The 243,213-nt window shown below is 42.4% G+C and overlaps 15 protein-coding genes and 1 long non-coding RNA gene across 29 annotated transcripts; 9 read left to right on the forward strand and 7 right to left on the reverse strand.

Annotated features, from left to right (window-relative positions):
* Nucleotides 1–4,520: 4,520 nt before the first annotated feature.
* On the forward strand, nucleotides 4,521–6,362 carry LOC102225449 (tumor necrosis factor-like). Its single transcript, XM_005801802.2, has 4 exons — nucleotides 4,521–4,769; nucleotides 4,860–4,914; nucleotides 5,002–5,061; nucleotides 5,639–6,362. Exons 1-4 carry the CDS (start codon nucleotides 4,581–4,583, stop codon nucleotides 6,082–6,084), a joined length of 750 nt encoding a protein of 249 aa, XP_005801859.1. The 5' UTR covers nucleotides 4,521–4,580; the 3' UTR covers nucleotides 6,085–6,362.
* Nucleotides 6,363–10,518: 4,156 nt separating this feature from the next.
* On the reverse strand, nucleotides 10,519–92,767 carry gabbr1 (gamma-aminobutyric acid type B receptor subunit 1). The gene is made up of 24 exons (XM_005801801.2): nucleotides 91,795–92,767; nucleotides 88,098–88,184; nucleotides 87,592–87,656; nucleotides 86,203–86,341; nucleotides 81,907–82,092; nucleotides 80,264–80,281; nucleotides 66,449–66,609; nucleotides 57,437–57,571; nucleotides 52,139–52,309; nucleotides 51,527–51,628; nucleotides 51,194–51,259; nucleotides 50,922–51,113; nucleotides 44,899–45,144; nucleotides 43,181–43,244; nucleotides 42,493–42,570; nucleotides 31,238–31,388; nucleotides 26,484–26,616; nucleotides 20,549–20,665; nucleotides 18,378–18,488; nucleotides 16,446–16,539; nucleotides 13,901–14,028; nucleotides 12,402–12,530; nucleotides 11,365–11,508; nucleotides 10,519–10,831 (listed from the first exon to the last, which is right to left on the reverse strand). The coding sequence occupies exons 2-24, from the start codon at nucleotides 88,174–88,176 to the stop codon at nucleotides 10,547–10,549; spliced, it is 2,994 nt and encodes a 997-aa protein (XP_005801858.1). The 5' UTR covers nucleotides 88,177–88,184; nucleotides 91,795–92,767; the 3' UTR covers nucleotides 10,519–10,546.
* Nucleotides 66,643–91,103, forward strand: LOC111608078. Of its 2 annotated transcripts, XR_002752523.1 has the most exons (9): nucleotides 66,643–66,729; nucleotides 74,771–74,818; nucleotides 75,988–76,156; nucleotides 81,977–82,121; nucleotides 86,460–86,542; nucleotides 86,619–86,720; nucleotides 86,908–87,038; nucleotides 87,607–87,725; nucleotides 90,472–91,103. It is a non-coding gene; the product is annotated as an uncharacterized LOC111608078 (long non-coding RNA). The 2 variants fall into 2 exon arrangements; XR_002752524.1 differs by lacking the exon at nucleotides 81,977–82,121.
* A 433-nt stretch (nucleotides 92,768–93,200) lies between the features above and the next one.
* sh3bp5l (SH3 binding domain protein 5 like) lies at nucleotides 93,201–98,425 on the reverse strand. Its single transcript, XM_005801800.2, has 6 exons — nucleotides 97,681–98,425; nucleotides 97,286–97,348; nucleotides 96,919–97,047; nucleotides 95,743–95,907; nucleotides 94,603–94,776; nucleotides 93,201–94,458 (listed from the first exon to the last, which is right to left on the reverse strand). The coding sequence occupies exons 1-6, from the start codon at nucleotides 97,921–97,923 to the stop codon at nucleotides 93,943–93,945; spliced, it is 1,290 nt and encodes a 429-aa protein (XP_005801857.1). The 5' UTR covers nucleotides 97,924–98,425; the 3' UTR covers nucleotides 93,201–93,942.
* A 438-nt stretch (nucleotides 98,426–98,863) lies between these two features.
* On the reverse strand, nucleotides 98,864–103,234 carry mgat1 (mannosyl (alpha-1,3-)-glycoprotein beta-1,2-N-acetylglucosaminyltransferase). 3 transcript variants are annotated; one of them, XM_005801799.2, is made up of 3 exons: nucleotides 102,858–103,234; nucleotides 100,898–101,758; nucleotides 98,864–99,999 (listed from the first exon to the last, which is right to left on the reverse strand). In XM_005801799.2, the coding sequence occupies exons 2-3, from the start codon at nucleotides 101,519–101,521 to the stop codon at nucleotides 99,301–99,303; spliced, it is 1,323 nt and encodes a 440-aa protein (XP_005801856.1). In that variant the 5' UTR covers nucleotides 101,522–101,758; nucleotides 102,858–103,234; the 3' UTR covers nucleotides 98,864–99,300. The 3 variants fall into 3 exon arrangements, with proteins under 3 accessions (XP_005801856.1, XP_023186677.1, XP_023186678.1); XM_023330909.1 differs by lacking the exon at nucleotides 102,858–103,234 and adding an exon at nucleotides 102,679–102,851; XM_023330910.1 differs by lacking the exon at nucleotides 102,858–103,234 and adding an exon at nucleotides 102,745–102,850.
* Nucleotides 103,235–104,831: 1,597 nt separating this feature from the next.
* On the reverse strand, nucleotides 104,832–110,469 carry LOC102236153 (RING finger protein 225-like). Of its 2 annotated transcripts, XR_002752544.1 has the most exons (4): nucleotides 110,339–110,469; nucleotides 107,782–109,343; nucleotides 105,865–107,705; nucleotides 104,832–105,788 (listed from the first exon to the last, which is right to left on the reverse strand). XR_002752544.1 is itself a non-coding variant. In XM_023330911.1 (2 exons), the coding sequence occupies exon 2, from the start codon at nucleotides 109,318–109,320 to the stop codon at nucleotides 108,403–108,405; it is 918 nt and encodes a 305-aa protein (XP_023186679.1). In that variant the 5' UTR covers nucleotides 109,321–109,343; nucleotides 110,339–110,469; the 3' UTR covers nucleotides 107,745–108,402. The 2 variants fall into 2 exon arrangements, 1 of the variants encoding a protein (XP_023186679.1); XM_023330911.1 differs by lacking the exons at nucleotides 104,832–105,788; nucleotides 105,865–107,705 and having other exon boundaries at nucleotides 107,745–109,343.
* A 315-nt stretch (nucleotides 110,470–110,784) lies between these two features.
* Nucleotides 110,785–125,234, reverse strand: dhx16 (DEAH-box helicase 16). Of its 2 annotated transcripts, XM_023330908.1 has the most exons (22): nucleotides 125,012–125,234; nucleotides 124,061–124,263; nucleotides 123,729–123,961; nucleotides 123,152–123,329; nucleotides 123,017–123,073; nucleotides 122,685–122,939; nucleotides 122,381–122,614; nucleotides 120,529–120,720; nucleotides 120,252–120,362; nucleotides 120,061–120,176; nucleotides 119,196–119,406; nucleotides 118,460–118,558; nucleotides 117,657–117,809; nucleotides 117,328–117,468; nucleotides 115,807–115,969; nucleotides 115,616–115,734; nucleotides 114,733–114,800; nucleotides 114,483–114,645; nucleotides 113,853–114,014; nucleotides 112,386–112,559; nucleotides 111,360–111,476; nucleotides 110,785–111,281 (listed from the first exon to the last, which is right to left on the reverse strand). In XM_023330908.1, exons 2-22 carry the CDS (start codon nucleotides 124,256–124,258, stop codon nucleotides 111,270–111,272), a joined length of 3,156 nt encoding a protein of 1,051 aa, XP_023186676.1. In that variant the 5' UTR covers nucleotides 124,259–124,263; nucleotides 125,012–125,234; the 3' UTR covers nucleotides 110,785–111,269. The 2 variants fall into 2 exon arrangements, with proteins under 2 accessions (XP_023186676.1, XP_023186675.1); XM_023330907.1 differs by having other exon boundaries at nucleotides 110,785–111,476.
* Nucleotides 125,235–126,010: 776 nt separating this feature from the next.
* LOC102235654 (lysosomal thioesterase PPT2-A-like) lies at nucleotides 126,011–132,845 on the forward strand. Its single transcript, XM_005801841.2, has 8 exons — nucleotides 126,011–126,292; nucleotides 128,707–128,860; nucleotides 130,262–130,357; nucleotides 130,452–130,556; nucleotides 130,638–130,721; nucleotides 131,036–131,120; nucleotides 131,437–131,491; nucleotides 131,850–132,845. Exons 1-8 carry the CDS (start codon nucleotides 126,134–126,136, stop codon nucleotides 131,991–131,993), a joined length of 882 nt encoding a protein of 293 aa, XP_005801898.1. The 5' UTR covers nucleotides 126,011–126,133; the 3' UTR covers nucleotides 131,994–132,845.
* A 385-nt stretch (nucleotides 132,846–133,230) lies between these two features.
* LOC111608126 lies at nucleotides 133,231–144,288 on the forward strand. 3 transcript variants are annotated; one of them, XM_023331042.1, is made up of 11 exons: nucleotides 133,231–133,559; nucleotides 135,253–135,475; nucleotides 136,067–137,052; nucleotides 137,252–137,392; nucleotides 139,670–139,750; nucleotides 140,416–140,532; nucleotides 140,703–140,852; nucleotides 140,918–141,070; nucleotides 141,700–141,825; nucleotides 142,572–142,763; nucleotides 143,714–144,288. In XM_023331042.1, exons 2-11 carry the CDS (start codon nucleotides 135,301–135,303, stop codon nucleotides 143,816–143,818), a joined length of 2,226 nt encoding a protein of 741 aa, XP_023186810.1. In that variant the 5' UTR covers nucleotides 133,231–133,559; nucleotides 135,253–135,300; the 3' UTR covers nucleotides 143,819–144,288. The 3 variants fall into 3 exon arrangements, with proteins under 3 accessions (XP_023186810.1, XP_023186812.1, XP_023186811.1); XM_023331044.1 differs by having other exon boundaries at nucleotides 133,232–133,559; nucleotides 141,703–141,825; XM_023331043.1 differs by lacking the exon at nucleotides 133,231–133,559 and adding an exon at nucleotides 133,615–134,035.
* A 15,854-nt stretch (nucleotides 144,289–160,142) lies between these two features.
* Nucleotides 160,143–161,581, forward strand: LOC111608167 (lymphocyte antigen 6 complex locus protein G6c-like). Of its 2 annotated transcripts, none has more exons than XM_023331385.1 (3): nucleotides 160,143–160,664; nucleotides 161,138–161,272; nucleotides 161,346–161,581. In XM_023331385.1, the coding sequence occupies exons 1-3, from the start codon at nucleotides 160,619–160,621 to the stop codon at nucleotides 161,549–161,551; spliced, it is 387 nt and encodes a 128-aa protein (XP_023187153.1). In that variant the 5' UTR covers nucleotides 160,143–160,618; the 3' UTR covers nucleotides 161,552–161,581. The 2 variants fall into 2 exon arrangements, with proteins under 2 accessions (XP_023187153.1, XP_023187154.1); XM_023331386.1 differs by having other exon boundaries at nucleotides 161,153–161,272.
* A 1,126-nt stretch (nucleotides 161,582–162,707) lies between these two features.
* On the forward strand, nucleotides 162,708–166,106 carry LOC102229552 (zona pellucida sperm-binding protein 3-like). 2 transcript variants are annotated; one of them, XM_023331334.1, is made up of 8 exons: nucleotides 162,708–163,237; nucleotides 163,982–164,097; nucleotides 164,184–164,287; nucleotides 164,697–164,871; nucleotides 164,947–165,052; nucleotides 165,148–165,233; nucleotides 165,316–165,389; nucleotides 166,000–166,106. In XM_023331334.1, the coding sequence occupies exons 1-8, from the start codon at nucleotides 162,821–162,823 to the stop codon at nucleotides 166,074–166,076; spliced, it is 1,155 nt and encodes a 384-aa protein (XP_023187102.1). In that variant the 5' UTR covers nucleotides 162,708–162,820; the 3' UTR covers nucleotides 166,077–166,106. The 2 variants fall into 2 exon arrangements, with proteins under 2 accessions (XP_023187102.1, XP_023187103.1); XM_023331335.1 differs by lacking the exon at nucleotides 166,000–166,106 and having other exon boundaries at nucleotides 164,947–165,047; nucleotides 165,316–165,380.
* A 950-nt stretch (nucleotides 166,107–167,056) lies between these two features.
* Nucleotides 167,057–185,870, reverse strand: LOC102228766 (retroviral integration site protein Fli-1 homolog). Of its 3 annotated transcripts, none has more exons than XM_014474928.2 (10): nucleotides 185,615–185,870; nucleotides 177,846–178,051; nucleotides 176,775–176,944; nucleotides 172,706–172,909; nucleotides 172,027–172,113; nucleotides 169,947–170,018; nucleotides 169,756–169,818; nucleotides 169,122–169,169; nucleotides 168,549–168,635; nucleotides 167,057–167,945 (listed from the first exon to the last, which is right to left on the reverse strand). In XM_014474928.2, the coding sequence occupies exons 1-10, from the start codon at nucleotides 185,630–185,632 to the stop codon at nucleotides 167,422–167,424; spliced, it is 1,479 nt and encodes a 492-aa protein (XP_014330414.1). In that variant the 5' UTR covers nucleotides 185,633–185,870; the 3' UTR covers nucleotides 167,057–167,421. The 3 variants fall into 3 exon arrangements, with proteins under 3 accessions (XP_014330414.1, XP_023186996.1, XP_023186997.1); XM_023331228.1 differs by lacking the exon at nucleotides 185,615–185,870 and adding an exon at nucleotides 185,134–185,472; XM_023331229.1 differs by lacking the exon at nucleotides 168,549–168,635 and having other exon boundaries at nucleotides 185,615–185,869.
* A 9,581-nt stretch (nucleotides 185,871–195,451) lies between these two features.
* Nucleotides 195,452–200,024, forward strand: LOC102229292 (protein C-ets-1-like). Of its 3 annotated transcripts, none has more exons than XM_023330432.1 (8): nucleotides 195,452–195,637; nucleotides 195,749–195,839; nucleotides 196,699–196,806; nucleotides 196,888–196,953; nucleotides 197,031–197,228; nucleotides 197,525–197,776; nucleotides 197,849–197,967; nucleotides 199,362–200,024. In XM_023330432.1, the coding sequence occupies exons 2-8, from the start codon at nucleotides 195,758–195,760 to the stop codon at nucleotides 199,629–199,631; spliced, it is 1,095 nt and encodes a 364-aa protein (XP_023186200.1). In that variant the 5' UTR covers nucleotides 195,452–195,637; nucleotides 195,749–195,757; the 3' UTR covers nucleotides 199,632–200,024. The 3 variants fall into 3 exon arrangements, with proteins under 3 accessions (XP_023186200.1, XP_023186198.1, XP_023186201.1); XM_023330430.1 differs by having other exon boundaries at nucleotides 195,453–195,637; nucleotides 196,885–196,953; XM_023330433.1 differs by having other exon boundaries at nucleotides 195,455–195,637; nucleotides 196,885–196,953; nucleotides 197,031–197,177.
* A 493-nt stretch (nucleotides 200,025–200,517) lies between these two features.
* LOC102229031 (caspase-1-like) lies at nucleotides 200,518–209,934 on the forward strand. Its single transcript, XM_014474927.2, has 8 exons — nucleotides 200,518–200,833; nucleotides 201,392–201,442; nucleotides 205,784–205,830; nucleotides 206,105–206,281; nucleotides 206,379–206,613; nucleotides 206,700–206,840; nucleotides 206,925–207,034; nucleotides 208,912–209,934. Exons 1-8 carry the CDS (start codon nucleotides 200,590–200,592, stop codon nucleotides 209,029–209,031), a joined length of 1,125 nt encoding a protein of 374 aa, XP_014330413.1. The 5' UTR covers nucleotides 200,518–200,589; the 3' UTR covers nucleotides 209,032–209,934.
* A 4,319-nt stretch (nucleotides 209,935–214,253) lies between these two features.
* On the forward strand, nucleotides 214,254–217,620 carry LOC111608209. Its single transcript, XM_023331666.1, has 4 exons — nucleotides 214,254–214,755; nucleotides 215,661–215,708; nucleotides 216,916–216,966; nucleotides 217,254–217,620. Exons 1-4 carry the CDS (start codon nucleotides 214,512–214,514, stop codon nucleotides 217,514–217,516), a joined length of 606 nt encoding a protein of 201 aa, XP_023187434.1. The 5' UTR covers nucleotides 214,254–214,511; the 3' UTR covers nucleotides 217,517–217,620.
* A 2,398-nt stretch (nucleotides 217,621–220,018) lies between these two features.
* On the reverse strand, nucleotides 220,019–224,093 carry pycard (PYD and CARD domain containing). Its single transcript, XM_023330257.1, has 3 exons — nucleotides 223,621–224,093; nucleotides 222,803–222,856; nucleotides 220,019–220,372 (listed from the first exon to the last, which is right to left on the reverse strand). The coding sequence occupies exons 1-3, from the start codon at nucleotides 223,865–223,867 to the stop codon at nucleotides 220,113–220,115; spliced, it is 561 nt and encodes a 186-aa protein (XP_023186025.1). The 5' UTR covers nucleotides 223,868–224,093; the 3' UTR covers nucleotides 220,019–220,112.
* Nucleotides 224,094–243,213: the final 19,120 nt, after the last annotated feature.

Genomic DNA, 243,213 nt, shown 5'->3' on the forward strand with positions numbered 1-243,213 from the left:
TGACAGGAGAGGTTTGATCTACAGTTCAGTAATTTATCTCCTCTGACATGAATCATGAAGATGCATGAGTCACCTCAGCTCTTTTAAAAGCACTTTAATGTCACAAAGTGTTGGGATTATTTGCGTGTATTTCTAAGAACGTGTCCTCTGCACCTGCTCAGAGAGAATGAAAGTTGGGTTGGATTTTTACTGACCTTTAGGGGGCGAAAGTGTTATTTAGGAGCTTCCTGTGCTGTTTGAACACACCAGATACCAAAACCAAGATCTTCGCTCGGTTATCTCCATCTGAATAATCGAAAGGTGGGGGAGTGAGTCGCAGGAAACGTAAAGATGCAACCTGTGTGTTTGTTTGTTTGTATGTCATGTGGGTGCTGCATGATGATGGTGAGGATGATGTCATCCGGCAACTTGCTGCGGTCGGATTGTGTTTGCAACACTGGAATGAATAAGTCAAGGTGAGACAGTAAGGAAGAGTTTCCCAACTGGGTTTAAACTACAGTGTGGATATAAAGTCATAGTGCTGAACATCTAGCCGCCCACACAACGTTTACCCACAATCCAATGGGCCACATGTAGCAGCTGCTTCTGTCTCCCTCAGGAAAAGCAACACATTCACCAGCATAATGAGCAGCACAAAGTGAGCAGAAGAGCAAAAATAATTAATCTATACAAAGATTGATTAAAGAACTGATTAAAAAAACATAAAAATTAAATACATTGAGGGAAAATCTTTTTACCTAATAATCATAATAGTAACAGTTGCTCATGTTACTATTATTATTGTTATTACTGTCGTTATTTATGATATTTCACAATAATAACCCTCAACTATTATTCAAAGAAATTTTAAAAATATGAGAAAATGAAATCTTCATTGCAGATAAATGAAGATTTATAAAACTAAACCAATTAATAACAACAACCATAATACTAATAGTAAATATATTAATGATAGTAATTATTTACACAATTACTGTCATTAATATTAGGAGAGGAAATCAGACAAATAATGAAGGAAATAATAAAACAAAAACATAATAACAGTAATACCCAAGTTAAATCATAACAAATTTAATAAAGTGAAAAATTACCAATTTACATTTGATGAGAAAATAAATATCTGATTATAATAAGACAAAAAGGATAGAAAAGAACCATCACAAATTAAAACAAACTAAAAAAAATATTACAGAATAAAAGAAAAACACACAAAAACATTTTTATTAAGAATAAAATAAAACACTCCAAAATAATTAATGCTCTCATTATATAAACCAGGGAGACACATGAAGTTTTCCATCAAACAGCAGAGATCACAGAAACCCAGAGTGGTTCTGATGCTCCATCAGAACCATCAGAATCATCAGAACCATCAAAACCATCAGTACCATCAGAACCATCAGAACCATCAGGACCCTCAGAACCTGAGTAGCTTTCCTCCTCACACAGGAAGCACGATGTGCAGTGGAGTGCAGAGTGGAAGTCGGACCAACAGAACCGCCTGGAACATCTGGAGCGCTTCGGTCCGGGGAGGAGGCTGGAGGAGAACAAGATGGAGGACAGAGCTCAGCAACAGGAACAGGAAGGATGTTCATGCGTGGGGGCGGAGTCCAAAATAAAACATTTCATTAACAGGGACAAATTTGGAAACATGAAGATGTCATTCTGGTGATTCACTGGAAGAAAGACGAAATGAGCAGCTGATGCTCTAAGTGATTAAAGCCTCACAACTCATGGCTCGTAATCACCATCGTCATGGCAACAACATCACAACCGACACGCAGGTTAAAGATCAGCCTTAGCATTTCCAACGTGGCAGGAACCAACAGAACCACCAACGGTCCAATGACCTGTCGCCGTCGGCAACAAGGATGCGCCTACAGTTTACTAATGCATTATTTTAAAAATAAAAATTATAAATACTTAATAAATATACTGTAAATATATTTTTCGGTGAATTAAACTAAAGCACACAACAAAACATTTACAAATCAATAAAGATCAACAAAATTTGGCTTTTGCAAAAAAAAAAAAAACTTAATATAAACAAAATAATTTCTAGAAAATAATGAGATTTAAATAAAATGGTCTGACAAAATAAGTGATTACATTAATATTCACACCTTTCAGTCAGTAATTACTGTAGTAGAAGCTCCTTTGTGTGGTTCAGTGTGCAGCTTCCCCTGACTGATACGTTTCAATAAGCTCTCCTCTGATTGGTTGGAGTAATAATGAACCAGTCGCTTATTTTATCTTAAATATTTGTAATTAAATGCCTTAATATACTGTATATTTTGTATAAATCCATGTTCACTTTTACTTTAACGGGCTATTTTGTATTTTTGTGTAAAAAAACCAAAAAAACCTGTCGAGTTCTGTTGATCATGGTTGATTCATAAAAACAATAAAAAGGTAAAAAATAATCCTAGAGGCATGAATACGTTTTATAGGCTTCAAAATTTAATGTATTTAAATGACTTTTCTGATCCATGTTTTTACAATATTCCGGTTCTGAACAGAACCTGAACAGAACCGTCAGAAAGAGTCCAGTGAGCTCCTGAAGGAAACCAATCACATTTAGGTAAAACATTTTTCTGCAGAGGAACCTGCAGAGTGTCCAGAACCAGCGTGTGAAACAGAGACGGACGGATAAAAGTAGAAACCGGAAACTATGATTACCTGATGATTAATGATTAGCTAACGGCTATAACGGTCAGTTACAGCCGCTAATCCTCTGAAGTGATGAAGTTCTTCCTTTAAAGGCGTTCTGGTGGAAGTGGTTTTTCTGTGTGTTTCTCCCTCTGCATGTCGGTGATCTCTCTGGGTACTCTGACTTCCTCACAGTCCAAAAACAGGACTGATAATTGGTCAGTTATTTATCAGATTTCAGCGTTTCAGATCAAACCAGACGGTGTGAGTAACGAGAAGCAGCGTTTCAGGCGTTCAGCCGACAGAACCAAGCTGGTCTTGTTAAATCGTGAATTATCGGATTACCAAGCCTTTCTAAACTGAGCTGAGATTATGCTTCGAGATTAAGTGCTTTTGTTTAACTTGGAATGTCTTATTTCCGGTGTTTAACCTCAGATTGTGGGAATAATTATAGCAACCAGTATTTCTTAGATTTTTACTCTGTTTATCACAGACAACATCTCTTTCCAAGGAAGGTTCCTGCCTTCCCAGCAAACATTTTTTCTTCACACTGGTTTGTAATCACCCACAATCATGAATCATTGTTCATTTGGATCTGTGTGGTCCTGGAGGTTCATCTCTTCACAGAAATGTTGCGGTTTTGCTCCTCTGATGCTGGATCTGTCCTCTGCATTTCTTCTGTGGTTTTTATGAGTTTCACAGTAAGATGCTGTTTCTTCACCAGATCAGGAAACACAAACGTTATTTTCTCTGTTTTCGCCTCAGGCAGCTTCACTCCTCACTCTGTCACAGCTTCAAAACAAACCTCGTAAAACTGAAATAGGGAAGCTGAAGAGTTTTGGATTCATGCAGAGGTAGCATAGGCATGTTTTTTACTTTAATACAAAATGCTTGATTTTATTGAAATGCATAATGTCGCCAGGCATCATTGGTTTCCCTTAAGAGAATCCATCATTTCTTCCTCACTGAACGATGAGAACGTCTCTGGACTGAAACACAGGACACAGATATCCGCTGGGTTGAATCAGACGGACTTTTAAATGGATCAGAATTGATTTTTAAGCCGAAGCTGAGCGGAGCTTCGGGATGAAATCAGACAGTTCTGTGAAAGTCAGAGCCGGCCGGGTGGGGTTGCATCACCTCCATGTTGTGAAACAGAAAGCGGGGAGCTGCCAAGTTTTGCTTTTCAGACTGAACAGAACTTCCAGAGGATTTTTCACCCAGAGACACAAACATCAGCTCATACAGAAAAAGAAATCACTTTAACTTCTAGCTTTTCTGATTCACTTTCCTTTGGTGTATTTTTTAAAACATATTTTTGGATGTTGAGTAAATATTAATATTAATACAGTAATTATGTTTTCCATTCCTGCCCACTGTGTGGTGGAGCTTATCATTCACCGTCCATTTGTTGTATTTGTGGTAACGTCTCTGAACTTTCACCCCTGCATTAAACTGATCACAGATCGGATCAGCGATAAACTGCTGGAGTGAAAACTGAACTCCAGGTTGATTCCGGCTGCGCAGGTCGAGGCGTGGATCACTAGTTGTTAAAGCGTCTGATGGCTGCGGCTCCAACCTCAGCTCTGACTCTGTCTCCTGTCTGCGTGTTTGTGGATCAATCTGTCCGTCTTAAAAACTCCATCCACTTTCCCATCCTGAAACCGCAGCTCCCGCCGCGGCGCAACGCTCCACACACACACCGAGAAATTCTGTGACTTCTCTTTCCTCTGCGGCGCTCTGCTGCAGCTGCGGCCTCTCTCCGCTCACTCTGTGACATAACTGGAGTTTCCCTTCTGCAAGAGCAGCCGCCACTGCATAAATACTACGAGGCGTGCTGGCAGAAGTTCATTCTAACTCAAAGACAGGCGTAAGCAGAGAGGGCTGCCGGCTCCAGCAGACTGCCAAGTGTTTCAGTCGGACACCAGAGGATGACGGGATACAAAATCACAGCGGGTGACGTGGAGGCCGGGCCTCAGGACAGGATGGAGGTCCTGGTGCAGAAGAAGTCGTCCACAGGGTGTCTGTGGAAGGTGCTGGCGGTGCTGCTCTTACTGGCGCTTTGCCTTGGAGGCGCCCGGCTGTACGTTTGGTACCAGCTCGAAAGATCACAATCAACAGTAAGGAGATTCTGCTGTATGTCTGGGTTTAATCTGAAATCTGGTTTAATCTCTGGAGCATGTTTTTAATCAATGTTTCCTCTCCTCCAGACGCAGGCAGGACACACAGCAGCACCAATCAGAATGGACTCTGATGAGACAACAGGTGAGCATCCGCTGATGTTTATTCACATGAAGACGGAAAGATTCGGTTAAGGATCATCTGAGCTCATACTTGTCTTTTCCTCCTCAGGTGCTCACTCCACGCTGAAAGAAATGAGCAAAAAAGCAAAAGCAGCCATTCATCTAGAAGGTGAGTTCAACCCAGAGCTCCCAAACATTTAATCCAAGGAAGAGTCGACCTGCTTCAAAGTTAACGTAAAATTAGTCATTAGAAAAATTACTCATGAAAACAAAAGTCTACTGAAGTACAGATAACAAAACATCATTAATGTTTAAAAATGACATCAGATGGACCAAAACATGAGTTATGTGGGGATTTTGATATTTTCAGGATCAAAATGAAGATAATTGATATAAATAACTACAAACTCAGGAAAAACAAACATTTTTCAAAATCTCAAAATCTTACCAAGGATCTTTGCTCTAGTTTCTAGTTTTAAATCAATAATTATTTGATATTTATAAAAAATTTCTAGTTCCACTGGGAGATTATTTCACTCATATTAAGACATTTCTCCCATGTTATAAGTGAAATAATCCATCAGGGGAAGCAGAACTTTTTTCATTAGTGACCTGCCTATATTTTACCAAGTGGTCTAAGATGTTTGCACTAAAACTGACAGAAATATTTGGTAATATTTGATGTTTTTACAGTGTTGACCCACCTGCGGCTCCAAGGTAGAGATTTAACTTGTGAATCGTTTCAGGTCATTACGATGAAAAAAGCAACGCGACGGCCGTGGAGTGGCGCGACCGCGTGGGCCAGGCCTTCTCTCAGGGCGGTTTCCGTCTCCATAACAACCAGATCATCATCCCAGAGAGCGGCCTGTACTTCGTCTACAGCCAGGTGTCCTTCCGGGTGTCCCGGTCCAGCGACCAGGAGGGCGAGTGGCGCCCGCCGTCCCTCAGCCACCGCGTCCGCAGGATGTCTCAGGCCATCGGAACCAAGGTGTCCCTGCTGAGCGCCGTGAGGTCGGCCTGCCAGAACGTCCAGGAGGACGGCGAGCGGTCGGGCCACGGCTGCTACAGCACCATCTACCTGGGCGCCGTGTTCCAGCTGGCCAGAGGGGACACGCTGGAGACGGAGACCAACCAGCTGAAGGAGCTGGACACGGACGAGGGGAAGACCTTCTTTGGCGTGTTCGCGCTTTGAGCTGCTGTGAAACTAAGAGACTGATCCTGGACAGGATTTATAAAGAAAAATGCACATTTTTACACTTTTATTCCACCTGAAGGTGATGTAGAAATGCTAACATCTCCATGGAGATGGAACTAGACTTTATGAACTGTAACAGTTTGAAACTTTATCTCTGTTTTAGGCACTTTTTGACTTTATTTATGTTGATCTCAGATTGTAAGACTAGACTTCTGCTGTAGCAGAAATTTCTCCACTATTTACTTGTATTTATTTATATTTATTGCTATTTAAGTTGAAGGGATTTTTGGTTTAATATTATATTTAATATGAATAAAAATGCATAAAAAAATCAACAAAATCTGAAGTAGATTTCTGAGACTTGAGAGACTTGAAGCCTCGTTGGAAGTTCCAGTTTGCACACAAACACACACACTCTCTTAAACACACACACACACGCCCTCTCTCTCTTAAACACACACACACGCACGCACACACTCTCACACACAGAGTTGGCAAAAGTTGTTTGAAATTCCTCTCCAGCCAGCAGATACTTCCTTTGTTAGCTCACAGCAGCGGAGGGGAATTTCCTGCTCGTTTTCAGTGACCCACTGACTGCTGTGTCAGGTGGAGGCCCGCAGAAGTCTCAGCCCAGATCGGGTTTTCCCCGGTGCCGCCCCCTCACAACCCACACACACACACACACAGTCACACACCCTGCAACCTTCCTCCTCTCCTCAGCCACCATTACCACACACTCTGCCTTCAGTCAGCTGGAAACTGACACGACAAGGGAAGCTGTTTTCTGTGTGTGTGTGTGTGGGTGGGGGTGTGTGTGCGTGTGTGTTGTGGGATCATGGGACTACACCACAGCTGGTTTGCATCACACCATCATCATCTAAAAACACACTTGAACACAAACAGTGGCAGCAGTGGGAGCGATTTGTCTGCGTTTGCGCCCATCGTCCCAGTAATGAGGCTCCGGCTGCTGAAAACAAACCCCAACTTTCTGCTTAATGAGCTCTTCCTTGTGTTTCCGCTCCCACAGGTCATCCAGAAAAATGTCTCCACACAAACACTGTCGACCTCAAATGATAAACCACTGAAAAGGTCTCAGGAAGTCAGAAAACAGACATGTGGTGACCCCTAGTGGAGCCACAGGAGACGGCTTCTCAAGTGAAAAAACTATTTATTCATATTACCCACATATTAGCATACACATACTCTGAAATATATTAACATTTAAGATCTTTAGATATAGTGTGTACAAATATCCCCAAATCCATGTTTATTAGCATGTATGTGCAGGACAATAGAACATTTCTTGTGGTTTTGCTGCATTCATATGTTACACAATCCGACCCACTGAGCAAAAACTTTAAAACTGAACATCCGTCATCGTTTGGGATAAAGTGCAGCTTCACAGCCAGCAGCTGGAGAATATCTGATAAACTTGTTTAACCTGCAGATGGAGCTTATTGGTCGTTCCTTCAGAACAAAAACTGATTCTCTTCCTTCATCTTTAACTTTGACACGTTTGCAAAAAGTTCGAGGACAAAAAGGAAAACAAAACCTGAAATCATTTATGGTTTTTAAACATCTTCATAAAAATTAGAAAAAGCTCACAGAGATGAAGTGCAACAGAAATCATGCGTTTATTCACAAAGCTTTGCAAAAAGTTCTCACACCCCACTGACCTTCACATTGTGTTCCCACAGACCTCAGGTGGCTTTTTAGGATTTCATGGCCAGCAGGAAGTAGTGCAGAAATGTGAGAAGTTGCCATGGCAACCATTAGTCGGCAATTTGCCACATAAGGGAAACAGAACAAAGAAGAAGCTCCTTTAGTCATCGTTTTACACTACATGTGTGGGAGAAACTAGCATTCCTCATGCCGCCTGTGGTTGGCATGGTGGTGGCAGCATCATGCTGTGTAGACAGATGGAGCTAAATCAGGACAGTCCAGGAAGAAAACCTGAGCTTCACCTGCATTCTACAAGCTATTCACTCACCGGTGCTCTTTACACTGGCATGCCACACTTTTCAGATCTAAATCAGTTAGAAAAATATAAAATTTTCCTTGAAAATTCGGACTACTTTTTCAGATAGTCCCAGTAAAACACGATGATGCTAAAATGTGAAAATGTTCAGGGATGTGAGACGTTTAGCAAAGTGCTGCTGCAACTGCGGGACTTTATGATTATTATCTTCTATATTCTGCAGTAAGAGAGCAAACTAAGCTGAAGCCGAGCAAATGTCAAGCAGCTTAAACATTTTATTTAGACGTTTAAATTAGGTGAAGAAACATGTTTAGAGTGTTTGGCTCAGTTAAAGGCCGTTTCAGGAGGATTTTTTCCTGCTGTTGAATCTAAAACTGCATCTTTCTGACATCCAGCTGAGATCAACTGCAGTCAAACGTTACTCTGGATTCAGAATAATTCACTAAACGTTTTTCTGCTGCTCAAGTCTTGACCCAGCGCTGAATAACCAATTTACGACATGACTGGGGTCAAAGGTCGGTTAAAGTATTTTATATATTGAAGGTTGTGTGAAACTCTGAAGATAAGTCCTGGGGCTGTTTACTGAGGTCAGACAATCCGATAAATGAGAAACTTCAGCTGCATAAAAATCTTTGTCGGTGGCAGAGATTCAGGAACGATGCGTTCAGGACACTGTAGGAATTGTTAGCTTTATGTAGCAACACAACACAATGCATCACGATGAGAAGTGTGTGTCAGTCAAATCAGAGCTTCTCTCTTCTATCAGCCACAGGGTTTCACATGTAATGATTTAGTCTGTGATCACGACCTTTTGACCCCTGGGGGTCTCTATACTGAGACACCTGGAGACAATTTTTTTTTTTCATCTTTAGCTTCAGATCCCATCATGTCTCTAAGGTTTTATCCTGCCACCATGTTTCAAACAATTACGGTTCTGATCTGTCCAGAACCGGCAGCGGTTCTGATCTGTCCAGAACCGGCAGCGGTTCTGCTGTCAGCCCCTCGCTCTTCCTCACCTCTGCAGTCAGTCTCTCTCAGCCGTCCTTTTAACGCCACATTGTGAAATAAAGCAACTGGATTTTAAAATGTAAAAAATCATAATTAAAAAATGTAATAATTGATGCCAAACTTATTAAAATCCTTGCAATACTTTCTGCTGCATTATGTAATAATATTATTAGATTGTGCAATTAAAAAATAGGGGGGTAGCTCTTTTTTATAAATGATGATTTAATAATGTGGCACATTATGTCATAAACTGTTTATGTTCATTCTAATGATTATATTTCTAATAATCATATTGTAAATCACATCTGCATTTACATTGAAACTTTGGCCAATAAATGCAGAGTTTGGTTCAGAACCACCATGTTGTTCAACTCAAAATATTTTGTTAGATTTTGTGTCGATTATTACTTTACGGTTTAATTAATTAATTACGGTTTTAATGATGTTTTATTACGTTTTAAAGTCTGATCTTATTACATTATTATATAATGTGGTATTGCATTCAGACTCGTTCCACTGCGTGTCGACATGAGAAATAAATCACGTGAAACGCCACGCTGGCATCATTTATAGATTATGATCGGATCCTTTCTGCTGATTTAACTTCAGGAAGCAACAAGCTGCACGTCCCTCATGAGGGTTTAATGAAGCAGGAAGTTTCTCATCTGTTTGATTTTAAAACACCAGAACCGGGTCAGAAACTCAGCTGGATGTGTGGCTTCAGTAAAACTGACCAATAAAGAGCCTGTGTGTGTTTTCATAACTGAATAATCTCAGATTACAAGAAATTAAAAATCCCCAAGAAAGGAAACATGAAAAACTAACGAAGCTTCAGAAATATCCCAGCTCGTCTCTTCTGCTCTCCATTTATCATCAAGGTTTATATTGAAATGCAGGATGGACAACAGACATCCACACATGCTGACCCCTGACCTTTAAGGTATGGCTATTAAATAAATCACATGACAACTTTTGGATAAACGTGGCGTTCCCAGGAACGTTGAATAAAATCTGTACATTGCTTTTATCAGTCAGTAACTTTCAGTTTTCTCCTGAAAAGTGAACAAAGAATCAGACGACACCTCCATGACGAAACAGATCGAATATCACAGAACGATAAAAACCATCAACTGCATGAGGAACAAACCCCACCAGACAGAGACGAAATCGCAGAAAAACACAAACACGCACGTTTTTCCAACAACATCCCCGTCTCCACGGAGAGCGTGAACGTTCAGACGACCTCTGACCTCTGGAGGTCAGAGACGCTCGCTGCGGCCGCCATGTGTGCTTCGTCTCTGGGTTTGGATGCAGAACGGTGAGGACGGGTTGACCTGTGGGCTCCTGCCCAGCAGAGTGACCGTCACAGTCGTGTCCTGTTTGTGTTTCGTGTGTCCACCCACCCCCTCCACCCCCTCCACCCTCTCAACCCCAGAGCCCCCTGATCCCCCCGGCCTCCCCCCGCCTCACCGCCTACTTGTAGAGCAGCGGGATCTGGCTGTTGTGACAGTGGTTGCGGCTCATCTTGCTGTCCGCCGGGTAGAGGCTGGACGAGTTGGAGAAGGATGGCGGCAGGGAGTGATTGTCCGCGGCGGGGTTGGGGTATCCTGGAGGGGGAAGCAGCGACTTGGGGTCGGTCTGGGAAGCGGGCGGCGGGGCGTTGTGGTTCTGATTCTGGCCTGAGGTGGGTTGGCGGCGGTTGCGTATTGCCTGACGCTCGGCCAGCTGGTTGCGAAGTGCAGACACCCTCTCTTCTTTCTAGAAAACCCAGTGACAGGAAAGCTTTAGTCTTCTAGCGACTGCAGAGTTCTTCTTCTGCTCATTCTTATTCTGTCCAACTCATAAAGCATTAATGTCAACTACCTTGTTAAACACAGCAACAAAAGGAGCAATACAAGCACAGAGGGCAAAACGCAGCAACAAAAAGCAACAAGAAATGGACTTTCTCCTAAACCAGAACTTAAGTTAAACTGGGATTTTATGTGAAAACAACATTAATAAACAACAAAAATAAAAGTGATGATAAATTTGTTGCGTTGTGTGAATTTTGTTGACCCTTCGCAGCCACCGTAAAATATACTTTAATATGCATGAATATGGTTGAAGCTGCATTAGCACTAGCATTAGCACAGAGGCTAACAGAAGCAGTTTAGCTAATCTCTGGGGGAACAGCCAATCAGCAGTGGGTTCTGGTGTTCAGTGGGTTCTGGTTGGTGTTCAGTGGATTCTGGTGTTCAGTGGGTTCTGGTGTTCAGTGGGTTCTGGTTGGGTTCTGGGTAAAGCTCCTTCACCTCCTGGATGATCTTCTGCAGCTCCCGGTTCTCCCGCTCCAGCTGCCTGGACTTCTCCTCGTCGTTGTTGTTGGTGGACGATCCGGTCTTCAGCGTGTCCTGCTGCTCTGACTGCCACTCGCCGCGGGTGATGAGGCGCCGCATCTGCACCGTGACGAAACAATGAATGATGGACACAGCTGGGAAGTAACTAGTTACATTTACTCAGTTACATTTGCATGAGTAACCATTCGGGAAAAAATACTTTTTGGAGTATTTTTGCTCCTTCTTACTTCTACTTGAGTAACTTTACGATAAAGTACTGCTACTCTTACTAGAGTAACATTTCTGGATACTGTAATCAGAGTAACTTCAATAAATGAAGAACAAATTATATGTTTAGTTTTAGTTTTATTTCATTTATAAATGGTTTATTGATGTAATGAAGTGATGTGTGTATGAAGGTTGCAGCTAAATGTAAACAGTAAATAAACTACATTAAACTCTTGAGTTGATTTTTTACCAAATACTTTTTTACTCTTAGCTGAATAATGTTTTGCACGGAAACGTTTAATTGAGTAAAATATGTTGAAGTAGCATTACTCTTAATTGAGGACATTTTTCTGTACTCTGCCTCCTCTGATGATGGATCCGCTGATTCCTTTGTAAACATCTGCACCAGTTTTTGTGAAGTCAGTTTTTCCTGCAGGTTTTCCTGGTTTCCCAACACTGTAAACTTAAGTTTGATTTGCTTTTGCTGCAGAAAGTCATCTACTTCTATATGTCATACCGTCTTTAAAGTTTTATTTTTGAGGCACAAAACAATGTTACGCATTGGAAAGAAAGCTTTCTTTCCAATGCGTAACATTTCCCTCTTCACCTTGACATTGCAATACTCTCTCTAACAAACTGGAAGACATGAAGAGAAAGATGCACTTCACTCAAAATACTGAAATCTGAATTTTTATCCGCTCAGTCTGAACTTTGTTCTGACAGGTCTGACCTTCATTTATACTCCACTGTGACGGTTTGCCTCATGCTATCAGGCTATCAGTCACCTTCGGTACAAAGAGCACCACCAGAGTGATGTAAGCAGAGAAGACGATGGCGAGCGAGGCGAAGGCGAAGGAGGCGTCTTGCTGCGAAGACAGGATCATCGTCACCGGTGCCGTGATCAGGCACAGCACCTGCAGCCGGAGACGCAGCACCGGTTAGAAACAAAGGACAGAATCACATCCATAAAAGCATTAGGCATCTGTTTATCATTCCGGAGAAGAATCCCGAGTGAAAACAGCATTAAAAAGTCATGACCGAGGCGGCGGCCGGCGCTGTCGTCTCATCAGAGCCGGAAGCTCACAGCTGAGCGGAGAGGAAGACGCTCCCCTGCAGACCCCATTAACTATTGACATCTTCATAAAACTGAAATGTGTGCATCATAACACTAAACACACACTTCTAACTTGTCTCTCATTATGGGGCCGAGTGATGAAATGAGCACACGGGCTGTTTTTATTGTCCTTATAAATTATTTGAAATTAAACATAAATGTATTTTTTAATCAACAAATCAGCACAGTTTAGGCCGATGCAGGCGCTCATTAAGGAGCTTCTGTTACTTATTATTCAGTTCAGAAGAAGAAAAATATCTGAATAACACACAGCAAAACAAAAGTGGCTCTGAACTCCTCTGGAGTTAGAAGTGACAGAAACCACTTATTGTTTTCAGACATTCTACATCCATTCCAAAGTCGCTCCATGTCAACCGTGTCAGGAAATGGCAGCGAGTGTTTCTCTAAAGTGGCTATGGAGAACATAATGGCACCTATTTCAGCTGAAAGTGCATCCTAGGTGCCTCCATTTAAGGTGATTCACTTGGTATCAGCCGCCCCTGAAAGATGTTTACCACAGACGGCTATCTGCATTAACGCTCTCCTTCAGAAGCCAAATTGCTGCATTTTCCTGCGAAAGGCCGAGCAGATCTATAGAAGGCGCGGTGCGTCCAGTCGCGTCCCGCTGTGCACATTCTGCTTATTATTTATGCTGAGGAATAAAGCTGAAGTGCTGCACTGTGTGCATGAGCAGCAACAGACTGCAGCACAATACAAGTTGGATTGTATTGATTTTTGTTAACAAATGTCTTCAGAGATAACCGTGTCGTTGCGGCACAAAGCGATAGTTTGCGCTGTGAGTTTAGCAGGAATCTGTTCCTGTGAAGGAAAACTTCACAACAAGCTGCTGAAATCTGTTCCAACTTCCTGATTGGCTCCAACCAGGAGCTTCAACATGTTTATGCAGCAACAACCAGGAAAGTTTAAGCTACCTTTAGACGGTGTGCTGTTTAAGTCTTTGCTGGAGGTCAAGTTAAATGTCTTCCATGAGAATGGACTGCAGAGCGGTGATGAACCCACTGACAGATATACTATGACCATTTTGTGCTGTGAAGCAATAAAAATGGCTCCTTATTGCTGCTTTAATGTTGCTCAACGTGCTGCAAACTGCGGCAAAGCAGGGAAGCAGAAACGGCAGCGCAGCAGACAGGAGTTTCTGTTTGGACTCACGGCTACGTTGTAGATGGCCATCCCCACGGCTCGATGGTCATTGATCTTCTCCGTGGAGACAGACTTCGTCTCATAAGCCAGAAAAATCCCCAGGAGCAGCAGCAGACCTTTGTAGCCATAAACCACGCCTAACAGAAGATAAAGAACGGTTAGAGCAGGAAAACATGAAGTGAATAAAAGACAGAGGGAGTTACTTTCTAAAGTAAATGTAATAAGTCACTGTTATTTTAAACAGACCAGTTTGTTCCACATCACTCTGCTATAGTGAAGTTTGAGTGAACTGATATAACTGCATGAATACATTAAAATGTTTGAATTAACAGTTTAATAAAATATTAACATACTAAAATATGTCACTAGGTCTATCAGTAACTCAGACGGTAAGTCCAAAAGGCAGCAGGTGAAACTTAAAGCTTCCTGAATTTCTTCCACCAGATTTAGTCCAGTTGGTTTCAGACATCAGAAAGTCTTTGTTAGATTTGGAAAGATGATTTGACATAAAATAAACTCATTAAAACAGACCAAGTGAAAAAAGAAAGTACTTTTATCTATAAAACCTTTAAAATAATTTATTTTAGTTTGTTTACCACAACTATATCTAAACATCTTCAATTAATTTCATGTGCAAATTCTGTACTTATGCTAGCATGCTAATATGCTACACAAAAAATAGTTTTAATTTTTTTTACCAAGATAAAGGAAATTAAAGGGATTGTATTAAATGGATATTCAAAATGCAAAACAAGACAATTATGTGATAAAACACTTTATCTCATATTTTATTTTTGATTCACTTTCAATTCAGTCTTTCAGGAAATTAGTGATCAACAGTTATTACTTTTATGTACATGATAAATTTGTAATGTCAACCATTAATGTTCTGATAATTACATTGATCATGTTTTAAAATCGGTGACAGTCTGCGGATCGTTTCATCTTCACTTCTGTTTAATTAATAGGTGGCCATTAATAAGCTGAACTTATTAGTAATGCAATGTTTTATAACGGATCAAATTATAGAGTTTATGTTAGAATGTGTCAGTATTACTGGATTGAACTGATTTTGTGTTAAAAAAAATCATTCCTATATTTTTGTTTGCAGTATGCATTGCTAGATTTATTGTTAATCAGCACTATTTAAATAAATAGCAGGAGCTGATGGTACATGCTAATGCTCTTCGCTAACCTGGAAACAAAACATGAGAATAAAAACCTTTTCAGAAAATTAAAAGTCTTAAAAGGGAAAAACTTGCACAGCTAATGCATTAAAGTGTTCGAATAATCAGACATGTTGATCCCATGTGAGAAGAAATATCTGATTGCCAGTCAGTAATATTAGTAATATTAGTAATGTTAGTAATGTTAGTAATGTTTATCTTGTATTATATTATATACATATATAATCCATTTCCTAACATTCTTGTATAATCTGTATAATCTGTGCATATAGCTCCCATATTTATATTTATATTTATATTTATACACAATATCTATATCTCTTTGCTATAACCCCTTATAGTCCATACATACATAGTCTTGTACATCTGTAAATAAATATTATATCTCGTAGAGCACTTCTGGATAGATGCAAACTACATCACGTTGCTTGTACTTGTGACAGTGCAATGACAATAAAGTTGAATTCTATTCTAATATTAGTAATATTAGTAATGTCAGTAATATTAGTAATATTAGTAATGTCAGTAATATTAGTAATATTAGTAATGTCAGTAATATTAGTAATGTGTTTATAAGGTTCCACAGGAACGGATCTCATGTCCCTCAGAAGGCGGTCGGTCTAACAGCTGTAAATGCTGGAATTAAGGAAACTCAACAAACTCATTTCCTTACTTTAGCATAAATTAACATTTATTTACAAATGACTAGAATAACTTAAGCAGGATTTTTGCAGTGCAGTTTTTGTTTTTCTGAAGCTTCTGCAAATTTTAACCTGAAGAAAATTTCTCAAATTAATTCACCAATCAAGGCTGCTTTTACAAGATGTAATAAAACAGCACTATTAAATCTGTTTTAGGAAAGTCTGAGGTGCAATAAAAAAAGAAACAGATTTGAAATGTGGCCAGAGGCGAAAATAATAAAGATGGGAGAAAAGCGGCGAAGCGTTTAAGATCAACCGCTCCTCCAACTGCCTGCCGTTTCCTGATACAGCCTGAAATTACTCCTCCATCTTCTCCTTCTGAGGGGGGGAGCGACGGGGCATTGGCCCAGTTTGTGACCCACATTGTTAGAATTTCAGAACTATTTCTCTTTCATAAGAGCAGCCACGAAATGCAACAGAGACAGACAGATGCAGAAGAAACGAGGGTGAAAAGCCGGAGTGAAAGCTGGAATCAAACCTAACTGTGTGATGAGAGACCCGTTTAATTTGCAGTGAAAGGTCGTGACGTGTTTGTGTGTGTGTGTGTGTGTGTGTGTGTGTGTGTGTGTGTGTGTGTGTGTGTGTGTGTGTGTGTGTGTGTGTGTGTGTGTGACAAAGATACGGAGGGCGAGCTGAGAGAAACGGTGGAGAGGAGAGGACAGATACCGAGCCACGTGTTCATCTTCTCAGAGCTGCAGTGCTCCAGCAGAGGCTGGATCAGGACGTCCAGGTCTTCTTTAGGTGCCTCTCTGGTGAACTTCTGCTCAAATGGTGGGCAGGGAGGAGGAAGAGCAGGGAGGAGGAAGAGCAGGGAGGAGGAAGAGCAGGGAGGAGATGAAGAGCAGGGAGGAAAACAGAGATAATAAGAAACGATGAGACAGCAGCAGAAAAAAGCAACGTAAGCCTGAAGCTGAGAGCTGCAGGTCGATCCTGTCGGGTCCAAAGGTTCCTCCCACGGCTCACACAGACGATACCAGACATCCAATACACAGGAAATATGAGATTATAACTTCCTGTAGAGTCTGACTGGAGTAAAGCTTAGAGTAGATTTATTCACACTCCCCTGAAAATCAAGCTGGAGGAATTCACTCAGTGTGTCATACACACCATGTAAAATTAAACTTAAACTAATTTATACAGAGAAATATATATTTGAAAAGCAATAACCTGGTTCCACGTGTTCACACTCTAAACTAATACTTTCTAAAATCACACTGCAAAAACACTAACTTAAAACTAACTTGCACAGATAAATCAATCATTCCTAAATATTGATAAAAAGTCCTGTCAGGTTATTCCACTGATGGAGAAAATGTCTTAAGGTGGAACATGCAGGATTCAAACCCAGAACCTTCTGGCTTCAGGCAGCAGTGCTGCTAACTGTGGCGGCCATCTTTTAATCGTTTGTTTGTTTTCCCCAAATTAACCAAAAATCAACTTGGAAATGATTCAGGAAGGCAGAAGCAGATGATTCTGTGCTGCAGGCGACAGACGTGTCCTGTATCCTCACTCTGCTGCAAAACAACATTGAGGCCTAGTCAAAGTCCAAAACTAAATCTGACAGAAAGTCTGAAGACGACTGTGGATAAGAAATGTTTTCAAATATGAAAGATGTAGCTGGTATCCTGGGATTACATACAAACACGTTTAATCTGAAATGACCAGATAAATGATCCACTGCAGAAATGTTTTTCCTGAGAGAAAAATACTAAAATCATGAATGTCTTCAGAATATTTTGACCAGGATAGAATTTTGGGAGAATTTTTAATTATTTTGCTTTTGTTCGTTTTACTGCAAATCTTCCCTGAACTTTTTAAACTAAATCTGGGTTTCTTCAGCTTTTTTATTTATTCATTTTTAATCTCACATGGAGATTAAAAACCTCTTTTTGCCTGTGATCTCAGTCAAATATGTCACATATTTTACTGTTTGATTTTTGGTCACAATTTGTTTTCTCCTGTGTTGAAATCCTTTTTGTTTCAAGAAACAAAATTTACCGTACAATTTTCCTGTACTGGATAGAAACACACAGATGGAGCGATTTTAATAAAAGCAAAGATAGAAATTGATCAGAATGAATTTTGTTGCTGGTTTCTGAAACAGGCTGTGAAAAACAGAAATCAGTTTCTGCTCAGGATGGGAAAAGTTTCCCTTTTGTTCTGGTTTAAACAAAAACAACCTTTTATTGCTTCAACTCGTATTGAAGAGCTTAAAATGTGTCATAAATGTTGAGGGCTAATGTTATTAAGAATTAATGTTAAAAAATGAGGCATTATTTTAACATTAAAACATTTTTCTATTTCTGTTGCAGGACTTAGAGGCTTTAGCTATTTACTTTCTGATTTAAACTGTTTCTCTGGTTCAACCAAACATGTTTGATTTATTAAACATGTTTGATTTATTAAACACATTAGTCCAAATGAGTTTGTTAAATGGCTTCTGTTTTCTCTGTTTTACAACCTGCATTGATCTAGTTTCTTGTTTTGAGGCCTTTGAATGAGGAAATGAAAACCGCCGCTCTGTCAGTCACGCCTCGCCGTCTCATTACTCAGCGGCTGAACACAAAACCATGATCTCATCCGTCTCTCGTACTCTACCTCGACCGTGATGTGCAGAGGATCCACAATCTGCCAGATCATGAGTGACAGGAAGTCGATGGCCAGCAGCACTCCAACTGTTGCGTAGAGTTTCCACGGCTCCAAGGGTTGCTGTGAGAGTGGGAGCCAAAGACATGCACAAACACAAACACAAGAGTCATCACTATCCAAGGGCATCACGAGCCGCCCGGCAAACAAAGACAAACTGCCCGGACAAACAACACGACAGGCGTCCTTGTGATTTCTGGATGACTGGGCACAAATTGTCTCTCTGGATGTGTGTCTTAGCCAGGCGGACGTGAGCGTCCGAGAGGATTCAAGTGTCCGAGTGTGTCTGCAGGCGACACACAGCGCTGCAGTGGCTATATTTGTGCTGCCACCTGAAATCATCGTCTGAACACACAGAGTCGACTCTGGTGTGGACTGTGTGGATCTGGAGCCGAGCCGTGATGGAAGCAGAACAAGCAGGGCTGGAAACAAGCGTCCTTCTTTTAATTTAACGGCTTACTCACAGCTCCTCTGACACAGCAGCGGCCAAGCAAGCATGCGATGACTAAAACGGAGCGATAAAAGAAAGGAGGAAACTCGTTTACAGCACTTCTCCTGAGCAGCAGGAGGAAAGCAGCCATTCTCCTCTCGGTTTGGGAAACTTTCTTTAAATAAGCGCGCTGAGCTCTCAGGCAAATTGCCCTTCTGCGGACATGAAGGGAGCTGAAAGTCAACCTGATTCGACGCGCTTTAGCTCCAATAATAAACCCCTGAAGGTTGGATTTCTGCATGGAAATTTAATGCCCATCCATATTCATAAATACTCCATAAATGGCTAAATCTCTTATTCTTCTGCTTAGGTCCTAGAAATCTCCACAACACACTGCCGAGTCCCTCGGTAGCTCCAGGAGACACTGTGTTGGACGCACACTTCAACATCTGCTTTGTACTTGCATGAACAGCATCTGGAGCTGCATGTTGGTAGTTTTATGTCACATTGTTGAATAAAGACGCTTCCCGAATCCTCAGCAAAGCTTTGTTATGGCGATACAGGCTCTGCAGCTCGGCCCTGCTCTCCTCCGCTGCCTCTGCCGCCTGCAGGCAGGATAATCCCTCCATGCTTCCAGCAGAGCAGCACAATTAAACTGCTGCTCAGCTGGCAGAGGCTACTAAAATGTAGCTCGAGGCTATCGCCCAGCCAAAGCCAGACACCATGACTGAGCGGCTGAAGGTGACCAGAGCCGAGGCGACGGCTCATTTGATTTCAGTCAAATCATGTCTAACACGTTCAGTTCAAGGTGACAGAGGCACATCATCGTCATCATCATCATCATCATCACCATCACTGTCTACTTGGCAAACAGGTGAGGAAGAGTTACAGAAAACCACCAGCTATCGGGCGGTTAGCTGCTCTGGAGGCCGCGGGGCGAACTGCTAGCAAAACATCATTTACGTTAACCTTTAAACACTTCGCTAGGCTAACGCGCTACTGGCAGCTAATGCTAAAGTGGTAAATGCTAACTTCAACAAAATGTGTGATCATTTCTAACAACAATCAGCACTAATTTAATTTTGACATTATCATTTTTACACGTTTAATAATGTTCTATTCACTTCCTGTTCTCTACCGTTTTATTTTGTTCCAGTTTGTATTTAAAATGACATTACTGGAAAAAACAGGAGAGCAAACGGAACAGAAAATTCAAAATAAAAGCAAGAATATAAAGGCCAAACTACTTAAAGAACTCTTAACAATCGATAACTAAAACTTAAAAAGGACGTAGGACTTTATTCAACTGAAAGTTTACAAAACAGCCAAGTAAATTAGCACTTTAAAATATATACAGAAAACTGTGTTTAAGTGGGCTAAACGTTTTCAAAGTTAGCAAAAGTGCTAAACAAAAAGTTAGCTCCACTACTAGCGCATTAGCATGGAGGTGATGTTTCGTGAATCCTTCAGGTTTTCCAAACTGGAATTTCACGTTTTTGATGTTTCAACTCCAACATTTCATTGTAAAATTTAAACTTTATTGTTAATTTTTTTTCTAACTGGTTAATGAGATACTAAATTTACAACTTGTTGCTGAAGATTAGCAGCAATAGACCGACGACTAGCGTAGCTGTGGTGATAACTGGATTCCTGGAATCACGTCAGTGCAGCAGGCGGCTCGGCTCATCCATACCTTCTTCTTCTCCTTCTTCTCGTCCTTCTTGGTGAACAGGGTGTGGACCCACCAGATCTTGGTGAACATGCTGCCATAAGCGAGGCTGAAGCCGAGGCCGAGCAGCCACAGGCGGAACTGCAGGAGAAACATAAAAACCTTGTTTTTATTTTAAATATTTCTCATTTCAAGATGCAGCTGAGATTTAGGAAATGGGAACATAGTGGAAGAAAACACTGAATAATTTATTAACCATTAAGTTTTCATTGCAGGAAGGTACTGACCAGCGTCAGGAAGATATTTGAATGTATGAAGAAAACCAAACTTAAGCTGAAAATCATGTTTCTGATTTCTTGGATGCTTCACTTTGCTTTGAAAGCAGCTCTTCATTCTCCACTTCCTGAGGGCGTCGTCTGGACCTCTTCCAGCGTGTTGGAAGGAGTTCTTACATATGCTGAGCTTTTCTTGGCTCAGTTTACCTCACTCTGACTGCCTCACATCAGAGGCTGAGAAACCTCTAGCTAACCCCTAGTTTACCTCTGTTAACTAGTCAAACATCACTAGTCTGAGTTAGTTCATCTGAAAACTGACAAGTCAAACATTCAGAAACAAAACTTCAAGATCTGAGCAGCTGATGCACTGAAAAACACAAAATCTTACTAAATATTTCTGTCTGGTTTCTGGTGCAAATATCTTAGTGAATTTGAAATAAAGCAAAAGTAATTTACAAGAAACTGTTCAGCAACGCATAGGAGCTTCGTTTAATAAATATTCATTGAGTATTGATGAAAGTGCTAGCTCCACAGGCAGATTATTTCACTTACAGCAAAAAAATCTGCCAGTATGAATATTAAGGAATTATTGACTTAAAACAAGTTTCCATATCTTGCTAAAAAGCTACTTTTTAGCAAGATATAGAAATAGTTAGTTTGTCTTTGACTGGAAACAAGACACAAATACTTGGCAGTATGTTGCGTTTTTGCAGTGACGTGACTGCAGTTTAATGCATGATTATAAATGTAGTCGATGTTTTGCATGTCAGATGTATTTACAGACAGAGAAGCACCAATCTGTGCAGGTGAGACATCTCTGGCTCTCAGAGCTGCTGGAAGTTAAAGTTTTTTCTCAGGACATTCCTGAATCCTGAATGAGCCTCTTGTGTGTCTGGATTTCAGAGCAATGTTTCTAAGTTGAACATGATGGTAAACAGAGGCTGAGCGAAGAATCAAAGCAACATGTTAAAAGAGTTAATAAATTAGTTCATAAGTGGAGAGAACTAAATAAACAGATGATGACTGAAAGAACGAGACCCCAGATACAAACGTCTCCACATGAGCCTCCATCCGCGGACGGTTGGGAGTTCAGAGTCGAGCGTTCAGACGACCTGCTTTCTTGGGACAAATTCTAAAATCTAAAGGCATGCTAGCAAGTTTAAGCTAGCTGGGCAGCTAGACCAGTTTACTGTGCGACACTGAGAACACGAACACGGCCGAAAAAATAAACTTTGCACAGACGTGTCCAACTGACATCCGCTTTGAACTTTGACTGAGTCTAAATCCGGTTTGTGGGAACCTTGAAGCTTGATTTAAACTTGATGCATTTATATTCCACACAGAAAACAGACATGTATAATCTGCTCAAAACACTTTTAGCAGCATTTATAATCTGTTTTGCTCATCTTCTGCTAGACTTTAGGCCGCAACAAAGTTAGAAGTAAAAGTTGCAGTTGTAACATGGTGAACATCTGTGAGCGTAGTCGTCTTTATAGTCTGAATTATGAAGGAGAGAGACTTTGGAAAACTCCATCAAGAGGAGATTTTGCTTGTCCGCCATGTTTTTTCACTGGAACTGCCCATGGGGCAGAGAATGTGGTCCAGGCAGAGGAAACATGGATACCTTTGGGATTTTGGTGCAATGTCTGTTTCAGTCAGGTTTAACAAAGGAAGTGACTGTTGAGACTTAGTTGCCTTGGTTACGTCTAATCAGGGGATTTTATGTGCACCTGTTTACATGATCCTTTTTATAAACAGTCCAGGTCATCAAGCCTGATATAGACAGACAGAGGAGCAGCAGGAGGCGAGACGTTTGAGGAGAAGAGAGGAAGAGGAGATCCAGGGCCGAAGGTGAGAGTCGGAGCAAAACATGAGAGAATAACTGGACAGAGACAAAGAGCCAAGAAACCACAGAAATGGAAATCTCCCTTCTCGCCTCCGCAACACAAAGGCTCAACATGGGTGACACAGACGCACTCCCACTCCTCATTAGAGCTGGGTTCCCGGCGCCGAGCTTTTCTGGCAGACAGGAAGTCACGGCTTCTGCGCCCAGAACCAAAATACTTTCAAAAAGGAAACAAACTCTAAACTTTTGCTACGTTTCATGTGTACATGCTCAGAATCGCAAAGAAAGCTCCTCACAGGTCGGCAGGTTTCTGTCTGCTGCAGAACGAACGCTGCAGTTTTAATGGAAACTAATAGTTGTTGCTGAAAAACGCAAAATTCTTCCAATGAAATGGTAACAACTGGCTTACACATATGCCAGATTTAGGATAACAGAATAAAATGGTGCAAAAACACATTTAACATTTATATATTCATATCAGAATAAACACTGGGCTTAAATTAAAGGCTCAAAGGTAATAAAATATACATGTCTCACTGTCAGTCACTAAGGAGAACGGTGATATTTCAAACTGCTGACATAATTAAAACAAGACAAGACCAAATATCAATGAGCATATTTTAGGAACGCTGGTTTCAACTCTTCATGACCTCAATATTAAAACGGCATAATGTCCCTCACACAGCGCGCTGTCAAAGTAAAACGGATGATTAAATTGTTTTACTGACTGAACAGCAACTTTTTTACAAAGCAGGACTGAAACAAAGCAAGATCTGATATCTAATGTCTGCAGCGCTAACTGATTCATGCTAATGCTAACCTTTCATAGAGGCAGCATTAGTTTTACCAGGTCTGCCTCATTAATTTATTTTTAAATACTGAACAACAATTCAAAAGCAGAAACTGGTTAAACTTCAGTTTGAGGTTAAAGTTTTTCCAGTGACCATTAACAGAAGGATAAAAACAATTAGTTTAGTTTATGCTGCAGTTCTGTATCCGTGACATTAGGAGAGCAAACAGGACAATAAGATAAACTAGAACTATTCTCCAGTTTAGCAGCTTAGTCTTTAGAAAATAAGACGTTATGGATTAAAACCTATGAAAATGTGTAGCAAAGTAAATGAAGAACAGGTTTAAAGGAATTGTTAGGAGTACCATAACTGTGCTGACTTGTTTGGCTTTGTGATTTCCTTGCAATATAGTCAAATCAAAGACAGTATTTCTCTAATATTTTATTGCTACCGTCATGTGAGACGTTCCAGTGGACTTCTGGTCACTCAGCTGTCTGGGTCACCTGGTTTTCTGCTGAAGGAGTTTGTTTCTTCTTAGGCTTTAACAGATAAGCTGATGTTTATCTGTGTGATAAAATGGATCCTCTTCTTGCTAAATGATCCACTTTGGGATTTCTGCTGTTCCAGTGAGACAGAGGCGAAGCAGGAAAGCAAAATAAGATATTTTCTTTAAGAAAGACCAGAAAACACAATAGAAATGAGTCAAACCGCTGACTGTTGATCTGTTGCTGACCTGCAGTGAATGAGCAGAACTAGTAATCTGTTGAACCAGGATCCTGTTGCTTAGAGGTGGAGAAGTTTCAGTCATGTTGTTATCTTCTCATTTTCTGCCTCACATTTAAAAATAATCACACGCATCCCAAAAAGGTAACAAGCTTCAGTTTGTTCTGTGTTTCAGAAATTTGGATTTTCACTCTGAACCGTTTCAGGTTAACAGCGAAAGGTGAGAAAAACAGAAATCTTCCAGTGAGCAGCAGCTGCTCCTTGATTTCAGGAGTCGGAGCAGAATGATGAGGGTAGTTCAGATGATAAAAAGGCAACAGCACCTCTAACAACCACTCATCACAACCCAGAGCTGCAGATTCAGTCCCTGACGGAGGGGAACCTTGAAGCAGATGGCCTACAAAGATAGAGGACCCACCGGGTAGCGCTCCTGTCAGCTGGGAACCAAAACTGGGGCAACGGCTCACACTGGCTCAACTTAACTGGACAATAAGAGGGTAGAGAAAAAATGTTGCCTGCTTTGATTAGCCTCAATTCTAGCTGCAAATTTCAGACCGACGGGTCAGAATTTAGTGTAAAAAACATTGAGTGTGGATCCATGCTGCTGGGCTCCAGCTGGACGATGCATCAGGTCACAGAGTTCAAATCATCGTAATCTGGTTTCTGGCAGGGAACCGCTAATAGGAAACTAGCTGCGCTAACACTAAAACACTGGTCATAGAGCATGAATATAAAAGTCTACCAAACAAATTAGAATCTATGCAAAAAAAACTTTATTTAGATGAAGCTAAGTGGGCTAAATATTTTCAAATTTAGCAAACACACTAAACAGAAAAGTTAGTTCCTTGGGTTAGCAGCAGGTCCTCCACGGTCACCATGTCTTCATCCAGTAGAAAATACTCATAATACTTCTGGTGGAAGGACAGATTGACATCACGGATATGCAGCAATCAAATCTGCATGAAAACAGAGAATCCTAGAGGAATGTCAGAGTCGGATCTGCGCTCGGCAGAATGAAGCAGAACTAAGAAGTGTGCAGGAACCGACCTGAAGAAGGATTTATATCAGAAAGAGAAGCCTGCTGTCAAATGAAAGGATCAGAGATGGAAAAGGACGACTGACTGGTTGCCATGGTAACCCCTGTCTTTTCCAGGGGAGTTGGTCGGGTTGGGTTTCAGGGCATCACCTTTCTCCACAGGGAAGACAGAAATGCAAACAGTAATTTCCTTCCTGTCTGATCTTCTGTCTGCCACGGCGTGGGTCCAACAGTTCTTCATCCGGCTGGTGTGGACCGGTTCAGGACCGGTTCAGGACCGGTTCAGAGATTGTTCCAGATGTCTGCCACTATGATGTCTATCGATCGCTGGTGTCTTCAACCTTCTGGCTGCTGCCTCCCTAGAGTCTAGTTTACCTCCAGAGGAACCCAGTGAGCAGCGAGGCGTTCTGTGGCCGTCTGCAGAGCCTCCGGAACGGACCGGCTCCGGTACGGACCGGCTCCGGTACGGACCGGCTCCGGTACGGAGAAGGGACGAACTCTGTGAGTTTTCCACAGCAGTCTCAGTCATTATCTTTTGTTTTTATCATGACAACAGACAGATGTTTGTTAGGACCAGAGCAGAGACGAGACGCCACGGCAGTTCAAACCATCTCAGTCGTAAACGAGTAGAGGATGTGACCCTAGAGATCACATCCTCTACTCCAACATCCATTAAACCAGGCAGAGATTTACAGAGAGGAAGCAAAAGCAACTGAGGCGGACCAGCAGAGCATCTAATGGTGTCATTCAGGACGTGTGGAATATCGTCTCTACTTCCTGGAAACTGAGCTGTTAGCATGTTAGCATGAGCCTGACATCAGCCTCACAAAGCTAACTGCTGCTAAAGGTCCGTCCTGCCCACAGCGTCACCTTATCAACAAACAAGTTACAACAACATTTAATTTCTCTTTGGGATGAATGAACTATTTTTGACTTTGAACCTAACAAATCAAAATCAGTCTTAGAAGTTGGGAGATGGTTGATTCGGTTTCTTCTTTAGACTTTGACTCTGCTAACGTGAAAATCTGGAAACCTGAAACCACCTGCTGCCGCAACTTGGGTATTTGTTGCAACTTCTGAGCAAATAGAGGAAACAATATGAGAGGAATGAAGTCAGGCACTTCGTTACCTTGGTAACATCTTATCAGGTGATTAGAAATCCACTTGTTGAGACAGAGAGAGGAGAAAGATGGATGTATGTGGGAACAGATGGCTGTAAAGCCCTCTCCTCTCCATCCTGCCCTCTGCCCCCCCGTCTCCCCGGTAACAGCCCCCCTCCTCCTGTTACCTGGCAGACGACGGGGAACTGCGGTCTGTTGACGTGGTGCCGATCAATCCCCAGCGGGAACACTGCAGCCAGCGCCATCATGCAGCCCACCGCTGTCATGTTGTTCAGGTAGGGCTGAGAGTTCTGGATGTAGCTGCAACAGATTCACAGCGAACACAGTCACACACACACACACACACACACACCCCGACAACAACACTGCTTTCTGCTGGGAGGTGAAATTAGAAAGGATATGAAAGGAAACAAGTCGGATGAAATGTTCTGATTTTTGTTAACCGTTTTCTGCTTTCGTCTGGTCGTCTTTTGTCACTCTGAGAAAAGGGGCTGAAAACGGAAAGACTCCAGGGTTTCTGCTCTGAAGTGTGATTTCCAGGCACGAGGCTAATTAGTGTTGACAGAAGGCGACGTGTTGTCGTCTGTGCAACAGGACAGTTTCAGGTGAAAAACTATTTTTTCCAGAAAGAAAGGAAAATGTGTTGCGTTGTCTGCAGACGCCCCAGAGAAGCAGAAAGCATTATTTTTCCTAATTAACTGTGAATTAGCAGAAATGTGTTGCTTTCACTGCAGAACGGCTGATCACAGGCAAACTGTGCACAACTAAAGGTTCGTGAATTTAAATATGAATAAAATCATCATTTCATAAAATAAACCAACAATGAGAGCAGTTAGTCATTCACAACACCTAGAGATACATGAAATGAAAGCAGATTGATTTACTGTCATCTTCCTCAAAACCCTCAGATTATGAATAAAAGTCAGACGATGGAGAAGACTGATGATGTTTGATCTGAGGTTTTATATTACATTACAGGCTGTCACTTTGTAATTCACATAATCTGAAGTTAAAATGGTTCTTCAGACGCATCGCCTTAACGGGAAGCTCAACGATGTTCTGACAGATCTGGGAGCAATTTGGAGGTGTGTGTGCCATTACACAGTTGGAGTTTGCAAATTTAAAGATAATAAAAAAGAACATTTCCTTACAGAAAACTTTAGTCCTGAAACCACAGAGCTAATCCCAAACTGCCTTACAGTCCGTGACTGTTTCCTAAAATCTCTGCAGAGGGAGAAATTTCTCATCCAGTCAAATAAATTACAGAGTTCACAGGTCCGTCCCTCCATTTCACAAACGTTTATTTTATATATATAGGCAAGAATTTCTGATTTTATCTCATCATATTCCCTTTGGGGGCGTTTATCCATCGGCTGTGTTGAACGGAGGTTTTTGTTTTTATGTCCTCCTCTCTGCCTCTAAAATCAGTTTTGGCTCCATCTGATGGTCAGACAAGCTTTCATCCTAATTAAACCAACATGAGTTAACAGCAGGAGCGAGGTGACCAGGCGTATTAAAGTTGAATCAAACTTCTCCAGCCGCCGTGCTCAGAGGATTTGCGCTGCAGCTCAGAGTCGGACTCCTAATCTTTCCTCCGCTGACCTTCCCTCACGTCGCCCTGAGGCCAGGCCGCTTATTTACACCGCAGCAAACACACATTAGCATATAAACACATTTACTAATGAACACTGACCTTAATCCAACCTTTTAATATGTCTAAAACTTTAAATGCCGTCAGATTTCCGATCACCTAATCCTCTTTGCTGCAGACGACTGTTCTGCATCTTTAATTATAATTCATCCAGGAAAATGATTATATTTTGTACGAGCAAACGGGATTCAGTTCTGCAGGTTTAGTCGGTTTAAATGTGTAAAAATAAACTCCAGTTAAATCTGTCATCCATAAACATGTAAAGGTCAAGTTTCTGTTTGTTTTGCCATTTTCCTGTAAATCATGAAATAATTGAAGCTGATTTTTCCTCTGGCCTGAGAAGGTTAATATGCTGGGAGACTCATCTCCTACAGCAACTCTGTAACATTATCATGATGTTTTCATTTCTTATTGGAAATAAACACAGGCTTTATGTTTATTCTGGCAGATTGTGGTTTAACGTAGATAAACTAAAAGTCAATGCAGGAATAACACAGAAAAATCAAAACAGCAGCTGAATCAAAACGTGAGTCTCGTATCGGACAGATGCATTACATGAGTGATTTATTTCAAGCTTTTGCTTCTGATCATTTTGATCATTACGGCTTACAGATAGTAATTCAGAGAAATGTTTAACAGCAGACCCAAAGCACATTAATGTGTGCTAATGAAAAGTTGAGTGGAAGGAAAAAGTGTGATCTAAAAAGTTGCTGGAGTTTCAGTCCCATCCCTGATGTCGCCACTCCAGAACCAGAGACAGAGAAAACAAAGACTGCTCCTCTTTTTTTGTTTTTCTTCATAAAATTATAAAGAAACAAATATTTTTCAGGGACTAATGTTCTCTTTTCAGATGAATATTTCATTTCATTTGGAAATCAAGGTCTCTTCTGCTCTGCAGCTGTTTGTTACAGAAAACAGAAATTCTTCTAAATGTGGACAAACTTTTCACATCATTTATTTTAATTAAAATGTCCTACAGTCATATTCAGTAAATTGTAATTTTATAGAAAAGTTAATTAATTCCACATCAGACATTATATGGATTAATTCCACTCACTGTTTTTAAAATCTTTATTCCTGTTAATTATGATTTTCTGCTTACAAACATTTAAAATATTACATTTATGTTAGATTACATCAGACCAACTAAATAAACATTTTAATACAGAAACTTAATGTAAGATATGTTTAATACTGAATTTATGTTAAAGGATTTAAAACTCAACATGTGAGGAAATTATCTTTTAGAAAGATAGAAAATGTAGTTTTTGTGAATTAAACCGTATCAAACTGTATTTGGTGTTTGAAGTATTAAAACAGGAAGTCCAAGCGTTTTTAGATCGGCTCTCAAATATTCATAGACCCCATAAACACGAAGGGAAAAATAATAATAATAATAATAAGAACTGTAATTTATTTATAGAAGCAGAACAAATAGTTGCAGAGTTTCTATTTGTTTATGTTTTTGTAATTGTTGAGTTTTGTTTTACTTTAATCACTATTTTATTACTCATTTTAGCTTCTCCCAAAGAAGAGACCATGAGTATGAAGGCGTTAGTCCATCATGAGGAGAAGCCTCAGGACCAGCCTGACAGGGCGTTCGGGTCCGTCTGGGTCCGACAACCAGAGCAGAACCAAGACGGAGCATCTGTTTTCTGAATCCACTCAAGTTCAGGTGTGAATCGCTGGAGCGTCAAAACGCTTCCTGAACTTTGCTGCAGACCTGCAGAGGTCAGGTTCTTCCGTCTCGCCTGGCTGTTTTTCTTGCTCCTAAAACTGATCGATTCTGTTTCTGCCCTCTAACGAGCCAAAGTTGCCTCAGAAAACAGCTTAGTGAATATATTTTGTTTGATCTGACTCACACTGTTTTGGCAGATGAGAGCAGCGCTGGGTGAAATTGCGTTTGAAATGTAATCAAAGCTGGAAGAGGGTCTGAACGGCACGCAGGAGCCGGGCGCAGATTCCCTGAGGAATGAACCTCTCCAGCTCCACCAAAGGCTGCAGTAAGCTCTGGACTTTAGGGACTTAAAATCACTTTGACCTCAGTTAAACATACAAATACCACCTTAAAAAAGCCCGTCTGCTCAGACGTGTAATAAGGTTGCAAATCCCAGTTCAAAAGATATTTATTTTAAAGCACCTCTATTTGCATTTGGTCCTGGGCTGAGCTTAAGCTGCGACAACAAAACCTGCAGCAACACCAGAGAAATCTCTCCGCCCGACTTCAAAAGAGGAAACATTTATTCTTGTTCTGATTCACATCCAAAAAATGATTATTGACACTTAAAGAGGGAATGCTGGGAATGACTCGAAGGATCCAGGTGTGTTGGAGACATCAGCAGTCCTCCCACTTTCACCTCTGGACTGTTATTCTGAAGTAAAGCTACACGAACGAACTCCGCTCTGCTCACCTCCAGTTACAAACATGATTTAACCAAAACAGACAGATTCCTGGTTAGTGCACAGACTTCATTATTCTAATGTTCTTCTCTGTCAGTCTGATACTCTACCCCCGTCTGCATGTGTGCAGGAGAGCAGAAACGCTTCACATCAATGGTGAAGCAAGGTGGAGGCGGCATGATGGTTTGGGCTCGTTTTGCATCAGATAAATGTTGTTAAAAACTATTAAGTGCAGAGATAAAAACTACATTTCTTACATTTTTTAAGAATAACATTATTTTTCACCAAAGTTTTAAGATTTTAATTCCATTTTGAATGATTCAGTTTTATTTGATTCATTTTTATTGACTTCATGAAAAGTTTTGCTGCAGGAAACATGAGATTTTCCACACCTGAAGGCAGATTGGTGACTATTTCCTCCGTCCAGGATGTTTGTATTTACTAATAAACTATAATCTTTAATTTTCAATGCATCTATGTGCGTTATTGATAAATTAACATTTGATTTCTGGTGATTAAATGAGACGTTAATGTTGGGTTTTGGTCCAACATTCAGCGTCCATCTTCAGCAAAACCAAGCAAAGAATCAAATTTCACCAGAGATGATGAAACTTTTAGTTAAAACAAAAGTAGAGCTGACTGCAAAGAAAAAGAAAAACATTGTTTGCTTTTGAATCAGCCTCATATTCTTCAAATGCATTTTTTACTTTCATAAGTCTATGAGGGAAAACTCATCTGGACTTCCTGCGAACCCGTCGGCGATACAAACAGAACGACATTAAATAAAAATGATAAGAGGACAGAAGGAATATCGTTCCAATGAATATTTCAGCTTTATCAGGACGGACGCGTTGCTGTTTGGGAACTCACCGCACGTTGCCGTTGTAGATGTTGAAGGTCAGACAGACGATGCCGAGCAGGATGCCGAGGCCGGCAAAGACCGACACCGACGCAAACAGCTTCTGAGACAAGAGGCGGTACTCCTCCAGAACCACGGTCCGGTCCGCCGGAGGCTTCCCGCCTGAACAGGAAACCACAAGAGTCTTCAAAGGTCTGAGACCACGGTGAGTTTCAGATGACAGAAAGGCTCCAGTGCTGTTATCCTGCTGCGCTAAAATAATTCAGTTCCACTTCTACAAACAGCAAAACCTGTAAAACTTTATGATTTCTGTAAAAACTGATAGAAAACAGAAATAAGTCGACTTCCGGGTTGTTGGTGAAACACTAAAAGCTGTTCTGTTGTATCTGCAGCTCATTTTAAACTCACTGCATAAAAAAACAGACTGTAAGAGCGCTGTGGGACATTTTAATAAATTTGACTATTAGATCTAATGCTACGGTTGCTGATGTAAACAGAATAAATGTAACAAATAAATGAAGTAGCTTCCCTCCAAACTGCCATGGGAGTTTGGTGCAGCAGGGCTGAGAAAACAGTTTTTACATCCAGTCTCTGTTTTCCTCCTGAATTCGTTCGAATCAAACAGAAGGTCACAGAGTTGCTGTTTCCACACAACGAACCAACAAACATCAGATAGAGATCACAGTCACTTCTGCTTCCCACCACACCGCTCCTATCAGGCTGAGGTCTGGGCTTTGACTAGACCAAAGCAACAACTTGATTAATTTAACTTTTCAGCCTTTCTGTTGCAGATTTGCTGCAATGAGCCTCAGACAGACAGACAGACAAACAGACAGGCAGACAGACAGACAGACAAACAGACAGGCAGGCAGACAGACAGACAAACAGACAGGCAGACAGACAGACAGACAAACAGACAGGCAGGCAGACAGACAGACAAACAGACAGGCAGACAGACAGACAGACAAACAGACAGGCAGACAGACAGACAGACAAACAGACAGGCAGGCAGACAGACAGGCAGGCAGACAGACAGACAGACAACCAGCAACATGCACTAAAAAAACACAAACAGGAATGAAATGTTTTGCAGTCTCGAACAGATTCCATCCGGCATGCTGATATTTTAATATCTGTTTCTCTTCTCTGTGACCTTCCTGAAAACACCGACAGTCTTCACATTTTGCCTCATTTAAGATGCAGGAACAACAGCTGGGAATAGCAGAACCTTCATTTCCTCACAACGGCAGTTTGTTTGAACCCCAAGTGGCTCCAGATGGCGAGCACTTTGCACGGCAGCTCTGACTCCATGGCTTCGTGTGTGTGTGTGTGTGTGTGTGTGTTTACAGGTGAGTGAGTAAAAACCTTTACAACAAGGCCAAGGTTAAAAGGTGCTCTGAAACAGCAGACCATTTCACTCTGTCTGGCTCTGGCAGTTACGCAACCTTTGCTACAGATTCAGCGTCTGGTCTGAACACGAAGGTCACACACGCAGCTCCTGCGACGTTACGAGCTGCAGCTTGCAGCAGAGAGTGTTTAACAGGTGCAGGTAAGAGACGGGACCGAGCCGGCGCCACAGAGAAAAAACACTGACTCTACGATGAGCTACGTCCTGGAGGCTCCATGTTGGGAATCTGTTACAAGGAAAAGCTTTTATTTGTGGAGAAATTCCCTTTGTGACTTAGATTTTCTTTGTTCCTAGTTGGGGAAATGAGTTGGAGCCTCAGACGGCTCCCTGGAGAAGGTCCGGGGTTCGAGTCCCGGCCCGGGACCTTTCTCCTGGGTGAGTTCTCTGCAGGTTCCTCCTGCAGTCCAAAACCAGGACTGATAATTGATTAATTGGTTTCTGGGTAAAAACAATGGGTGGAAGAGTTCAAAGAAAGCTGGATGGAGATTTACATTCCTGTTTATGTCCATCATATCTGAACTTCTCCCTCCAGTGAATGTATATGATAAACAAAGTGGCATTAGCCTGTAATGGCTAACAGCAGTTAGCCTGGACAGCTAGCAGCAGTAAATCCCCCTGGTTTCTGGCTTCCTGCTGAGACTCGGTTAAATTGAGTGTTTTGTTTTTCCCAGATCTGAGTTTCAGACCCAGACTCTGCCTCTCTGCTGTATTTACTGTTAGTGAGCAACTGGGCCTTTTCTGTCCAACCCCCCACACCCAGAGTACTGAGACTACAGCACTGCAGCAAAGCCACTGCAGCAAACACTGGCAAAAACAAACCGCTTCATTCAACACCTGGAAACTAAAACAGTGATCCAGTAAATGTGTCAATGATCTACAATTATGTCCCCAAAGCTTCCTGATGATTGTAGAACAACAACAAACTGTGTTTTATTCTAAAACGTCTCAAATTGTTTCCATTTCCACTGAACGTTCTGGTTTCTCTGCATCCAGCTCTAATCTCCAGGAGTTTTATTAGCTGTCATGGTAATGACTTTTATTAGCACATTTTAATCTCTCTGCTCATGTTGCTCACTGTGTGACTGCATGCTGAACCTCACTATACGACCGACGGGTTTCTCTGCTCAAAAGCTTTATTCTTAGCCCTAAACAATAAATATTACCTAAGGTCACCATTCCAAAATAAAGTCTTTGGTGCAATGTAGTTATTTAATAAGGAGATATAAAATATATTTTACTTAGTATTGAATCATAATTCAGGTATGGAGTCTGTGGTCTAATTATGTAATTGCAGACAACATGAGCAGATGACCTGATGAATCAAACATTCAGACAACATGAGGCACATTCTGGCTTCACCTCCAGTTACACAGAATAAACTGGTTTTGAGACTCGAGTTTTAGGATGTTTTCACACCTGACAGTCCAGTGAACTCGGTTTGATTGAGAATCAAAGTTGCAACATTCGATCCATTTCCAGCTGCTGTGGTTTTCTGACTCAAACCAAGCAAAACGTTTCAGGAACCTGTTCCCCTCCTCGCCTGTGGGGGCGCTGAACAAAGAACTTCTGAAGAAAATGACACAAAAGCCTCTGAAGAAGACACTGAGCAAAATTTCTGTCTTCACAAGCAAAAATGGAGCAGCATCAGATTTTAGCAGTTGGTGGCTTTCTCTTCTGTCTTTGGCTAAACGCCACGAGACATTTCTCCCGCTAACGCTATGCTAGCACATTTGTTTTGGTTGTATTTACCCAGAATGCCCTGTGCTGCAGTCCACTTCCTGCTTTTGGAGCAGTCTCCGGTCCGCTTGTTGTTCACATACGCACTCAAACCGAACCAGAGTTCAGTTTTATCCAAACTAGACCGACTGAACTGGACTTTCTGGGCAAACGGACCGGAGTTGGATTAAAGCAGACTGATGATGGCTGCTGGGAATGAAAGCTGAATTACTGGCACACAAAATGGAAAATCCCAACAAATACTGCATCCAAACAATCCTCAGTGAGTCTGATATTACACAGAAGTAACAGATCAAATTTTGTATTTCTAATTAAAACTGAATGAAAGAATTCCTCTGACTGTAATAAAACATTTTTTAGTTTTCTCTGGAGCCTCTAACTGTTTATTGGTGATATAATTTATTTTTTTTAGAGTTGTAATGAGACATAATCTGAGATTCTAAAGCTGAGGTTTTTTTTCCAGATTTTTAGATGTGTGACTCTCTCCTCCATGTTTTGTTTTATCCACGCAGTCAGAGGTTGTTGGTTCTGAGCTGAGTAAAGCTCTCCCTGACTGAGAGTGAAAAACTAAATAAAACACCAGGGGCTTCAGTGGTTAAGGAATGTGTGTATTAACCACCGAATTATTCATGCTTGCGTAGCTTTACACCAGAAGAACTCCTCAGTGAGACAGGTTCAAACACGGGCAGATGGACAGAGAGTCTCTTTTACACCCCGCAGCCTCCGACTATCTGTCTGCATGAATCTGCGCCTGCCTGCAGATCCATGCGTGTTCATCTGAGCACAGCATATGCAAATGTGGACTAAATAAATCCCACACGTATGTGGATCGAGACTTCAAGCGTGAGTGAACATGCTCAAGTGTGAGCCCGCGGGAAGCCTTTCTGCATGCGCGGAGCGAGGAGTGTGTGCATGTCAGAGGGGAAGCAGAGCAGGAGTGTCAGCGCTGCGTGAAGCTGATGTGTCAGATGTCAGAGGAAAGTGTCAGAGCGTCGTCCCTGCAGGGCGTCAAGACGCCCATCACGCTCTGTTTAGATGCTTGTCACCTCAGTCACACAGCGAGTGCGTAGCTGGTGACATCTGAGCGAGGAGAGATATTTTAATAGCATGTAGTGTTACCTTCCACATTGTCACACTGGCTAAAAAATGAAGACCTGAGGGGGAAAAAAAAATCTGAAATAAAGTTCAGGATTTAGCGTGAAATCGTCTCATTCCAACAGGAAGTTCCTCCAATTCATCAGGATTTTTTACCAAGAGAATTTTATTACCTGGTTGCAGTTTCAAACTGACTCAACAGGTGGCGACTCTGAGCTGGTTGGGCAACTTTTAACATAATCAATTCAGCTTTTTTATAATGACCAAAGTTGAGAACAGTGGCAGGCTAACTTCTGTTAATCCGCAATTTTGCCAACTCTGACAAAGTTCAGCACTTTTATCTCCCCTAAACTAATTTCTCCAGATAATTTATTAGGAGTTAATTTACTTGGCTGTTTTGTAAAATTTCAGTTGAATGAAGTTAAACATCTTTGTTAAAGTTTTGGTTTCTGAATGTTAAGAACAGTTAGATGTTTATATTCATGCTCTTATTTTGAAGTGAGGGAAGACTGTTTCCTCTCTGCGTGTTCATCCTGTACCCAGAATGCATCACTGTAGTAGCGGTTTAAGATCCCCTGACGTCCAGCGTGCTTTATGTTAGTTAGCAAAACTCAACAGCTGGAAAACTGAGTGAAAAGTTTGTTCAGGAAGGTGCGTAATAAATATTTAGATCCTGATGAGGGCGAAATTCTCAACATAATTAAATTTTAGTGCTTTAGAGTTTTAGCATTAGCTTCTGCTAAATACCATGTTAATATAGAGCCTGACCGTTAGCAGAACTAACATTTATGATTAGCGCCTTAGGGTTAGCACAGCTAGCACTGGTTGAAAAACTTTCTTCTGATGTTGTTTAGTTATTTAGTTTGGAAGGGAAAGTCACATCACCGCAAATATGAGATTTGAAGGTCTTCATCACAAACAGCTGAGCTTTAACGCTGCACATCCAGAGTATCGTAGATAAAATGTGTAAACTGAAACTGCCCACCTGAACAAAGGGATGGTTATCTTTACAGCACTGAGTGCAAACAGCACTTTCTTTGCTTTCACGCCTTTGTGAAGAAAAACTGATCATAACACTGTCTATGGAGCATTTATTAATCAAAGATCAATATTCAGATGAATAAATTCCTCTTCTGCTCCTCTGAAAGCTGATGGAGCGAAAACGTCTGTCAGACTTCTTCGTTAGGGTTGAATCTCTGCTTGAGGCTGATTGACATCTCAAAATTTTTCCTAAGATCCGATACATAAACAACCAACAAACACCAATTTATTTTTTTACCAAAAGATGATGTATTGCACAAAGAAAAACAAAAGCCCGACAGGACTTCTTTCACACATATCCTTCCATCTGAACACATCAGATTTCCTCCAGGAATCCAGAGACTCAGGTTTAAATGCTTCTCCAGGTACAGGTGATATAATCCACCAATTCATGAGAAAAGAAATGAAAGTTTAGTGGTAAAATCCCAGTCCCAGTCAGACTAACACATACTGGTTGCTTTGTTTGTTCTGTAACATTTTGTTTGAGCCAAAGCAAAGAGCCACTGGAAAAATGCATTTCAAAGGTTTAATAAATAGAGAAAGTTGCAGGTTCTCCATAAAGTAAAGAAGACACTGAGCATGGGCAAAGAAAAGAAAGAACGAGTCATGAAAAACCAGGAGCTTAAATACTGAGGTGGTGATGAAATGTGACAAAAGCAGCAGATGAAGCGATTCCAGGCGGAGTGGAGCAGCTGAGGGGGGAGACTAATTAACACAGAGGAACCGAACTGAGACTCAAGGATCCTCCAACCAAAAGGGAGAATGTCTGATAATGATCTAATGCACCAAGAACAAAATACAAGAAACTAAACAAGGAATTAATTCATATGGCAACACCTTGCTAACAATAATGAACACAAAGAAATTAATTTCATGTGGGAAGACGCGTCAGACATGAGGGAAGCAACTAAAATGCTTGTTTGTCCAAATGCTAAAAAACATCAGAATTTCTCCTTTTCTGCTTCCAGTTTGAATCTCGAGCTGATCAGTACAAAAACACAGAACAGCGTCTTGTTCATCGACCCAGGAACCATTTCCTGTCATACTTCAAAACAAGAGTCCAGAATAGATGCTGAGTCTCCATCTCAAAACAGCCACTTATTATTATTATCCATGACAATAATGACATTATGTCCCCTGATAAAGTGATAAAGGTAACGTCATTTCAACAAGAAATATTGTGCCATCTTAGTGTCACGAAGTCTCGTTACAACCGATTGCCGAACTGTACGTCTGCAAACGATTCCAGCAGCAAACAAAACAATAAATATTACACGTTTACTTATTTTAAAATCCTGAGTAATATTATTCAAATATTGATGCAGTTTTGTGAAGAAATGTATTTAACCCTTTCATGCATAAATTATGCATGTGTCAGGATTCTTTTCAATTTTTTTTTATTTTCTTAAGGCATAAAAAAAGGTGGGAAAAAAATTTTGTAGAAAAAAAAAACGTTTTTCTTTGTTTAGGTGATCAATTGTAATTTTCTCCAAATACAAAGTTGTTATTTGAAAAAAACATCAGTCATATTGTTCTTTAGGTATTATATTATCTGATGTCACAATATTTTTTACCCGTAAGAGTCGTCTACAGGAGAAGGAGGAACCGGGTCGGTCGGCAGGCTGGTTTGTCTGTCGGCCATATTGGGTTTAACAAAAATAATTTCTTGCATTTGCAGCTGATGGCCAGTAGCTGATGGTATATTTTATGATGCATTAGTGTCCACTTCAGTGGTCTGTGTGCATCTATCACATAAAAGATAGCTGTCCACTGTAGTGACCACTAGGCATGAAAGGGTTAATTTATGTAATATCTGGATCTGAATTAGCTGCTACAAGGTTTGGTTGGTTTTTGTTTCACTGGTTTGGCACTCGTCACTTTCCTTTTCAAAGCAACCTGGTGGAGTTGCTTTTCAGCAACCAATCGGCTTGTTTACTGTGCAGGAACATTTTTGATCTCAGCTTTTCAGTGTTTCCCTACAGAATGACGCTACCGACCCGTTTCAAACAGACATCAGGCTTTATGACAGACGAGAGGAAAATTTTAGAGGCTTTTAAATTCCTTCTAGGGTTTTTAACGACTTTCCAAGACTTCTGAAGACTTGTTTTCATCACAATCCTTTTTTGTTTGCAGCACTGAGGTGCTTGTGTCCATCTTTTTAGCAGCAAATCCAGCCTGCAGTAATAACAAAGCTGCACAATTGTGCATTGACCCATAATTTTACTCTTCATGTAAGGAGTGTGATGTTTATCATAATCCAACATCTTCCTCTAAGGGTCTTACTGAATACGATGCTTCACCTTTACATCGAAGTCAAACCAGACAACTAAATATGGAGCCAGAACCAACGATGATGAATATATTAGAGAGAAGAACTTGCCTGAAGATAGCCAACATGTCACAGTGCTGGAGTTCTTTAAAAAGCATGCGGTGCAGTAAAAGTGTCAGAATCGAGTCGACTAAGAAGCCTGTGGAGGCTAAATTCATACCAGCTACAGATCCGGCCTGCGCTGCTAACAGACAGCCGAGCGATGTGAAATGACAAGGCTCATTCGACCTCGGTGCCAACTCCAATCTAACTCAGCAAAACACTGGATTAGCCTTTGGCTCATCTGGTCAACAGAACAGTGAGGCTGACAGACCAACGGATGGACTGAACCGTCAGCTGCGGCTCGCCGCTCTGGTTTTACAACAGCCAAGTTTCACAACTCAGACCCATGAGAAATGATTTCTGAATGTTTTTACTGAAAACACATCCTATGCTTTCTTTAATTGAGATCCATTAGTTTCTCCCTTTTACTGTGTAACTCAGCCAGTCATGGCAGTATGTGGAATGCCTGGCAGAAATCACCCACTTTCTTTATGTTAAATTTCATTTATCTTTGTTTCTCAGGAAAAGTTTAGTTTTGAAAATATTTGCAATGTCAAGAAGAAAATGACAGAATAATTTTCTCGTGTATAAAGGTTGTAGAAGCGGTGGATGCCTAATTTTAGGCACAGCTGGTTCAGTGACTGGGATTCAAAGTAAACCTCTGGTCATATTTAATGAGCTGCCAATCATAGAAACACAACACAGCTAGCAGCGCGTGTCTGAACAATGAGTCACCATCTTATTTTAAACTGTTTCACAATCATAATTTATCATGACTGAAATTATTTCACAACTAAGATTCAAACGTTTAGTTTTTTGAGTCCATTTAGTGCCTGGTTTGGGATGCTAATACTTAGCCAAGCTAGCATTTTGTCTAGCTGGCAGGAATGAAAGTTTCAGGATTATCAAAAAATGCTACCACTTTGGAGTTAGTGGCATTTATCTGAAGTGAAACGACTCAACGGTTGAGTTGAGCTTTTGTTTCCATCCAGTAGGTTTCCAGAAACAAGACAAACGGTATAAAACTAGCAGCTTGTCCACAGTTTCAGTAGGAAACACCTGACTTTAATTTAGGGCAGGTAAGTTACAACATGAAGTTCCAACACTTTTCACTTGGTGCAGTTCTCTTTCACACTTCACTGTCAAACCAACCAAACCCTTTAAAAGCCTGTTCCCCTCCTGGCCTGTGGGGGCGCTGCACCAAGAAACACTGAAGCAAACGACAAAAACGGAGTAAGATTTTAGCGCTGGTAGCATTTCTCTTTTGTCTTTGGCTAAAGACCACAAGACATTTCTCCTGTTAGTGCTAGCTGAGCATGTTTGTTTTGGTTCCATTTACCCACAATGCCCTGCGCTGCAGTCCACTTCCTGCGTTTGGAGCGGTTTCCAAACTGCTTGTTGTTCACATACGAATTCAAACCGACCCAGAGTTCGTTTGTAGACAGACCAGAGTTCACACCTCCACAAACGAACCGGACTTTCTACACAAACGGAGTGGAGTTAGATTACAGTGAATTTTATTTTTATTTTTAGCCATTCAGAGATGGACTTGGATCACAGTCCTGCTACATAACCAAGGTGAGTCTGAGCAATATTTTCATTTAAATCTTACATCTTCCCTCTGTCTTACGGTTCTCATACATGAACCCAATTAAGAGCCGTCTTTCACTCTGGTGAATAGCTACACAAATAGGCCTGTTATGCTACCATATTAAATATATAATGAGAAGCTTAAGGTTATAAATGTGAGTGAATGAATGAGCAGGAAGCCGGAGTATTCCTGAGTGTGTGTGCATGTCAACTGTCCATTCACTTATTGTGTTTGCAGCACTGATACCCTCCTCCGTCCTTGATGAAAGAATCGGGACAGGGTGTTGCCATGGAGACCCTGCTCTGAAACAGTTGCCACAGCGATTAGAAGAAAAGCTGAGCTGAAGCGGTTGTTAGGGCGACCGTGAAGCGAGTGAGAAAGTGCAGCGTGGTGCAGGCTGGTGGTGTGAGGGTGTGGGGGGGCCGGTAAGACCTCAGCGAAATGATTGGAGGGGTTAAATGGAGAACCGCTGTGTTTACTCCACCCTGTCAGCATGGAGCAATTCAAGCTCGCAGCCCCCCACCTCCCCTTCCTCAGCTCTACAAGAAGAAGACTTCCCTGAACGGAGTCAGGCCCAAAGAGCAGGAAATTACTCACTTCCTCCCAACAAAAAGATGTCACATGGCGGCGCCTTTATTTGGTGAACAGTCAAAAACAAAATGCAGAAAAGGAGGCAATTTCTCAACGGAGGCAATTAAATATGTTTTGTATCGCAAACGAAACTCACATCTGACCCTTTAGAGGCAAACTCAGCTGATTCTCACACATTAGAGGCTTCTGGTAGCAACAAGGCAACGCAAAGAACCGGACATGTTTACGGGTCAACCATGCTTCACCACGGACGCTGACCTGGAATCTGAGCTTCTTCAGGACTCGGTTAAGCCTTGGCAGGCATCCGTTTCCTTAAAAGCCTAAAAAGGGCAGCTTTCTGTGAGCCACTGGGACACGAACGATTGATCAGCGACACACTCCGTCCATAAACAAGTGTGTCACCTCCGCAGGGAGCAGCCGGGCCAGTAAACAGGCGCAGCGCCGGCCGTGGTGTTTGAGGTAAATCAACATTAACGGGATTTCACGGTGAAGTAGGAGACAGGCTGCAGACTTCCAGCCAACGCTACGGTTGGTGTGGCCTGAGCTGCAGAAGTTCTGGTCCAGTTAGCCTGTGAGGTGTCAGGCAGAGACGTTTAGCTCATTAAAACGTTTCCTGCTTATTAAAAAGAGTGCGTTGGCTGTTAGTCACGCTCTCTGCTGGTCATTAGGATCCATAAAAATCCTTCTTTTTTTTTTGCAGCATTTAACCTCAAACCTGCTTTTCTTTTCTGTTCCATTTGATAGCTGCAGGAATTACAGAAAATCACAACCACTTGAACATCCACTTGATGAGCGGAGGGATGCATTTACTCAGACCGTTCAGAGAATACAGCATCACCTGTTCAGAAAGTTTCATACGGGGGAAAACAGCAGCAGCTTGAAGACTGACAGCGAGCGAAAGCTGCCAATAATAACCCTTCATCTGAAAAACCTAACTACAGCCAATTGCACTTAATGTGCATCAGATTTGACACAAATGCGTTGATGGTACTCTCCCCTGCCCCGGTGCAATTAACTATCCGCCTGCTGCAATATGACTCAAAAACCATTTACTAACACGATGCAATGCCTGTATTGAATGGCTTTTTTTCTAGTTGCAGTGGAGAGTTTTAGAGGCAAATTGCTCCAGACTTGAATGATTTGGAAAAAGACATCGGAGTTGTAATATTCTGAAATGATTGTGGAGATTCCAGGGAACCGTTGATCAGAAATATCTGGTTTACCAGAACATGTGAGTTAAATCTGATACATAAATGCAATGATGGGACTTCCTGTTCAGATGGGGGAATTATCAGAGTAACGAGACGCTGAGATCAAGTTCAAATATGAGATGAAAGATGAGAAAACAGCATTTTAACAAGACAGAAACCAAAAACATTCAATCAGGATGGACGGACAGATGGATGGACGGACGGACGGTCGGATGTCTCACCGATCCAGACGTCGTTGTTGAACCAGCTCAGGTTCATCTGGGAGCTGTCATAGTAACCAATCTTCTTATAACTTCCTCCTGCAACATCAAGAGGAACAACAGGAGCTAATTATGTGTAATTTCTTCTGTCACAGAGCTAGTAAACATGTATTTATAGCGCAGGTATTTCTGTCAGTGCAGCCCACGAGAGCAGCAGAAATGAGATAAACAGCTAAAGTAAATGATGGATGAAAAGCAGCATGGGGAGGAACAAGGGGAGAGAAGGAGAAAAGGGGAGAGCTGGACCGGGAATGCTGATGAGCTCCGGGTGGGATCAGGCATTCCAGTCAGGTCGCCTCATCCTGGATGTCAAATTACCTCAACGCCACGGCAGGAAGCGGGAGACACAGCGTCACGGAGACAAGGGGGCCGGATTAGAAATTTTCATCCATTAGGACGCCAATGAGAACAGAGGTGGAGAATAATCCCCACCTTATCTGGAGCCGGGAAACTCATTAAGTCACTGGTGACAAATAGGATGCCATTTCCAGAAACAGCTTAAAACCCAGAAGCTTTTGGCCAATTAGAGCGAAGCCTTGAGTCACCACATTCCTGCATTAAGTCTGTTAGCAGGCGCCGTTACAGCGTCAAGACTGCAGCAAGCAGCTGAGAGCTGCAGCGCTGTTACTCTGAGTCTGAGCGGGTTTACCTTGCAGCTGTTCGATGAGGGTCATGGCCATCCTGGAACCCTGAGCGTCAAACACCACGTGACCCTGGAGAGGACAGAACTGGGTTAGAAAACACACACAAACACACACCGTCTGGTTTCCTTTTTTTATGATGTTTCCATCACGTATTTATTGTGTTTATTGTATTTAATTAAATCGCTCACAAAGACTTAAGACTGCAAAGGAGATTTTTATTTACTTATTTTTTAAATGCAAAGCAAACATGCTCACTAGAGATTTTTTTATTTTAGTTTTGTTAAATTTTATATTTGTTGTTTCGTACTCAAACCTATAAAAACGTGATGAAACTGGGGAAAAGCCAGTCTGTCTGCCTCAATCCTACCACTGTGGTTATTATTTAATAAATGTATTTTCTGAACTTTCTGGCTTTTTGTACCAAGTTTGAAAACAATGGCTGCTGCACTTGGAGTCACTCTGGAAAATAAAACTTTACTTGCAGCTGGAAGGATTTTGTGTTTGCCATTAAAAACAGCAGGAGTTATTTTGTCTCATGGCTCCAATCAAGCATTGTTATTACTATTATTAAGACAATAACTTATAGGCAAAAAATGAAAAATAACCGCTGAATGGCTCAGCCCGTAGTCGATAAATTTGTCCAATAGCCGAACCTAATCCAGCCGACGCCTGCGTGTTTCCAGTGGTTTTGTTTGAGTTCGCAGCCAACAAGAGGAGCTGTTGAAATCGGTGCGCTCAATTGACTCCTTTCAAGTTCACGACATGAGCTGCCAAATGTAAATGCCACGCTGGGAATCGATAACGAAGCTTTCATAGGATGAACAAATATTGATGCGATGCCACAGAGCCGTCAATGAACCAGCCTGAGAGCGGACGCTCCGATCAGATCCGTTTCACAAGCCCAAACTTTTCCTCAAATCATGATGAGAAAAAGTTCAACATGGAGCTGGGTTTTCAGCCTGCTGAATGCTGTTCAAAAGTATTGTCAGTATTTATTTAAATAATAGTAATATAGTTTAGTAATCGATTAATTGTTAACTGGAGAACACAAACTCAAAAAAGGAATTAGCTTAAAAAACATATTCAGAACAGAAATTAAGCCAAAACTGTACAAATATAAATACATTTAGAACTTAAGATAAAACCTTTGTCTGTAAATGTTGGATAGTTTTAGCTTCTGCTCCAGATTCACTGCAGTAGTTAATGCAAGAAAATGTTTTTCTTATTTAACAAAAAGATCTGAATTGCTCATTTGCATATTTTAAAAGTTTATGTGGTTTAATAATAAATCTACAGAATGTAATTTTTTATTAATCAATTAATTACTAAAAGAGTCGTTAGTTTCTCAAACTCTCCTGGAAGCCAGAAAGGCTCTGAAATGTGACGGATTTCCTCCCAGCGTCACTCTGAACAAATCTCTCTGTTCAACATTAAAAAATAAAAACATTTCAGTCCAAACATTCAAACAGGATTTCTGTGGGAACCGATTCCCTACAAAGATTAATGTCAGAATAATTTCCCTAATTATTCTTCCCCTTCTGCCTCCACCAGTTCAGTAGAGATGCCACTCAGAGGTAGTGAGGTGCTTTTAGAAGTCAGTGGATCCAGAACATCTGCAGAGATCGGTGCCTAATCGCTCTGGAAAGTCCGTCTGGTAACGGTCAGAGTCCGACTCTCACACGGAAACTTTATTTCCCGTGTTTTGTTGATCTCCTGCACTCACCGAAACCCCTTCAAAGGAGCTGGTGTTGAGCGCTCTGTAGATCTCCGAGGTGATGTCGTGGTTGTTGTAGTTGAAGTCCTCCAGCCGTCGGCCCTTGGCCTTCAGGGGGGCCACGGTCTTGTTGAGGGCCAGTGCCAGGGCCCACACCGCGTCGAAGGCGAGGGGCGCCTCCTGGAAGCCGCCCGTCTCCTCGGGGTTCTTCCCCCCAAGACGAGACATTAAGGCTCCCAGAAACTCCTGTGAAGTCTGGCAGAGCGAGGAGAGACGGAGAAGAAACGAGTCAAACCGAGTTAACACAAAAAGCTTTCTGACATGAATCTGCAGGGCTAAAATCCACCAACTAAGCAGCTGCTGGAATAATGTGTTAGGTTTGAACTTGGAAATTGGATTCCTGAACTTCAAACTGCAGCATGGCTGCCTGGTGTGGAGAAAAACGGCAGTAAAAACTATTTATTTCAGTTTGATTTAAAGGGGATCCATTATGCTAAATTCACATTTTCCATTTGTGTTTCTACTGCTTCTAAACACATCCAGCTGTTTTCCAGTTGATGTTTTTTGGTGTGTGGAAAATGAGCCATTTCAAACACCTCCAGAATGTGACATCACAAATCACCTAGCAACCTCAGCAAAGCCCAGCCCATTACCTAGCAACCTCAGAAACGCTCCAGCACATTTGCTCAGCTGGGTTTACTGATGTATACGCTGTACAATGGCTGCTGGAAAAGACAAAAGCTTTGTTATTGATTTACCCTCCACAAACCCCTTCCTACATTCTTGCTGGTTTTGCAGGAGGCTCCACTTCTGCTTTTCAAAGATGCATACTTGTATAATTGTGGATCTGTTTGAGTGCAAACGCTGGGTTGGAGGGGCGTGGCCAGCAGCAGATTATGTGGATTTAAAGTGACAAGAGTCCAAAAGCAGCTGAAAATAGGAGAATAAATCTCATTATCTAAGAATAACTTTGTGCAGAAAATGTGATGAACTTGTTTTGTAGCCCATAGATCAATCATAATGTGCTTAAGGGAGCATAACAGGTCCCCTTTCATTAATTCACATACAGAGAATGCTGCTGAACTTTTCCAAGTTTACAGTCTTTCAGTACGTTGAATACAGAATTAGCTTGTGCTAATTACAGTTAGCCTTGTCATTACGAACAACAATGAGCAATTCCCACTGGTTTTCCAGCTGGAACACAGATGAGTTGGTTGAAGCTTGATGTTATTTTTCAAGCTGATTCATGACTTCAGAGGGAAATAACTCAGCTGAGCTAACGACTAGAAATGAGCAGATCCGTCCCAGAGGAAGCCGGGAGGCACGCAGGCAGTTAAACTCCTCTCAGCACGCGGATCAATCACTTCCTGGTTTTCCCTCTGTGGACATTTTAAAGAAATGTCCACATTTTAAAGAAATGTCCACAGAGGACGAGATCCTGCCCCAGTGGAGGAGCTGCAGTATGTCAGGGTCTTGTTCATGAATGAGGGAAAAACGGAGCAGGAGATCGATGGGCGGGTTGGTGCTGCATCTGCTGTGGTGAAGAGAGAGCGGAGCCTAAAGTCAATCTACGTTTCCACCCTCATCTACGTTCACGGGCTCCGAGTAGAGACAGAAAGAAGGAGATCGTGGACACAAACAGCTCCGCTGCTCCTCTCAGGGTTCGGGTGAGAGGCTTGGAGCCCCAAACGAAGCAGCAGACAGGCGGTGGAGTAAGATATGAGCTGGCAGGAGTTAGCGCTGGAACATCTGGACGTTGTTAGGAAGACAGGAACCTCAGAGCCACAAACATCACCATAAATAAAATAAATAAATAAACAAACACACACACATCTGGCTGCATTAGATAATGAAGTACCTTGCTAGCTGACTTCCTATTGGCTGGTTTCTGTAAAGCAGCCAATCAAGGAGGAGCATTTCCTTTGCTTGGAGCTGACTGCTTGTTTCCCCGGCAGCAGAAACATGGATGTTATTTACCTGAGGTCCACTAACACCGGCGACCCACCATTTAATCATGTTCAACTGGTGCATAATGATACATAACTAATGAATATTCATTTACATCACAGTTTCCATTATTGCTTCTTCAGCTAACAGTTGTACTAAAAAGATTATTTCATCATTGGTGTTGATGAACTGAGGTTTATTTCTGTCTGGTTTTTTTTATTTAATTTCATCATATTTTAAATTCTGAAAACTTTTTTTGCTTTTAAATGTATCAATAGGAAAAAGTTTAATTTATTCATTTTGCACACTATGCTTGCAAATGATACTTTTAAAGTAGAAATATTTGCATTTTACTTTGTGCTATACAACAAATTAAAGTTATTTGCAAAACTGCAATTAAAATCATAATTTAGAGGAAAAGTAATCATTAACAATAAATGATCAAAAGCGTAGGAATAAAACCAACTTCCCTCAGGTTTATCTGAACGTTTTCCATAGATCCGTTCATCAGACTGAGCAGAAATCTTTCCTGCATGTCGTTGGGCTGGCCTGCAGGAACAGTGAAGGACAGCAGCGCTGACCACACAGCCACTCATAACCCCGTCTTTTATTTGGGAATAAAAACGCCTGCTGGGATCAGAGTTGTGCCAGCTAAGCTAACTGCAGGCGAGCCTGAGGGACCGAGAGGGACAGTAAAGGTGACCGCAGAGGCACACACGCCGCGCCGCTTGTTTTCTTTCTGTTTAATGTGTTTATTAAAGCTCATTAGCATTCAGAGCTGTGCCCACCAAGATGACTGCTGCAATGTCACATTTGGGCAAACATGCCTGCTCCCTTCAGCTTCTGGATGTAAAGATTAACCGAGGTTTTTTATCGATGCATAAGCTGTTGATCTGGAGCCAGCGGGGGGTCAGACAAGATGACGGTAAAACTGGAGCAGCAGAGGAGATAAAAGGAGTTAAAGTGCTAAAATATAAATCAATAACAGTATGGGTGGAGCCAATAACTGGATCGATCACAACGCCATTACTGTGGCGTTAATGCACAACCAATCATTTAAACCATTGTTTATTTGCTTTTGAACCCAAAACTAAACAAATATTGACTTTTCTTCAGGTTTTTTGCCCAAATTTAGAGATTAAACTCTATTGTTCAGTTTGTGATGCTGCTGGATGGGATTTGCATATAAATTTATCCCACAGGGTCACAAACTATGACAACTTGAGATACTTTGGCAGAGCAAAATCTCTGATTCACTGCAGCACATTATTAAAAAACAAAGTCCTCTAAACTTCTGTGCGATTGTGACAAATGTCTTCAACCTGAGTACATATGAGCAGGTGCACAAACTGCAAACTGAAACATGTCATTACATTTTCATAAAACAAAATGTAAAACCATGTTTTCATTTCCAGGCTGCATCTACAAAAGGCTGAACGTTTCTCCATGTTTTCCTACATCCTGGTCCTTCAGGGATGTGAAAACAAGGCGAGACGCTTCTTAAGAAAACAAACTGAGCCGCCTGGTTAACGGCTGATTGGACTCGATTTAAAGTCCACAGTTCCACCAACAGCATTCAAATAGAGACACAGCAGATAGAAACAGTCACTCTATAAAGAGAGAAAGCTTCTCACTTCTTTTCTTGCAGGCAGTTTTTTTTTTTTGTGATAAAACACCAGCCCCCCTGAAAGCAGGGACTCCATTCATCCAGCCGTCTCTCTGGATCCTTTCAGGATAATTAGGCCTACACACCTCCGATTCAGTTATGTCAATTTCATCTGATTGAAATTCCTCCCCGGCTTTTGCCATTTGAATCTGCCGCTGCCCACTGAAAGGCAGCTGACAGTCTGCTCCGGCTCGGCCCGCAGCATCACTCCAATCTGCCAATTTCAGCTTAGAAATTGAATTTGAATGGATCTGACTGTAAGCAGGAGGCCTGGCTGTAATTCTTATCAACTGCCGAGCGGCGCACGGACAGCTAAATCCGCAGGTAGTGGCAGGTGCTGCTGGAATATAAACAGCAGCTGCTGATGAAGAGGAGCAGACAGGAGGAAGGTGGGAGGAGGGAACGCTGACGGAGAGAGAGACGGATCATCAGAGCAACAACTGGACGGATCCGGAGAGGAAGAGACAACGTGAGACGATTAGAGGATGGCGGGAATCTGAGCTGCTGCACCAGAATCTTTCTAAATGAGAAAGGCAGGCGTTAAAACGAGCGAGGGCGAAACTTAGCAGGAGCATCCTCAGCGGATTCCCAAATAAATGGATTCAGGTCACACACAGTTCACCCAAGCCTTATCATTATTGTTTCCAACACGCCGGCTTTTACCGAAATAACTCGTATTTCAGGGGATTCCATATGAGAGCCCAAACGTTTACAACCACGAATGAGCAGACGGGGCTCAAACCGCGTCGCAGGAGAAAATCCGAGAGAAAAGACGTGACGGATCGCTGAAGCAGCAGACGCCACAGAATCAGGCCAGAATCTTTATCCAGTCCAGAATAAAAAAACATTTTCACCATTTAACTGATAAAAAGTGTTTCAATTTTTCATTTAAAGATGGAAAACTGATCAATGAAATGAGTTCAGACAACATGTGGCGTTCAGACGCAGCGTGACGGAACAGAAAGTCAAAAACCATCTGATTCAAGTTGATCCAGCAGGGCTGGAGGACACCAACCGGCTCAGAGGCACATCTGGAGAGCCCAACTAAAAATCCATCAGCATAGAGAATCAAAACTAACGAGACAAACTGGAAATAAATCACTGAAGGCGAGCAGCCGAGCTCTGACAGGACAGACTCAGAAGTCGTCGTTTCTGGTCCTTTACGGCCGTTTCGGTGCCAGGAAGACGTTTCGTCTCCTGAGGCGGATCAGACCTGAGATCTGCTGCCTCCTCTGCTGAACCAGGGCACAAAAACTCACACTCCCATCTCCTACAGCCACTCTGCTTTTTATAAACCTCTTTCAGACAAACTGGGACAGCAGGACAAAATACAACCTGTGGCTTTTTAACGCAACTGTATTGTTATGCAGCATGTTTGAGTTTCAGAGAGCAGCTTCCTGAGTGTTTAAAGGTTTTCTCTGTCTTCTGGTTGTATGGTAAGTTAACATTTGGTCTTTATTTGCTTAATTCTTCGTCTTTAACAGCAGGACCATCAGACAGAAGGAACCGTTTGTGTTTGAATCTTCCCAGCTGGTAAAAAGTGCAAACACCTCCAAGTTGCACCTACATGCGGCTGTGCTGGTTGCTAAGAGACCAAAGAAAGAAAGATGTGAGATTTTCAGTTTGCAGTTTAAATGCTGTATGGGTCTGTAATGCAGAGGAGTGTACGGTCAGTGTATGAGGAGCCCAAAGCATCATTCCTCCAACGCCGAGCTTCTGCTGATGAAAGGTTTTCAGTTTGGCTGAAAGTTTTTACTTTGGTCTCGTCTTTTATCCTGCTGTCATTTTCTCCTTCAACCCTCCAGACGTACTTGCTAAGTGTTTTTCATAAACTTTGACCTTTAACCTGGCAGCTGAGGCCTGAAATGGAGCTTTTGGTTTTTGATCCAACATCATGGAAATTTTTCTCCTTGTTTTTATGGTTTATGCTAGGTGTGGGCATTAATCACATTGATTATCAATTATTGTGACAAATTGCTAAGAATTTTGATTTATTGTTGTCACGATAAATTCCACTTAATGATGAAAAACTGTTGGGATTGTTAGTTTTATATTGTTCTTCACTGTTTGTTCGATAGAAATGTCAATAAATATCGACAGATTTGAAGATATTATTAAATGAAGTTACTGTGTGAAATAGAAATAGAAATCACTTTTTGTTATCACTTTGATCGTTATCGAATTGTACCACAGAATACTGTGATAAAACTTTACGTCCATATCCAGTTCTGATTATTTTATATTTTCAGTTTTGTAGATTTCCATGGTTTAGTTTGTTTCCCGTTTCGTTTTGGATTTTTTTACGTCAGCACCTGCTGCACCAGAACATCTTCTCTAGATTCTCTAGAGCCGTCATATTTTACTCTGACTTCCTGCCATCCGTTGCCACGGTTACGGTGGATCTGGGTGGAGCCCTCACCATGTTGGAGACGCCGCGGACGGTCTCGGGGTTCAGCATGACGATCTCCGTGGTAACGTGTCCCTCCACGGCCTCCGTCATGTTCTCCACTGTGCAGTTGATGGCTGGGTCTTTGATCTTGAACCAGTTGTCGGCGTACCAGCCAATCAGGAACCAGACGTGCTTCTTCCCGTACAGCTTCTCCTTGAACACCTGCGGTGGGGGGAAGGGAGACGCATCAGTCCCGGAGACGCCGAGCCAAACGCGGCTGGACAGGGAGGAAACACACCGACCTCACAGAACACCTTCCTGGCCTCGGTTTCATAAAACAGCCCCACAATGATCCTGGCATCCTGGCGCTGCATCAAATTAGCAGAAAGCATTGCTTAGTTACATCAGCAGCATGAATTTGACTTCACAATATCGCAGCTTGATGTGGCAGCACAATGTGCCAACGTCCCGCTGCTTGACAGGATGGCACATATTGCTGTTCAGGAGTTGATAATTAGCGTGGCGCATTAATTTCCTCCATCAAGTCGCCTCTATGCTGATGGCGTCGTGTGCAGCTGTGAGGCGGAGGAGGAAGGAGACGGCCAGCAGCCGAGGTGAATTTTTAATCAAAGCACCTTGAGGTTCTTGACAGCGACAGCCGGGTCGGTGAGGAAGCTCTGACGAACGCTGATCTCGATGCCTGCCTCCTTCACCCTCTGCTCCAGATCATCCAGAGTCTGGCAGATGAAAGGAAGGACGGGGTGGGGGGGCAGAGAGACACGCAGAGAGGTGACAGGTTGAACGACAAAAGCAAGTCCGACGGGGAAAACAAAACTAATAACAGCACCTGGAGTGTATATTGGAAATATAGAGCAGAGGGATGAGTGTGTGTGAGATAAACAAGAGAAGCAGGGAGGATTTTTTTAGACATCAGCTGGAAATGAGAAAAGTAGAAGGCGAGATGAGAGAGGACGGAGCAGAATCATTAACTTCCATTACAGGAAACGGGCCAGGTGCCGCGGCATCGACCGCCGCTCCTGAGGAGGATGTATTGCTTGATCAATATTTCTCACAACCAATATACCAAAAAAATCCCTCATCAGTCAGCAGCAGAGATTGACTGTGGCCAGAAAACAACAAAAAGAGCTAATAAACAAACAGCGAGAGGCGGGAGGACGATCAGGAAACCAAAGACTGCCGTGATAAAACAAAGAGGAAACCCAGCCGGGGGCGGGAGGGTTACTGACTGAGGTGAAGACTTCTGTGGTCTGCTGGATGGTGGCGATGCGTGACCAGTTCCACTTCTTGAAGAGCCGCACCCTGGTGGGGTTATGGAGGGTGGCAGAGGGGTGGGTGCGGAAGAAGGTGGGGAAGCGCTGGCGGTTGGACAACGCTGGAGAGCTGGAGCCATAGGACAGCTGGGGACGGGGGGGACGGAGAGGATGGAGGGGAGAGAGAGGACGGGGGGGACGGAGAGGACGGAGAGGATGGAGAGGATGGAGGGGAGAGAGAGGACGGGGGGACGGAGGGGAGAGAGAGAGGACGGAGGGGACGGAGGGGAGAGAGAGAGGGGAGAGAGAGAAATTAGCAAAGTACTTCTGTCTGAGCAGCTCAGATATTCTCAAAAGAGGCAACATTTACATTATGGATGCAAGATTATTGATTAATGAGTTAATCTGAATTTGATTGATCTTATTAATCAACTAATGATTAATTGATAAGCAGCCACTTTCTGAAAAACCTGAGTTTTCTCTTGAATCAGGTCGAATGTTTCACTCACCCCGGAGTTTAACAGCCGCCGGTTATTAGAACCACTAATTCAAAAAAGCTTTTCTTTATTTGTTTTTGTTCACAAACGTCTCAGTTGTTATTTTTTCAGGTTAGATTTGGTGAAAATGATTTGATAAAAACCAGATCATCTCTTCAAGCCCTGCAGTCAGAGGGTGTACTTATTTTTTATGATATTTGGTGATATCCTGTCAACCATTTAGTCAGTTTTTGCAGAACTGTTGTGCTCAAATTTAAAAGTAAGATGAACCACAAACATCTCAGTTTGGACGTTTATATTGTGGCATTTCCTCTGCAGTCAGCTCAGAAACACCTAATCGTCTCTTCTTCCTCCTTTTAGCGTCTCTCAATTTAATAAAATGTGTCAACAAAGTCTGTAACTGTGATTAAAAACCAAACATTTCCTGCAAGATTTCTCATGCAGATGCCACCATGAAGCTGAGACGGCACTTCGGTTTATTAGAGAGAAATGAAGGACTGATCCGGTTCTTCCTCCTGCCCGGCGCCGCCGTCCGGACCCTGCAGAGGCTTTAAGGATCAGCGGCGAGGAGAGACGCGACGGTCCTCCCATCAAACACTACCACAGCAACGACTGAGATAAAATCCTTGACAGGTCTTTCTTTAAAACGCAGAACGTGCCGTTCAGGGAACCATTAGGGAGTGAAGCGGCTCCGGCCCCATTACCCACAAACCCACTGGGTTTTAACCAGCGGCAGCCAGAGGGGCGCGCTGATGGATGTCACATGTCCGGTACAATGTGGGCTCCCCATAGAAACAAATCCCCGCAGGCAGAGGCAGGTAGATGGAAGAATCGATACGAAGGAAGGATGAAATTAAGGCAGAAACAACGGATGTGGAGGAAGAGGAGAAATATCTGAAGAGAACGGCTTCAGAGAAAAACATACGGCAAAAATCATCCGGCGTGTAATGCTGTTTAAATGACACCTCCACAAACAAATAAGGCTGATTATTGCCCACTTAAACGTTTAACCGATGGAAGATTCATATTTATAAAACCTCCGACGCCTGTTTTATGTTTTAATAATCTGCAGTCAGAGAAATATCAGCAGGAGAAGCACATCTCTACAACATAAACCCTAAAAGATGCAGCAGACCAGTCAGCTATCCAATCAGTTTTCACATGTTTTATTGGATTTAATCTACTTTCCAACAGAAACACAATCATAGCTGCTCTGCTGCATTTCTAACTGCGGCTCATTCTGAGAACCATCAGGAATCAACACAAATCAATGCAAGAGATCAGAAAATATTCATATTACTGTGAAGGAAAATAAACACAGATGATGGATGGATGGATGGATGGATGGATGGATGGATGGATGGATGGATGGATGGATGGATGGATGGATGGATGGATGGATGGATGGATGGATGGATGGATGGATGGATGGATGTTTTTCCATTTGCAAAATGAAACTGTTTAACATAAAACCCCGGGTCAAGATTCAAAACCCCAACCTTCTTGTTGCTAGGCAACAGCACCAGCATCACTCCACTGTTCAGCCCCTTTCTGTTTTACACCTACACATTTTTAAAAACTCAGTCTTCTCCTCCGATCCAACATAAAGTCACAGCCAAACTGATCCAGAGGTCAAAGTTCAGAGAGATGTGAGCGCTTCTCAGCGTCCGCCCTCCAGTCAAACAACTTCCAGATCCAAATGTCGGCACAACTCATCCGGGGTTCTGTCAGGTCTTCATAAATTAGTCTGAGTTTCAGCAGAGGATGACTCAGGAGAATATTAAAGTCATTACGATGAATTATCTGGAGTGTTAAAGCTGCTAACCGGCTCTGGGTTCACATCCCACATAAATCACAAAAAAGATCAACTAGCAGGAGCCGGAGAGGAAACATGTTCCGGTCGCTTTAAAGTCACTCTGTGGCTTATTTAGGGCTGAACCTGGAAGAGCAGAACTATCTCATTTGTGTCAAATCCAAAATAACCGGGTTTAAGCCTTCCTGTTGGCAACATTTCAATAAGGAGGCACAAATAAAGCAGCAGCAGAAAAGATGCAAGAGTCCCTCAGATCTCTGAGGATCTGGACTCCTTCCAGGAACAGGGAGAAACCGGATCGAGTTAAAGACCTCTGTGATCCGGACCGGGTCGCCGCAGGCGGCTGTGAGGTTACGCCAGCAGTGGCCTGTAGTAAAGACAGACGGATCCCTTTCTTCTGCGGGGAGAATCTGCCGCTGGAGCCGAGACGGAAATGAAGACGAGGTGAAACAGAGAGAGAGGCGGGGGAGGAAGGAAGAGGGGCGAAGAAATGAGAGAGAGGCTGACAAAGAGAAGACCAGCTCCAGGCAGCGACAAACCGACAAAGAAAAGGAGGAAAAAGAGCAAGCCAGAAAGTGGAAAGAGTTTTTAATGATGAGGAAACAGAGAAAGACCAGAAACAAGAAAGAGCGCAGAAGCCAAGCTCTTGAGCTGATTGTTCTCACTGACTAATCTGTGGATGAAACGTCAATTATGGGACAAAGATAACGAGCCGAGCGCCGCGGAAAGAAGCGAACTGAAACTCAGAGACGCTGCAGATCTCCAGATCTGAGAGGAAACAAGCAGCTCTTGTGTTGTCGGAGGCTAAACGACGAGTTCTGTCCTGGACAGAAGAGCCGCTGCAATAATTAAAGGTGCAGTCAGAAACACGTTTTAATCAATGAAACAGCCAGGGCATTGATTGGTGGATTTAGGAGCAATTAGTGGAAAACAAACAAAAAGCTGAGTTTCACATCTGTGAAGGATTTTATGGTTAAATCCTGAAATATGAGCAGAAAAATCCTTCAAGTTGAAACTTTAAATCCTTTATTTACTCCAAAGGGAAGTGAATTCATATGTGAATGTCGCCACAGAGCCGATATCCTGAGGCAGGAAGGATCTGCAGTAGCAGTCAGCAGCTGCTTCCATCAGTCACTGAGCTGCACAATTTATAAATTATTTCACTTATTAGAAACACGGCAGTTTTTAAAAAATCTTGTTTTTCTATAAAAGGCTTCGGGTGACGTGTTGGTTTATGTCTCAAAACAGCAATAGAAACTTTTTTACATCACAAGAGTCACATGATGAGCAAGCAGTTGATGCTGGGGAAACCATGAAGACAGGAAGTGGTGGGAGGATGAAGGTGGATGATTTAAACTTAATCATTGAGTTTCTTAAATAATACAAACAGAACCATTACTCTTGTTTTTTCAACATTACCCCGACCTGCTGCAGGGTGGAGGCTTTTATTACCCCGACCTGCAGGGTGGAGGCTTTTATTACCCTGACCTGCAGGGTGGAGGCTTTTATTACCCCAACCTGCAGGGTGGAGGCTTTTATTACCAAAACCTGCAGGGTGGAGGCTTTTATTACCAAAACCTGCAGGGTGGAGGCTTTTATTACCCCAACCTGCAGGGTGGGGTAATAACCTACCAGGGTGGAGATCATTTCAAACTGGTGACAGTTTTTAGACATTAAAACTCAGTGAATTAAGTTGAAATAATTTTGTCTGTGTGGCAAAATAAAAACTTACAATCAAAGTAATATTTTATGAATTGATATAATCATTAAACAAAAACTAAATTTATGAACATTATAACTTTTCCCTGAGGTTCAACTGGTCTTTACTGCGTGTCAGAGTTACCACCGCACTGTAATCTGGGATTTGGTGAAACGTCTTTAAAATCTGTTCCAGTAAAAACTCTGCAGTAAATTTACTTAAACTATAAAACTAATCTGCTGTGACAGGATGACTGGTTATGGATTTATTAGTGGAAAGCTTTTAAATTCGTAACAGGAGCTGCTCTTCCACTCGTTCAGTTCATGAACATTATTTACATGAAAGAATCGAATGGTGGAAACGGAATAAAGTCTAAAGTTCCTGGGAAAACGTTCTGGAGGAAAAAACTTTATAACAACCTTTCAGCGCTGAAAGAGACGCCAGAAAAATCTGTTTCTGTACCGATATCATGAAGCAGCTTCTTAACTTCTACTGGGAATTTTAACTGGAACTCAGACGACTGTACTGGTCTGAATAACCTGATGTCTGCTGTGAAGCACGGCGGAGGATCTGTGATGCTGTGGTCTGCTTTCTGTGGCATCATGAGAACTTTGATGTTACACATTTAAATCTGATCAGAGGATTAAATTTTGGATCCAAAATATGAGCAGATCAACACAATCAATAATTTTTCCATATAAATATCAAATCAAATGGTTGGATTTTCCTAAACTGCAATAAAAGATCAATTTATTTTCCACATCTTGACCCGGCAGTGTGGACTCAGCTCCACCCAAACTGCAGCACTTCAACTAGAGCTGGGCAATATGACAATTTTTATTCACAGCAAATTAAATGTAAAAACTGGATTTTATTTCTTTCATTCTTTGAGTTGAATTCAGAGAAGTGAAGTGAAGCAGTGAAACGGGTTCGTCAGACAAGATGGTGGTTCTGTGTGCCGACGTCTCTCTGAACTCTGGAAACCTAAAATCCCAATTTCCAAAAATAAAATCTCCCAAAACAGAAAAAGTGATAATGAATTTATAGCCCAGACCTCCTGCCTGGACGGCGGGTCTGTTTCCGGACGAGCCGCAGAACCACAGAACCACAGAACCACAGAACCACAGAGCTGCAGAACCACAGAGCTGCAGAGCTGCAGAACTGCAGAACCACAGAACCACAGAGCTGCAGAACCACAGAGCTGCAGAACCGCAGAGCTGCAGAACCGCAGAGCTGCAGAACTGCAGAACCACAGAACCACTCACCACAATGAGGTTCCACATGCGGGCGGCTTCGGCCACCAGCGTGGAGACGCCGCTGCAGCCGGGCATCAGGACGATCTTGATGGGCTCGGTGTAGAGCAGGTCGTACAGCAGCTTGGTGGCCTCCCCCGGGTCGCACTGCAAGGACAAAACACATGCATTTAGATCAGGACCAGAAATAGATGGACAAGAGAAAAGATAAGACTGACGGAGAGATGGGAGAGAGAGATAAAAAGGGAGAAACAAAGAGGCAGAATGAGGAATGAGAGGGTGAAGATAAAGGGAGCTGGCAGCTGCCTTAAGAACAGCCACATCACAAGTGGAAGAAAAACTCTGGAAATAGAAGAAACAGATACAAGACTCACAAACAAGGTGATAAAAATGTAAAAATAAGAAAAACGAGCGTCACATTTTCATCCTGACAGCAACCATCTTTAATTAAATCCACCGTTCTGACTCCAGATCAGCACACAGAGAGGCAGCGGCCAAACAGAGGTGACCCGATGGGGCGGCGCCGGCCGTCACACACATTTACACCCTCCATGAAGTCATTTACCACACATCCAGGAAACGGAAACGTTCCCGGCGATCCATCACCGGAGGATCAGCTGACAGACCGGATAAACGGCAGACACGCCTCGCGATCAGAGAGGAACGCTGCGCAAAATCCACTTCAGAGGGACGGCACGTCCACTCACATGACGTCTGAGGCAAAAAAAACAGAGATGGTCCCTGGACGGCCCTGGTGCGGGCCCCCGGTGGCCCCCGGACCCCACGGTTAGCAGCAGGGGGCCTGAGCGGAGTGTGTGGGATTGGTATTCAGCGGCTGGTCGTTCATTAACTCTCAGGCTGCGTCTCATGGCAGACAGAGTCAAGGAGCCGACAAGCTGTTAGATCATTCTGAGCTCCATTAAGGAGAATCGGCTCCCAATTTAAAACCCATCTCTCTTCAGTTTCACTATTTAAACAAAATTCAATAAAATAAAAGAATTATGACAATACGTTCGAAACCCGTCCGCTGGATCCAGATGTTCCCTGTTAGCTTTTAATCAGATTCATACTGGAACTGTCCAGAGTGAATATTCTTCATAATTTCAACCACAATTCAACACAGTGAATACTTTTGCGTGGCTGTGCTGAGTCTGAGGCAGTCAGAGCCGCATCGCCTCAGGACCAAATTCACCTGACAACGGATCGCTGCAGCTGCTTGTTTGTCCAGAAAATCCTCATTTGTTGAGAGAAAGCAGGAGCTGATTGGAAGTGGAGTCGTGACTGTGAATCTGATGAGAGTTTGGACGATGGAGCGAACGCAGCCATGGAGGCCCTGACGGCTCCCAGAGGGGAAGCCAAAACATCTGCGCGATCTGGCGTGGAGCACAAGTGGCCGCAGTGATCAGCCTGACTTCATGTCTGTAAATGGTGAGCTGTGATTACGCATGGAAGAGCTGGAGTTCATCACAGCACATGGGCCTGAAGGAGCCGCTTCAAAACGCCTCAATGAGGCCCTCAGCAAAAGCTCTACAGTTATCAGTGAAAACAGAAAGGCATGAAAAATCATTTGTCTGCTTTAAGGAAGCAGAGCAAATCCCATCACACCACTTTGTTTCTCAGTCATCAGATATAAATCTACAGTTCTCACCTCCAGACCAAAATGTTTGATTTTTAGCTTTAAATAAGCTAAACTTGCTAATATAGCCCATTTAAAACAGTTAAAGTCCTGCACATCTAAATGAATCAAATGAAACATAAACGCACCAAAAGATCTGGAACAAACTTCCAGAAAACTGCAAAACTGAGTTCCTCTAAATCCAGACTATATGCTATAAAAATTCAATGTATTAGATTGTAAATAAAGACATGGCAGCGTTTAAGAAAATGAAGCAGGAAATGAGAAAATGTTGACAGGAGGCAGTGACAGCAGAAACCAGATCTGGAATCATAGAACCGTTTTCTGTTCAGTCATTTTAAGATAAATCCATCCACGTTTTAACGTCCTCCAGCCGAACCCTCAGAGGAGTCGTAGATTTACGCTTCAGTTTAAGAGTCATCTGCATAACGATGAAATGAGACGCCATGTTTTTTAAAGATGGAGCCCAGAGGGTCCAGAAACAGACCCCTGGGGGATCCCATAAGGAAGTGATGTTGGAGGAAGAGGTTTCCTCACCATCTGACAGGAAACTTTCATTTTATCTGTGAGATTCAAACATTTTGGAGCTCCAGCTGAGACACACAGATGTTCTGATCTGCAGTATGAATAAAACTACTTGATGTTGCAAACATCTGCCTGGGATCAGCTGGGCTTTGTGCAGCAGCTGCTCTGCATCCTGACTTCATGAACCTGCGTGCGGCCAACATGTCGGTCCGTCTGAAAACATTCTGATTCAAATTTCTCTTCTTTTCGCTGGAAGTTTTCCAGATCAGTTCAACAAAGCTGTTCATTTTTCCCTTAAAGTGAAAGTAATCCCTCTGTGACTGAACCCTGACAATCTGACCTCAGAGTAAATATGCTGAAACAAAACTGCTGGCCTTCACCATCCGCACATAAAACAAACTGGGATTCAAGACGCTGCGCATGTTCCATGTGAACGCAGAGTAAGTCAGGAAAAACATCGGTGGTTAATTCAGACGTTTTACTGTTTTCTTTAGCGTAACACTCATTCCATTTAGCATCATCATTTTGAATTCTCTGAAGCCGTTTAGATCCACTGTGTCATCCGGGATGATCTGAAGGAGCAGGTTCTGGTTCTGCTGGAGGTTTGTTCCTGTTAAACGGGAGTTTTTCCTCTCCACTGTCACCACATGCATGCTGGGTGTGAGGCATGACTGTAACGTCTACATCAACGTGAGCGCTACGCTCTCAGTGGAGGAGTGAAAGCTGCAGGCCAATGACTCCATGCTCTGCTGGATACAAAACGTTTTTCATTTTAATAAACTGACTGATAACTAGAATCATTTAGTGTGTGACTGGATTAAAAAGACGACATTTGTTATAAGTTGGTGCTACATGAATAAACTGAACTGAATTGATGTCTGAACGTCAGATCTCTTGCTTCCTTTTCCTATCTTCCATTTCAACAGTTTAAAGAGGCGTGTTGGTGGTTAAATGTTCACAGGTTAGTTTAGTTTGATGTTTACAATAAGTTCATTTCTCTATTTGGAGCAAACGTAGCTCGGCTCTCTGCTGCAGGTCTCCACAGCTGCAGCGGTTCTGTTGGTGTTTCAGACAGACAGGCTGAGGCTGGAAGGTTAGAGCCAGAAACCAGCCCAGTTTCAGGATCTGACTATAAATATGTCTGGGTGGGAGTTAAGGCGCCTCTGTTTTAGTTTAGTAATTAGCAGAGAAAGTTTCCTCTTGAGCGCAGCAGATGGCAGGAAGAGACACTTTTAAAGCCGCTTCACTTCCCACCAATCCTCACAATCTGAATCCTTTAACTGATTAGTTCAGTTGTGAAACTTCTGAGTCTATATTTAATCACAGGCTGAGCTGTTTTTAATCACACGGATAAGAGCATTAATATTAATAAGAATGTTTATGTAAAGTGGGAGCGGAGCGTTTCTCTCAGTCAATCAGCGCTGCGGCTGATTCCACTGATTTTCCCGTCTCCTCTTCCGACTTTTCTAAGTGAAAGCAGCGGGAAGCTCGCCTGCAGCCCGGCCCGGCCCGGCACACAGCTCGGTTCCTCAGAAGCATCGGGTTCATGCAGATCGACTCGGAGATGCAGATCGACTCGGAGAGCTTTCTAAGCACTCCGATTCCCCGAGGTTGTTTGTGTTCGCGGCCCGGCTGCCCGCTGAGGACGAGCTTGTTAGTTTTCTGCTGTTTCAGAGTCTTAACTTCACTCTGATGAGCAGTACTTCATCGCCCGCACCAATTATCTTCAAATTATTTCATCAATCCATCACCACCATAGCAGATTACAGGTTTTAATAGCAGCTTGTTTTAATCAGCATTCCAAATGACTCGCTGATTATAACATGTAGAAATGAGAATTTAATCAAGAAGTGCAGCTTCTGGTCCTGTAGAGGTTATTAAAACATCCAAACCAAGACAAACAGCCATTAGCCCGCTACATGTTTAGTCAAGACAATTTTCCTGCGTAAAAAACACATTAACTGCAGACTATTTACATGGAGCCGCAGCAACACGCTCGGCTGCAGAGCTCCAATTTCAAAAAAAAGGGTCATTACAGCTGAATGTTTGCAGGGAAAACATAATGACTCACATTAGTCAGAAGAAGCATTTTACTGGGTGGCAAACCCAGTAAGCAGCGAGAGCGTTTCTCCTTAAAAGGCTTTAAAACGCCTCAGTCGTCACGTCAAAAACAAACACTCAAATACAGCGTCTAACAACGGGAAGCAGAGAGAAAAGGGTTCAAGGTCAAAGGTGAAGGTCACGCCTGGCACATGACCGCCACCCGCCACCGGGCCCTGCTGATCCGACAAACGCCTCCAACCAGGCAGGAGAAGTCTGGGATAATCAGGACGGGAATGTTCGACCAGATGAGCCTCAAATCACCAGAATATCATCAGAACCTGAACGACTTCCAGCTGAACTCAAAGTGGAGCTAACGAAAACATTTCACACCAGACCAACAAAATCTTTTTCAAATGTTCTGACCTGCAGAACCGCAGAGAAGACGGCCCAGTGCTTGTATCCAGCATATTAGTGGAAAGTTAAGTGGAAGGAAGAAGTGTGGCAGAAAAAGGTGCAACACCAGTAACTGCATGCCGACAATGAGACGACGTCTGAGCGCCGTCCTTCATTTCCAGTGATGACAGTTTGACGTTTCTGCAGTTGTGAGGAAACAAAGCTGAGCGGAGAATCCGGCGGTTCGGAGTCAGAGCTACTCTCCTCTGCTAGCTTTCTATCTCTCTATCCTCCTGGAAGTTTTAATTTTCAATAATTTGTTTGTAACATATTAAAGCTAATGAAGCTCTGTAGCGCCTCCTGCAGGTTGATATTCACTGCAACAGGAAACCTGTGGAGTGAGCAGAACGTAGGAACTGAACCTGAACTGCTGGGCTGCCCATCATTGACCCGGCATTGATTTTGCCAAAATCTATTATTTCTTAATGTTTTTGAATCAAATGTTGGATTTTTCTCTATTTTCACTGGGATGTTAAAATATGGATTCATATGAACTATTTTTACTGGAGGTGTTAATAAACGTGACCTGAGGTAACGGCGCCTCCCTGATGATTAACGGCGCCAGAACCGGAGCGTTGCCGCAGCGCTCCAGAGCCGGAAGCATCCCGGCCTCACGTGGCTCTCGGGGGTCTTCATCGTTTCCACTTCAAGCCCAGCAGGGCCGCCGCAACACCTGATGCCATCCGTGTTTACGCAGCCCGATGCAGCCAATGAGGAGCCGTTCAGTCCACAGCAGAGCAGCCGCGTCTTCCTCCTCCATCCAGGGTGGAACGGTTACACGTCACTATTTTATCCTACTACAGCTTTCTATAACCAGGAAGCCACAAGTCTTACGGTCCTGCTGGGTTTTCCAGCTGTTTTCCAGGACCAGGATCACAGGTCCTGGAAAACCTTCCCAAACCTCCAACCTCATCTCCGTTCAGCGCTGAGATGAACATCCTGCCCCATAGCGACCACTTTAAAGAAACTCCTCTGGTTTATTCAAGAGGTTAGCCTGGTGAACATCAGCCTCTTGTTCTACGCTTTGCTTCGTCCAGAAGATCTGGACCCTCAGCTGTTGAGAGATGATTGTTTCCTGGAGAAGTGAACTCTGGGTAAAATCTGACCCATCGATTCATCGTTAACGTTTGGCTGTGACGTTTGTAAAGAACCAGTTTCACCATTAAGATAAGCTATGAAGTTTACCAGACATTAATGGAAAACCAGACTGATACTGAACCCTGTGAGGATTAGAGCTAACATCCATGTTAGCAGTAAAATGTCTTAAACATTCCTGTTGCTCATTTGGAGGCGTGACTTTGTTCACTTCCTCTGCTGAATTTGCTAAAGTACAAATACTATATAGGCATATTATAATTTAAAAACAGAACAGGAACATCATCATCGTTCACAAATCAAGGACAATGGGAGAAATCCCACATGGAGCAATGAAGGGAAATGAGAATCAAGCAGAACTGCATAGAAAGTTAAAGGCTATGAGAAGGAGATTTTACCCAAACATGAGCAGCAGCCATTGTATTTATATGAGCATGGAAATCCACACCGATTTCAAACTTGGACATCTAACTCTTGGTTTATTCTGGTTTACGTCCCGAAGGTCTGAAACTTTCTCTAATTAAACTCACAATCTAATCAAATGACGAGACGGAGACAGAAAGGAATCCTGATTCAGGCCCGTCTGCCGGTGGGAGCAGAGAGGGACCTCGCTACACCGCGCCGGGGATGGGGCCCGGGGTCAGGGCCAGGGCCCGGGGCCGGGGATGGGGCCCGGGGTCAGGGCCAGGGCCCGGGGTCAGGGCCGGGGTCCAGGGTCAGGGCCGGGGCCGGGACGATCTGTGTCACAGCTGCCGACTAAACAAAGAGTCGGACGTGAAGGAAGCACCTCGTTCCTCCATCTCTGCATCTCCATCTCTCACTCATCATCACTGTTAATAATTGATCAAAGTTTGCAGTCTCCGCTTTGATATATCCATGGCAACGGCCCTGTGTGGCGAGCGAGCGAACGCAGCTCGTGTGTGTGTGTGTGTGTGTGTGTGTGTTGGGATCACAGAAGGCTGTAAATAGTCTGACGCTGTCACCAGAATAACCGTAGAAACGCGGCGCTCTGCTACCACAGGGTATCTGCATCCATTTAAGAGGACAGGCTGGGATTAAGCGTGGAGCTTCATGAATATTGGATGATGTTGAACAAGCTCCACACTCTCGGCCTTTAATGGTCACAAAACACTCGGCGTGGGTGTGTTTTCCTTCACTCCTGTTTGCTAAAAACAAGCCAGACTCTAATGCGTCTTTCACACAGACAGAAAGGAGGAAGAAAAGTTTTGAACCCTTCAACGTGAAACCAGGTAAACATGGACACGGCTTCAACAAACAGACATGTGGAGAGATAATTAACCTCCAGAGTTCATTAAACAGCCAGGGAACCAGAATCTCTGCCATGTTTCAGGTCTTTCCTCTGTTCACATTCATTCCTTCAGCCGCAGGCGGAGCAGCAGCCATGTTCCCCAAACCCCGGAAATCTCCAACACCTTTGTCTTTATTTTCATGGCAGCTCAATGTGAAGCAGCACATTTAATCAGAGGACACACACACACACACACACTCACACACACTCACCACCATATTTCATCTGTTTAGCATTAGATTGGAAAGAACAAGGTGGAACAGGATGCCGCGTCCTCCCAGCATCTCCTGTATGAATTTGCACACATATTGTCACAGAGCCGGAGTCTTGTTTGTTAACGCCGTTCGCTTCGAGAGTGTTGCCATGCCAACCCTCCCGCTCTCCCTTTCACACACACACTAACACACACTCCTCTCCCTCCCTGCTCTGCTGTTTAACAGGATTCCAATGCAGAGCTGCGTGCACCAATCAGGAAAAAGCTCGTAGCGGATTTCTAACCAGTACCGGCGCCGTTAACCGTTTGCTGCCTCGGCCTGCAGCTCTCCAGGCATCTGTCCCGCAGCATGATGGGTAACAAGCCTGGGCAGAGCGGGGCGGGGGGAGGGCCGGGCATTAGGCTGCTTTTTAATGCATCTGCTCTCATTCTGCTGCTCACACAACGCCTCAAACTTTCAGGAAGAGCAGCACCGAGGTCCAAACCCGGAGAGAATCGGCGCCTCGGGGAAACGCCACCTGGGGTCGGATATTTCATTTATAATGGTGACATTTTAAAATACCAACATGATTAATGATTGATGAGCAACAAGCGGGAGGTGGGATCCGGCCCAGCAGGGCTTCCTGTCTGAACTGTGACCTTTCAGGAGCCACCAGGGTTCCTGCACCTCCAGCTTCACATCCTACTCTTTTCCAGAGTTTAACATCCTAAATGGATTTGTGAGGCATTTCACTGTCATTTTTATAATTTAATTATGAAAATGTTACAATTAAATTAATTTATTTTCTTACAGATATAAATGTTAAGCTATTCCCCAAAACTGGAAATGGATTTATTTTGAGCCATTTTCCATGAAGCTGTGTGAGTGAGCAGCTGGAGTCTCTGCAGTCCGGCTGCAGACTGACAACCAAAAGCTACAAGAACCGCTTCATAATTCTCACCAACTCGGCTGCGAGGAGCCGGGTCGACTTCAACCCTCCACCACAGAAACCACCAACATGGCGCCTCTGGACAAGCGTTTTGTAAAAGTGCAATAAGTCAAATATTAATAGAGTGAATCTTTATGTGAGATAAAGGTGAGTTGGGTAAAAATACATTAAAATATTTGTACAGTCATAAGTTTTTGTAAATGTGAATTTAAGACAGAAACAAATTTTGAAGAGTTGCAAAATGTGTTGATTTAAATAAAGATACTTTAATTTTCTCACTCTGAGATCAGAGACCAAGATTCCAGATATTTGGGTCAAAAATGACTGATGGTTTTATTTAGAGATAAATGTGGGAGCTAAAAACAAGCTAACATGTCAAACTGGTTTATTTTATTGTTTATGTGATTAAAAACTTGAACCAACAGAATAGAAGATTGTTTAAAACTATTATTGATTCTCTATTGGCTCCCATCTGTCCAAACATTATAAAACCTTCTAAAAATGAATCTGTCATTAATTGCTTCAATGAATATTTTTATTTTTGGAAAGTAGACTAAAGCTTCTTCCATCCCGGACCAGATCAGGTGAAACATTTTAATGTGTAGGAACCCAGCAGGGATCAGCTTCTCTCACAAACACAACTGGAAACAAAACTGGACAAAAACGTGCAAAACGAGGCGGCAGGTCGATGTGACGGCATGTCAGCTCAGAACATGACAGACAGAGAGCGGAGAGCCAACAGGAGAGGCTGCTGCTCCCCCATGACAACACTCTCCACTTAAGAGCAGCACCTCCTCTGCTCTCCTGCACATCCACTCACCATGCTGTCGTAGTGGATGAGCTCCAGCTCGTAGTCCGGCAGGATGTCGCTCCTGTTGTTCACCAGGTCCAGAGCCATCTGAGCGGACGGCATGCACGCCTGGCCGCCCGGCCAGCCGCCGCTCATGGGGAACAGCGCTCCGATGTACAGCTTCTTCTTCCCTGCAGACGGCCGGGGCCAGAGGAGAAGGAGGATGAGAGCGGAGCGGAGGAGCGCGGCATGTCCGCGGGACGCGCGGCTCACACGGGGAGGGCATGGGGACGCCAGCAGCATGGTTCAAGGTGAGCCGAACCGAACCGAGCCGAGCCGAGCCGCAGCGGGGGCGAGCCGGGCGCAGGTTAGGAGGCTTCAGAGCCGGATGTGGGGGTTTGGGGGAGTCAACACGTGTCCGGAGCAGGACGGAGTTTGATGCGCGTCTGCCGCTTTGACTGGACGAGCTGATCAGCTTACGGCTCTGCTGGGGGGAACATGCTGATGTTTCCCAGACAAAGTCAGACCCGGTTCATCCTGTTCGCCTCCAAACGAGTCGAGCTGAAAACAAACCCAGGTTCTGGTTCTCATCTCTGGACGGTTCCGACTCCGCGCATCGTCAGACTCCGCTTTAAAAAAAGAAAAGAAAAGAAAAGAAAAAACGCGATCTGTGTTGAAAACAGAGCAGCGCGTTTTCCGTCCTCACGACTTTTTCTTTTTCTACGCAGAATAAAAAAATGCTGCGATGCGAAGCGAAGCGCGGTTCTGACGCGGGTTCGGAGTCCGCGCAGAGGACGTCGGGTCGGGTCAGAGCAGCGCGGAGCGACGGCCGCAGATGGAGAAAACAGATGGAGCGCGAAGCGGCGGAGAGACACACATTTCCCCCCCGGGTTTTTTTTTTAACGCCGCCGTTTTCCAGGAGATGAAGCGGGTTAGCAGGCGGGCAGGCGGGCAGGCGCGGTGGAGCTCTGCGACTGATCCACTGCAGCACCGGCTGGCAGAGTGAGAGGAGAGGGGGAGTGAGGAAGAGGAGCGGGAGGAGGAGGAGGAGGAGGAGGAGGGAGGCTCTTTCTCTGATGAATTACTCACTTCAGGTTGTTTAAAGGTGATAGATTATCACATCATTTCCTGAGCTTTTAATGAAATGTCTGAAATCCTCCGATCAAAATGCAGGAGGCCTTTTATTCCTGCTGCTTTGTTACCATCTGCAGGTCATCGATGCGTTTTTATTCTTACTGGATTGTTTTTATGCTCTCAATTAGTTTCTTCTCTTCTAACAGCTCGCTTTCATTAATTATTGTTGTTTTTATGCAGCATTTAATATTCGTTATCTCTGGAATAGAAATAAATCAGTCAATACTGACAGGAGGAAAAGATCAAATGTCTACAAGATTTTAGAAACTTCACAACAAAATATCCTTTTTATATCACATTTAAAAAATCACATTTATATATACATTCGATAGTAACCATTGATTTCAGCAGGAGTCACGTGACTCAGGCTGAAAGCTGCTGATTTATTGAGAAAAACGGATTTAGAGGTAAGAGAGCGTTTTGTTTTTCACTAAACTTCGTTTGGTTCTCTGACAGATGGAATCATAATTAATGTCAGATGAAAATTTAACTTGTGGAGCAAAATGGCGCGTTTCTCCCTGGGCTAATTCCACGATGCTAAACAGGTGCTAACAGGGTTCATGGATCTTAAATACAGAAACGATTAAATTTCTCAGGATCGTTTCCACATCAAATGAAGTTATTCCAACATTTAAAGCCCAGTATCATCAGTTGCCTCCATCATAAATTTCTCTACTAATTTTAATGTATCTGACACCTGGACTTTGACTGGACCGTTGCAGCAGGTTGGTCTCATTGCAGCTGTTCTGTTTGGTGAAACACTGAACTTTGATGATGTGTCTGGTTCCTGGGCTGTGCAGCCCACATCACCACTCCTCCACCACCGTGTGGCAGATGGTGTGCTGCGTTTGGTTTTCTCCCAACATGGCGCTGAAACATCTCCACTCATCTGATGTTCCAGATGTTTGCTAGCTTCACCTGAGCTGCCATGTTGGTTTAAACAGATTTCATGACCTTTAACCTTTAACCTGCTAGCTGAGTGCTGGAGCTCTGAGGTTTTCAGTCATTTTTCTGACCTCCGTAGGAATTTAGTGGCATGAATATTGACTGAATAAATCGTTTCCCTGTTTGCTCAGACAGAAATCCAGACCATCATCAGGAGGTTCTGACACCTGAACCCAGTGGAAATAAAGATTTATTGTTTTAGCTGCAGGTTTATTTAAAAACGACGGCAGCCTGCAATCTGATGCTTTGTCTGCACATTTTGAGGTCAGATCAAATTAATTTTAGAATCTATTAAAGCTCAGATTGTTATTATTATTAAACTGGAAGAGGGTGGGCCAGAGCTGTCAGGCAGGCCGGGCGATATGGGCCTAAAGTTTTATCACGATATTTTGTGGTGGTATTATGATAACAATAAAATGATGATAAAAACTGTTATTTACTCTGACTGCATAAAAATCAGCTATAAACACAAAAACTGCTCTTGAAAATCTTTCCTAAAATCCTCACTTAGGACACCAGTCACAGAAAATGACATTTAATTATATTTAAAAAATGTTTGATGCTCTTATTGAACAGTGGAAAAAATAGTAAAACATAAAATCCCAACAATGCACACATTTTTAAAGAGACCTAATTGGATTTTACTGTGACAATGATGAATGAAAATTGAGAAATTTATCATAATAAATAATAAACGGTTGGATAAAAGCCCTGCCCAGCCGGCGCGTTTCTTTGTGAGGTAATCAGCAGTAAGGAGGCTGATTGGACGATTCTCTCTGCTTTAGGCAGCAGATAAACGTCAGTGTGAACGACTGGAGGAGTGTGTGTGACACCGGCTGAGAGGCAGAGCTGCAGAGCGACCCGGGAGGACGGGAGGAGAGGAGCGGAGAGGCCGAGTGGAAATGTGGAGCCGTGGATCCACAACGCCTCGCAGCCATACAGCAGCTTGCCTGTTTGGAGCTTTATGGCACCTCATTATTTTTTCAGCAGCACTATGAGCCAAAACACACCTCCAGGCTGCGCTTGACCAAAAAACAGAGTGATGGAGGGCTGCGTGACAGGAGCTATAATGCAACAGCCCTGCAACAAATTATCCTCCATGAAGGTTTTAATGCCGGTGGAGCAGCGAGTTTCAGATCAGATTCTGGGGCGAATTCAACTGTTTTCACTCGAAATGTGGAAATCTGAAAATTACAGAATTATCTTTACAGTTTTGGCTGTTAAAGCTGCTGACATGTAAACAATTTAACTGTGAGTTAATGTTAGCGCCGGCGCTGCTTCTGGGCCGTAAATCAATACGCAGCAACGAGCGTCTCTGATCCGTTAGCAGCTCCACCGATTCATGTCTCAGCTCTGCCTGGTCTCCATGAAACTCAAACCGCTTCGACAAATCACAGAAAACAACAATAAGGTTCAGTCAGGCTGGGTTTATCTGCCCTCATCTCTGACTGCCAGGCGCGGCTCACATGTAGGCCAGGTTGGTGCTGAACAGCAAGCCGTTCACGGTCAGCACACACTCCGGATCCCTGACCCATAAACGGATTCAGAACCGGCCCTTTAAATCTGAACCATCACAGCTGCTTTATTCCTGCTCTGCTCTAAAATTAGCAGCCAGTTTGTCTTTAGACAGACGAGAGCGAAACTGCAGAGAATTCAGGTTTTGATTTGGATCAGCGCAGTGGAAACAGACGGCATCTTTAATACGGTTCAGACTGGGCTCCCCGTCCAGCCTGCTGCCTTCAGGGGTCAAGGGTCACCATGGCGTAGAAGAAACTCTCTTTGCTCATCCCAGCTTCAAACTACTGACAAACCCAGACATTTATTTCTAATTAGAGATTTTTGGAGAATTTGGAGGTAAAACGTTTCTCCTCAACGAGCAGCGCTGACCTCCGACAGCTTCCACTGCTGCAGCAACCGCTGCTGTTACAGACTGCTGCAGCATCTGCTACCGTTACAGACTGCTGCAGCATCTGCTACCGTTACAGACTGCTGCAGCAACTGCTACCGTTACAGACTGCTGCAGCGACCGCCACGTTACAGACTGCTGCAGCAGATGACGGCCGCTGTCCTGCCAGGCTGTCCTTCATCTCCTCTCTTCTCTCACTGAACGCTACAATGTCATCTGCAAACATCATAATAAATTCACACTCACTTCTAATGCTTACATTTATAAATATCTTGTGTTCATATTTTCAGTGCCAATATTTCATGCAAGTTTCATTTTAATTAATTTCCATTTTAGCCCAGAAAAAATCCTGTTTGCTGCCAAACTGTTAATTTTGATATTTTTCTTAGATTTATGGAAGAAAATGAGTTAAATTATGTCTCAGTGACGTCAGTGGAGCATTTCTGAGAAAATGTTTCAGGTGGGAATAAAACTGAGCCAAAAAAACAAAAAATGAATATTTTAAAAAGTTTGGAGAATTATGAGCACATCAGTTGATAAGGAAGTCAGATGTGAAACATGAAGGGAATATTTTCTGACCTACATTACAGTTAACATGTTTTTGCAGCAGGAAGTTGAAGGCGTTTTGTGAGAACTTCCTGGTTCAGAGGTTGGTTAGCTGCTGATTTCCGGCTGACGTGGCTCTGGATCCCCCAGCAGAACTTTCTGACCTTCTCTGCTCCTAATGAAGCTGAAATAAACTCCACACTAACAGATCCAATGATGATGACTGCTGCTGCTCAGTCTGCAGTTCCTCTCTTAGTGCTGTAATTACAGCGAAGCTCCTTTTGTAAAATTACTTATTGCACCGATCGAGGCGACCATTATGACTCCAGTCTAAATTAAAAATTCTCCGTAGTTGAGCGGCGGAATGGGGCCGTTATGTAACCCTGGTTCATTACCCGGGTCTCATTATGTGGATGTGTAACAGAGAGCCAATCAGATCCAGCTGCTGACAGGCCCTCACAGGCTGACCGGCGCCGCCATCATCTCTGCCTTGCTCTTCCTCCTGCTCTTCCTCCTCCTCTTCCTCCTGCCACCCTCTGACCCTCCAACGATCCATCAGTTATTCAGCCCTGAACTTTACCTGCTGCCTGCAGTCGACAGCAGAAGCCACAGCGCAGCGTTAGCGGCCCTCATGGTGGCCAGGGGCCCATTAGCAGCGACCCGATCTGAAGATGCAACAGCAGCTGCAACGAGCTGCAACGCTGCCTTAATGAGCTCCTCTGACCCGACATATGTTCCCGTCTGCGGCCGGATTCCTCTGGAAGGAAACGATCCTAACGGCGCCAGAGGTTCTGCTGGAGCACGTGTTGTTCTGATCCAAATCAGAGAGAAAAACCTCTGACAAATCACGCTGTGTAAAAATCAATGTTGCTCTTCCCCAAGATGCTGATATTTATAGATGTGAGGTTTGTGCAGCGAGCTGCAGCAGAAACATCCAGTTATGCAGATATGAGGCGGCAAACAGCAAATCTGCATCTGCTCAGACTTTCCCTGTCAGATCAGGAGGCAAATTCAGACCTTATGGGAATCTCAACCTGAGACATTTCAGCTACTGTTGACCTGCTTTACCTGGAATGATCCAGTTCTGTGAATCATTGACAGCAGCAGATAGTTTGTATTTCTCTGCTGCAGGTTTTTCTTAACATTTCTTTACATTTATGCTATTTTTACATCAAATATATTTAAATGTAACAAAATCAATTTTGTATTTAGTTCAGTTAATATAAGGACTAATAATGTAAACTTTTAAAAATCTTGTCTAAAATGTAAATAGTGAAAAAGGTATGAAAGATGTGTTTAAGAGCGCTGAAACTAGATTAGCATAAAAAGTTTACAGAATGGAAAGAAAGAAAAAAGTATCAGATTTTCTACTGGCGAAAATTTAAGTCAAAAAATGTATTTGGATCTGACGCTTTCAAACAAACAGAAGCTTTTATTTGGTTTCTCTCAAGCGGCTGCCCCTCCCCCACCTGTTGCTGTGAGGAGCAGGTTAGCATGCTACATTTTAAAGATTTGAGCAAATTTTCAGACAGTAAAGGTAAAACTTTTTCAAAACCCCTGAAGTTTTGAGTCCGGACTAAATGCTAAACGCCTGGAAGGTCCAGAGTGTGATTCTCCCTCCCCCACCTGTTGCTGTGAGTTGTGGGTCAGCCAGGTGGCTGATTAGCTTAATAAACCTTTTTAGGCGAAACTAAAATGTTAACATTTTTACAAAGTTAGCAAAAATGCTAATGTGCAAAACAAAACATTTGTTTCAATATTAGCAAAACAGAAATGTTACAGGTTTAACTTTTTTATGATAAGATAAGATTTATTGTGATTGTCATCAACAGATTTGCTCGACTCGAGTTAAGATGCAGGTTATGTGTTTATACATAATATACAAGATAAAGAAATAAATGGTACAAAATGAGAAATAAATAGACATCAGAAGATGGTTGCAGCGCCTGGAGGCGTCGCAACAGAATTTACATTTATAACACAGTGATGATATCATATTCATCATATTATCATCATATTATGATATCATATAATAAAATCTAAATTCCTTTGAGGACAGAGTAGGACCCTCCTCCCCCACTAGTTGCTGCAGCCAGTCTGGTTTGTATATTTACCGTTTTACTGATGTTGTTTCATTTCTAATCTAAATCTCTGGACAGCAGCGAATTGACCAGAAGACCAGATTAATAAATATCCTGTTAAAAATTATCGTTTGGAGAAAAACAACATTTTGTTTTTCTGCTCTTCATTAAGTTACTTTGGGAGCTAAAAGCTAAAGTTCACTAGTTAAATACGAGTTGTGAGAAAGTATTTATCCGCTCAGATTTATCCTGCTGGATGGTTCAGAGTTTCAGACCAAATAAATGATGAAAAACCTCCAGTGAGGCTGAAATCACTCTGAGTGGGTCTGACTCGGCCGAGCAGAACAACCACATCATTTCCTTTTCACATCGATCAGTTTCCTCCAGTGACGTCACAGCTTTGAGTTGATTTTTCTTTTCTTTGCAGGATGTTCACATTTGTTTTGCAATCTGAAACATCAAAATATGACAAACAAATTTGATCTGCAGACGTTTTCACCTCAACCTGAACTCCGACTCCGACTCCAGGAATGTTTCCCAACTTTTCCACGAAAAAGGAAAAAGTTCAGCTTTATTTCAGGAAAGAACTGAAATAAGAAATAAGTTATTTTTCTACATGTGATTCTCAAACATTGAACTTAGAGATGGCGTCGATGTAACGGATCATTTCTGAGTTAAAGGTGTGAAAGGATATTTGATCTTGGAATTAAACCGGCGCCAGTTTAGCTCCTCAGTTCTGGAAAGTTCTGGAAGGTTCAGGTAGTTCTGGAAGGTTCTGGTAGTTTTGGAAGGTTCTGGTAGTTCTGGAAGGTTCAGGTAGTTCTGGAAGGTTCAGGTAGTTCTGGAAGGTTCTGGTAGTTCTGGAAGGTTCAGGTAGTTCTGGAAGGTTCAGGTAGTTCTGGAAGGTTCTGGTAGTTGCGGTCATGTTGCTGTCTGAACATTGGGCCTGAATCTTCGGGTCTTCGGCTCTGTTGTCCTGCCGGGTTCGAAGGGCAGTTTTCCGGTTTTCCCTCTGGGTTTCATTGGAGGTTTGATCCGCAGCGGTTCTGCCGTCGTCATGCAGACCTGGTTTGTCGGTTTAATTAAGTTCTGCCTCGGCTCGGTTCTTCCGTTTGTCCTTAATTTGCTCCGGGGAGTCGGTTTCGGACCGGTCTGGTTTTCCTCTCAGCAGATGTGAAAAAGCTGCTTCTGTTTTGAACTGAAGGTTTCCTGAACGTCTCTTCAGTTCCTGTTCTCCTTCACGCCGCCAGGCGCTGTGGGTTTGCTCTTACAGAAACCTGTCAACAGGCTTTTCTTTTACGTTTTTTCTGCTTTTTCCACTCATTTCCTGTTTTCTAAAAACTCTGTTTCAAGAAAATGTATCCATTTGACGAACCGCTGAACTCTAAATTCAATAACTGAGGCATAAAAAGGTTCTAGACCCAGAACGGCGATGTGGGGTTAGGCTTAGACAGCAAGAGCCAGTTGAAGCTGCAGCCTGTCAGAGACGGTTTGATGTTTTCTGATGGATCAGCGGTTTGCAGCGTTCAACACCTGACAGACGGTTCAGGTTTATGAATCTGTTGCATCAGCAGGTTTACAGAAAAGTCTGAATATTGTTCAGATCTCAAGACTTTAAATGCCCTTTTAATTTCATATTAGAGCAACCAGCTTTCAGAGAAAGAGCTGCACTAATTACTTAAACATTTATTTTTGAAAGTTGGTACTTAGGATTTCATTTCTCCGTCTGTTTGCTGACAGGACAGAACGGGACTGACGTCACCAAACGACGACGCAGCAGCAGGACAGGTCAGTTAATAGGTCATAAATCCCTCACCATGCATGAGTTACCTCATGTTGGCTTCTTCAACATAAATAAATAAGAACAAGGCAATATTTTTAACAGCTCTGCAAAAATCCAGCTCCCTTAAAAAAGCTACAAACGCAACTTATATTCCCTCAGCCAAAAATCATCTTTTAATCTTTTAAAACTTTACTTAACATGTGACATCACTGGGTTAGCATCTTTGATCTGCAGTCAAACAGAAAATCTCCGAGATACACAGAGAACGGTCTGGTCAGCATGAGAGACCAGGAAGTACTTTTATTCTGACAAACAGGAAGTGTCATTATTGACACCTCCAGCATAACATTAAAAATAACATGTCAAGATATTTTATTCATTTAATGCAGTGTTCAGTTGGAGAGATCGACACTGTGGAGCTAACGCTAACTGGAGAAATACAGCAATTTAAGAAACAAAAAAAAAAACTAATTTTTTGATAAGTTTTTGTACCTTAATGAGGTGCGATCAAAATTAGCAAAAATGCAATGGAAGTACTTTTTTTTCGTATCACGAGTCATGTGATCAGCAGTCAGATGTTACTACTGGCAGAAAAGACGAAGAAGACGACAGGAAGTGGCAGGATGATGATGTCACAGCTTGTTTTTTGATTATATTGCGTGAACAAACTTATTTGCTTAATTGATAAGTGATTTCATTTGAATGTCTTATTTAATGGAAACAACACAATTGTAAAATTGCTCTTTTTTGAGATCAGATGAATACTGAAAGCGTTTTGCTCCCGTTGCTGAAGGAAGCACAGCCACAGGTTCGATACCCGGACCGGATTTCCTCTGAGCGCGGCCGCCGACTTAGACTGCAGCGTGACGCCAAACCAAGTCAAAGACTTCTAAAAAAATCAAATGATGTTCGTTTTGCTGTAAATTATCATGGATCGATTCCTGAAAATAAATATTAATTAATATTAATTTTCCACTAAACTTCCCTTAGTGGGAAGTGAAAAAGAGGAAGGATTTAGTCTTTTAGGCTCCATATCTGAACATTTAGTAGATTATTAACTGAAATCATCCTAAGCTTTTTCTTCTTGCATTAGCATCAGATTTCTTGGACATAAGCTGATTATATATTTTTTTATTTGCTTTCTTTTTATGTTTCCGTCCCTGCAAACCTGCAGTAGTTATCGAGTGAAACAGAGGAGAAACAGAGGAGTCTTCCTGCCACGGATCCGGAGAGCAGGGCAGCGCAGACAGCGACAGGAGAGGGTATTAACCTTTCTCCCGCTGAGAGCCAGGAAGTGGGTGGTGACGGCACACGGAGAGGAGATGGAACCGAGCGGGAAGGAGGTCAGCACAGAGACGGCGCTCGGAAATGTCTATTTGTGGAAGCAGTCCGCCGCTGCTTTGTTAATTATCTGTTTGTCGAGTCTGTCTGACATTTCCAAAGTTTCTGTGAGAAAGTCGCGAGCCAAGATTACGTTGTGGGTTCAGTGCTGCTCATCTCGGCGCTCGCACTGAGGGGACGACATGTGCTACTGGGCAGGGCCGGCTCAAGGTCAAACTGGGACCTGAGCAGAACCTGATTCCAGGACATCAGTAAAGGCGATTCGATCCAGAGTCACTGGGGTCAGGGAGGAGAAGCAACTTCAGCCAGACTGGTCATTATTTACCGACATGCTGGAGCTCAGACACTTAGAAAAGACTAAACTCATAGCATCAGACTGTTACTATGGTAACAAAAACAGTCTTTGTAAAATAAAAAATATTAAACATTAATATCTTAATTAAAATTTTAGATCTACAGTTTGTGTTCAGACCTGTGGATTTGGCTCTGTTTTACTTATATCAGTTATACAACGTGGAGGAATCAAGAAAAATATCCAATTAATTAACATTTATAAATGTTCTACTATTTTAAAATCCAAACGCTTTCAGATTTAGCAAAAATTGTAAAAATGTTGATTACAACAATGTTATACTTTCGGCTGTCCGTTTTTTAATAAAAACGTTGAAATACCTGAGCTAGGCCACCAGGTGGCGACAAAATCCACATTAACGACACATGAGAGCTGATCATTTATCCAAAACAATCACTCGTTTTCTGCTGACAACGTTGGTAGAAATGACAGTGACGTCACTAGGTAATTAGTGACGTCACAAATCTAAATGCTCCAAAATCTAAATGTTAAAGTTTCATTTAGAAATCATTTTGCTCATCTAGAAAAAAAAAAACAGCCATTTATGCAAATATTGTGTTCCTGCTCCAGAATCCAGGTGTGACTCTACAGAAACTCAGTGGCGGCTGAAGAATCTTTCTTTGGTTACAAACTTCAAAAACATTTTTTTATATTAAAAATTTCCAGAGCTCTGTCAAACCCAAACATCTTTTTATCTCCCACCTGAAACCTACGGAGGCCCCCAGCCGCCAGGGGGCGCCACAACAACAAAGAGGCGTGGCTAATGGGCTCCTTCAGTTTTGTTTTCAGTCTGGAGCTGAGTCCATATCGGGCCCTTTGATGTTTAATATTAATGTCGTCTGTTAGTGTGAAAAACCTAAGCAGGAGTTCAAGCCGCTCATTATTGTCATCAGAGTTTTATTTTGGTATAAAACTGGAGGATCTGTATCCACATGTACAACATGCTTTGGTTGAAAACAGACTGATGGATCTTGTAGTGTTGATTGAAGGTGATGTTTGTAGTTTTACTTTGATTTGAGCCTGGCAGAGAGAATCAGTCGAGCTCTAAGCTTCTCCAAGTCTGTTGGTCTTTTCCAAAGACAAGCGAGAAATCCTGAAACCTCTAAAAATCTGACGGTGTTCATTTCATGGAGGTTTGTTTGACTCTGAACAAACCTTCACAAAAATGGAACGATGCTGGAGCTTCGGTTCCACATAGAACCGAGTCTACCGGACTGTCAGGTGTGCAAACACCTTTAAGAGGCACGAACGAAATACAGCAAGACCTTATGTTTTATTAAAACATTTTCTGAGCCCTGCACAGACTGGCAGTAATTCTTGCATTGCCTTGGTGTGGAGTGTCTAAACTTAAAGACCCTCTTAGGAGAAACTGATAAATATGTACGACTTCCTTACGATGCCTGATCATGTGACCAACGTATTGTTGGTCTGACTGTGGGGACGGCGACGCTGCAGGTAGATGCAGCTGGAATCCATTAAATGAGAATTTTCTGCTTTTGATTGAAGGAAGTTTTTGTAATTAAAGTATCTAACAGGATGATGTTTGTGTTTCACGTTTGTGAATCATCTGTTTTATTTTATTTTTTTTATTTTTTTTTGCTTTAACATCCAGAGGAGAGGTTCTGATTTGCCAAACTGCGAACCGGACCACCAGAATCCAGGCTTCTGAGTGAGAACTGTGAAATATCCGCTGCTTTCTTAATATCTGTGGCTGTAGTGCCACTTCAATGATCAGCAACAAACTAATAAGAATACAATTTACATTAAAACTTTGAAATTCCAATTAAGAGAGGACATGAGGGAATTAATTTAACCGAACTGAAAATACTCCCCCACTAATGAGCAAATTACTTTTAATCTTCTCCGTAATATCAGAAGGATTTGTGGAGTAGTTGGGCGGAACAATTATGTCCCCCCTGTAATGGGCTGGTTGGGATTTAGAGGAAACGCAGAGAGCTTTCTCAAATTATTTCCGAACTTCAGAGCTTGAGCTATAATCTCGTTTCCTTCAGCTGAAAAGGCTTTAATTGGAAAAGCTGTCAGAAGAAGCTTCTGTCTCTTCTCGCAGCAAGTGAGAGGATTCAAAGCCTCCAGAGTCTCATCAGAGCAGCGGGCTTCTTCAGGACTCACCGCGTCCAAAAGATCACTGCTGCCCTCTGGTGGCCACGACACAGACCGCAGCCTCATCACGCACACGCCGTTTGTTTGTTTGTTTGTTTAATAATTACCTGATTTAGGCTCCCAAAAAATCTACTGAAGAGTAAAACCGTATCGGGTTAAAATGTTACTGGAGCACCGAGTAACTGATCAGAATATCTGATTCAATATTTTAAAATTATGTCAGACTGACAAAAATGTAAAGTTATGTCCAAATTCTTTTAAAGACTAAAATGAAAAAAAAAGAAGATACCATAATTACAAAATAACAGATTTAGGCAACACTTTCCCAGATTATTAAAAACAGCCATGGAGTCTGTGAAGCAAATAAACGACGTTAGAGCAGAAGGAAAAACTTCTGGTGCTAAATGACTCAGCAGGTAAAAAAATTAAATAAAACATTTAGAAAAACAAACGTTTTGCACAAAGCAGCAGAATGACTTTATGCTGTCTGTCTGTCTGTCTGTCTGTCTGTCTGTCTGTCTGTCTGTCTGTCTGTCTGTCTGTCTGTCTGTCTGTCTGTCTGTCTGTCTGTCTGTCTGTCTGTCTGTCTGTCTGTCTGCCTGTCTGTCTGCCTGTCTGTCTGTCGTTACTCAGAGGATCCAGACGTTTTAGAAATACTTTATAAAAATATTACTCAAGAAAAACTAAGCAGTACAATTAATTATTAATAAAGATTCATGTTTTCCAAAACGTTAATGTAACTAGTTACTTCATTACTCTGGATTTAGATGAGATTTAAAGCAGCAGGAACCTTTCTAGAGTTTCTGGAGGACCTTTAAAACCGAGACACCACAATAAGGAGGAGAGAAAAAATGAAAATGAAAAATTACATAAAGTGGAAACAAAAGTCTAAAATGTGTGATTTTGACAATAGTTTGTTAAACACCAGTGTTTAAAATAAGCAGAAATGTAATTATTTTAATTTATTAAATTGTAAAGTTTTTTACTATTTCAATTTTACTAGATTTTCTTTTGCAGGTCAGGAGCTTCATGCCACCCTGGGAATATCACCATGTCAGAAATGATTGTCTTTAAATCTAATTTAGTTTGTTTCATTAGATTTTGATGTTTGGATGGAAAAAATGTCCAGAATCAGATTCATCAGCTTTGATTCTGTAACTGCAGAAAGTTTGAGCAGATGATGGATTCAGTTAGTCGCTTCAGTCAAACAGGAGATGAAACTTTAATAATAATAATAATAATAATAATAATGTCTCAGAAACTGGGGGAAATAAGATTATAGTTATCTCTTCTGAGAAGGGAAGAAAAAACGTTTCCCAGAAGAAATTTCTTTTTTTTCCCCATTAATTTACTGATGCTTTGGTCAAAGACCAAATGTCCAGATCAAGTTGTTCTTTAATAACAAAAACATATTCGATAGTGCAAAAGAAGCATGTTCTAATTTAATGATAAATCAAATAAGTCACATTAAAAAATTAAATGTTGCATCTGGAGAAAAAGAACTGATCATAAAGTTTTAAAAAAAGAAAAACATTTCAGGAAAATTGCCTGTTTTCTTTAAACATGTTTTATGATCCATTACATACATATTCAAAATACATTAGAAAATAATGTTTTAACATAATAAGAGTCCTACCTGTGTAGTTTCTGTCATCTTGGGTGAGCAAAGAGGAAGAGAAGAGAAAAGTAGAAATAAATGACTCAGCATTAAAAACAGCCGGTCTCATCCGCTCCACTAGGGGGCAGCAGAGTTGATTAATGTGGAGCAGATCCACCGGGGGGCCAATTATTATGCAACTGCTTTACAATGTGTTCCAGAAACGTGTTTTAAAAAAAATAAACTTCTATTACAGATGGAATAATGAGAAATTAAACGTCACAGTTTTTATCCTGAATCTGCATTAAACCATAAAGCTTCATGAGAATCTTAACATTTGTGCAGGATTGCTCACTCCAGCTGTCCCGATAATCCCTTTAAAAACCACCATTCCCATAGCAACCTGACTGGTTACCATACCAACATTTCCTTCATCGTTCTCCTTTCTTTCTGCCCATAAATCCTCATTTATTTGCACTAATCGGAACGAGACGTTCCGGCAGCCATCTGCTGTCTGTGAAGGAAGCACCAACTTCCGGTCTTCATGGATTCATTCACTCCTTCCTCATCTCCTCCTCTTCCTCCCCCCTCTACCTGCCAGACAAACCCCTCAGAGGATCACGCTCTGATTGGTCGGATCATTTGTCGCCTAGCAACCGGCCGGCAGCGCAGGTGTTTGTAATGACGTGTTGCGTTTGAGGCCTGATGTTCCAGTTGATGAGGGAAGCTGGAGGAGCTGCATTTAACTCTAAACTCTTTAATATGTCCACTAATGTTACAACAAGGATTTATGAAATAATATAAATAACTAATAAAGATTAAAAGAAAAATAATTGACTTTAAATGTTTAATGCATCAAGTTAATCTATTATGTAATGAAAATAAAACATTAAATTGATACCAGAGTTAGCAGCTCTGGTATTTTTAAAATATGTTTGATATTTTACATATTTGTTTAATTTATTCAAATAGTTTTATTAAGTTATATCTAAAATTTTAATGTATTAATATTTATTATTAATCTGAATTTTTTTTATAGTTTTATTCTTAACTTATAGTGTAAAACTATAAGTTTTATAGTTTTGTTCTATGAAACTTATAGATTAAGTTTTATGTTACATATATTTGTATTATACTACATTTATATTTTGTAATCATTTGTGGATTTTATTTTTATTTAATGTCACAAAAGATAAATTAGCAACTATTTATTTTTTGACCAGTTTATTTCTTGCTGATTTTCTGCATTTATTTTATTTTGTAATTTTATTTTATTTACTCTAAACGTCTCCAGATATCAGAGCTTCCTGGTTTAGTGTAAATAAAATAATGCAGAGAGCAGTGAGGCGCGTCGCAACACAACTTCTTATTTTTGATGCATTAGTATCAAAAATGGATCAATAATAAATTTCTTAAGTATTTATTTTACCTCACATTCATTAGAAGTTGCTAACTGAAGATTTTTTACAGTGCTGTTTTATGAATTAGTTTGGAGCTGTGGTGCATTCATAACGGAAAAAAAATCTGAATTTTGAGTTTTAAATCTGCTGTCATGATTTTATCAAACTGCTGCTGCTTTCCTGTTCATTATTATACTTTCGAATGTAAACATAAGCTTTAACATATGGTGGTCAGACCCCCCCCCCCCACACACACACACACACACACACACACAGACTCACAGAGGCAGGTGGGTTTGGGGGCGTCCCATTTGCCCAGCTTGGTGCAGTGGCTGATGTTTCTGCCCTCCAGGGTGAAGCCGGAGTTGCAGCTGTAGTAGAGGACCGTCCCCTCCGCCGGGGGCCCCGGGGGCCGCGCCGTCACCCTGCCGTTCTCCAGGGACGTCCACACCTTGGGGCACTGCAGCACTGAGGGGGAGCAGAGCAGAAGGCCGGAGGTAAAACTTACAGGATGTTTCCTCAGATCAGTTCCTCAGAGGCGAAGGAAGAAAAAACACAAAATGTTTCTTACGCTGGAGAGCATTTCTCAGCTAATTGTCCAGAACGCTGCCTGGTAACCATGGCAACCTAATGTGGACAGTGGACAGACAGCACTGGCTGTTGGAGAGGCTCTGTCTCTGATTGGAAACTCAAACAGGCTGCAGGTAAACGTTGAATATAAATGAGCAAACAGGGAAATCCTTCTCTACGTTCACGCGGTTCAATTCCTCCTGTGGGATTTAAACAGCTTTGGCTTCCAGGTTTGGCTCCTGTCAGCTTTCATGAACGGGATTTAAGCCGAAACGCAGAAACAAAGCAAGGAAGACGACAAAGTTAGCAGGAGGGAGAAAGAAATCAGCGGCGCTCGGCTGCTTTGGTCTGACTGCCTGACAGAGAGGAGGAAAATAATTCAGTTTAGCTGTCGGGTTTGCTCCGGCGTGTGAGCACACACTGCAGCCTGCGCTCTTACATAAGCAGAGAAAACAAAAATCCTGTTTCACTAAAGCTCTGAGAGCCAAACTCCTCCGGAGAGAAGAACCGGAACCGAGGAGGAGCCGGACGAATCCAGGACCTTCTGACGATTCTTCAAGTTTCTCTCCTTTCACAAAACCTGCAGAACTAAAGATGAAACCTGCTGCATGGTGCTGCATGATGCTGTACGATGCTGTACGATGCTGCATGATACTGTACGATGCTGCATGGTGCTGTACGATGCTGCATGGTGCAGCACGATGCTGCATGGTGCTGTACGATACTGCATGATGCTGCACGATGCTGTACGATGCTGCATGGTGCTGCACGATGCTGCATGGTGCTATACGATGCTGCATGGTGCTGTACGATGCTGCATGGTGCTATACGATGCTGCATGGTGCTGTACGATGCTGCATGGTGCAGCACGATGCTGCATGGTGCTATACGATGCTGCATGGTGCTGTACGATGCTGCATGGTGCTGTACGATGCTGCATGGTGCTGTACGATGCTGCATGGTGCTGTACGATGCTGCATGGTGCTGTACGATGCTAAATAACTGAAACTCATCAGTAAAACTTTGGTAAAATGTGTAAATATTCATCTGATCATCAGGACTTCATCCTCTAATGATGCTGGTTTTTATCCAAACCTCAGCAGGAAGTCAACACTTCCCCAAAGATTTTCACAGTAAAGGTGTTGCAGGTTTCCCTTTATAGGTCTGTGAGAAACCCGAACAGAACCGAGCAGAACCACCTGAACAGAACCAGGAGAAAATCCTGAATGGTTCTGATCTGCAGATCTGACGAGTTGAATAGTTTTATTATTTGATCATTTTAACGTTCATTGAGCTCCAGCTGTCAGACTGAATATTTTCCAGCCACAGATTTGGATCTGGAAACGCCTCGGTGTGTTTTAGGAGATCAGATTTAATTCATGAACTCGACGCGTTGTTAGGCAGCTGCAGAATAAAACCCTGAACCCTGCAGACTAGCTTCCACAATCAGCAAACTGTGACGCAGCCACCTTTATTTCAGCGCGTTAGAGCTGATGACGGCGCTGACCCATCCCAGCAACTGACCTCCAGGGCCATAACAATCGGGGGAGGCTGGGGGGACACATCGTTTCCAGGCGTTAAAACCGTTTAGAGGTTCTGCTGAGTGAGTCAGAATCATGTTCAGAAAACCAGCAAGAGGCAGAAAATATTTATTATTTATCACTTCAGATATTATTTGAATTTTACAATATTTGTGTCAAAGCAGCAGCTGAAGGTCAGGCCAGTTTTCTGTATTTTTATTCATTTTGTGCCACATTTAGCTAAAATCTCAAGGTGTTTTCTATGTTCACATCATTACAGGGAACTATGTGGCTCATTAACTGTCACTTCCTTTCTGTGTGTTAAATAATAATCTGCATACAGGAATAAAGATTTCTGGATATTTCATGTTTTAATGTTCAGATGCTGAAGCTGTTAAAGCTCCAGGGAAATGATTTCAAAAACTTTACATTCTGTTAGTTTACAGTTGAAAACTAACTGGTTCTTTAAACTGGAGGTTTAGAGAACCACTGGGTCCAACCGCCGGCCGGGTCTGACCGACGGAACCGCCGGCAAATTTCTTTTTCAAGTTAACTTGCTGATACATGTTGATTTGTATTGGCAGCAAAGTTAAATGTGAAATGTTGGAGTCATGTTTGAGAAATCCTGTAATCTCCATGGCAACCATTCAGCTGTGCAAAAGGCCTGGGTGGACCAAGCCCCGCCCTCCAGGCGCAGCTCCTCCTCAGAGCATCAAGCTTCCACCTCACAGTTAGTCTCAGTTCCTTAAGACTAGCCGGCAGCAATCAGCTGCTGGAGCAGCTCAGCTCCTTGTAGGAGCTACACTGGTAAAAACATTGAAGGGTAAATAGAAGAGCCATGTTGGAATGACTTCCTGAAGGTGGAGCTTCAGAAAGGGTTGGAGCTTCTTAAAGAGACCATGACACATTTTCAAGATATTAATATACAATGTTAAATTTCAGTTTGATTTATACAGCATTTTTTAACTGGAGCTGCTAAAAGTTACTTGGCTGTGGTATAAAATGGCACTGTGCTGGAAAACACGTGACACCGGCCCTTTAAGGGTTAAATTCAGGGGAAATAAAGATGAAAATCCTGGATTTTATTTTCTAAACTGAGGTTTTAATTTTGTGCCATGAATCTGACGCTGAAGTAGAAACGCAGGAAAAGTTTCTGTGTCGTTTAGGAGCCGATGGTGACTCAGATCCTAATTCTGCTCTTTTTTAAACCAAACAAAGAGATGATGTGAGCTTCCTGCTGGGCTCCTGAAGTTTCTCTGGTTTCTCTCTGAGCTCCAGCCAGCAGCCTGCAGCTATTCCTGGATGGGAATCGTACCTGCTCGGCTTCAGACAGAGTCCAAACCGGCGGCTGGGCAGCCAGGACGCTCCCTGGAGGAAAAACTCTCAGCGGTGAAGCGTCACGTTTGTGTTAATAAAAGCTGATTTCAGTTCGGCCAGAAATCTGAACGTCTTCTTTAAGTGGAGCAAACCGAGACAAGAAGCCGACATTTAAGAGGCTTGAAAGGAAATCCTGATCAATAAACATAACTAGATAATTAACCATTAGCCAGAGAGCATGATGGGAAAAAATAACAGCATGATCAAGCTGTCATTCGGTTTGTGTGCTTTAAACTGTTACTCTTAATTTTTTATATTTAATCATTCCTGAAACACTGAGAAGCTTCTCATTTCATTTTCCCATAATCAATCAATCTATCTATCTATCTATCTATCTATCTATCTATCTATCTATCTATCTATCTATCTATTTGACATGTTTGATGATGTTTTTAAATTTTGGAAGAAAGAACAAAAAACCTAAATCTAATTACTGAAATCTGGCAAAAAAAAATTTAATCTTCTGCTCTGGTTCACATGTTATCAGTTATTTATCTATAAACATATTTTTATCTAACAGATAAAATTAAAAAATATATATGTAGTCATAAAATACATAAAACTACTAAAACTGATGAGTGGCAGTTATAGGGTTAAATAAACATGAAGATTCAGTTTATTTCTCAAATTACGATTTATTTTCCATATTTGCCCAAACCAAAGATTATATTTAATAATAATCTTATTTCTGCTCTTTAATATCAACTAAACTGAAATGACCATCAGCAGCGTAAAGAAATAATATTTCCTAATTATTTTCTGTAAAGCGACCAAGAACCGACACGTCGGGTTCTGTTCTGACTTGGTACCGTTCACCCACTGGGTGTTAAAGGTGATGATAAATATTTACTTTGTATCAATATTAAGGAATTATTAACTCATAAAAAGCTCCTTTATTTCTCTGAAAAGTTTTGTCTGAAGATGTTTGCAGTAGAAACCAAATCTTGTTAGGATTCTGTGTTTTTCGGCGTTTGGGCTCAGGATGGTCTGGTGGTTCTGAGCAGAGATAACTGGACCGTCTGAGACCCGAGGCTACAGCAGCTGATGGCTCCAGTCACAGGCTGGTGAACATCAGACGGAGATTTGAACCTTGAAGGAATGCTGAACTCACGGCATACGCTGAGCTGCGTCATGTCCGTCCACGTGCCGTTGGGCAAACACTTCCTGACCTTTGGCCCCGCGATCTGCCGGTTTTCTCTGCAGATGTACTCGATCTCATAATCCACAGGCAGAATCCGAACGCTGCGGATCTGAGAGGAAACGCAGAGTTAGAGAGATTTAACTCTGGATTAAATCCTCACATTTACTGCAGAATAACAGAAATAAAAAATGCTAATTATTTCTAAATGTGTTAATCTGTGTTTACAGATATGAATCCAGACCTGCAGCCGCCTGACCCTGGATGGGTCAAACAGCAGCTTTCACACACCTGTGCAGCAAAGCTGATTCAGGTAACACTCACCCACACACCTGAAACTAGTAAATAATTTATCATTTGTTCATTAAACTGATTTTCTGACAATCCAGATGACCCAGCTTTTCACCAGCACTTAAACGCAGCACTGCGACAGCATGAAGAAAACCTCCAAACCTGGAGACTTAAACGCACCACAGAAACAACCTCAGCAGGTCGTATGAAGGATAAAACACAAATTATTTAAATGTAACCAAATCAGATCCAGTTTAAAAATAACATTTAATTGAGTTTTGTCATTTTTTCATACAGCAGTTGAGATATTAAAAATGTCATGTATATTTAGTGGACGAAGAAAAATGAAAAGAAGGAAACAACTTACAAAAAAAAATCCAAAAACAGGAGATACAGAGAAACCAGGAAGTAACGACAAGGAGAGGAGACGAGCCAAACCTGAGGATGAGGAGCTTAAACACTGGGAGGCTGGTAGTGGGAACACTGGACCCGGGCTGATGAGCTAACTGACTGCAGGTGTGAGTAACTGGAGCAGAACCAGACTGGCGGGGGGGAGGGGCAAAATACAAACACTAAGGAATAACTGGACCTACTGAAATGAAACCTTGTACAACTAAAAGGACCAAGAAGGGCTGAGCTGAAATGAGCTGGAACAACAGAAACAAACTAAACCCGACGCAAGTCGAGTTTCTAGTTCAAATATCTCAGTACGTTTGAAATGAAATAAAAGTAACTCACTGAGATAAAGGAGTTTGTTTTACATCAATAATGTCTTAATATTGAAAAATAAAAATAATCATTATGATCAAGCTCCTGTTTTATAAGTTAGTTTTGTTTCATTTTATGTTTGCTAAGATATTTGCACCAGTAACTCGACAGAAGTTCTTGGTGAGATTTTGTGTTTTTGCTCTTCAAAGAGCCAGAACATCAGGTTCTGCTCAGTTTGATTGGGTCGCAGCAGCTGGAACAGCTGCAGCTCTCCAGCATGTCTGCAGTAATCAGATTACCCGCTGATGAGCTGAAATGTCCAACAGAAACCAGCAGATAATTCATGTCAGACAGTAACTGTACCTGCTCCTGCGTCAGGCCTCGGTAGCGGATCCCTCCGTCCCGCGGAGGCCGGATGATGGCACAGCCTGCACAGGAAGAGACAGGATGAAGGACAGGAAGAGGACAGGAGGACAGCAGGGGACATCTGTCTTCAGGTAGACACGTCTCAGAAACTCCAGCTGTTTTGGTTTGAGCCTCGCTGCACAGATTCCAGCGTTTCACTCAGGAATCTCTGTTAAAAACTCACTGCACACACTCCATCACACACACACTCCATCACACACACACTCCATCACACACACACTCCATCACACACACACTCCATCACACACACACACACTCCATCACACACACACACACTCCATCACACACACACTCCATCACACACACACACACTCCATCACACACACACTCCATCACACACACACACACTCCATCACACACACACTCCATCACACACACACACTCCATCACACACACACACTCCATCACACACACACACTCCATCACACACACACTCCAATTACCTCCTGCTGATGAATTATGTATGGGCACAACGAGCGCTGGGAGAGCGCAGAGGATAATCAGAAACAATATCCGCGCCATTTCTGGATCTGGAAGAGAGAGAAGGTTTAAAATAAGGAAGGGAGGAAAGGAAGACAAACGGGACATTTTTACATCTGTACTGAAACTCTGCTGCTCTCAGCATCCAGACACTCTTTCTGGTCCATGTTTCGATGTGTGGCCTCAGAATGTTCTGTGGTTCCAGGTTTCCAGGAATATTGGTCCATATTTAACCATTCAGAGGGAAATTCATGAATGAGTTGATTGGCTTCTGCTGGTGAATCCATGAGAAAAACTTCAAATGATTTTATTTTATAACAATTATACATTACAGGCATTAAATAAGAAGCAGCATTATTAATGGATATGAAGTTTGCTTTGTAATTTTCATGGCTGATTGTATGGCTGATGACTCATGAGATTGTGAGGGATAATCTGAGTAATTCAGCTGCAACCAAACACATTTAAACATATTCATAATTCAAATTCCAGGGTATATATTTAGATAACCTTTTAATAATGAGGAAGGCAGAAACAGGAACTGGTTGGATCCTGACCCTTTTCTTTTACATATCTCACTTCTTACACATTATAATTTATTTAAAGAAAATAAGAAAAAAATAAATAAAGAGAACATTAAAAAAAGAAAAGAAACTATGGATCCAAATAATTTTCCTCCATATTTTTGACACAGCTGAGCTTTATGTTAATTTTACTGCTGCTACTGAAAAGTTTTCTGATGCATTAAAAACAGTTTTTTTACACCTGGAGTCACTATGACACCCATAAGCCCCGCCCACTGCTCCTGTTACCTGTCAGCTGCTGCTTCAACCCAGCAGCTCATAATCAATCCTTCACATTCCCATCGCAGGGAATTTGGGTTTTTTCTCCAATATTTTGAGGTTTATTTATTAAAATGAGAATATTTCCTCTTCCTTCAGTCAGAAAGAATCTAATCTGAACATTTTTGTGGAGCTGCTGACTAAACGTGACGTTTATGGCCGACGTCCTGCTGCTGCTTCTCTGAGCGTCTGAAGGCTGGAAACGTTTTAGTCCTGATGTTCAAACTGTTTATTAAATCTATCATTAATTGGTCGTTCTTAGTCTTGATTTTAACTCAACAAACTATTATCAATCTGATTTTTAAAGCATTTTTAACTCATTGGTTTTAATTGATTTTGGTGAAAAATTAAAAATTTCCTTTAAATCAACTTTGAATTTTTTGACTCATTTATGCTTGAAAAGTTTTTCAAAATCAAGAATGAACTTTATTTCATCTAAACAACTCATCAAAACATTTTATTATTTATGTTCTGGCTTGAAACAATCTGGATTTATTTTCTTAGTTTCAGGGTTTAATACTTAGAAGAAATATTTTTCTCAGTGTTAAATTTCTTTATTGTCATTTGGAAACATTGAAATGTTGGTAAAAGTTATGTGAACAATTTGATCTGACACTAAACATATACATGTTTATCTTAAAGACATAAACATCTTTGTTTTCCAATAAATTGAGACGTGAGAAGGATTTATAATAATAATCTAAACTGATCTGGATTAATAATTCTCTCAACTTTCTGAAGGATTTTCTTTGGAAACTAAAAATTGGAGAGTTGTGGAGGGTTTGTTTAAAAAGTGGATAAGCTGAGAACTGGACGTTCATTTGGCAAGAATCACCTCGTTAGATCTAAGTTCATATTTTCTATACCAGCCTGGGGATCTTTGGACTTTTCACAGATTAAACTAAAAATAAGTGAAAATCAGAGGCTCTGATGTCACAAAGCCTCTGACAGAATCTTTTAATACTGAAGAGTTTCCTGTTATGTGCCAAACATCGTCTGCCTCACAATGTAATTCAAACAACTTTTTCTCAATATTGGTGCAATAAGGAAACATGTAATTTAATCAAAATAAGTCTGAATCTTCCAGAACAATCAAACTGGATCTGAAAGCAGAAAAACACAATTTAAATCCCAAATAAACGACTTTCTGTTCTGGTCAGTCATAAATGATGGAGGATAAACTTCCACTCATCTCCTGAGTTTAGAAATCATATTTAGTGCCTGAGTGGTTCATAGGTCAGAGTTGAGCTGCTTAACAAACTAAAACATGGACAGAAACTGGCCGATAAAGCCACTAAAGTCTGAGGAGATTTTTTAGAAAATGACTTCAAGACTTTCTAGAATATTTCAGCAGGTCTGTTGGTTCTGATTTATTCCTTTTCTGGACTTTTTTTCATCCTGATTCTGGTTTAATTGTTGCATGTTTGGATTATTAATCCCTCTGGTTATGGATGCTGTTTCAAAAACCGAAATAATCCCTGAACTCTGACCCCAGGTCCCGGAGGAGTCCTGGAGGAAGTTCATCCGTCATAAGGATCATGATCCCTCAGTCGCACAGGAGCAGCTAAAGCAAAGGAGCTGGAGGAGCAGAACTGACACCTGATGATGATGATGATGATGATGATGATGATGATGATGATGATGATGATGATGATGATGATGATGATGATGATGATGATGATGATGGAATATCGTCTCTGCAGCCCGAATGTTGAGCTGTTAGCAACATGCTAGCAGTCTTCAGTCAGAGGCTTCTTTAGACTGGTTACGAGACTGACTGCTACTGGAGATTCTTCCTCCCCACAGCATCAGGAGCCACATGATGATTGGAGTTATGATAATATCTAACTTCCGTTTGGGATGAATAGAAGATTTTTTTAATTTGAATTAAATTGAGAAGGACAGGGAGATGCTGGTTCTGCAAACAGATCCAGATGTTATCACAGTGAGCAGCCATGGTTCTTATGCCAGAACTAAACATGTCGTTTAGAAAAGCAATGGGTCCAAATCCAGAACCCTGTGGGACACCAACTGTGTGAAACTACCTGACATATATCTATAAAAACATTTTATGGTTTGTAATCTCAGGTTAGAACAAGATCAATAAAATCTCCAGAAACACTTGAACAGATCTGAGGAGATTCTGAGGAAGGTGGTGTAACTGGGTTTGGATCAGAACTTTTCCGTAACATCAGTGTTCTTAATGACCGGCTGAATGGCAGAAGCTGTTGCTGCTTCTTCATTTCCTTCCTTCCTGGCAGAGAGGAGGACTGAAGGAAGCTGAAGGAAGTCCCGATGCTTCCACCAGCGGAGCGGGAAGGAAAGCAGGCCGAACCGATTCGGCTCGGTCCATCAGCTGTGAGGACGGCCGGGGAATTCCAGCCAGCGCCTCGGAACCAGCGCAGGCCTGACAGACGGAGCCCCACCGCCCAGCAGCGGGCTGCCGGCCGGAAGCTGCCGATCCGGCTCGGTTTCAGCACCGCGGACAGCGTCCACCCCGCTGCTTCACGCAGAGACCCGCAAAATGCTGCATTTCGTGCGTGGCTGAGCGTGAACCGCGGGTCACGGCGCGGCTGCCGGCGGTTCCTGCTCAGGGAGTCCGTGGCGGCCTGCAGGGGAAGCCGAGCCTCCCGCTCGCTGGGAAACCTGACCCAGAATGTCACCGTCTAATCTCTGGAACAACGCGAGCATCGCTCCCGCTCGGGCCTGGCGGCTCCATCGAATATGCATCCAGCCTTCTGCATTCACAGCCACATCTGCCCGGATCCGCTGCAGCCGCAGTGGATCTGGACCGGAAAGCCGAGCCTCGGGTACTTACTGTCGGTTCGATGGCTCCCAGTCCAGACCAGTCCTCCCAGTGAGTCGGATTAGTGGGCAGAAAGGTGCATCCTCCTCGCGCTCTGCATGGCTCTGTTATTATGGCTTTGCAGTAAATGAGCGAGCAGCTCCGCGCGTAAACAGCGCTGGTCCGGGTTATTTCCAAGTATTGCAAAGAGATGACAAGAAGGGGAAAAAAATCCACTCACTCACACACACACACACACACACACACGCTCACACACAAATAAAGATACACAAACGCATCCACAGAGACGACGAGCAGCGATTCAGCACTCCCCTCCTCCTCTCTACAATCTGGAGCTCATGGCGACGTCATGATGGAGACGCACCGTGCGTAAAAGCTCCCGCACGTATTTATCTGTTTTTTTTTTTTTTTTTCTGAAACCCGAGCAGGGAACGGACTGCGCCCAGCCCGGCAGGAAGCGGCTCCTGATGGAGGATCATTCCGCTGCTTTAACGCTTTAAACCCAAAAGCTCCTCGGAGCTTAAATGACAGAAGCTTCGCGCAGGTTTCTGCTCATCCGCCGAGCCGAAGCCCTGCGCGCGCAATCAGCTTCACATGAAACACCTGCGGAGGACACGAACATTTTATAATCATTTCTTCAATATTCAAGGAAACATTTTCAATTCAAATGGAGTTTAACTCTGATGACATTTGAATCTTTCTTTCACTTAAAAAACCCGAACTCATTCTGGAAAGGTACCAGTCAGGAGCAGGGGGTTTATTAGGTGTTAGCCTGCAGCAGCAGCGGGACTGACCCTGCTGGGCTTCCTTAGAGACGCCCTGAACTGCTGTTTACATTCCTGCTCATAGTCACAGATTCTTCTAATCTCATATTTTGCATTTTGTGCACAAACATATTTTTAAAATAATCCTGATCAGTTCAACATTTCTTTAGAGTATGCTATTTTAATTTGTATTTTCTAACGATGTACAATTGGAGGGACAATAAAGAATATTTCTATTCTATTTAATAGAATAATTATTTTTACAATAATTCTAATTATGTTCAAACTAAAGTTCTGCTTTAAATAGAACCAAGTTTGAATCTGTCAACATGATTGAATATAAAACGGATTGGATTGTCTTTAAGATGACATGTTATGAATTTGTTTTATATTAATAAACTGAATTGGTTTTAGTTTTTCATATTCTCCATATTTCTGGACAAAAACAACCATTGAAACTCAGTGGTGGCAGCATTATGCTGTGGGATTACTTTTTCTAACCCAGAACCTTTGTGATCTAGAATGAACAATATGGTTGTAATTTATAAAACTTATTTTTCAGCTCCTCCTCTAACAGATCCGTTTGTAGTTTGAATCTTAAACTGTTTCCTTCGTGTCTTTGGCTTCAAATCCAAACAGATTCATAAAAACACGTTCAGGAGTCAAAGATGAGATTTATTGGTGCAACAGGAAGCAGAGTCACATTTACAGATCATCAAACACATTTAAATATTCTCCATCTGAATAATTACAAACATTTACAGGCTGTTCCACTTTATTGTTTTAGACGTTTCAGTCGTCAAATAAAAACTTTTGTCTGGAACATAAAAGTTCTGATCAGTTGGGAACAGAAGCGTTAAAGTGTCAAGGCACACATCAAGTCACAACAGGAGCTTCTTTTGTTTTTAAGGCAAACAAAAATCCATGTAAACAATATTTTAAATAACACAAATCTGACTTCACACAATTTAAATAAAAGGCTGATTCTAAAACCTGGACCGGAACCGCAGGACCGAGCAAAACACGCTCCTGCAGCTGCAGACAGAACCAAGAGTTTAATCAAGTCTTCCTGCCTGTGCCAGGTTCTGCCAGGTCCGGGTGACCCGGTTAGCTTCCGGCCTGATGGGACGCAGGGGAAACGGCGCCTCCAGAGGTCCGACCGGACCGGACCGGACCAGAGACTGAGAAAATAAAACAAACAGGGATTTTAAAGTTCTGATGGTTTCATCATGCTAGAGGAACGGATCGACCTTCAGGGTTCTGCTGTAGTGTTCTACTGCAGCTGCCGGGTCAACCGGGTTCTGCTGAAGTTTTACTGAGCCTGCCGGGTCAACCGGGTCGGTTTAAGCTTGTTCTGGTTTGTGTTTTCCATCCCGGTTCTGGTTCCGGTCCCGGCTCACAGGCTGAAGCTGCGGTGGTGCTGCTTGGAGAAGTTCTGCTGGCGCTCCCTGGCGCCGCTCGGTGCCGCCGGGTCCCGTGTCCTGGCCCGGTCCCGCTCCGCCTCGTCTCCGGTCACGCTGCCCACGTCGCTCAGGTCGCCCAGGTCACCCAGGTGCTCCACCGAGTCGTACTTCTCCAGGTCCGAGGCGATGGTCTGCAGGCTGAAGACGGACAGCGAGTCGGACCCGGCCCGCTCCCGCTCCGCCTCCTTGTAGCGGTCCGCCAGGTCCAAGGCCGCGTCCAGACGATCCTTGGCGGCGGCGGAAGCTCCGCAGGTCGCGTCATCCTCCCCGACCCGGGCGTCGGACTCGGCGCCGACGGGCGGGCTGCGGGTGGGGCAGTCGGGCGGGTCGCGACCCCTCTGGGCATGGATCTGCTCACTGATCTGCTCCAGGTTCCTCAGAGCGACGGAGTAACGAGTCTTCACCTTGGAGACGTTCTGCTCCAGCTGCAGGACCTTCGTCTTATGATCCTGACACACACACACACACACACACACACACAGAGTTCAAACAGTTGAAATGGATCAGCTCCAGTATGAACCCGTCACCAGGCTGATGACAGGTGTGTGTTCTCGGTCTCAGAACACACTCCGGCCCGCTGCGGCTCGCTGTACCTCCAGGATGTGGTTGAGTTGGGACTTGAGCTCAAAGTAGGGCTTGGACTTGACGATGACCCGCTTCAGGGACTTCTGCAGGGTCTGGACCCGGGCCTCGGCCTCCTGGCAGGCATGTGTGACGCGCATGTGTTCCCGCTCGCTGCGGATCCGTTCCTCCTCGGCTTCGTTCACCTGCAGGACAAACGGAGAACAACAGAACGAGTTCTGGTAAAGTTAAAGATGAAATAAAAGTTCAAATCAACTTTTTATTGCAGATTAAATGTATAAATTCATTATTAAAGGTTCTATTTCATTTTTCTGTGCAAATTATGACATTTTCATATAAATGCAGCAATTTTTGACCTATAACTGTCTCAGTGCTGCCCTCTTTGGGTTGAACGGTGGTACTGCCATCCGGCTCGGCTTATGTCACTGCCCTGCTTCAGGAACGCCCCCTGGTGGCGAGGCAGGAGTAGGACCAGAGCGTTTATGGACCATGTAGCTCATGTGAAGCCGTCTGCTCTGCTGCTCACTCAGCTGCTGCAGGGATCGATGCTGCACGTCAGAAATCCCTGCGACTCGTGGCTCCGCCCACTACGGTGGGATTTTTCTAAATTTGCCTGGAGGCGGGGCTAACCTTTCACACTGGTCTAATAAATCCAGAATAACTGAATTTTGCCTCCATGTTTCAGTCATTTATATCTAACTTTATTAAACAGATTCTGCTCAGTATTTCAAATATTTAAAGCATTTATTTCTGTTATTGAATCATTTTAATACAAAACAACATCCAGAGTCTCAGAATATTCCATCAGATCAATAAAATTTCATTTTGAACAGAGACGTCAGGATTTGGTCTGGGCTCCTTCTGCACCAATGCAGCGCAGCGTGGAGGTTCTGGTTCTGGTTCTCTCCACTCTTCCTCCAGTCTCTGGGAACATTGGAGCGGTTCTGGTTCTGCTCAGCCCAGGTAAGACGCTGCTGACCTGTTTCCACCAGGTTCTGGTTCTGACCGTCCAGAAGACCTTCGGTCGGTCCGATCTGATGATCCCGGAAGCTGCAGCCGTTCTTCAGATTGCTCCGGGTTTGATGTTCTGAGTCCAGCAGGCGGGACGCAGCAGGCGCCGGCTGCGTGTGTGTGTGTTGGTGTGTGTTTACCTTGGAGGTGGCGTGGTTGAGCATCTCCTGCCAGGTGGGGTCCAGCGTGTTCTTGCCGTCGGCCATCAGGCCCTGCTCCGCCACGTAAACCATCTCCCTGGCAGCCGTGTGCATGGAAACGGCGCGCTCATAACTCAGCGCCGCCTTCTGCGTCTCCTGCTGCGCCTGCAGGAAGCAGGAAGTTCAACTAACGCTCCCTCACTGTCCCGCGAGATGTCTAGGTGTTGCTATGACGATATACTGTGGGGCCTTACCATGAACCCAAAACAGAAACACTTTAATACTGTTTAAGTTCAGTCTGAGAAAAAGGCAGGAAAAGTATACTGCTACTTTAATAATCTTCACCCTGATAAGTGATATTATGCAAATATTCTGCATATTTTACATGAAAATACACAAAACAAAGTGTACCAGCTGGCATTTTCATTTTTTAACTTTAAATTTGACATACAGTATTTGGCCAGACGTCTGAAGAGCCAGAGGAGATTCTGCTGAGCTCAAACGTTACGCAGACCAGAGGCGAACCGATCGATCAGCAGATCGAAACCGATCTGATCAATGTTCTCAAAGGTCTGAAAATAATCCACCCTTCTGCGAGAAACAGCTAAAAAAAATGTAACAAATTACAGGCTAAAGGAGCTGATTGTTTTAGTTTATTTAGTAGTTTCCTTTAGATTTCATAGCAACACCTCATGCTACTAAAACAAGTTTGTTTCACCGGTATTATACAAGGTTTATCAATAAAATGAGATTGGAGGATTGAAGGTGCATCGTGACCTTTTATCACATGACTGAGTCAGTAAAAAAATGTAAAAATTGAAAGTAACAGGTAAGGAGTGGATACTCTCATATCAAATAATCACAATAAAAGACAATTTTCCATCACTAAAGACATGGATGATTGCATTTCTACCAGAACAGATCAAACAACACCCAGCTTCATCACATCAAGAACCTCTGACATCTTTTAGTGCAAATGTCCGACTTCAAGAGTTTTCTCCTTACATGTCTGACTCCACAATGTCAGAAAACATCTTACTTTTCGGATTATAAATCTATGCCTTTGAAAGGTCTGGAGATCCCAGCGGGTCGGCCGGCCTCTGGCCTGATTCTGGGAGACAGTAGCACTTTGCTAACACACACACACAGTTTGAGACGAGGTGTATTGATCCGTACCTCCTTAGCGAGGCGGCGAGCTTCGTAGTACGGCCTGGCTTTCTCGATGCAGCTGCCGAGCTGAGAGCTCTGTGCGTTCAGCTTCCTGGCAGACTCAGTGAGGATCTTCCTGTACGCTGACCTGGCATCCTTCAGGGTTCATGCAGGAAAATAATGAACCACATCAGATCCGGTTTCACACAGAAGGAACAGCCAGATGTTAACATTTACAGTTTTTATTCTTTAAATTTGGAACTATAAACACACATTTATCAGACTAACTTTAACAGACAAACATTTGATAATTGTATTTGTGCGTTAAACCTATAATTAATAAAAGAGTGCCATCTGAAGCTGAATCTTCTGATGACTGACTGTCTCCACTTACATCCAGCTCCAGCTCCAGCTTGTTGATTTCTGCGCTGGCTTCGTTTAGATGCTCCAGCTCCTCCTGCGAAAATGCAAACTAAAAATCATCAACTGCAAGAGCAAACCAGCATGTTTACCTCTGGGATTAAAGGGAATAAAGGCCAACAATGACGGCTAATCTGAAACTGAAAGCTGGTGGAGCTCTGCTGTTAAAGCTCTGCAACAAAGATGATTACTTCTGACAGACAGTGGGATTATCACAGATTATTATGATTTATAATGAAGAACAAAGCACTCTTAAATAATTAATCAGCTACGTCCCTTCATCGAAAGTAATCCAGTGATCATATATCTGCCACTATTAATGCGGGTTACAGAGCTGCTAACAGGAACACCAGAGGCCGGTGGTCTCACCTGAATCCGGGGGTCCAGCTCCTCCTCATACGGGCTGTGCAGCTGATCTCCGACGCCTCTTTCACTGCCGCCTTCGTCGCAGGCGTCTCTGAGCGCATTTTCTACTTTAGTCCCGCTCGTTTTGGTAGCCTTCGCCTCCAAATCCTCCCCCTCCTCCTCACCGCCGGGAGTAACCTCCCTCCAGCCGCCCACATCCGACTCCCCGGAGCCGGCGGGGCTTTCTCGCAAGTCGCCTGGTTCCATCCCAGGCCCTAGACAGACGGGCGGGTATTGGCTTGATTTATCCCGGCGAGAAGCACCTTCCTCCCAGCAGCGACCGAGAAAGAAGCGGTTGGAGATCAGAAAATAATCCAAGTGGCGGAGAGAGAGGAGTTTGAAGCCATTTTTATTCTGCACAGAAACCCGAACCCGCAATTAGCCTAGCATATTCTGTATAGATAGGCGCTCCAATTAGCCTAGCCTAGCCTGTATAGAAACCAGTAGCATAAATTAGCCTAGCCTGTCAAAATGCTAATTCCGCCGCTTTCTGCGAACATGTGAGAACCAACAGCTGCTGTTCGATATAAACCATGTGGAAGTTTAATCAATAAAACTAACTTTTTTACCGCCACTTTCCTCCATCTCTTAACATCTCCACTCCAGAGCTAGACCAGCTAGCCGCCCCGTTCTCACACCATCATCACAGATGAAGCGAACAGTTCAGAGCGGAATGCGCTTGAACCACTGCAGCCACCGTAGACACAACAGAACTCTGCGGCAGTTTCTCTTCAACACCCAATGACAGGAAATGTTTTAAAACTCACGATTTCACATTAATAGTATATTCCATTTTCAATTATTTCAATATAAATATACTTTGATCTATTTTTTAATCGTGTGTAAATTGATTATATCCCTCTTTCAACCAAAACACAGCGTCATTATCCAAACTTAATTTATTATGACTGTTGGGTTTTCTTTGAAAGTCTGAAGTCCCAGTTCCGTTTTTGATTAGTAAAATGTAAAATAATAAAATATTTGAGACTTCTAAACATGAAGTAATTTGCAGTCTCTGCTTAAAAAGAAATACAAGATTAAAAGGTCCACCTTAACAGTTTGCATAAATTAGATATGACTAGACATGAACATTAAACGATTCATAGATCATAACTGAGAAAAACTGAGCTACATTATGACCAAAAACTCTGCATTAATTTTGTTTTTATTAAAACACAAAAACATACAAATCCCCACAGTGATTCCAAGGCAACAGATATTCCAAACAAAATCAACTGACAAAATGTGAGCAGGAAGAGCAGAATTTGGTTTCATCGCAGTCATCAGCAGACAGAATCACAGATTAGATGAGCCAGCTTCCTTCTCAGGATTAACTCAGACTAACTCCAATAATTTAAAGACAATAAGGCAAACTGGGCTGATGCATTAAATGCGTGGCTGCAATGAGCACAATCAGAATCATAGAAAAATAGAGCTCTGGTGATTTACAGCAGATCTGTTGTGCGCTGCGGGGAAACCTGAGTAGTGTTGGCTGAACCTCCTAAACAACCAGCATCTGTAAAGGCAAACAGCAGAAATCCTGTTTCTCTTTGGTGTGGAATGTGTCAGACGCTCTGCGGATCCTCAGCTCCAGGTGGGATCGTACCGACTCCACCCGGGAGGCGGGGCCAGGTAGATCCTCCGCCCCCTGTAGAAGAAGCTGACCACGCCCCGGTATCCGGTCCGTGGCACGCCGGACTTCAAGTCGTCCATGATGCCCAGATTCTTGGCCATGACCTTGAAGCTGTCCTTGCTGGAGTACTGGAGCCGGAACGGTCCGGTGCCGCTCAGCCGGCCCTGCTTCACGTCTTCATACGTTACCACGGCGGCACTGTACACCTGCTTGGTGAAGCTGGTCTGGTACGCGTCCTCCTGCAGGTAGGCCAGGTCCAGCTTGGTGAAAGGCACAAACTCAGAGTTCAGTTTGATGAACTTCAGGTATTTGTCGTAGAACTGGCCCAGGCTGACGCCCTGCCGGCCGAAGGTCAGCGTGCGGGAGATCTCGGGCCGGACGCAGGCGCGGCCCCGCCGCTGCTCCGGCTGCCGCATCCAGTCGTCCCAGAAGGAGGAGGGCCACTTGGGCTCCAGCTCCTCCCAGGCCTCCCGGAGCAGCATCCAGCCCAGACCCGGGAAGAAGTCGGTGCGGTAGAGGAGCGCCGACTGGCTGGGGTCCACCATCCCGTCCCGGCCGTTGTCGTTCCAGGCCGAAGCGCACCACAGGGTGGGGTCCGACCGCAGCACTGGGTGCAGGGCCCGGAAATACTCAAAGAAGTCTGGCGCCACCTGCAGGAGAGGACGGATGGTTAGATGTTTTGAGGAGAGAGACGGAAAACGTGAAGGATTTGGAGGGTGAGCAAGTTATCAATTAATGAGTTAATCAAAAGTTGATCTTATTGATCAACTAAGGATTAATTAAAAACATGAGTTTTCTCCTATATGAAGAGGGCCTACCATCTTTCCATAACACGAAGGGCTTCGTTTTCATAATATGCAGAATTAAAAAACATATAGATTGTGTTTGATAATATCCTTCAGTTTTCTGCTGTATATTAAAATGTTTTCTGAACAGGTTGTTGCCGAAAGTGAGAATTTAATCTCAATCAATTTACCTAATCAATACAGGTTACACAGATAAAAAGGTATCATCTATATAAACTGGGTAAACAGAAAATTGTGATCTCACATTAATAAACGTATTTATAAAATGTAACAAGACACAAACCTCTTAGGTTACTGAACAGGAAAAATAAAAATAAAATACTTCATTCCCCATTAACAGAGATATTCATACACTGTCTGTGGTTTTTCTTAAAGGAATATTAAAACTTCGCGCTATGAAGTGTATTAACTCATGACAGCCCTCTGCTGGATGGCAGGCAAATTACAACACTGAAAGGAAATCTAAGCCAGTGATTTTAAACTGCGTTCCTGGAGGTCCAGGAAACTTCAGATGTGTCCGCTGGCCTACATGCTTGAACTCAGTGGTGAAGTTACCAGCATGCAGTCCAGCTCTGCCAATGAGCCGATACTGGAGCCAGGTGTGCTGAAGCACAGACGCATCTAAAAGTTGCAGGACACTGGCGGATGCTATTAGTTAATCAATTAGAACTAATTTTAATCTAATAAACCGACGATCATAAGTTGGTTAATTGTTTGCGTCCATATCGGAGAACGCCGGTACCTCCAGGTCGTCCTCCACGATCACCACGGAGGAGTGGGAAAGGGTCCGGAAGACCTGGTTCAGAGCCCAGCGGTAGTGCCTGGAGATCTTGTAGTAACCCTGGAACTTCTTGTGCTCGGGCCGGACGGGAATGTCAGACAGGTCCGGCTGCTTCAGGTGCGTGACTTTATCCCCGTAGGAGGCGATGACGTCGGCGGTGGCGGCGTGCCCGCAGTCCTGGCTCACTATGATGGGATGGAGCTGGGCGGAGGGCCGCAGCTCCAGCAGCTTGTCCAGGCAGCGCCTCACTGTGACCCGGTTACAGGCGATCACCAGGATGGGAATGACCGGCGGACTGGGAACGTCGACCTTCGCCCTCTTTCTGTTGACCGGCTTCCACAGCGACCGGTGGCTCAGGATCTGGGACAGGATCTCCTTCTGCTTTGCCAGCTCCAATTCGAAGGAGTCTGCGACGCGCATCACGTCTCCCACCACGTCATCGGTGGGCATGGAGGCCGGATCCAGCTGCCCGGCGCCCGGCTGGCCCTGGGGCGCTCTGCCCCAGAGCAGCAGCACCAGCACGGCGTTCCAGGTTACAAACAGGAACGTCCCGCATAGAATGAAAGAGCTTCTTTTCCGGAACATGGCTCCGGGATCTGGGAAGAGCTTGGCTCTGAGTAGGCAGTGTCCTGGTTGCAGACAAAAGGAATGGGATCTGGGAGGGTCCGTCTTCGTTCCGTTTCATCACAGAGTCATGTTCCCAGATGTGTCTGGCTCAGGGTGCAGCTGCCGGCGCCAGGGGGAAAAAATCCAGCATGTTTTCAGGATTACAGCCCAACCATCCTGGAGTAATTATCCCTGGCTGTTCGGTTCCCGTTTCACCTGAAACAACAAGAGTAGAAACATGGAAACCAGAGGTAACCGAGCAGGAAGGCATGCAAATGCAGCGCATCGCAGGAACGATCCGGACAGCTGAACCGCATTGATTTTCCCTTATCACCTGGAAGCAAACAGCACACACACACACACACACACACACACACACCTGCAGGTCCTGAAACTCTCCAACTCAGCGCCTCCCAAATATTTCAGAGTCTAACCCAGAAAAAACCGTGACCCAGATTATGGGTTCAGAGACGACATGAACAGCCCAGTTATTTGCTGTAAAGGATTATTTCCTCTAAAAACAAAAAAACATAAAATATGTTTATGACTACAGGTTTAAGTTAAAGGAAACTGCAAAAAGTTTTGACTCAAAAATCACCAAAAATGAATGAAATTCAACAACCTTTGATGACAATCGTCCAGGTCAAAGGTCAGTCGTTCCAGCAGAAGGCGAAGGTTGTTTTTTTTTTTAGCTCAAAAACAAAGAATATTCTGCCTGAAAAATAAAAATACAAACTTTGAGCTTCTTTTGGTTTTCAAAATAAACTTTAGAGCCGAAGCCTGACTTTCAGAAATAAATGAAACCTGGAAACTTTGACTAGTCCACTCTTTGTTTAGTTGTTTCTACACTCCAGAAACAATTTGCTGCTATTTGCTCAGCATTAAAGTAGATAATTAATGAGAACAGGGGTGTGTTTACTTCATCACAAAACCTCCAACAGCAAACAAAAAGTTGCTCTTAAAGGGGCGGCAACGCAACGTGCAACTAATCAATAAAACATCCGCGAGACTCACTGGGTAAAAAAAATAAAAATAAATCACCTCAACAAGAGTTGAAGCCTGAAAATGTTTAATATGTGATGCATGATGCAGTTCCACAGACAGTCACTCAGACCCACTCAGCTCCACAGACTCACCGCCTGCCGTGAATTCCCTCTCAGCACTTTCCACTCTGCTGCATATCCACAAACACTAAAACCCACCAGCCTTCCGTGGATCGCCCACCAGTAGCTTCCACCCTGTTGAAGCTCCACAGGTATTGAGACCCACTCCCACCCAGCCAGCCTGCCGTGGATCCCCCACCAGAAGCTCTCACCCTGCCGGAGCGCCCTCCGCCTCCTGCCGGCTCATTCCCCCGCTGACAGCCGGGCTCAGGTGAACCTCGCGGCGGCGGGAGGTGGCGCGGACCTCGCTCCTGTCGGATTTCCTCCCGCTGGAGCAACTTACAGCCGCCGCGTTAGCGTGTTTTTTTCCCACGGAGCAGAACTATGACGCTGAAGGAAAGTAACACGACGACTTCCCTGTTTGAGTGGTCGAGCGGAAGTCCCGCCCTAACCGTCACCTTGAGGAGTTATGCAACAGTTTGAGGAAGGAAGGAATTAAAAGTAATGAAAAGCAGCTGCTGGTCGCTGACAAGCTGAACACAAAGTTCAGACTCAGAGAAGTTAGTTTAACGAGGCTCGTTTTTCTGTTTCTGCGCAACAAAATCCCCGGTTTTTATCTCCTAAAGAAAGAAATGCAAATGTAGGAGAGAGTTTTTACTTTCTGCCAGCAGCTGCAGCTTCCTGTTCCAGTCCATATCTGCTGCTCAGGTTTCAGTTTTCTGTCGGCCGAGCTGGTCGCTTTTCTTTCCTCTAAACTCTGAAGACTGTTGTCTGCGGAAGGAATGAAGGGCAACAGGTTTCAGTTTTCCACCTTTAGAAATGTTCTGAATAAAGAAGAACTGATTTCATAAATACATCAGAGTATAAAACAGAAAAACATCCAGAAATTCACAAATGTAAAGAACCCAAACAGCAATCCCTCCATTCACAAATCCATTTTCTACGTTGTGCCAAATGTCATGGTTCAAATTTAACTGGAATTAAATACATTTAATTATTTACATGTTGCAATATTTTAACAATACATGACTTTATATGTATTATGTATTAACTAACATATGTAACTGATTCGGTATTTAGTTTTATATTTTTAATGCATACATTTTTATTTGATGACTTATTAAATTGTGGCTCTAAGTATCATTTTGAATGTTTACAAGAAGGTAAAACATTATGAATATTTTCTTCAAATATTTTCAACAAACTGCAGTAATTTGGAGGCTGAAACGTCTGAATGCAAATATTTATCCTAAAGTGATTTTAATGAAAATGCTGATTATGTTTGAGTCTGATGCGTCACCCAGTGAGCTTTTCCTGGTTAAATAAAGGTTAAAAACCATAAATAATAATCCGTGTGCCCATCTAACCATACATTCCTCAGTTTTTCATAAATCTGTAAATCAGTCAGTGAATCCTTTATTGTTTGTTTCTTTGTTTGTCCAAGATTGAGTCACAGAGGGAAAATGTTGAGCTGTTAAACTCAGACCTTCCTCCCTCCATCTGTTGTTCATTTTATCCAGATGGATCCAAAGCATTTGTGTTCATAATCATAGCAGATAAACATCATGATATTCTACATGGACAGTCATTTGCTGCAGTTATTGCAGTTATTAGAGGAAGAGAGCACCAGACGTTGTGCTGGTTATGGTTTATTCCTCTGAAAATATGAGATAAATGGAAAATCCTAGAAATCTGTTAAAAGAACCGCAGACTTCATCTAAACAGAAAATGATGCTTGTCAGCTAAAATGCTCTTAGAAATGAAAACAAAATCCAGAAAGTCATGGCTGAAAACGGAGAACGAACCTTCAAATGGAAGGAAGAACAGGTGAAAGAGCAAAAATTTAACCTGCAGAAGAGGTCAGAGGTCACCAAAGAACACGCTCAGTGACCCATGGAGCAACATTTTACGGACTGCTGACAGACAGACGGATGTTTTTAGATCTACGGCCATCAGGCAGTTTCTCAGGCGACGGTATATCCAGAAGAGAAATTCCTCTCAGTCTTGAGTTGGTTTGGCTCAGTTTTCTGCAGAACTGATTAAAGTTGGTTTTGGTCTCATCAGCAGATCCTGGTTGCTGTTGTGACTCTTGCGGTTCTCTGTGTTTTGCTGAGACGGGAAGCATGGAAGGTTTTGCAATGCAAAAAACTTCTACAGAAAAACCGACTACAGAACAAAACTGCAGCTGTTGGTAAAAAAACGTTTTATTTTACACTCAACTGGATGTGAAACTCAAGCTTTGGTTTCCTGAAAGGCTGATTACATTTCAAACTCTTTCTGTTCAGGGAGAAAGTAAATGTAGACCAACCCGCTTTTCAAGCACTGTAAAAAAAAATAAAACGGGATAATTTTATCTGCAAAACATTTTTAGATTTAATAAATAATAAGAGTCAGAATCAGGTCATTTTTGAAACTCTTTTCCAGATTCATCCAGTGAATATCTGGTCCAGGTTGGTAGCTGAACTTTGCTTTTTCCTGGAAACACTAACAGGAAGCCATGTTCATGTGTTCATGTGTTCATATGGATCACTGGAGGTCGGGTGCAAGACGGAGAGTCCTAATCTGGATAATCTGTAGTGTTTTCCCTTTTGGTTCCTGAGCTTGGCCTTTGACCTTACTGGGTGTGTGCATGCATAACTGGCTTTTTCTTGACCCTGCAGTAGACTGACCTCTGACCCTGACCAGATTAAACTGCAGGTAAGAAAGGGATGAATGAATGCATTCATGTTTTCATATTTCTTGTCTGAAAACTTGCAACAGATTTTATTTTCAGAAGCTGAAACCCCATTTTTAATAATCGCCAAAGAAAATGACATGAAAGCCGTTTCATGTGTTTTAGTTTTCTTTTTGTGTTGAACAGATTTTTTGTGCAGTGAGAAGGAAAAATAGCCACACTGTTTGAATTTCATCAGATGTTTTACTAAACTGTGTTTTCCGTTGGTTTGCTGTTTCCTGACTCTGAGTTCAGCGGGAGCCAAAGCGAGCGTGTCCTGACGGCGCCAGCAGGCCGAAGTCCAAACCTGTGAGTAAATGTAAGCAGATCGAAGCTGAGCTGGAGTCTGGCTGCGTGGAGCTCAGTCAGGTGGGTCATGGGTCATCTGTTGGCCAGAACTGCACATGTTTTCCTGCTTCTGCATGTTTTCCTGAAAGAGGAAAAACAGTACGATTCCACACACACTGCACTGCAGAAATGATTACGTTTCATTTAGAAAAGCTCACCTGTGTTGGGTCAGAGCTGCTGCTCTTCATCTGTCGTTTTGAGAAAATGAACCAGGACACCCAGGAGGTGAGGGAAGAACCGGGGTTTTGCACCTTCAACCCAGAGCTGATGGAGACGGAGAGCTTCAGGACTCCGGCTGGAAGCTGAATGAAGCCCTGCAAACATTTCCTCTCTGATGCTTCAGGGATAATGATGTGAATTATTTTGGAGAAGACATCGCCTCTCTGCTGCAGTGGCGCCTTTTGGCCGCGGGGGGCGCCACAAGCCGAGGATTGGGAAAGTTTGGAAGAAGATAATTTATGATTTTTCTTAAAAACTTCTTCTGCCGGAGCTTCACCGTCTCCACTATCCCCCCTGCAGCAGACAGAGAGCCCTGCGGCCGACACCAGGCGCTCTCCTCGGCGGAGAATCCTCCACTCGGACCCGCGGGATGATCCGCCGCGCTCCGCCGGGGAGTCGCGCAGCGTCCCGCCGGCCAATCCGAGGCTGTACGCCGCCGAGGCAGGCCGCTTGGTCGGCGGGTTCCGGGTCCAGATGTTCCCCCTGCAGCGGAGCACGGCGGACAGGGCCGAGGCGGAGGGGGTGGAAGCCATGGCGAGAAGGAGTCGGTTCGTCCTGGAGGTCCGCAGCCGAGCAGAGAGTCACATAATGAGGCTAAAGGAGGGGAGCAGCGGAGGGCCGAGGGGTCCAGACCATGTTCCAGTCCCACTGGGGTGTGTCTTCAAGGAGAAGCTGTCATGAGACTCGGCACCAAATAAAACTGGGTCAAAGGTCTTAATTTAGCTTCCAGAGCAGAGAAACACACGAACAGATTACACAAGTCAGAATATTCATCCAGAATCTGAGAAATTATCATTCAGAAAGTTCATATCTGACAGAAACAACAGCAGCTGAAAGACTGAGCAAAATACAGACACGTTGTCACAGCCACAAGGCTCATCAGCAACTAGAAATACTGTCAAAGGTCATAATAGAAAGGTTAGTGGAAGGAAAAACTGCAGTAGAGCACTTCAGCTGGTGTCAGAGCTCCCAGAACCACCAGACTCAGAGGAGTCCAGAACAACTGTCACTGTGTTGGGACCCGAAGGAACCCGAGACACAAGCAGAACCAGTCCGAAGTCATGAAACTAAAGGTGGCATTTTATTTGGAAATGAAAACGTGGAGCGGTCCAGAACCCGAGCTGCTGAAGGTCCAGTGTGAGGTTTCCTAAAATCTACAGGAAAATATTCACACTTAAACATTTTGTCACATTACAGCCACAAACTCAAATGTGTTTTATTAAATTTTTTAGTTTTAGGTTTGAATCAAAGAAAAACTAAAGTTTGCAAAAAGAACGTTGATACAATTTCTTCAGCAGGATGTTGACCGTGGAAATGCTGCAAAGCACAAAGATCCCTGATTTAACCCAAACTACCAACTTAACTAAAATAATTAAATATTCCTTCCTTCAGGTTTTTATTTTTCAAATTAAATTGTTTTCCATCCTCCCACAGCAGCTGATTTTCAGAGCTACACTCCCAATCTGCAACAGAACAGCAGAAAAGGAAAAGAATCTAGAGGTTGCAATGGTCTAGTCAAAGTCCAGACTTGAAAGTAGCTGAAATGAAAAGGATTTCTGTTTATTTCTGGAGTTGTTCCTGTAATGTGGGATCTGGTTTGGTTGCCCAGATGTTTCCTGACATTCAAGTATTCTGTCTGTCGCCCTGGGTTACGGACCCGGCCTCAAGCAGCGGGTCGGCATGCGGTGGAACCGGCTGGTCCACCTGGACCCGACCAGAGCCCGAACTGGGCCCACTCTCAGCCGTTGTGCTTTCACCAATAGTGTCAGGTGTCACAGTTCTGGGAAGTCACAGATAAAATAACTCAGATTCTCCAGGAAACGTTTGAATAAAAACAGTTTTATTGAATCTGGTACCTGTCAATATCTGTACATCAGTTCTGTTCGGAGTTCAGGGTATAAATACGGAGTTTCAGAAGGTTTAGTGCTTTTCATGGTCTGGAGACGATTCTCCCCCTGATTCTGTTTTCATAAGAGAAAACGGTTTCAAGGTTACAGGTTTACATTCATTCTGTTATAAATGTCACAGTTTCAAAGTAAATATTTAACCAGCTAATTATTTAGCTTTCTAATTAAATATTAAGCTTGGAGCAACATTTTTAGTTTGAAGTTAAATATTTAATTTGCTAACTAAACAATGAGCTTAACAATATGGTGAAAAGATGACTCAAAGATTAATTTCCTTTTTTTTCTTATGATGGTTAAACAATAAATTATTGCTGTTAATTTTTCACTGTATCGTCACAAATGGAACCCCATATATTTCACACTCAGCCTGGAGAAACGGCGCCATCTTCCTCTTCTTCATTCCTTCACCGCTTCAAACTCAGCGCAATACTTCCTGACCCCTCAGGGGTCAAAGTTCTTCATGCTCAGCTGGGAGAAACGCCTCCATCTTGTTCTTCCTCATTCCTCCTTCCTTCACTGTTTCCCACCCGGAGTAATACCGCAGGCCCCGCCCCTTCAGGCCCCGCCCCCTCAGGGCGAGTCCGGTTCAAAGTTGTCGTTCTCATGTGAGGAGGAGTCGGTAAAGTTCCCGCCGGGTCTGCTGGGTCCGGGGATCACCGTCACCTTGGGGATGATGACGAAGGCCAGGATGCCCACCATCATCAGCGCCACGGTGATGGTGATGATGGACGCCACCACAGCATAGTAGCAGCGGTCGGAGTGGAACAGGCGCCGCATGCGGCCCCTCATCCTGCTCGGCGGTCTGCCCACGTCCACCATGGTGGGCGGGGCGCCGCCCTCCTCTGCGGCGGCCAGGTCAGCGCCGTGGGCGGCCGCCGGCGGGGCCTGCTGCTTCTTGACGGGCAGGCTGAGGACGGCGGGCTTGGCGGTGGGGGGCGGGTGCTTCAGCAGCAACCGGCCCTTGCTGCGCTGGAAGCGGACGGACAGCGCGCGGCGCATGTTGCCCGGCAGGCGGCCGATGACATCCTGGTTGTTGCCCAGGCGGGGCAGGTCGCGGCCGTGGGGCAGCTCGGTCAGGACGCGGCACACGGGGCACGACAGCGTCTTGATCTCCGGCGACGTGACGTTGATGCGCGCCAGGCACTCCAGGCAGAAGGTGTGACCGCAGGCCAGCAGCTTGGGCGTCTTGAAGACGTTGTCATAGGAACAGAAGCACACGGCGCACTCCGTGTCCCCCAGCATGTCCACGGGGGGCGCGTCCCGCCGCTCCGCATCCTTCCCGTCCCGCCACCGCGTCTCCTCGCTGCGGCCCCTCCGGTGCCGGTCGCCGTGGTGACGCTCCCGCCTCCTCCCTCGCTCTGAGTCGCTGCTGCGGGAGCGCCGCGCCTTCTGGGGCCGGTCCTTCTGGGTCGGAGCCGGCTGGCCCGGTTTAGGCTTGACGTTCTGGGGCATCCTGGACCCCCGGGGCCCCTCGCCCTGTCCGCTCATGATGGCTCTGCTTCACCAAGCAGCTGTGGAGGACAGAACGCTGAGTTAGGGAATGCTGCAGCGCCGGCTCATGGTGACGAAGCACAAAAGTGACTAATGAAAGCCTTTTGTCCCAAAAGGTTTTCCTTTCACTAAACTTCCTCAGGGACCTGCTGGTTCGGTTAAAGGACGTTTCACCAGCAGATCAAACTTTGTTTCCAACATGAAAACAGGAAGTCGAATAACAAAATATTACCAAGTATTTCTGTCTGGTTCCTAAAGCACATGAAATGAGACAGGACTAATTATAAAGGAACAGTTTCATTTGTCAATAATTCCTGAATATTCACAATACAATCCTACTTCTGCTGCTAGATTAGTTTCTTTTATAGAAAAATGTCCTATTAGTGAAACACCTGGATGTAAACGGTTCGCAGGGTTTGTACCGGCGCTGAAATCCTTGAAAAAGCTTAAATTTCATTCAGATGTTTGAAAGTCATTGATTTCTGTATCAAACTGCTTCATATTTAAACTGCACCGTTTTGTAATAAAGTTAAAAGTAACATTTGATTAACGTTTACAGTTTATTTAAAAAATAACAAAAAATTGTGTCTGAACTTAAATCAGACTAAATTTTTCTTGTCTTAGTTTAGTTAGAAGTATAAAGATTATTTCTATTTGCTGGAAGCCAGGAGACCTGAGAACATTTAGAGCTGGTTTTGTAAGTCAGGTGTGTGAAGGTGTGTGTTGGAGGCATTTCAAAACAAAATGTTGGTCCATTTCAGTTGACCTGCTCCTTGCTGTAGAATCTTATTAACAACAGTAATAAAAATATCACAGCAGTGAACAGAAACTGATTTATTTCATTTGGATTATTTTTATATCTAAAGTGGAAAGTTTAAAACTCACCTTGAAATGTGAAAACTGTGTTTTTATGAATATAGAGGAATTATTGACTTAAGCTCATATATGTGCGAAACGTTACGTGTCAGTTGGTTTGGTTTTGTTGCAGTGTGGTGTGAAGTTTTTTAATTCTGACCTGATAAGTCGGAAAAGGTCCGATCCGGTTTTCCGCTCCGCTCCAGACGCTCAGGTAATCCTGCTGCGACAACTGGGATCAAAAAACTTCATCATTGAGTAAAGAAAGCCCAGCGGTTCTGACCCAGACTGACAAACCTAGGCTCTTATCGTCTTTTTCACACCCTCCTCTCTCTCCGCCCGCCCTCGCCGTGTTCTGGTCAGACCGGTCCGACCAGCTGCAGCTCAACCAGGACGTTCAGCCAGAAAACACTTGGTTCTCCTTCCTGCAGAATAACATCTGATGAGACTCACCTGATCCGATACGAGGCGCCGGAGCTGAAGGAGAGTTCAGCGCAGAAGGGCATACCTGTCATACCTCAGAACCGGAGCAGAACCAGAGCAAAACCAGAGCAAAACCAGAGCAGAACCGCCTCAGGGCATCCACATGACCAACACACACTCAGAGCCGTTGTCAAACATCACTCTCTTTAATTCTGCACAGTGTTTTGGGTCAGGTGTTGGCACAGAGCCCAGAGCTGGGCGTGTTCAACCAGAACCTTTAACGTGTTTACGTCTGAAAACATCAGAGGAAAACAGATCGCCATAAACTTTATGAGCTCAGATAAACAGTAACCTACTTCTGCACAACCCAGTTCTGTGTGGATTCAGGTCCGTTAATGAGTCTGAGGTGCGTTCAGGTGCAGCAGGAAAAAGCATCGACAGTCCGTCCGGACCCGGCCAGTTTATCACTAAACCTGTCCATCAGCGTGGCCCGGTTCTTCCTCCATGACAGGCCCAGCAGCATTACGGTCAGATAATCCAGATGTGTGAGCGTTGACCCGGGCCCCGGGCTCCCTAAGTCCCCCGGGGCCTCAGCCCAGCTCCTCCAGGGCCACGGTCCCTCCAGGGCCTCAGCCCAGCTCCTCCCGGGCCCCGGGCCCTCCGAGGCCTCAGCCCAGCTCCTCCAGGGCCCCGGGCCCTCCAGGGCCTCAGCCCAGCTCCTCCCGGGCCCCGGGCCCTCCGAGGCCTCAGCCCAGCTCCTCCCGGGCCTTGCCCTGCTTCCGGGGCATCTTCTTGCTGCTGCTGTCCTCCAGCTCTTTGCTCTTGTAGTAGTGCGGCGCCACCTCCAGCAGCCAGCCGCTGTCGATCTCTATCACCTGTTGGCACAGCAAGGAGCCGGATCAGAACCAAACTGAACCATCCTGCTGGGTTCTGATCCGAACCGAACCGCTCCGTTCCTACAACCTGTCCCTCTCCTGAAGGTCCAAACTGTTACCTGAGCCGTTATATTACCACCAGAACCTTCTGGTGGGTCAAACAGGCAGAATCAAAATGGACCTGAATATTAAAAAGCCCCAGAGTGTTTTTTTAATATTCATACTGCCATATTTATGTTAAAAACATACGTAAAAGTTTTACCTTCCACATAATTTTCCCTGAAAATGTGGGGCTGCAGCGCTCTCTGAACAGCCAGCGGCTTTTTGTTGCAGTCATTACATACATGTCTGTAGAAAAGCCTTTTAAATGAAGTTATTAAGTTAACGTTTTGAGATTTTGACGCAGCTTTAATGTTTTTATTTCCTCCATGGGAGGAGCTGGAAATCTAACCAGGAGAGAAACGTTTCATTCAGTGGTTATTTATAGTCATTCTTAATGAATGGAGGCTGGAGGAAACGGGGATCGGCTTGTTGCAGCTGAATCCTTTCTGTCATGTTTGTTTCTTACATTCAGGTAAAGAATCTCTGGTCTTTGCAACGAGCTGCAGGCAACAGGCAGCTCAAAGGTTCAAGTTGAAACTGTCTGTTATCGGTCAACACAACATCTCTGGAGTTCAGGAGCGTTTTTATCTCTGAGTGACTCAAAGGTCAGATTAGAGGAACGTGAGTTAAATAAAGACTCCTAAGAATAGCCTGGAGAACTGAAGATGGAGGCTAACAGAACAGATTACAGAGCTGATGAATCTGATTTCACTGTTTTCGCTGCGTGGTGTGAGGCCTTAAGCTCCCTGCCCGCCGGCTTCAGGGTGTGTTGTTTACTTCCCAAACATGCATCAGAGCTGCTGTCACCTGTCTCATGAACTCCTTGGTGGTGAAGACGAGTTCGTGGTAGATGAGCCAGCGCGGCTGCTCCTCGAACAGCGAGCTGTTGGGATGGACGAACACCGTCTGCTGGTGCTTCACCGACCGGTAGCCGCCCTTACTGAGCCGCGCCGTGTGGTAGAAGTACCCGGCCGTCACCGCCTGCCGGGGGACACGGGGCCGTCAGGGTCAAAGGTCATCAGACAGGAACACAGAGGATGACAGTCAATATGGGAGAGACATTTAGAGGTTCGGTTTGTGTTGCTGCTTTCCACAGGACACAAACAGAAACAGCAGCTGAGTCATCGAGTTAAAAACTCGTCCATCAGGTTTAACTCTCACTGCAGAAGGAAAAAAAAAAACAAGCACAAATATTTAAATCATCCTGTCAAACAAACAGATCCGCCATGTTGCTTTTTATTCAGCAACTTTTTCAGGAAACAACGGTGCCCGTAAATCTGGTCTGGGAACTAATTTCCTGCTTCAATCTGAACTCTGACCTCTGACCTCTCTCTAAAGTCTCCAGAGTCTGAATCTGTTGGTAATTTCTGAATTCAGAAAACTAAGAAAGGAAAAGCTGCAAAGTGTTTTAGTGATTGTGACGAGACAGACGGAGTGTTTTCTGTGAAACCAGAAACACTCCGTCCATCCCTGCTGTGGTTGAGGTTGGTTGGGTCTGCTGGTCCAACACACCCAGCACCGCCTCAGATAATCTGAGGTGTCGGTACCTCTGTTTGCTAGCAGCCTCAGCTCTTCTGGTTCTGCTCCACACAGCCGGGAAGAGAAACAGGGATCAGAACTCCTAAAAGTTAATGACGTTACAGAAAATTCCCTGTTGGACCCAGCGTGACTCGTGTCTCTGAGATTTGCCTCCTGAAGTCGTAGTTTTGTTCTGTGAATGAACCCGACACCCTCGGTTCCACGAGGCCTGAGCAGCTTCCAGGGATCAGGATTAGAAAAGGAGTGAAGGAGTTTATTCATCTGCTGAAGCAACAGAAAACCAACCTGTACAGGAATGTTTTCATGTGGGCTGAAAATGTCATCAGAGGCTCAAATCCACAGAAATCATTTATTAAACACTGTTTATGTTTATGATGGAGAGAATGACTGATGGAGCTCAGTGAAGATCTAAGACAGAAAACTGTAGATTCCAACAAGCAGCTGCAGGTCAAAGGTCAATATATCATGACACACATGTGGTTTTATCATCAGAGGGAGTTAGGTCTCCTGCTGCTCAGTAACCGGACCCGGCTCTCCATGAACAGCTTCACTGTCGAGTCTTTGTGAAAGAACCCAGGAAATCTGAGAGGATATTTAGGAAAGTGAACCTTTTGTTTAGCAGATTTTATCTGGAGGAGACGTCAGCGAGAAAACAGAGAGGGACACGCTTTGTTCCTCATTTCAGACGGCAGAGAAACGCTGTGGAAGGACGACCGCTCTGTGAGCAGGACTGACCTTACGGATGGGGACGTTGTCCCCACTGCAGCTGACCACCTCCACCTCGATGCGCTCCATCAGACCCTCCAGCTGGTCCCGGACGTCCCGGGCTCGCCTCATGGAGCGGAACTGGATGAAGTTCTCGTAGCACCACTGGGTGGAGTAGCCGCTCTCCACCCACTGGGGACGAAGCAGAGTGGGACACAGCTTAGAGAAGACAGAACCAGCAGAACCAACAGCTGTCCGGTCCACACGTCTGGACTGAGATCATCTACCACAGAGACTTTAAACCAAACAGTTCAGAGCAAAAGAATCGTTTTGAAGAACAGAGTTTATGTTTATGGGGCTCTGACTGAAAACAGCTACCTAAAAATTAATAGTCACTTTTATTGTTATAATGATAGTACCACAAAATACTGTGATAAACTGCCAGCCCATATTGTCAGTTCTTCAGGACTGTCCCGGCTGTGTCCAGTCTGGCCCGTTTGTTCCTGAGACTCATGAATGATTTGAATTTTCCAGTGAACGTTTGCATTTTTCTCAGAGTTCGTCCGCAGAGCGGATTCTGCTCCAGATTCTGCTGTGGGACACGGCGGATCAATGCAGCTCCTGTTTTTAACCAGCAGCGTCACCCGGGTTACCGCTCACCTGCGTGTAGACGTTGAGCAGCACCAGGTGGTCTCCGCCCGGAACCACGAAGTTCATCCTGGCGTTGTCGGCGTGCACCACCTTGTCTTTGGGCCGGTAGAAGATGGAGTTGTTCACCGACAGCATGGCGGCGATGGTCAGCACTTCCTCTGAACACTTGTACCTGGAAACCATGGAAACGACATTTATCAGCATAATCATGTCTGATTTAATTCTTCGTCATAGTGAGAAGTGAAGCTGTGCCACTCACTGCTCTGAGGCCAGGATCATTTTACTCAGCATGGGATCCACCGGTAACTCGGCCATCCTGCGACCCAGCTGGAGCAGAACCAAAACAACCGGCTTCAGTTCAGAAAACACTCCCTCAGTGATCAGTGATTAACGAGGCCGGCCGGCCGGGAAACGCCGAGTCATCCTTCAGTTTGAGGAAGTCACTGACTCAGCAACACGTGACAAACATCAGGTGTAGAAATATGCAGAAGATCTTAATGGATCTGGTTCACCCAAATGTTAGATCTGGAGATAACGGATGAACCTGAACGCATCACCAACATCTGATGCCTTCAGGTTGGGAATGGAGTTACTCTGAGCCACCTTTACTTGAATCATTTCATCATAAATGTGTTTCCACAACACTGCAGGCATACTTCTAACTATTTATGGTTACTGCATATATAAGGTGATAAGGTTCCTTTTGGGAATGATAAAAATCTGACCTTCGACCTCTGTTTGGCTTCCAGGTGTCAGTAATAAGACAAACCTTATTACTGAGGTTGTTATCACATTTCAGGCAATAAAAGCTGAAAAGCATTGATCAATGCATCACGTGTCACTTCCTCCTATTCAGGGACTGTTTGTCATTATGGAGCTGCATGTTGACACCTGATCATGGTAAACATGCAGCCACGCTGCAGCACAGGGCGCTACGGTGACGCTGCAGCACGGGGCGCTACGGTGACGCTGCAGCACGGGGCGCTACGGTGACGCCGCAGCACGGGGCGCTAAAATTACGCAGTCGTATTAATATTTAGTTTTGTATTGCAGGTTTAGGAGTAAATGCTAAAGAGTTTTTCTGCTACGGTGCCGTACGCGTCGCTACGCAGCAAGCCGAGATAAAACAGGAAGGACTGAACCTTGGTGAGCTCCCCCAGGTGGTTGAGGGCTCCCAGCGCATACAGCTGCTCCAGAGCCAGCACCAGGGTCTCATGGGGGGGGGGGTCCATGAAGTCAAAGTGAATCAGGTCGTTGATTCCTGCACAGACACACAGCAGTGAGCTGGGAGGGCAGCGGCGAGCCAACATGGCCGCCGTCTCCTCAGACTGACCTAAGCTCTTCAGCAGCAGCACCACGTTGCCCAGGTTGGTCCTCTGGATCTCAGGAACCGTCGTCTCCTCCATCTCGTGTTTGAAGGCCCAGGCCGTGTAGAGGCGGAAACATTTCCCAGCAGCCACTCTGCCCGCCCGCCCTGCTCTCTGATTGGCTGAAGCCTGAAAGCAGGAGACACATGATAATTATTAACCAACCACAGCAGAAAATAATAAACATAAAACTGAATCAATAACATAATTTTGTGGAGTTGCCCTCTTGGTTTCTATGGTAACGTTTTGAACAGCGATCAGGACACTGACATTTGGACGACCCACCTGCGGACACTTCCACAGAAAGTGTCCGCAGGTGTGTAGACAAACTTCCGGTCTGATTCCTCCTGATGCCTCATTCTGTTAAGCGCACCAGTCTCTCTTGCAGTAAAACAGACCCACAACATGATGCTGCCACCTCCGTGCTTCCCTGCAAGCTTCCTCCCTTTCCTCCAAACACAACGATGCGCATTATGACCAAACACTTTTCACATGTTGATGTTTTTCAGCTGAAGATCATCGTTTGCCTCAAACGATCAAACGTTCACATTTCAGGCAATAAAATGTTGATTTTCTTTAAAAAATTAACAGAATATTTGCTTATTTTCAGTTTTTATGTATTTCAAATATTGTAAATGGCCTAAAGAAAAATTTGCAGTGTGCCATTTTGATCCCAATAACTCAATCATCAGAATAACTGATAGAATAATCAATTACTAATATAATCGTTCGTTGCCGTGTGACGTCTTGTCTCATCAGAATATGGGACACGTCTCCAAAACTTCCGGTTTTTGTCTCAGAGTTTTGTCATTTTTTATCTTCTGTTGCTTTTGGAGCCATGGTTTCGTCCAGCCCAGTTGGTACCGGATCCATTTCGCTGTGGATAAAAGCTTCAGCTTCTGGAAACTGGACCTGAACAAGAAGCAGACCTGAGGAGGCCCACGGCGCTCGGCCTGATAGCTTCAGATTGATTCATGTTGTCCCTTCTTAAAATACAAACAGACACAGCTGAGCCTCCAGCTAACTCAGATTAATTAATCAGAAACTGTGAAAGCCCCAAACAGGAACAGTTTAATTGAATTTAATGTCAGAGACAAAAAGACTCTTGTTTTACGGAGCGAATGCAAATATCTGCCTTGAACTCTATAAATATAAACGTTCAGCATGAATTTAGCCCACACTGTGAGGAAGAGTGAGGACAGAGCAGCTGCTTGTTCTTCATAATAATAATAATCAGCTGCACCATCAATAATTGGGAAGCAGAATGAAGTTATTTTTTATTTGGGGGCAGCAGCTACCGTAGCATCCAACAAATTTCCAAAATTTGTTTCCTAGAAACTTCAGGAGAGTCTGTGACGCTCCTTATCTCCACCAGAGCAGCTTTCTCATAAAGATAAAACCATTACAGTCAGAGCTTCTCCAATAAACGCTCCTCTGACGGAAAGCTGCAGCCGGTTAAACATTAAGAAGAGCAGAGCTTCCTGTACCCTGGAGCAAGGCGTGACGATGAGCGACTCCATGCCCGTGCGCGCGTTGTAGCTCTTCTGTTTGCAGAAGCCGGGGTCGATGACGTAGATGATGCCGTCTATGGTCAGAGACGTTTCTGCAATGTTGGTGGCCACCACCACCTGGGAGTGGAGAGACCAGACAGGAAGTGGAAGTTACTGCACAGCTGCACTGCAGAGCTGCTTCAGTTCACAGGAACTCCTCTGGGATGAGGTGTTGTTCTTCTGTTTCCTGGAATGAAACTTTACACTCTGTGACTTTCTGGGCTTTCTGGGTGGGAAGCATCGGCGTTCCGAGGAGACGGACTCACCTTCCGGGCTCCTGGAGGAGTCGGGCTGAAGATCTTGGCCTGCATGTCAGATGGCAGGTTGGCGTAGATGGGCAGGACGACCAGCTCAGCGATCTTTGAGCCCAGACGCCTGCATCTCTCCTGCAGCATCTCGCAGCACGCTTCAATCTCCTCCTGCAAAACCCACAGGAGGAGTCAGTTCCTCTTATGGCAGGAAGCAAAGATGCAGTTTGATCCATCACAGATACTTTAAAAACTTCCTGAGCATTTAATCAAATAAATAAAATATCAGTGAAAAAAGAACAAACTTTGAATTATTAATCAGTTTCTGACCTATAGTTTATAATACAGAAACTATAAAACAATAACATAAGCTCCCAGAATGAGGAGTGGATCCATGTTGATGTGAAATGAAGCCAAAACGTTTTGCAGCAAGGAGAGCGGCTCACAGGGTTTCACACCGTAAATCCTGCAAGCAGCTCATAGTCACTGTTTACAGCGACACAGATATGTTTTTAATACCAACACCTTCCTGTGGACGTCACACTGATGCTGGTTCAGATGGCTGCACACAACAGCGCCACCTACTGGGCAATGCTTCCAACTGCTAACTAATAAAAACAAAACTATAAACTATAAATCTGCTGCATACAACTGAGTCATTTTACTTTCCTATTATCTTCTGAAGTGAAAAGTATTTGTACCTTCTGGAACCAACTGGAACCATTTCACATTTTTGTGAAGCAGAAAGAAAAGATCATTTTTGTTTTCTGAATATTTTACAGATAAAATTCCTGCTGCTTGACGTTTGATAAAAAGCGAACCTGTCCGGTGAGGAAGACCAGGATGTCTCCGGGAGGCTGGGTGACGTGAATCTGCAGCACTGAAACCACACAAGCGTCCAGGTAATCTGCCTCCGGAGCCTTCACAGCGCAACACACAAACACCAGAACGGTCAGTAAACAGACGCTTTTCATTTCTACTGTTCTACATCCAATTAAAGGAGCAAAAGGCCAAGAAACGTCACTGAGCTCACAGGTACAAAAAACATTTTACCTACAGAAAAACACTTGGAACAACTAGCTAAAACACACAGATAAACAGAAATAAAGTTGCGTTATGTGCATTAATATGGTAATAGATGTCACAGTATTCCATAATCTAAGCCAGACTAAAAGTGGCCAAACAGCAGAACCTTGAGGAACCCCACGAGAACTTTGTTAGCTCAGATTAAAAACTGCCAAGTGACAAAGTTTAATTTAGTATGTTTTCAATGTTATTGTAAAATAAAAATAAATTAAACATATAAATAATAATGAAGAAACATTAAAGTACAGCTTTCTGAAACATTCAGAATGAAGTAGAAAGGAAAAAATGGATAAAAGTAGATAGTAGAACTGAGTTCATTTCTGAACAAACAGGTTAACTTCATTATGAGGGTGAAATCAAGAACCGTTAAAGAATTTCAAAAAGTCTGTTTTCCAATAATCAGGAAGGATAAAATGATCCATTAAAGATTTTCAGAATAAATCTGTTTCTAAAAATAAACCGGCGACTTACTTTAGTGTAGAAAATGTCGACGGGGAATCTCCTGCCGGGAATCCTGAACACCGGAGCGTCGTCGAAGAAGCAGGAAAATCGCTCCGTGTCCAGCGTGGCGCTGGCCACCAGAACCTTCAGGCCGGGTCGGAACCGAGCGATGTCTTTGATGAGACCGAACAGGATGTCGGTGTGGAGCGTTCGCTCGTGGGCCTCATCGATGATGATCACACTGCAGAGGGAAACGAACCGAGACGTTCAGGAACCGAACACAACAAAAACAAAGCAGAGAGCAGATTTTATTTTTTATTTTAAAAAAGTTCATTTATTGTGAATTTTTAGTTTTCGGCTCTACCAAAAATGTGTGCGTTTTCCGTAAACACTTTATTATCCATAGTTTCCTAGATTTTTGAAGTCGACTGTTTTTTTTCTGTCTAGAAAAAAACCCTCAAATCTGATAACAAGAACAGATTTGTGTTGCTGTTTCTTTAAATGTGCTGCTTAGACGCTTTTAATGAGTAGAGTCTGCTTTCAGTAAAAGTCACCTAAAGTGAAACAAACCACATGGATAATTCAAGGAAAATACTGTATCTTGAACCTAAAGACCCAGTTCTAAAGGACTTCAACACTGACCCTAAGCTACAATCGGGTCATAAAATAAAATCACTCCACGAGACGTAAATGGACACGTCTGGTCCAAAAGACAGACTTAAAATCACATTTTTCATATACTTGCTGCTCCTGGAGGAGCTGAAAGTGAGTACATGATATAAAATGTTGCTCTGATGTCCATCTGGAGGTGAATGCAGATTTTTGGGATTATTCCCCTGGTTTTAATCGGCTTTGTGAGTAAAGCCTTTATTTTGAAGGTAATGGCCTCCTCTACCTGTAGCTGGCCAGGTCGGGTTCAGTCAGGAACTCTCGGAGCAGCATCCCGTCCGTCATGTACTTCAGCACGGTGCGTTCAGACGTGCAGTCCTCGAAGCGGATGCTGTACCCCACCTGCACGACGCCACCAAATAAAAGGTTATAGGGACGGTTTGAACCCTGGATGCAGGTCCTGACCTCCGGGCTCACCTCGTTACCCAGCTTCACGCTCATCTCCTCGGCAACGCGGGCCGCCACAGACATGGCCGCCACCCTGCGGGGCTGCGTGCAGCCGATCTTCATCCCTCCGTTGGTGTAGCCCTGCAACAGAAGAGGCAGGTTTTTTTATCATTATTTTTTCAATTAAGAATTTCCCCAAAAATATATTTATCTGTGTATTTTTTATCTCTCCACTGCAGAAAAATGTGTTCATGTTGGCATTTGATGAAGGGAGACAATCAATTAGATATGTATAGTGCAGACTCACGTCCTCCAGCAGGTACTGTGGGATCTGGGTGGTCTTCCCGGAGCCCGTCTCCCCCTCTATGACCAGGATCTGGTGCTCAGTGATGGCGGCCAGCAGGTCCTCCCTGTAGGGGAATATGGGCAGGCTGCGGCGCACCTCCTGCATGGAGAGCTTCTTCAGCTCGGCCTGCGACAGCGCCGGCTCCGCCTCGTCCTGGACACACGCCATGGAGCATGTTACCATGGTCACCGTGGAGCATGCTTTAACACCAGACTGCTTTTACTGAATCGGAACCAGGTGAAGCTGGTTCCGATCCAATCATTTTTTCTCAAATGTTTGGATGGTGAGCTAACAGATTTAGGTAAAATGTTATTAGCTTCTACATAAAATAATACTTTGTAAAAACTAAACTGTTTTCAAACTATCTTGTCAAGTAGTAAAATCCAAGTTGTTTAGTAACTAGTTACATTTACTGAATTACATTTACTAGAGTAACTTTTTTGGAGAAATAAATTATTTTTAGGAGTATATTTACTATGCTGTAATATGAGTAATTTTATTATGAAGTAATTTTACTCATAATAAAAGTAAAAGTGGAAGCTAAATCTGCCACCAGACGAGATTTACAGACTTAGAAAGGTTTTTATTTTTAATGCACAATGTTTATAGTTATTGTAAAGTTTTGCCTTCATTACTGCTAGTATGATTTAGAGTCTTTATACTCCATTTATCAATAAATTGATTACTAAATCAGTTGATTTCATCACAATTATGCTGAAAAAAGTAAAATGTAAAATAATATATTTGTGGGCTGGGTGGGAAATTGACTTTATCAATTAAACACACTTTTTGTTTTTCAGGATTTTCTTTTTGGAAAATGTGGATTTTTTTTCAGACCTCTCCTTGTGTCTCAGAGTGATGTCAGCACGCCGAGGGCGGCCATCTTGTTTGACAAGCCTGTTTTACAGCTTTTTTTATTTGGACTTTGAATTCAAGTTCCTCTACAATAAAATATTAGGGTTGGGCAAAGATTTTTTCTTTTTTCAGTACAAGAATAAAGTTGTAGTAATACTATAATAAAGTCCTAATACTTAGAGTAATTTTATGAGAATGCCAACTCAAAAAATAAATAATAATTCTCCAAGACTTTTTCTTATTAAAATTAGTTTTTTCCTCATAATTTTAAGCCAATTACATCTATATTCTGCTAATATTATGACTATGTTCTCTTAATTAAACAAAACGTCTCATAGCTGGCCCTACAACTCACAGCAGGGATGATTGAAAATATTTTGTAATATTTGTAATTCTTTATTCAGAAAAGAATGCATGAAAAAAAATATTAAAATTTGAAATCAGATCTGGGATAAAAAGAATGAGAGATTTATACTTTTAGGTCATATTTAGCAAATACAGTTATAAATTGCTGCATAACTCAAATCAGCTTTAATTGACTCAGTGACTGAAATAAAACTCTGTGGAACCACAAATCCCAGAATGCACTGCAGCAACCTGGTGAAGACTGCTCCATAGAGTGTAGCGCCTGGTTCCTGCACATAAGGATAATTATTAGAAATAAATATTATTGATGTTGTATTTTTGATGTTTGTTGTGATAAAATATTTGAAACCAAGTTATTTTAAACTCAGCTGCTGCGCCCTCTAGTGGACAGTCTTAGGAACCACATTTTCAGCCTCTGATGTGTTCGGGTCAGAGGGTTGGCTGCTGTGAAGCCCCTTCCTGTCCTCTCCAGGTTTGGGTTCAAAGGTCAGCAAATCCTCTAACTGTAACCCTCCCAGATGTTTCTGGAAGTTTGTCGGATCATTAAAGCTTCAGGAAATGTTTTCCTGTGAGTGCTGCAGATGGGGCTGACCTTGTCAGAGCGCGTCCCCTTCATGGTGATGGCCGTGCTGACGAAGTCGATCATCTCCTCCTCCTCCAGAACCAGCTGGTACCGGTCCTGCTCCTGCTTTAGGCCCAGCTCGCGCTCCTTCCTGGCTCCGAAGCTGAGGGAGGCCGTCTTCAGCCGCTCCTCCTCCCAGCGGCCCTGCTCCCCCCCCAGCTCCATGGGGGCCTCGTCCAGCTCCAGATCCCTCTGGGGGACGTCCTGCAGGCGGGAGACGCTGGCTGAGCCCGGCTCTGTTTGCTAAGCCATGTTTATCTGACACTCTGCTCACCTTGCTCCTCCTCTCCTCAGGCATGTAGTAGCGGTTCTTCCTCTCCTCCTGCTCCTTGGCTCCGGCCTGCTTGTAGTCCTTGGCCAGGTCCCGGAGAGTCCGCTTGTACTCCAGCTCCCGCCTCTCGCGCTCCGTCAGCTCCTCCTTGGAGAACAGATACTCATCGTCTATGATCTCCGCCTCCAGGTCCTCCAGCTTCTCCTCCTCTCTTTTCTTCAGATATTCCCAACGGGAACGCTTCCTCAGCTCCGGCAACTGAAAACAGAGAGAGAAACTTTACAACCCGGCTACAATCCAGAAAAACCCAAAGCTGACGATGTGATTCAACCAACCATGTTCTTCTGATCGTCTTCAGCCATCTTCAGTCGTTTCTGAGCTTCTTCATAGGCCTGAAGACAGAAGAAACAGAAGATAAAGCTTCCACCTGTAGGAGGCGCTGTTCCCTCTTTAAAAAAACCTTAATCCACCTTTTTATCCGTCCGCTCAGCAATGTTCCGTGTCTTTTCTTTGTCTTTCTGCCTGACTCTCTGAGCGAAGGCGTCTCTCTCCTCGATGTCCAGCAGTCGCTCCCTCTCCTCCTTCTCCCACTCTTCTTCTTCTTCTTCTTTCTTCACAGATCTGTGGTCCTCCAGGACAGAACCGCCCCTGAAGCGACAAGAACCAACCGGAGCTCAGTAAACTGTAAAAATTGTTTCTGTGCAACTTCAACACTGAACTCTAATCCAGAACAGCACAGCATTCTGGGGGATGTAGGCAGAGGAAAGGCTTTAACTGCTTAACCTCTCACAGCGAGCTAAGCTAGGTTGGGGGAATCAACTAACTAACTCACTCTTTGGTTACCTAGCAACAACCTGTAGAGTAACTTGCGTAGCAGCCCTTCATAAAGACATCGAAGTGGAGTGATGGTTAAAACAGGAAAGGCCACACTTTGGAAATATTTCAGATATTTAAAACAAAAAACTAATCAATCAATAATTGTCAATATGGATTGATATGAAAGCATTATATCCAGATACGTTTTCCAGACGCATCATCCAGCTCTACCTCTTTGGCGTTTCATCGTCGCTTGACGACTCACTGGCCTTCTGTCTGATGTTCTTCCTCTTGCTTCCTCTGTCCTTGTCTTTCTTCTTCTTGCCTCTCTGTTTGTCTGCCGCCGCCTCTTCGCCGCTGTCGCTGTCCTCCAGCAGCGTGTAGGTCCGGTTCTTCCTGTCCATCTCTATGGCCTGGCGCTCCAGGGCTTTGGACGGCTTCTCAATAACCTGCTGACGGGGAATCTGCCACACAACAGAGAAACGTTAGTGGTCCAAGTTTCATCATCAACCGAAAGACCTTTAATCCAAAAGAAAAGCCATTAAGGTTTAGGAAGCTGGTACTTTTTCAAACAGTTCCTTTGCGAAGGCAGAGACGCTCTGGTCGATGTCGATTGTTCCCGTCTGCTCCAGGCGGCTCACCAGGTCCTCCGGGCTGGACGCTTTGCGAGCGATGCCGATCATGAACTGGGAGACGTATCTGTCGCTCAGGCCGAGGATGTCATGGAGACGGTCGTTCACCCACTGCTCCAGCTGGGCCATCTCACCTGGAGACGGAACGGGCGGAGCAGAGACGGTTTAGTTTGGTCAGGAAGTAGAGACAGCAGCTCCAGAAACAACACGTGAAACCTTTAGCAAAATATGATAAAAAATAATAAGGAAAACCAGGAAATAAACACAACAAAAAACAACAGAATTATAGGAAACAATCTAGTTACAACATATTTTTTCCAGACAAAACTCTAAACTTTTTCAGGTCTAAATTTACAAAGTTTTAGTTCTTATTAAACGAGTTTGTAAAACACTATAATCAAAGAAGTTAATTTTTAACTAAAGGTCGGGCAATAAAAAAATACTAAAAACCAAAGAAAAAATTTCCATAGTGAAACTTTCTATTTCTGGAAAACAAAAATAAATTAAGTTTTCAGATTATTCCAAACCAAAGGGAGAAATAGATGCTTCGTGTTCGAGTTCAGTTGGATTGAGAGACAAGGATATAACAGTTTTAATAAAAACGTTGACTTTTAGCCGACAAAGCTCGGCTCCTCATTATTGTATTGTTTTTCTATCGGAAGTAAATACAGTTTATGGAAAACGTTAGAAAACAGTAACTGCCTGTCTTGAACCAGGTTGAGAATAATGAAACTTTAGTCATTTTAGAAACCTTTAGTTTTTCTGCACTTTTACTCAGAACAGCGTGGAAAGTTTAAACGGATCCGTTTTTCTTATTTAAAATTATTCTGTTTGTCATTTTTAGATGAAAAGAACCAAAACAACATAAGCAGCTTCACTCACCGATTTCAAAACGCTCCAACAATGTTCTAATAGTTAAAAAAATAAAATAACATATTTTTTCTATTGCAGGTAAAAGTTCAGAGTCTGAACGGTTAGAAAATACAAACCGCCGCCTGCAGCCATGGAAAAAACGTTTTCTGAACCTTTATTTTCCTGAAAACTGCCAACAAATTCAGTTTGGTTAGCTTAGTTTAGCATGGAGCGCGCTACAGGGGAAACAGGAAACACGTGACCCTACTCTGCTAGAGTCAGCAGCAGCGTTCACTGCCCCCTGCGGCCACATTAGGAACAACAGGTTCAGAACCCAGTTCATATTAAAATGGTATAGTTTATTTTTACAGTGCACTATTCTAAACCTCTGAGCTCCTAAGCTGAACTAATTAAATAAACAATAATAAAAAAGTAAAAAAGGCAAAAAAAGAGGAAAAAATCACATATAACGTTTGAAATTCAAATAACGGTAAATTTCCTTATATTTGGTGCATCTTATCTGCATTAGTGGCCCTGTTAGCGCTACACCCATACTAGCATTAAGACACGAACGTGTGTTTTACTATAGAAAAAAATACAACGTTTAATTTAGTTCGGATATTGGGAAATCGAAAGACTGGTCTAGATTTGGAAAACAAATGAATCTCGTTTCCATATTAGCTTTGCATGATTTATCTTATTCCCACATTCAGGCTACCTGTTGGAGAAGAGTTCAAACAAATATACGTCACATAGCCACAGTACATACTTTATTAGTTTTTTTCAGTGTCTTTTTAACAATGTCATATTTTTTCATTATCTGCAGGAAACGAGTTGAGATGATTTTATTTTCATAGTTTACTTGGCGTCACTTAAATTTAACAGTTCATTTCTAAGATCTAAATGGACAAACTGTAACACGCTGCTGACTCTGGTTTTGTACGAGAAGCTTCATGTTGGAAACCGCAATATTACAGAAGCACTGAAGCGCTGCAGCGTGGCTGCGTGGGTTGGGTTTCATTTAAATTACAACATAATACGGATATTGCAAAGCAAGCACGCCAGCCATCACAAAGAGGAGGGAAAAAGCAAACAGTTCCTGATCAGGTCTCCTCCTGCCGCCGATCCTCAGCGACCTGCGACCAGGTGGAGATGAGGGGTCCGCGGGCCAGCGGGGGGCCCCCGGCGGTGCTGCTGCTGCTGCTGCTGCTGGCTTCAGGCTCCACAGATGGATACAAACCTGTCATCATCGTCCACGGCATCCTGGACGGACCCGAACAGTTTAAAAATCTCTCAGGCTTCATTAATGAGGTGGGACTCATCACCATAGTAACTCACTGAAAGTTTTTAATCTAGATTAAATTACAACTAGCTATAACTGGTATAATTTTGTAAAACATCTGATGCTATTTGTACACTTTATCACAGCTTTTTAAGACATTTATCACTTTTTTTCATTTTAAAATACTGTGCAAAAATCTTGATCCACCACCAGTTTTTTTCAGTATTTTCTTTCCAAGCAGCCAGATTTCTTTCAATCATACTAGAATGGCTAGAGTTAGTCCACTTTGACGTATACCTATATCGGCTTCGATAGTCCAACTGGCCTGAAGGATTTTATCTAGCAGGTGCTTTTGTTCAGTAAATAGGGCCATTACCTTATCAGTACCCTGGTAATGGCCTCAACGCATCTCACAGTTGCACAATTGTTCCTTAGACTTCGACTTCGACTTAGACTGACTTTGTTGTCATTTTCAATGCACAGGGTGTATAAAGAACGAAATTTCGTTGCATACGGCTCAGGATAATGTTTGAAGTTCCAATGTTGTGAGTAAAATAAAAGTCTGATGGCAAGTAGGAAAAAGCTGTTTCGGAACCAGGTGGGCCTGCACCGGATGCTGCAGAACCTCTTTCCAGAGGGCAGCAGGGAGAACAGTCCATGGTGGGGGTGTGAGGGGTCACTGATGATGTTTCGGCCTCAGGACACGCATCCTGCATCGATGGTTGACCTGACACTTCGCCCTTTTGCCTGAGCTGGGTGTGGAAGGTTGTTGCCGAAGCAGTTTCTCCTTGTGTGCCTTCTTCTCACTCACATGAGAGTTACCCAACTCTTTTGCAAGCTCAACCAGGAAGTCCACCCGTCTCTCCTGCACCCCAATGCATGCCTGATAAAGCACATGTGCATTCAGTGCTGCCATGTCAATCATGTTTGCCAGGTTTGCTGACCAGCTGTCACATAGTGATGGAACCTTGGTCACCCCCCGCAAGATTATGACTGAAATAAATGCCATTAGTTCTTGTGAACTAAATAGGTGAAGCCGTCACCTATTTATCCTCCACAGCACAAAAGGCTGCATGCAAATTTGCATGTGCAAAGTCTCCCAGATTTCTTTTGCTTACACTTTTTGCATGATTTTTTTGAGGTGGATCAACACAATTAATTTGGTTAGTTTATTTCTAAACTGTCATGTTATACCCTCTTAGCTTTATTTCAAAGAGAAACATTACTAATTTCTTTTAGAAAAACCTTTGCATATTTTTTGAAACAGATTGTATGTTTTGCAAACTCTATGTACATTTGGCAAAATGACCTGGATAATGCAGCACAACATCATGGATCAGCTGCAAAAGGTCACATCTCTCCAAAAACACTTCATGTATGCTTCAAAACTAAACTGAAGAGCACTACCTACAGGAGACCTGATCTCCTGCAGGTATCATAGATACCCACCCCCAACATGGACTATTCACATTCCTACCTTCTGGCCCGACGGTCAACGACCACATTTACAATTGAAGAAGGGATGCTAATTTGAGCCATCAGAGTCGTCAGGGTGGACTCCGGCCTTTTGGCCCTGTTGAGCCGATATGGGAAGGACTCGAAAACTGTATCATCCTAGTGTTAAATTTGACCTTGGACTCTAAATCTTATTTTCTTTGCACTTTGGTTTCTTAGAACCGGGACATTTTATTTTGCATCTGCTGATGCTTTGAAGAGATCACATCTAAGACATTCAGCTTTGCAAAGATTCATGTTTAAATGGGATTTGTAGGAAGTTTTGTATCAGGAACTTATCACAAAAACACAATTTGATGAAAAATGTTTAAAAAAAAAAAAGACCGATGGAAATCACGATTTTAGCTCCCCTCCCCGCATGATCCAGATTTATGTCAGGTATAAAATGTGACTTTCTGTGATTGGTGATGGCCTCATTTGAATTATTAGTGTTGTTAACAAAACAAGACTGAGTTCAGGATTCAGCAAGACATTTAAATAGAAAATGTTTAAATCCATGGCAGAAAAGGTAAGTTTTAAACCATGTAGGTTAGCTTTTCTGAAGAACATCCACCGTTTTCTATTCCACAGGATGTATTAGAAAACCTCATTGTAGCTCAGATAGATCCCAAAGAAACATTGCAGTCAAGTTCAGTTCATGGACTTCATAAAATAAAAACGGTGAACAGTTTGAAGCACAGCTGGAGATTTTAGGTGAAGTGAAATCCAACCCGGCATTTCAAACCCCTGATTTCTGTTCCTCTGTGATTTTCAATTCCTCACAGTGAGTTTTGTTTCAGGGAGCAAGAAACATCTGATGGTTGGTTGGTAACACTCAGCTGAAGAACTGCCAGATTCATCTGTAATTACAGACTTATGGAGTCACAGTTTTTGTTTTAAATGGTTTATTTCTCTGATTTATTTATTGTTTTTACTGATTTGCATCCAGGTGCATCCAGGTACGGAGGTGCAGATCATCAGTCTGTTCAACATCGGGAAGAGCATGAAGCCGTTGTGGATTCAAATCCCAGAGTTCAGGAAGGCCATTGAGAAAATCACGAGCGCACATCCTGAGGGAGTCCATGTGTTGTGTTTCTCACAAGGTGAGCAGACTCAAACCGTCCTGAGGCAGGAGAAACAGTGACGCTGAGTGAGCCAAAAATGGACAAGAAACATCTTTAATTTTAGTATCTTCCAGATCTAACCTATAAAATCAGTTTGTCCTTCCCACATCCACCCCTCAGCTCTGCTTCAACACGCAGCTATAGACAATGGATGGATGAATGATTGGACTAGACCCTGAAATTTCAATGTGTTTTTTCTGAATCAATGAAGATCAAACCTCAAGGCTCACATGGGTGGAGTTAAGTAACTTGCTCCAAAAGTTCTTGAATCCTTCATTATTTAAGGACTATGAAACTTTATGCGTAACAAAATCCACAGAATACATTCGTCATTTCGTTCCTCCTCCAGCTGTATGTAATGTGTATGCAGTGTTTTCTTCCACTGAATCTGGGAAAGATTCCTGCCTGTTGTAGCTTGTTGGATCCAAGAAGTTACCTGGAATTTCCTCTGGTCATTAATAGACCCGATCATGATGCCTCCTAGTCTTTCTCTTCACAGTTCTTCAGAACATGGAAACAAGTTTAACTTGTAGCTGGTTGGAAAAGGTTTTGTAGCTGCAAGACACACTCATAAATAAAAACCATAATTCATCTGCAGGTGTACAAATATAACTTCTGTCGCTCTGGCCTGGCAGCGTGTCTTTACTCAAAGAAATCAATTATGGCTGTTTATTAAAGTTAGTTAATAAATAAAGTTGCTTCTGTCGGTTCTCCCCTCAAAGAAAACTGGAGACCTTTAACTAAATTTACAAAAAATAAAACCAGATGATTAGCATTAGTGTTAGCATGAGTCTTTAGCATTGGTCTTAGCTTGATGTTAGTATTAGTGATAATAGAAACCTGTTAGCATTAGGGTTAGCTGGAACCTATTAGCACATACATAAGAGTGATTGACACCACTAAGAGCCCAGTTTTAGCAGAGTCAATCTGTCAGATTATAGATTAGCATAATCTGAAATCATCTGTCATCATCTGCTCTCCTGAACAGTCAGTAGCAAAACTATTTAGGCAGATTCAAGTTTAAAGCAATTCTCAAGATGTTTCTTATGACTGACAGAGGATCAGTGGCTGAAGCTAAAGATAAGGGTGATGGTAATGAGGCTTTCCAACCTTAAGACTCGAATCTTACCCCTAAAGATAATCAGATGGCCACAGCCTGTAGCTGCTGCCTTGGTTCCTGAGAAATGTCCGTTTGTTGGGTCAGAACCAGGGACAGCAGCGCCTCCACCATGTGGGAGTAGGACCAACATCTACTGTTTGCTTCTGTTAAATCTGCCACAGTCAGATCATCTCCATCCAGGTGAACTGATACTGGCAGCGATAGCCACAGACTACCAGCATCTGACGTTTGCCTAATTTAGTTGTTTTGACTTTTTTAAGGTGGTTTAATCTGCAGAGCAGTTCTGTCTACGTCTCCAAATCACAACGTTCACACCTTCATCTCCCTGTCATCCCCCCTGGCTGGACAGTACGGAGGTCAGATGTTTGCTTCAGGGTTTGGGTGTCTTCTCTTCTTTTCTATTTAAAGGAAAATCAACACAAGGCTGACAGGTGTGATGTTTTTCCACAGACACAGATTACCTGCAGTGGTTACCTGGCTGTGTAAAGAAGAATGCTTATCTTTTCTGCTACAACAAAGTGGGGCAGCATTTTTCGTTTTGTGACTACTGGAACGGTAGGTGGGGAGCAGGAACTCTGCAAGAGCCTCTGTGTGACCAGAACACAAAACAAAATATGCTGTATTTCCTCTGTGCAGACCCTCACCATAGAGCCTGCTACCTGAAGGGCAACACCTTCCTGCCTCTGATTAACGGTGAAATACCTCACCAGCACCTGAAAGGTACTAAACCAGCTGCCTTCATGGCACCTTTGGTCTTTATTTCATTACTTAATGATGTTTTGTCCTGATAGACCCACTGTCTACAGGCAGACAGTGGGTTGAATCCACACAGAGGCTTAGAACAGATAAATGCATGGAGATGCCAAAACGTTCTGCAGCTGAACAGAAACAAGAGTTATTATCTTTAAAAGAGAGGAATCCATATTTTGTAGGAAAAGTAAAATATAATCCAGTTGATGAAATGACCTGTTTAACTCCAGTGATATGCATCTAAAACACTTTTTTCTTATCTGCATCTGCAATCCTTCCCTCAGATTGGAGAGAAAACTTCCTGCGTATCAAGAAGATGGTGCTGATTGGAGGACCAGATGACGGCGTCATCACGCCATGGCAATCCAGGTTTTACCACTTTAAGAAATGTTTTCCCTCTGCGACTCATTATCTGGTCAATTCAGTGTCTCTGACAAGGACAGCTGCCATGTCAGGCACCATCAGGTCCGGCTTACTCTGGTTCTCGTTTAGATAAATAACATCTTGTGCTTCAGAGATCATTACAAACAGTTAGAGGTTTACAATCAAGACTTGTTGGTTTGGTGTGAACACAAACAACAGAGAAGTGGTTATTTTCACTTTCAGTTTATCAACATGAAGTTTCGACCAAATAAGGTTTCAGAAGCTTTAAGCAAGAAATAATTGCTTCCTCTTTCCTGTGCAGCCAGTTTGGGTTCTACGACTCCAACGAAGGTGTTGTGGAAATGAGGAACCAGGCGGTAGGTGACCAGCTGATGTTTTTCTGCAACCAGTTGATGTTTCTTCAACCTCTTTCAACTAAATTCAATCTAATGAGAAAGAAAAGTCTGATAATAGAGTAAAATGTCCTTTATGAGGGCAGAAATCAAACATTTATGAGGATTTTGAGGTGCTGGGTTGCCCCTGTCCCATTGCTGGAGGATAAAACTGGAGGTCCAGTCGATGTCTGCTGCATCATTTGGAGAATAACTTTCTGTGATTGGTTGGAGAACTTTAATAAGAACAAACTTCAGCTGGAAAACCAGTCAGATCAAATGTTTTAACCTCATCAACGCTTTGATATTCATAAGTTGTGGTCTTCCTCTCTGCCTCTGACAGTTTTATAAAAACGACACGTTTGGTCTGAAGACGCTGGACGCCCGCGGCGACGTGTCGGTGTGTGTTCAGCCCGGAGTCAAACACACACACTGGCACTCCGACTTCACTGTGTTCAAAAACTGCATAGAGAGGTGGCTCATATGAAAGAGATGCTGGTTGGAGGTTCGATTTGCCCCAAGATTATTTAAAACATGTCATCTTTAAGAACAGTTTGTACTAAAAGAGAAATTGTGAAAAGATTATGAGGGCTCAACATGGAGGATGAGGTAAAATATTACAACCCAATGAATAATTGTCCTTCTTTCCCCTGATGTCTGTAAACACTTTAATATTTGTGTTGCTTAATTATTGCTCTCTATAACTTTTATATCCATGTTTCTATAGACATACTAGAACAAGACTGCAGATGTTAATGTGAAACTATTGTGTTATAATAGAAAGTTTTATCTGAAACTTTAAGTGCCTTTACAAAGAATTACCTCGTTGTTTGCAATCTATAATCTATTTTGATATTACTCATACTCTTCTAATAATCCCACTTTCTCCAGAAAGTTAAAATAATCAGATGGTATGTTATTTTATGATGTTTGTTTGTTTGTTATTTCCAGTTTTATAGTAACAAAAGCTGCATATTCTTGCAATAAACACTTCAGACTTCCAGTATTAAAGAGTTTAAATGGCTGAAACGTATTTTATTTACATTATCAATAATATTTCATATCGTTTTTTTCTCTGTTGCTTTCAACACTTTTCAATGTTTCATACCTTTAAACATGTTTTTTCCTTAAACACTTAATTATCTTCCCCCTTTTTTTTTTGCTTTGTGTGTTTTTAAGGTCAGAAAATGATCCACTTTACAACTCTAAGAAATCCTGGTGATAAATCACTGATACATAGTTTCTGCATTTTATTGACTTTGCATACTATTTGCTGTGTTACCATAGTGACCTCCTGATACACAACAATAAAAAGTCAGATCCTGAGCTCTGCTCTGCAGCCTGGTGACTCTTCTGTCCTTCACACATGATGAGCCAGAAGCTGCAGCAGCGATCAGTCAGAGACACAACATTGATTTTCTGGAGCGAACCGATGAGGGCCGGACGGTATCGATCCTGTTCGATCACATGAACCATCCTGTATGATTAAAACACAGGTCCGCATGCCACATGATGGCGCTGCGACAAAATGTGTGGTTGTAATTTTTAATAAAGGTTTTAAATCAAAATCTTTTTTTTTTTCAAAACGTTTATTTTCTTAAGTTCCAGAAAAAAATCCTCTGCAGGTAAAACAGATAAAACTGTAAACAACGTTAGACTAATAAGTTATCATGAGTGATAAATGATCTAAACTACACAGAAAGAAAAGTTGAAAACCTTTAATAAAGTATATTTACAGTCCAAACCACGCGCGTGTCTCTGTGGAGCTGAGATTTGAACACGTGAGCGCTCCCGCTCGGACAGGTGTGACCAGTGACGTCAGAAAGGTGACTCCCCCTCCAGTCCCTGTCAGCTCCGGTGTGTCGCAACGCGGCTCCTCTTCAGTCGGTTCCGGAGGTCCAGATTTGTCCCGCGGCTCTCGGTTCTGCTCAGACCGTTTTCCGGCTCCGCTCTCCCTCCTGACGTCATGTGTGATGAAGACTATCGGTCCTCGCGCGGACACTGAAACCGTGACCCCGGGCTGAGCGCGTGAGTCCTCGGGACCACTTCAAAGGTACGTTCACCGCTGCGCTTCAAAATAAAAGCTGGGAATGTGTTTGTGAAGCTTTGCAGCAGTTAGAGCGACCGGAACCGAACCGAACCGGGTTGCGCCGCTGTGGGTTATAAATAGCAGCAGACACAGAGGAAAGTTCAGCCGTTTCCAAAGTTTTCTTTCGGGATTCAGGAACGTGTTGCTTTAAATGTCTCCGCCCTGAGCTCATGTTTTCCTGTCCGGACCGCGGACAGCCTGGTCCGGTCCGGTCCGCCGGGCTGTGGAGTCAGTGACAGCGTGGCTAAGGACGACGTGTCCCGCCCTGCGGGGAAAACATCCTGCAGCGGCTCGAACATCCAGGAAGAGACCGGAGAGCCGGGAGTCTGAGCTCATGTCAGCATTCCCTCTGAGTTTTCCAGCTCAGCATCAACTCAGAGCTGCTTTATGGAAAACGGCTCAGTCCAAGTCCAGCAGCGGAGATTCCCGAAGCTAACCAGGTTTATAACGCAGATTTCTGATGAACTGAGACAGAAACCAGTCTGATCTGGGTTCTGTTTATGACTTTTGTGTTTTCTTTAGATTGTGTGAGGAAACTGGGATCTGAACCCAGAACCCGCAGAAATCCCTGCAGCCCTGGGATTGTGTCGCTGTTCTAAAGAGAAAACAGGATTATCTTAAAACTTCGCAACAGTCTTCAGATGAGAGTTAAATGTCAAACATGCTTTTTGGCCTTCATTATGGTGTCAACCAGAAAAACCTGAAATGTTCTCTTCAGGTTGATGGTGAGGTTTTCCTTCCAGCAAACTATCAGTTTTAGTTTGCATAAATGAGCTCTGATCTGTCATTCTGATGGAGATTGGCTGAGATTTGAAGCTCTAGATTTAGTCCATCTAGATTCAACCTTCATTTCTAATCCTGAATAGAGATGAAGCTGAAATGAGCTGATATGATAGTTTAGGCTGATATTGATATTCGATACTTAAGTTGCTGTTGTGGTTGTTAATCCATATTTACCAATGTTATTTAAATTTTCCTGTTCTTTCAGCACCATGACGGAGGGATCACTCCACTGACGGTGCTTCTGTGTTTCAGTTTAAATCAGTCTTGAAAATCAACGTTTCTTGTTGGTATAATTGGGCCAGTTTCATTTACCGATGTGTTAAAATATTGTGAACTTCGGCTGATACCGATACTGACGCATCGCTGGACCTGAAACATGGGCCAGAACTGAACAAACAAGATCCTGTTGAACTCGATATTAATTCAGATTTGACTTGTTTTCGACGATCTTAATTACATCCTGGCTTTTCTGAATGGCTCCAAAAATTATCTTATGAAATATCCCTGCCATCCCCAAACTATCATGACTGCTTCTGTTTGTTTACTCTGAACTCATGTTTGGTCTCTAGAGGTTCTGCATCTGCCATCTGAAGGGGTGTGTGTGTGTGTGCGTGTGTGTGTGTGTGTGTGTGTGTGTGTGTGTGTGTGTGTGTGTGTGTGTTGCTCCTGCCGTGTGGCTCGACATCACATCCTGTACGACCAAACTTGTTAGATCTATGATTTTTAACATCATGCGTCTCTCAGGTTTTGAAAATCAACTGACAATTTTAAAATGTTGCTGTGTGAAGAAACCAGTTTACGTGGTTTTGTTTGGTCCATTTGGGATCGTGGTTCTGATGTCGACTAATTCTGTAAATTCTGCTGACATCCACAGAGAAGTCTCCATATTTGTTGGACCCTGAAAGCTGTCGCCATCTGCGCCATGATGTCCAGCACAAGGAAGAACGAGCTGTGCCGAATATGCGGCGGTAGTCTCCAGGGAAACCAACGCCGATGGCTGTTTGCGGCCCAGAACAGGAGGAACGATCAGCCCGTTACCCCAACCGGGTCAGTGAGAGGCGGGAGCCTGACCCGGTCCACTCAGAGCAGTCCCTGGGGTGAGTCTGGAGAAAACAGACATGTCCTCCATGCCTGGGAGGCACCGATACAATATCTGAGGTTTAGTATCGGCCGATACTGATCCGATACAGAGAAACAGCTGAACTGATTTAAAACGTTTCTTTTTTTAACATAAATACATAAATATTCTGAAGTACAGATTTATTTAATAACTCTGCACCAGTTCAGCTCAGGTTAATACACCAGTAGCTTCACAAACTGGTTTAAATGTAAAAGCAACTTTAGTCCTTTCAGCCAATAGAAAATAAATAATAAAGAAACTGAAACTGATCAAACCAACAGATTCACAACCAGACATGTAAAAATAAACAGCAACAAACTTTCTTTCAAATGTCTAAGAAAATACAATTATGAATTCTAAATATAATCCAAAATAAATAACAAAGCACAACGTCGCTCAGAGCGCAAAGCATAGAATTAGATTGGATAGATCTGCCCTCGTGGATCGGACACATCGTCACTGATACTCCATCTAGAAATTATTCAGTATCAGAACCGATACAGATATCGGATCGGTGCATCTCCACTCCACCCTGCGTTCAGGAAATAAATCTGTTGTTTGTTCACAGGCAGCACGTTGTCTCTGGGCTCCTCCGGGTCTCTGTCCCGGTCCCAAGTGTCCCTGAGCTCCCCGTCCAAGTCTGTGGACATTCTGGCTGTTCTGACCCACATTCTGGGACAGTCGGTACCGAGGAAAGGCAGAACCGGAGAGTTTGTGTGCGGCAAATGTGTTTCTGCTTTGGAGCGAGTGTTCAAGTTCGACACGGTGATCGCCCGGGTCCAGGTTCTTTCGTCTGAGCGGCTTCAGAAGCTGACCCAGGAGCGGGACAGGATCCGGCAGTGGGTCCGGCAGAACTACCGGCAGAGACACCCGCAGGAGCTCCGGAACCGGAGCAGCGCCAGCGAGGAGGACAGTGAGGCGGAGAAGGAGGGCTACCGGGAGATGCTGAAGGACAACATGGCTCTGTCGGAGTACGAGTGCTGGTCCGAGAAGTGGGACACGTGTCCGTACTTCATCAGAACCGGTAAGCGGTGCCGGAAGGGCAAAGGCTGTGAAGGCTGCGACTCTTTACGGGTTTCTGATTCAAACTACGAGTCGGTCTGCGGGATTCCTCGCCACATGCCCTTCTCCCCGTTGGAGCTGACCCGGGACAAGTCCCGGAGCATGCCGCTCCACTGGCACGGCGTTCCCAGGTCCAGCCCGCCGTCCCTGACCGGGTCCAGCCTTTCGCTCCGGCCGCCTTCTCGCACAGAGTCCGTCCATTCGCTGGACACTCTGGACGGCAACGACCTGTTCTGTTCCCCCGGTGACCAGTCGGTTAGCTTTGTGCTATCAGAGCTGAGGAGCATCGAAGGGAAGCCGCTCAGCTCGCCGTCTGGAAGTAAGATCCCAGTGCTGGGCCGGAAGGGCGGGAAAAACCCCGGGCCGGCGTCACCTGGGGTCAGCCGGGTTCTGAACTTTGGGGTTCTGGAGAACGGAGGAGGTCAGGCGGAGGAGGAGGACGGAGACGTGCTGACAGAGCTGAGGGACGAGTACATGCCGCTGCACCGAGAGGTGAGGCTCCATCAGGCGTAGCAGCGCGATGTGTTGGTGGTTTTCCAGGGACAGTCACTGATCTGAGTCTTTTTAGCTGGAAATTAGCATTTTTATATCAATATTTAAAAAACATTAGTTACTTTATCATTTTAACCAAAATTATAAAAATCCTCTGCCATTTGGACCGCCTGATCCAAGAGAACCTCTGTGATTCCAGAACAGCACCGGCCGGCTTCAGAGTGCGGTCAGGCACCTCCGAGCCCAACTGGACCAGGCCGGGACCCGGATCAGAACCCTGGAGGCCGAGCTGAGACGGGCCGGACCGGATCAGGTCAACGGATCGGAGGACCTGGGCTTGGTAAGAACCGACCTTCAACACTCTTTATGTGTCTGCTTTTCAGAAGAAGACTGGATTAGCAGAGATTATTAGAGATTATTAGAGATTAGTTATGTTGATCGTGGAGATTTGAAGCAAGAAGAAACCAAAACAACTGAACTGAGATCAGTGATCACTAAACTGTCAGGTTTTCTACAACAATCTGTCCAGAAAACATTTAAACTTCATACAGCAGAAAACAGAGGAATATCATAAAACAAACAGAGAAAAAATCAAAATACGTGTTGAAGCAACGAGACACAGATCTGTTTCTGAAAGGTTGAGGAAAAGCTGCTAAGTTCATGGAAACATGACTGAGGAGCAGGATGACCTTTGACCTTCTCATGGTGAGCCTAAATGTTTTACGGCCTTCCTCACGTCTCGCCTCCACCTGTCAGCAGTTCTCCAGAAACTTCCTCCCTGCATGTTTGCTCAGCTCTGACCGTCGGCTCCAGTTAAAGTGAATAATTTCTGGATGTTTCAGTGATTCAGGTCTCGCTTCTCAGCTTCATTACAAAGTAAAAGCCTTTTCAGGTGATTTCAGCAGATTAAACATTGCAGTTTACGGCTCTAATTATAGATCCGCGTCCCGCCCTGGTATGTCAGCAGCTCTGAACCTTTTGATTCGGCTGGACAAGCAGGTTTATGGGAGTCAGCTGGCAAACAGCCTCGTGAAGCAATCAGTGTGAAGATCGGCGCTGTGAAAGCAGCGCGGGGCGTGTCATCAGAGCTGCAGGTGCACACGCAGGCCGGCGCTGTGAGGAATCCACCCGGACCGGTGCAGTGGCCCCGGGGCCCCTCAGCTGATCAGAACCGGATCAGTCAGACCGACGAGCCGCTGCAGGTTCAAACCAGCAGGGAAGCTGCTTTCATAACCGATGGCTTCCACTCAGGGAAAATCTCATTTTATTGTGGTGTTAAAAAGCTGCAGGAGTTTTCCTTCAGGATGAGTCGGAACACCAAACCTTCACTGAGCCTTGACTTTATCTCTAAACGTTTCAGATAAAAGGTCTGAGGAGGGAAAACCTTTCCTGTTTAGACTCAGATTCCAGATCAATTTAAAACATGAAAGTTGGGGCGTGCCGTGGTGGCGTAGTGATTAGCGCGACCCGTATTTGGAGGCCTTGAGTCCTCGACGCGGCCGTCGCGGGTTCGACTCCCGGACCCGACGACATTTGCCGCATGTCTTCCCCCCTCTCCTTCCCTGTTTCCTGTCAGCCTGCTGTCATATAAGGGACACTAGAGCCACTAAAGACCCTGGAGGGGTAAAAAAAAACATGAAAGTTGGTGGGAGATTACTAATACAATCAGCCATCAAATGTGTTGTTATATATTATTTTAGCCATAATTAACTTAAAAGCTTAAGTCTTACATTAATGTATCTAAAATTAAGCCTTTTAAAATGTCTTAATTTCATAAAATATAGAAGTTGGCCTTCGGGTCTTAAATTGTTCTGTGGCTCGAGCCGTTTGATGCTTCCTGTAGCTAGCTGCTAAAATTCGCTGGTTAGCTTTTTGGTGTTCAACAAACTGATGGGCTGAACACACAGAGCGACCAATCACAGCCCAATGTATCACAGGCTTCAATGTCATTGGTCGCTTGTCTGAGGACGGCTAGCGGTCGTGGCCTCATCATGCTAGCTCTGTAGGAAATGACTGGAGAGGGCGCGACCTCCGCCGGCTGGACGATTCATCAGACGCTTTGATTTATAGGGTTTTTAGGTCTTTACATGAATTAAATCTGGCACTAAAATGTCTTAAATTTGAGTTTGTGAAACCTGCAGAATTCCAGATTTATCTGTAAAAACAGCCTTCACATTTAAACTGATCAGTATTTACATTAGTTTAAATTTCAGCCTGAATGTTTTTATTCTTTATTCTTCATGTTGACTCCATGTCTGCATGGATTCTCTCCGGCTTCTGCTGCTCAGCTAACGGCTCTGTGAATCATTATGAATGTTTGGTCGCTTTCTGTGAGTCTTAAATTTTGTTCAGAGTCTGATCTGACACACACACACACACACACACACACGCACACACACACACACACGCACACACACACACACACACACACACACACACACGCACACACACACACACACACGCACACACACACACACACACAGATGAGTTTGTTTTGACCCGGTTCTGCCACCAGATATCCATATTTTACTGCAGGTTGTTGATGATTTCCTGTTCTCACTTCCTGTTTTCCTTCTCCAGTGTCTGAAATCAAATCGTTCTTCTTCTCTCCCTCCAGCTGACCCCGGAGGGCAGCGGCGGCGCCTCGGTGCTGCAGAGCCTCGGCCACGCCCTGCACAGCCGGGAGCGACTGATCCAGGTGTGTGAGGCCGGCCGGGTGGGTCCGGTGGGTCCAGTTGATCCTCCGCTCCGGCTCAAAGGCCACAGGAACGTTGTTTGCTGTGGAGCTGCAGGGGGGCGGAGCTTCTGCTGCTGGGGGTTAATGATCCACCAGGACTTTGTTTGACTTATTGTGGGCAGACCTAACCAAACAGCTGACCTTTGACCTCTGCTTTCAGCTGGTTTTAGAGAGAATGTTAAAGAAACGGAGAGTTTATTTAGAGGAGATGATTTTTCTGCTGACCGGTCCAGTAAGCAGCCGTCTGCAGTTTGGTGCTGTGGGTCGGTTCCAGAGCAACCGGCCCACAGCACCACTCATCCTCCACTCTGCCTAACAGCTGGCTCTACATGCACATCCACTGCTGGGATCTGGATTCTGCTGCCAAACCAGTACCAGGAAACTGGATCAGAACCAGAACCAGAACCAGTGTTTGGTTTTTCTGCTCCTCACATTGAAACAAACTCTCAGATGTTCTCAAACTGCTGCTTCTTTTAAATCGGGACTGAAAACATTTTTTCCTTCCAGCAACTTTTGAACAAAGACAAACTGTTTTATTTGATCTGTTTAGTTTTATTCTGTCAGCTGCTGAAGCACTAACGGACAGAACCCTGACCTGGACGCGTTTCTGTGTTTCTGCCTCTCAGGAGTGTTTGGTTCTGATCCGAAGTCTGTGTGTGGAGAGCGGAACCGGCGCCGAACTGGGAACCCGGCTGACTGGGAAGCTGCTGGAGACGCTGAAGGAACTGCTGTCTGATAACAAGGTCAGAGTCGAGGTCGTCTGATTGGCTTCAGGGCCGAGTCGGCTAACGGCCCACAGACGGCGGGTCGCTGTGACCTCCAGGCTGGAGGTCACACGGGTCAGCTGGACCGGGACGGAGATGAGGCGTCTCTGCTGATCCGTCCTGATGTTTCGTCCTCGTCTGTCCTTCAGGTTGCCTTGGAGACTCTGAGGTCTGAAGCCACTGAGGCGGAGAGGAGCCTGGCGGCAGAGGTGGAGGCGCTGAGACGAGCCGGACGGGACCGTGAGGCAGACCTGGACACGCTGAGGACGGTTCTGCAGAGCAGCCAGGACGTGGTCGACGTGAGGACAGACGAGTTTTGTAGACGTCCAGGTCTGGGCCGAGCTGAGCGTTGTTCCGTCTGCAGGAGCTCCGGGCGTCTCTGAAGGACAGGGAGCGCCAGCTGGACGAGGCGGAGACGCAGCGGGAGCTGTGGAGACGGAGGGACGCCGCCACCGCCGCCGTCCTGAAGGACAAGGACGCTCTGATCCTGAACCTCCAGCAGCGCCTGGACCACCCGGTGAGCAGATCCGGTTCTGGTCCAAACCTCTGTTTTTGCTGCGGTTCACTAGAGGTCTGTGTTCGTCTCCATGGAGACGAGCCGACGCCTGTAGCGTCTGAGGCTGGAGCCTTCAGTCCTCTCTGTGGAACCAGACAGGAGTTCAGCTGGTCTGGAGATGACCTCTGACCTCTGACCTTTACCAGGAGCTGCTTCTATGCAAAAATTCAAGACCATACCAAGCATTGTAGTCTTGTTTTCAGTACAAAAATATTTTTTCTTATTATAGAGATATGGTTAATATAATAGAGAAATGGTAACAATAATTTGCCAGTGGAACTGAAAACCAGCTCCTACATTTTGCTGAAAAGTTTCCCAGAAGTTAGTTTTTATTTGAAATGTTTTATATTTCTATTTGCAGTAGAAACCAGACAGAAATAGTTGTTAATATTTAGTGTTTTTACAGTGCAGTGTCATCGCTCTCAGCATCGGGTTCTTATCAGAATCTGAGCGGCTCGGTCCGATCTCTAAGAACTGCTGGGTTCTGTTGTGCTTCTGCACTGGTTGCAGTTCAAACCAGTAAAACCAGAAAACATTTTTATTTTCATCCTAAAACTTCTAAATCTTCTCCTCTCTCTCTGATTGGTCAGCAGTCGACAGGAAGTGAAGCGCAGGCGGCAGCTCCGCGGGAAACTGCAGAGGAAAACAGCGCCACCTTGTGTGAAGAGGTCACCAAGCTGAGTGCAGCTGTGCAGGCGTCGCAGGATCTGCTGCAGGTTCATGACCAGGATTAAACATTTCTAAACTCTGAAAATATTTAAACACGACAAGCAGGCAGAAACTGCTCAAACCTGAAGGCTTTATGTGGATTTACCTAAATATTCTGACTTTATGAATAGGAAGTGAATCATTTTACCACTAAATGCAAAAATACAAAGATTTTAACAACCAGAAAATAAAGTTAAATGGAGCTTAAATCATGAATAAGAAGCAATAAAATGTGTAATTACAAAACTAGTTGCTTAAATCTGGGATGAAAATATTGATTATGATAAATCCACATTTTCCTGAACCTTTTCTTCAGGGGTGTTCAATGTGTGGCCCGGGGGCCATTTTCCCTCGTTAGCTTTCCTCGAAGACACCGTCAGGTTTCAGGATGTTGGATGCTTCCCCGAGGATGTGAAAGGATCCGGGTCAGTCGGGCTCCACTCAGCTGGCCACAGAGACACCCATGGTGCCTGGGCAGATTGTTCAGCTCCAAGCCATTAAAATGATCTGAAGATTGATATAAAATAAGAAAGAATCAAATTAATTAATAAGATTTTGAAAAGGAGCAATAAGGTAGATAAAATAAAAACAAAGTCTGGTGATTTCTGAGATATTTGGGTGAAGCTGGCAGTTGGAAGGGAGTCACTGATGAACTAGAGTCTAAAAGTGAAAACTTCTCCAGTTTAAATTCAGCTGAAGGTTCAGCGCCATCTGGCTGCAGCCGGCGGCTCTGATCCCTCCGTCTCTCCATCAGGCTCAGCAGCAGAGCCACGCCCAGACGGTCAGCTCCCTGACGGCCCGGTTCCGGGACGCCCAGCAGCAGCTGAGGCGGGCGGAGGAGCAGCAGAAGAAGACGGACAGAGAGCGGCGGACGAGCCGAGAGGACGGCGAGCGGCGGGAGCGCCTGCTGAGGGAGAGTCTGCAGAAGAGAGACCGGCTCATCGAGGTACAGCACCCACTTCTGCCCTCTGGTGGCGCAGCTCTGAACTACACCTGATTCCTCACATTCTACAGAAAACACGCAGCTGTGGTTAAAACAATTAACAAACAATTAACCACTGATAAAACAATTAGAATGTTGTGAAGAAAGTTCACTACTTTAGTCCCTTACTTCATAAGGTGAAACCTGTATAAAAATGATTTCAAAAGTTTTAAAATATTTCTTTATTGCTTCCAAAAAGCCAAACTATCTTCCAAAGTGTGTGTATGCCAGCACATTACAGCCATTGGAGTTAGAAAAAATAGATAAATTACTGCCAAGAAAACTCAAAAAAATGTCTATGAAGAAAAAAAAATAAATTAAAATTTCTGGGCTGGAAAAGTCAAAAATTAGCTTGAAAAAAATCATGAAATTTATATTAATCTTAGAAATTTGAAAACAACTTGGGAAGATAGACTTTCTAAAGTTGAAAATTTCTGACTTTCGAAACTCAGAATCTCAGAAGTTTTCTAGAAAAAACAAATTTTGACTTTTACATCTGATAAATGTCCACATTTTTCTAGAAAATATCAGAGATTAGTCTAAACATTTTTATGCAAATGTATTCCTTTGTTCTCTATCTGCAGAGGCCTAAATACACCGTCGAATTTCTGAAATGTAGAAAAAGAGAAATCTAGGAAAAGGTCAGAGGTTGTTCAGGAAAACCTGAAGAACTGATGATTAATTTGGTTTTAGATAGATAGATAGATAGATAGATAGATAGATAGATAGATAGATAGATAGATAGATAGATAGATAGATAGATAGATAGCATTTATTGTCATTGAACAGAATTCAACGAAATTTCCATTGCATATATTATAGGAAAACAGAAAACAGATCTGGATCCGGATCTGGATTCAGTGTTTAGACTCTGTTCTGTTTAAACCAACTCTTGTTTCTGCTCTTCATGGCAGCAAATCCTGGTGGATGCAGAGGAGCGAGAGCGCCTCCTGCAGGATCTGCAGCAGAACCTGCAGAACAAGCGGGAGCCGGTGACGGCCGTCAAGCACACGCTGTGACGCAGCAGCTGTTTGGACCAATCAGGGACGGAGGAATCTGGACCAATCAGAGACGGAGGAATCGTTTGCACTTTGTTCCCCTCCTGATGTATTTATAGTTTTGACCTCCTGTGTTAAAGGAGCATTTCCACAGTTTCAGCTGAGCTTTGTGTGACTCAGATGATTAATACTTGAATTATTGATTGATTATTGAGTGATTCATTTTCAATGTTTCATTTCATGAGGTTGGAACGTTTCCATGGTTACTTAATGTCTGACAGGCTTAGGGTAATTTAAAGCTGCTTTAATGTTTCTATTTGTTTTAATCTGAAAGTCTAATTAAGTTTTAGCTGCTTTGATTTTTCTCATTTTTCTGTTTCCTTTGGATTTTTCTGTTTTCAGTGTTTAAGCACGCCACTGTTGCTCTGGGATTCATACTGGAAAATGTTTTTGTCTTTTTGGCTCAAGAGAATAAAAACCTCTGAACCGGATGAGTTTGAGTTTGAGTTGTTTTGGTTTGGAGTTACGTTTCCACCTTCATCTGGGTTTTGACCAAAAGATCCAACCTATTATTTTATTATCGAATCATCACTGGGCAACAATCTGATGCTTTGAGATGAAATGTTAAATATTAAAATTGGGGGGAAAGCTCCTTTAACTGTCATCGCCAAAAATGTTGTTCAAAAAGTCATTATTTAATCAGATCTGGTGAACCAGATGTTCTATCTGTGCTATCCTGTGGTTGTGCTCATGCGCACATCGATGCTACGTCACATACTGCTTACTCAGCAGATTTCTTATCAATACATCCAACCTGCCCACTAGCACCGACATTAATGGCTATCTATCCGCGCTACGGTAGGAAAATCTGAGAAGCAGCTTTGTGCATGCGTGACTCATTTAAAATGTGGACACAGAAAGGGGGTCAGTTCAGTTCAGTTCAAATGTAGTTAATCAAGAGCAGCACATTAAACAATGTTACATGTTTCCCCACAGTAAACTGTGCCCAGGTTTTCTAACCTCGGCACAAAATTAATTTCTTGGTTGTAGCTTTATTTAAAGACGATAATATCAAAAGTTAAAAATTCCTGTCGTATACACAGAATTTCTGCGACTATAAACAAGAAAAACATAAAAAGCTAATTCTCCATAACATTGTAGTTCAGTATAAATCAGTTTTCACATATTTGTTTATGTTTGTCCTTAATTTATTATCCAACAGAAAAATGGTGCAAAATGAATGAGAGCTCATAGTCGGAAATTACTATTCAGCAGCTCTTATTCTGGGTCAGCGTAAAGTGAAATGTACATTTTGAGTTTTAAAAAACCATATGAGTTTGTTATTGGCTTTTGATGGTTACATTTACAGATTTACCTGCAGAAAATTGATGGACGGGAGCTTTTAATTCAGAAATCTTCCCATTTGGCCTGAAACTTGTGTTTGTTTTGAACCAGCAATCAGAAAACATGTTTCTGTTACAGGACAGTTTACTGCTCTAATGGGTTTTAAATGTTTTCTCTGAAAAACACCAGAAATAAATCTCAGGCTCTGAAAGGGATGAAGGGAATATTTAAATCCACAAGGAGGCGTCCTGAACTGTCTTACACTGAAGACGGAGCATGAAAGAGAATTAAACCATAGTTACTGTTTTAGTATAATGTAGAAAATATGTGACATTAGTTACACACAGAAAATGTACATTTTATAACTATTTGTGGCTTATGATAGTATAAAACTATAGCAAACAAGCTCTTTACTCTATTATATTCTGCATTGTTCAATGCACTGAGACTGCTATGAGTTCATTTAGTTCAGAAACATCAAACAACAAAAAGTTCATGATTTAAATTAAATTCAAGCTGAACATTTAATTAAGATCTGTTGACTTATATTTGCAAAAAAAAAAAAAAATCAAGCATAAAGAAAAATTTATTTTACAAAACTGTATTTTACATTTCTAAATAAGCAAATTATGAATAAATTTATATTATTTAAAGATGGATCAGGGTCAGATAGTGAAGAGTTTTAATAAATTCATGGCATATTTAAATAATTATTACATAAGTTATTGTCATTTGACACTTTTCACTAAAAATGTGTATGTATGTATATATATATATATATATACATTTTTACTGTTTCTCTACATTTTTCTAAAACTGAATTAGTTCTTAGAAAAATTTACATTTTTATATTTTGAAAACTTAAAAATAATCTTCAGTCCTACATTATAAAAAAACAAATAAAATTTTTTGCTGTTTCTCTAAATTATTCTAAAAATATATGAGGGTTAGATTATGAATGCAACATATAGCGCTATTAACATGAGTTTTATTAGAGGTTTAGATTGTTTCTTTGCAGTTGGTCAAGTTTTCAGGTTTAGTTTTACAGTGTTTGGACTGGAAAATTTCAAATCTGACAAAAGTTGCGAATGGCGCAAACGTCTGTATGTATGTTCATGTTATTTGTTTGAAATAAAGTTTTTTTAAAAAGTTGCGAATGGCGCCATTTTTGTTATTAATGAGCGTGGCGCGCATGCGTCATGCTGTATAAAAAATATGACGCAACGTCTACATGGGCGTTTGTAAAAAAACGCTACCACCCGCCACACGGAGACACAGAACTGTCGGTCTGGTATTCATGAACTTTAGGAGCTGGACCTTAAAAATGATATTTTCTGATCTCCCAAGACGCGGAGTCCGAGTGGACGGGACTAAAAGGACTGAAACGTTTGTGGATCCGATTGAAATCGTGTCAGTGTTCATCGAGGCCGATTGTTGCCTTGTACTGACCTGCCAGTAGGCCGCGGGAGCGCCATGTTTGAAATCGCTGCGTTGGCTATTCGGTAAGTCATTTTTCGGATACCTTATTCTAAGTTGTTTGTCTTTAGTGGCATAGGAACCGGGACGTGTCCCTTCCAATATTGGAGACAGGCGCATTTGTCCCACTCAATCATTTTACCGCAGTTGCGAAAATTATTTGATTTGGAAATCTTCCGCTCGCGTGCTTTTATTTTGAAGGCCTTCAGCACAGCACTTCCTCCCCCTCTGATCGGCTCAAAGAGGCAGAAACTCAGTATGAACCAGTAAAACAGTCAATCTGGAATGTTGGTGTGAATATCTTGTAGTCAGTTTACATTCATATAATCAACCAAATCTTTTTGGTTAAGGCGTTTTAATTCTGGAATAGACACACTCACACACATTTAGTTTATTGGAATATGTATTAACTTATTACTTCTTAAATAAATTAAACTATTTTATTATGAGAAGAGTAGGTCAGGGGAGAGGTAGAAAGGCAGGTGGAGCTTCAGGGTGTGAAGAAATATAAAACATTTTGGTTTTTTGCATCAGTTTGTGTTTGTCAGCCTTTTGAGAGCCATGGCTCATGTTGGACTGGAAAGTGAGACATGAAGTCACTGGATGCAGGACTGGAAAGTGAGACGGCACAGAGTTATCAGTGAGGAGCTAAGGTGTCTGTTAGATGTGAAAAGCATCATTTTTAATAATATTTGTAGGACAAACTGTTGCACTGATGTAGAGAGTTGTTCAAGAAGAACAAAGCTTATCTTTTAGATTTTATTTTGTTGGTCAAACTGCTGTACTGAGTGTAAAACTGCTGAGTCCCATTTTACTGTTTTTACTTTAGAAACAGAATCAGTTCAATTGCCAGTCAACTGATATCAATGCATTTTTGACCAATGAAATATATCAAAATCTTGTGTTTATCTCATTAATTGTGAAGCAAATGATAAAGTGAGTTTTCATCCTGGAAGTCATTATATTTCATTAAAGACTCAAACTATTTTGTTCAAAAGGAAGTGGAAGAAGATGTTTTTAGGGCAGTTTGATAAAACATATAAACACATATGATATATAGTTAATTTATTACCAGGGATGGCATAGTTACTTTGAAAAAGTAACTTGAATACTGGATGAAAAATCCATCAGTTAGAAAATGTGCATCTGTTTTCCCTCCATCGTTTCTGTTTGTGTCTCTGGTTTTACACATGAAACGTAACTCCCCAAGGAAAAGCAAGAAGGCAACAATGTGTGTTTACTAAAAATATTACAAATATAGTAACACACAGTGACTTGGATACATAACTTTAATCTGATTATTGGATTGTAAATAGTAACACGTTACAAGGGATCAGATTAGAATAATGTGTTGATGACACCATTGTTTGACATTTCTGCTCAAGATATTTACGGACCTGTCAGGTTTCCATATGTGTCCCTCCCAATGATAAACTCGTTCCTACGCCCTTGGTTAGTGAAGCCATTTTTTGTGTCTAAACAGAGCAGCACACAAGGAGAGACCCGACCACGGCCTCTCAGCGGCGGTTTGTTTGGTCGCTGACGTCCCTGAAACATCCGAGGAGATATAGTGGCATCTGGAGCTAGCAGTTGATCGATTATGGATTTACTACAATCAAGCTGAGGATTCCCTTCAATCAAGCTGAGGATCGCTTCCGTCAAGCTGAGGAATCGCTACAAGGTGCCTGGCGGATCCGCCCAACCCATCAAAGGTTGGTTAAGTCAAAGAACTGTTCCAATGGCGGGTCCAGAAGACATCTCAGGGTAGGAGCTGTTGGGGTTTTGCTACGCTGCTGATGCTAACGCTGTTTGTTGAAGGCCAGAGCTAGGCCTCCTGCTGCTGGTTTTGTTTGATTCTCTGCTGAGAGTCAATGAGCTGAGAAGGATCTGCTGCTGTAAATCCTTCTGTCTTTGGGTTTTTAGTGTTTGAAGCAGTTACTGTGGTCTTGTGACCTGTTCAGGTTTAGGTGTAACTAGAATCTGATATCTGCAATCTTAAGTTCCTGGCTTAAAGTCAGTTGTGATGTGAAAGAAAGATGGCTGCCAAGGACTTGGCAAGTACAGTTTAGATGCTGTAGGAAATTATTCAGCTTAGGCTTTGTAAATATCACTAATAAACCTTGATAACATACAGTGCCTACTTATTAGTACCAATATAATGTGGCTGTTATTAGCATAGCTGCATTGGGATAATATTTATCTTTCCAATGAGTATCAAATATGTTTTTGGGTGACCATGAGGTCTTTATATTTCAACATACATAAATTTTTACCATTTTTTGTACCTACTTAATATTTAGTTTGAAATGTAGGGTCCATACTTTAATAATTCAATAACTCAAACAAATTTAATTTACGTTCAATTTAAATGTGAAAACCGGTTAGTTTTTGCGCCGAAACAACGCGTGGCCTCGTGCATTTCATCATGCAACTTCATTTCTTCTGGACGACGACGGACAACGGAGGGATCTCCTGGAGCTGCAGGTCGGAGGTCACAGAGGTAATGTTCACACTGTAATCCACCATCTCTTATTCGCAGGTTTTCAGCTGAACTCCATGTTTTCCTTCTGGAGAGGATCGACTGGGACCTGTCCTTCAGTGTTTATGTTTGTTTTAACCCATTTTCTATCCTAGACTAAGCAACCGGTGGACCTTGTGTTGCAAATAACTTTTTTTCTCAGATGAAGCCACCAAAGGAGCTTCTACTACAACTAACTCTATTTTCTCCTATAGAAACACTCCTGGAGCAGCTCTTTTTCTTTTTCTGTCTCTTTCTTTATTCTGTCCTTTCAAATCCTCCGGGGGTCGTGACAGATGGCCTTTCATACAGAACCAACTTCTGGTTCTGCTGGAGGGTTCTTCCTGTTAAAGGGAAGTTTATCCTCTCCACTGTCACTACATGCATCCTAAATATGAGGCATTGATTTAGCTTACTTAACTTTTAACCAATTTAAATAATTGGTGCAGTGTTAGCCTCATTTTGGAAAGTCTTCCTGTTAAAGGGAAGGTTCCTCAACATGAGGTATTGCTTAAGCTTTGATAACCAATTTTTATTCTTTATTTTTTGGAAAGTCTTCCTGTTAAAAGGAAGTTTTCCTTTCTACTCTCACTACATGCATGTTCATTTTGAGGCATTGCCAAAGCTTACTTGTGTAACTTAACAAATTTAAATTGGTGCAGTGATAACTTATTTTGGAAAGTCTTCCTGTTAAAGGGAAGTCTTTACTCTCCACTGTCACCAGATGTATATTCCGTACAAGTCATTGCTTTAGCCTAACTATTAACCAATTTAAATAATTGATCTAGTATCAATCTTATTTTGGAAAGTCTTCCTGTTAAAGGGAAGTTTTTACATTCTTGCTGCCATGTGGATCCTCAGTAAGAGGCACTGCTTAAGCTTATTTATAATGAATTTATGTAACTGGTGCAGTGGTAATTTTCCTGGAAGTCTTCCTGTTAAAGGGAAGTTTTTCCTCTGCACCGTCACCACATGTAGCCTCAACATGAGGCATTGCTTAAGCTTTCATAATGTTTAGCCAATGTGTGATAGCTGGTTTTTATTTATTTTTTGGAAGTCTTCCTGTTAAAGGGAAGATTTTCCTTTCTACTCTCACTACATGCATGTTCATTATGAGACATTGCCTAAACGTATTTGTATAACTTAACAAATTTAAATTGGTGCAGTGTTAACTTCTTTTGGAAAGTCTTCCTGTTAAAGGGAAGTTTTTCTTCTCCACTGTCACCAGATGGGGTCCTCAATACGAGTCATTGTTTTAGCTTAACCTTTAACCAATTTAAGTAATTGGCACAGTAATAACCTTATTTTGGAAAGTCTTCCTGTTAAAGGGAAGTGTTTTTGGAAAGTCTTATCACGTGGCTCTTCAGTAGGAGGCATTGCTTAAGCTTACTTACTTGGTGCATTGTTCACTTTTTTTTGAAAAGTCTTCCTGATAAAGGGAAGTTTTTCCTATCCACTGTCGCATACAGCTTCAGTATGAGTCTCTGACTCAGCTTACTTAACTTTTAATCAATGTTTGATAACTGCAGTTTTTCTTTGTGGGAAGTCTTCCTGTTAAAGGGAAGATTTTTCTCCCCTGTCACCACATGCATCTTCAGTGCCTATGGTGGTGAATGATTGTTTTGAGATCATGGTTGAGAATTTAAGGCCTTCTCAACACCACATGGTATATGGACCGGGAAGATATGGTATATGGACCGGGAAGATATGGTATATGGACCGGGAAGATATGGAATATGGACCGAGAAGATATGGAAGCCGATCAACAGTTTTTGTTGAGATGGAACGATGACTCTGAAGACACCAGATGGCCTCGGACAGTGATAGGTAGGAGTGTGAATCCAAATCCAGGAAATGTGGTTTGGTACTTCCGTTTGCCACTCCTCAAGGCTATGAAGTCATCGGATAGGTTCAAGGAATTTGGTAACAGACAAGTACAACGAAGGGGTCGATCCATTCCATGCACAAATCTCCACACATGAAAAACACGGTAGGTTATTTGAAATGTAGGAGTTCTGATCTTAGTTACCAAGGGTACCCAAGATCCTTTTGGTTGCCCTTGGTAACTTTTTGTTAATTGAGGTAACTAAAGGTTGTGTGTTCAGTGTTTGTTTTCACACACAGTTTGGTCGGGTGTGTGAAAACAAATGCGACCATGTACCAAAGGGTTAGGGTTGCCCTTCGGTCGGGTTTGTATGAAAACGAACCCTCCCAACGGGTAAGGGGTTGGTTGCCCTTCGGTCGGGTTTGTGTGAAAACGAACCCTCCCGACGGATAAGGGGTTGGTTGCCCTTCGGTCGGTTTTGTGCGAAACGAACCCTCCCGACGGGTAAGGGGTTGGTTGCCCTTCGGTCGGGTTTGTGCGAAAACGAACCCTCCCAACGGGTAAGGGGTTGGTTGCCCTTCGGTCGGTTTTGTGCGAAAACGAACCCTCCCGACGGGTTTAAGGGGTTGGTTGCCCTTCGGTCGGGTTTGTGCGAAAACGAACCCTCCCAACGGGTAAGGGGTTGGTTGCCCTTCGGTCGGGTTTGTGCGAAACGAACCCTCCCGACGGGTTTAAGGGGTTGGTTGCCCTTCGGTCGGGTTTGTGCGAAAACGAACCCTCCCGACGGGTTTAAGGGGTTGGTTGCCCTTCGGTCGGGTTTGTGCAAAAACGAACCCTCCCGACGGATAAGGGGTTGGTTGCCCTTTGGTCGGTTTTGTGCGAAACGAACCCTCCCGACGGGTTTAAGGGGTTGGTTGCCCTTCGGTCGGGTTTGTGCGAAAACGAACCCTCCCGACGGGTTTAAGGGGTTGGTTGCCCTTCGGTCGGGTTTGTGCGAAAACGAACCCTCCCGACGGGTTTAAGGGGTTGGTTGCCCTTCGGTCGGGTTTGTGCGAAAACGAACCCTCCCGACGGGTAAGGGGTTAGTTCCCCTTCGGTCGGGTTTGTGCGAAAACGAACCCTCCCGACGGGTTTAAGGGGTTGGTTGCCCTTCGGTCGGGTTTGTGCGAAAACGAACCCTCCCGACGGGTAAGGGGTTAGTTCCCCTTCGGTCGGGTTTGTGCGAAAACGAACCCTCCCGACGGATAAGGGGTTGGTTGCCCTTCGGTCGGGTTTGTGCGAAAACGAACCCTCCCGACGGGTAAGGGGTTAGTTGCCCTTTGGTCGGGTTTGTGCAAAAACGAACCCTCCCGACGGGTAAAGGTGTGAAAACTAACCAACCAAACGTAGATTTTTCAGTCAACTATGTGTATGGGATCCACTGTGAAGATTACTGAAAAGGAAATTTAAGAGTCTCTTGAGTTTTTGAAAAGTGATGATTTCAGAGTTGCTGATTTAAGGTTGCAGGTTTAAGGGTTTGACCTTAAACCTGCAACCTTCCATCTCGTTGCCTTTCTGTCCTGTTGTCCTTCAGGAATCCTCCTGGATCATCTTCTTCTTTTTTTTTTGTCTCGGATTTCGCCCTTCATCGTCCTTCATCGTCTCCCATCGGCCGACAGAGGAAAAAGGCTGAACTTAAACTACAGTTGTTTTGATAAATGTGTTATCTTTTTTTTTTCTTTCTACCAAAATCTGGATTAGTCTTCAATCTGGTACTTTGGCCTCATCTTGCCATTGTTAGATTGTTGTTGTTTTTTTTAATGGACAATTTTGTTTAGAGACTTTATAATTTATTTTGTTTTGTTTATATATTTTAGATATATAAAATGTCTTCCAATTTCAGTGTTAAATGTAAGAATTTAATGTATGTTGATTTTTCAGAATGTGTTCTTGCGTCATTTTAGCGTTACCATGGTTATGGCATTTATTATGAGAAGGCTTAGACTGGTTTATTGTGATCTGTCTGTATTTATGCTGTTGTTTGTCATTTTCTGTTGTTTTTTTTCTCAGTTATTTTTCTCTCCATAGATTCGACACCTGGCCTGGCGTTCTGATTGGCTGTGGTTTTTACCTGGAGGAAGACATTGGCTGACATGATGCTGCCATCACCAAACTGTTCTCCCTCTCCTTTTCACTTCCATGAACATGGAAAGTTCTCCTGACCAGCTGACCTGTTGTGTCTCTGCTCTGTCTTCTCTCAGCTCCAGTCGGTCGTGGCAGATGGCTGCTGGTACTGAGCCCGGTTCTGGTTCTGTTGGAGGTTTCTTCCTGGTTGAGGGAAGTTCTTCCTCTCCAATGTGGCTACATGCATGCTCTGGATGAGGGACTGCTGTAAAGTCAACGACTTAACACAAGCGGTTTGCTGTCGCCCCCTGCTGGTCAGATGGAGTGAATGCTGTAAGTGATGACTCCATACAATCTGCTGGGTTTTATTTGGTACAAACTTTTTAAACTACTTTATAATTAACTGAGCTTATTGTACTAGCAATTGAAGTACATGTGATTGAACTAAAATTACTTCAAAGTGCATTGAGACGACATTTGTTGTGAATTGACAATATATAAAATTGAACTTTCAAACCAACAAATGAGCCCCACCAATAAACAATATAAAAAACCAAACAAAAACCCCAACAACTAATACAAGAAAGTTCAAAACCCTAAAAGTAGATACCAAAAGTAGATACCAAAACATTCAAACTCACAAAAGTAGATATCAAAAGGTTAGAAGCTTATAATTATAACGTTAATTCACAACAATGTTGTCGAGGCATTTCACGAAGTCATTTCAATTTAGTCAAATTACTGTTGATCCAAGTAATCAATTCATTAGGTTCAGTTAATTATAAAGTAGTTTAAAAAGTTTGTACCAAATAAAACCCAGCAGATTGTATGGAGTCATCACTTACAGCATTCACTCCTCCTGACCAGCAGGGGGCGACAGCAAATCGCTTGTGTTGAGTCGTTGACTTTACAACAGTCCCTCATCCAGAGCATGCATGTAGCCACATTGGAGAGGAAGAACTTCCCTCAACCAGGAAGAAACCTCCAACAGAACCAGAACCGGGCTCAGTACCAGCAGCCATCTGCCACGACCGACTGGAGCTGAGAGAAGACAGAGCAGAGACACAACAGGTCAGCTGGTCAGGAGAACTTTCCATGTTCATGGAAGTGAAAAGGAGAGGGAGAACAGTTTGGTGATGGCAGCATCATGTCAGCCAATGTCTTCCTCCAGGTAAAAACCACAGCCAATCAGAACGCCAGGCCAGGTGTCGAATCTATGGAGAGAAAAATAACTGAGAAAACAAAAGCTTTAGTTTCTAACTAAACTCATTGTTTAGTTAGAAACACCAGAGCGCCACCTTCTGGCCTCTCTCCAGATCAGTTCAGGTCAGAGAATGGAACTGTTTCTGGCTTTGTTTTTCCCCTCCGTGGGCTGCCACCTTATCGTGGTGGAGGGGTTTGAGTGTTTTCACACACAGTTTGAGAAGTTACAGAAGTTACTGCAGAACCTCAAGTGTTAAAGGAAGATTCGGCCCAATTAGAGTCACAAAATAAACATCAGAGAAAATATTGTAGCAATAATTAGAACCGCAGCAAAAAGCCAAACATGCCACAATGAAATGAACCAAAATGTTGAGCTTCATGCCTCTATTTGGGTCGGGTCTGCCGGGACAAACGGGTCCTAGGTGAGGGATCGGACCAAGAGCAGCCCAGAGATCGCTTAGAAATATAAACACAGAATGTTCCTGTTTAGAGATGGTGATATAGACTGGGTTTCCACTTCCAACCAGAGCTATAGACAGAAGTCAGTTTCTCCCAGTGCTTTATCAGCCTGACAGGCCACCAGGCTTTATTTTGCCCCCACCAGGCTTTATTTTGCCCCCACCAGGCTATGGGTTGTTATTTTAAATGGGGATTTTTCTATGCCAGTGACAGTAAAGACAGATTAAGCTAAAGGTTTATAGTTGAGGCTTTGAACTGACTGTGAACCAATTGTACCGTCCCATCAGTTGCCCGTTGGCTTCACATGCTAAGGTGGAATAATTTGTCAGGTTGTAAATATTTATTTTGAAGCAGGTCAAAGAGAATTCAGAGTAACGGTTGTTAATTAATGGAGATGCTGATTGTTGCTCTCATATCTTGTCTGTCAACAGTTGTCCTTAATAAAGTAACCTGCAAACAACAGATTAATTACTTGAGCATGTTGGTAGCCATATTATGAAATATTGAAGCTGTGTAATAGTGGTGTAACATTAGTGTATATTAATCATATCCTATCATTTCAGTGACTTGTGCAGTTTGGTGGACACATTGTGGCTGTGCTGCATTTGATAAAGTGTCATGTAGATTTCTGTGTTTAATTCAATTTCAATAAAAACCAGTTTCCCCTGTCTGATACTGTTTCATTCTTACAAACACCTCTGTATTTAAAATGGTTTTTAAAAGGTAGGATATTCTCATTAGAGGATTAGTGCAAACATCTGCAATAGCTTCATTTTAAACGGATAGGATATTTTGATGGAAGTGATATTTTTGTGTCTATAAATTGTTCCAATGCTATGCTAAGCATCAGGCACATGCAGAGGGGGGGCAGAGGGGGCTTGAGCCCCTGCCCTTTTTATCCTTGATGCCCCTAGTGCCCTTTTTGAGTTTTTTTTTTCAATTTTGTATTTATTTTTAATTTAATCTGTATGTCAGAAGGCCTGTTTGAGCCCCTCAGCAATAATATTCAGCTAAATATAATAATGTAGTAAAATAAACTAGTCTGGCTGCCCTCAGGCTGATAATGACTCTCAGAGCCTCCATGTTGTTCAGACTCCATGGTGAGGAGGAGGAGGATCTGTTCCTCTATCTATCTAATTATGGGCAAGAATATTTTTATTAACTGGTTTGTGAATAAAAACGTAGGTCTGATGTTGATGTTAGAAAAACTGTTTCTATTTATATTTTTATAATCGTCCTGCAATAGCAGGACAAAACCCGCCTCACCACTAAACTCAGAAATGCTGCAGAGAAACTTCTGACTTTAACTTCATCATTCTGCTAAAAGCCCGGTTCGCTACAGGCAGTCTGGGTCGGAACCACCGACAGATAGAAAGAATATCTGTCTTTATATCAGACATCCTGATATAAGATACGGTACCGACTGTCACTGCGAATTAGGGCTGAAACGATTCATCGAGTAACTCGATTACAAAAAATCCTCGAGGAAATTTATCTGCCTCGAAGCTTCGCTAAATTTATTGTATAGTAATAAGCAATGCTGTTAAATACGCAGCACACTGGTCTAGCCGCAGGGTTTTTGTGTTGCACAACGCTACCACTTCCGTTAGCGCCTGGAGCACATGTGCTAAGTTTGTAGCTATGGAGGGAACCGGAGAATGCTCAGAAGGAGAACCCCGAAAGCGACAAAAAATGTCAAAAGTTTGGGAACATTTTAGGCTAAACAGAAAGGACAACACAGCGCAATGCATCCACTGCAAAGCAGAATTGGCGCACCACAACAGCACGACATCAATGTTGCAGCATCTGAAGAGAAAACACCCGCTACATGCATCCAACTCGTACACGGTTGCCAACAGGTAACGTTTATGTTCTCTTTGCTAACTACGTTGTGTGATAATCTGCCATGTTATAGATGTAAATTGAGGCACATTATTTTGCTAACGTTACATCTAAACAGCGGTTACTTAACCGGGTGTAGTGTAAATTGTATGTGAGGGTGGAACTGAGAGAAATTATGCAGGACTTAATGTAAGTTTGTTAATAAAAATACGCAGCAACAGATTACAGGCATAAGCTGAAAAGCATTTATTTATTGGTGTCTTTCCATCCTGAAAAGTTACAGTCTTTTCTTCTCGCTACTGTTATGTATGAATTAGAAATTTTTGATTAATATTTTTGTAGTAATTCTAAATTTGTTTATATCTAAGCAATCAAGAATAAATAATAGCATTGTTTTAATAAAAATAGCAACATTTTTGCATTTTATCATGACTAGTTAAGGCTGCAGAACTCTGTACAAACTCAAACCTTTACATTTTGAGTAAGTTTAATTTTTCCCTAACATATAGATTACATTCTGTTTTCCAATACATAAAAAACATTTCACTGCATTTAGATTTTTCTGTGATGGTTAAAAATAATGCTTTTAATTAAAGCATCCTCAGAATTGCGTTATCAATAAAATGTTAGAGTTAAATGAGTTGTTTACTTAGTTCTTTTACGTGTATGTGTATTACTCACTGAAGATAAATACATAAACTAAAAGCTGGAGTATAGACATTTTTATAAGCATATTTGTGAGCCTGCCACTTTATTATTTGAATATAATTTAATATCTTAGTATAACTTTTCTTCAGGTTAAAGCAAACTACTGTTACAAGTAAACTTTCTAAACTACAAACATTTAACTGTTAGGGATGCTCAAAAAGGAGATATTGGACTGATCTGGACTAACTGGTGTTATTGCAGATTTGCCAATAGTTTATTTTATAAATTTTTTTTATCCGATTACTCGATTAATCGTAAGAATAATCGATAGATTACTCGATTACTAAAATATTCGTTTACAACAGCCCTACTGCGAATCGCAATGCAGCTCAAAGCCCCGGTACCACCTGGTACCACCCGGTACCACCTGGTACCACCTGGTCTCTGTTCGCTCTGCTTCACCTTCATGTTTCTACCAGGCGGGTTAAAGCCGCTGCTGATCTGGGCTGGAGGTTCTGGGCTGTAAACAGAAGTTACTGCAGAACCTCAAGTGTTAAAGGAAGATTCGGCCCAATTAGAGTCACAAAATAAACATCAGAGAAAATATTGTAGCAATAATTAGAACCGCAGCAAAAAGCCAAACATGCCGCAATGAAATGAACCAAAATGTCTCCAAAGCATCAGGGGACTGACAGGGGCCACCGGGGGATTCCAGGTGGATTCCAGGTAGATTCCAGAGATGCTCATCGCAGCAGCTGTTCCTTCAGGGCCGGCCCAAGGTAATATAGGTAATATGGGGCCTTAGACAGAACCCTCTACCCCCTGTGATGCTTACCGTCAGCATCACTAACATGTTTAAATGTCGATAAGGTGAATCTGTGAGGGAGACCAGGTTTATTGGCAGAGTTTAAAATCAATCACTGATTATTGGTTATTGGCTGTCATGTATTTGTGAACAAACCCAACTCAAACACAAAGAAGACACCATATTGTAGCCATGGTAACACAACAATCAAAAGATGATTCTTTAAACTTTTACAAAGTAATCGTCCTAATTAAATCCTAAATGTAAATTTTTTCTCAGCTGATGCATTAAACAAAATTTAACAACATTGTTATTCTCTATAAATGATGCTACAGGTTTTGATCTATGGTCTGTGTTACAATTAAACCATTTCTAGGGGTCCCTGAATGGCCCCTACCAGCAGAGCCCAGTCTTATAATTCTAGATCTAGAGGTTTAACATCAAACTATTATATAGTTTTAACCCCTTTGAGTTTCTGATCTATAAATCAGTCTGCAGCCAGGTTGTTCTAGAGGTTAAATAGATATTATTAGGGCTTCATTAGTAAAATGGCAGCAATTTTGCTTATTTCATAACTTCATGACCTTTGACCTTCTCTCCTGTGGTCTGTTTAAGTCTCAGATTAACTCAGACCTCCAGGACTGTCAGCAGCAGAAAGAGAAACTTTATACCTATCAAGGAAAATAGAGACTAGATTTGCTTTGCATTTCCCCACATGATGACAATGATACAGTAGGATCCAATTAGAGTCTTGATTATTATGGGTTGTTGACCTTTGGAGGAGCCCCCGCCCCTCCAAAGGTCTCTGCACGGCCCTGCTAAGCATAACTCCTGAGCTTCCACCTCAGTCTCGTCACACAAATAATATTATCCAATAATAATATTTAACATTAACATAGCTTGCTGTAGTTTTCAGTTAGTAAACATGACGGTAGAAGTTTCAGACTGGTAGCACCGACGGATAGACGGCTATCTATCTGTGCTGCGATAGGAAAATCTGATGAGGTAGCACAGATGGTCAGAACACCGGTTCTACTCTAACAGGACGGCTCAGCAGAACCCTGAGACCGGACGGCTGTGGACAGAGCCGCGTCTCCGTCTGCAGGTCCAGAATCCGAACCACAGGAGGGACAGACAGACAGACAGACTGCAGGGCGGAAGGGTCAGGTCAGAATTAGTAAAAACATAAAGCGGCATTAAAGGTTTTATATTTCCAAACCATGAGGAGGTTTAATAATAACCCAGAAAATATTCTGAAACAAAATCCAAATATTTCAGAATTCATTGGTGTAAAGTAAAACATGTTGGATGGAAATGAGAAAGTCAGAGGAGACGAGACGATTTCAGAATCATGATGTGAAAAAACAAACCTTAATATGAGGTCATTAAATCTTCTATGACAAATAATATACCTATAAATGTACACTGATACAAATAAATAAATAGATCCACAGAAAACACTGCAGAACCACAAGGTTCTGACAAAACATGCAGTTTGGAGGATCAGATCAGAACAGGTTGCTTCATTTCCTCCGATAATAAAGCTAATCATATTTATTTACTTATTAAACATTTATTTGTGTTATTTCTGATCCACAACATGAACCAACAGCAGAATCATTTTGCAGTCAGCTCCAGTCATGAGACTGCAGGTCACTTGATTTCCTCCTCCACGACTCAACGTCCTTCATTAACAGAAGAGTCGTGATTTAATTAGGCCGCCATGTCTTTAAGGCTGCCTGCTAACGTAGATCTTTGTCACACAGAAAGTGACCGACAGAACCAGCTGATCTAAACTGGCTGCTTGTTTTAATGCTGAGCAGGAGAATATTTCCTCTGCAGCTGCACAGATCAACACAGGACACTAACGAAATCAGCAGCAGGTGGGGGTGGGGCTTCGGTGAGTGATCATCAGAACATCAGAAGGAACCAGATGAGTCCAACATTCAGAACCTGCAGCCGGGTGGACAAGCTGAGCTGGTCCAGCGCCTTCAGCATGCAGACAGCTGGCAGCCTGTAGGAACCAAACCGCAGGAACTGAACTGGACCGGACTGAACTACAGGAACCGGACTGAACTACAGGAACCGGACTGAACTACAGGAACTGGACTGAACTACAGGAACCGGACTGAACTACAGGAACCGGACTGAACTACAGGAACCGGACTGAACTACAGGAACCGAACTGAACTACAGGAACCGGACTGAACTACAGGAACCGAACTGAACTACAGGAACCGGACTGAACTACAGGAACCGGACTGAACTACAGGAACCGAACTGAACTACAGGAACCGGACTGAACTACAGGAACTGGACTGAACTACAGGAACCGGACTGAACTACAGGAACCGAACTGAACTACAGGAACCGGACTGGACCACAGGAACCGGACTGAACTACAGGAACCGAACTGAACTACAGGAACCGAACTGGACCACAGGAACCGGACTGGACCACAGGAACCAGACTGAACTACAGGAACCGAACTGAACTACAGGAACCAGACTGAACTACAGGAACCGAACTGACTACAGAACCGGACTGATCCGAACTGCAGGGAAGGTTTTCATCCCCCCTCCGCTACAGAAACCATCCATGATGCCCCACCTTCTGCTTCTCCTGTGCTTCCCTCCAGCTGTGGGTGAGAAAACCAATAACTGGATCTGTTTGTGTGCAGGATCATAGAAATCTGACAATATAACATAATTAGCACGATGGAGTCAGTTAGGATTAAAACAACTTGATTAAATCTCTGATTTTTAATCAGTCTGGTTGTTTCTCTTCAGTTTTCGTTCAGTCCATAAATACAAATGGGATCATTTAGATATAAAACATGCATTTCTTAATGTTTTATATCCCACAATAAACAGATGGTTTATTATTTACAGTGAGGTTATGCAGAGCGGTTCTGAGCAGTCAGCAGGATCTCAGTGTGGAGAATCAGGGAGAAATTCTCAAAGGGAGCGAAGCAGGAAATAAGATGCTTCAGCTGCAAACTGGAAAATAATCAGATTATTGTTGCTTTATATGACACCATGTTATATTACATTATATTATATCATCATTAAAAGCATGAACAAAGCAGTCTGCTGTATTTCATGACGCTGACTGCAGCCTGCTGTCCTCCAGTCTCCCTGTTCTGCTACACCTGCGTGTTTCCGGCCGTCTCTCCTCTGGACTGCATCCGCTTCCCGCTGAAGTGTCCGCCGGGGCAGCTGTGCCTGTCCAGCCAGGCCGCGGGGCAGAAAGGTGAGCTCCCCTCGGGTCGCTGGGTGGGTGAAAGCGAATCGAACCCGATTTAATGGACCTGGTGGTTCTGCAGGTGACCTGCGGGTGGTTCTGTACGAGAAGAGCTGCGTCCTGCCTGCGCTGTGCGGGGTCACCGGGGAGAAGTACGCTCTGGGTCTCAACTTCACCTTCATCAACGAATGCTGCAACACACACCTGTGCAACGCGGCCGGCCCCCCCGCCGGGCCCCCGCTCTGGACGGCCCTGCTGCCCCTGCTGGCTCTGGGCTCCGCTCGGTGAACAGAACATGAACGCATCATGGAAACTAACAGGGAGTGAATCCTTCTGATTCCAGATACATGTTTCAGAGTTTTAAAGTGAAACTAAAACTAATCTCTGAATTAAAAGCAGAAACTTCAGAAATGATTCCAACCAACTGAACTTTTCCTGTTTTGGTATTTTATTCAGATTTATGAGCAATACAAAGTCAAGCAGGATGTCTGAACCGGAGGGAAACAGAAATTCTCCTTGGAGCCGAAATATTAAAACTCATCTGATGAAAGAACATCTTGTGCCTGAAATGTGATTATATGATAAATGATTTAGAGTCTGAGGCTGGATGAATGCTGGATGTTACCATGATGTTTAAATGTCCCAGAAAAAAAGGTTTGGATCCAACATTCAAACAATTATATGAGTTACTTTTTGTATTTTGAGTTTTGGATCAAATTCAACATGAAATAATCTCAGTAAAACCCATAAATAACAGTAAATCAAAGAGAATTTGCACATTTTAGTTGGACTTTGATAAATTCAAGCGGAGTTCAGCACCAAACTGGACTTTTTACTTAAAGTGTAACTAATAAAGCTGGACCTTTAGAACCAACAGGAACATTAAACTGCAGTAGCAACACTGCAACCCCAGAGGGCAGCACTGACACGGTTTTAGGAAAAATATCACAGAAATAGTCTGAAAAGTCTCAAAAACCTTTTATGTTGCACAAACAGACAAATAAAATACAAAGAAAAAAAACCTGCAGAAAAATATCGGACTGATTCTGTCAACAATATTTAGGTTTTTATTGCATTTTTTGGTCAAGGCTGATTTTTCTCTGCTTTGTTTATAGATTAAGAAAAAAATAGTTGAAACTGTAATTTTGACCAAACTTCAAAAACAGTTAAAAACACACTCCACGAATATTAAAATGCATAAATAAATATATTTACTTAATAAAATGTGTATTGTTTTAAGTTCATATATTAAATAAATATAAACAGTGTTATTATGCAGTGAAGGAGTTTATTATTAAAATACTTTTACATAACAGATTTAACTGCTGACCTCGGAAGAACATGGAGAAGAAATTTGTCTTAAATTTTCTTCTGAATCTACATTTAAAGATAATCTCTAGTTTGGTTTGGATTGCCGGTTTGCTGCATTACCTCCCGCTGCCAGTGAGTGGCGCCACCTCCGGTCCTTTCCTCCAGCAGGTGTTCCTAATTGGACTGAGATCATGAGGCAGCAGAGCTGCAGCCTCAGTTAAATGCCTGAACGGTGTTCTCCTCATCATGGTTCTGCTGCTCCTGCTGCTCTGCGCCCGTCAGACGGTCCAGAGCCCGAACCGAACCGCCCTGCTGCAGCACACCTACCTCAGCCTGCCCATGTACCTGGACTGGGCCCTGCCGTTGATCCGGAAGGACTTCTTCTCCCCGGCCAGAGGCAGCGGGCAGGGCGGCTTGCCGCGGCCGGTCCGGGAGCTGCTGCTGCCGGTGTGGCCCCGCGCCGGCGGCCCGCCCAGCGTGTCGGGGGCCGCCGTGAGGACTTCCTGTGAGCGCAACCGGATGCAGCTGCAGGTGGAGCGGAGCGTCCTGGGCTCCGGGGAACCGGGCTCTCACCTGAAGCTGGGGACCTGCGGGGTCAGCAGGTCCACTGAGGATCACCTCTACTTCGAATATGATCTGCGCATGTGCGGAACCAAGCGTACCGTGAGTCTGAAACGCAACAGGGATGCTTTAAAAACCAACCAGGGCGAGATTTAAATCTAATAGAATCAGGGATGCCGTTCCCAGTTTGACCAGTTTTGTTTTGAGGTCTGAACTGTTAATCCCAGTTTGACCAGTTTTGTTTTAAGGTCTGAACTGTTAATCCCAGTTTGACCAGTTTTGTTTTAAGGTCTGAACTGTTAATCCCAGTTTGACCAGTTTTGTTTTAAGGTCTGAACTGTTAATCCCAGTTTGACCAGCAGCTTTGAATCGAGATGAAAATGAAGGAATTACAAGATAAACACATAAAAACTTAACAGAAATATTATCTGTGTTTCAGTGAACTGAAGACTGATTCAAGCTGCTGGTTGAAGCTTGTAGACTGAGCAGATCAAGTAAAACCAGCTAATTTCTAATCTGATCGATTAATCTGTGGTTTTTATTGTTTCAACGTTTTTAAGCTTTTTCAAATGTTTGGACATTTAAACTCAAATGGTGCAAATATTCCTGTTCAGATCCAAATTTTTAAATGATCATTTCTGCACAGAAAATTAGTTTAGACTCTGGCCAGTCAAGTTAAAAACTCTTCAGAAGTAAAATGTATGGAGAAAACATTAATTTAATTTTGGTAATTACATCTATTGATGTTTTATTTTCATTTCCAGAGGAGGAAATCCAGTCGCTCAGCTTTAAATACAAAAGTTCAACACCAGCAGTTCAGATCAAACTTCTCTGCTTCACTTACAGATGATCAATAATCGGATGGTTTACTTCAACATGCTGCATTATGACCCTCTGAAGCCAAAAGGACCAATCAGACGAGCGGCGCCGTTCAGCGTGCCGGTGGCTTGTTCTTTTAACAGGTCGGATTAAAACGGGAAGAACTCGGCCGTTTATCACGGAGCTGAAATCATGTTGGGTTCTGTGTTTGTTTTCTTTAACTGTTTAGGTTTGTTTATTCGTATAAAGTTGGATACTCTCCTAAGGTGCAGGTGAAGAAGTTCCTGAAAAAATTGAAGAACGTGACTAAATTCGTTCTGACTCCAAGAAACGGTAACGAACTTTCTGACTCCAGTTTCCTTTGGGATGTTTTCAGCTGAAAGACAAACTTTGTTTTCTTCTGTCAAAGTTGCTCCTTTGTGTTTGAACTACAGACAGCTGAGATCAACACAGAGCTTTTAAGTTCCTGCTGGTGGTGCTAGGCTATTGGATCTCCATTCTACTGCTTTTCATCCGTCTCTCCCGACTTTCTCTTTCTAAATTGGAATAATTAACAGAACTCTTAATTTTATTCACTCACAGTTCATCTGTTGACTTCATCTGAACATATTTCACAACTTCAGACATGAGCTTACTAATTATATTCCAAATTAAATGTCAAAAATCATTAAATAAGCTCTTCATTTCCCCCTAAATGCTAAAACCATGGATTTCCTTGCGGTGCGTTTGGCCCGGCCTCCAGCCCAGTGGAAGGAGCTTTCCGGGTCGGATCACTTTCTCCTCGGTGAGCCCGTGTTCTTCGCCGCTGAGGCTCAGTCTTTGTCCAGAGATGAGCGACTCTACGTCCTGTCCTGCTACGTGACTCCAGAGGAGTCCCCCTCCTCCACGCCTCAGTTTCCAGTCATAACTAACTTTGGGTAAACCTCATCGGCGTTTATTTTTAGGTTTTAAATGACCCCATGCTGACAGGTTCTCCTCTCCTGACGGTGCAGATGTATGGCTGAGAGTAAGAACAGCCGCTCCAGATTCATCCCACACGAAAACGACGCCGTCAGGTTTTCTGTCGATTCCTTCGTCTTTAAGGGAGAGACGGGTCGGGTCAGCAGAAATATCGAAAACTTTGAGTTCATGTTAAATAAGCCGCTGCAGCTTTTAGAGGTGAAATAAAGATGCGTTTTTCTCCTGTGCTGCAGCTCTACATGCACTGCAGCATGTTGGTGAGCAGTTCAGAACCAACACCAACGGCAAAGTCCTGCAACTATGACACCAAAACCAGAAGGTTGGTGGATTATTTTCCACACAAATGAATAATAATTCATCTCATTTTGATGAATGGACTCGTGGTTCTGGTCGTTCTGCAGGTGGGTGGAGCTGTTTGGGTCCAACTCTGTGTGCGACTGCTGTGATTCCAGCTGCAGCTCAGATGAATCTGCAGGTTTGTGATCCAGTTTTTAATGATATTAAACAAACAGAACGTTTTAGTGAACATGATGAAAGATTTCCTCCAGCAGACGGTTTTCTCTGATCAGTCGCTTTGGTTCCGGTCCAACTCTGATTTCCAGCAGTGGTTCTGTTCTGAGGCTGTTGGTTAATATTTTAATGGTCTTGGGAGAAGGGAGGAGCACAGACAACATCACCAGTTTGAAGGAAGTTCTTCGGTTTGTTCAGATGAAATATGAAGTTTGTCCCTGAAAACCGAAGCATGAAACGGCAGTTTCCCCCGGAATGAAACGGCGTGCAGCCCGGTTCATGTTCGTTACCTCAAAACAGCTTTGTTCAGTTCAAGGTTCCCAAAAACATGAGCTCCACTAACAAACAGGTTTATGCTCAGTGCTGGTCATTGCTGATGTCTTTCTAACTTGGTGTTGGGTTGAGCTATTCTGGTTTATTCCTCACAAACAAAATGTTTTTGATTAATAAACTTCCTTTCTATGCAGATATTTTCTTTTTCCTGCTCCCTGTTTTAGCAACGCGGCTGTTTTGTGATCAATGAAACGTCTGACTGAAAGGTTAACTAAGAAGTTAAATGTATATTTTATATTCAGAGACTGAAGTCATCAGCAGAACGTCGTGGATCCTAAATGAAATGGAGGAGAAGGACGAGGACATCTTTGATTTTTGACTTAAATTATTATTGCATTTGCAAAACACAGCAAATAAAACATATTTGACATATTTGAGTGAAATCAGTGTTTGTTTCTGACCAGGAAGTAAAACCACAAAGATTTTTTTTTTAATAAAATTTTTTATTTCTGCTTCTCTTCAGTGGGAACTGAAAAGTTTAATAATTCTGACCGGTTAGAGGCTAAATGATCCGTTCCTGGTCAGTGAACTCACCACACCAATGCACCAACAGGTGGCGGTGAAAACACTCTTCGGTGTGGAAGTTGTTACTGGAGAGAAAAAATCAAAGGTATTCAGAAATTTTGTGGAAACTTGAACTTGTAGGGAAGAAGGGAAAGTCTGTTGGGTTTAAAAACTCTGCATGCTAATCATGCTAACGGCTAAGATGCTAACCACGGTTTAAAATGTGTGAATGAATCATTTTGAATGTTGGTGAAATCCGTCTTACTGCAGAGCTGGGTGGCACCTGCTGCTCTCTGCCACACAGTGTGACATCTCCTCTGCTTCCGGCTCCTCTGATGAATAAATGTTTGGAGATATTTATGATCATGTAGAAGAATGCAAAGAATCTGGAAATCTGATTCATGTTTGGTTTTTTTTTTTGTGCAGCAAGAACTTAAAATATGTTTGATAACAGAGTAAAGGATGCAGATTGTGGTTCTGTTGGGTTTTATTTATAGATATTTTATTATTTTCATGCAGAAACACCGCTCTGTAACGTTGAGCTTTATGTTTTTTAATTTTTCTTTCATTATGAACATTTTAATGCTGACAGTTTGACAGTTTGAATGTCAAATCAGTCAGAAAGTATGAAAATGATTTTAAATAGAAATGAGACTGAGCTAAAATTAGTATTTGTGGGTCAGAAACTGATAATTTAGTTTATCTGAACTAATCAGTACTTTAAGTTTCCTGAAGTGGATTTTTACCAGATAAATTAAGATGTTAATATTCTAACAGAAGAAACTGAAGCCTTGATTTAGCTATAGATAATGCATAAATGTTTTATTGTTTCCTGAAAAAGATTCTGTACAGATTGTTTTACAAAAAGTCATCCTTAATGTGAAGTTTTTTTGTTTTTTTTACTGGATAGAACAATCATAAAACCGTTAATAACAGGTGCTATCAAACAAAACTACTTACAAACTGAATGGAAATGTTAACTGAATGCATACACTGTGCCATCCGTAGTCTGAGTCCAACCCGTGGTTCTGGTTCTGAGCGGGGAAGTGTGATAATGCCTCGTAGGAAAATGGACCGTAGGGTCATGTTTCCTTCTGGTTCTGCTTGAGACGGGTCAGCTCAGGTTCAGCACTTGGGTTCGCCTCCGGATCGTCCCGTCATCAGTAGTATGAGCTGAGGTGGGAGTGAGCGGCCGGGTGTCGGGTCATGGCCGACCCGGGGTAGATGGGGCTGCTGGCCGAGTTCCAGTACGGCGACGGGGAGCCAAAAAAGTTCCCTGGGGAGACGGACATGGGAGCGGGATGTCCGCCCATGAAGTTCATTTTGGGCTGGTGGCTGTGGTACTGCTGGACGTAAGACATCTCAGTCTGGTACTTGACGAGGCCGCCGTCCGCCCCGTGGTTCTGGTGCGCCTGCGAGATTCCCTGGAAGTCGAACTTGTAGGCGTAGCGCTTGCCATGAACTTTGGTCATGATGTTCTTGTCGTAGTAGTAGCGCAGGGCGCGGCTCAGCTTGTCGTAGTTCATGTTGGGCTTGCTCTTGCGCTCGCCCCAGCGCTTGGCCACCTCATCCGGGTCGGTCATCTTGAACTCGCCGTTGGTTCCCTCCCAGGTGATGATGGCGGCGTTGTTGCTGTCGGACAGCAGCTCCAGCAGGAACTGCCACAGCTGGATCTGACCGGAGCCTGGCGGGAGACACGGAGCGTCAGAACCACTGAACAGCGAACTTCTGCCAAAAACTCCGAAATTTCTGAGCTCCAAGTCAAACATTTACAAGAGAAAAGTCAGATTTTCTGAGCCAGTAAATCAAAAAAATTCAGATGTCAAAGTTGACTTGACGAACTTGGAAAATGGGTTTGATTTAATAGAAAATTTATGAGACTAATCTCTAAATTTGAGGGTTTTTTCTGGCAAATGTTCAACTTTGTTCAAAGTTCTTTTTTCTTTTCTAGAAATTTCCAGATTAAGTTTTCAAGCTCAGAATTTTTTTTTCTCCGTTGTTTTTCTCACATTGTCGACTTTTAGAGCTCAAGGAATTTAGTTGTTTTTCTAAAATTTCTGAGATTAATCTAAAAATTTCTGAGTTTTTGGTGAAAATGTACTCCTTTTATCTTTATATCTACTATGGCCCTAACAAGCCGCCATTCAGGTTTATTCCTTCTCTTCATCTTAAACTTTAAGCACACAAGCAGACAGCTCTATCAGGTCAGAGGTTATTCATTTCACCAAATGTGACCTTTTCACTGTGAGGCTTGGAGGAGCAGCAGGAAGCTGGGGCAGAAACCTACCCACAGGCCTGTGAGCGCTGGGGTCAGGCAGCTTGTACGGACTTTGTTTGCCTGTTCGGTTCTTGGATGAGCTCAGGACTTGGCCTTCTGTGAGGAAACAGAAGGGCAAACGGTCACTTTGGTGAGATGGACGCCGGGTTTGGAGTCCGGCTGAATAGTCCGAGGTTTGTGAAGGAGTGAAATGACCTGGAAGTGTCTAAACAGCCTCGATAAGAGCTGGACTGCTGCTTTACATGTGGAGGAAATGAGCTTCAATTCTTCCTAGATCATCTGAGGAAACGGCGGACCATCCTTCATGGATGAAACTTTGAAGGAAATTATGGTCTGACTGAAAGCAGAAGCAGTCGAGCTCCTGTGGATTGTAAATTTTCTCCTAGAAAAAGGTCAAAGGTTGAGGAGAACGTGATGGGATTGGAGGTTTGACTATTCAGCCGGATCCTTGGTCTTGGCGTGAACTCTGCCAGCCCTTTTCTTGCTTGTTTTAAGTTTTGAAATAATTTTGCCAAAGCAGACAGTGTAAAGGCCTCATTTGTTTCATGTTAGTGTTTCTGTTTGCTGCTTTGGGAGCCTTACCTGGATTGGCCAGCCGGCTGCTGATCGGCCCTAACGTCTGATACGGGTCTGCAGAAAAGAAAGCAACAGTATTCGAAACATTTTAAGTTAATTATTCCTTCAGGTTTCACAAAGTTCTCATTCTGGATCTGATGAAATCAGGAAAGCTGGTTAGCATTTGTTTTTTGGCCATATCAAAATTAATTTATTTTGCAAAACTGCAATGGAAACACTGTTTTTGCATCATGAGTCACATGGTCAACAGCCAGATGTTGCTGCTGGCGGACGCCATGGAGACAACAGGAAGTAGCTGCAGGAGGATGTTTAATGACTTATCACATGAACAAACTTATTCACTTGTGATTTTAATTGATTTAATGGAATCGCCACAATTACATTTTTGTTTTCAACATAGCAGAACTTTGACACAACGTTTGTAACGGAAACCCAGCTTTTGCTGCCTGGTTTCAACCCTGGCGCCTGACCACCAAGTTGATGGTCTGTGAGATTTTTTAGGATCTTCTGAAATCAAGGAGAACCATCTTACAACAGACCTGGCAAAAGTTTTGCTTTCTATAACTTTGTCTCTGTTTCCAAAGCATCGAGTTTCCGTCAAAACCAGCGTGGCTTTAGTGAAGTCAGAACCTGTTTGTACCTTGGATGATTCTGGGCGTTGGATCCGTCGCCCTGCTGTTGTGTTGGTGTTCGATCGGAGAACCTGGAAACCGGAAGATGGATGTATTACATATGAAGTTGTTTGATCATCCGCTACGAAACATTTTTATGCAAACGTGGTTCTGTGTTCACGGGTGAGTGAACCGTCACACGGCCGGCCTCGCTGCCTACCTTTGGGCACCGTGGGCGTCATGGTGTTGGTCGGCCAGCTGTTCCTGCGGCCGATCTCATCAAAACTGTTTTCTGCAGCAACACAAAGAGGGAAAAATGGATGAACTGGATGTTGGTGCCAAACGTGTTTGAAGTGAAGCCGGCTCTGCTGGGGAAGGAAGCAACCGGAGACCGACCCGATAAGAGCGGAGCTCTGAAGATGACCCAGACTCTCTTCTTGGGTGAGCCTTCTTTTGTTTCGGGCCACCAGCAGATGAAATGGATTGTGTCCCAGGAGCAGGACCCATACCCCCCATTTCCTGTGACGGCGCAGCTGTTTCCTGTCTGAAACTGGCTGTTGAGTTTTGGACTCGTCACAGTTTTTGTCAACAGCAGTTTGTGCCGTGCAAAGAAGCCTTTCAGCCCTTCGATACCGTGTTAACGTGTTTCTGAAACTCAACACGTTATTCTTAGATCCCTAAATCAATCAAGAAAGTTCCTTACAGCTTTTCTCTGAGTTTTATTTCACACCAAACCGCGTGACTCACAGGAAATGGTGGCAGTTGTGAAATGCAGAAAGATCTTTTGCATGAATTTGAATTGTGCAAAGTTCGAAGTAACTTCTTTCCCTTGAGGGGAAGTTCTTATAATCCGTCCAGCAGATCGACGGGCCTGACATGGAGACGTACTGCAGCTCATCCTGCAGAACATCCACATCACCCATTAACACTCTATCTACCTCTGTTTAAATAAAGATGTTAGTTGATCTCTGTGGCCTTTGAGTCGTCTTTAACTGAGCCGTACGTTTCCAGGATGTTACTCATTCTGCTCAAACGTGTGAAACTCGGCGCTGTTGGCACGAGTTCACCTGAAGCTGCTGTGAGAAGTTTTCCTCCACACCTGCCAGGTAAATGTTCTGCAGAATGTTATAACACTGAATCAGTGTTTGGGTGAAGCTGACCACAGACCGTCTTCCTCCATCTCACCCCAACCGAACCCTCTGCTAACCTCAGTCTGAGCACCAGGAACCATTCTGTGGTCTCCGCCTTCTTCCTCCCTGCCAGCTTCTCCATTAATTAACCTCCAATATTTGTCTTCTGTGAATGTCCAAACCACCTGAACCTAACTTTCACCACCATCACGTTTGACTGCAGGAGCTTTAATTATTCAGTTCCTCCATTTCCTGCTTCGTTTTCTCACTAAGCGTCACAGTTTTGATCTGTGAACATCAGAGACGAAACAAAACCTCCAAATCACCACAATCAGTCCATCAAAGAGGATTAGACTCAATAATTCACCATTAAGTCAGATTTCACTTCAGAGGTTGAGAGTGCATCCAAACCTTTTAGATAAACAGAAAATGAGCTGAATGTCCAAAAGAAAAGACTAAATAAAATGTATTGAAGCGCAGACTGTTTACAGATGGTTATGGAAAATCATCATGTTTTGACTAAAAACTTCCCCAGGACATTTTTGTCTTGATGTTTTTTACACTTAAGTGTTGAATTATAACAAAGTTCACATCAATAATTTTGACTATTTAAAAAGAAAATAAAAACATGAACTTCAGATCTTAGAGAAACCTGGAAGCCAGTAACGGTCAGAAGAATCCTGGCTGATAAAGTTGGTTCTGGTTCTGCCCCAAACAGGTTATCTATTAAAAATATGTTCTTTAAATTAAGATATGGATTCAAAGTGACATAAAGATGCTTAAAATCAGAGGCCAGAATCGAGCCTCAGTGAATATCTGCTGATTTTCTGTCCCACACATTCAGAAAAGAGAAGTAGAAAAGTTCTCACATTGAAAGACGAAACTGATTTTCCACAACTTTAGTTTCTGCTGCCAACATGCATAAATGTAAACAATGTTAAACCTAAATACTATAGAGGCTGAATAACTGGGGGCCAAACACCCATCATGCAACTGAAGCAAAATTTGGTTGAACTCCTAAAATTGACCAGAGGTTTTTTTTTAGCTAAATGACGTCAAAATGTTTGAACTCTTTTAGAAACGGGAGAGTTGTCTGACCTTCGCAGTTCCTCAGAAGCTAATATGAAAGGCTGCACTTTGATTTGTGTGTGATGAAAGTGGAAATCTCACCTGCTTTCACTTGCAGCCTGGGCTGTGGAGGCTGTGGGGGAGGCGTGTTGTTGGAGGGCGTTGTGGAGTAGGAGAACGTGGGGCTACCTGAGGCGACACATGAAGAAGAAGAAAACTGAAGTTTTTCCTACTCCAAACGTCTGAATCCAGAAATGAGCCGTTAGTTTGCAGACAGGTCTGCAGCCTCAGCTGGAGCTACTTCTTGAAAAGCAGTAACTGAAGTGCGACTGTAGCAGTGATTCGCAGAAACTCGATCAGCTGCATCGATGGTAACATGACAGGATCATGCAGCAAAAGTCACAATCATCATGAACCTGCATGTTTACCAGGCTGAGTCGTCGACGACCACAAACATCGTTTTCAGTGCAGCAGTTCACAGCTTCATGCACCTGAAAACCTTCTGCTGCAAATGTCTTCACACTGCGGTGTGTGAGAATGTTCAGTTTGATTTCTACCACTGATCAAACTAGTTTGAATTAAATGTTTTATGATGTGCAAGAAAAATCTTTGCTTTTCTGCTGAATTAAAGGTTAAAATGAGTTTTAATTTACTTAAAAAAAAAACATGCCTGATTCATCTCAACCTGAAGAATGCTTCCATAAAGACTCAACTCATCTTCAGCTTTATCTCTGAATAATGAAGTGAACCAGAGCAGGACTGTGGAGGCGGAGGGTCTTACTCTGCCGGAGGTAATTGAGGTGAGAGAGCAGGATGTCTGCGTTGTAGGCCGACGTCAGCCGCATCATGTCGTCTTTGGTCATCTTGCACAGCGCCTTGCCGTCCAGCGCCTGGAAGAGCGAGACGTCCACCTCTTCCAGGACGTACTCCTTAATGGCCCAGTCCAACCACTGCCGCACGTGGTCCTGGGTCCAAACCTCAGGGTCTGCAGAGCAGGAGGAGGAAGAGCTGCATGAACTCTGATGCTCCGCAGAGATTCTGAATTATCATAAAGTACTGAATACAAACAGGAGCTAGTTACTCCAGAGGTTTTCTACTAAACGCAAATAAGGTGCAAAAAAAAAAAAAAAAAAAAATAAGGTGCAATCTGAACATGCTAATTCATGACGCGCATGTATTTGTATTTTGAGACACGTTCACATCAGTGAAGTGAAACAAAAGATGGAGTCATGCAGAGAAGCTGAGCAGCAGCAGCATGAAAGTGCTGAATAACAGCGGAAACCTGATGCTTGTGATTCTGATGCTGATTATAACAATGAGCTGAGGCAGTGAAAACAAAAATACCTGAGACTCCGCCCCTAACATGCTTAGACCTGCAATATTTTATCAGTTCAAACACTAAACACACCTTAATATGCATTAATAGACGGTAACATCTGGTCTCTATCTCTAAGTAAAAGGAATGGTCCGCCTGTAAATGCAGCCAATGTTACAGATTCTAACGTCACATTGAAGGATTTCTGCTGAACAAGCTGCACTGAGTTCTGACAGGAAAAGTCCAGAAAGGAGAATCTCAAATGGCTACAAGTTGTGAAAAGGGTCTGGAGTCATTTCTAAACATCTGCTGGATCATCGGAGTGACTGGAGGTCCAGTTGATCAGGTGTGTTTCCAGGTGGGAGAGGAAGTGATGCAGGGAACCATCAGAGCTCAGCGTCAATATTAAAACAATATGCAAGATCTGCCTGGTTTAATGGTGGAAAGAATATTTATAGATTCAAAGTGACTCGTTTTCAAATCTAACGACACCGTGGGAAACATGGTGGTGGCAGCATCATGCTGTGGGACTTTCCAGCTGCCAAAGTCGACTTATTTCTTTACCGAGTCAGAATCCTGATCCAACATCAAACTGGTTTAAATGGAAAAAGGATTGAGACTAATTTGATTATTTAATAAAGATGTAGACATTCAACTTGTAAAGGCACCATTTCTGATATTTTCACAATTTTTTTTAAACATATTTTTATGTACATGAACTTTATAATTCTGTCATTATTCCTTATAAAACAGTCATTTTACATTAAAAAGTTCAAATAAACAAGTTTAGTCACAAAATGTTTGTAAAACAAATTGGATAAAAAATGTACCCCAATATTTCAGATGATCAAACGAATTTTAATATCAAATTAATTTCTATTAAGAGAAACACAGAACTCCAAACCATGAACACTAATTAATCCTGAAGTTAATCATTAACTGTGATTATCTCCATTTTCTGTAAATCAGTTTAATTTGACTGATTAAAAGGTTAAAATATTCCATATTACTGGCTGGGTTTAGGGTGCACTTACTTTTCACATACAGCCTGATTGGTTTGGACCATTTTTCCCTTATTAAATGAAACCATCATTTAATAATCAGATTTTTTATTTATTTATGTTACCTTCAGCATTTTAGTGACCAAAAAGCAAAAATAGAAAAAGTCTGTCTGAGGGTGTGAATACTTTTCACTGAACTGTGACAGAATTTCCACTGAGTTAAAATTGAGTATGAATGAATACATGATGAAGGTTTTCTGCATGTTGACTCAGTACATCTCCTGTGGATTATCATGAGGAATGTCAGAGTTTTTCTGCCAGTAAAACTTTAACTGGACCAGTGGAATGTTTCCAGTGTGATTCAGGACGCGGCTTTCCAGAAGCGAACAATGCGGCCGTCATGTGAACGGCCGGTGGAGCTGGACGGCAGCGCGAGGGGCGCCACGCCCTGGGCAGCTGATTGTTTCGCTCAACACATGCCGCCTGACGCAACATCCGGCCATTATGGGGCCCAGAAACGCGGCTGGTGACTCAGTCTGACTGCGGCGGGACGGAGCTAAACTCTGGACAGCAAATGACAAACCATGTTTAAAACCTGGAATAAATCAGAGATATTCCTACAAAGAAAACTGGAAATGCATCTGGAAACTTCCAGAAGTTAATTTAAACTTTTCTCCATATTTATGTTTTTTATTTTTATCTAATTTTATAGTTTCATGTCTGCCGCTAAAGCTACAAGCTGGTGGTGTTTTTCATTTGAACAACAGCTGGACCACAATAACAAAAACTGACACGTCTAAGGAAGTGAGGATTTCCACTACAGGTTTTCACTAAAATACAGAAACAAGCTTTAAAATCTCGACTAACTCTGGATTGAAGGTTTTCTGGCTGGTGACGTCAGACCTCTGACCCTGCAGCTCCTTATGTTGGACTCTTAGTTTTAGTTTATTTATTTCAAAATTCACATTGAATTTTAAACGAGATAGACAGAAGTAAAAACTTATTTCCTCCTTTCATTTATATCTTACTTTTTCATATTATTTATTTAAGGGGGGAAAAAATGCTCTGAGTTTCAGGTGTTAAGAAAATGCAGGATGAAGTAGAAATGTGATTAAAAACAGATGGAGGCAGTCAGACATTTTAATCATGTGACCTGAGCCTGTTGTGATGTCATCAGAAGCAGAAACGTTTGTGTAAGATTTGATTTCCTCACAACTAAAGAGATTTACAACAAAATGCAAAACCAAATGAAGAAACTGGCTGCGGGATGTTTAGTGGGAAACAAACCCTCACAGATTTCTCCTGTGTTTTATTTTTATTTCCTGGGTTTGACCCGGTAAAGCCCACTGACACCCACATCTCATTTCTATCCCATTTCTTTGTTTTTCACCAGCAGCATCCGGATCGCTGCCGGGCTGGAACCGTCTGACAACACGAAGCAGGTCAAAAGATCTGGAAAAGCAGCAAGTGAGAAACGGAGTCACAGACGTCGGTTAGAGCTTCCTCAGGTTCTGGGAGTCCAGTTAGAACCGTTACCATGGAGAACCGTCCAGAGGCCGACCCACCAGAACCACTCCAAGAAGGACATCTAGAGCCTCACTGCCCCAGTTAAGGTCAGAGGTCATGAGAGAGAAAATGGCCTCTGGTAAGGCAGAGTGGGCCGACGCTCAGCGCAGCAGTTATACGATTCTCATAATAATAATTTAAAAAATACTTTTTTGTTTGTTGAAATTAGTTTGATCTTTCTAAACATTTAAGTGGGACATAAAGGCAACCAGAAGAAAACAAGTTTTACTGTCAGGTTGTAAAAGAGCAGATCAATGACTAGGCCTGTTGCAATAATCAATAATCAATAATGAAGAAATCAATTAATCACATGATAAATTGAAACAAACTCATTAATTTCCATTTACATGATTTATCATTTTTCTCTTTCTACCAATAACTGGATGATAAAAATCTTCAGTCTCAACAAAGACTTTTATTTTGAAGGTCAGTTTTTTTTACAGGCACTAAATAATTAATTTGATTGAATGTTTCTGTTGTTTTGGCTTTTGATTTTGGATATTTAAAATGTCTTCCTGCTCCAGTATTAAAAGTTTACTGTTCTTACGTCATTACGTCACCATAATATTGACTGAAAATGGTCTCACAACATCAATATTATCGTTTATCTTAATAACTTCCGGGACGATTTATCGTCCAGCGAAATTTATGTGACAGCTGTACTTGTGACTTTCATAAAACTTTTGTTTTATGATTTATTAAGAAGCATCAGATGCAGCTTATTTATATTTATTTCTTTACAGAACAGAAAAGTGAAGCTGGGAAGATTATAAACAATCATATCTGCGCCTAAAACGGTTCGACCCCGTGACGTCACGCTGCGGCAGGTTGAGCAGCAGCAGGCTGCTGCAGCCTGTTGCTGCAGCCTGTTGCTGCAACAGCCTGCTGGAGGAGGAGGATCAGAGATTCAGTTGCGGTTCGCCAGCGGTTGGGAAGCCGCGCTGTGACGCGCAGACGGCGGGCCTCACCTGCCGGGACGATGACCCTCTTCTCCTCGGTGGGGTTGGTGCTGGGCGGGGTGGCGGTCTGCGGGCTGACCCGCGGCTCCGGGTAGGACGCCGGGTACGGCAGCGGCCCCCCGTCGCTGCTCATGTGGCGGGACCGTTTGGTGACGCTGCAGTCCACCGGAGAGCCGCGGCTGAAACACACATCCGGTTCCCCTCATTACTGCAGATTTCAGGTGTTTAATCTGAGGCGCCGCAACTGAAGCTCATTAAACCCGGTGGGGAAAAACTGCGGCTGCTAATCTCTGGCTGCAGAGAAGATTTTGCAATATTAGTGCATTTCCTCTTGCAGTGTTTTATCTGTTGGTGACAGGAGATAAAATTAACATCTGAACGAAACTTTTCCACTAAGCAGGTGACCACGACAGAAAATGACTTCAACCACATAAACAAGTTTTATTTTTAGCCACCAACATTCACCACCACAGGTTTGGTCCTTTCCTTTGCCGACATGTAAAAACTTAACATCCTTAGTTTTAGTCATATTCTAGTGAAAATAATCTTTATCGATCAGTTATCATTAATTTGCTTCCGATGAAACATGATCTCTCTATCCGACAGTTACATATGAAAGCTGAGTCAGTTTTTGTCTGATGTTCAGCTGCTTAAAGCTGCAGACAGAAACTTTACAGCCATTCTTACATATTAATACATGGAGTTAATTCAGCCGAGATCATTGGAGATTCAACCAGAGACAATTTATTCAAATTAGTATGAAAATAGTTTCAGAGATTTGATTTACAACCTTTAACTATTAAACAGGCTATTTTACTATTAAATGTATCCAGTTTGTAAAAGTTGCTCCAGCAGCAGCTGGGCGTCAGGAATCTCTTCCTCTGTCGGCCATAATGTGTATTCCTGCAGTTCGGGTTAAAAACAGAACAAAGAAACAATCGGGACGCTCCGTTTGGATCCTGAACAGTAAACAAAGAATTTAAGTGTCTGGAAAATCCCGGGTGTCCACACCGGCAGCCAGCCCATCCGGGAACCCGGCCCCCCGCCGCCGCCCCTCTGCGCGGCCCTGGCCTGACTCACCTGGTCCCGTTGACGTGCTCGGATCTCTTGCCGGGGTTCTGCGCCGCCGAGCCCACCCACTCCGACTCGGCGGGTTCGGGGCTCGGCTTGGAGGCCTGGCTGAAGCCGCCAGGTGACGTCATCTCGCTCTTCATGTGCATGGCGGGCGCCGCGGAGAAGTTCGGCTCGAATATGGGCTGATCTTCACTCACCACAGAAAGCGCTTCCTGGCCAACACAGAACCGGCAGACGGTCACGATCCATGAAGCTCAGTTGGTTCCGGACAGGTCGGGTTACTGTCTGGTGGCTTTACTGCCATTTATTTTCAGATCATCATATTTTCTCTGGTAATTTTTTAAAATCCATTTAAACATGGCTTACTAAGTTTTTAACAGAATACATTTTAAATTTAAATACATTTCAGTACATTGTTCTGAATTTTATAAAGTTTTTCCTGCTAACTAAAGATGCTAAAATATGAATTCACTTTTAAACAATTAAAATATTTCTGGGGAATAATTTTAGTAGAGATGGGGTCCAGGGTTCAGTGAAGGGAACCGGATCAAGCTGGGCTCAGCTCGGCCCTGTTCCTCCCCTTGTGCCTGTTCTCTGTCTCACTTCGCAGCAACAGAGGAGCTAATGTAGCTTTGAGTGCGTTAGCGTAGAAACACTGGACCCGCTTATCCACATTAACAGGTTCTGATTCTTCTGTTTTCCCACTTCAGGGTTCAGTAACACTAACATCCCATGTTAGCTAAAGGCTAATCGGCTACATGCTCAGCTCTTTGGGTTTTTAAACGGAAATGTTACAATAACTTTTAACGATCAAAAAGTGATATAAAGGCTTTTAAATATGCATATCCAGGCTCAGCAATAAGTTAAATCATTTTAGATATTTATCCTGTGTGTGATAAGACTGCAGCTGTTTGGTTTCTGTGCTGCTTAGGCTAACTGTTAGCTTTAGCCTCCAGAAACAGCTAATCTGTATTTAATTTGCTTTTTTGTACTCAGAAGTCAGAATTTCCTTTTAATATACCAATAATCTAAAATGTGGATTAATAAACATTACTTCCACATCGGACAGACTGGATCAGTGGCAGACGGAGAAAGTTACGGCTTCAGCTGATGAACAAGTTCAGCAGAACAGGAAGGGAAATGCGTCATTGTTACGGGTTTGGGTGTTGAACAGAAACTTGGACTGGACCGAGACGTCTGACTAATAAAACATGAACTTCAATACAAATGAAAGTGATGTTTATAAAGGTGAGTTATAGTAAAGTGTTCTGTGTTGCTGTCAGTTTTCATCTCAGCAGTTCGATCCGTTATTTCATCACTTCATCGCCTGCCTGGGATTTTCTGCAGAAGAATCTGGACCAGGCAGGATCCAGTGAACTTTAGCCTCTGACCCGGCCTGACCTCCAGGTCCAAACTCTGTTGGGTTTATCTAAGTAAAGTAACTGGACATTTTCACACCATCTTGTGTGGCTCATAAATTACCACTGAGGAAAATGAAATGAATGTTTTCAATTCAACATGTTAGGTCTTATTGGAGGTCGGCCATCTTTGATTTCAAAATGGACGCCATTTTTATTCCACTTCTGTTTCTCAGTATATTTGAAATTGACCAAAACCTTAGAAAGGTCATGAACCCTGGAAAACTACCGGAGGTTTTCCTGATGAGGCTCCAGAAACGAAATGAAAAATATCTCCAAAGTTTAAAACCGTTTTCTGTCTGTTTGTCTTTCTGAGGAAAACTTGTTGTGTTTTGAAAGCTTGTACTGTTGTCGCCATGGAAACTATCTCTGGCAGGTTACAGGAAATGATGTACGTCAGACTCTTCTGAATAAATGAAACTTTTTGAAGAGTTGTGTTGATAATTCAAATCGTCCATTTTTAGACTTTATCTTTTCTTTTCCTTGACTGATTATTTAGAAACAGTTGAAGTTTCTTTCGATCAGAGTGACTCTGTGGTTCTGATCAGCGCCGACCCGAACCAGCGGCTCAGTTCACACCCTGACCTGAACTGAGCCGCTGACTGGAGATCCAGACGGAGGTTCTGGTTCTGACTGGTCCAGTTGTCAGATTAACTGAGATTACAGGGATTAATCTGGATTCTGTTGGACTGATTTGGACTTTGGACCTGCCTTCAGATGGTTCCTGTTACTTTGTGCAGATTTGGAAGAGCTGACAGAAAATCATCAGAGGCTTTATGTTCACTTTTAGGTCCACTCTGAGTTGGACGGTTTGGACCTTCGGCTCCGTTTCCTCTGAACGATGGAAGGAGATTCTGCTGCTGAACTGCTGGAGGTTTTCAAGCATCTAAGAAAAACTCTGAGCAGCGACGTGAGAAGCTTGGTGCTCAGAAATAGTGTGAAAGCAGCCAGCAGGTTTTCTAATCTCACATGACATCAGTAACCTTAACCACACTTTTATTTAGTCGTTAGGATCGCGGGTTGCTGCGGGGGGAGGGTGAAGCTCAGGGCGGAGTCTAATTCAGATTTAACTCCGTCTTCCTGTGTTCCTCCACAAACCGCCCTGAGATGGCACTTCCATCCAGCGGCCCGTTCTTCTTCTCTGCTCCTCAGATGGAGGTGGGGGGAGGGGGCGGGGGGCGATGCGTGTTTGTTTAGAGGAGCCCAGCATTGTCTTCAGGCCTCGTACGTCAGCGCTCAGCTTTTTCAGTGGCCTGCAGGAAGCCGGGCCGCCATGTGCACAGGAACCTTTTGGCACAGGCCAAGGGAGAGGAAATGGAGGGGAGGGGGCACAATGTACGAATGTGGGTCATTTTAAAGCTGCAAAACAACTCTGAAAAAGATGGTGGGGGGGGGATCATTGGATAGAAAGGAGAGCTGAGGCTGTTTGAAGTGCCGCCATCACATTGTTCTCTCTTTGTGTTGTTGTGTTTTTAGCTCAGTTGCTGCCTGAACACTGGAAACCACATCTTACTGCCTGGCACCAGCCGTTCAGGCGGCTCCGCAGCGCAGTGTGTGTGTGTGTGTGTGTGTGTGTGTGTGTGTGTGTGTGTGTGTGTGTGTGTGATCACACACTGCTGCAGCGATCACACACACTGCTGCAGGCTGCAGCTCCTGGCTCCGCAGCCTGCTTCGTGTTCAGCTTCAGATGAGTTGATGATGCATTAACTCGGTTTGTGAGGCTCCGCCCCCTGCAGGTTGACCGAGGCAGCACCTGCTGCAGGCCTCAAACATCCTGCAGAGGCCTGATAACATGTTTCACGTTTCTTTATCAATGTATCGCAGCTCAGTGAGGCCTGAAAGATGACTTCTTTGTTCAGAAGCAGCAGAACCAACATGGCCGGGTTCATGAGATCAGCAGAACTTCAGCTTCTAGAACCTGAAGATCCATTTAACCCAGAGAGACTCAGAGCTGCTGGAATAAAAGCTACAAATGTTTTCTTCAGGTTTTTAACTCGGACTGAGAGGCTGAACCCTAAAGTTCAGTCGAAGATGTTGAGCCAAACCCCCGCTACCAAACACACACACACACACACACACACACACACACACACACACACACACACACACACACACACACACACACACACACACACAGCTAAGGCTGATCTGTGATTCACTGCACCGTTTTTTCGGTTCATCGTTGCATCAGAACGTAGAGATGTGTAATTTTTGCGCAACAATTCTACAAACTGCAAACTAGAGCATCTTTTATATCATATTTAATATTAAAACATTTTTTTTAACTTTACAAAGTAAAAAAAAAATCTGTGAACATTTTCATCTCCAAACCATCTAAACTTTTAGTTTGAATGTTTTTCCATGTCTGGGTGTTTCAGGGTGGATCAAACTGTTTCTGATGTTTTGATTAAATTAAAACATCTCAAAGTTTTAAAGTTTTCAAACTGCCTGAACTTTTTCCTCATTTCTTCACAACAAACTTCAGTGAGTTTTTCACAAAGTGGAGTAGAAGGAAAATGATTCATGGTCCTCACAGTTCAAAAACAGAATCTGAAAAGTGTGGCATCTCTTCAGATCCTCAGGTCTGGACTTTGACTAGGCCGTTCTGCAGTTCTGGCAGAATGCTCTGGTTTTCCTCCAGGACTGAACTGTCCCACAGCATGATGCTGCCACCACCATGAGGAGGGATGTGCCGTGTTGAGGTTTGGTTACAAACCAAACTTCTGGCCTAACGTCCATAACGGCTCAACTCTGCAGCTCCTCCGGGTTGCCATGGTTACCTGACCTGCTGCTGGTTCTCTAATGTTCCAGCAAACAGAATCAGTCAGTGAGTTTCTGCTAAACTTTCATCTTTGGTGTGTGTAGAACACACACTTTACTCAACAGAACAAGAAACGACTGAAGAGTAAAAAAGTATTTGGTAAAAAAGCAACACAAGTAACTGAGTAACTGATGGAAACATCAAAATTATTTAATATTCAAAGTTACATCTTCAGATGAACCAAAATATAAAGTTATATGAAGATTTGAAATGAAGATGGAGATGAAAATAATTTGTATAGATTACATATTTATAAAGTAACAGAATTAGGCGCAAGACAAAAAAAATCCAAATTAATTTCTTTCAATATGAAGTTTATAAAAGTTTAAGAAAACCTGCAGGTTTGTTCTTCCTTCAGTGAAGTGACTGTAGAGGAGCCAAACATTTTACCCAACAATAATTATACTTAATAAAGTTACTCAAGAAAAGTAAAAAGTACAAAAACTCTTTCAAGTATTTTTTCCTCTGAGTTTTCAGCGGACCGGTGAGAAACTGGATAAATAATGTTCTGCTGATCGGTGCCGCTTTCTCTGCCTCTTCACTCTGTGCAGAAGTGAAACTTTGGCCTGAAGGCGGGATAAAAACTCACTTGTGACTCCAGACTGAGCAGAGCAGCGAAGACCTGAGGAGTTTCCTCTGTTAACCGGATTTTATGGAGTTTTGCTCTGCAGAGTGAAGGAGGAATGAGGCCTGAGCTTCATCTGCGTCTCTCTGCGTCTCTCTGCACACTGATACAAATATACCAAACTGTGGCCTGACCGCCGATGCCACAACTGACTTCCTGTTCAATGTGTTTCAGGCTGTTGCTCGGTGACACAAAACAACTTTATAAAAAACAACATGACCCTGTTGAGGTAGAAGCTGATGTCCTAAAAATCCTCTGCGCTGCAGCTCGACATTTTCACCTGCTGCAGCACAAACACCGAGTCCTGCATGGAAACCCTGAGCCAACATGGCTGAGCCGTCAGCAGCGCTGCGGGTTGCATCATGCATGTTGCCCAAAGCGGCTGCAGCATCAGCGGCTGCAGCAGCAGCGGCTGCAGCAGCGGCTTCTGCTGCCAGATGTCTGATTCCTTCACCAGAATAACGACACAGATCAGCAGATCTGCTGCGAGTCTTCGTGACCTTTAGGCTCAGAGACGTTTTAGGATCGAGAAGCAGAAAGAAGCAACAAAAACATCTAACATTTTTAAATCAATAAAAAGCATAATTATTATATTCCTGGAAAATATTGTTTTATTTTAAAAAACATTTTCCAAAGCTTCTCTTTGTAGTCAGTGTAGATTTAGTTTTCATTTATGTTGCAGTTTATTTAAAATCATACAGTTTCCTTATTTTGGACATTTTTATTACGATAATCCACTTAAAAATGAGTTTTGAATAATTGAATATAAATTTTAGTACGAATTTTATTATAAAATATATGAAATTCATTTTTATATTGTCAGAAAAGAGAAAAAAACAATTTGGCGTTTTTAAACTTAAAAATATTTATGGCAAGATAGCATATAATAATAATAATAATAATAATAATAATAATAATAATAATAATAATAATAATAATAATAGAAAGTTTCACCTTCTGAAAATGTTTGTACTGTTACCTCTGATTTCTTTTTTGTAAATAAATAAATTAATAAATAAATAATTGCCTGTAAGTTTCGAAACGACTTCTGCGTAAAAAGCCACAGAAATAACAGCAGCTCTGGAGGTTAGAAGTAAAGAAGGAAGGACTTCCTCCGCCTGGAGCTCAGCTTGTGGTTCAGTTTTTCTTCTTGCATAAAAACCGCATTCAGATCCATCAGTTTGTGACACTTTTAGGTCATCGACTCTTTACTTTCTCACTAAGATCTGCTAAGAAAAACAGACGCGTTTCTGGCGCAGCTTTTTTCAGACACAACGAGGTGAAAATGTTTTCGATCAGCTGAATTCGTGGATCTGGTTTGATTTTAAGAAAAGAAAAATTATTTGAGGATTTTTTTCTCTTTCTGAAGCTGAAAGTTTGATTTCCTGGTTCGGAGATCCTCGTTTGGATTTTTTAAAATGTAGATTTAAAATGTTTGAACTAATTTGTTCCTGTTGTAATTAAAGCTGAATTTATTGAGCAAATGGAGGCAGGAGAGGCCTCGCAGGGTTGTGTAAAGGCGCAGCCCTGCGTGGCGCAAAAAGCAGAAGTAAAAGTCGCAGCGAGCTGAGTGTGCAAAAGGCCTGAGCGGCAGCGCGGCTTTCTGCGGGCCTTTCTCTGCGCGGCCCGGTTCGGTTCGTCCACCGACTCTTTGTTGCCTTTCTGTTTTTTTTTAACTGTGTGTAAATGTGTGTGTGTGTGTGTTCTCGGGTCCAGGGTGCGGAAATGTGTGCGGAAAGTCTGAGGTTTGAGACAGGAAGCCTGCAGAGTTCAGATAACGACACCTGACAAGCGCTCCAGTTTGCAGCCATAAATTCTGCTTAAAATAAACCCGCAAACACAATCTGCTCCGGAGAATAACCATCTGGAAAATAATAATCAGCGAGCATTCCCGGAGCCACAGCAGTGGATTCAAAACAGCAGAAAGTAGGAACAAGTTCAAATGAAATGAAGTTAAATCACACGCTGCTCAAATCAAACCGAACCCAGAAATGGGTCAGAACCTTTTAGTTCGTCGGAAACAAAACACGAAACGAGCGAAATATTAGTTCCTCAATCTGAGGGATTGTTTTGTAAAGAAACTTTTATTTTCTGGTTTTACATGAAAATATTAAAAAGGATTTTTCTCCAACCCGATAAAATCATCTCCAGATTAAAATACAGAAATGAGTAATTTAGTTTTAAATTTAAACTGTTTACATTTTATTTAGCAGAAAACTGAAATAAAAACATCGTTTCCAGTTCTGCTGTGAATATTTTAGCTGAAACTCAAACTGATACATTTAAGATGAACTTCTACATTTTCACTTTTTCTCCTTATTGCGCAATAAGCAGCTTTGAGTTTAAAAAAGATGAAAATCTAAATGTTGGAGCAGCAGCGGCAGAGGAGGAGAGGACAGGTGGACCCGACGGGCAGGAGCGGAGAAATACCAGTTAGCTGCTGGGAGCGGACCCCCCACCTGCTCCGGTTCGGTCCATGACGCCTTCAGGGACACCTGCTCTGCGCGCATCTGGCACCGCGGCCCGCCAGGGGCCCATTTTCCGTTAAGTTCAAAAACAAAAATAACAATTCAAAAAAGCTGAGTGAGATTCACGCTCCGTGTTTCTGAAAGTGGCTCCGTGGACGGCGAACACGCAGAACCCAAAAGACAGAAAGAGAGAGAAAACAACGCGCAAACTTGTGCAGATTCCGCTTTTTACGCGCGCAGCCGGCCACCAATTAGTGTTTTTATCTGAGTGTAAAGATGCAGCGGTTAGTTGTGTTATTATAGAGCCGACATACAACCACGAACGGGAAGGAAGAGGAAATTTTGTAGCAGAAGGAAAGAGTGGGGAGCCTCTCTCACTGCGCAGGCTGCGGCCGCCCGCCCGCCCGCCCGCCGCCTCCAGCGGCTCCAGCGGCGCCTCTTACCTTTATGGAGCAGTCCATGTCGGCAGCAGCGGCAGCAGCCTCCAGCCCTCTGGCATTTAGTCGGTTTGAGGAGAAACGTGGAGCCAATTCAGCCTCTGACCTCAGTTCACTTCATGCAGCCTTGCATTGCCTCTGTGGCGCAAACCATTGCACTCAGTTTCTGCTGCGCGCTCTAACCGGATGACGGCTCGTTTTTTTCTCGCTCTCTCTCTCGCCCTCTAAAATTGGGAAGTGAAGTCACTCTGAAGCCGCTTCTCATGAAACCAACACCTCCTGCTCACAAAGAGCAACAAAAGCAGCTTTTTAAACCTAACAGGAGCTTTATTCAGCTTTCTGGGGAAAATGTTCGACCTGCCGCGCAGAGCTGCGGAAAAACGCGTTTCAGTGAAACTTTAGGAACCTGAGAGGAAATAAATGTAGATTAAAATGTGACGCAGCTTAAAGAGACGGTGGGTTTGTAGAGTCTAAGCTTCGCTCTGAGGAAGTGAAAATGCTCAGAGTGAATGAATGTGTCATCAGCAGGATGATTATTAAATATAAACTCTTAAATCCCCTTCACATCATGTTTTCATTCATTCAGACATGCCTTCCTCTATGAACACATGAAAACAGAATTTATGCTTTAACCTGAAAGTTATAAAATACATGAAAAATATTTATAAATGTATTGAGGCTTTTTTCTGCTTCAGCATTTTATGGAGTGTATATCAGATAAAACAATAAATAAAATAATATTTTTGCTGCAGGAGAAATATAACCAGTCAGCTTTGACTTTGTTTGCTTTAATGCATCTGAGCTCCTGGTTTTTCTATAAATGAAGCAAAAGTTTCAATAAAACAAGTTCTGCATAAACAACAACAATAAACGTTTCCGCTGCAGACAGACGGAGTGAAAACGGACAGATTTCCTCAAGATGGAACCAAATATGTGCTCAAAGTTTCTTCCTGCACAAACCTCCATGTCACCGTTTCATTTTCTCACCTTCGATGCTAAAACAGAGAAACTGTTCAAATCTCTCAGGTCACACAATCTGCAATAAATCAATAAACGATCAATTCTGATTATTTCACTGAGTTTTAATGATACAGAGTCCAGATGAGAAGAACAGAACCTGAGCGATGAACCGTCTGATTACTGATCATGTTTCCTCCATGTTTCCTTCATGTTTCCTCCATGTTTCCTTCATGTTTCCTTCATGTTTCCTCCATGTTTCCTCTTTCCTTCATGTTTCCTCCATGTTTCCTCCATGTTTCCTTCATGTTTCCTTCATGTTTCCTCCATGTTTCCTTCATGTTTCCTTCATGTTTCCTCCATGTTTCCTTCATGTTTCCTTCATGTTTCCTCCATGTTTCCTTCATGTTTCCTTCATGTTTCCTCCATGTTTCCTCCATGTTTCCTCCATGTTTCCTTCATGTTTCCTTCATGTTTCCTCCATGTTTCCTTCATGTTTCCTCTTTCCTTCATGTTTCCTCCATGTTTCCTTCATGTTTCCTCCATGTTTCCTTCATGTTTCCTCCATGTTTCCTTCATGTTTCCTTCATGTTTCCTCCATGTTTCCTCTTTCCTTCATGTTTCCTCCATGTTTCCTCCATGTTTCCTTCATGTTTCCTTCATGTTTCCTCCATGTTTCCTTCATGTTTCCTTCATGTTTCCTCCATGTTTCCTTCATGTTTCCTTCATGTTTCCTCCATGTTTCCTTCATGTTTCCTTCATGTTTCCTCCATGTTTCCTCCATGTTTCCTCCATGTTTCCTTCATGTTTCCTTCATGTTTCCTCCATGTTTCCTTCATGTTTCCTCTTTCCTTCATGTTTCCTCCATGTTTCCTTCATGTTTCCTCTTTCCTTCATGTTTCCTTCATGTTTCCTTCATGTTTCCTTCATGTTTCCTCTTTCCTTCATGTTTCCTCCATGTTTCCTTCATGTTTCCTTCATGTTTCCTCTTTCCTTCATGTTTCCTCCATGTTTCCTTCATGTTTCCTCTTTCCTTCATGTTTCCTCCATGTTTCCTCTTTCCTTCATGTTTCCTCCATGTTTCCTCTTTCCTTCATGTTTCCTCCATGTTTCCTTCATGTTTCCTTCATGTTTCCTCCATGTTTCCTTCATGTTTCCTCTTTCCTTCATGTTTCCTCCATGTTTCCTCTTTCCTTCATGTTTCCTCTTTCCTTCATGTTTCCTCCGTGTTTCCTCTTTCCTTCATGTTTCCTCCATGTTTCCTTCATGTTTCCTCTTTCCTTCATGTTTCCTCCATGTTTCCTTCATGTTTCCTCTTTCCTTCATGTTTCCTCCATGTTTCCTTCATGTTTCCTTCATGTTTCCTCCATGTTTCCTCTTTCCTTCATGTTTCCTCCATGTTTCCTCCATGTTTCCTTCATGTTTCCTTCATGTTTCCTCCATGTTTCCTTCATGTTTCCTTCATGTTTCCTCCATGTTTCCTTCATGTTTCCTTCATGTTTCCTCCATGTTTCCTTCATGTTTCCTTCATGTTTCCTCCATGTTTCCTTCATGTTTCCTCCATGTTTCCTCCATGTTTCCTTCATGTTTCCTTCATGTTTCCTCCATGTTTCCTTCATGTTTCCTCTTTCCTTCATGTTTCCTCCATGTTTCCTTCATGTTTCCTCCATGTTTCCTTCATGTTTCCTCCATGTTTCCTTCATGTTTCCTTCATGTTTCCTTCATGTTTCCTTCATGTTTCCTCTTTCCTTCATGTTTCCTCCATGTTTCCTTCATGTTTCCTTCATGTTTCCTCCATGTTTCCTCTTTCCTTCATGTTTCCTCCATGTTTCCTCTTTCCTTCATGTTTCCTCCATGTTTCCTTCATGTTTCCTCCATGTTTCCTCTTTCCTTCATGTTTCCTCCATGTTTCCTTCATGTTTCCTTCATGTTTCCTCTTTCCTTCATGTTTCCTCCATGTTTCCTCTTTCCTTCATGTTTCCTCCATGTTTCCTTCATGTTTCCTTCATGTTTCCTCCATGTTTCCTTCATGTTTCCTTCATGTTTCCTTCATGTTTCCTCCATGTTTCCTTCATGTTTCCTCCATGTTTCCTGAGTCTGTATTTTATTAAAAACCTGTTAAGATCAATACTTTACTATGGAAATTTGATTTCATTTTTTCCTTCTAGTTCCTCAGCTTTGCTTTCAGAAATATTTTTGTGAATTTGCTCTCAGATGTTCATGTTTTGCACTTTATTTATTTTCCCATCCATTCAATTCCACTGTAAAAACAGAACAGTTGACCAAAGTGCTGGACGCCACAATCAGAAATACAATCAAACAGCACCAATGTGATAACTAGAACAATAACTAGAACAATAACTAGAACAATAACTAGAACAATAACTAGAACAATAAAAAGCAACACGTCAAGCTGAGTTGAAAGTTAAAACATCATCTTAAGAGAAAATCATGGCGACTCAGTTTGTCTGAAATGTAACTGGATGTTTTGTTTCATTGTTTCTGTTTGTGTTGTTATGAAGGTGCAGCATATCAGCGGCGAGCTTGTGATGTTTGGCGTGTCCGGGGTCAAAGGTCAGGCAGAAAAAGCTCGAACTCAAGATTTGCTCCTGCTTGTTTCCATGGCAACGCAGCTCTAAAACGATAAAACAGAAACCTCTCTGTGTTCCTTCAGGAACCACCAGCAGGTTCCAGATGAAACGATGATTTTATGATTTCAGTTTAATAAACTGGATCAAACTGGATCAAACTGGATCATCTGTTTCTACAGGATTTTAGTTACTTTTCCCTTAAGACTTAAAGTCCAAAAATAAATCTGGAGAACTTTTGATCCACAGAACTTTGACCGCTTACGGGAAAGTCTGTATTTCAGGAAGGAAAAAGAAGAGCCGTCTGCCGGTGAAGACTTTAACTCAATGTTTATTTCCTGCTTTTTCTTGTTTAAATGTTTTTTCTCCTCAGTAGTTTTCCAGGTTCTTTTATTCTCTTATTTTTCCTGTCTGGAACATTTGCTTCCCGTTAAGGATTCGTTTCTGTAGCCGATGCGTCAGAGGAGGAAACTAATCCGGAACCAGCAGGAGGAACGTTTGCTCCAGTTTGATGCTGCTGGGATTTAAGCAGCATCACGGTTCTGCAGCGGCACAAAGAGAGAACTCCAGATCCAGAACCAAACGGACCGTCAGCGATGCTGATTTCAGAGACCAAGGTCAAGGCTGGACCTTCAGGCCTCTGTTACCGGGCAGATTTCCTACACAGAATCTACAGAACGAATAATAAAAAGAAAGAACAGCAAAAATACATGAGACACTGACAAACCTGCAGTTTATGTTAGAGTGAGACCTCCTGTTCATACACCAGCTTTGCTGCTCTAATCTTATTTTCTATACTATAAAACATAGAAAATAAATAAATATATGAATATATAATGTATAAGGAATAAGTAAAAAATGAAATAAGGCAGAATTATTTTACTAATAAAACATTTTAAATTTTCCAGTTGAACTTTTTCATCAATATTAATGAATGATTGACTCAAACAAATTCCTCAGTTCTGTTGAAATTTGACTTATAATTTCATTTTGTCTCATTTCAAGTGTATGAAGATATTTGGACACTAAACAAAAACTCTTGGTAAGATTATGAGTTTTTGCAGTGCATACAGATTTCATAAATATTTCAAAAACTTTTGTTGAGCAGGTGAAAAAGAAAATATATTTTTAAAAATCACAAAGTAATTTTTGCATTTTTAATGTAATGAATTTTGTGATCTGCCAGTTTTGGCAAAAACTTTTTCGCATTTTAGTTTTGGTTATATGTAGTAATAATTGTATTTATATATATAATTTTCTCTGCATCTGCAGCTTTGGAGCCGCTTTCAGTGTTCATGATTAAATAACAGGAGATTTGGACCCAGTCCTCTCATGTCCTCTGCTGTCCTCCTGTCCTCTCATGTCCTCATGTCCTCTCCTGTCCTCCAGTCCTCTCCTGTCCTCTGCTGTCCTCATGTCCTCTGCTGTCCTCTCCTGTCCTCATGTCCTCCTGTCCTCTGCTGTCCTCATGTCCTCTCCAGTCCTCTGCTGTCCTCCTGTCCTCTGCTGTCCTCTCCTGTCCTCATGTCCCGCTCAGAGGTTTTCCTTCTTAATCTCTCCTTGTGGATCTTCACCTCGTGTCTCTTTCTCCTCGTCACGACTCCTGTCTGTGCACGACTGCGCCGCCGCACTTTTCCAGATGCAGTCTGTCCCTGCGCGTGCGCGTGTCTCTGTGGCTGTGTGTGCGCATGTGCGTGAGCAGAACGTGAGACAGTTTGTTTACTCAGGTCTCCGGGGTCAGCCTTATCTCCTGCAGCCACTCACGCTGAGATTTCTGACTTTCTACAGCAACTCCTTCTGTGAGTGTGTGTGTGTGTGTGTGTGTGTGTGTGTGTGTGTGTGCGCGCGTGCGCGCACGAGCGTTTGTTTTACGGGCCATTGTTTTGTCAAATGGTTTTAAAAGATCCAGGGATTTTTTCTGCTCTTGGCCTCCACCTCATTAAAAAACGCTCTGATTTCAAACAGGCGCAGCTGAAACGTGTTAAAGGCATTCTCTCTCTCACACACACACACACACACACACACACACACACACACACACACACACACACACACACACACACACACACTGAATGACATTTATTACCGGTAGAACAGAAGCTGCTGCAGGTCAAACTTCACATGATATCTGGAAAAAAGACACAAACCAGAATTATAATGTTCCTCCAGGCTTTTATTAAAATGCAGTAAAATAAAATTAAAGCAGTTAAGGTGAACCTCAGCATGCATTTAAAGGTTTAATAATTGATTTCTTTTTGTTTACTAGTTTTCACAGAAAAAGTTTTGTGTTAAATCAAACAAACCTGTAATTTAACTCAGAAACATTGAATTCAGTTATTTGTTGTAACTTGAGTCAGAACTGGATCCTGATTTTAGGCTTTAATTTAACGGAGATTTGCTGCTTTGTCAATATTTATTTTAGGATGAGTTGGAGATTTTTGGAAAATAATTAAAAATAAATCAGACATAATCACGCTGGGACTTTACTTTGAAAAAAAGATTTTTCAAATCTTTTTGGAAAAATTTATCAGGTTAAATTTTTTAACCTGACAAAATAAAGGCTAAAAAAGAATCTCATCCGTTATTATTGGTCTCAGATTTTTCAGATGTTTTCTGAACCATACAGAAATATTTAATACTTTTTAATCAGACTTGTTATTCATGAAGATCAAAATAATCCAGCTGTTCTCCAGGTTTTATTCTCTAAAGAGAATTTAAAACTCTTTCCTGCGTTTCATAAGTAAATACGTCATATAAATGTAGGTTTAATAATATCCAATGAATTAAATCATCTCACTGAAAATCAAACTTCATTTCTGTAATTATTAAATTCAATTCATGAACATAAACAAACCTGTAAACATCACAGCTTTTAGTTAAGTTGAACCAAAACTTCCTCCTGATAAAGTAGAGATTCCAGAAACTCTTCAAACCGTCCGAGTTTCCTTCCTTCATCCATCCTTCATCCATCCTTCATCCATCCTTCATCCATCCTTCATCTGTCCTTCATCCTTCCTTCATCCTTTCTTCATCCTTTCTTCATCCATCCTTCATCCATCCTTCATCCTTTCTTCATCCTTCCTTCATCCATCCTTCATCCATCCTTCATCCATCCTTCATCCATCCTTCATCCTTTCTTCATCCTTCCTTCATCCATCCTTCATCCATCCTTCATCCTTTCTTCATCCATCCTTTATCCATCCTTCCTTCATCCATCCTTCATCCATCCTTCCTTCATCCTTTCTTCATCCTTCCTTCATCTGTCCTTCATCCTTCCTTCATCCGTCCTTCATCCATCCTTCATCCGTCCTTCATCCATCCTTCATCCATCCTTTATCCGTCCTTCATCCATCCTTCATCCATCCTTTATCCGTCCTTCATCCATCCTTTATCCATCCTTCATCCGTCCTTCATCCATCCTTCATCCGTCCTTCATCCGTCCTTCATCCATCCTTCATCCGTCCTTCATCCATCCTTCATCTGTCCTTCATCCATCCTTCATCCATCCTTCATCCGTCCTTCATCCATCCTTCATCTGTCCTTCATCCATCCTTCATCTGTCCTTCATCCATCCTTCATCCATCCTTTATCCGTCCTTCATCCATCCTTCATCCATCCTTCATCCATCCTTCATCTGTCCTTCATCCATCCTTTATCCGTCCTTCATCCATCCTTCATCCATCCTTCCTTCATCCATCCTTCATCCTTCCTTCATCTGTCCTTCATCCATCCTTCATCCATCCTTCATCTGTCCTTCATCCATCCTTCATCTGTCCTTCATCCATCCTTTATCCGTCCTTCATCCATCCTTCATCCATCCTTCATCTGTCCTTCATCCATCCTTCATCTGTCCTTCATCCATCCTTTATCCGTCCTTCATCCATCCTTCATCCATCCTTCCTTCATCCATCCTTCATCCTTCCTTCATCTGTCCTTCATCCGTCCTTCATCCATCCTTCATCCGTCCTTCATCCGTCCTTCATCCGTCCTTCATCCATCCTTTATCCGTCCTTCATCCGTCCTTCATCCATCCTTCATCCGTCCTTCATCCATCCTTTATCCGTCCTTCATCCATCCTTCATCCATCCTTTATCCGTCCTTCATCCATCCTTCATCCGTCCTTCATCCGTCCTTCATCCATCCTTCATCCGTCCTTCATCCATCCTTCATCCATCCTTTATCCGTCCTTCATCCATCCTTCATCCATCCTTTATCCGTCCTTCATCCATCCTTTATCCATCCTTCATCCGTCCTTCATCCATCCTTCATCCGTCCTTCATCCGTCCTTCATCCATCCTTCATCCGTCCTTCATCCATCCTTCATCTGTCCTTCATCCATCCTTCATCCATCCTTCATCCGTCCTTCATCCATCCTTCATCTGTCCTTCATCCATCCTTCATCTGTCCTTCATCCATCCTTCATCCATCCTTTATCCGTCCTTCATCCATCCTTCATCCATCCTTCATCTGTCCTTCATCCATCCTTCATCTGTCCTTCATCCATCCTTTATCCGTCCTTCATCCATCCTTCATCCATCCTTCCTTCATCCATCCTTCATCCTTCCTTCATCTGTCCTTCATCCATCCTTCATCCATCCTTCATCTGTCCTTCATCCATCCTTCATCTGTCCTTCATCCATCCTTTATCCGTCCTTCATCCATCCTTCATCCATCCTTCATCTGTCCTTCATCCATCCTTCATCTGTCCTTCATCCATCCTTTATCCGTCCTTCATCCATCCTTCATCCATCCTTCCTTCATCCATCCTTCATCCTTCCTTCATCTGTCCTTCATCCGTCCTTCATCCATCCTTCATCCGTCCTTCATCCGTCCTTCATCCATCCTTTATCCGTCCTTCATCCGTCCTTCATCCATCCTTTATCCATCCTTCATCCGTCCTTCATCCATCCTTTATCCGTCCTTCATCCATCCTTCATCCATCCTTTATCCGTCCTTCATCCATCCTTTATCCATCCTTCATCCGTCCTTCATCCGTCCTTCATCCATCCTTCATCCGTCCTTCATCCATCCTTCATCTGTCCTTCATCCATCCTTTATCCATCCTTTATCCGTCCTTCATCCATCCTTCATCCATCCTTTATCCATCCTTCATCCGTCCTTCATCCATCCTTCATCCGTCCTTCATCCATCCTTTATCCGTCCTTCATCCATCCTTTATCCATCCTTCATCCGTCCTTCATCCGTCCTTCATCCATCCTTCATCCGTCCTTCATCCATCCTTCATCTGTCCTTCATCCATCCTTCATCCGTCCTTCATCCATCCTTCATCTGTCCTTCATCCATCCTTCATCTGTCCTTCATCCATCCTTCATCTGTCCTTCATCCATCCTTCATCCGTCCTTCATCCATCCTTCATCCATCCTTCATCAGGAAACAAAGTTTTACTCTCCTGTATGTGGCTTATTTTATGTAGAGTATAAAATGTTTAAGCCCAGCCACAGAGCCGTGTGGAACGCCACAGGAGACCTTCAGTGATCACCTCATGTGATCACCTGTGATCACATGATTACAGGTGATCACAGAATCTCCTGTAATCGTCTCAACTGTTTGGTATCTAATATGTTACATGTTCATTTTTTAAATAATATCTCCAGCTTTTTTCTTTTGTTATTAAACAGTAAATTTTCTTTCATTCTCTATTTTTTAACCCTGGAGTTGAAGTATTTTACATCTTCAGATTGGAGATGATCAAATATAATCTTAAAAGTTTAAAATGTCTCTTTAGTTAGCAGAAGCTATAAATCAGACACCGACTTCGGCCATGTTTCCCTCCTCACTATATTAATCACATTCATGATGAATGAAGCTGCAAACAACCAGAAAAATGGAGACCAGTTACAGGAAACTCGTTTGTTTCTCCAAATGTTTTGCCTCCTTCAGACATGATGACGCGCTGAGCCACGTCACCAATCTGAAAAATGAGCGATAAAAACAAGTTTATGGATGATCAGTTTCTGTTGCTGCTGTTTTGTCGCCGCCCTGTCAGCTTCACTCTTCAATGAAAGAAAAGTTTTCTTCTAAACTTTAATATTTCTAAATGTTGAGACTGAATTATAAAAATCCAAAGCTGTAATGATTTAATATTTTTTATTTCCCGCGCTTCTTCTTCCCATTAAATAAATAATGAAACATTGAATCACGTCATAAATAGTTTATCTGCGGTTTGTTTGCGGATCTTTTATGAATGAATGTTGGTCGCTGGTTCATGTGTGTGTGTGTGTGTGTGTGTGTGTGTGTGTGTGTGTGTGTGTGTGTAGTGGGGGGTTCTGACGTAAACAGACCTCGGATCCGCAGGTCACGACGCACCGCGGACCCGCGCCCCGCCCCCGCGCCGCTGAGCCTTTATAACCGCCCGGAGCCCTCCGACCACCAGGCTGAGCTCCGCTTCCACCGCCGCTGGGAGCCGCTTCTGGGAACGTTTTGGGAACCTGGAGCCACGGAGGGGAACGACGTCAAACTAAAGGTTCGTTCTGCTCTTCATTCCCGTCAAATCCTGGTTCCCGAGTCCAAACGGAACATTTTCAGATTCAGGCCGAATCATTAGATCCGTTTGTGACTGAAGCTGTTTGTGCAGGAAGGAGAGATGGAGGTTTGTCACACTGGATTCTACACTGAGGACTTCAGCACGCAGGAAGTGCCTGCAGGCTTCGACTTTGCGTCTTATGGTGAGTTCAGGTTCTGCTGGTTCCTCTCTGACCCAAAGGAGGAGGAGGAGGAGGAGGAGGAAGGCTCTGCATGTTTATCTGAGGTGTTTCCTCTGAGCTGAGCAGCTGAAGGACGCAGGAAGTGCTGCAGACTGTGTCATCACGTCTGTCAGAGGGCCTCATCCAGACCCTGACCCGGACCGGGCCGGGCCGGGCCGGGTGGTCAGGCTGAAGACTCGCTCCGTCTGTCGTCCCTAATCCTTTCCTCCAGATTTCCTCCTCCAACAGATTTAGAGTCCTGCCTCCTCTTCCTCCTCCTCCCATCCCTCCATCACTGCGCTGTCACTCCCTCCGCTGGCGTTTCCTCCCCTCCCTGCTCAGCTTCCTCCCTGCTGCGTCTCCATCCATTCATGTCATCAACACTCAGAGATTCACTCGTTTCCTGCTGCTGATGAGAGCCGAGCAGGGAAACGGCTAAACGCTGCTACATTCACTCAGTTATAGTAACTGTATAAAGTTAGAAATAAAGACTCAGCAGAGAGAATTTAAAATGTTGTTGAACTCATGAAGATGGTTCTGATCTGGAGTGGAGGCCGGATCAGAACCAGGAGTTTGAGTGATGCTTTTCAGATGTTTCTGGTTCTTTCAGCTCCAGCTGAAATGTTTGCAGCTTCATTGCATTTATTAAAATCTGAAACTAAATTGTCAAATTTTTCTGAAATGCAAAATCAATCAGCCTTTGATCGGCTCTGACCTGCAGGGAGAAGTTTTATTAATGTTTGCTGCATTTTCTTTCTTTTACGGTCAACATTTTGTCATTTAACCATGTGTGTGTGTGTGTGTGTGTGTGTGTGTGTGTGTGTGTGTGTGTGACCTCCAGACTGTCCAGGTGAAGACCCGTCCCTCCTGTTGGACAGTAAAGCCTTCGGGTCGCAGCAGTACTACCCAGAACCACCTAAAGCTCCAAACCTTTACCACCACAGCAAAGGTAAAACCTCCAGACACGTCCCGCTAACGCGCCGCTCTGCTCCGGGTCTGAATGTTCTGATGGGACCGTGTTCCTCAGCAGGTACCGCCGATACCGGACTCTTGAACCTGGACTCACACCAGGACTTTACCTGGCTGTACCCGGACGGTGAGGCCGGACCGCAGAGCGCTGACTGGCTGCCTCTGAGGTTTGTTTGGATGTCTGACCGTCTCCTTCATCCCCAGACGGTTTGACTCTGGACCAGAACCAAACTGGGTACCAGGAGGCCCTGCAGACCTACCAGAACCTGCCTCAGGCCGGACCGTTCAGCCCGGGCCTGGACGGCAGCCACAGCCCGTTTCTGACCCGGAAAGGATCCAACCCGTTCCAGAGTGAGACCCTCAGCCCAGCAGCGCCACTCCGGGCCTGGGGAAAGTTACACTGTAAAAAACAATTTATTGATCCTGTCAGGTCATTTTACAGTCATATTTTCACCATGATATTCATACATTTATAAATGTCCAAACTAAATATTTCATTCACATAGATTTAGATTTAGTTTCAGGCTGAATATTTAAATATTCACATTGTGATATTTAATCTGGAACTCTGACATTTATAAATATGACTGTAAAATGATCTGACAGGATAAATAAAATACTTCTGTGTTTTTACAGTGTAACTTTTCAGACACATTCCCGGTTTTCCCGTTTAACTCCAGATCTTTCCGTTTCTCCAGATAAAAGCGATCAGAGTTTCTACGACTCAGACGGACACAGACAGATTTCTTCCTTCTGGCCTGAATATTCACCTCCCAGCTTCACCTCCACCCCGCTTCACCCTCCTCTTCCTCCTCCTCCTTCGTCCTGCCCCTCTAACCCCAGCACTCAGCCTGCAGAGCACTACTGCCCCCGTGTGGCCAAGCGCAAGAACACACACCTGCAGAGGCCAGAGAGGGAGGGGCAGGTAACGGGAATGTCAGCGTATCCAGGTCTGAAGAATCAGAACCGGAAAGATTTCAGGTGAAGAGATGAAACGTTAAAGTTTCTTCCGGGTTCTCCAGGTTCTGGTCCCATCCAGCTGTGGCAGTTTCTACTGGAGCTTCTTCTGGACTCCGCCTGCAGAACCTTCATCTCCTGGACCGGAGACGGATGGGAGTTTAAGATGTCTGATCCCACCGAGGTGAGGAACAGTCCAGGTTCTGGTTCTGGTTCTGGAACCAGAGCCGAGGTTCTTCTCCGACCCGTTTAGGTCTTCTAATTTAAAAACACAGATATCTGAAGAAAAGAAGCAACAAATCAATAAAACAGATGAAAAGTCGATTTTGATTAAAATCTCATCAGCTAATGTTTCAGTAGGAGAGCAAAGATTGATAAATATTTTAAAATGTGTTATTCATTAATAATTATTGTTAGTTATTTGTTTTTGACTGGCAAAATACAACTTATTGATTAAATATTGATGGATAAAAAGCCTCTGGTGAAAAATGACACATCAGGTTTCAGACGAAAGGATTTCAAAAACTGAAAAAGAAAAACTGGGTAAAAATGTTGAATAATTAGTTAAAACATTAAATAAATATAAAAAAAGAACAAATCAGAGCTGAAAATATTCAGCTGAAACATTCCTCAAACCCAGACTTAACTTTTGCTTCTCCATCTATTTCTCATTATTATGATTTATGGAGATAATTAATCATGAAAAGAGTCATTTATATTTTTATGAACTGTTTTCAGTCATAGTTCTGATCTCCACTTGGATCAGTTAAAAACTAGTAAAATATGAGTTCTGATCAAAATGAAATGATTAAAATGATCCTCTGATCTAAATCTGCCACATTTACATAATATTTATATGATCACGTCGCCTCTTTTTAAAGGACCTAAAATAAAGAGCTGAAGGTCTTTGTTTCTGTGAATCATCAGCTGACTGAGCTGACATGAAACCACATTTTAAATCCACGATTCTCTTCCACTCTGCAAACATCAGATTTAAAAAACCGCGACTGCAGAAAGAAGAAACTCATCAAAGCTTCACAACAAGCTGAAATAACTGAACAGTAAAAAGAACTTGTGAGGAAAATCTGCAGGTTCAGGATGGAAACGTTTCAAACTGCCAAAACTTTCACCGTTTTATTACCTCTATGTTTAAACACAGTTAAAGATATTTAGTTAGGAGCCTCTGATATTTAATGTGATGTTTGCTTGATTTGATTCAGAGCTAACATCTGTCCTGACCTTTGACCTGGTCTGAGCAGCTGTTTGTCTCTACATCAGATTCTCCAGACTAACAGAACAACAAAAATCTCAGCAGGAACCATTTGGTGTTGATGCTACATTAGTTTATTTAATACGTTTATATTCCCTTTGAGAAGTTAAAATATCCAGTTAGCAGTGATGAGACTGAATTATTAAACTGCATCATCAGCCCAGATCTGGGAACCTTTGGATTTGAAATCCAGGATTTTCTCTGGATTTTCAACAGGCTGACCCGTTTAAGGCGAAGTTGTATTTCAGATTCGGCTCCATTTTCATGTTCATAATTCATCCTAATTCTTTGGTTTCTCCTTCCTGCAGGTGGCCAAGCGCTGGGGTCAGTGCAAGAACAAGCCAAAGATGAACTATGAGAAGCTGAGCCGCGGCCTGCGCTACTACTACCACAAAAACATCATCCACAAGACGGCGGGCAAACGCTACGTCTACCGCTTCGTCTGCGACATGCAGGGCATGCTGGGAAAGACGGCGCAGGAGGTCCTGAGCAGCCTGAGCGTCTCACCCACAAACACAGAGACGTGGCCGGCCTCCGGGGGGGCGGCGGCAGCCGAGCCCAGCGGCGGGCCCTGGTGAGGGCCGGGTCCAGCCGGGTCCAGCCGGGTCGGGACCTCTGCCAGAACCAGAACATCCTCAGAGGATGAACCTGCTTCAGGAAATGTAGAGATGCTGCAACCAGCAAAAACACAAAGCAAAAAAACTTTGTTTCATGTAAAATGTTTGGAACCTCCAGACCAGAGAAGCACTACGAAATTTCACCTGATGCTCAGAGGACAAGAGTAAATATTGTTAATAAGACGATCTTGTAGAGTTTTGTGCATTTATATTATTATTATTATTATTTTTTATACAAAACTCATTTCTACCTCCTTTGCTACAGAGAAGAACAACCTGGTGTTTCGTTCAGACACCTGGAGAAAATAGTTTCATCGGTTTCTGATGAATATTTGTGTAAATAAACTATTTCAGACGGAAACTGTGTTGAGACTTGTTATATTTTTGAACCAGTAGGTGTCGCTGTTGGCTGATTCTTCCTGAATTTATTAGTTTGGGTAAGTGATAAAATGGCTGTGAATTTTTCACTGAAACATTTGCCATGTTTAGAGAATATCAGCTATCAGAGAATATTCTGGTAATTTGTTCTGAATTGTGGATTTTTTAATAAATTTATGAAATTTCAGTTTGTCATAAAATGAGCTGAAAAAACATCAAAACTTTAGACATTATAAACTGTTATCTTGTTTCACATTTTGACATGAACAAATATTTGTTTGTTTATGAATTATTTAGATTTTACTGGTTTCTGCTGCTGGTGTGTTTTTTATGAGCTCATTGGAAAACCTGCTGGTTCCAGGAATCACCTGGCCAGGCTTCAGGGGGAGGAGCTGCTCCTTCATGGAAAGGGAGGGGTCAAACAACATTTTCCCATAGCATTTGAATGCATCACTTTAAGGAGTGGAAAGGTGTCAGCAGTTTATTTAAGAGCAGCGCCTGTTGCAGCAACCCCAGCACCTCCACATCATCTCAGTGAGAAATGGCTCCAAAAAAGCCCAAAAAGGTTCTAGCAAATGTCTTGGAGAACCTGTCAGAGAGGAACTTTAAGAAGTTCTGCTCAGAACTTCTGGACCGGGATAAACGTGTCAAGAGGAGCCAGGTGGAGAGAAAAGACTTCTTGGAAGTTGCAGAGGTGATAATTGAGAAATACGCAGATGAAGCTCTGAAGGTGGCCGAGGAACTCCTGCAAGAGATCGACTGCGAACAGGCAGCACACGACCTGGGTGAATACGGCCACATTATCCGGATCCATTCATCCTGTAACTCATGTCTGCAGGGATCTTCAGCACAATTTCAATGTTTCTTCTCTTTGTTTTGTTTTCTCTGGTTGAACTGATTTCACAGAGTAAAAATTAAACCAGTTCATCTCCTTTACTTTTAAAGTAACGACTACAGAAAACATTGTAGTTATGCTGAATCGGTTCTGATCCAAACTGCAGCTCAGGATTTGTGTGCTGCCTCCTATAACAGAAGATTTTTATACAGACATAAATGTAAAATATTATATTTAAATAGAATATAATTAGGTACAATAATACATGTTGCTTTTATTCTGATTGTTTCCAAAATATTTTAACTAACAATCAGAACAAAAGCTAAAAGCTTCATGTCTGAATCGACCCAAATGTTTAAACCAGCAGATCCTCCTGTTTTTATTTAAAAACCACATCTGTGTTTCTATCCTGTTATAATGGTCACACTGTTTTCTTCTCTGTTGTCAACCTGCAGAAATGGGTCCAAATGTGTGAATTTGTTTTAAGTTGTATTTGTATGTGTTGCAGCTGAAGAGGCTAAAGAGGCAGGTTTATACTGGGCAGATGATTCCCCCACTGGTGAGTTTTTCTTTTTTCTTTTAAACATCAGTAACAAAATCTCAGACATTCTGAGGTTGTAAAAATCTAATTTAAGATAAAAGACCATTATTGTGACATACAGTTTTAAAACAACAGTTTTAAAAAAAAAACTCTCCTCTGAAAGTTAAAGTATTATTTCAGTAATTGGGTAAGCTATTGATTATTAATAAATACTGATATATTCTTCCTTAACGGCAGCATTAATATTGGATGTTCCCCAAAAATCAATGAAAACCCAAACAAATCTGGTGAAAATAGGATGAATGTTGAGCTGATAGCACAGAGATTCATCAGCAGCTAGTCAGAGCGCTGCACAACATAAATCCGTCCAGAACAAATGCCTCTAAATAATAAAACATAATTTGATGAAGCTTTGAGGTACATAAGTTGCCTCAAGGAATTTTAATAATCGACATACTTGAATAATTTGATGAGTCGTTACCGCCCTAAAGTCAACTGTCATTCTTCTTTTCCTTTCCTGCTCAGAGTCAATCTAAATGCTCTGCTGGTCTACAAGGCTTCAGTCATTCTCCCATCGCCAAGATGTTCTTTCCCCGTCCATCACCCAGAACCTCCAGGTCCATTTATTAGTTCTCTGGAGGACGGGTCCACAAAGCAGGACCTAATCCCCCTGAGTGTATCTGCTGAAGGAAAGAAGAGACATTTATAAAACTGCGATCAATCCTTAGTCCCTTAAACTACCAAGATGAACCATGCAGGAAAACCAATCAGCAAGTCATGCAGGCAGATTGAGCGATCTTAAAAATGTAAGACAGACCGGTAAAATGTTCAGCTGCAGATGTTTACGTGCAGCGCAGAGGCTTTTAAAATACAAATAGTCCACAGATTTAACAAGGAATGGTAAAATTAGAAACAAACTTCAGTGTCATCTGCAAACAAGCATAAACTCCTACAACCTGCACAGCAAAAAACTCAACAAAAATGAACAATGACAGTTGAGAAAACCTATGAATTTATTTAATCATTCAACAGAGTGGAGAAGGACAATATCTTTTTGTTTTCTTCTCATCAAACAAAATCCATATTTTTTTCCTTTTCCTTTTGGGGCTTAAAGAGGCTTAGAAACATTTCAACAAACGTTTCACCAGCGTGCCACTGAGTGTTGTCAAGGAAACCCGAGATCCTCCCACTTCTCCACGCTGGAGGTTTTAGTTTAACAGTAACAATAAATAAAGTCACCTTTAAATTTATTCACTCAAGTGACATCAGGACCCAACAGCAGAATTAAACTTCAATAAAATCAATCTGGTTGTGTGTGTTTTTGTCTCCTGTGAACTTTGCTTTAATTCTATTTCTTTTTCTATCTAATCATAATAAATCATAGTCAGTCAGAGAGATTCATTAAACAGGAAAAGCAGGTTTCCTGGAAAAAGAGGAAGTAAGTTTCCAACCTGCAGATTTATAAAAATAGATGGAACTATTCCTTATTTTAAAGTATGAAAGTTTTAAAGAATGAAATCTAAACATTTTGAGTAATTAGATAAAATTCAAAGTACAATACTTATATTAATATTGGTTTACTTGTAATAATATTTACACTTACATTTGTGGAAATACAAGTAAAACAAGTAACTGTAACTTTGGTATCAAATAATTAGAATCATTGATTATTTCTGGTTTCTTTTCAGAAGAACATCTGAAATAACTCACTTTATGATTATAATAAGAGTAATAAGTTATGGTTGTCATAATATTATAAATGAATGCTAAATCAGAGAAGCTAAAGAAGTTATAAATGTGATTTTGACATTGAACTTCAGATGGTGTAAAATGTTTAACTGTAATTAAAGATCACTGATATGTTGGAGGTAGATGGTAGGTGAAAGGTGAAAGGTTAGAGGGAAAAGAGGAACTAACAGGAGAGCAGAGATGATCAACGCCTTACTTGGAAACAGATGGTTGAACAACTTGAACTGTTGGGAAGAAAGATTGTGCAGGCAACGAATGTAGGAGGTTGATCAACCCTGAGACATCAGGACAGACATCAGGACATAATGTCTGTAAGACAGCGATGGATATGAGATCATCTGTCTAAGTGTAACGGTTGTGTAACAGGAAGTCAGGACCACCTCGGAATCAGGATTCAGGATAATTTTATTCCTGTTCAAAACAAGAATATTTTAAGCACAGCAGCTCCTGGGCTCCAGATTCTCCAAACACCCTCTCCCCAGCGCAGCTTGGCGCGAACTGATAGAAATGCATTAAACAAAACTAAAATTCTCTGACATACAAAGCAATTAAAATAAAACCTAAACAGAAATAATCTGCCCTACAATTACAATTTTCCACCATAACATAGAAATATGCTAAATACATTAATTTAACATCAGAATAAAATCTGAAACATACCTGTTCAAAACAAGAACATTTTAAGCACAGCAGCTCCTGGGCTCCAGATTCTCCAAACACCGTAACCAACCAAAAGGAAAAAAAAAATAACCACGTTGATACAGAAAACTTGATGGGTGTCACCAATGTGGGAGACAAATGCCCAGCATAGTGCTGCGCTAAACATGAATATATATATATATATATATATATATATATATATATATATATATATATATATATATATATATATATATATATATATGTGAGTTTACAACATTTTTAGAACGTTTTCAATATTTTAATGCTCGAATGAAAGACAACTCTGTACACTCACCTCTCCCCAGCGCAGCTTGGCGCGAACTGAGGAGGGCAGCGGGAACACACAGGATGTAGCGCACAAACAGGAAGTAAGAAAATAAAAGCTTCCCCACCAAAACAAAATACAATTAAAAAACAAAGGAAAACCAATATTCATAGATGAGGATGGCCTTTTACACACTAGGGGCCAAAAATGAAAGCAAGATAAAACAGAAATAATATATTACAGACATGTCAATTCAAAGAAAATTAGTTTTGAGAAGGTTCATAAAGAAAAATAAAATAAATAAATAAAATTAATTCTGCTACATAATTACATCACATGCTACATAAGCAGTCAGCCAATGAAACAAGCACAGCAACAGTGCTAGCCAATGCAAACGCACCAAAAGGTGGATAAACCCTATAAAAGGTGAGTTAAAGAGGAACCTTTGGTTGGATCCTCCGGGCAGCTTCGAGCCAAGAACAAGATGGACAAGAACTCTGCAGCTGAAGAAGAGCCGGGGCCACAGAGCTGAAGACTGTCCTGCTCATGGGGACCAACCCGTCTAGCCCACAACCTGTGGCTTCACATCACACTTCTCTCATCAGCTGGGTTCAGACCCCAAAGACCAAGATGAAGACAAAGAAGAAGAACTGGTGCCTTCCTTCCATGAGGTCGGCTCGTCTACATCTCAACGGACCAGAAAGATCTTGAGACAAGATGAAGGGAAATTCAGAGCCGCAAGACAAGAAGCTGAGGAACGCTACACACAGGAAGAAGTCACCCTAAGATCCAAGTCAGTACTCTTCCTGCCAGCACCAAGTCCTGTGTGACCTCACCATCCATGCAGAGACAGAAGCTCATCAGACCTACAGAGATCCCGGCCTTCATCGATCAACTTCCTCCTCCTGCTGCAGCACCTTCATCATCATCAGGCCAGTTCTGGGGTCCGAAACGCCAAACTCTGTCCGTCTCTCTCAAAGGTTCCCTCTTTAGTTCTCAGTGTCAGCAGTAGGGAAAGATAGACTAGATGATTTGATTATTTCTGCTGTAATGACCCTGGCAAAACTGTCTTACTAATAAAATATGAAGCATAAAATCTAATAGATGTTGTGGACATTCAGTTAATGAGTCGCCTCAAAGTTCTTTGATGGTTGTGAAACAGCCCTGATGTTTGATTCTGGAGAGGAAAAGATGGAAAATGTTTTATCGTTTGCTTTTAGCCCAAAACTAAATGTGAAACATCATCCTTGGGACTCACTGAGTCACTAAAACCAACCTGGTTCAGTAACAAGAGCAAGTTGTAATAAAGAGAAGGAGCGTTAACAGGTGTTAACAGGTGAGCTCTGTGAAACTAGTTGGCTGCAGGCTGATCAGTCTGGATAATTCACAGGGGGAAGAAGGGAGGGACGCCTGGATGGAGGCCGTCAGGAACCAGGCGAGTCGTTCTGGACACCAGCTTTAAACAGAGTTTATCCAGTTCTGGATAAATCCCAGCAGATTTAGGAAACTCAATTCACCCGTTAGACGGAGAGCTGGCAGCATCTCCTCTCTCAGAGGGGGCAGGGTGCAGCAACAACACCCTGCTGTTACATGCATGTAGATAATGCATTCATAAATATGCTCTAAAAAATGTAACCGGAACTTTTCTTTCTTTTCTCCACCAGTCGCTACTGTGAAAGACTTTTGGATGTCCAAAAAGGGGGATCCAGAGGTCAGTCATTTCTTATCCTGAGTGAAATATACTTATTTTGGTAAAGAAAAATGTACACATAAAAACACTGGAGGTATAATAATTTGTTATTTTGGATGTATTACCAATCTATATATATTTATGTAAATAATATAAATCTTTATTTGATTTTTGTGCATCTTTTTCTCACTGTAATGTTAATTTTACTTTAACTTGATACCAGGTTCCAGTTCAGCTGTTTCTTTTTAAGTCAACAGTTAATTCTTAGTTTCTTTTCTCTCTGTTTACCTGTCAGGTTTATCCTGTGACTGAGGATAACTACAGGAACCGAGTAGCTCTGATGATCACTAACATCAAGTTTTCTGATGAGAAACTGAACAGAGATGGAGCAGAGAAAGACGAGGAGAACATGGAGAAACTTCTCAACAGTCTGGGATATGAGGTGGTAAAACACCGAAACCTCACTGGAAAGGTACTTTATTCTAAATGGGAGAATAATTCAAACTGGTTCTTGTCTGGTTGATAAACAAATGTAATAATTGGTTACATGATTTCATGTCTTCCTTCAGGGGATTGATGATGCGTTAAAAAGCTTCGCTAAACTTGACAAACTGAAGCGGACCGACAGCGTGTTTGTGGTTATTATGTCTCATGGCAAACTGGGGAAAATTTTTGGGATTGACTACAAAGAAGACAACCAAGATGATTTTTCAGTCGACAAAATTTTCAAACGCTTGGACTCCCACGGCTGTCAGGCACTAATAAACAAACCAAAGGTCGTCATCTTACAGGCCTGCAGAGGAGGTGGCTTAGATCTACAGATCAACTAAAACTCACTGAGACGTCGTGTGAGGGTCTTTCCTTACCTGAGTGTCATTTTTAACTTTCAGGAAGAAGTGGAGTCACAAGTTGGGTCCATGACGGGGGAAGCACCGGGCCGCCTGCTCCACCACCTGAGGACCAGGAACCAAACCTGGATCAGTCTGTGCACGTAGAAAAAGACTTTGTTTCTCTTCTCGCCAGCACTCCTGGTGGGTTCAGAGTCCAACTTTAGAGAAACTTGCTCTCATTCTTGTAGCTTCATGACTTTTTCATGTCTGTTTGTCTTCCTACAGACAACAAGGCGTTCAGAGAGTCAAAAAATGGATCTATCCTCATCCAGAACATCATGGAGGTTTTCACTCCAGAATCATATCAGAAACACATTATCGATCTTTTCACCAAGGTACCAAAAAGCTCTGATTTCTGAAATCAACTTTCAATTAATTTTGTGACAGTTTTGAATTTTTCCCCATTAATTTACTGCAGATTATATAAAGATTAGGATTCAATTATAGCAATGGATGAATGGAGCGTTTTGGGACAGTGGCTCACACACACAGTCAGAAAAACAAATATTTTTTTATTTCCTTTCCTCCATTTTTACTGGTTGTGGATATATGATTCTGTGTCTTTCCTCTGTCTGTTTTAGCTGTTTGCATGCACACCCCTACACACACACATCTACACACACACATCTACACACACACATCTACACACACACCCCTACACACACACCTACACACCCACACACTGGGGGAAGGAAATGATAACCTGGATGCACCAAAGGAGTTGAATCTTAATGTTCGGGGAAACTCTGTGCTTGTTCCACCCGGACTCTTATTTTTTTTTATTTTTTGGGGAAGGATCATCTCGAATAACCAATAAAATAAAGAAACAAAATAAATAAAGCCAGATAAGTGATAACAATGTCTAGAAACAGCAGAGAAATATTTTACCGGTACAGATTGAGTCCTGAAGGAAACAAGCAGAGTTTCCCAGGACATTAAGATTCAACTCCTTCTGGGAATCCAGGTGATCTGAGGTTGTTCACCTGTCAACTCACTCTACTGTGCATCCAGTCATATTAACACATTATTTTCTGTATTTGGCTGTTTTTTTGTTTCTTTAACGATGGAAAATTTTAAATCCCTTCCATCATTTTGACAGGTTATAATGCGCAGACATTATAAACTTTACACAGTTCATCGCTGAGGCAACTAAACTCAGTCAATAAAAAAAATCCTTTCTGAATATCATCTCATTTACTCTGAACTAAATGCGTCTTTGTGACCGGAGCTGAAAGCGTGTTGAAGAGTTACGGACCGGACGGTTTGGAGCGTCTGGCTCAGAAGTGCATTTCAAACCTTTGGTTCAAACGGTGGTTTAATTCCCGTCTCCACTACATAACGAACAGAGAAAACTAAAGAGAATGCAATGTTGTGTTAATCCATTTATAGTCTAAACAGAGGAGCCAGCAGTTTATCTTGAGAAAGTAAATAAAGGTGCAGAGGACTATAAAAAGCACAGAGCTCTGCACAACTATTCCCAGTAAGTTCAAGATTTGAACTGAACTCACCCTGTGGTTTCAGCAAATGGAGCTGGAAGCTTGATGCTCAGGAGGAGCGCGGCAGATGTCACGGTCGGACATCTGTAGGTTTCGGGGAACGAAACCACTCAAAAAAACATCTTTGTAAACGTTCACGCCCTGAACCACGCGCAGGTCAGGACGTGTGCGGACCTGTGCAGCTCCAAGGGTTCAATTGATCCCGTCTCTCAGTACCGCAGGAAGATGAACAAAAGCTAAAAACCAGAGAAGTTGCACTGCTTGCTCAAACGGTGGACCAAAGCAGTAAAATAACACGCCGGGTTTAATTCAGACTCTAATTAAAGGGGTTGGATCAGACAGATCCAACTGGACTGACAGCTCAGATTTAAATGCGGTTTCTCTGACCAGTGTGCGTTTTTAAAAAGTGTTTTATTTTTCTCTCGCTGTCCAACCCGTGGCATTGTGCCTCCTGAGCATCATGCAAAACCATGGGAGGTGAAACCCGAACCAGGTCCAGATAGTTAAGTTTCCCTGGCGCTCTCAGCCATTCTGCTTCCCGCTTGCTTTGCTGTTTGTAGACCACAGATTTCTATCACAAGCCAAATTCCTATTGTTTCTACCATAAACCATATTTACTGCACATTCCTATAATTAATCTGTAATGAAGATTACTGATTGTTGCTGATTTATTCAGGAAACTTTAGCTAATTGTTCACGCTGTTTCTACTCCACAGGTCCTGAAACTTGTTTCAAAATGTGGTGACGACAAAAAGAAACAGATGCCAGTTATTGACAGAATGACGCTGAACAAGCAGTTTTTCCTCTATCCTGGCCTCCTGGACAGCAGCCACTAAAATGACATGTTTTAGTGTGAGAGGAAGCAGCACGTCTTGCTCTGTCAGATTCTGTAAGTTAATGTGACAAGTTTCCCAGAGGCCTTTTGAGACGAGAGATTCTGAATGTAAACTTCATAAAGATATCAAACACTGACAAAAAATGAAGACATGGTCAGCTGAATGTTAACAACTTAAACTACAAAGTTTCAAAGTTTTCCAAAACCTGCTGATCTGTTAACTAATTCTGTTCATTTACGTTACTTTACATTAACTCCACCTCCAGCACCGACTGTCACCAGGCAGGTGAGCAGAGAAATTAACCAGCTGCAAATATTCATTTCTAAAGGTTTTCAGCTCTTTTTCAAGGCTGAGTTTCTGCCTTGTCAGTCTTTGTCATGGAGTCGTTTGTAAAAATAAAAAAAAGAAGAGAAACAAAGAATATAATTTGATTATAGTGAAACCACAAGCATGATTTTCATTGAAATATATACGCAATTTTTATGTGAATTCACTTTGACAAGAAATCTACATCACACCATCATTGTGTTCAGAGGCTTCAGTGAATGTTTGTAGACACTGATCTGTATTAATGACATTAAACAAAAGACCAGGGCAAAAGTAATGATAAAAATAACTTTATTCTCCATCTATGTACACAAGAGACATTATGAGTAAAACTTCAATTTGACAAATTTAAATGGCACATAGTTTTAAATCAGTGGGTGTTGAATTATCATGATTTCTGGGGTTTTTTGGTTTGTTATTCATGGTTCAAAGTTTTGCATTATTAGTTTTTGGGTTTGTGTGAATTATTCTGCGGTTCCCCTTCCTGAACAGTTTCTGTTGTTTCTGCTAGTTTGTTTCATTCTACATTAAGTCTTTTCATATTAGGCATTCACAATAAAAGAATTTAAAAGAAAATGCCTGATTTATGAAATGTTTTGGTTGATTTGATTTGTGTTAAACTCCTTTCAGGCAGCAAAACTAAAACCACCAGAAACGTGGGATCCAGACAGGATCCAAAAAGGATCTCTGAATATTTTTATATGTGCATTTCAAAATGACTTTGTTACAGTTTCACAGCAAGACATGATTCCAACCATCAGTCGGAGGGAGAGTCTCTCCTGGTCTGAGCCAACAGCTTTTAAATCATCAGGGCCAATTCAGGGGAGGAGACACCTCTGACATTTACAGGTGGAAAATATACACATGTAAGCAACTATACTTCTAGAACAACATTTACATAATTAATATTAACTTTGACAACTTCAAACTAAAGCTAAAACACTATCTGGGCCCAAACCAAGACGTCTCCCTTCCCTCTCACACAACGTGGAAACACCAGGTCCCTGTCAGCGCTGCTCATGGGTGCGTTTCCATGGCAACACATGACCAGGTGACCTGAAAGCGAAGGAGAGAATGACTAAAACAAAATATTAAATAGATCAGGTTTAAACTTCCCCCCACAAGGGAAGATTCTGGAAGAGCGAGTTAAATTGGTAAATACATTTAAGGTAAAGTATTTTTGTTTATGTGGCTCATTTTCAGCAACAAGGCAAAGTGCTTTACATGAATTAGAAGGAAAAACAAAATAAAACCAGAAAAAATAAAACTAAATGATGTTTCTCACTGTGTGATTCTACTTCAGTTACTTTTAGTAAGTATAAAACTAAACTTATAATTACACTTACAGGCCTGCATATGCTCTCACACAAACACTACCAAACTCTCATCCAACTCTTTTACATTTACTAATTAACTCTCTCAGGTACAGCATTACAAAACAAAAACAGCTGAAAGAAATAAATATAAATATTTACTTAAATATTTTATCTAAAAAAGCGTAAGGAAACTTCATTATGTATTCATTTTCAAATTATTTTATCCTTCAACAAACGTCATTTTTAAGTTTCATTTTTGAGTTTATTGTATTTTTAAATTAAATTGATTTACTTTAAATGTCCACAAAAATAATATACAACCATTATCTCCAGTTATGTAGCTCCATAATTTTGATTATGTGATATTAAATGATAATTCATTCTGTCATTCATTCATAAGAATGAATGAATAAATATGGGAATATCAGTAAATATAGGAGGGTTTATTGTGAAAAGAATAGTGGTCTAATAATCAGGTTATAATGGTTATAATCAGGTTATAATGGTTATAATCAGGTTATAATGGTTGTAATGGTTTTAATGGTTATAATGGTTTTAATGGTGCAGACAGTGGTGGTTTCTGACATGAGCCGTATCTTTGCAGGGACGGCAGGAAACCTCAGTGGATTGTGGCACAGAGGTGAAAGCAAAGCAGAACAAAGAGTTTGAAATGATAATGATTAAAGTTATTTCAGCTCTAAGTGTTTAATATCTAGGTGTTTTTATGAGAATGTGAATCTTTCAAATCAATTAAGAAGCAACTTTGATTATATTTCACACTTTATTGTGTCATGTAGCGCAGAGCGCCGGTCGTGGTCTTGGTCTCAGGTTAGGTGGTCTTGGCTACAACACGTAGCTATCCCACGTTCATCTCCTCTTCTTTGGTTGCAAGTCGTCCCTCAACCACCTTCTTTAGACCCCTGAGACATTAGTCCTCTAATCCTGGAAATGTTCTTCAGGTGATAGAAGGCCGACTTTGTGACTGTCTTTATGTGGCTCTGGAGGTTCAGGTCAGAGTTCATCACTACTCCCAGGTTTCGGGCTGATCGATGGTTTTCAGTTGTAATAACTGAAGCTGTGCATTGACTCTAGATCTATAACTCTAGATCTACAACTCTAGCTCTATAACTCTAGCTCTATAACTCTAGCTCTACAACTCTAGCTCTATAACTCCAGCTCTATAACTCTAGGATGTTCCTCTTTAGGTCTAAAAATATTAACTTCAGTTTTGTTTCTGTTCAGCTGGAGAAAGTTTTGGCACGTCCACACATTTACCTGTTCTAAGCATCTGACCAGTGATTGGATGGGGTCAAAGGTCACCTGGTGACATCGTAATGTAGAGCTGTGTGTCATCTGTGTAGTTATGGTAGCTTCAGGATGTGAAGATATAAAAATTATATTAATTTTAGTAGAACCAGAAAGGACAACAGGTGAAGACTGATGTCAGGTTGATCTTTTAAAAACTTTTCAGTATTTTATTCATTATTTCCACACTATTTATAAGGGTAATAAGTGGTAATAAGTGGTAATAAGTGGTAATAAGTGGTAATAAGTGGTAATAAGTGGTTAGGAGACGATAAGAAAAGGAGATGTTTTAAAATGAGTGAAAACTTTTGCTTTAAGAAATGATTTATAAGGTAAATAGAGCTGAGGTGTATAATAATGTATACATCTGCAAATCGGTTGTTAAAATTCTCATTCTGTATGATAAAAACTACTTTTTTATCTTTAGTTACTTCACATTCTGATCCTGTACATCTCTGTAGTGTCTGTTGTAAATCCATGAATCCATGCAGGAACATCAGGCTGCAGAGAGTCAGAGTGAAGCAGAGACAGAAACACAAAACTGCAGGTAGTTTAATGAATGTTGTGGCTGAAATGACAGGAGAGAAAAACATTTTGGTTTTTTGCATCAGTTTGTGTTTGTCAGCCTTTTGAGAGCCATGGCTCATGTTGGACTGGAAAGTGAGACATGAAGTCACTGGATGCAGGACTGGAAAGTGAGACGGCACAGAGTTATCAGTGAGGAGCTAAGGTGTCTGTTAGATGTGAAAAGCATCATTTTTAATAATATTTGTAGGACAAACTGTTGCACTGATGTAGAGAGTTGTTCAAGAAGAACAAAGCTTATCTTTTAGATTTTATTTTGTTGGTCAAACTGCTGTACTGAGTGTAAAACTGCTGAGTCCCATTTTACTGTTTTTACTTTAGAAACAGAATCAGTTCAATTGCCAGTCAACTGATATCAATGCATTTTTGACCAATGAAATATATCAAAATCTTGTGTTTATCTCATTAATTGTGAAGCAAATGATAAAGTGAGTTTTCATCCTGGAAGTCATTATATTTCATTAAAGACTCAAACTATTTTGTTCAAAAGGAAGTGGAAGAAGATGTTTTTAGGGCAGTTTGATAAAACATATAAACACATATGATATATAGTTAATTTATTACCAGGGATGGCATAGTTACTTTGATATAGTAACTTGAATACTGGATGAAAAATCCATCAGTTAGAAAATGTGCATCTGTTTTCCCTCCATCGTTTCTTCCATGACAGATGTTTGTCACTGAACACTTTGACTAGGCCAGTCTCAGTACTGTGGTAACCATGGAAACCAGACTGAAAGATGTCAAACCAGCTGGTTATAGTTAGGAAGGTATCTAACTGCTTAAGCAGCTTTTTCAATAACTTTGCTGATGAATGGGAGGTCAGAGGTCAGAGGTCAGAGGTCAGCCTGTAATTCAGCAGTAATGATTTTTCCAGATTGTTCTGTTTCATCAATGGTTTGATAACTTCTGTTTTTAAAGCCTGAAGGAGAAACACCTGATGAGAGCGATGAGTTTCCTGTTTGGATCAGATGAGGGGCAACGACAGGCAGGACTTTAAGGAAAGGTGAGCAAAATATCAAGGCAGCAGGAAAAGGAGCTGAATTCATTTATAATTTCTTCTAAGCTTTTATAGTTAAGTTGTGGAAAATGAGTCATTTTTTCTGCATTTGTTATGTTTGGATATAGTGTGGATGTGCAGATTAATCCTCTATTTCTTTTTTAATTTTCTTTGCAAAGAAGTTGACAAATTCATTTCAGGCCAAGTTTGATTGCAGTTCAGCTGGTTCATCCTGTCAACTGTTGCCAATAAAGCTTCAGCATTGTTCATGTTTTTCAGGGTTTCCTCAGGTGTGTTACAAGCTGCCTGGGGCATATAATGTATATATGTATATAATATATATACTGTATATATATAATAAGGCCTCAAGCATCTCTGCTGCAGGGAGCATTTTACTGGCAGGGCAGAATATTTAGTTTGCTTGCAGTAAAAAGCATCATATGCAGAATATTCCAGTTTGTGTTTCTACAGAAGGAGCATCAGCATGAAGTACATGAAGTACATGAAGTACATTTCCTGTAAAGCTGCTGATCACATGATCTGTCGGTGGAAACCACTTCATCCTGCTCTGCAGGTGGAGGGTGTGGGAATTTTTGACCGTGTCCAACAGAACTGAGGAGGAGCCTCCATGATGCCTTCAGGGACCTGAACTGAACCTGTTGTTATAAATAGGAAGGAGCCCAGCTGCACTTCCAGAAAGACCAAAATCTTTTTTAAAAAATATAGAAAACATTTGCCTATGAAGCAACAAATATGTGCAGACCTGAGAGAAATTAACCATTTTAATAAATATTGTTTAAATCAGAAGGAAAGTTATTGCTGAAACTAAATTTTCCCACAACATTTAAATGCACAGCTTTAAGAAGGAGTGGAAAAGTGTCAGAAGCTGATTTAAAATTATTGCCAGTTTCAACCATCACAGCTCAACTGGATCATCTTTGTAGGAAATGGCTTCAAAAACTCCCAGAAGGATTTTAAATGACATCCTGGAGGACATGTCCGGTAAGAACTTTGACAAGTTCCGATCCGAACTGCTGGACCGAAAGGTTGTCAGGCAAAACCAGGTGGAGGGTAAAGATTACTTGGTGCTGACAGATGTGATGATTGAAGCTTACTCTGAGAAGAGAGTTCTGAAGGAAGCCGAGGACATCCTGAGAGCGATCAAATGTGGACAGGCGGCGGACGAGCTGGGTAAATATCTCCACAACATCTGGACCCATTTCTGAGCTTGAAGGTTATCTTTCTATTCAGTTTGTCTTTCTTCGACGAAACCGAACAGTTTAGTTCTGGATGTTTTAGGTTTGCTTTAGCTCAGGATCACTGCAGGTTAAAGGGCTTCAGTGCTGCTGTGATGGCATTATGATGCATTATTGATGCTCAACACAGCGATTTATCGTTGTTTTCTGAAGGAGGACGTATCTAGTGAACCTCACACACACTGTAACTTTTAGAGGCTGAAGATGAAAGAAAAAAGCCAAGAATGAGCTAAACTGACATGTTGCAGCAAAGTAAGTCAGTAAAGTTCAAAGTACTTTCAGAAAAACTTGGAGGATGTTGGAATATTTTACATACTGGGGGGAAGGTGTAATGTACAAAAAGACTAATGCAACAGAAAGCTTCAAAATTAATATATGAAGCTTATAAAAAACAAAACCGTAAAGAAAATCTGAATCAGAGCCAATAATCATTACATGGGTGCAGCTCTTCCAAAGAAACGCGCGCCGTGTGATTTTGCTCTTTCATACAGTAAAGAATCTCTAACTGGATCAACAGGTTCTGAGGTCCAACGTTCTGCTGCAGGGATTTCATGATGAGCACCAAACTGAAATCACTGCTCCGGCTGCTGTTGTGCCCAGATCATCAGAAACAAATAAATAAAAACATTTCTGGTGCAATATAAGTTTTTCTGGAGAAAAATGAATTCAGAGAAGTTAAAGCTGCCATCCAGTCACAGCTGGATGTTCAGGATTTTCTCTGATTTATTTCACAGTTTCTGCTTCGTCCTCACATGTAATATATTTTTATATCCCAGCTTTTCACCTCTAACATCCTTCCTTAATTGCATTAAAAACAAATATTATTTCCAATTTTTGCAGCTGAAGAGGTCAAGAAAGCAAATAAATATGTTGCTGATGTCCCATTCGGTGAGTTTTGTTTCTTTATTCTGCTTCTTCATGAGAAACAGCAGTAAATTTCCCCCTAAAACAGTCAATTATGTCCAGCTGTCAGCTTGTTCAGTGACGGGCAGCTCAGGTTTTTACTTCATATCTGAGGATAGTTTTTCTATTCAGCATTAAAGCTGTCAGGCTGTTTGAGCAGAAAAGTGTCGGTTCAAAGCTGATTCCAGTTTCAGTTCAGGCTGGGAGCTAAAACGCATCCAAGCAGGTAAAAATGTGGATTTAAACGTCTTTATTCACCTCAGATGGTCATTAAAACATACAAAATTCTCACTTTAAATATTGTGAACTGATAAATGAATTGTTGCATCCTCACCTTTACCCTAACCATGTCAATAATGTGGGATCAGTTTGATAAACTGGGCAGAAAAAAAGAGCAAATGAAAAATAATAGTCACACTCACTGAGGAAGGTAAAACAGAAAATGCAAGAAAAACTTCAAATCTTAAATTAAGATATTAACATATTGATATAAATATTTAGTGATGTTGCAACGTTTAAGCACTTTCTCAAATAAACTGATTTCAATGTCAGATTTATTTATAAAGCACTTTAAAAACAGATATTAACTGCTGTAAAGTTTTCATAAAACACATAAGAAGAAAACACAAATTAAAACAGAAAATAAATTTCCAGACTTTATGAATAAGCTGAAGAATAAAAATGAGTTTTTAGGAGTGATTTGAAATGTTCCAGACTGTGAGCAGATCTGATGTTTGATCCAGATCAAACATCCAGATCCAGATCCAGAAGTGGATCCAGCTGAAGCCCGGTCTCTGCTCCTCCGTCTGGTTCTGGGAATATAAGAGCAATTTATTATTTGACCAAATGTTCTGGAGACAGAATGGTTATGAATTTCACATAAAAAATGTTAAAATGTTAGACAGTGGCATTTGGGAATAAAAACTTAACCAGAGGAATAAATGGTTAATATCATAACTTGACTCTTGGTCCCCTGTTAGAAACTAAATTTAATTATATTAAAACTTAAAAGCAGAATAAATTTCTTGTATAAGATCCACTTTTGAAAATCTTTTTGAAAACATGAACAAAGTTGCAATTGAAAAAAGTTGTGTTGTCTGAAAACATGAGACTTCATGATGTAAAACCTCCAGAACATTTTTTCTGTTCAGATGGATTTTATCATAAAATAATATTGTTTTTATTGCTGCAGTTGTTGCAGCTCAGCAGAAAGGTCAACCCTCAAATGCTGCTCCCAGCGACGGTGAGTTATTCTACCTTTTCCTTTTAAATTGTATAAACAGCAGTTCAGTTCAGGTAGAAAATAAATCCATGACAGCAGCAGAAAGCAAATTATTACCACCTGTCTTTACTTGGCTGATTATTCACAGATCGGCTGTAGAAACAGGAACACTTAAAGATTTTATGCCAAACATTTTTTACATCCACAAGTGAAGTCTGTAAAATCTTAAAACTGATTTTAATGCCATCCTATTAAAATAACTTGAGTTATTTTGAAACTAATCAACTTTTCTGATCATTTTCCTTCAGGTAGTGACTTTCTGGACAGGAACAGTCTTTACCTGATCAGAAGAGTGACCAACATTGGACCCATTTTGGATGAGCTGCTGTTCAAGAAGATTATCGGCCCGGAAGTTTACGCTGAAATCGATGCTGAACCCACCATTCAGAATAAAGTTAAAAAGCTGATAAATGTTCATCTGATGAAAAAGGGCAAAGTAGAGAAAAATATCTTCTACGACATCCTGAAGCAGCAAGAGCCGTTTCTCGTGGCAGAACTGGAGGAAAACTAACCCGTTTAGTGATGAACGCAACTGTGACTGTGTTCATGTTTCACCTGAACACAGTCACAGCAAGATGAACTGTTGAATTTCAATAAACATCTTTTAAAATCTAACCGACTCAGTTCATTCACATGAAAATCTATTCAGAATTTAAAAAATCCAGGTAGCTGTAGTTACAGTCAGGATTCACCAGTTACAATAAAACAAGGTACAAACACCAAAACAACAAACCTTTAGCACAATTTTCAGGAAATAGGGTGTGAAACAGTTTCCTGCTTCTTCTGGGCCGGAGCGCACGGCATTGTGGGAACAGATGAGAGAAGTAATTTTCTTCCCTGACTGAGTGACAGGATTACATCTTTGAACAAACCTTGGATCCAAAGCAAATGTTCAGGTTTTCGGGTTTTCAGGTTCTCAGTGTTCTCGGTGAAGGCGAACGTTTTTTCTTTCTCTGCACATCCTCCAAATCTACAGATTAAGGTTCTGGTCAACCCGTCTCTCAATGCAATTGATCAAATTTTCTCGACAAGAAGTCTGGGCACAGGAGAGCAATGTAACTTTGCAACAGAAAAACAGGGTCAAAGAGTTAAAGTAATGTTGACTTCAGTGGATGAAACTGTTTTAAGATTAGCTGCAATGCTTTCCCATTTCCAGATGAACAGGTTAACAGGTTGCAGAAAGGGGAGCATGTGATCCTGTTGCTATGGCGTCTGTCAGATGAGACAAATACCCGCCATATTCCTCCTCTTGTTCTTTAACACAAAGGTTCAGAACATGAAGCATCAAACCTGAAGCTCCTGAGGTGGAGACAGACACGTTGCAGGATCTGGTGTTCCTCAGGGCTGATCCTGATGGACCGCCACACTGCAGGTGGAGTGAACGCTTTGGGTCTGATGAGGTCCAGCAGAACATCAGGGAGGAGGAATCTGATGGCAGGAAAACTATTTAGTCATGCAGCTTGAATATCGTGGGACAAAATGTTAAAATATTTTAAAAGCTAATATTAATTACACATTTCTTTCTTCCAAACGATCAGACTTGTTTTTATATCGTCTGGATCAGCGGTTGGATCTTTGTGGATCTTTCACTCAGTTTCGGTCCAGAAGCTGAAACTATCAGAGGAATGTGGAGATGAAGAGCGGAGCGATCAGTTCTCCTGTTTACGTTCTGATCGGTTTATTAGCTGTTGCTATAGAAACGAGGCCTGAATCATGTCCTGTTAACTGCCGTCGCAGGACCCAGAAGCTGAAGCCGCATCTTTCTTCTTCTTCTTCTGTTTATCCAGCAGATCCAGAACTGAACATGTGAAAATAAAACCTGGAGAGATTTCGGCTGGCGGGTTAGACGTTCCTCTTTCATAACTGATGTTTTTATGATGTAAAGCATTTGAACTGCCTTGTTGCTGGAATGTGCTTCACAAATAAACTGGATTTCTGCCCAGCAGGAAGAACCAGCTGATTCAGTCTGATGGAGCTTCCAGAGAAATTCATGTTCACTGATCAGTAAGTCAGGTTAGCTCAGCTTCCTGCTTCCCTCAGTGAAACTGACTGAAGAAGAAAACACAAGAAGATAAAAGCCTCAGCGCTTTACCTGTTTATGACAGTATTTGACGTCAAAGATTTACATAAATGTATGAAACAAACAACATGGTTACAGAAATTTAGACAAATAAAACCAAAAAACTTTTTAAGTTCTCCAATTTTTTCTTCACCATGAAAATGTGTAGAACAAGGAAATCTGCAAACTAACACGATGTATCTGGAAAGTTAGTCTTATTCCAAATTTTATTAAATTCTTTCCTTAAAATCTTTGAGGTTTAGTTATCTACATGGAAAGGTTTTTAACATTTTTTCAAATTTATTAAAAACAGAAAACCGTAAAATCTCAAATGCATAAATAATCACAACCATTCCTAAAGATGCTGATCATCCTTCATGTTTCTACAACTTAAATGGAGCAACTTGTGGAAAATTCAGTTGATCTGACTTGATCTGGAAAGGCACACACCTGCTTATAAATGGTTCCACAGGTGACAGTGGAGGTCAGAGGTCAAACACCAAGCATGGGACAGAGACAGGACTGTCTTGAGGCTCAGATCCAGAAATGTCTCAGTAGCTTTGAAGCAGTGAGGTCAGTGGCCTCCATGGCTGGTCAGATATAAGATATAGATTTATAACTTTATTAACGACAGAGAAAAACTGGAACCTGAGGCTCCCAGATCGGATCAACTTTCTTTAGTTTTGGTGTTTAGGATGAAAAGCCTCAACATGTTGAGATGAAATAGTAAAAAAATAAAGCATCAGCTTTTGCGTTTCATTTCTTCTCCATCTTACATAAATCTCTCCTCATTCAGAGTCAGAGCGCCACCTTGTGTCCTTTTACACTTTCCGTAATATTTACACCAACTATCTGCATCTTTAGCAGGAGTTTTAATGAGCAGCTGAACTTTAACATTAACTTGTGACAGGTTTGCTTCTCCTGCAGAGAAAAACTCAGTAAAACTCACAGAAACAAATGAAGCAACTCTTTATTCTTCTGGAATAAAAGTGGTTTTAATGTGTTTTTTCATTCTATGTTTAAAATAGATTTAATTTTCCTCCAGGATTTATTTTTTCATCAGGTCATCGATGAGGAAAGGTTGCTGCTCCTTCAGGATTTGGAGGAAGAGATCCTTTGCGCTCCTGCCGGCTCCTTGTACAGATCCGTACACCATTCTCATCTGGTTCTGGGAGGGCCGCAGCCCCATTATCTCATCATAAGCTTCATTTTGGATAACTTTGGCTTTTAAGAGCTTGTCCAAAATGGGCGCAACGGTGGTGACTCTCTGGATCAGCTCAGTCCTGTGTCTGTCCACGAAGTGTTCCTCTGAGGAGAGAAAACAGGAAATATTTAGTCACTGCACAAGATTTAAACTAAACTTTCATTTCCTTATGATATTCAGATGATGTGCATATATAGTTTTGTTCCCCCTGCAGAGTCTGTCTAGCTTGTGACTCTACAGCTCCTCACTTTTATCAGGCAGCAAAGTGAATGTTGGAGATGTTTTTTCTGGGAGGTGGAATATGAAGGCTAACGATGATCTACAGACAAAATAAATCATCTTAAAGGAGTCAAAGGTGCAGAAAGAGTAAAACTTATGAAGCGGTTTCATTCTGTGCTGTTGGTTTTATTTTGAAACTACATCCAGGTTTGTATCAGAGTACTAACCTCACGTCTTTGTTTATCTTTTGCAAATTAAACAAAAAGTGACAAAACTTTGATGCTTTTTTTGTTCTAAATTATTTTTGTCATTTTCTTCTTTTTACATTGAAACACTAACATTTTTACAATCTGTTTTGTTCAGTAAAATATTTTAACAGACAGGCTGCAGTACAGAATGGAAACCAGCTGGTGGCAGTGTTGAGTCTGCGGTATCAGGACGTCACCACTTTATTAGAAACTAGTTTATTCAGTAATAAAACTAGTTACATTAGTTTATGAAGCTTGTTGTCACATCACAGTTTAAATGAAGCTGCTTCTTATTCATGTTCACATGTATGTAATTTTACAGCACAAACATGTAAATATGGCTTCATTTTAGCTGCTTGTTGATATTATAATTGTAATATCTCACATAAAAGGAAGCAGTAAAGAGTTTAATGCTGTTAGTCCAGCGAGCTGCATTTTCTCTCTGCTGCCTGACTTTTATTAACATCTGCAGAGTTTGCTTAACTCATTGCTGCTGTTTCTGTTTGGAATTTGCAATAAATGAATATTTGAGCTGAACTGGCGACTCCGTCCGTCCAGAAGCAGCTCAGTGAGGATTGGAGCTACGCAGGAACTAACACGACTGCAGATCAGAAGGTTTTTATATGAAAAATCAAAAATGGAAAAACAAAATAGTTCATTAGAGGATATTTATGTTCTAACTGGGTTTTGCTCTGGGGAGATAATTCAGCTAAGAAAGGCGTTTCTGGTGATTAAGATAAGTTAAGTTATAAGTTAAGTTATTGTTCGTTAGCGTGATCTTAGCTGGACTCCAAACTACATAAGACAGAAAATGAAATGTATTAGAGAAGGTTAATTTAGAGCAGAGGTAACCAACAAGAAGGTCAGGAAGAAGCTGAGGCTGCAGCCTTTCAGGCTCTGCACTGAAAATAAAACCTCTGAGATCCAGCAGATTCAACAAACTGTGATTCCTTTAAACTGATTCCTTTAAACTGATTCCTTTAAACTGATTCCTTTAAACTGATTCCATTAAACTGATTCCATTAAACTGATTCCTTTAAACTGATTCCATTAAACTGTCATCAACAGGTTGCGGATCTTGTCCTGGACCTGGACCTGGACCTGGACCTGGACCTGGACCTGGACCTGGATCTGGATCTGGATCCGGATCTGGATCTGGACCTGGACCTGGACCTGGACCTGGACCTGGACCTGGACCTGGACCTGGACCTGGACCTGGACCTGGATCTGGATCTGGATCCGGATCTGGACCTGGACCTGGACCTGGACCTGGACCTGGACCTGGACCTGGACCTGGATCTGGATCTGGTCTGGTTTGACCTGCGGATCAGTATTCCATCAGTGTAACTTTTACCCAGCCTGTTGTAAACAGAGCCGTTTGTTCTTTACTTCTAACATCCAGTTTTGCTCTGTTACTTTGAACTTGTTGATACTTTGGTGAAAATTGTTCTTTAAAATTTTGTTTCTTTGATCAAATTGTTGCTGATTTATAGAAATATGTTTGTTAGATTTCTCCAACATATTGATTGAACAAATCTACTTTTGCATGTTATGAAACTTTGATGCTTTTCGCTACTTTTTTCATAATTAATCGGCGTTTATTAAATTAAAAATGGTGTATTTTGGTATCATTTTGTTTTTGAAACCGTTTCTCTAATTAAATTAAGTTTTGTCTTCTGAGGTGAATGAATTGAGGTCAAAATGTCTCGATGGGACCAGAGCAGTCGGAACCAGGAGGTGTTAAACCTCCTGGTTCTTCTTCTCCTTGTTATGAGGTAGAAAAGGATCGGTGTGTTTTCAGCAGGTGTGTGAACAGCAACGACAACAGGAAGCAATTTATTTCACCCAAAATACACACAGATCTTCTCCTGTCTGTGGAAAAATGATCGCTGCAGTTCATTCTGTAAATTATTTCTATCTTCAAAATAAAGTTGATGTGATTTAAACTTATGCACCAACATAACCGCGTAGCTTCATGTTTTTAGTTTTATGTTGAAACAAAAACCCAAACGTACATGATCTCTGACTTGGTTTATGTTTCTGGAGTTTAAAAGAAAAATAACTCACCTTCACTGGATCCTTCAGCGGCCGAACACAAACCTGCTTTTTTAGCCTCTTCAACTGCAAAACATACAAATAAAATCAGTGAAAAATAACAAAACCAAATTCTTTCTTCTGGCCAGAGGGACCGTTTTAACCGCGGTGTGTGTGTGTGTGTGTGCGTGTGTGTGTGTGTGTGTGTGTGTGTGTGTGCCTTTTATCTCTTTGTCTGATTGTTTCCATAAAGTTTCAGTGTCAAATATATTAAATCCTACTGTATCTATTTATATCCTATTTAAATTGACCGGATGTTTCTGCGTGGTTTTACCCAGAGGCCTGTTGGAGGCATCCATGATGATTGGCTCCCAGGAGCCACTTATGGAAGAATTCACAGCCAGTTACAGGGCAGCTCCGACAGACAGAGCCGTCAAAATGCGCTACTTTAACGCACAAACCCTGAGACCAGCCGCAGTTTGGATCAGCACCGATCCAGAACTAAACCGAGCCTGAAGCTTCCAGGCAGTCAGAACTGCTCAGGTTCTCAAATTCCCTCCAAGAAACAAAATACTGTGCTGAAATTCAACCCCGATTTTTAGAGTTGGTTTAGTTTTTCTGTAGTTTTTGCGCATCGGGTTACTGAGTTGGAGCCAAAAGAAGGAAACTGATGAGATCGGATGTCTGAGTCAAAAGTGAAAGTAAAAAAGAGGCGCACTGGTTCTGGTTTAGTTTTTCTTTGCTGAATCAACATGTTGCATTCTGAGTATAAAACAATCTAAATGTTTGGTTTTTTCCTGCTGATCTCCGTGTAGAAGGTAATTGGATCCAGATCCGGTGCAGATATTTACCCAGTTCGTCCGCGTCCTGCTTGCAGCGGATCTCTCTGAAGATTTCCTCCGCCACCTTCAGAGCTTCTTTCTCCGTGTAAACGTTGATCATCACCTCTGAAACCACCATGTAGTCCTTATCCTCCACCTGGTTCATCTTGACTCCGTCCTTCCGGTCCACCAGTTCTCTTCGGAACTTCTTAAAGTTTTCGGCGGACAGATCCTCCAGTTTGTTACTTAAAATCTTTTTGGCCGTTTTTGGAGGCATTTCTCAGAATGATCCAGATGTGCTGCGACGGCCTGATCTCCGGTCAGATTCTGACACTATTCTGCTATCAGATGACGTGGAGCGTTTAGGTATTGTGGGAAAATGCGGTTTCGACATAACTTCCTAATATTGATGAAAATGGTCAATTCCTCGCAGGCCTGCAGATGTTGAATACATGATTAATACATGATTAAAGATGATGATGTTTCTGGTTTCTGGACACGTCAGTTTCCCAGAAGGTAGAGGTCCCTGAAGGCACCATGGAGGCTTCCCCTCAGTTCAGTTGTGAACATGTAACACACCCAGCTGGACCTGCCTGTGCAGGCTGACATGCTTACTCTGAACTTGAACAGAAGACAGAATAAATCTCCAGCCTGCAGAGCAGCAGGATGTTTGAACATCATATTTACGGGCAAATTGATCCCCTGCGCAGAGCATGCTCAGTGAACGGTGTGTAAACCAGAGATAAGAAGTGGAGAAAAGGGAAGAAGGTGTATTTTGGACTATGAGGTCATGTGATCAGCAGCTTTACAGGAAATGTACAGCGTGTTCTACAAGCTGCACCATGAACTACTATCCCCTACTGTTATTTTCTATCAGCCTATTCCACTAATGTTTCTTTCAAAATACAACGTTCTCTTCATCTCCAAGCAGATAACCGCCTCGTTTGTTCCCCACTGAGCCGCAGAAGTCCAGGCTCTTCTGGACTTCCTCAGTGGATGAGACCAAACAGCAGCAGAACCTCCGACATTATAACTCTTTATACAAGATGAAAAATATTTGACTGTAAACTAAAATGTTAAAACCTGCAGGACAGCCAAAAATTAAAACCGACTATGAGCAAATGAAATGTTGGAAGGTGAACAATCAGTTTTTTACCTGGCGGCTAAAGAAACGCCTGTCTTTCATCAGTCCTAAACATCTGACACACTCAGCTACACCGAAGTTACCAGGCCGTCAAACTCCAGTCCTGGAGAGACGCTGTCCTGCAGCTTTTAGATGTGTCTCTGCTGCACCACTGGATAAAATAATGAGGTCATTAAGGCTCCGGAGATCTGATCTACACAAGGAGGAGGAAAATAAACCGTTTCATTCCAGTGTTTTGTACCTGTGGCTCATCTACAACCTGCAGGACAGAGACTGGAGGACTGGAGATTGACACCTGTGGCCTATCCACACACACACACACACACACACACACACACACACACACACACACACACACACACACACACACACACACACACACACACACACACACTTCTGATGAACTTGACCTTCCACTGATCAAACCTGTTCTACCTGCAGAGGACCTGAACGCCTCACGGCTTCAGCTGCTGATCTTCATGTATCTGCAGGACGGATCCTGGAAACCTGGCTCAGGTCAAAGGTCATTTCATCTACAGCCAGCAGTTTTATAGGAAATGCTCAGACTGCAGGTTACAGGACGGTGCATTTTAGAACATTTTATATTTACTGTTTGAAATGTTAGTTTCTTCATGAACTCCTTCCTCCTCTGAATGTTGTGTAATTACAGACGGACGAGTTCTGGAGTCACATATTTCTCTGAGGAGGAGCAAAACATTTTTACACAGGAAGGAGCCGATCTTCTTCAGGGAGGAGGAGCCTGACTCAGATCTACTCTGCAGCTCAGCCTGAGAACAGCAGCCATGTTTCCAGCTGCGGTTCTTCACTTAATTCAGTGAGTGAAACGTTTTCAGGCTGCAACAGGAAAAAGGTCAAAAAATCAAAATAAACACAAAAACAGCAAGTTTAACAAACAAAATGTTTGTAAAAATGCATCTGATCTGCTTTTATTTTCATATATACAAAGTAAATGTAATCACATCACAGAATCACATTATTCCAGATGAAAACATTTATCTCCAGCAGTTGGATAAGAGCATAGTAAAAAATTATTCATTACATTTGATTTTAAATTAAAACTAAAAGTGAGTCATTTCCATTCCTCTGGTTTCTGCAGAAACTTTGATTTCCTCTCCATCATCTGCTGCTCCTGCAACACAAACATCAGGTTTCCATGGAAACACTTTGCTCTTTGAACGCTGAAGTTTCATTATGAATGAAACACGTTTCAGAGCCACTCACCGTAAAAACGAGCTGCTCCTCATCCTCTTTGTTCCTCCTGGACTATAAAACAGATCAGAAACTTTCATGTAAAAAAATCTGCCACCATATCAGTGAAAATCTTTACAAAAGTTTTTCAGTTTTTTTCCACCTGCCTGGAAATTCTGCAGAATTGTAAAACTTTACTAAAAATGACTAAACTCATCACAATGCAGTAACTGAAATAGACAGTAGAGGGCGCTAATGATCATCAGGACGTAAAATACAGTTTCGTTCGCGTGAAATAAGTTACATTTTGTTTTCTGTAGGTAACAAATAAGTACAAATTTAATTGAATTAAACAAGTTAAATGCAAACAAATCTGCATTTATTTAATTAATCTCAGGTCTGTAGTTTGTTTTCTTGTTTCCTCTGAATTTTAACTCGTTTCATTTTAAATCTAAAAGCTTGTCGGGCGCAGAGACAAACTCTTGTCTCCTCAACTCCAGTTTAACTCACTGAGTTCCTCCGCCTGCTGGTTGCAGCCGATGCTCCTCAGGATCTCCTCGGTGACATCCACAGCCTTGACCTCCGTGAAGGTGGAGACCAGAACATCTACGACGTCCAGGCGGCTCTTCCCCTCCACCCTGCAGCGTCTGACCCGCGGCTCCTCGCTGCGGTCCAGCAGCTGGAAGACAAACTTCTGAAAGCTTTCCTCCTTCAGGTCCTCCAGGGTTTCAGCTAGAAGCTGCTTAACGCTGCGAGGCATTTCTCTGGAAGCTGCTGGAACAGAAACCAAACCAAACCCAGGGAGGAGTCAGAGGAAGTTACAGTTCATGCTGGGAGGCGGGAACCAATGCAACACTTTTTTTTTTAAGCTTTATTGAAAACATCTGCAGATGATATTTCCGGACAAGAAGCTATAAAAACATGAAAGCTTCAATAAAAAACACCAAGTTTTCTAACTTCATATGAAAACTGATAAATCTGATGGAGGAAAACTTCATTTTATTTCCTTAAATGAAGTTTTTGTTACAAATAAATTACATAACATGTAATCTAAATCTTTATTAAAATCCCATTAAAACTGTCTACAGGCCTTTATACAGTACAAGGCAGAGAATAATACTCAGGATTCGTTCAACTTTATCAAAAGAATAAATCTTTATTTACTCAACATCTGTAAAGCCTTTTGAGAGGAACTCGGTACGGCAGGTCAGGTCTCCCCTCCAGAACCACTACAGTTATCAAACTGGTCCCATATATTAAAACCATCAGCTGGTAGAAAAGAGTAAGACCACTTGGCTGCCGGCCTGGTGACAAACCCGTCTGTGGGGTCAGAGTGCAGGACCTCTGGTCGGCCTGCGGCTCAATCTGGCAGCAGCTGATCACTGAACTCACCTCAGTCTGGCTTAAAGGGCACGTCTGACCTCTGACCCCTAACTGCCAGTAACATCCTCTCCTCCTGTCGTCATGGGAACAGCCTCCAGTCGAGCTGATCCCCACCTGCTGCCCGCCGAGCAGAACAGACTGTGTGTCTCCCTGCAGGTGAGTTCAGTTACTGCCCATCGACTCCACAGGAGCAAACACAACCTGCGTGAAAATGTGCAGCATCAATGCAAAATTATTTTCAGGAAACAAAATAAAAAACCGTCATAATTCCTCTGAATCTGACTCCATGGTTATTTAACTCAACGGAACATCAAACCCAATATTTTCTCATGATTTCAGGATTTTATAGTTTAAACTAAAATGAAAACAAACCATATTTAGTTTCTTACAATATAGAAGGAGAAATAAAGAAAGATGGAAAAACCTCAGATTTCAACAGTAATTTTATTCAGCTTTGGTCAGTAGATGTCACCACATCATCTTGTTAATCTGGGGATTTTAATTCTCCATGAAGGAAAAGCAGATTAACTCCCAGCAGGTCTGATGATTCTTAGGGTGAAGAAGGTGCAGAGACCTTCAGATAGAAATATCTGCAGAACGGTGCGAGTCACGAGGAATGAACTAAAACGAGTTCAGAAGAAGAACGCCAATAAAGCGATTCTCCAAAAACAGAGAACAGAAAAGTGGAGAATTTTAATGAAAAGCAGAAAGAGGAAATGTTCTTGTTTCATCTTCATACAGGTCAAGTCAAAGATTTCTAGATTTTAATGATTTATTTCATGCATGTGTAATCTTGCCAGGTAAAAAGCAGCAGGAACAATATGTACATGAATGATGGTTGTCAGAACATTAGAGCAACTTTTCAGTTGGACCCATGTTGCAGTAGAACCTCACAGCTGTCCTCCAGAACCTTCAGTACTGAGATTTCCAGCTCAGTTTACAAAAAGATATCTGTTAATAAAAATCAACTCAACAGGTTCTCCTCGTCCCAGTTTCCAGGTGTTAACAGAAGTTCTGAACACTTTGGTTGGAAAAGATTTTTCTGTTTGTCAGTCAGAGGATCCAGAATCACGACAACCAGAACCGAGTCTGAACTGAATCTGAACCGAGTCAGAACTGAATCTGAACCAAGTCAGAACTGAATCTGAACTGAGTCTGAACTGAATCTGAACCGAGTCAGAACCGAGTCAGAACCGAGTCTGAACTGAGTCTGAACATTAAGGAGATGAGATGAGCCTCTTTAGCTCTTTGGTCAGAACACTAATCATTCTTTGCAGAAGATCTGGAGTTGTTCACCAGCCTTTGTCCAGAAGAAGAACCTGGTAAATGTTTTACCAGAACAGAACCAGAATGCCCAGCAGGTTCAGCGATGGACATCATGAAAGTCTGTTTCACATGGGATTTTCTTATTATAATATAAATACTAAAAATGCCTGGTATTTAAGGTGAAAATGACTAAAACACCCACAAAGTAATTTCCTCCACCTGACGGATGTTTTAAAAGGAATCAGCTCATTTGTGGAGCCAGACGACAGAAGGGAAGGATCCAAATCCTCCAGGATCTCAAAGCTACAGAGCAGCGTCTCAAACGTCAGTCCTGTCTCTGCTTCAGCCCACCTGGCTCCAGTATTAGCTCTCTAGAAGCTAATTGCTGCATGCTAGTGGGGCAGTTTCACAATTTAATTCAAGTGTGAAGGACACAGAACACACCTGGAGGCTGCAGGAGTCTGAGGACTGCAGTTTGAGACCTCTGCTGTAGAGGGCGCTACCTGGAAATGATCAATTCTGGTTATTCTGTTAAGTAAGTGATGCTAACTGAACCCTTTATACTTTAACATTTCTCGTTATATTGAACTAATCTGGGGTCAGCATATGGAAATCAGTTATTTAAGTTAAATTCAGTAGTTCTTATATTTCCTCTTGCAGCTGGTGCCTGGAAATATCTCCACCAGATCATTCCTGTTAATTTTCTTTAAAATGTCCTTGGTGACCTGCAGAGCGCTGTGGCTGTAGGTCTTCATCATCAGGTCCACCAGGTCTGAGGCATCGGCATCGTCCAGGGGACCCACTGGGATCTGTGGGAAGCCTGAGCTCACATCCCTGATCTTCAGGAACCACTTGAAGCCTTTCAGCTCCTCTTGCTTCAGGTCTTTCATCAGGTTTAAAAGCATCTCCTTGTCTGACGTGATGGTCGCTGCCTAAAGATTTACAAGATCTTTAACAGTTTCTTGCTCAAAGTGCTGAATGTCTGTAATGTTAGAAAAATCTTTTACTCACTCTTTGCATCATTGCAGCCAGATGTTCATCCACACTCTGAGTCTCTGAGGAGAAAAACCTTTCAGATTTTATTTGGACCAAAATAATACAAACCGTCTGAACGTTACTCAACTCTGTGGTTGGTAAGGGGTATGAATATTTTTGAGCAACACGTCAGTTTGTCTTACTTTCTGCTTGGCTGCGGCTTTGATATTCACCTGAAACAGGAATGTTTCAGCTTAGTTTCTCTAAAGAGCCTTTTGTTCTGAATCCTTTGAATTAACATAAAATGAATGTGAACCGGACCTTTCCGAACAGAACATTCCCAAACCGGCTGGTCCTCTCCGTCGGGTCTGAGTGTCAGACTGAAGTTTCTGTCTGCATTTTCAACATAAACCTCAAAGAAATTTGGTTTTCCTCTTGGATATCGGAGTTTAATTCCCGTCTGAAAGCAGACAGGAGAACCGGCTCAGCGGCGCCTCATTTCCTATCATCAGCCAACTTCACTGCATGCAGTGAAGTTAATGTGAGAAATGGAGCCAATCTGCTGGGAACCTGCAATAACCTGGATGTGACACCTGGACGTTAAACCCGTTTCGTTAAACCCGTTTCATACTTTAGGAGAAACTTCTGCAGCCTCCAGATCCGATGTGAGGAAGAAGTAATCGTTCATTTTCAGGGACTTCTCCGGGTCGGGCTTTTGGATCACTCTGTATCCATAAGAAGTTTCCTTTCGGTCCATTGCCTATAAATAAAACCAAGATGAAGTTCTGATGTTTCTGACCCATGAAGCCGGTTCTGTTTGACCCATATTTACCTCCTGTAAGGCCGGGTCGCGTGGGATGAGGTAAACATGCAGCGTGAGGAAAGCCGTGTTGGTCCGATAGAGCAACATGTTGCAGTAGACTTTCACAGGAAAGCCGACTCTCATCAGAACCGCCCTCGGAGAGAAAATGGGTTCAGTTAGTTTGACGTGTGACGGTGAGACCTCAGAGACTTTCTCCACAGCGTCTCCACAGTCATCCATGTGGAGGACGGCAAACTGCTCCAAAGGTTCAGGGACGTCATCTGAAGGAAACACAAAGAGGAGGAAAAGTTTTGGGTCAATGATGTTAAAAGGTTTGGTACCATCATGTTCTCCTACCGACACAGATCCAGTGAGGCAGGAACACCTCCGCCATCCTCCCAGTAATCAGACCGATGTCCAGTATAGGACCAGCAGGCCGGTATCCTCTGCTCTCCATCCTGTCCATGTGTTCGTCCCAGGAGCAGAACCGGTACCTAAAGACGACCCGTTCTGAACAGAACCAGCGCAGACCGGAGACGCTGCACTCAAAGTGTCCAGCTTCACTCTGGAGGCTGAAATAACGTTGGGAAAACGTTTATTTGAATTCTGGTGTTTCCTGAGCAGCAGTCCTGATGCTGGTCCACCTGTAGGTTGGAGTTTCTGTCCGGTTCTCCTCCGGTACCAGTTCAGTCCAGCAGCTGGAGTCCAGCTGCAGGACACAGATCAGATGCCACTCACTCACTTTTCTCACAGATAAGCTAATAAATAAAATATAAATATCACAAATCAAAGACTGGGAAACTACCTTTACTCCTTCACAACCCTCGGCGACCCGGGAAGGTTCTGCTGGAGAAACAAGGAGATTATTTAGTCTCATTGTCATTCAGGGTCAGATGTTTTACAGAATCTCCAGTTTGCTAAAATCGTACAGGAAAAATGAAAGCATCCTGGTTTTACTTCACCGTAACTGAACAAAGGAGAAAGACTTAAACATGCCCTGCTGAAGAGAGGTTGGTGATCCATCGCTGTCAGAAAACTGGATTCTTCAGGTTCTGCTCTCACCTGATGGACCTGCTGCGATTTGTCCTGAGATCTTCTGCACCAAATCAGAGTGATGAATCTTCTTTAAAGCCAGCGCCGCCATGTCTAACGTCTGCTCATCAAACTGCTCCAACATCAGCTCTGCCACCTTCAGCTTCCTTCCTGTCTCCATGGCGACGGTTGGGGTTCCTCTCCCGGCTTTCCTGGACAAACTCTGTACGACTCTCTGAAAATGTTCAAACTTTGTTTCACCCAAATCTTCAAATGTTTCTAGAAGTTTCTCCATAATTGCCGTCAGACTTGCTTCCTGAGGGTGAAACAGATCATTTGTTGCAATATTCAGTTACATCTGAACAAATGAGAATATTGTGAAAGTGTTGGTGACCTTCGTCAGGTAACTTAAAATTTATGACAATTAGGTAAAAGAGGGAACATTCAGGCCTTCTCTACCTGTACAGATCCAAACACAGAACCAAACACAGAACCAAACACAGATCCAAACACAGAACCATACACAGAACCAAACACAGATCCAAACACAGAACCATACACAGAACCAAACACAGAACCAAACACAGAACCAAACACAGATACACAGACCCAAACACAGATCGTCTGCTCAAACATGATGATCTGAGACCTAAACCTTCCTCAAATCTTGGAGTTTCCATCTGATTCCCAAAGTCTGTCAGATGGCTTCCTGCCCTGCAGAACCAACCAAGCTGAAGAACAAGTCCGGTCTCTGCTTTAAAGGGTTCAGCTGTCTGAGAGTCCAATCTGTGAAGATTTATTAATTTCTGGAGAGACAGTCCTGCTCATAACATCACTGGGTTTGGTTTATGGTCTACATGGTTCAGCTGAAACAGTTTTATTGAGCTGTAGTTTGGACCAACTGTTAGTTTAACCCTCTGAATGTTTGTGACGTTTAGACTCGTTTTTAAATGCATAAACCTGAGACTATAAAGCTGCACTTACTTTCTGGAACAACAGAGACTGAAACTCTGAGGGAAAAGGAAAAGAGGAACACATGAAAATCTGTAACTTTTTAAACATACTGATAATTCTTCTCTGTAAAGTCCAACCTGCTGATCCGGATCTGATCCCGGCCAGCTACTGAACCACATCGGTTCTGTTCATGTCCATCAGAACCTCCTGGGCCACGCCCACAGACTCCCCTCCTAGTCTCCGTACCATCTGATCCACCAGGCCTGCCGGTCCATCCTGTCCCGGATCCGCCGCTCTGCCGGTCCGGTTCATGGGCCACAGCGCACCGACTGGGAGTTCTGGGAGGCTTTTCTGGAAACATGTGAGCTGCAGCAAGCGTTTGAACCTCCAGACATCGCTGTGGCCCAACTCCATCATCACCTTCAGAAGAACACTTTTCAGAGCCGTCTTTGCTGGCACCTGAAACATTTAAACACCTTGTTGATTATTTCTCAGGATCTTGACAGGAAGTTTTATTTGCATCATTTTTTCTGTAAACTGGGAAACTTTTGCTTCTAATCCTGTTTCTGTTCTTGTGTTTCTCTGATTGCACAAACATAGAGAAGTGTGAAATGTGCTGGTCCTGCTTTTCTCATCCATTTCTGCCACAAATGTCACAAATCCAGTAAAACTTTAGCTCAGGTTTGTGAGTGAGCTGTGTTCCTGTTTCGCCGTTATGATGCTGCTCAGCTCAAACCCAGTGCCTGGTGCAAATTTATTCTGCTGGATACAAGCCGACCTGCTCATTTCCACAGGAGAAGTTTAACTCTGCCTCAGGCAATCATAACTCCTGCTTCACTTTGTTCTCTTAGCAAAAAGTCAAGATATACAGAATGCTTCACTTACTGTGTTTAGCATGACCACTCTCTGATATTCATCAATGGACACCTTTCCTGAAGAAACGTAGAACATAATCTTCTGTAAGATCTAAAATTCATTTCAAATGAAGAACAACAAGAAAACCATGAAACATTTCCATCAATAAAACGTTGGAGGCAGCAGACTGAGGCTGAGACTTCATTAAAAATATTGGTGCAGGGAAAAGCTCTCCAGCCTGCTGGTCAAGCCTTGGTTCCTGTCACTTTAATGGGCTCAGCTGGGTTCTGTCCCACCATGTGGACGTCCTATGAAAGATGGGTAACTTATGTACTGAAGGAGGGATGGAGGGAGACGGACGTGCAGATGTAGGATGTCACCTTACAGGTGAGGAAAGATCTGCAGGTCTTCTTCTGTGGGCATAAAGTGTCTTTGCATCAAACAGCAGTTCAGCTCAGAGGTAACTGTAGGGAGACCAATGAAATTAGAAGAGCACAAATAAACTAACAACTGAGAGGAGAAACGTGTCGGACAAACCAGATGAACCCAAACAAGGTGAAAGTCTGGTGAAGGTGGAGATTCAGCTCAGGATCTTCCAGGAGTTGTTGGGAGTTTTAGTTGGAGGAAACTGGACTCTCATTATCTTTATGTTTCTCCTCTCAGCCCAGAGATTTCTTCAGGTCAGAAGCTGGAAGTATCAGGCTTTAATTTGTAATCAGAAACTATCACATTGGCAGGGCAATGCAAGTCTCTAAGGAGGCCATTTTCTACCCACTGTTCAGTTCCCTGTAAGCGTTGTTGACTCTGACGATCCTAAAACGTCCCCAACAACGTCAGCATGCGCTGAGGACCAACGTCTGCAGCTGCCAGCTGGGTGATGAGTGTTAGAAAGATGAAACCACTTCCTCTGCTCCAGTTCATGTTTCACAAAGATGGCTCTCACTCTCCCTGTCCAAAGTGTTAACCTTGCTCTCTTCAAAGGACCGTCTTTGCCAATGAGGTCCAGATGAACTGCTGCGTTTGGTTCTGATGAGTTGGTTAGTTTCTCTCTGACCGTTCCTCATTGAACTGGACTGCATGTTGTGTTTGGGTGTTTGTCCCTGAGGTGAACTCGTCTCTGTCTGAGTGTTTCCAGATTAAACATCAGGACAGATGTTCTCCCATCCTGAGGCCGTTCAGGCTACATGCTGCTACATCCAGATTTGTCTGAATTACCTTTAAGACCTGAGCTGGTCTCCAGGAGTCGCTCTGCCAGATCGCTCCTGTTAATGTCCATTAAAATCTCCATGGAAACCTCCACAGACTGCAGGCCCAACTCCTCCACCATCTCACTCACTACGTTTGGGACAAGAGGTCCAAATCTCAGCCTCATCGAAGGATACACGAGGTTTTTTCCAGAGAGGCTGAGGGTTGAGCGCAGCGACTTCTTGAAGTCCTCCAGCTCCTTTTTCTTCAAATCACTCAGGATTTCTGTGAGCAGCTGTTTGAAAGCTGCAATCAGAGCCACCTGCAACACAAATATGCTCATTATAATATTTTAAGATATAATGACACACGCAGCAGTTCATATGAAGTCCCTACTGTCTTTAAATCAACAGAATCTCATTAATATCTTTAAAGTAATAACAGAAAATCGCTGCTTCTGTAATGAAGGCTGAGCAGGAAAACAGACTTTCCTCACTTTCTGTAGAGCAGCAGAGCTTCTCTGGTCCGCTGAGAGTTTCTCTGAGGGGAAAACCAGGCAGAGCTTCAGACCAAAGCAGGAGACTAAGCAACATTTCTAAGGTTTAATCTTTACTGCCTTACTTGCTTGTCTTCTTCTGGATGCTGAAATGTCCTGCAGCAGATCTGTCCTCCTCATCCGTTTTAAAACCTCCCTGGTCGTCTCCACAGACCGCAGGCCGAACATCTGCACCATCACGAGCACAGCGGGCGGCAGCTGTCTGACGGCCAGCAGTCTGTCTGCTACGCCACGCTGACTCTGACCGAACACCGTGATGAAGAACATCTGCTCCTCTTCACTTAGATCACCCAAAGTCTCCAGCAGCAGCTTGATGACCGACTCCATGGCTTCAACCTGGCAGCAAAACAAAATATTCTGCTCAATTTTTTGCTCAAACATTTTGATATTTTTTGACTCCAGATCTTCATTTGAAGATCCTGAACATCTCTGACACGTTGAGCTCCCCTAATTGGAGCAGTGAGTCAAACCAACACAATGCGTAATGTAGCGTGTTTCACATTGAACCCATTTTAAACCAAAATGCATTTAGTGAAAGTCGTCGTTCACAGATGACTCACTTTGTCGATCAGTCCGGGCCAGAGCTCCTCCACAGAGAGTTTCTCTGAGGGAAAAACATTTGATGATAATTAATATAGTGACTATTGATGACCAACTGGAGAAAAATAAAGTTTCTGACTAAAACAAAGGCAGCAGTTGGAGCTACTCCTATGAGCTGGTGGAGGAATCTGGGTGGAGTTCTGCACAGCAGAACCAGAACCAGAATAAATCCAACCAACCAGCAGACAGGATGTTTTAATGTTGAGGCTTAGAGCTCATTTATACCAGAGTCAATGTAACCTGAAACCTAGACATAAAATGATGTTGACTTTTGATTAATAAATAAATCTGACATATTCTTTGTCACGTTGCCATGGCAGCAAATAGAAATCATTTTAGTGATTCTAACTGACCTGAAACTAGAGACGTTTTCTCTGATTTAACTTCAGACGGAGAAAAAAAGGTTGATTTTTCTTCTTTATTTAACTCATAAACCAGATTTATATGTTTCCTCATCAGATGTTTTGTGTAAAATGAGGAAAAGGCTGTAAGAAAACCGCAGCTTCCTGCCGGAGTCGGTGGGGATGAAACGCCGTTACCTTCAGCTCCACAGCTTTTCTCTGGCAGCTTCTCCAACAGATCGGTTCTGTTCATGTCCGTCAGAACCTGCCTGGTCACCTCCAAACACTGCTGGCCATATGTGCTCATCAGCAGATCCACCACATTTTTACAGTTTGACTTTCTCAGATCGCTCCATGAGATTTGTGGAAATTTGTTCTGGAAAGACTCAAAGTTCAGGAAGATCTTGAAACTTCCCAGATCTGAATGATTCAGATCCATCAGAGTTTCCAACAGAAGCTCTTTCACAGCTGCCATCGTTGCTGCCTGGAAAATAATAATAAAAAATACAGTTACTTATTTTTATTACATAATAAATGCCTTTAAGAAGCACAGTCTAAATAACATTTCTATAAACTGTAACAATCTGACGTAAACATTTAACGATAATCATTGAAATGGATTTTTAGCTCAAATGTTAGAGAAGCTCAGCGTTCGTACAACCAATTAACTTTGGCTATTTTTATTTATTCAGCAGTAATTCAGGCAAAACTGTACCAGAAAAATCTAATTCATTAATTATCTGCTGTCAATGAAAGATCTAAAGTAAATCTTAAGTTAGCAGCTTAAAGGTTAAAGGTCAGATCACTGAACTAGTCTGGCTGATTGGAAGGACTGAAAGAGAAAGCCTCCAGAAACAAGATGGCAGCACCAAATAGTGCTGCACATGAATGAAGGACCAGATTTCTGGACTGAAGCCGAATGATTGGCTGAAATAACACGGTAGAGGCGGTATGGTGATCCTGGCTTGTTTTTAGTCACAGACGCCGGTCGGACACCTTTTCTTTAAATGACCCATTAGATAGAGAATCTAAACAAGCCTCATTCAAGGCCCAGACAGGATTTGACTCACTTTGTGGATCAGCGCCGACAGACGATCATCATGTGGTTCTGATTGGGAGAACATCACAGCAACATCAGGAGGAGCAGCTTCACAGAGACCAACATGAAATGATTTAACTCTTCTCACTTTCATTCTCTTACTTTTGGACCTGCAGTCCAGCAGACTTTGGACCAGATGGTTCTGGTCGATATCCACTAAAATCCTCCTGGTGACGTCCACAGCCTGTTTGCCGTGACTCTGAACCAATGAGATCGCTGCGATCTCCGGGTCAATCCTCAGCGGCGCCGGCGCAGAAGGTTCTAGCAGCAGGTACCGCTCCCAGAATTCCCTCAGGCCGCCGTCGCTCAGAGCCGACAGCGTTTCCATCAGCAGGTCCAAACCCGACGCCATCGCTCCCACCTGGGCGAGTCAGAGACGCTCATAAAACACTAGGAAATAATAACCTTGTTATTAGTATAGTGCTTTAAAAACAGCTGCTTACATGTTTTACTGTACATTGTTTTATTATATGCATATTTCTTGTTTTGCTTTGTAAAAATGAACTTCTGGCCACTATCAGCTGTTCTGTTTATTATGTAATCTAAATGAAATGGTTTGGTTAAAATCTGCATATTTAATATTTTTTTCTGTTTTGTTCTGTGTGAGAATATTTCTATCTTTCATATTTCTATCTTTCATATTTCTATTTTTCATAACTGAAATGTGTGGATGTGGCTGAAGTGACGTCACTTACTCTCTGGGTTAAAGATGGATTCTCTAAAATAGAAACACAAAATATATATTTTAAGCCTTTTATTGAAATAATTCAGAATCACAAACAAAATGTAGAAAACCTTCCTGACCTCTGACCCCTGCCAGTCTGTGCAGCAGGTCCTGACGCCTCAGCTTCAGTAAGATCTTCCTGGTCTCCTCCACACACCTTCCTCTGCACATCCTCATCATCAGCTCCACCACCTCCGCTGTGTTTGCCGCCTCCAGCTCCCTCTGGGACGTTGGAGGTACAAACTTTTCTGCTACCATGAACAACTTGAAGTCCCAGAAACCTGCTGGACTCAGCTGATCCAGCGTTTCTTCGAGCAGCTCTTTAGTCGCCATCGTTTCTGCCTGGAAAAACAAGCAGCTTCTTTCTGAGAGCAGGAAGCTGAAAAACTTCAGCCTTTCTGGAAACATCATTTCTGTTTTAACAATATCTCTGGAACGATGGCGTTCATATAATCATTTAGAAAACTTTATCACATCACAGGCCTGACTGGCTCTCATGGATTTATTTTGTTATTTGAAAGCTGCATTTTGTATTTACTCAGGTAAAATTTACCTGGAATGAATTTTATACTATAAAAGAAAAAACAAGAGAATCCTTTATCTTTAGATGTTAAACCTTCATTACTGGTTGAATTCTTGGAGAATATTCCTGGACCTGAAACAGGAAACAGGAGCTGGAAAACGAGACTCTTCAGTAAATAGTTCCCTCAGTGAAACCTGGAGGATGTGCTGCAGCAGAAAGCGCCAGGCATCCTGGGACGAAACCTGCTGCAGATCTCAGACATCGTTTATGGATCCAACAGAACAACGACCCAAAACCTGAAAGCTCTCAGAAATGACTGACGTGCAAAATAAAATCTGTTTATAAATGTTTTCCCATCAGATCTTTATCCTGCTGAAGTTTTATAAAATGTTTTGGTAACTTCAGAGTGAAAAACTGAATCAGCTGGAGAACAACCAGCTGCTGCAAACTGGACTTTTTATTTGTTCTATTTTACTAAATATTTCACTGAACAAATCAAAACCAAACTATGATTTGTGATCAGTGAGCAATAAGGGATTCATTTCAACAGTTTGAGTTTCTCTTGTTCTGATTTCTTAAGGCATCCACTCATTTCACACACAACTTTCCATTATTGCTTCGTTTTTCTACAAAAGATGATGAAGATGTCAGTATACTGACATCTTACTGACGACATTTATAAATGTCGTTTACTGACATTTTACAACACAAACAGATTACATGACTACAGGAAACATGAAATCCCCCAATAAAAAGAATCCTTAAACACAACATCACCACAAGCTGCAGAACCGAAGCAGGCTCCAGCTCTAATGTTTTACAAACATTTCATGAGAAAATGAACTAATCCTGCATGTCAGCTCCATATTTCACAAGCTCTGCATAAAGAAACTTAAATTACTCAACCCTGTCTCTGTTTCCGCATTTATCCAGCACTTCTACTGGTCACCTCGATTTTTAAAGATATTTATTAAATTAAACGAACACAAGTCCTAATGATGCTTAAGTTAAGTAAAAATGTTTCGAACAAATTGAAACAACAAAATGCACTAAATAAAATTCATTTTCTGTTTCAGGAAAGAATATATCAAAGCTTCAAAACTTTGTATGTTTGGTAGTTTTGACCGGCCGAAGTCTAATGGATCTAATGTGATCTCAGATCAGGTGAAAACAGGAAGTATTTGGTGATTATTAGCTCTGGGTTTCAGAAAGTATTTTGATTTGCAGCCGATCGATGATGGTTGAAATCTGTTAAACAGGAGGAATGAAGAACCGAGCGGGTCAGTTCAGCGGAACTGCAGCGTCAGAAAAACATCAGCGGAGAAAAACAGTTTGAAGCAAAAAGATCAGGATGATGTGAGGAGAACAGAAACAGGAGGCGGAAACTCCGCAGCGTTTCAGCAGCTGCTGCTTTCTCAGGTGAACCATCTGCTGCGACTGAAGCCGTTCAGATGGAGGAGAGCCTGGAAACTGAAGCTGCGTCACTGTTTCTGTTTCTGTGAACCAAAAAGTCTTCAGGTGCATCCAGGCTGGAGCTGAAGGGTTTCCTGCTGCTGCCTGTCCGGGTGAAGGAAAGGCGGTGAAAACTACCGCGTTATGACGTGATCATTATTTGGATCAAACTTCTTCCAGATGTTAGCGGCACAATGGATGTTGCTGAATACAAAGAATCTTAAATGTAAAATCTGCCAGTTCTGTGAGTCATCTTGAGTTAAAGTGTAAATCCCAATGTGTGTTTTCTGTGTATTTATTTAGAGTTTTCTGTGTCCCTGAGTCTCCATGTTGTCCTGTCTCCCCTTGATTACTCCCAGGTGTTTCTCGTTCCCTGATCACCTCCTGTGTATTTAGTGTCACCTGTGTGTGTGTGTGTGTGTGTGTGTGTGTGTGTGTGTGTGTGTGTGTGTGTGTGTGTGTGTGTGTGTGTGTGTGTGTGTGTGTGTCGGGTCCTTCGTGTTGTCCAGTTGAGCCCTGGCTTCCGCTCAGTCGTGCTGCCTGATTTTCTGGATTATGTTGGACTATTTTCACTATTAAAATATCATTTTTCCTGCTATACCTGGTTCCATCGCGTCTGCATCACCACCTCACTTCATGACACCCAACTCAATCAAAATGGTCTGAAGATTTTCTCAGTCATTACGAAGAACAGATGAACCAATCAGAAAGGGAGGCTGGGGGAGAAATAAACCAAGATTCAGATTCTAATTGCAAAAGGTGCTGTTGAAAAAACAAGACAGGAAATAATAATCAAACAATCAGTCTGGTGATTTAGTTTTCTGAATTTCAAAATAGTGGTGCATTTGGTAGCATGCTGCCTTGCAGCAAGAAGGTCCTGGGTTCTACGCCAGAAGGATCCAGGATTTCTGAATAAAAAATGTTTTACTGAATAAAATTGTGACGTGAAGTAAAATGTATTTTATATTGCAATCAAATTGAGAGCACAGAAGATAAAACACTAAAATTAATAATAAAAAAGCAGAGTTATGGTTGAAGAGTGATTGATGATGAATTTAATGATAAACAACAGGCAGCACAGAGTGAGCAGAAGGCTAAGAGCTCACAACTGGTAGCACAATAGACTGACAGCAGAGATGAGGACGGACAGAAGGAACAGGTGGGTTTAAATACACAGGGAGACGATCAGGGGAAACAGGAAACAGGTGTAACTAATCAAGGGTAGACAACAGAAATCTACAGAAACACACAGAAACCCAAATCCCTGCAGTAGCGTCCCAGTACCTGCATCAACATTACAGCTTCTCATCTCTAAAATATTTCTTTACTTGCTGTAAACTATTGAAAACAAATATTGTTTTCTACATTTGCAGCCAGAGAAGCAGCTGACCTTGATCCGGCTCCGGCTCCGGTTCCGGTTGGAGGTTAGCTCTACTTCTTTACTTTATTTAAATATACAGAGCACTAGTACAATTTCATCCACAAGGTGTAAAATATTCCCACCCATCTTTGTTCAATGATGTGCAGCTGGCTGTGCTTCAGTCACAACTACAAAGTTTGTACTTTTTATCTGCTTGTAGTTTTTCTGTTCAGCATTAAAGCTGTTGGGATGTTTTAGCAGAAATCTGTTGTTTGATTGACGAACGGACGGTTCACCAAGCTGACATGATGGCAGGAATGACCTAATGCAGGGGCGTCAAACTCCAGTCCTCCAGTCGCTGTCCTGCAGGTTTTAGATGAGCCACAGGTACAAAACTCTGGAATGAAACGGCTTCATGACCTCCTCCTGGTGTGGGTCGGTTCTCCAGAACCTTAATGACCTAATTATCCTGTTCAGGTGCTGCAGCAGAGGCTCATCTAAAGGTTGCAGGACTGCGGGCCTCCAGGCCTGGAGTTTGACACCTGTGACCTAAAGTAACACCATTTGGTCACATGACTGAACAAAGGCTGCTGGGAAATGATGTTTTATAAGGAAATCAGAGACTTCCTGATATAAAACCTCCAGAATGTATTTCTCCTGTTGAGATGGATTTAGTCAGAAACTAATATTGTTTTTATTGCTGCAGTTGTCTTTCCTCAACAGGCAGATCAAGCTTCAAATGCGTCTCTCAGTGATGGTGAGTTTTTCTGCTTTTTCCTCTTTAAATTTGTTGGATCATCACTTTAATACCAAAGAAAAATCAGAAATCTGAAAGCAGCAGAGAGCAGATTATTTCCACCCACCTTTATTAAACGACCTGCTGCTGCTGTAACAGAAACATTTCACTCCACTGAGTAAAAGGTTTTCCAGTAAAGTTTGAAAAATCTGAAAATGTTTTCTATGCTGTCCATTCAAAATAACAAAGTGATTCTGTAACCAAACAGAATTTCTGATGTTTTGTTTCAGACTTGAGGTAAAATCTGCACTGAAAGGACATTTCAGGACAAAATCCTGGAGCTCCTGATCCTCTGAACGGACCGCAAGTCCATCCCATGTTTTCTACAACATCCTGAAGGACCAACAGCTCCTCACTTTTAATCTGGAAACAATTACATGAAGATGAATTGATGAACTTTAATAAATAACCTTTTAACTCTAAATGGCTGTTTGTTAAACATAAATGTGTAGATTGAGAAATCCAAGGAGTTACAGTCAGGATGTCAACATTTACAATAGTGAAGATAAAAAACAGATTAACTTTAGCAAACAGATCATGTCCCAGTCGTTGCTTTTTCTGTCTTCAGTTGGACATTATTTCCATTAAAACCTGATTGATAAAGTCACAGTCTCTTTAGGCGGTTGCTAGGTAACACACCATTAAGATTCAATTATCTAAAGGGTTATTGACTTTTAGTTCAGAAAATAATTTAATAAACATAGCTTTGTTAAAATAATCTTTTCACAAAGCTGGTTGTTTGAACACAGCCCATCTGTACTTGGTCTCCATGGCAACCACCCACCTGTTAAAACGCCTGGGTGGACCTAGCCCCGCCTTCGGAGCCCAGCTTCAGCCTCTCGGAGCAGCACTCCACCACGACTCCACTCTGCTCCTTCAGACTAGCAGCAGCAACTAGCAAAACACCTGGTGGAGCTGCACCTCAGCTGAGCTACTTCTCAGCGAAACGCTGGTAAAACAAAAAATAAAACTGAAAAAACGTAGTTAAAGTGTTAGTAGAGGAGAGATGCTGTCTGTTAACGATGTTTTAATATTCGGAAGCGTGACCAACATGGACTGAACGGCTTCCTTCACTTCCTCTGCTGCCATTTCTAAAACCACAGACAGACTATCATTATAAAATAATTAGATTACCTTCAAATTCTGGTGTTTTAAAGACAAAATGAATACAGATAAATATAACTATAAAATAACCAACTGGAGCTGAATCTAATCCTTACAGTAGGTAATGTGAATATATAGTATGTCAGAACAGGAACAGTACTTCCATTTACATGTTTACAGTATATTCATTTCAAAAAGCTCAACAGGCAGAACAACAAAGCTCCTGCACAAACAGGAGGTCTCACTCGAACATAAAATCTGGG

The sequence above is a fragment of the Xiphophorus maculatus genome, chromosome 3, assembly GCF_002775205.1.
Source record: "Xiphophorus maculatus strain JP 163 A chromosome 3, X_maculatus-5.0-male, whole genome shotgun sequence".
NCBI lineage: Eukaryota > Metazoa > Chordata > Actinopteri > Cyprinodontiformes > Poeciliidae > Xiphophorus > Xiphophorus maculatus.

Bases quoted from the DNA above. Each gene is read 5' to 3' on its own strand.
- LOC102235654 (XM_005801841.2), top strand. From the start codon at position 126,134: ATGAGGGGTCCGCGGGCCAGCGGGGGGCCCCCGGCGGTGCTGCTGCTG. The intron at 130,358-130,451 runs GTCAGATGTTTG...GTTTTTCCACAG, and splicing joins CCTGGCTGGACAGTACGGAG to ACACAGATTACCTGCAGTGG. The intron at 131,492-131,849 runs GTAGGTGACCAG...TGCCTCTGACAG, and splicing joins TGGAAATGAGGAACCAGGCG to TTTTATAAAAACGACACGTT.
- LOC102236153 (XM_023330911.1), bottom strand. From the start codon at position 109,320: ATGAGCGGACAGGGCGAGGGGCCCCGGGGGTCCAGGATGCCCCAGAAC.
- gabbr1 (XM_005801801.2), bottom strand. From the start codon at position 88,176: ATGGCGCGGATATTGTTTCTGATTATCCTCTGCGCTCTCCCAGCGCTC. The intron at 82,093-86,202 runs GTGAGTTCAGCA...GCTCCCCCTCAG, and splicing joins GACGCAGCTCAGCGTATGCC to TGCTGCAGTGCCCCAAGGTG. The intron at 14,029-16,445 runs GTATCTGTCCTC...ATCTTCTGTTAG, and splicing joins GAAGATGAACACGTGGCTCG to GCGTGGTTTATGGCTACAAA.
- LOC102229552 (XM_023331334.1), top strand. From the start codon at position 162,821: ATGGTTCTGCTGCTCCTGCTGCTCTGCGCCCGTCAGACGGTCCAGAGC. The intron at 165,053-165,147 runs GTCAGCAGAAAT...CCTGTGCTGCAG, and splicing joins TTAAGGGAGAGACGGGTCGG to CTCTACATGCACTGCAGCAT. The intron at 165,390-165,999 runs GTTTGTGATCCA...TTTTATATTCAG, and splicing joins CAGCTCAGATGAATCTGCAG to AGACTGAAGTCATCAGCAGA.
- LOC102228766 (XM_014474928.2), bottom strand. The intron at 176,945-177,845 runs GTGAGTCAGGCC...TGTGTGTTTCAG, and splicing joins GAGCACGTCAACGGGACCAG to CCGCGGCTCTCCGGTGGACT. The intron at 167,946-168,548 runs GTAGGTTTCTGC...GTCTCCCGCCAG, and splicing joins CAGCGCTCACAGGCCTGTGG to GCTCCGGTCAGATCCAGCTG.
- LOC102225449 (XM_005801802.2), top strand. From the start codon at position 4,581: ATGACGGGATACAAAATCACAGCGGGTGACGTGGAGGCCGGGCCTCAG. The intron at 4,770-4,859 runs GTAAGGAGATTC...CCTCTCCTCCAG, and splicing joins TCGAAAGATCACAATCAACA to ACGCAGGCAGGACACACAGC. The intron at 4,915-5,001 runs GTGAGCATCCGC...TTTCCTCCTCAG, and splicing joins GGACTCTGATGAGACAACAG to GTGCTCACTCCACGCTGAAA.
- LOC102229031 (XM_014474927.2), top strand. From the start codon at position 200,590: ATGGCTCCAAAAAAGCCCAAAAAGGTTCTAGCAAATGTCTTGGAGAAC. The intron at 206,841-206,924 runs GTGGGTTCAGAG...GTCTTCCTACAG, and splicing joins TCTTCTCGCCAGCACTCCTG to ACAACAAGGCGTTCAGAGAG. The intron at 207,035-208,911 runs GTACCAAAAAGC...TCTACTCCACAG, and splicing joins TTATCGATCTTTTCACCAAG to GTCCTGAAACTTGTTTCAAA.
- LOC111608209 (XM_023331666.1), top strand. From the start codon at position 214,512: ATGGCTTCAAAAACTCCCAGAAGGATTTTAAATGACATCCTGGAGGAC. The intron at 214,756-215,660 runs GTAAATATCTCC...CAATTTTTGCAG, and splicing joins ACAGGCGGCGGACGAGCTGG to CTGAAGAGGTCAAGAAAGCA. The intron at 215,709-216,915 runs GTGAGTTTTGTT...TTATTGCTGCAG, and splicing joins TGTTGCTGATGTCCCATTCG to TTGTTGCAGCTCAGCAGAAA.
- LOC111608126 (XM_023331042.1), top strand. From the start codon at position 135,301: ATGATGTCCAGCACAAGGAAGAACGAGCTGTGCCGAATATGCGGCGGT. The intron at 137,053-137,251 runs GTGAGGCTCCAT...CTGTGATTCCAG, and splicing joins ACATGCCGCTGCACCGAGAG to AACAGCACCGGCCGGCTTCA. The intron at 141,071-141,699 runs GTGAGCAGATCC...CTGATTGGTCAG, and splicing joins AGCAGCGCCTGGACCACCCG to CAGTCGACAGGAAGTGAAGC.
- sh3bp5l (XM_005801800.2), bottom strand. From the start codon at position 97,923: ATGGAACCAGGCGACTTGCGAGAAAGCCCCGCCGGCTCCGGGGAGTCG. The intron at 95,908-96,918 runs GTACGGATCAAT...TGCTTCCTGCAG, and splicing joins CTCGCCGCCTCGCTAAGGAG to GCGCAGCAGGAGACGCAGAA. The intron at 94,459-94,602 runs GTACAGCGAGCC...TGTGTGTGTCAG, and splicing joins AACTCAACCACATCCTGGAG to GATCATAAGACGAAGGTCCT.
- LOC102229292 (XM_023330430.1), top strand. From the start codon at position 195,758: ATGGAGGTTTGTCACACTGGATTCTACACTGAGGACTTCAGCACGCAG. The intron at 196,954-197,030 runs GTGAGGCCGGAC...CTTCATCCCCAG, and splicing joins TACCTGGCTGTACCCGGACG to ACGGTTTGACTCTGGACCAG. The intron at 197,968-199,361 runs GTGAGGAACAGT...TCCTTCCTGCAG, and splicing joins AGATGTCTGATCCCACCGAG to GTGGCCAAGCGCTGGGGTCA.
- LOC111608167 (XM_023331385.1), top strand. From the start codon at position 160,619: ATGATGCCCCACCTTCTGCTTCTCCTGTGCTTCCCTCCAGCTGTGG. The intron at 160,665-161,137 runs GTGAGAAAACCA...CGCTGACTGCAG, and splicing joins GTGCTTCCCTCCAGCTGTGG to CCTGCTGTCCTCCAGTCTCC. The intron at 161,273-161,345 runs GTGAGCTCCCCT...GTGGTTCTGCAG, and splicing joins CCAGGCCGCGGGGCAGAAAG to GTGACCTGCGGGTGGTTCTG.
- pycard (XM_023330257.1), bottom strand. From the start codon at position 223,867: ATGCCTCCAAAAACGGCCAAAAAGATTTTAAGTAACAAACTGGAGGAT. The intron at 222,857-223,620 runs GTAAATATCTGC...TATGTTTTGCAG, and splicing joins GCAGGACGCGGACGAACTGG to TTGAAGAGGCTAAAAAAGCA. The intron at 220,373-222,802 runs GTGAGTTATTTT...TTCTCTCCTCAG, and splicing joins CGCTGAAGGATCCAGTGAAG to AGGAACACTTCGTGGACAGA.
- dhx16 (XM_023330908.1), bottom strand. From the start codon at position 124,258: ATGGCCCAGCTGGAGCAGTGGGTGAACGACCGTCTCCATGACATCCTC. The intron at 114,801-115,615 runs GTTCAGTCCTTC...GTTCTGCTCCAG, and splicing joins ACCTGGGGGAGCTCACCAAG to CTGGGTCGCAGGATGGCCGA. The intron at 114,015-114,482 runs GTGAGCGGTAAC...CTTCGTCCCCAG, and splicing joins TGCTCAACGTCTACACGCAG to TGGGTGGAGAGCGGCTACTC.
- mgat1 (XM_005801799.2), bottom strand. From the start codon at position 101,521: ATGTTCCGGAAAAGAAGCTCTTTCATTCTATGCGGGACGTTCCTGTTT. The intron at 100,000-100,897 runs GTACCGGCGTTC...CCTCTCCTGCAG, and splicing joins TCGTGGAGGACGACCTGGAG to GTGGCGCCAGACTTCTTTGA.